The sequence below is a fragment of the Equus caballus genome, chromosome 14, assembly GCF_041296265.1.
Source record: "Equus caballus isolate H_3958 breed thoroughbred chromosome 14, TB-T2T, whole genome shotgun sequence".
NCBI classification, from domain to species: Eukaryota; Metazoa; Chordata; class Mammalia; order Perissodactyla; family Equidae; genus Equus; species Equus caballus.
In genome coordinates this window covers 69,827,340-70,115,697 of record NC_091697.1, presented here as the reverse complement: position 1 = coordinate 70,115,697, position 288,358 = coordinate 69,827,340, and the positions used below count along the sequence as shown (strand labels likewise).

Genomic DNA, 288,358 nt, shown 5'->3' with positions numbered 1-288,358 from the left:
TAAAGCCATGGTAAGGTTTTTGGAAATTGAACTTCTCTGGGATATGATTTCCACAACTCAAAAGTATATTAGTTGGACTGGACAGTGGGTAGAGTGTATGCCACTGTGACTACATAATTTCTGTGTCTCGGATAACCACTTGAGCACCTGACACCTACAGATTTAACATTTCCATCAATCTTACCCCAAACTGTGTCATAAATGTATCAAAGTTGAAGCATTTTATAATTTGTTTCAGTTAGTCAAAGCAAACTTTCAAAAGACTTTATAGCATTTTCGAAGCCCTATTTTTAAAAACAAAAAACATCACTATCATGACAACTTTCCTCCCCACTGCTCCCCATTACCTCCACCCTACCACACCACTGAACCAATTTAGTATTGAACTTGCAAACTAATCTTGCCTTACTTAAGCAAGTTCTGAATTTTATAATCATCTTCCTTGATCCCCCGCTTCTGGGCTGCCAGCCAGATTGTGAACAAGAAATGTGAAGGGTCATTTCCTGAGGTGAACGTTGAAGGTTTTTCAAAGTGATCGTGGGTGGCTTGGACTGCCTCCACTTCAAAACCACTTTTTCCTGTTTTCATGCTTGATTTTGTGTATCACCAGCATGTGGGAGAACTGAGGTTCTTTCAGCTGTGCTGGGTGCAGCCTCTGTCCTTCCAGTTCTTTGCCAGTCCCCTCTCTACAGGTCAAGCTCTGGTTGAGACAACGCCCTTCACTTTCCAAAATTAATCGCTGCTGTATCAAACCTAGGTAGCAAAAACTCACAGTTCTTCCTTCTTTCAGCAATCCTGCACTCTGAGAATTTACTTCCACAGAAACAGACTCTCCCGAGTCTTTAACTAGCCTTTACCTCTATTACCTTAAATAAGACTTTTTAAAATAAAGTATTTACTTAAAGAAGTCCCTTTTTAAATTTTCCTCATTTCTTTAAATAAATCGATTTATTTTCCCTAGATTTATCCAGAAAAATAATCATGGCTACACATCTGGTATTTCAATTCCTGGAAATCCTTACTGCCACTATTTAGCCATACATTTCCATGATGTACATTGGAGACAGAAAACTCCACATTCAAGAAGATACCTATTTTTTCTTAGATATTTTGTCTATTATTTGGATACGCAGCCATCAGAAAGAGGCAGGGTACACACTTATTTCATCAAAATTTGTATATTCAGTACAGCCATAAGTGTGGTGAACTGAAGAGGAGAAAAAAGAGAAGAGAGAAGGGATATTTTTTGCTACCCGATAATCCTTTTCACCTAAAAATAATAATAATAATAATAATAATAAAAGCCTCAATGTTAAGCCTACTAGAATTTATTTGGAACAATATTCTTCGTCTCTATACATTTCTAAAGAATTCAATTAAAACGAAATGTAAAGAAATACAAATATCTGGACTACTATTAGTTTTGTTATTAACTCTCAGCAGCTAGTAACAAATGCTGTTTCTAACCCGGGGTTCCTATTCCAGGCGTGGATAGACTCCTCTTTTAACTTGCCCTGAATTCTTAACTTGGAGACGGAACCTTCCCAGCGGTCCAGGGTTCTAGCTCCTCTAGAACTGTTTCACATCAAAATCCCTTCAAATTGCTTTCATAATGTTAAATCATCCTTCCTCCCTATTTAGTTGTTTTTATTTTAGAAAAAGACCTAGCTGGTTTAAAACGAGTCCTAAATAAGGTGTTTAATCGCCTTCCTGTGGAATGAGAGCCTAGGCATCGGCGTCCCCGCTTAAATCCAGGAACCGGCGGTTACTGGAGTGAGCATGCGCAATGGCACATCCTCCACGGCAGCTGGGCTGAGTGTTCCAGTGCGCCTGACACGAAGAGCCGGAGCCCAAGCTATTCACATAATCAGTGCTCTTAATTAGCTTTCCCATCAACACCAGGCTGGACATCCCTTCTGTGAGAAAGAGAAACATAGAAGCCAGATACTATGCCCTTATAGTCATTAACATGAAATCTCACGATCGCCATTTTTTATACGCACAAGGCAGTTATTTCCATTTCTTTTCATCTCAGTTATTTGCAGCTAGAGCTCGTTCTTTGTCTGATTTAGATTGAGTAGGCCCTTACTCACCACCATAAACAAAAGATTCGATACACAACTGCTTTCTGTAAGAGTTTGGAATTGTAAAAGCAAGCTTTCCCAAACAACGCTTAAACGTACATGGAGTCATGAACCTCAAGTCTCCAACCAGTGACACGATGATCCCAGCACCAAACGGGGACTCCCTGAGCCTTTCTTACTAACTCTCAGATGTTACTGGAAAGACTTCTTCCCTGCTCCTGACATTTCCCTCCTCTGAAGGGTGCTAATCAGTGTAATCCCTTATCTCTTGCTGGCCCAGACTCACACTGCTCCTAGAGACCGGTAAATTTGGGGAGCAATAAGAAGCATGCTAGCCTCAGCCTCATCCTTCTTTTGTAGAATGGGCTTTAGCTGAGGAGCACACATTTTTCTCTACTCCCCCGTGGCATGAACTGTGCAGAGCCAATTTCAGGGAAAAGCCTGCCTCACTCTAATGCTAACTTGAATAGACTGGTTACGTCTGTCTAATTTGGCGTTCAATATTAACCTGACCATTTAGCTAACAGACTTTAAACCATATCTGTTATATTTTGGTCTTTATATTTTCTCTGTTTCTTTCCCAATTTTTCTAAAAGATAGAAAACGAAGAAGGTTTGTTTTGTTTTTAATGGGGTCCCCCAAACTTATATGGTATAAAATATAATTAGGACTTCAAAGGAAAAATATGCATTTATTATTAGTTTTGGAGACTTTACACATGCCTGAAAATAAATATGCCTTATCTTCTAATGACTAGAAGCATTCACCTACAAGGAGATTGTCAATAAATTCTAGATTATGCTACAGACAGAACTCAGCATTAGTGTATTGGAAACCTAATAATACTATACAGATGATCCATAGTTTAACCATAGTGACTTCCGGAAAACCAGGATGCAAAAGAACCAACTTTAAACAGATTGTACTTTCCCACAGATATAGTGTTAGAGCTGCAAGCTGTAATCCTACCCAGAAGACAATATCAGATAAATGAGACCTGATCAACAAGGATCTATTCAATATTACTTTTTAAAAATGCAGGTTGAAAAGATATGTTGGAGCTATTTTTCGTTAAGAGTATTCTATGAAACAAGACTTTCATAAGATGTTTCTTTCAGTATAAAAGTTTCCTTGGTCAATCAATGTTGGAGAACACATAATGCTATTATTTCTCCTCTTAAAGCTTGACAATGTCCACTATCATATTAAAGGCTCGATGAAGCCTTGCTTAATTTGTTTTAATCCAGTATTCATCAAACATACCTAACTACAGAACGTTATTTTCAAATAGCACCAATTAATTCCCATGGAACACACTTTGGGAAGTGCTATCTTATAACAGAAAGTGCCATTAAAATGTAACACCTGAATCCTATAAGGAATGATGACAAATAGCATATCAGCCCTTTCCCCGTACTAGTGGGGTTACATGAAATGCAGGAAAGAGAACCAAACTCATAAACTCTAGCAAGTTTAAGTAGCATGAAATTTATTATAATGCATATATCAAACATTACACTGAGAAGCTCTATGGACACTGAGCCTATCTGGTCACTTTACGTGTGTAAAACCCATTCACCTCACCAGCAATCACAGAGGCTGGACACTTGGAGTGAACTTGGCTCTGTCTTCCTAGGACCAACACTGTATTCCTGAGTCAGAATAAGCCAAGAATTTTCTCTCAGCTCCTTCCCAAGACAGCCATCATCCTCTCCCTGCTAGTACCACATCTGCCTTCCTGGTTCCTCAAATTTAATTCCTCAAAGTAATTTCTCAACTTCCCACCATCTGGACAGTGACAGGCAGTAGAGGAGTTGTTAGCTGTTTGACTCTCCATTATCTAACCTTAGAATCACAGTTCCCAAACTGTGCACCAAGGCACTCTGGGACACTGCAATGATCCCAGGTGTTTTAAATTTTTGAAGAAAACATGAGATTCGACATCTTTCAGACATAGCATAAACTCCTGGCTCAAGATAGTTCATAGTTTCAATATTAGGTCACTCTATATTCCTTTTGATGATGGTCACATCTTTGCAAGGCTAAGTTTTGGGCAGTTGCTATGATAAAAAGAAAGTATTTCATGAAAATCAATATGGAACAGGAAGTGAGAATGGTTCAATCTGATTCCAAAATTTGAGAAACTGGGAATTGACAAACAGATACAGACATCGTATTAGTAAGTAATTGTGGTTATTTAAGAATAAAATTTTTTTTTAATTTTCTATTCATGTATATTATTCTTTCAAATGGCTAAGTTGTTGGATATAAATACTTAAGTTATTTGGACCCAACTATATAAACGGAACTGTTAAGTATTTCTTTTGGCCCAGGTGTGCTATAAAAAACATACTGGAACGCTAAGGGCACCTTGATCTGAGAAAATTTGAGAACCTCTGCCTCAGAAGTTTAGAGTAAGAAAATATCGAAGAGATTCCAGCCTAGGAAAGGAGACATCCCTCTACAGATTTTTTTATCTCCTCCTTTTGTTAAAAAAAACAAACAAAACTATAATATTGTGAAAAACCTAAAAAGTGTGTTATATATCAAAAGATAACTCTCTGATATACTGAAACCAAACTCCCAAAAAAGTGCTTTTTAAATTTATAAAATATGTGTCCCTATGTAAGAGAAAGTAATTAGATGCATTCTCCATTTTATGAACCCGAGGAAGAGATAAATATCCTCTTTTGATGTTTTAGAAGAGAGAAACCTGTGAGAAGATGGTTCTGCTCTGATGCACAGAAGCTGGAAGAGTCACAGTTGCTACAGCTGGCGTGATATCTATCCCCTGGGACCCACTTCTATTCCACAGTTCTTGTCAAGGTCACAGTTATATGTACCACTCACACAGCTATAACCATAGTCCACAAGGAGTGATTAATATCTCTTCATTCTATGCCATATTCCTCCCTACAGAAAGTAGGCCTGGATTTGTGAAAGTGTATATCCTGGAGCCAAGAACCTGGGGACCAGAAAGCTAAGAAACTATTTCTGCCACTCTTTCCATCGTTTCCCTTTTGTCCAGGAACCCAATGCATAGCTTTCTATTATTCTTGAAGTTCTCAGGGTTAAGGAGATCAAGTAACTTAAGGAAAACAGAAATAAGCTGTAAATTATTGAGTTTAGTCCACAAAAAATCATCCTGCAAATCCACCCAAGGTACAAAGACTTCCAAACCCCTGCCTGATGTCACCAGAGGGTAAGGACCTTAATTACTTTCTCTGGCAGTCACCATCTTGTTTCTATTCTCCAGCTTATTGTTTTTCTTTCCTTGACCAACCTCTCACCCCCAACCCCAAAGGCTGCTCCAAGGGCCTCTCTCCTTTTATCAGCCCTCATCCCAGTCAGTCTGCAAATCATAGCCCTATGTTACAACCTTGCTTCAAAGATTTAACCGTGATCTCCTATAAGCATTCAAAATCATCAAATTGAGTTCTGTCAGAGTATTCATAATTGTTCGAAATTTTTTACATCATCTTGTAATCCAATCTCTTGATTCTTCAGATGATGAAATGGGTAACATACTAAATGTCTTGCCTATGTTCACACATTTAGGGAACTTTAAGCATAGAATCTACCTCTTCTGTCTTGCTATTGACATAGTATACTGTCTTAAAGTCTGAAATAAGCACAAATATACGCCAAATATTAATGCACTGTAGGGATCATTAACCTTCAGCTGTGTGTTTTAAGAGGCTTCAGTTCGGCTCCACAATAACACCACCCCGCCCCTCTGTGTGATCAGGGCCTCACCACCCTTTCTGGTCTTACAGATATGCTGGAGTGCTGTGAGAAGAGGAGTAGGTCAGTCTCTGCACTGTAACTGGGAAGGTACCTCTCCTGGTGGAGGGACTGCTCTGGATTTCTCAATGAAATCTTCCAGAGAGGTCCATGGACAGGAAAGCTAGCCTAGTCCTTATGCACAGATGTGGGCAGTGCGCCCTCTAGTGACAGCTGTCCAATCTGCAGGACATGACTCAAGTTGTTAACAGTGGCCCTACTTTGCTGGTCCTTTGATGTTTCCATGATGGAAAACTTTCTATCAGGAATCTTTTACAAAAGTGCCTATGATCTCATGGGCCCAGAAGCACCAATCAGTCATTTCTCTCAGGGCCATGCTGCTAAGAAGCTGGACAAGAGGCCACTCTCCTCTCAGAACCTGTGATCTGTCACACCAACTTAGGGGATCTTTTAGCTAAAAGGAAAATACTTCCCCATCATGTTTATCGAAGAAATTTTTTCTATGCCTGTTAATTCTTTTTTCTGCCTTCTCTCTTGACATGTACTAAAAGTGTACATGCAAAGTGCCTAGAAAAGAGCCTGACACACAGTAAGCACTCAACAAGGATGAGTTGTTATCATTCTCTCTCTTTAGTCTTTCATAATAGGTCTTGATAGCACATTATTCCAAGATCTTGAGATATTATTATTAGTCAAAAGCTGCTAATAATATGTGATGTTAATTGAACATTTACCACATGTATGCATTATCCTAACTGTTTTATTTATATTGACTCATTTAATTCCCACGTCTACTAGAGGCTAGTATAACTTTTATTCCCATTTTATAGATTAGGACACTTTAGCACACAAAAATTCAATAACTTGCCCAAGGCCATGCAGCTAATGAGTGCTGGAGCTGGGATTCAAACCTATACAGTCTGTCTCTAGAGTTCACACTCTTAATCATTACACTAAACAAACTTTCCAAATTCCTCTCTCCTTGCAGGCAGACAGAACTTATACCTTAGACTCTCTTAGGGAAACAAAGAATGGAAAGAACAATAAAATGGTAATCTCCATATTAAAGGATGATCCTATTAACGCTGACACATTACTTCTATGAGGGTACCCAAAGTACTACAGCGTATAAAATACACAAGTCTACTCCACCAGAATCTTGACAATTATAAATTGCTAGTTATAATAAATTAATCCAAGAGTGGATTAGCAATCATTTTTCTTGCCTTCTTAGAATTCATACAGTATTATAGAATTCATACTTTCACAATGTTTTAAATGCATATTTATTATGGAAAAACATTTATTTTTACATTAAATAATAAACTGTTATGTGTGGTTTTGTCCAAACTCTTTAACTTTTCCACTTTTCCTAAAAGAAAAGTTATATGTGAAATCATTTCCCAATGCATATTTATCACACAAAGTTTTATGCTTAAATGATATAATCCAGCATCTAGAGTCATTACTTTGAGAAAAATATTGATTTTAACTGTAAATGCTTTGAGTTAGAAATATTAATGGAAGTTTAAAATTTATTCATTTAACTTTGTCATTATCTGATTAACCACAGCTTAAAAAAACACTTAATCATATGTATTTTAATTTATGACATCTAATTCTCCTGTTAGACCTAAAGACATGTGTATCATGCAAAAAATGTCTGTCAGCTTGGATAAGCACAGACTATCCCCTATGGACATTTCCTACTGGCAAGTTGTCAAAATAAGGCCCAGCCAGGGTTCAGCATCCCAACAAGTATATGTGCATCAGGTAGCAATGCCACCTGGCATTAAGATTCTGCATCTTGGGGGCTGGCCCCGTGGCCAAGTGGTTAAGTTCACGTGCTCTGCTTCAGCGGCCCAGGGTTTCACTGGTTTGGATCCTGGACGTGGACTTAGCACTGCTCATCAGGCCATGGTAAGGCGGCGTCCCCACATAGCAGAACTAGAAAGACCTACAACTAGAATATACAACTATGTACTGGAGGGCTTTGGGGAGAAGAAGAAAAGAAATACAAAATAAAAAGATTGGCAACAAATGTTAGCTCAGGGCATTCTGCATCTCGGTTCTCCTGCTATTGCAGACGCTCAATGGGCACCGCAGATATAAGATATCCTAAACTGCGGCACCCCTTTCTCCCAAATCTCCTCAGCCTCCATCTGCTCTGTCATCAGTAGCACTTACAGCCCACGCAGGGACACTTCACCTTCCCATCAGCGGCTGTGTAGCCCAACGAGGTAGAACTCACAGGTCACCAACGACTAAAGGCTACTTCTCCCTAACAGCCCCCAAACCCAAACCTTCCTGTCCTGCCTGCTGTCTCTGCTCACGCAGAGGCTTACAGTCTCTACATGTGTCACTGCAAAGGCCACCTCGTCTCCCTGACTCCAGTCTTACCCCAGTTGATACATCTACTGAGTGATATCCCTTTTCATTGAAAATATTATGAAACTAACACCTGCACAGTATTGAAAAAGAAAAACTTGTGCAGCCCAGAAAGAATATAAGGAAAAGTGAGTCTCCAACTTGCCACCCATCTGAGCCCACTCCCTAGAGGCCATTATTTCTGCATCCCTCTCACAAATTTTTTCCTTCTCTTTTAACACAGATGCAAACAAACATTTGAGTTGGCCAACTCCTACCATGGCTGGGAGGGCTGGTCAGAGGAGTGTATGTCTGATGGCCGGAATGGCCGTTCCTTCAGAATGTACCTATGGTGCCACTTGTCACCATGCAACAATCTTAAAAATTTCATCTTCCTTTTGAGCATGGAAAATTCTCAGTTGAAGTGGCAAGAATGGTCTTTTTCCTTGGAAAGTAGTTTCTCACCTTTAAGAAGACAGCACATGGATCTGGGAGGCATTTTCCTAGACAGGTAATATACACAGCATTAAGTATGCAGGTTCTGTAGCCAGACATGGAGGTTGGAGTCCTGGCTATATCACTCATGTGCTGTGTGATCTTCAAGTTATTGTGATCTTCAAGCTACTTAACCTCTCTGTGCCTTGGTTCCTTGTCTGCAAAGTAGGAATGATAACAATAGTATCTACTTCGTAAAGCTGATGTGATGATTTAATGAGTTAATATTATTTGCAATGTGCTTATAACAGTGCCTGGTACATACTAAGTATTATTATAATGTCTGATAATAAAATTAAAAATTGTCCATGACACTGATTATATAAACACATACCCTGACTCGTGTTCCTACTCAGCTTAACTTCCAACTCCTCCTCCACATCCTATCTGTGTAAGTATTGAAACTGCATGCAGAGACCACAACTTACCAAGTTATTCATTTCATTTTATAGGTAAAAATTTCAGTTTAAATCTTCAGTATTTGGATTTAAAATTAAGTGTATGATCAAGCATTAATGGTATAATGATGGCTAACCTTAAAATGGGAAATATTTTTACAAAGAAATTTTCATTCCTTTTGAGGCAGTGAAAAATTATTTATTATGTATTAAATTTTTGCTCTGCAAAGCAATAGCAGATTGATGAGCTGTTGGGCCTGAATTATTCTCCAGGTTGAAAGATGCCTTTTGGTTATATTAATCACCTAGTCCACAACTAAAGTAGACACAGGAGAGCCTTGCTTCTGATGATCCCCTGCACAGCCCAGCCCAGCCCAGCCCAGCCCACACCAGCTGGCACTCTGTGAAACAGATCCTTTTCCGGCAGCACTGGGTAAATCAAAGGTTCCCTACCCAGGTTGTCTTCATCCATCCTGCAGTGTCCATCAAGGTTCCTTGTTTACATTGATTTTAAGAGTTTGAATCAAAAGTTGGATTGAAGTTTGAGGGGCTGGCCCAGTAGTGTCGTGGTTAAATTTGTGCACTCCACTGCAGCAGCCTGGGGTTCACAGGTTCAGATCCCAGATGCGGACCTAGTACCGCTTGTTAAGCCATGCTGTGGCAGTGTCCCACATAAAATAGAGGAAGACTGGCACTGATGTCAGCTTAGCAACAGTCTTCCTCAGGCAAAAAGAGGAAGACTGGCAATAGATGTTAGCTCAGGGCCAATCTTCCTCACAAAAAAAATTTTTTAAAGTTAGATTGAAGTTTAAAATGTCATTTTTAACCAAATAAAAGCCCACTTTTCACCCTGAAAAATCCTTGTGTAAAGAATGCTGCTCTCAGGAGCCCAGTTCCACCTCACTGACCTCACTGGGCTCCTATTCTTTCTCTTCCTCTTCTCCTCCTCCACGTGACTGTCTTATGTGGTCACTTGTAAGAAGAAATTGCCAGCACCCCTCACACCTTAAGTAAATTACAATTGCAATAAAAGTGTTAAGTTCTGGCTTTAAAAATTGAAGCATGGATGCTCTCTGATTGGTGAATAACTATTCTTACAGAGAAATGACACATTCATTTTCATTTACCCAGCACTATGCTAGGCTCTGAAGATACAGGAGTGGATAAGGTAGACATGGTTTGTGCCTTCACAGAGCCCATGTTCTGCTAGGAGGAGAAAACAAAACAAGTTATCAGACAATAAATAAAATATTCATAAATTGTGATTAAATTAAATGATGAAATCAAAGTCTCGAGACAAATAGAAGAGGACTTACCTTAGAGCGGGATTTGCAGCCCTGGCCACCACGTTAGAATCTCCTGGGCAGCTCTTAAAACTCCAAGTCACGTCTGGATCAGCTAAAGAATGTCTGGGAGGTAGGAGCAGGCACAGTTTGTAAAGGCCCCAAATGATACTACAGCAAAGTCAAGATCAAGAATCACAGCTTTACTCTTTCTGAAAACAACTACAGAGCTACAAACACCTAAGAGCAATTTGGCTCCTTTTTGATCAAATTTAACTTCTGACTAATACTAGTTGTGTGGCCTTAAGCAAGCGATTTAACCTCTGAATACTTCAATTTCCTCATTTACAAAATGGGTATAATAATATCATCTTTCTGTGCCTACTGTATTAAATAAGATTATGCATATCAAATGCTTATCACAGTAACCTACACCTAGAGATTGCTCTGTAAATGTCAGCTGTCCGTACTCTCATTGCTGCCACTGCCATCTCTGTCATTTTTATTGTTATCATTATTTGCTCTATTGCAGAGGACTGGAATTTCCTTAGGGCCTCAAGCTGTCCACCACACAAACTTTGCACCAGCACTTCAGCAGGATGTTCTTGGCTTTTAACAACCTACAAGGATTTACCTTCAGATTTCTCCCTGTTGCTTATACCTCCCTGGCACCATTTTTCTGTTCCACACATTTCTTTCTCGCCTTGAAGAAAAAGAATTGCCAACCTCTGCACAGAAGAGACAGGAGGGTACATGATTTCCCTGGGGCTATGAGACACTCTGAGGATAGTCCTCTCCCTGCCTTTATCCCATCCAAATCTTTGGCAGCTAACATTCTCAACTTGTTCTAGAATCCTCTTCACAAAGTAAAGCCCAATCACCACTGAATCTATTTCTTTGCTAATAAGTTAAGCAAGTTTCTACTTTTTTTCCTGACCTTTGAATGGAACCTCAGAAAAAGAAACTTGAACTTTTTTTCCAAACATGCAATTTTGATACATAAATACATATATATATATATATATATATATATATATATATATATATATATAAAATGATGACATGCAATATTTCCACACAACCTCCAACTTACTCATCTACAAAATGAGGATAATGTCAAGAATTATCAGCCCTTCATTTAAAACATATTGCCACCCATAGTGGAGGTATAATACCACCACACCCCAAAATCTATCTTTCTGACAGAACTATAACCCAGGCTCAATGGATGCCATGCTTACTTTGGTGATATCAGACACAGGAAAATAATCTTGCTATAAAAGATGTAGACAGGCATACATTGAAGCTCACTGGGGTGCAGTTGCACACAGCTGCTTCCGTGTGATAGAATCGGTCATCTGTCTGAAGACTCTCGGGCATGTGTTCAGAGTCCTCAGTAGCATTACTCAGAATGAATTACAGCCAGCAGCCACCTATATGATAGATTATTAACACTCATTTTCATTTCAAATCGCTTTTCTTGGTTTCACCGATAAGGACTGAGATCCACTGTGGTTAGCAGAATGGAGGAAGCAAATAACCAGTATGTCAAATTGATGTACTGCAAGTAGGAAGCACACAGCCTCTGCCACAACTGTGGAAGCCCAACCTCGGATGCCTAGCAGACAATTATGAAGCATCTATTACTAAGTCGTGAGAGAGTAAAGCATATGATTGCTTTCAATTTCAAATTATAAAGATGAAAAGAAAATATCTGATAGAACTACACTTGCAGGTGTAAACTTAAATATCCACAACAGAGCTCTGATCACTTGTAAACAGCTGGTACCGTCATACCATACATTCAGATAATCCAGAGACATGGAAATTTTTTCTTCTCCTTCTTCCTTCTGCTCCTTAGCTCTCTGTGACCCAGGACTGCTCCCCTCCTGAGAATAAGAATAGCCTCAAAGCTCTCTGATCCAGCAATCAGACTGCAGAGGTACAATCTCTCCTTCAATAGCCTGATACAGACTGGGTTGGAAACATCAAAGGAAGTGCTGGTCGAGCCCTTAACTTCAGTTTGTAGTTATAACAAGATGAGCAAAAGCAAAACAAACAAACAAACAAAAACCAAATACAATGAGAGCATGAGGACATTTTCCAAATCTCAAAATATTGTCAACTGCAGTTTAGGATGAAAATTTGGCTCCTGCATTACACATTTAAGTATTTTTCCCAAATCAAAAACAAAGCGTGACATTCTATACTCTACCAATTTTCATTTCTCTTCTGTAAGTGATTACAAAATAAAGGATCTATTTTTTAAACCAACATAATAAATATAACAGATGCAGGTGGACCAACCAAGTGGTTGGTGCACGTATTGGTGAGGGAAAAAGCAACATATTTGAGACATACATTCATTACTTCACCAATGGTTGTTATTTGGAGGATGCACTCTGGCGAAGAATAGCTGCCTCTGGGCACGTATTACACAGTGAAATAGAAAGAGACAGTACCTGCCAAAAGAATTTATAATCCTCAGGAAGAAAATAAACATCCCACACTCACACCTTGTTAGTATGCATAAGCGCACAACCTAATTGTGTAAAAAGGATTTAATATTCTGGGTACTGATGCTCTATCGAGTTAAGCATCAATGAGCACATAGAAGGGAGTTCAGTTATTCAAGAAACTTTTCCTGTAACTTTCTATTAAAAGCTATTGTTTACAAATTATCAGCAGGAAATGCACTACACGCCAGGGATTTGAGTAAATATTCCAGTTCATCTTGACCTCAGGCATCAGAGTACACCCAAGGACAAGCAATAATCCTTGAGAAGTGTGCTGATAGCTGGCTCACATTGCTTAAAAGTGGAAGGCCCTTTCTCACAATGAAATGCCTCAAGGAAATTTTGTGTATATCTTGGGTCCAAACACTTGATGCTTCAGAATCCCCTAAGCACGTGCTTCTCTCCCTCTGGCTTCAGAGAGAAGGTGTGGTGCAGAATTCTGATATATTCTTTGTGAATCCACTTTGTGATACCATTAAAATATCTCAGATACATAAGCAAATTAGGGGGAAAACAAGTAATTCTAATAAATTACCAGTGGCACAAAGTTGGTGTAGCTCATGGAGATATCAGGGAATACACCTCAGTGTACAACTCCAGGGGTCACTGTTTACATGGAATTGGCGGTGTTGTTCACAAAAGGACATGATGTAAATGCTGCTTGGGGAACTAAAGAGTGAAAACCCCAAGCATCTACCCAAGCTCCATTTTATCTGTTTTATAGAGAGTTTTCAGGTAAGCTTTCCTGAAAGTCTGAAAACACTGATCTAGGTTACTTTGAGAGACATCATATTGCTTTAAAAAACTGTTTCCTCTACTTGTGGAAAAGTAAAGAAAGAAAGAGAAAAACATATTGTCTACATATATGTGTCGCACTCCATGGTAAGGGCTGGGCACTTTAGACGTTCATAATTGCAATTAATCTTCATAACACCCCTATGCTTTGGTTGCTAGCATTGCGGTTTACAGAATCTCAGTGAAAACCGGAGAGGTGAAGGGACTCCCCAAAGATGAGCAAACTAGGAAGTGGAAGAGCCTGAGTATGAAACCAACACTCTAACTCCAAGATCTGTGCCCTTGCAACTACATCTTGCTTTCCAAAATGGCAGGACTCATGATGGCAGAGAGCTCTCTCAGAGCACTGTGCAATGACAATCTGTTGAAAGTAAAATGCTGTCATTTGGGGTTCAGGTAAACACCATCTTGTTCCAGATTCTACCACAGATAAGCAGCAGCAAAAGCCAAAGATTTGACTGTCTAAATTTCTATCTATGAACTTATTTTTCAATAGAAATTAGGGATACCATGATTGTTTTATTTTGGCACGAGAACCCTCTTATTCAGGAGATGGGAAAATTTCAGACGAATCTCAAGGAAGCTGCAGGCAGCCCCAGTACAGTTCCTTCCCTACAGCAGCACTGCGCTGAGGCCATTTCTTCCTTCCGCCCGGCCCAGCTTTCCTTCCTCTCAGAAAGCCTTCAGTCCTGTGCCCTGCTTCATTATAGAGAGACAGGCAAAAGCCGAGAGAGCTCAAGGGTTTGTGTCTTTTTCCATTTTAAGTGAGGGCTCCATGGTAGCATACTGGAGTTTTGTGCTCAGTGTTTCTCATGCAGTATTTTTGTGAAGTCACTCTGTTTTCATATTTTGTGTTTGAGATAATTCTGTTCAATTTTTCTACTCTCCCTTCACCCTGCAATCATGACTGTATCCTCAAGTGCCATCAAAAGCAGGGCACCATACAACTGCCACTTGATCCACGTTCAAGAGGTACCTTTTGAATATAAAAATCCTTCAGCAGTGCCAAGTTTTAAGGCCTTTATGCTACTTCTTGCTGCCATCTCTTGTCCTCCTTTCTCAATGCTGTTTATTGAGACCAAGTCCTCTACTTCAAGACAAGCAGTGAAGAATAAGAAATAACAAAGTGAAAATACATTAGGACAAAGGGAAAGAAGAGAAGAGAACAGAAGGGTGGCATGTAAGGTTGTAAGAGTGCCCCGTTTGCGCAGAGTATTTAAAGTGGAGTGTGTGTGTGTCCGTGGGTGTGCGTGCGCGCACGTTTGAGAGAGAGAGAGAGAGAGAAAAGGCTGGCAGCCTCGAGTATTTGGGATGCAGGTGCTGTCAATGTGAATAAATACATCCAGCAGACACATATAAATAAGGCAGGAACCGTTAAGGGTGAGGGGAATCAGAATTTGGCAAACACCTACCTTGTGCTAGGCCCTGGATATACTTATGAAATCAGTCCAATCAACTCAGTAAACATTTATAAAACTAAGAACCATTTTCTCTCACATCCAAGAGTCTCGATATCCTGAGAATCTAGCATGTCCACTCTCTGACCCATTTGCCTCTTCCCCCTAGCAGGCACAGAGAGGCTCATCCAAATGAGGTTTGAAATTACAAGTGGATTTTGGTTATCATTGTGACTCCTTCCTCACATTTTCATAAATAATCCAGTTGACTGCAAAGAGCCATTTTAAAAATAACTTGGCATTCTCAACTACACAGCTGGCATAGGTTGTTACTCACCCTTGGTTACTCTGACTTGTGAAACTGATCTATATGTAGATGTAAAAATCTCCATTTATTACTGTGACATTCTTAAATGATCACAGACTTAGGCTATGAAAGCACAGCGAGCAATAAGGGCCATCTTCAGCTAAAAGGTTAATTCTTTTAGCAGCTGAAAAGTCGACCCTCCGAGGCATACCTCAAAGCTTAGAACTTCTTATTACGTAAGGCACAATCTCATTCGACATGCAGAGTAAATAACCTCGTTAAGAATGTAGTGTGAAGAAATGCTGTTCAAATGGGGTCAAAGGGGGTGAACAAGGTAAGGGGAGGAGGCGGTCAAGTTGTAAGGGCACTTTGGGATGTAATTTAGGGCGCTTTAATAGTGTGGGCATGTCCAGTGTTAAGAGCGGTTTGCTTGGCACCAGGCAGGAGCTAATGAATGCACCCAGTGAGGAGACCTCAATGTAAGGATGTTAAAAACCCTCCCCAATGAACTAAGGGGGTGATGGCAAAGGGGCTCTGCAGGGTCAGCCAGCCTGCCCACCAGAGCTGTCACAAAGGCCAGGCTAGAAGCAGCTAAGAAAGAGCTTAATTATCCAGCCGTTTTCATTCAAATTGGGGCTAAACAGCAGGAGGAGTGTGCTGGACCACCAATTAGGTTAGTTAGGAGGTTATTCAGTTTAGATCAGAAATAGAGGTGAGGCAGAGCCTGCGGGGGCAAAACATCAAAAGTCCTCTTGGCCATGAGGGGGTTCCCCTCCCTACTGTGGACCAGGCCATTCCCATGACCTAACACTTCAGTAGGTCTTAATTTCTGGCACCACTGAAATGCTGACCTTCTCTCTCGGAGAAGAATGTCATAACCCATGGCGCCTACTGAACTTTAATCAGTACAATTTTAAAATATTTTACTGCATATTGAGTTTTACTGCCAACTGCTATTATTAAGACAATGCTCTTTTTAAGAAAACTATGCTATAACAACAGCCTGTTTTTCTAACTGCAGCCATCGTCAGAGCTCACCGAATGAACTTCATGGGCAGGATCACTCAACAAGACATTTCATGCAGGAAATATTCATCCTGGATCCTACTTCGATAGTCTACCCAGAGAAACCCTTCTCCACACTGAAAATATTCTGAATCCTTGATAGTAAAAGACTGAATAACTAAATATACTAGCACTACACTCTACCCTAAGTCACTAATTCACAATGGAGAATTTGGTATATGACAGAGGTTAAGAGAATTTTAACCACTTAACTAGTTAGAGGGTCTTATTTTTACTGTAGTATCAAGTGCAGATACATGTCCAGTTGGCTAAATACTCTTAAGCCTGAAATACACAAACTCTCCCTGAAATACACAAACTCTCCCTAAAATACACAAATTCTACCTGAAATACGTAAACTCCACACCTGAAAGATATAAACAATCCTAGCCAAAAACAATTCTAGACCCTTACAGCCTCACTTACGCTATTTGGTTGAAAGATATATTCACAGTCACCTACAATACTTCCCAAGATGTTTTAATCTCCTCCTTCTGGCCATAAACAAGTAGGCAGGAGAAAATTAATAATCTATTTGACATTACATATCTTTTTAGTAACTTTGAGAATTTATACTTTAAACCTTAGGTTTTAATTAGCAAAGATTTATTTGTGCAATAGTACTGAATAGTTACAAAAATATGATGTATTTTATTAAGATTATGCTTAAACTTAAAAAATAATATTAATAATTTAAAATTAATCATTGATAAATAATTGTTAATAATGCTTTCAATATTTCGTACCTTAAGTTACCCAATGTCATGGGTCTTGCTGTTGTAATAATATAACATATTCTGTTTTTAAATATACTCCATTTTTATTTATATATATTATTTTCTTTCCTTCTTTACTATGAGTTGTTTTTTTCTTTCAGTTGAAAATACACTTTGAGTTCAGTGTTGGTCTAAGGGGAACGAAAAATCCATGTTGCTTCAGTGAAGCTCACTAGGGGAATAGGATGTGGATAAGAATAAACTCTGATAATTTTGCCCCTTCATTAAAATTCATCATTTTGGTATTTGCTGGGGTCGAGAGTGGCAGGAAGGAGTGGCTCTGACCTCTGCATCACAGCAGCTTCCTTTTCAAATGGAGAACGAACAGGTATGAAATGCAGCCTGACCCAGGACAATAGCTCAGGATAATACATGCCACTTGGTGGATTAAAAATTTATAAGATATTTTTCCATCTCTGGTTGGAATACAAATGAACATATTCTTGTCTCATTTAAAGTGATTTCTCACTCGGGGCTGAAGAGATGCGTAACACCTTAAATTCTATGGGCTTTGCTTTTCTGATTATATTACCCAGGAAATAGGCTAAACAACTTGAGTGCTTGGCAAGAGAGTCACATTCCACACACCAAACACATATAAATAATCTCCCTTTACATAAAAGTCCCAGGAGGTGGGAATTGTACACCTTCACCATCACTCACACACACACACACACACCTGTACCACGTCAATATAACATTTTTCAGGGAAGACTTCATTCCACACTAAGTGTATGTGTGTGTGTGAGTGTGTGCACTTAACACACACTATATAACATAGCAGCAATTTCATGTTTCCAAATGTCACCTTCATGTTTTCTGCCAGCCATCTGGCAGCACCCTGATGGAATGCTAGGGGGACAGGGGTGGTGGAAAGTCACCCACATGAACACAACAAAAGTCTGGAGCCTGTCTTTTGCCCCACAAGTTACCTAGAGAGGAAACATTTTGTTGTGGGTAGTCAGGTAAGTTGGTTAAATACATCAATAGAGAAAATTCTTTTTCCCCCTTAAGGCAAGGGTTGAAGTTAATCTACAAATACGTTACCTTTTAAAAGATTTATATTAATTTAGTTTGATCTCTGATAGTGTTAATTAACAACACTCCTCGTAATGAGGGCGTGCCACCTCGCAGGCCCTTCTCTTTCTTACCTCACCTTGTACGGGTGCAGTACTAAAAGAGAATGCAATGACATCATAACTTCTGTGATTAGAAATCATTCTATATATAAGCAGAGTCAGAGATGACCAAAATCATTGTAATACCTGAGCAATTTTGTGCTCAAAGATTTTTGTTAAAAATAAACTACTATTTTGTAATGAAATAAAAGAAAATGTTATTCATGCTTCCCAAAAAGAAAGAAAGCTTTTTGAAAGCATTGGTAAAAGGATACGGGCAGAGAGCAGAAAAGAAAGATGTTTAAGACCAAATAAAAATTGAATTCCTATAATCACGTAGCAAGAATGAAACTTAAGCCCCAGGCTCTCAGAGATCCAAGAAAAAGGCTGAGAGTTTCAAGCTGAAATCCCAAATGAGAAGATATTCAGCTAGCCACATAACCATCTGGGGTGATGAATGCAACTTCAAACCCCCAGCAGAAGGCAACTCTCAGAAGTCAACAACTTTTTCTTACAACTAGTCTTATACACACGCACATAATGTCCGAAGTGCATTTACTAGCTGTGCTCCGTGAATCACATACCCTTTTCTCCTAGTGCGTGAATCAAGTCCTTGGAAACAAGAAAAGACAGACAAGAAAAACACGCTACCTCTGTGATTTCCAATATTACAGACAAGTTCTGATAAAATTCCACCTAAAATAAACAACAGGACTTTATAACTGAACATTCTGCTTTTTTTCAAAAATTAGATTTCTACAGCTAGAATTCTGGAGAGAACTATAGAAGGTCATTTGGAGCTTACCGTGATATGGCATACTAAGTTGAAAAGGAGAATAACTCAAGAGAATCAGCTGAAAAACTATTAGAATTAATTTTTTAAAAGCTCAGTAAAAATGGTTACAAGGTACTTTTTTTTTTTGAGGAAGATTAGCCCTAAGCTAGCTACTGCCAATCTTCCTCTTTTTGTTGAGGAAGACTGGCCCTGAACTAACGTCCGTGCCCATCTTCCTCTACTTTATACGTGGAATGCCTACCACAGCATGGCTTTTTGCCAAGCAGTGCCATGTCCCCATCTGGGATCCGAACCGGCAAACCCCGGGCCGCCGCCGAGAAGCGGAACGTACAAACTTAACCACTATGCTACCGGGCCGGCACCCCCTCCACCCCCGTACATCTTTAAAGGTAACCTTTCATAAACCAACATAAACCAGTTAGAAAGTGTATTGAAGAATAACTCACATTTACAATAGCAATAAAAACATGAGACCTAAGGATAATCCAAAGAACATAAGTATATAATTTATATGAAAAAAACACAAAGTCTGCTAAGAAATGTAAAAAAAAGAAGACAAAAATGAAAAGAGATGACATTTCCGTGGGAAAAAAAGACAGTCTTCTAAAGATGTCACTTCTTTCAAAATCAATTTACAAATTTTGAGTGATTTAAATCAATGTCCCAGAGGGATTTAATTTTCTTGGAATACAGCAAAAATGTTTAAATTATCTAGAAGAAAAAACAGGCAAAAATAAATAAGAAAAAATTGATAAAGAGTAGAAACGAAAGAAACTAGTTCAACCAGATCTGAAAACATATTATAAAGCTACAATTATTAAATCTGCAAACAGCATTGAGAAAAAAATCAATTATGTAGAAACAAACTCTAATGTATAGAGTAGTTGTCCAACAGAAATGTAATGTGAACCACACGTATAATTTAAAATTTTCTAATATCCACATTTTAAAAAGTGAAATTAATTTGAAGAATATTTATTATATTATTTATCATTAATATATTATATATCATATTATATATATTTTACTACACCCAAAATATTATCAGTTCTATACATCATAAATATCAAAACATTATTGTGTTGTTTTACATTCTTTTGTTGTAGTTGTTGTTGTTCTAAGTATTTGAAATCCAGTCTGCATTTTACACTTAAACAGAACATCTCCGTTTGGCCTAGCCATATTTCAGATGCTCAGTGGTCACACACAGCTACAGGCTCCTGTGTTGGACAGTGTACGTATACAGCAAATTAATACATGATAAAAGGAGCACCATGAATTCAATAAATGGTATTAAAACAGTTTCTCCTTGGGAAAAAAAAATAGCTTATAGACATATCTAAAACAATGAACAGTATAAGCTCCAAGGAGATAAAAGAGTTAAAAATTTTAAAAAGTCAAAATTTACAAACTTTGGAACAATACAAGTGACTGCCAAATCTCTACAGAGAAGAAAATTCTCCAATCTTAAAAGCAACGTAAGAAGCCTGGAAACATGTGGCCAATAGATTTGGTTATGTAAAAGTTCAAAACATTTTTCATATCTGAAATCAAAAAACAACTGGTAAAAACAAATATTTGCCACAAATATGACAAACAAGATTTAATAATTTTGAGGGGCTCATGTAAATCAAGGTGCAAACCAGTAAGAACCCCAGCAAATAAAATGGACAAAGGACAGAAACAGGCAATTTAGAAAAGAAAATAATCAGCTAGTAAACAGACAAACGGAGGAGAAGCCACCTCACTAGTAATCCTAGAAATGCAAATTTAAACAAAAAGACAGTTTAATGCTCCTTCCTTCCTCCGAAATCCAGCATTTGCCTCTTCTAAGCTTTCTTATCTTTGATACAACCTTTGAGGGTATAGCTATGATTAGCGAATGCTATGACATCATATTGTCTGCCATTTGAAAGAATTCTGTATATGAATAGATTCAAAAATGACAAAAATCTCCATAATACCTGAATTATTTAGAGCTCAAAGAATTTTGAGAGAGAGAAAGAGGCAGAAAGAATCATGGCACTCCTGAATAGATAGGACCTTAGACATCTAAAAAACAATGAAGGCATGAAGATGGACCTGTACACAAGTGCAAGGTACCTTTGTTTTCCAAACCCTCACAACTCCAGATATCATAGGTGACTTCTAATGTTCAGCTGCTGCAATGACATATAATAAAAACAAATGAAAATAGTGATCAAAAAGAAATTTTAATACCCACTTTGCAGCATTAAAGGAAAAGCATCAGTTAAGACATTAAGACTCAGCCTACCCATAAAGAATGTAGCAAATGCTATTATAGGACCTACTATGTGCTGGTGCTGTTCTAATCTAATCCTCACAATAACCCTATAATGTAGGTATTATTAACACTCCCATTTTACAAATAGGGCATCTTAGGTACAAAGAGTTAAGTAACCTTTCTAGAAACACATTGTTAATAAGTTTGGATTAATTACTATCCTGTCCATAGGCAACTTAACCACACTCTAAAAAGCAAACTAAATTTTATCTAATTAAATATTTAATAAATGCTTATTACATTTGCATATTGGTTTTAAAGAAGTCCAATTTATGACACACTTGAGTTTCACTTTATATGCTAAAGTAACAGTATGATACTGTGGAATTCCTTACGTACACCAAGGTATAAAGTGTAATAAAATGATTTTGTAAGATTTAGAATAGCTTTAGTACATAAGCTTTTGTAGAGTTTTATGGTTGTCCTTTCTTTCCTTCAAGGGTTATAGTGGCTTATATCAGTGGCCAAGTCTTTGATCAGAAACACAAGCTCCCATCATTATTTTCACTGTAATAATCAATGTATTTTCACTTCTCTCTTAGCTCCAGGAAGTGAGAATGAGGAAGATCACCTCTTTAAGGAAGTGAATATGACATGGAGACTGTCCCACAAAAAGGGAGATGAAAAGCCTGTTCTTCCAGGCTCCTTTGGATTTGGAGAAGAGGGAGGAGGAGGAAAGGAAGGTGGGCAGTGAGACAAGGCTTTCCTGACCACCTACTCCAGAGATTCAAGTCATGGAAGAAATTATATTAATTAGATTGAACAGAAAACTCAAAGCAGAGAGGAACTGTGGCCACGTTCTTGTTTGTGACTAAGAGAGCATACACACTTACACACCCACCCCAACATGCTGCTTCAGATTGGGAGCGATAGCACGGTGTATTTGAGAAGAGAGAGCATCTGAGTTAGGGCTCCCCAGCCACCCTGGGGTCCCATGTGGAATAGAAGGGTGTGGATAGTCTTCATATCGAGCAGTTGCAGAGGGGAAATAAAGGATGGTCTATCTCAGGAGCTTATCTGAGCATCTGTTGTGCTGGGGTGAAATGACCTGTGACTCAGGCTATAGAACAGGTTACTCAACCTAGGGGCTAAAAGGAACCACAGCTAGACCTCAGGGGTGGGGAAGAGCCAGCAAGGACTAAGCTGAAGCTTGATGAGGCTGACCGAATCCATCATGAATTCACCAGTCATAGACAAGAGGATTAAATGACAGCACCAGATAGACAAGGATGACCTCAGAAACCAGAGGTCCAGAGGGAAAGATAAGGCCCCACGTGGGTCTCAGGCCGTCCTCTTCCCACCACTTCAAGAGTGTCCAAGTCCCACTCCTAACAGCTACACCTAGACTCCATTTTGGAGACAAGTCTGGAAGGGGAAGAAAATCTGAAAGATGTTAGCATTTATCTGAAAGAGACTGAGTCACCACTGTCTTAAGTTTTTGAAGAGTCTAAAATCTTTGTGTTGGATTAAATTTGGCTTGTTTTCATGTATTCAGCAGGGCGGGGCTCAGGAGGACAAAGAAATTTACAGAAAAAAATAAGTGACTTTTTATGTTTGTCTATCTGAATATATGTACATGTTATTACTTCACTTCGATAATATCTCCTATGGCAAAACGAGATCTGCTTTACAGAGACTTGCTTTATGAAAGAGTTTCCTCAAAAAGATTGTCATATTGTGGCAGAGAAAAAGAAATAAAGAAAGAGAAACAGAGAGACAGAGACAGAGAGAAAGACAGAGACAGAGATAGGAAGAAAGAGACTCTCGTTGGAATTAAAGTTTCTTTGTTGTCCCCTATGTTTCAGCATCAAAGAGCTGATAGTAAACATTGCTTTCCCATCACATTGCACCGCCCAGTTACTGCCTGCAGAGAGCAAGCCCCTCAAATGGCAGCTTGGCATGTTGCCATGCTTGCCCCTGAAAGACCCAGTGATTCTGTGAAGGTTATCCCAGGTGATTGGAGTCTGTTAATAATTCTAAGCAATGAAAACCCAAAGTAGAGAATACAGACCTTAGAGAAAATTCAGTTCTCATAGTTGCTAGAATCTTTATTTTTAGCCCCACTTCATTCTCCAGCTCTGGCACAATGATCTCTGTAAAATGTCTTAAAAACTTACAGTAAATAAAAATGATAAATGTTGACCTTTTATGGTTTCTTTCCAACCCTAAAATTCTATGATTTGTTTCTTCTCAAGACTTCGCATTTTCAAGGCCCAAGGTTTCAGTAACAAGCCAATGTAAATAGCAGGTAATGGGCCCTAATAAACCCTGAACTGAAAGAGTAGCCAAAAGGAAAAAAAAGAAGAAAATTTAATAAAGCTGCAAATATCTTTATGGTTGCCATCAGAGATGGTGGGAAGCCTCAAAAACTGCCCTTGAGAGCAACTCAAAACTAAGCAGGCTGTTAACACAAGCAGATACCACTTCTTGCCTTCCCAAAACTGTTCTTTGAGAAAGTCAATAGCTTTAACTTCACTATTCCAAGCGTCAAGATGAGGCACTAGGCAGCCAGCCATCCCCAATGCACTGGACTATCAAGACCTGGGTTTGCTAAAGGTGTACGGATTGTTAGCGGCCTAAGGTGAGTTGTATTCTGGCCAAATAGTCAGCCTGGCAACAAGAAATGTGTTTTCATCTCTTCCCAGAACAAAAGGACGTTTGACCTAGAAATTGGACAAAACAGAAAAATCAAATCTATTTTTGGCTCTTGGACTCTCTTCCTACTGCTTCCACATCTTTTCTCCAGCCGTCTTCCTGGCCAGCCTTCTGCTTAGATATTCTGGGACCAGATCCATAGCTACCATTTTCATTCTACCTTTTCGAGTCAGCTGAAAAGAAAATTGCCCAAGACATGGAATAATTTCTGCAAAATTCCTATAACATCCTTTCTTTGCTATACTTCCTGTTTCCATTTTCCTGAACCTCTCACACTCAAAATCTTTATCTAGTACCTCAGATTTGGGGACATCTTTTAGTCTTTGCTCTTCAGTTTCCTCCATCATCAGGATTTTTGTAGACAGACTGCCTGAAGTATGCACTAATGGGCAGCTCTCATGGAACTCAATAAAACTAATAAAATTGTCCATTGTTTATATTAAGTGTTCACACCAGAAGCCTGGCAGGATACAGGATGGGAAAACATTTGTCCTTTTGGTTCCCTGTCAGGTAAAGAATGAAATCACAGGCTTACAAACCAGTCCTTTTACATGTTGGACTGTGCCCTTTGTTTAGAATTATCAGTATGACATCCAGAATATGGAGTCATTTTTCTGTCATAATTTTTATTTAGAGAGCTAAAAAATATACTGAGTGATTTTCATTTGGGAACTGATATAAATGACTAACATTACAAATTCTATGTATTTTTTTTTAAAGATTTTATTTTTTTCCTTTTTCTCCCCAAAGCCCCCTGGTACATAGTTGTATATTCTTCATTGTGGGTCCTTATAGTTGTGGCATGTGGGATGCTGCCTCAGTGTGGTTTGATGAGCAGTGCCATGTCCACACCCAGGATTCGAACCAACGAAACACTGGGCCGCCTGCAGCGGAGCGTGCAGACTTAACCACTCTGCCACGGGGCCAGCCTCCAAATTCTATGTATTCTTGTTTCATCAAAGCCAATATTTCTCTTGCTGTCTTTTGGTACAGTACATACTCAAAGCGCTAATGTGCTTGGTGTTTAATCAACTGATAGCATCTAGGTTGGTCTCTTTTTATCCTTTGTATATGTCTTTGGGTCAGGGAGAGCATGATGTTCTGTATTCCAGCTTTTAAAGCTCTGTTTCCCCAAAGCACTAAAGAGTAAACAACTCAGAAGAGAAAACCTTGCCACAGCATCTTACTAATGAAGAGGATTTCGGCTGTTTTCAGAATGTTCTTCACAATGTGACACATCAGAGTAAGTATTCCACTTCTCAATAAATACATAAATAGAGCCTAGCCTTATAATCCTAAAAATTAGCAGTCTGTATTTTCCTCTTTCAGTGTCCAGCCTTCAGTGCATAATGACTCTGTATACATAGCTGTCTTTTTTTATGAGGCAAATTTCCTCCCTATTAATTAACCCCAATGCTAATTATGTTAGTTAAGACCTGCTTGTAGAGTTTACAGAAAATAAAAACATATCCATTATGTCAGCAATCAAAGCCAAACAAGAGTGGGATGATGCCAGGGATCAAAGCTCATCAGTGAGATTCAGGGACAAAGAGAAAAGGGGGCTGTGACTTCAAGGGACTTTGCATGATAATGTTAGCAGCCACTTGCATATTTTTCAGAGCCCTTTCAGAAGGAATCCTCTGAAGAATAACCTGAAGGAGGAAGCTGGAGCCATATGCCAGTGCCACTTCACATTGATCCATTCACCCTCCACCCCTCCCAAATCACCAAGCCTGTGAGAGAGGTAGAATTGTTTGGCTTATCAGAAATATCTGATTTGCTCAGACTAGCAAAGAGAAAAGACAACTGCTGCTTATGTTTACTGAGGATCCAGTCATGGTGGACATATTTTAAAGAAATTCCTTCCCACGGTAAGACATAAAGCACTGATGTCTAGCCAAGTTTACATGGTCAATCATGTGGTATTACCTAGTAGTCCTGGGGTCAGTTTGCCTGCTCATTTCCAGTACAAGGTGGGTTAGGGTCGGGAACTATAGCAACTACCTTTCAAATCCTATCCTCCTTGAACCCTTTGCAAAAACAATGCCCTCTGTACCACTAGCCGTCCTCAAACATCAATGCTATTGATTTCAAGTGCTTACTTACCACTCTAAGTTCCATGAGGCAAAAAGGAAGAGTATAAAATATGGTCCCTACTGGTCCTGACTGGGCATTATAGGAGAGTGTGTGTGTATATGTGGCTGTTCTACCCCATACCCTTGGATTTGACCTGCTCCCCTTTCTAATATCCCTAGAGCTATTCCTTCTAGATGGCCTCCTCTACCATCCAGCTACAATCATTGATAATTCAGAGGGGTCTAGCACACACAAGTCAGATGAAAAGCTAGCGAGGGAGGGAATTTCACACAAATCATATTCCACTGAAGTACCACCATACTTACACTTTCACATTGTACGGTCAGCACAGCTCAGATTTAATTAAAGCACTCAATCGCACCATTACCATTTTTGGTGACAGCTCAGGTATAAATATATTAAGCACAATTCTTTCCAGGCACTGCTTGTCAGCACTCTCCTCAAATGCCCTTTTGTCTTCTCTAGCCTCTTCCAAAGCCCTGAACTTTTAGCTCATAAATGATTAGTACTTACGCGCTTCCACCTCCAATTCCCAAGTTAAATTACTGTCTTTAGCCTTTTTCTGGATTCCTCGGGAGTAATAAGTCTCTTCCATTGGGCCATAATTCCTCCCTTTTAACTTTAATCAAAACTGCATTGACATCTCCACCTCCTTTCTCACAGCTGACTTCTCTATGTCTCCTCTTTCACTGGTCAGGAAGTAAGTTTTTGCTCTCTCCACAAATCCTGGATATTGGGTCCTATTTTCTCCATACCATGCCTTTACCGCCCAGTTCCCTAATTTTTTCCTCCAGCCTCAACCTCTGTGTTTTTCTGTTTGCTGTTGGAATCCTTTTATCCCATTCATTCACTCATTCAACAACTATTTATTAAGCACCAATTATGTGCCAGGAACTGTTCTGGGGGCTTGAGGTACATCAGTGCACAAAACAGATTAAAATCCCTGCCTTACATTCTAGAAGGTGAAGATAAAAAAATTTTTAAAAATGAGCATCCTACTTAAATGTTACTAGATTGTGGTTAATACTTTTAAAAAAAGAAAAAGGAGATCAGGACAAGGAGAACAGGAGTATGGTAGGGGCAACCTCATGGAAGAAGGTTTGAATTTTGCAAGGGAGTTAGCTAGCAGATATCCTGGGGAAGAGCATCCAAGAGGAAAAAACAGCCAGCTCAACGAAAGGCTCTCAGGCAGAAAGGTACTTGGCCTTGCCTGGAATATTCAATGAACAAGGTGGCTGTAGAGTCACCAGAGCAGTGTGGGTGAGGGGAAGAGTAGGGATTCGCTGACCCCTCTTGAATATCACCTGTCCTTCTCTACTTGCTGATGATGGACTCAGTGTCTCCTACTCAAAGTAAAATCATATCCCTTTAAAACTGCGCAATATGCATCTGTGTATAGGTAGTACCCAGACATTTAAAAAGGTAGTTGCCCCAAGTTAGTAAAAAAAAATCTTGACACAGCCTACTTTGCATCACCTCCTCTAGCTGTGGACTATCTTCTTAAACTTACAACACTCACATTTCTAGGGAATATGGAATATCCTTGCTCTGAATGAATAGACTGTATGTCCCATAGGATGCACTAGGAGAGGCAGAGAGACTGATGGAGCACAATAGAAGGTGAAATGTGTGAAGAAAATGGGTTAGCCACCAAGCAAGTGAGATAGGGGCAACGCAATCTTCCTCTCCCACTGAAACAACTCAGTCCTTCTCCACCCCTTCTTGACGCCCCTAAGAAGTATGTAAGGGTCCACCAACATTAGAAATATTCCAAGCGGGGCTGGCCCAGTGGTGTAGCAATTATGTGCGCACATTCCACTTCCGTGGCCCAGGGTTCGCCGGTTTGGATCCCAGACATGGCACCGCTTGGCACGCCATGCTGTGGTAGGCGTCCCATGTATAAAGTAGAGGAAGATGGGCATGGATGTTAGCTCAGGGTCAGTCTTCCTCAGCAAAAAAGAGGAGGATTGGCAGCAGTTAGCTCAGGGCTAATCTTCCTCAAAAAAAAAAAAAGAAATATTGCAAGCATCTTGTAGTAGATAGTGTTGAGGCGAAGAACTGAATAAATAAGAGCTTCTTTAAAAGTATTTATTTATACATTGAACAAATATTTATCACACATTATCCTGTGGTGACAAAAATAAGCAAAACATGGCCCCGAACCTGAGGAACTCACAGTCTCTCTAGGTTGGAAAACCAACACATGAGCAGAATATAAATTAATTAATCCTCTTAGTTTTAAAAGAAGGAGTTCTAAATCAGGGTGCTCTTCAAATTTCACCTCTGGAGATGTTTTTAAACACACATCCCAGATCCCATCCTGGCACCTCTAACCCAGTGTTTTTCAGTCTTCACTGCGTGCACGTTGGAATCACCTGAAGAGCTTTTAATATAAGCCTGCCTGGGTCCCAGCCCAGAAACTCTGATTTAATTGTTCTTGGATGCAGCCTGGATAAGAATTTTTAAGATCCCCGTGGAATTCTACTGTTCGGCCAAGGTTGAAAACTACTTTGGGTAGGCTGAATAATTGTCCCAGAGATGTCCATGTCCTAATTCCCAAAACCTGTGAATGTGTTACTTAACCTGATAAAAGGACTTTGCAAGTATGATTACATTAAGGATCTTGAGATGAGGAGATTACCTGGATATCCAGGTGGGCCCAATGTAGTACAGGTACCTTATAACTGAACATTCCAATTGCTCCCTTCCATTCCTGTGACATTGCTGTCCTTGATTTCACTTATCCATGTGTTATAATCACCCAATGCATTGTTTTTATCACTTTTACAAAAACCAGCTATCTTTTAAATAAAATATCTTATCTTACCTTTATTTCTTCTCTAATACACTTCCTTTCTTTATGTAGATTCAAATTTCTGACCTATATAATTTTCTTCTCCCTGAAGAACATCTTTTAGCATTTTTTGTAGGGCAGGTCTGTTGGCAATGAACTCCCTCAGTTTGTGTTTATATGAGAAAATCTATTTCTTTTTCAGTTTTGAAGGATAATTTGACTGGATGTAGCATTCTAGGTTGGTGGGAGTTTTTCTCTCAATACTTAAAATATTTTACTTTGTTCTCTTCTGTTTTCATGGATTCTTATCCTTGTTCCTCTGTAAGTGGAGGTATTTTTTCTTTTTTTTGTTTTGTTTTTTAACTCTGCTTAAAATTTTTCTCTTTGTTTTGGGTTTTCTGTAACTTGAATATAATATGCCAAGGTGTGCGGGTTTTTTGGTATTTATCCTCCTTAGGGTTCTCTGAGCTTCCTGGATCTGGATTTGATACTGTCATTAATTTGGGAAGCTTACAATCATATTGCTTCAAATATTTCTTTTGCGCCTTTCTTCTTTCTCCTTCTGTTATTCCAATTATGCATATTATACCTTTTGAAATCGTCCTACAGTTCTTGGACGTTCTGTTCTGACTTTTTCATTTTTTCCTTTGCATCTCAGTTTAGGAAGGTTCCACCATCCAATCTTCAAGTTCACTGATCTTTCCTTAGCCAGGCTGAGTCCACTGATGAGCCCATAAAAGGCATTCTTCATTTCTGTCTTGACTTCTAGCATTTCCTTTTGATACTTTCTTAGAGTTTTCTTCTCTCTGTTTACATTACCTGTTTTCTCTTGTTGTCTACTTTTTCCATTAGAGCCCTGAACATATAAGAGTTATTTTAAATTCCCTATTTGATAATTCTAATACCTTATGTCATATCTGAGTCTGGTTCTGACGATTGCTTTATCTCTTCAAACTGTTTTTTCTTGACTTTTGGCATGCCTTGTAATTTTTTGTTAAATGTTTCACATGCATCAGGTAATAGGAACTGAGGTATATAGGCCTTCAGTGTGAGTATTTATATTAATCTGGCAAGGAGTTGGGCTATGTTTAATGTATGCTGTAGCTATAGGTGCCAGAAGATTCCAATTCTTACAGTATCCTTGTTTTTGTCTCCCCTCTTGACCTTGGCTTCACTAAGAATTCTCTTCCCCAGAAAGAGTCTGTGTCTTACAGCTGTTTCACCTGTAATTGACAGTTATCATACTGGATCCCTATTGATGTGTGGTAAAGTCTGGGAGAGGGGAAGTGTTCTATCATCTTCCAATTAAATCTCACTAGTGTTCTGGTTGGTCTGCATCTTAGGCTTGTAATCTTCACAGAATTTCTCCACAGATACAGACTCTTTTTCTCCCTCACCCTGTCAACTGTGTCCACCACTACACTTACCCCATTCTTAGGTGAGACAGAAAGGTTAGAGGGAGCTGAAGTGAGGGGAATGCCCTTACCCCAGGCACAATATAGTAAGTCTTTTCCCCTGGAGAGTTCCCTTGGTTATGGAGAAGGCCCTGGGCATATTTCACAATAATTACTCTTTCCTTGCCTGTCATAGCCATAAGAGGATCTTTCTCAGATCTTCACCATAAGATCCTGGTGGGGTTCCCGAATATAAAGTCCATCAAGTGTGGTACCCTAGGTGTTTCTTACTATCAAATTATTCCACACTCAGCCTCTGACAATTCATCAAAAATGCCACACAAGTGTTCTATGGTTCCTGCAGCTTCTGCTCAGGGTAAACAGATCTTGGCTATGGCTCTCTGGATGTGCCTGTCTCTCTAGATTTCATGGTGGTAGTTTGTCCTGAGACCTCTGTTCTCTGATGGGTCCAATAAAAGTCACTGATTTTCAGTATGTCCAGCTTTTTCTTGTTGTAAGGATGAAAGTGCTGACTTTCAAGCTCTCTACCTATTAGAGTAGAGGTGGAAGTCCATTAGAAGATTTTCAGCACAGGAGTGATGTTATATGCTTTATGTTTTTAAAAGACCACTCTGTGCATTGTATCTCCCTTAAAAATCTCAAAAAGAAGTAGGCTGGGCCAAGGTAGCTCTCAGATATTTTAGGTTTCCTCAACAAAAACCATGTTAATTGCAACCCAACACTTATGAAATAAGTGGAAGAAGAGCATGCAATGGACATTTTAATTCCATCTGGGAACATATGGAATGTTCCGTAGAAGAGGTAATCTTGGGACATGAGGATTCATCCTGCACACAACTCCTTGGTGATGTCTTCAAACCACCTTGTCCATGTTGGCCACTAGCTCAAGTCAAAACACCTTTATGGTGGTGTCCCATAGTAAAGTGGTTTGATTGTCTAAGTAAACCCCCTCCACTCCTTTCCCCTGCTCATAGGATGATTGGTACCATCTCTATTCATTTGCTTACGTTAATTTCTTCCACCCTCCTACTGGCATGCCCGTACCTTGCCCAACACATAAGAGTCCAACTTATGTGTCACAAACCCAATGAAGCTTTCTCTAACTACAAACACTTTGTATTTTTTTCCTCCTTCTTAAATCTCTATTATGCACACAATTAATACCAAAGAATGTAGCACTGCTTTGTTCTTAATTGTACTAAGTTTTAAATTTCATCAATCACCCTAGAGTAGCCTAGCACAATGTGAACACATATTGGATGCAGAATAATTGCTTCTTTTTTTTTTTTTACATTTTTTTTTTTTTAAGATTTTATTCTTTTCCTTTTTTCTCCCCAAAGCCCCCCAGTACATAGTTGTGTATTCTTCGGTGTGGGTTCTTCTAGTTGTGGCATGTGGGACGCTGCCTCAGCGTGGTCTGATGAGCAGTGCCATGTCCGCGCCCAGGACTCGAACCAACGAAACACTGGGCCGCCTGCAGTGGAGCGCGCGAACTTAACCACTCGGCCACGGGGCCAGCCCCAGAATAATTGCTTCTTAATTGAGAAAGGGATTGATAGTGGTTTTCTTTGGTGGGCTACTGGTTTTGCAGGCTGGTGAAATTTATAACAGGGTCACAAATAATTGGGCTAATGAGATGAAAATTTACCTGCAGAGTTCAGTTCAGTTACTAATAAAAAAAGATAGTCTTTTAATGTGTTGTGTATATGTGTCTTTAGGTATCTGCATATATGCAAACATATTTTCCTTTTTTATTAAGGAGAATAAAGAGAAGTGCAACGTCCCTGCCCCATATTCTTTACCTATTTTACATTTTAATTTATGTGATTAGACCTAGCTTGTTATAAGAATGGCAGCAGCATATAAACCATAGACTAATGGAATCTGAGAGCTAGAAAGGATGTGAGAGTTCATCCCGTCCAATCTTCCTACTTAAAAAAGGGAAACAAGGGTTCAAAAAAGATTAAGGAATTTGATTGTCCACAATCAAAGTGTCAAGGTTTGGAATCCACGTTCTCTAAATTGTTTCTCTCCTCCAGAAACAATTCCCCATCGGCAGGTGCTATGTACTCCAGAGGCCTAAGGTGGATATGACAATGTGATCTTGAAGTACGGGTGTCTACCTGTTTCTTTGAGTTCTTGCTGAAATGAGATAGTGTGATATCACTTCTGCTGTCTGTTCCCAAGAGTAAAAACACAACTTGTAGACAACTATTTCAACGTGCATAGAAAATATTTACAGGCCACTTGGCTTTTCCACAGTCCTGCTGTTAATTCCTTTGTAGAAACATCTATAGCATGAAAGGTATTACACTAAGCTGTCTGTTAATGTCATAAAGAGGTCAGCCCAAGTGGGGGCCAATTTAACTATAAATGCACATTCCAAAGAGTGCCTCACATAAGAAAGGTTTTGCTTTTGCTTTTTTTTTTTAACAGAACACTAATTAACGTCAATATCTGCATGTATCCACTGATTAGAGTGCAGAAAAGCCAGCCCCAGCTAATAAAGCAAGCACACAGCATAGATAAGCCATATTAGGAAGGCAGACGGCAAGCAGCTTTGAGCTCTGGCTCTGAAGGACTTCTGTTTCAGTCTCCCTCAGTACTTTTTATTTTATTTTATATTTTTTAAGTTCTTCAAACAAACTCTTGCACCAAATAAAGAGGGAGGTTAGGAGGGCAAAAATTCCAATAATCCTGACCCTTTTGCTTAAGCCATAGCATAAATAGTGCTTCCAAACTAGAGCAGGTTTCTGATTGATTGTGCTACTTGGGTTTTTTCTTTGCCAGCCACCTGGGTGCTATTTAAATCCAATTCATTGATAGGGACTTTATGCCATTTTCTTCTGAGGGTCCTTTTTCTCCCTCATCACTCACTAAAGCAGTGAATGGAAATAGGATCGCCAATCCAGTGAGGAAGACAATAAGCAAGAACAGAAAACAGCTACCTGCCCTGAAGTTCGGACTTCAGCTGCGTCTAACTTCGTCTTCCCTCTGGTCCTTTCACTTTCATGAGCCAAACAAAGACTTTTTAAAGAATTTTAAAACATGCTCCCTTAAGGGTTTTCTTTCAAAATGAAGCCTTGCTTTAAACATCTCTTTTGTGCGTGCTCCGCGGGATGGCTGGACAATTGGACAATTTCCAATGTTGCCTCGGCCTGTATACTCTCTGTTGTATTTTCTTTTTAACAATTCCTGTCCCAAACACACTACAGAGGCAGCTGACACATAAAAACCTTCAGTAAGGTGTAGTTTTAAGGAGAGTAGCCATGGGCAGAACTTTGATTCTTTATCTCCCAACGACAGACAAACAGGCCCGCAGAAAGTCACCACCAGCCCCTGAATCGGGCGGAACAAAAACATGAGATTCAAAGGCTTCTTGCACTTTAGAAATGGGTCTTTTCCTCTCTGTTTGTTTTTCTTTTCTTTTCAGTTCCAGGTCTGTGCACTACTTGCTTTGGCCATTATGGGATTACTTAACTATCACATTTCTTATAAAATTTGTTCCTTGGTTACAAAAGCAGAAAGTATTGAAAGACAATTCCCCTCTGCCATTTCACCCAGTTCTGGGATTTAGCTGTACTTGGTCAAATCAGAAGTGTGAACCTTGTAAGTTTCACACATAATCTTTGTATTTTTCTCCCTTCAAGATTTCAAATTGATTTTTTTTTAAGTCTCTCTGTTTAACCGTTTGAAAATCTGCCAGACTGTTTTCCAAAGCAGTTGCATCATTTTACATTTCCACCAGCAATATATGAGGGTTCTGATTTCTCTACCTCTCACCAGCATTTGTTATTATCTGTCTTTTTTACTATAGCCATCCTAGTGAATACTAAATAATATCTCATTGTGAGTTGCATTTCCTTGATGACTAATGATGTTGAACATCATTTCCTGCACTTATTGGCTATTTGTATATCTTCTTTAGAGAAATGTCTATTCAGATCCTTTGCCCATTTTTTAATTGTGTCGTCTTTTTATTACTGAGCTGTAATAATTCTTTATATATTCTAGACACAAGCCTCTTATCAGATGCATAATTGGAAAAACTTTTCTCCCATTCTGTGGGTTGTCCTTTCACTTTCTTTATGGTGTTTTTTCAAACACAAAAATTTTTATTTTGATGATGTCACAGATGCGTCCTTGCCCCCAGGCTCTCACTGAACTTGAAGCCAGAAGTTCACGTTCATACCATTTCAATGGATCCACTTCTCAGCTAAGAATCATTTTAATGATTGCAAGAGAATGGTTAAGAAGCACCCCATAGTGAGCTTTGAGCAAAACTTTATTTCAAGATATCTCAGGAGTACAGCTTTTCTCCCCCTAAAACCTATGTCTGAGGTCTGCTGATTACCGGACTCCACAGAAAGGACAAACAGCAGATTTCAAGCCTGGGCCACAAGTGGACATTTGCCCTTAAGAGTTCATCCAAATAAGCCCTGGTTGCTGCAACTAGTGCCATTCAGAATTATGGATTTTATTCAGTTTGAACGGGACTTCAAGATAAGAGATGCTGTTTGTAAAATGCAGCCAAAATTCAATCAAAAAGTTGGTTTCACACTTATTTGTTTGATAAGGTTAACATTGGGCAATTTTCTTTAACTGAACTCAGTTAAGTGAGTTGTGCAGATACCAACCAAATAATACAGATTCTCAAAAGCCAAGTTACTAATTTGAGTTGTTTCAGTTAGTAGTGCTATTGACAGCTTTTCCAACAAAGGAGAAAGAAGACTGAAATGGATTTAATGAGTCTAGGATATGTGGTAAGCCAGGACTGGGTCATTATACTCTAAAGTTCACTCTCTGTAAACAGATCAATTTCTCACAGCACTTGTTTTGTTAGGGGGAATAGTAGTGATGCCAGGTAGGGCTATAATCATTTGTTCTGCTGCATGACCACAATATATCTTTTTTGTTTTCTCCCTGTCACAGCAGCCTTGATCATGTAAGAGCCATACCTAAAAGTGACCACTCACAGTCTCACTGGATGAATTAAGCCTGCTGTGATGAAAAGGATGACTACAGCCTCACTATGCAGGTAGAAACAGGCAATGCAGTGCTGTTGGTAGATTACCCCCCAAAATTCCAACCATTTCTTCTGCCAATGGCAAAGATTTCTAAGAAACTATGGAAACCAGGAAAATGCCTTTAATTATATTGGGGGTTTGTTTTTCCAGATCCCCCCCCCTTTTTTTTATTACTAAGGAAGATTTACCCTGAGCTAACATCTGCTGCCAATTTTCCTCTTTTTTGTATGTGAGCCACCACCACAGCATGGCCACTGACAGACAAGTGGTGTAGGTCTGTGCCCAGAAAATGAAGCCAGGCCGCTGAAGCAGAACATGCCAGACTTAAACACTGGGCCACTGGGGCTGGCTCTCCATATCCTTTTTAAATAAAAATTCCCACTGCCTCCCATCAAGAAAAAATAAGGAAAACAGGTAAGTCAAAGCTACATGCGCAATTCTATAATTCTGCCCTCATCGTCCAAAACATAGTCCGTGGGGGATTTTGCAGAGCAGAAAGGGGAACTTTCACTAGAATCACAAATGTGATATTGAGGAGCATCTTTTACTTTTTCAATAAAAACTTCAGGATCTTTGAAAAATTGTGTCTCAAATTCATGACCATGTTCAGAAGAAAATATCAGGGTTGTTGGCAGAGCAAAAGTTGCTACATTATAGTAATAACCCCTTGGGTTCATACAACTCTGCCAACATCAAGCGCATTTGAGAATATTGTATTTTTCATGCCCCCAAGACCCCAAGAGGAAGGAATGATTCTACCTGTCGTAGACTCTGAAGCTGAAACACAGAATATTTCAACAACACAAGTAATGAATAGCTCTTGGATTGCTTTATCCCTTGCTGTTTCTAGACTTCCTGACTTCTACACCTTCCCCTTCCCTGCACTTCTCCCCTCCAACTCCTCAGTCTGGGTAAACCATTCAGGGAAACAGCTCTCTACTCCACACACTGTAGTTTGCTGACCCCCCGCCCCAGTGGACTATTCTTGAGTCAGTAACTCAGATGTAACTATCTGGTAGAGACTAGTACCATCTGTTCAGGTCACCTTACTCAGAGTCCAGACAAACTCACCAAGCTCTAAGGTTGCTGTTTATATCTCTACAGCTGTCAGCCAGAGGGCCCAGAGACCTGCAGTCAGCAACACCCCCCAACAGACACTCACTACATTGCTTTCTATTGTCCTGCCCAGAAATGACCCCTCTGCCAGAATCACCTCTCTCTTCCTTCTGTTCTAGATTATACCTGGACACACCTGGAAGTTATGGCAACCATCTGTCATTATCCCCCGGCTAGGCAGAGGGAGTTTACAGTTTGTGATATTCTTCCACTTGCTAGGTCTTCTTCCAAGAAGCAAATCCCTGCACACACATGCCTATCCTCAGCCCTCTAGGGTCAGTGAAGCTTCCGAGGAGGCTGGTCCACTTGCCCAGGATCCAGTTCCACTAACACAACCAGTAAAGCTGTGCAATAACAGGAGACGAGATTAGAGTCAGGCAGATCTAGGTCTGAGTCCCGGCTCTAACATGACTTAAGCTTGAACAAAAGACATAATCTCCATGGGCCCAGTGTCCACATCTTAAAAATAGCACTACTACTGTGACAGATTGTGGTGAGGAGTCATAGAGATGCTGGGTGTAAAGCACTGAACACAGCACCTGACGTCTAATGATCAGTGAATGGTCTCCAAGGCTGTTGTGAATACATGAAACTGTGCTTTCCATAGACCTGCCCATAGCTGTGAGCTGTGAGCCCCCCCAGAAATTGTTCTGTGTCTGGGATTTCGCCTATCTCAGGAAACCACCAAAGGTTAGAATCCAACAATTTAAAACACATGATTCATGGCAGCATACCCTGACTAAATGACTCCCTAACCCATTAAACTCTTAGAAGCTGAGTGAGCAAACCTAAGCACATACCACATAGTCCCTATTACTCCAAGAAGCATTTATTGAGCACGAACTGGATGTAAGGCATTCTGCTTATTGCTTCTAGGAAAGCCAGGACTGATAAAGTACATTTGCTTTTCTCAAGGAACTATAATCTACTGAGGGAATTAAACATACAGTTATATGTAATGGTGACAGAAAAATGCAATCCAAAATAACAGATCCACAGAGCCCCTTCAGAAAGCACAGCCCTCCATGGGCCTTACACGGGCTCGTCAAGGACTGACACCCACGGGTTATGCCTCAGGCCCAGAAGTAAAGCACAGCAAAGAGGAGATACAAGCGCTAACTCCTCTGGGTAGAGAAACTGACAACCCTCATCCCCCAACCCCAGCCCACCTTACTGGACTTTCTGCTCTCCGAGTGTGAGTGGGATATGGTACAGCTGCCAAATATTTGTGTTCTCCCACATGTGCCTTCCATCTACTTGGACTCAGGAAGGCCCTGAGACATACAGCCAAACCTGTTTTCCTCTGTAGCCCTGCATCTTTCTGGATGTCTGGTAGACCCCTCGTCCAGGACCCTGCAGCCCTTTGCAAACATGACCAAGACGTCTGCTTCCAACGAAGGAGGAGTCTGCACATTCTTTCAAAAGTCCAAGTGTCGTATGAGTTAATAAAGTAAAGGCTGAGAGTGACAAGGTCATTCAAGGGCATGGACAGGAATTATGGGACATATGGGCCCATTTGGACAGCTCAGCCAAGAAATGAGCAAATCCTGACTGATGGTGTCCCGTGGAGCCTCAGCTCCTTCCTATCAGCCTGCAAGGGAGTTGGCTCTTCTTTCTCCACTCCTGGTGAGGCTGCAAATGCCAGCCCCAATCTGGACAGAAGACACGCCTCGGTTAGCACCCAGGTTAGAAGAGGCAGTGAGCAGCTCCTCTCTGGCCTGCTGAGGCACTCACAGAGGGGGCCCAGGTTTAGAGAGCAGCATCTGGTGCCCTCTCATCATTCACACCTAGCTCCACAGCCTCAGGATCTGCATCCACCAGCCTGGAAAACTCCTCCGATTACACAGCTGGTGGCCCTGTCAAGAAATGGAAGCATCTCCACCGGTTTCCCCCTCCAGTGCAGCATTCCCCAGCCAAGCCCCTCCCCCATCCCTGCAACACCTTCTACACACAGGCCAAAGATCCTTCTAAAGCAAAGTGCTGATAGCTTCACTCCCCTGCTTTGAAAGCTCCCATTTCTCTGCCAATAGCCAAACTCCCTGGTTCAGGTACAATGCACTTCATAACCTGCCCTCACCCCACTTTCCAGCTGTCTCTTGCCATTTTCCCCCTTTCTCTCTATGCTGTGGCTTTCATGCTGAATTCCCTCCAGTCCCACAAGAACGTGATTCATTCTCTCTCTGTCTCTCTTTCTCAATCCTTGTGCAAATGCTTTCCTTGATGTGACCCATTCCGCAGCTATAACCCCTCATCCTCCTGCTCAGCAGAACTCTTTTGAGTCCAAATTTAAATGTCATTTCCTCCTAGAAACTGTCTTTATCTGGTCCCACCTCCAAAGACTAAGTGAGGTATCCCTCTTTGCTTTTCCAAAGCACCCTCTGCTTCTCATAGATTATCATGCATTACATTGTATACTTGCTATTGATTTATCTGTATCCATTATCACCCCCCGCTTCCCACATACACACTATATGTTGAGCTCCTTGGAAGCAAGACTCTTCTAGTCACCATTATAGGCACATCCCTTAACCTAGCATAGTGCTTGAAACATAAGTACATAATGTATAAATAACTATTGAATGATAGGAAAGTGAACCAGCATCAACAGTGAGGAAAAGACTTTCCTGTAACTAAGGTAAACTTTGGACCAAGAAGAGATCTAATAAAACATCCAATTCAACCCTCTTTCCTTTAAAGGTAGGGAATGGAGCCCACAGAAGTTAAGTGATTGCCTGGTTGACAATTAGAATCCCAGCCTGAGTAAAACCTAGGTCCCTAAATTCCCCAGCAAGACCTCATAAACACAAAAAAATTCAAGAATCTACCACGAAGGGGATAATTTCTTCTTTTGGGATCCTTAAGACTCTAGCCTCGAATCAGACTAAAATTCAACAGCACAACGGTGGTGTTCTCTCCAGACGAAACCCCAGCTTTAACCTCTTCTGCTGGGTACATCATATTAGTAGAGACCCACTCTAAGGATTCACACTGTTCTTTCAAGTTCTTATTCTGTGTTGAAAGGATGGACATGGACAACCAGACTTAGTCCATTGCAGTACTCTCAAAATCCCTTTATGGTTTAGCATAATAAAGAGCAAAGAGAGAAATCTTGGGCTGTCCCGTCTGAGTTCTATTGCTTATTTATTGAGTAATTTATGACAAGTTGATATATGATAATATTATTATGTGTAGGACATTAACTGACATAAATTCATAATGCTACATTTGCTTCCTGTGGAGATTTATTTTAACGGCATATTATAATCCAAATTGCTTTATTTGGTGAAATTGAGTGGATTGGATTTTACAAATATTCCATCTGGAAGCTGAACTCAACTCCCAGTGTCCTTCCATGCTGCCATGACATGAGAGCAGACAGGAACAATCAGAGGCCCCTGGTTGCTCGGCACCAGCTGGCTGAGTCCCCCCAAGAATGAATGACACTATGTTGCCCTTTGGGTTTGGTAGAAGGTCCTCAGTGATTGCCCTTAATAAGCTTACCCAGGATCCCACTGAGCCTAGCTCCTGGTCTCTGGTACTGACAAGAATGAGAGTTAAAATGTATCATGAACTTTTTTAAAAATCTAAGTTTCCCTGTTCAAAATAATCTCCCTTTGAGGCTTTTCCTGAGTTCTAAAAGAATCTGATTTCCACTCCCTGATAGAGGCTTTCCTGGCTCCTTGGTGAGGGGCAGCAGCACAGTCCGCTCCTCTGGGCTGAGTTCCAGGTAAGCAAAAGTCCTTGGCTTCCATCATCTAAACACAGTCACTCAGAACAGCTTCCCCCAGGAGACAGCAATGTTGGAAGCTCTTAGATATGTCCTGCTCCTCAGCGTAGGAAGAAACAGAGCAACTTTGCCTCCAGAAATATCCCGAAAACACCAGATGTTTGAGCGGGTAATATCATATTCAAGGAACGGTCTATTTAGAGAAAGAATCTGCAACCAACTCATCAGTGACATAAATGTGTCTTATGGAGAAAACAATAGAATTATTGCTCTCTGGGGGAAAAAATGATAAATAAACAAATAAGTTTGATATGAGGCTAAGAAACATAACCATTGTTCCACTTTCTTCTCCTTTATTTAAGTTAACAATTCTACATTCTTGGATAGGGTAGTCTAAACTAACTTCTTTAAAAATGGTTTTTAAACTAAAGGAATAGCATACTTTTAACATCTAGAATAGGATTCAGTTACAGATGATGCAATTCTCCATTACCAAAGATATCCCCTAGCAGACCCTACTAGCCATTTCATCTCCTCACATATTCTGCTGGGGTGGCTCTCAAAGGACTCTGAGCCCACTCCCTAGCTGCTTCTATAGCTACTTCCACATTGAGGCAGCTCCTTCCGTACTGCTCTCCATCCAAAGGCCTGGGTTGGATAGAAGACACGCTGGTTTTCTGCTTCCATGAACATGACTTTTTCTTAGGACACCTTTATTATATCAAGCAAACGCACCTATCCTCTGAAATGCTCTTTTTTAAAAAACTAAAACGAGGTGTCGCCAGAGCACTGATACATTCTCACTTAAAACATTGCAGAGGTCATCTTTCCTTAAAGGAATTTTTCTCTTACAACAAAAAAACAGACGTTTCTTTCATCCTGATTCCCAACTCTGTTCTTACTGGTTCGATACGGAGGAGGCTTTTGAGCAATTGCCAGCAAGGGACTTCTAAAAACTAGATTGCTTGTTTATATGCTGGTCTCTTCTGTAATAGGGACAGGGTCCTGTTCATCTTTGTACACTAAACCTGTGACACAATTCCAGAGTCTTCATAGTTGCTCAACAAATGCTGTGGATTATTGACTGAATGACTATACTGAATAAGAAAAAAGACAGCCACAGAGATCCTCATAATGTTTGGATGAGAACAACGTTTAGATAAGCAAGTTGCCATTCACCCCCAGACTCCCACCCAAAGGAGAAAACACTTTTACAACAGCCTGGCTTCTGAATGAGCTAACTTCCATGAGAAGTTATTTCACTACTTAGGGCGCACTCCCTTGCTCTGGAAAATCCAACTGTTTATATAGAACTGAAAATAGCTTCCCTGAAATTCCCTTTTGATTCACTACAAATTAGACTTGAAATCCACACTTTAAGATCATCTTGGAGGCTCTGCTTGGCTTTTGACCTTAGCAGTGGAACACCACCTTCCTTGCATACTCTAAGAACTTGGACCTTGTAAAAGAACTTCGAGAAGGGAAACTAGGTAACAAGATCTTCAAATATATCTCCCCAATCTGGGAGGAACAAAATGAAGCTGGTGGAAACTCCATTGCTAAGGCAAGAGAGTCACCTGCATTGCAAGGGCCATGACAAAAGGACATTCCTTTTCATTCTGAGTCTTGATGTGGCTAAAGTCTTACCACGTTCTTTAAAAACATTTGGCCATTCATCCATTCTTAGGTATCTTTTGCATGCCTACTAAATGCCAGGCACTGTCATCACTACTGGACGTACAGAAACTGAAGACATAGTCAAGGCTCTCAAGAAACTCACCTTCTAGTTTTAAAGAAGTAAACCAATATATATATAACTCTGTAACATATACTCTGACGTCATGGACTCAGAGTTCTAGAGAAATTCAACCAAAGAAACCCTAAGTCAGTCAGAAAAGATCATGGAAGTCTTCCCCAAATTGGAAATTCTTGACATGATTCACTGGATGACAGAGTAAAACTTAGCCAGCCAAAGAAAAGGAAGGGTATTTGAAGCAAAAAGATTTGCCTGCATAACAGCATGGAGAATAGAGACTAAACAATGTTCAGGCTTACAAATGGCTTAACATACTTGGAATATGGGTTGAAATAAGGAATTGACAAAGAAGTAAAGCTGGATGCACGTGCCAGGACCGGATCATGAAAGAATTAATATGCCACACTAAGGACTTTAGCTTTTATCCTTTAGAACAGAGAGCCCTTGAAAACTTTTGAAGGGGAAGTAGCAATATGATATTTGCATTTTGGAAAGATCACTCTAGAGGCACAGTAAAAAGTGGACTGGAGGGGAAAAGAGTAAGCCAAGGAGAAAGAAGGAGATAGTCGGGATGATCTAGGATAAAAGGAAGAGAGCAACAGTGCAAACAGAGAGGAAGGGTCTGATTTGAAATACACTGAGGAAGTAGAATCAACAGGACACAGTAGCCCTGTGGACATGGGTTGAGCAGAAAGGATGAGTCTAGGGTGATTCCAAGATTTCTAGGTCACGTGACCAATAGAAAGAGAAACATTCACTAAGCTGCTTTTCTCAGTGTTGTATGTAGACCACAAGCATCAGAATCACTAGAGGTGTCTGCAAATAATATCGATTCCTCACTCCATCCTAGACTTAATGAGTCAGAATCTATGCATGATGAAATTTGATGCACACACAAAGTAAGAACTGCAGGAAGAGGAGCAGGTGAGAGAGGAAGAAAGGTAATGAGCTTAGTTTAAAACCTGGGTTTTTTTAGAAGCCAACGGAACATCCACAAGGACGGGTTCTGTGAGCAATGGGTAATATAGGACTTCAGCTCAGGGGAAAGAAAAAGTCTAAAGTTGTTTTCTTTAGGAGTCAACAGCTTTTAGTGGTAGGTAAGATACAGGTGTTTTTTACGGAAAATCACCCTGGAAGGTATAGAAGGGAAGCAACAAAAAAAGGCCTGAGAGTAAGCCTGGGGACATGAAGATGTTGGATATTGTCAGAGGAAAAGTAGCCCACAAGGAAACATGGCAGGTAATAGTACAAAAAGTACTGGGTTCAGCCTGGCTTTTACTCAACTAGCAGAGAAAGCTGCACAGATAGCAGTAAGCATAGCTTTTCTGATGATTCTAATCCATTACATCTCTAAAGAGGGAAGGAGAGTATGTCAGATTGCTACCATTTAAATCTGTAGTGAGAGGTTTCATAATGCCTTAGCCATGAGTTGCTCGGGTTATTTTCTACCTAATTACTCCCCCAAACAAGACGACTTTTGTCACTAGAAAGGAATGCACAGTAGCCATTGGTGTGGTTGCATGCGCACAAGCTTTATGAACACCTCTTAGATCCCAACTTAGTGCAGGAATGTGGGGATGAGTGACAGGAGAAGCAGGATGATATAATTATTTCTCACATGTTCTCGATGACAGCAGAGGGTCAGAGTAGTCACAGGGTTCTGGGCTCCAAAAGATATAGGCCAGCCTCCAACTGCATTAAGAGTGAACGGCAACAAGAAATTTTTCAAAGATAGGCATTGGGAACTAATCCTTCAAATCTATTCAAGGTAACTTCTCCACTTCAAGCTGAGCAACGTGGCTCCATACAGTCCCTCAGGAACAAGGATAGAGAGGATTTAATCACTTTCCTACACCTCAAATGCATTCAATTCAAATATTTCAGACATTTAAACTAACCCGATCTATGGAGACTTCAACAGCAAACCAGTACTCTGGCGTTATTATCATCCAAAACATCTTTTTCCTCATAATCAATAAAACTCATTATATTTGAACATTCAGACAATTCCCATATCACTTAACGATAAGTGATCCATCCCATAGCCATCACTTCAAAACAATTTATTTACAGCTATCGGAACTACTAATGACCTTCTTAAACCATCCTTCATGGAAGCACCTTTAAGGTTTCTATGGTGGGCAAACAAGTTCTCAAGGGGTTTTTCTAGTATAATCCCAGAGAACAGGAAACAGCTGATTGGTACAGCTAGATAGAGACTGTAGAAAGTCAGTGGTTACAGCATGTCCAGTATCTTGACTAATATTCACCAAGAGTCAGAAAGGTAGAAAGCTAAGCTGCATTGACGATTCTGATCCCAACCTACCTAATGGTTTATCAAACAGTTTATTCAAGTCTCTCAGCATTACCTCTCTGCCTCGGTTTCCTCATCAATAAAATATGTGTAATAAATTTACCTACTTTGTACGGTTGTTGAGACGGTTAAATAAGGTAATCTATATAAACACTTAGTAGGTGCTCTGTAAGGTGTGATCTTATTATTTTCATTGTTAAAATCAAAACAGCACCATTTTCATCAGCAAATCAGGTGGATTAAAAAAATTACTTTAAGGAATAAAATCCTCATCATAAATAAGGCTTTTTTTATTTTTTTATCAAAGACTCTTAAACACATGCTTCTAAAGTCCAAATGCAGCCTATTTAATGAGCTACCACACTTTATCTCTTCAGCAATACTTGAATTTTAGCCTAAACAGATGCCACAGGATTCCACTGGGTGCACCAGTTTGTTGTAGAGAAGAGCAAGGGCTTTTACAAAAATATAAATCCTGGTTCCCTTAATTTCCAGCTTTAAAATATTGAGAAATGTTCTTAACTCTGAGATCCATTTCCTCATTCATGGAAAGGAGACCATATCACTAACTTGGAAGGATTAAAAATGAGATAATATGAGGCTGGCCCCATGGCCCAGTGGTTAAAATTCCATGTGCTCAGCTTCAGTGGCACAGGTTTGAGGGTTCGGATCCCAGGCATGGACCTATGCTACTCATCACCTGTGCTGTGGTGGCAACCCACAAACAAAATAGAGGAAGATTGGCACAGATGTTAGCTCAGAGACAATCTTCCTTGGGGCAGGGGGTGGGGGTGGGGGGGAAGAAATAATATAATAGTTTTCAATTAATGTATTTCTCTTCCTCTCTCAGAAGAAAGACCAAAACTTGTCACAAAGGTTGGGTGGAACAATAGGGAGAGGTGAGGACTGTGGCAATCTAGAGAGTATGTGCCCTCTCTAAAGTGAGCAGTGGCAACAGTGTGGTTTACCCCAATTGTCCCTATACAAGAATACACGTACAGTGTTGCCAGAGCTAGATTTTTGAAGAGAAGCCAGAAATGACATTTGTATGTAAAATATTCTGAATTCTAAAAATTGGCATCAAGTTCTATTAAAAACAAACAAACACTCTAGGCCAAATAAAAATCCTTTGTGCCAAATTCAGTCCGTGGGCCATCAAGTTGCAACTTCTGATTTATAAATCATCATTATGATCACCAGATGGCCAACCCTGGCAGAATCTCTGAAGTAGCCACTAACATGAACCCTTTCTCTCTTACCACACATAACTAGCTTTGTTCTCCTTCACCTCATGTTCCACCAAGACTAACAAGATAATGTTAAAGAGAACTGGAAAGGGCATTTCAAAGAAGTAAACTTGTCTAGACTAATTACCTCCAGGCAAGTTTTTTTTAAACTTTACCCAGGATCTACTCAAATGCTTTCTTTGACAAATCCTGGCCCCCCTGGACTTCTGACGCAGGGGCAAAGGACAAAAGAGGCAGTCTGTCTCCATTCAGGAGCTCCCTTCCCCCACCATGCCAGCTGACCTTGACAAGAAGGCTAGTGGAAAGCGGCTGGCTTTCAAGCCCACTGACAGTTGGAAGCACAGGTGCAGCCCAGAGCCCTGGCAGGATTCGGCCAGGCGCTCCTGTGACAAGCCCAAGCCTGAGGGGGAGACTCCCCTGACAGTCTGAGCAGGAGGCTGAATCTGTCACTGTCTGGCTGGAGCAGCTGTCTGCGACAAGTGCTGACACCGGATGCCTGAATAGGGGCTCAGTCAAACAGGCGTGTGTTACAGAGAACTCCCCCAACTCATATTTCACAGTGATCAGAAGTGCTGAGGCAGAGACTCAAAGTGGCTCATCACTAGAGCATTAGCCATGCTGGTTATCACACAGGGACAGCTGGGCTGAAGCCAGAGAAGCCCTCTTTGGAGACAACAAATGTTCAGTGTCCTGGGGGTGGTGAGGATGGGGCCACCAGGCCTCTCCATCCCCTCTGAATCCCCATCCCCCATATATCAACGCATGGCACTCCAACACCCCCATGAGGCCTTGAAAGGAAAGAGCACAAGGAGGCTGCTGGGCTGGGAGGAAGGCACACACTTGGAGGTAATGAGAGCCTGGGAGCTGAGCCCTGCTATGGTCACTTCAGACCCAGGCCCTGGCCTTTTGTTTTCACAGTCTCTCCTGAGTGGAAGCAATGAGAGCTCTTTGAGACTTAGCCTTCTAAAGAAAGGGGTTTTATTTTTCTTTCATCAATGCTGCTCCACAACACGCTCTACGATGCTTGAGTCTGTGCTCAATCAGTCTGATGGAATGGAAAGACAAATGAAAGAGGCAGAGGAAATGCCGTCAAATTTAATTTTTTAATTAAATTTTTATCTTAGGCGTTTCACAAAGAAACGTGTTCTCTCCCCCATTCTTTCTAATTATATTGGCATGGCAATCAAGGATGGTGATTATTTCCAAGCATGTCACCCATTAACTAAGATGCCTCAACAACCTGCTTCAAAGCCTGTCCCGCATTGTCAGTGACTTACTTCCTTTGGGAAATTTGAGAATCAAATTTAAAATAATAAGCAAAATATGAAATCTTTCTCAGAGTAACCATGACTCATTTGAATTCAGAAGCCAAATGGCTTTGACATGACCAGCAGATCTGCAGTTGTACAGTTACAAATCAGACAACAGAAAGAATGAGATAATCGCTAGGATTCCCACAAGTATCCAGGTCTCATCCATTCGGTGACAGTAATAATATTAAGAATAAACACTTCCTTTATGGGTCAGTTGGCATGTAAGAACCCTTCTTCTAAGCATTTTAACTGGACATTACCGAATCCTCACAATAACCAATGCGTTAGGAATATTATTATCCCAGCATCACAGGAGAGGAAATGAAGGCCCAGGAGGCTTGATTAAATTGTTCAAGTCATACAGCTTGAAAGAGGCAGAGTGGGGTTACAAGCAAACAGCGCCTTCCACATCGTACTAAAAATGTTTATTGATTAGAGTTGCTAAGGAGTGGTGGTGAAAAAACTAAATTTAGAGTCAGAACACCTTGATTTAGCCTTAATATATAAATAACACCTACCAATTTTAATGAGGAAAAAGATGTCTACTCCAACAGAAAAATAAGCAAAATGCAGGAAATTCACATAAAATTTTGACAAGTAACTGAAAAAAAATATAAAATCTCACTAGTATTCAGATACTTGAAAATTGCAATGACATGACATGCTATCTTTTGCCTATCAAACTGACAAATATCTCTTAAAACTGTAATATCCATTGTGGGTAAGAGTGGGTAAGAGCCACTACTGGAAAAAGTGTTGATTTATATAACATTTTTCTGGGGCAAGCTGATAATATATGTCAAAATCCTGAAAATAGTTTATGTCTTCTCTGGTAGTTTTAAAACACAGCTATAAATTCTTTGACACTCCTTCCATTGAGAGGTAGGGGTCTATATACTCTCTTCTTTGAATCGGGGCCGGATTGTGACTGCTTCAACCAATAGAGCACAGCAAAAGTGGCATCAGGTGACCCCCAAGCCTAGTTCATAAAGCTCATATACATCTGCCTTGTGCCACTGAAACACTCTTGGAGCCCTGGGCCAAGTCATAAAAGTGCTACTACACTGAGATCACCAGGCTGGAGAGGCCACATGTAGGAAGAGGAGTCAACAGTGCTGGCTGAGCCCAGCCTTTGAGTCTCCCAGCTGAGATCCCAGACATCATGGAGCAGAGAACAACCATGCCTGCTGCGTCGTTTCCGGACTCCTAACCTACAGCATCCACGAGCATAACAAAATGGTGGTGGTTTAATGCAGCTAAGTTCTGGGCTGGTTTGTTACACAGCGATAGATAACTGGAACAACCTCTTATGTAGTAATTATTCTTCTGAAACTATTCTAAGGGAATAATTGGAGACATGCACAAGAATTACATACAAAGATTTTTATGGCATCATTGTTTAAAATAGGGGAAAATGGAAAACATACAGTTGAACAATAAGGGCTTTCTTCAGCCACATAATGAAATGTGGCAATTAAAAATCAGGTTTGGAAAACTATTTAATAATAAGAAAAAGCCATCATAACATTGTTTAAAGAAGAGTTTTAAAATAACATAGAAAGCAGTTCATTTTTGTAGGAAAAAAACAAACATATACATACATATTAAAATTGGATGAAAATACTCCAAAATTTAAATAGTTGTGACATCGTGGGTGATTTTTATTTTCTTCTTGATGATTTTCTGTATTTCTAAAATTCATAAAGTAGTAGACATGCAAATAATTGAATCCATGTAACTTTTAAGAAATCTTATTGAAGACCTGAGTTCAAATTCGAGCAACTTCTATCGTATTGTCTTTAGAAAGATTCTAAACTTTAATTTCCTCATCTATAAAACCAAGATAACAACATCTACCTCAAAGGATTTTTATGAGGTTAAACTATACAATAACTAAGTTCCTGGTATGGACCCATGTACCTAGTAGGCATTCAATAAACACTTTTTAATTCAATGATATGCACTTTGTCCAACTTTTCAAACACAACCAGAACGAGCATTTGAAATAAATATCCTTAGCCCCCAAGTGAATAAAGAAGATTAAGGTTTGGCCTCATGTTTCACCACTCATCCAAAACAAGTGGGATTCGGCAAAACTGCAAACCACTCTGCATCTTGCTGCCACAGGTTGACCTTATTTCTTACCACTGGTGCAAGCACCACACTTTCCTGCTATGTCAAGTAGATGGCAAGCAAATCCTTGGGCTGAAATGAAGAGGCTGGGCAGTAGATTTTCCTTTCTGGATGTGGAAGCCTCTTTGGCTGTTAATTGTATCTGCTCCCACCATGACAGTGAAGAAAGTCTTAGACCCAAAGCCTTTCAATGAGCTATAAAGAACCACTCCTCTTGTCTTCCTGGTTTATCTTCTAGTCCTCATTCCCGTGCCACATTGTTATGACTTTGTTAAACTAACATTTGTTAAGTAGAACCCCAGGATGTGAGATGGTGAGTCTAGGTTCAACAAAAGACCACAAGGGAAATAAACAGAGAAGTTTATTACTCACAGGTCCTGGAGGATGTACACAGCACACGCCTGGAGGTGCCACATCAGGAGGTCAAGTCAGGGCGCAGGACGAGAGAGTGACAGGACTGAGGGCACATGCCTTTATTAGGGACCATGGGTGAAGTGCTTTGGGGTTCCCAGGCTAAGGCCAGATTGATCAATTCAAACCAAAAAGCATAGGGTTTTGGTAAGCTCCAAGGGGTTCTTATCTAAGGGGCACAGAGGGGAGCCCTGGGGAGACTGTTGCTCCCAAGGGCTGCTGGGGAAGTTATATCAGGAACTTGCATTTGCTGTGACTCTGCAGGCTGTTCTCTATGGGCTGTTACCTAGGCACGTGATCGCAGGATGGGCTAGTGTCAATTCAAGGCCCCTGCAGGCTGCAGGCCACCTGACCACACAAAACAGATGCTGAAGCAGCAGTATCATGGAGCACTTTAGCTAAATTCTTGATACACATGCACATTCTTGATAATAGCTAATAACAACAGGAGCTAACCTCTATTGAGGACCCTCGGTGCCAGGCACTATGCTTAGCACTCTACTTCTACCAGATCACTTAATCCTCACTGTAGCACTACAATGCAGGTACTATTATCCCTCTTTCTCATGTGAGGAATCAGAAACACAGAGGAGTTAAGTAACTTACCTAAAGTTACACAGCTAGAAGGCAAGGATGTGAACCTAGTAAGGCAAGCTTCAAGGCACATATTCTTTATCTCTCATCTACACTGCTCTATATAATTAATACGATCACTGTATCCATTATACAAAACTTGGCATGGGAGGAAGACCACCAGCCTGCTTTTCAGTGGTCTTATCGTCAGGATGGCACGACCCTACAGCCTAAGCCAAATGCTGCTCATTCAGTAACAGTGTTATAAATAGAGAAAAAGAATAACCACTCTTCTACCCTGCAGCCTGGTTTACCATCCCTCCACTTCCCCGTGCCCCTACCTTTTATAGGATCCAAAGCTTCTTGGAGGTGTCCCATTAGTATCTGTGTCCTCTGGGCCTGATGCACCCCCTAGCCCATCCCAGGAGCTTCATAATGACTTGTTCAGCTGAATTGAAGAGGGTCTGCCCAAGTCAGCAGTTCCTACCTAATTCCTGCCTCCCAAGAGTTTCTCTTTGGAAGAAACACATGCACATATACACAAAATGTTGTTGAATAAATGCTGATCCATCTAGTGCAGAGTGGTCTGGGTCTGGAGTTAATGCCTTAGGAAACCCTAACACCTGACCTTTAGGATTGAGTGCAGACTGATAAATGACATCCCTAATCCCACCTGGGCTTTGAGCCAATCAGCTTTAAATTGGGAATAAGGAAAGAGTAAGGCAGAAGGAGTCTAAATACAGTAATATTTTACTGGTTAAGCTGGTATTGGAGAATGCAGTTTATCTTTGTGGGTCAGTAGGCTTCACAACACTGAATTCCACAGTTAGACAGACTTACACACTCAGTTCTAGGAAGTGCTGCAGCAGGACGGGACTTCCTCTGGTAGGAGAACTTGGGCACTTTACGAGCATGTCTTCCCCTAAAGAGAAAAGAAAGAATATATTGTCCCTGCCCATTATCTTCTTCCAAGTCACCAGTAAAATAAAATCCCTCTTTGTCCCTTGAGGAGGAGTGATTGAGGGCGGAAAAAGGACATAGAAGATTGGCCCTCTACCTGCTGTGACTCTTGGATAAATGAGAACCTGGACGCCATGAAGAGAAAGCTCTGGAGGGACTGAGAACAGCAGATAGATTTCATCATTGGGTTGAACACTTAGTTACCACAAATTACTTACATTCCTATTGCTCTCCTATCTGTAAAATGTATACATGTTGCATTTAACATCAATAATTAAAATGTTTCTGTTTTAAGTTTGTGCTGCGAACTCAGAACAACTAAGTATCACATAAACAAAGTTCTCTAAAAATTCAGCCTCACCCTGAACTAGGCTGTAAAGCTCCTCAAAAATACTGATTCTTTTATTTCATTGTATTCCCTAGAACACTACACATACAGTAATTTATTTACAAATGCTTCCCATCAATGGGTACATGAAGGAAGAAACAGTAAAGAATAAACAATTTCATTGGCTATTCAACTTGTAATTTGGGGAGGAAGAAAATATAGGGCAACAAAAAGGCTGTGTTCTTATCATTCATTCATATGTCAGTTTGGGGTGACAGGAAAGGATTTTCCCAGAGAAGGTCTACAAGGCAGAGCTTTGGATACAGAAAAACTAGAATTAAGATTTATCTAAGTTTCAGATGAAAGTTCTATTGTCTTACCCCACAAAGAATACTCTGGCATTTCATTTGTAGACCTAGGATGGGTCACTAAATCTAAAGAGTAGAGGCTAGGGGAATGGGAATGGGGGCCGGAATGTGCGAGAGAGAGGCAGAGCACCATGAGTCTGGAGACCACGAGAGTACTCCAGGGTTTTCACCTCTCCTTCCTTCCACTCTTGCTACTTTAGTCAGCTCTCCTGCTCCAAATCAGGTCCCACCCATCAATAAAGACAAGTGGGAAGCCAGAGAAGGAGGCTACAGGTGGGAGGAGAGAAATCCAGAGAGGGAAAGGAGAGGGGAAGGAAAGAGACAGGGGAAGCACCGTAGCACAGTGAAGGGAAGGAGGGTCCTGCAGTCAGCCCTGGCTAGGGAGCTCTTTCCTGGTTCTAGGTAATCTCTGTAAGCATCTTTGCCGTAGACAGATTTGTTGTAAGCATTTTTGCTAATTGGCTATAAAGCAATTTTGCCATAAAAGATAAAATAACAAAAAACAAAATAAAAGATGGACATTAAAAAAGACATAATGAAACATGTGGTACATATCTGGACTACACTTAAATGTTCTATCACATGCCCAGCCCTTATATTTCACCAAATCATCTAAGCCAGATTCTATACCAAATACCAAAATTCTGTCCACATCATGTTCTCCACTATCAAGTAGCAAAAAATTTTCACCAATTTCAAGAAACTTACACTCATCAGAATCATGTAACCATTTCTTTTTTCAGAGGGAGGGGGATAAGAGGAGCTTGACTCTTCTTTTGCCTCCAACTTCTAATATTGCATGATAAATTTGTTAAAGACGGCATTAGAGAACAAACCATTGTATCTAAATTAGCTAGAGAATCGATAATTAATGCTCTCAAAGACTCTAATGAATGGCTAGCTGCCTCTTTTATATTTGCCATAGCTCGGAAACTTTTGGTTTTGACAGGTGGGAGGGGTGACTGTGCTCATCGAAGGCTCTGCACACTGATATGTTGTCATTTTCTAGTATAGTATGCAGTCTGGCTTTCAACTCTTGTTTCACACTTCCACTAAGTTTGATCACTGTATTTTTCTAGTTGAAGCTAAATTGTCAAACCAAACTGTCAACCAGTTATTTTCTCTTTTATGGCAAAATTGCCTTTTGGCCAATTAGTTATGAGGCAAAAATGCTTGCAGCAAAAATGTCTACGACAAAGATACTTATGGCAAAAACACCAGACATGGTCTTTCTTAGGTGAGATACAGTTATGGAGCAAACAGGGCTGAAATAAACCTATTCAAACCAATATGGATTGTAGCATGTTAGATATTTGACGTCATAACTAAAAGCAGACTGGAGAGAGTCAGTTCCAAAGCCATCTTTATCACTCACCACCGGGGAGACCCTGGGAAAACTATTTAACCTATGCCTGATACAGAGCAATACTTATTTACTCCCGGCCAAGCAGAGTTCTAAGCACCTTACATATATCATCTCACCTAAATATCAAAAAAATATTCTTAGGAAACAGAGGCCCAGAGAAGCTAAGCATTGTGAACACTGATGCCCCAGATCTCCCTTCACTGAAGGACCTGTCGCCCCAGCTGCTGGCAGACAGCCTTCCACTTCTGGCCACTCAAGGATGCCTCAGAACAGAACTGCCTTGTCCAAAGTCACTCGCCCTCCAGGAGTAACCCACCTCTGGTGTGAGGTATCTTTGCCCAGCTCAGTAGAATTCCATAGGGCCACTCTAGCTCCAGAGCTTCCCTCTACTGCACAGCTGCTGACTTGTCTCTGCCGAATCCTGCTTCTGTCCTCTCCCTCCCTCAGATGTTGGACCAAAAACAGTCCAGAATAAATGACCAACTCATCTCAGAGTCTACTTCCTGGAAAATCCAGCCTTGGACTCTAAGTAACTTGCTCAAGGACCCGAGGACTCATGGTGGGGATACAAACCCAAGCAGAATGTCACCAGAGCCTGAGCTCTTACATGCCCCATCCCACTATTTTCCACCATTAGCCATTACTACTTCATTACCCCATGACTCCTACCATAATCTACACATCCCCTCTTATCTAGGCCTTACTTTTCACTAGAAAGATGGCTCACTAAAGATTTTGCCTCCAAAGTGACACACAGAATTTTAAGTAAACAAGAGAAAGGCATGCAGCCCTCTATCCGTGAGAATTAGATCTCATATTAAGAGAATCTCTCCTAATTCCACCTATCTCTCCTTTTACAACGTATTTTCAATGGCGTGCCAAGTCAGTGATGCAGAAAGAAGTTAAGATTTCCTGAGCCCTAGATGTGAAGATTAAAAGGAGAGAAACTAAAGTCCACATAGCCAGCTCCCCCGTTGGCTCTCCCAGCTGAAAACTGGGACCATTTCCAAATTTGGTGAGAGATTCTCCACTCAATCTAAAAAGCTAATTTTCTAAAAGATCATTTTCTATAATGCACAGGCTAAAACATTTTCCAAGTTAGTATTTTCTTCCACTCTGTTGGTATCTTCAATTTAAACAGTGAGCCCAATTTCCACAATATAGAAGGTTACAACTACCTGATGTTGATTTAAACAACTGTGAGTTCCCAAATATAAGACCTTGTTTAACTTTGTTTCTTTCTGTTTCTGCTGTGGGATCCATAGCCACCTCTTCTATTGTAACAGTATTTCACTTACAAACATGTCACACTATCTAAATTTAACCTAATTAGCAAGCCAGAGCACCTGATCCTGAGAGCATTATCCCGCTGCCACAACCCCCAGCTCTGTTTCTCTCAGTTGTCAGAGCAAAGTCATTGCCAAAAACCATGACAAGAGACCTGGAAACTGGTCTTGACCATAGAAAAAACAGTCATGTCCTCACTATTTTCCAGCATCTGACTTTTTTTAAGGGTTTCATCTCTCATGAAAGGGTATACCAAGTTCCATGGCTGCCAAGGAGCCCTGGGATAAATCAATTTGGCACCTTTCATTCCACTTCCTGGTGTGTTGGTAATCAGGATGGGGCACTACTGCAAACCCCGTCCTGGACCTACTGCCGCTCTGTGAAGTAACAGTATTCAATCATCACGCATTGCATTTTCACCTTGCCTCTGATTGTTCTGGTCATGTCAGAGATGTAGCTTTGATGCAGACATTGCTTTGGAGAAAAGAGGAAAAAGTAGCAGAGATGAAGGAGAGGGATTAGCAGCTCAAAAGCTTTGAAAATCTTGATTTCACTGAAGTGAAAACATGTCTTATCTGCCTTCTTTAGACGTTGCTGTTCACATTAATTTCAGATGAAAAGTAAGTCAGTAGGTATCATTTTTTTTTTCACGCCGGTGAAGTTTTTCTACAGGGAGCCTGTAAAGGAAAACTGTCTCTCCTAGTGCTCCTAGGCAAAGCATTGAAGTACAATTCCACCAAAATCAAAATGACAGCTCGAAGGCACCCCTAATCACCAGCTCGCTGCGTTCTTTCAGGACTTGAATACAACTGTCAATTATCAAGGTCTCTTTGTAACCAGACAAGTAACAATGAATGCAAGGTCTAAATCAAACCTGCCAAAAAAAAAAACCACTCCCTTTTCACATCTGATAGCAGACCCAAGATCCAACGGTAAACTAAGGTATTAGGAGAAGTTATCAAAGCAACCATAAAATAAATTATTAAAATGTGTTAGTAATTGTGTTTAACTCAGAATCATGTGGCCACACTCACCATATTTTCCAAACCAAAAATGAACACTTATCTCACACAAGCTATGACCATAAAAATTGCTTCAGTAACTCTCTGTTGAGTTACTATGGAGCCAGGCACTGATCTCTGCACTGCCGATGAAGTAGTGAACAAAATAGGCAAGGTCCCTGCCCTCACGGAAGTTACATTCTAATAACAATTAGATATAAAATATAACATTCCATTATCATAAGCGCTATGAAGAAAATGATCACCATTGTCATATGTCTTCTATCTCCTTCACACCTAAATCACATCTAAATCATAAGAAAATGATGAAAAGGGTTGCAATTTAGACCAAGAAATACTTAGGAATTAAGAAATTCCACCACTCCCCTGGAAGCAGGGGCTGAGGAAATCTGAAGGGGCTCATTCTCTTTCCCACCATCTCCCTTCACTGACTGAAATGACAGAGCTGGTTGTCCATCCAGTCCAGTCTCCTTCAATGCCAAATCACATCTAAATCATTCTAGACTAGAGAGACTCTATTCCACTTTTAAATGTCTTCATGGCATTATAAGGAGATTGGGTTCTATTAGACAAGAAAAAAATGTCTTAATGAAATCATTTGGTCATGTCAATTAAAATGGAGCCCAAAGAGAATAATGAGAAAATGATTAGACAAGGAGAAATGGAGCTAAGTGTCTTCCTCCAAGCTTTCAAGACCAGTTATTTCTGTCAGGGGAAATAGGAAAAGAATCACATGACTTATAAGCCTTTGGAGGGAGCTCTTAATGGATAAAACATCGTTGTTAAATATGGTCTTCAAGCAGCTAGAAGGAAGCAGTAAGAAGGTATCTATGCTTTTGCTACCTTGATACCTAGTACTATTTCTCTGAATTCTCCTTTTAATGTCACCCCCTTTCCTGTTGGCTTCTGTGGCTTGCACTCAACATAGAAGTAGGGTTCGCAGGTTGGGATACTGTCTCACTTAGACGGTTTATTACTGGCGAGAATGAGGATGAAGGAAAAACTGATTTTTTTCTCCTTCTCTGTATATATATATATATATTCCCTAAGCATCTTCACCCATTCTTATGGTTTTATCCACCCTCAATGTCTAGTTCCAAATCCGGGCATCCAAGTACATTTTGTAGATGCCATACTAGTACTTAAAACTCACCAGGGCCAGCAGTGGGCTCAAGGGCTTCCCCATGCCCTGCATATTGATTCTCTTCACACACCCTATATCTCAATGAAGAGTACCAGGATTGTGCCCAAAGTTGCCCATCGCTCAAGAAAAACTATAACACAAATATGCAGTCATCTATAACAACATTTGACAACCATAAGAAGATGCTGCTGAGAGAAATTAAAGAAGACACAAATAAATGGAAAGTCATCCCATGTTCATGGATTGGAAGACTTAATATTGTTAAGATGTCCATACCTCCCAAAGTGATCTATGATTTAATACAATCCCTATCAAGGTGGCAGCCACAAAAAGGTGGAAAAGAGAATACATGAGAGGCCACATTATTAGAAAAGAATTTGAAAAAAAGCCTTAAAAGTCTAGGAGATTGACTGGATGAGAGGAAATAGGCAGGAGTAAAAAATGGCCACTGGACTTGACATGTGAGCCTCTCTAGTCCTTCCCTCCTGAGGTCTGAATTTGGGGAGGGTTGAGGTGTGGGAAGAGATTAAGAGAGTTGGTCTCTACAACTACTTCCTTGCCCCTGTCTCCATTTAAATGCATCTTCTTTAGGCATGCTATTTTTCTCTTTCATTTAAAATGACTTTGATTTCTGTTGTTGTCTTCCCAGCTGTCATCAGCTCTGCCCAACTGAAAATGTAGTAATCAATTCTCTTTTCTAAGTTATTTATAAATATATTGAAAAATGCAATCCTCAGAATTGATGTGTTTAACATGCACTTCCCTTCTCTCCACTCTTTAAACTGAAACCAATCTCCCATCAGTCACCACTCAATGAGCTGTTAAATATTCAAGGCTGCACCTTCTCCACTTAATGGGGAGAATGACAGAAAATGCCTTAAGAGGAAACTTCAGAATAATATGGAACATAGAGAGGGATGGGGAAGAAACTCCTCCCACCCCAAGGATGGAAGACACATGACTGCGTTGCGCTTCCAGTAGACAAACCAGCAGGATCTGTGCAAGTGATTTTGCATAAACAACAAAGAGCTCCCCAAGCATTTCTCTCAGAACATCAAGCAATATGTCCCAAAGCAGCCTTGACCAGGAGGAAAAAGCAAAAGGCTATCAGCCAGGGGACACTTGAGTCTTTGCTTTCATGCAGTTTATTTCTTGTAAGTGACCTCTGTCGCTTTGGCTTTATGTGTGGGCATTCATCCCTTACAAACAAATACAATTGTGAGGCATTTTCCTCTGTGTATAGTTAGATAATGAATTCTTCCTGTTGCAAAGTGACCTCAAGAGCCCGGGACCTCATTTCATTTCAATTTGTGCCAAGGAAACGCTCTTTTTAGAGTCATGTATAACTTTGGGTTTTAGTCCTAAGCATTGTCGCTCTTCCGACAAGGACAAATCGGGCTGTAGGATTTGTTCCCTATCCTTTGCAGTGCCAATGATTACAGCATCAGTTGGGTGGGATCAGCAGTGAGTATTTCTCAGTGATTCATTCACTTTGAGTACAATTATTACAAAATCACAAAGTCCTGGATGAGCTAAATTCACCGAATGGAGAGCAAAGCTTACTTTTAAATATATAAGCACACAAAGATGCACACACATGAAGAGTACTGTTTCAAGAGCATTCTTAGAATGTCAGCCATTCCTTATTCTCCAATACAAATAATTTCACATTTCTAGTTAGAGTTTTTGTTCTATGGCAAACCTAAACTGAACAATGTTTCTGCTGGTGTTCTTGGCAAACACTGAAGGTCTCCGGATAGAATTCTGTCACCTGTTCTGAACACAGATGATAAACCAAATTTGTACATTGTTGATCTAAAACCCAAGTCTTTAACCTGAGCATAATGAAATCACGTTAGGAGACATGCCTGTCCAAACACCACAGTAACTATGCCAGGGCTGCTTGGAATAGTTGCCATTTGTTCATCTCTTCTCAGTCTGAAATTATTTGAGCTTCACCTGTTCCCATCTCAAATTATCCTATAATTGTTTTTCACATTATAGAGTTATACCAGAAGTAGCAACTGTACCAACTGGCACCCAGACATCAGGAACATGGATTGGCTCTCCCTTTTTCCTCACCTCATATGCTCTGATCAGTGCTTATAGAATTATTTAAGAAAAGTTTGCCTTAAATCCACAGATTTACTAAAGAGGTCATCTAGTCCACTCTTCAATCTGAAGTGTTCCTCAAAGTCACAAAACTTAACTTTCAAAAACTGCCAAGTTGTTTGTTTAGAAAATATGCCAGCATGATTTGCTTCCTGCTTTCCGAGGGGGAATATCAAAATCACATAATAATCATTATGCACTATTTTAAAGACTTTTTTCTAAATTATTCAAAAATTATAAGCTACTTTCAAACTTCCCAAAATTGACTTGGAAAAAAAATCTCACACATTTTCCTTAGCTGGTTTTGAATTCCTGCTATCCCAGTTTCTAAATCAAAAGATATTAATGCCTACTCTGTTTTCTTTTTTTTTTTTTTTTAGGGGAAGATTAGCCCTGAGCTAACTGCGGCCAATCCTCCTCTTTTTGCTGAAGAAGACTAGCCCTGAGCTAACATCCATGCCCATCTTCCTCTACTTTATATGTGGGACGCCTACCACAGCATGGCTTTGCCAAGCAGTGCCATGTCCGCACCCAGGATCCAAACCAGCAAACCCCAGGCTGCCAAAGCAGAACGTGCGCACTTAACCACTGCGCCACCGGGCCGGCCCCTACTCTGTTTTCTTAATAAAAGATTCTTTAAGAATTAATTTGTGAGCATCTTCCCAGATAGGAAAAAATCTTTTAAAATCTTGTAGAAAATGATCTCTCTAATTGTATGTTTATTATGTGTACTCCTTTTAACTGATGGTTGAAGTCTTCAGAGGGCCAGGAAATGACAAGAATAATTGGTATGGTATCAGCAATCCTCCTTCTTGACACCTTCAAGTCCTGTGACCTGAGGAAGACACGTGGCCTCTCTGAACTTGGTTTTCCTCATCTTTAAACATGGGAATAACTGGACTTCATTTCCAACAGTATAGTGGAGCAGATACTGTGAACAGCCCTCCCACTGACAATAACCAAAAGTACTAAATAATACGTGAAAAACATTGCTTAAAATTCATCACTGCCCTGGCAAGAAAATAAGGACTCTTCAGAGCAGAAAAAAAAAAAAAGTCAAGCTGAAATCCAGAGCTCTGAGGGAGGTTTTCATTCTGAGGTCATCAAATTAACCCAGTGACCTTGAGCCTCAGTTTTGAAAGGGGGGTGGGGGGAATAAGCCTAGAGCTGTCTACAGTCTAATAGGAGACACTTGCACAAGCTTGGATTTCAAAGGCCTATGTAAGAGTGAAATAGAAACAAATGTTCCATTCAGAAGTGGACAGAAAAGAAACTTAATATTTCCCAACCTGAGCATTGGTCTCATCTGTATTTCATCATCACAACCAGCCACTGCGCATGCTTCTAGCACTACCTTTGTGATCCAGAAAACATCAACCTAATTACTTAACTTCCTAGATTAGTAGTGTCACCAAACATCTATCAAAAACAAACATGAACTCTATGTGGAGGAATGCACATTTTTCTCAACTACAAAAATCCCATCAAATAACTTTCTTAGGAATATAAGCTCACAGTCCACAGAACTGTACCATAAAACACACAGAGAAACAAGAGCCAGAAGAAACAACAGACTATAGAGTCAGAGCTATAAATATTTTATACACTGAAATTATCAAATTCAGATTACAAAATAAGTATATTTAATGTATTTAAAGATTGGAAAGAGAGTACTTAAAATATAAGAAGAAAATAATATAAAATAGATGAAGAAAAATTGAAAAAATAAAACTTTAAGAAATAAAAAATATAATAATTGAAATTTTGAAATCCATGCATGAGATCGATGGTAGATTAGACATGGCTAAAGAGAGACTTGCAAACTAGAAGATAGATTTGAAGATATCCAAAGTGCAGCACAAAATGTCAAAATTAGGGCCGGCCCGGTGGCACAGCGGTTAAGTTCACACATTCCGCTTCTCAGCAACCCAGGGTTCGTTGGTTCAGATCCTGGGTGCAGACATGGCAACACTTCACAAAAGCCATGCTGTGGTAGGCATCCCACGTATGAAATAGAGGAAGATGGGCATGGATGTTAGCTCAGGGCCAGTCTTCCTCAGCAAAAAGAGGAAGATTGGCAGTAGTTAGCTCAGGGCTAATCTTCCTCAAAAAAAAAAAAAAAGAAGAATAAAAAGTCAAGATTATTCCAAAAAGTAAACCAAAGGTTAAAAACCACGAAGGAGAGAGTGAAAAATGTCTAACATACCCTAATAAGATATCCAGCAGAAAAGAGAGAAAGAGTGAGGGAGACAAAATATACTAAGAGAGAATGGCTGAGAGTTTCCTAGAATTGAAGTAAGAAAATAAATAAGCTTCAAGAAGTCCAGTGAATTTTCAGAAGAATAAGTTTTTAAAATCTACATTTAGATACATCATAGGTAAATCTGAGGACAGTAAAGAGAAAGAAAACATTTAAAAACTCAGAGAGAAAATATATATTATCTACAAAGGACCTACTCAATTTAATAACTGATGGAAGATCCCTCAATATCAATAATGGAAGCCAGAAGACAGTGGAATAATATACTTAAAATTCTAAGAGAATAGTACTGCAAACTAAGATTGTGTACCTAGTGAAGCTTCTTTGAAAAAACCAAGAGTAATATACAGACATTTTCAGACAAACAAAATCTCAGTTTGCCAACATAGACCCTCTCTAAAGGAAATTCTAAAGGATTTACTTCAGGCAGAAAGAAAAAACAATACCAGTAGGAAGGTCAGAAATGTAAACGGGAATTAGTACATAAAGAACATGGCCTATATGTGGACAAACCTGAACAAACTATATATAACAACAATTTTGTCTAAACTGAAAGTTTTAAATAAAAAGAAACTAAAATACAGTTCAACAATAAAGGATAAGTCAGATGGGAGATAACCAAAATTAAAGCACCCTCAGGTTTATGCATTGTTCTGGAGGAGAATAAGATATCCATTTTAGACAATGGTAAGCAGGCATATTTAGTCTACCTACTAAAAAAAATAGAATATAAAATTTTCAAACTAGAATATAAAGGGAAAAGTGAAAGAAGGAAAAACAGTCAATTCAAAAGAAGACAAGAAAGGAAGAAAAAAGAAAAAAAAAGAAATACAGAAAAGGACAAATAGAAAGTACAAAACAAGTTGATAGAAATAAAACCAGAGCATCTTTTATCACAAAGCCTTCACACAGAGCATATTCTCTGACTATGATGCCATTATATTAGATATCAATAACAGAGTGATAAATAGAAAAACTGCACAGGTTTGAAAATTTTAAAATAGACTTTTAAATAATATGTAAGTTAAAATAAATCATAAAATGTTTAAATTACCATATATCAAAATATGGCATATCAAAATATGTATGATGTAGCTAAACGGTACTTAAAAGGAATTTTATAGCCTTAAGGACTTAAAGAAGAAAAGAAGAAAAGCTTAAAATTAGTGAACTAAGCATCCAGCTTAAGAATTTGGTAAAAAGAACTCCAACCACACCTCAAAAAAATAAATAGAAGAAAAAAACAAATCAGATCATAAATTAACAAAATAGAAAACATAAAATCAACATAGCTAAAGCTGGTTCTTAGATAACATATAATGGATAAACATCTAACAAGGTCCATCATGAATAAGAGAAAAAAAGAGAGAAGGTAGAAATAATAATAATCCAAATGAAAACGGAGATAGAATGCCTGGGGAAATTATAAACATAATAAAAGAATACTACAAAAAAAAAGTTTCTGCCCACAAACGTGCAAACACAGATAAAATAGTCAGATTCCTAGAAAAAATATAACATACCAAACAAACTCAAAAATATATAGAAAATCTGATTTCTCCTAACCATTAAGTAAATCGAATCAGTACCTTAAAATATTCCAAGAACATTTAATCCAATATCTCATATCACAGATGGAGAAGCCCATGTAAGGGTTTCACCACTTGCCTGAGGTCAATAACTACCACATGACAGAGCCAAGACTAGACCCCAGATTTCCAGATGCCTGAGTAGTGTTGGGTTAGTGCATTGCACATGATCCTTGAGTTCAAGGTGGAAGAAATGTCTGCCTTAAACAATGCTCACTGGGAGATTTTCTGGAACATAACTTCAGTAAGTCCCTATAGAGTACAAGAAAGGAATGAGGATAAACACCTGGAATTCCCAGACAACAACTGTCTATGATAACCACACAGAAGAGTTGCCTGCTAACCTTGCCTTAGTTGATCAACTTGGAAAATGTTTCTCATTTTTTTCTAACTAGGTTCAGTTTAAGGAGAATCACTGGGGAAATTCCTCCTCTTTGTGGATCTATTAATTTTAAAATGATTTCATAAAGGACACTAAATAATCTGACAAAAAATCTTCTAAGAAAATATCAGATAGATAAGTTGAGAGGTAAATTATTTTAAAAATTATAATCATACATAAACTCAACCAAAATAAAGAAAAAGAGGGGAAAATTTCCCAACTCATTCAATGAGTCTAACAAAAACTTTGATGACAAAAGCAGAAAAGGACACTACATATAAGGAATGTCAGGCCAACTTCACTCATAATTATAGACGATAAAAATCTAAAATAATAATAATTAACAAAATTCATCAATTTATAAAAAAAGATCATGGAAAGTGATAAATTTGAGTTTATCACAGAAATGCAAGGTTGGTTTAATATCAGAAAAGCCAATTAATATTATTCATTACATAAGCAGAGTAAAGGGGAAAAAATCATGCTGTCACAAGCTGGGTTCCCTAAAAGCAGACACTGAGTTTGGGGTGTTGGATATTCATGAGAAGTCAACACCTGTGAAAAGGAGGGAGGAAAAGCAAGATTGGGCAAAGGAAGAAGTTGAACTGCAATACAGACCCAACAAAACCTAGGACAACCAGCAGGAAGCTCCATCAGACTTATCCCACATCAGAGGAAATGGGGCCTTTACCTTTACCTTGCTCCGTCACTGGTTGCAGGCTGCTCTGGGAGGGGTGTGAGCCTGGGCCAGAAGGCTGTAAAAAAACTGACTGACGGACACCCACTGCTACCTGTATGCCCTTAGCTAGAGAGCAAGTCCTTCCTTGAAGACGGATCTGGTAGCAATTCTCCAGGTCTAATGTACATCTCAACAGATGAAGAAAAAAACCTTCCATATAGTTCAACATCTCTTTGTCACATCAAGAAAATTTAATCAGAGCAAATTGAGGGAAACTTCCTTAATATGATAAAAAGAATCTGCAAAAGGCCCACAGAAAACATCATACATAATGGCAAAACTGAAAACAATCCCATTAAAATCAGGAAAAATACAAGGATGCCCTTTAATGCCATTATTATTCAACATTGTGCTGCAGGTCCTAGTCAGCAGATTATGGTAAGGAAAATAAATAGATAAGGACTGGAAAAGAAAAAACAATCTGTCATTGTTTACAGATAATTTCATTTTCCATGTACAAAACCCAAGAGAAGCAGATGATTTATTAGGTTAGCAAAGTAGCTAGACAGAGATCAATATATATAATTCTATTTTTTTACTTTATACCAAAAAAACCCCACATTTAACCAACGTGGTTTTTCAAAACACCATTTACAATAGCAACAAAGATACAAGGTACATAGAAATAAATGTAATAAAAGATATGTGACCACCTTACATGTAAAACAATAAAACTTCATTAAATGAAATAAAAGAAGATCTAAATGAATAGAAAAATATAATATGTTCACCAAGAGGAAGACTTAAAATCATAAAGAAGTAAACTCTTCCCAAAGCGATCTGAGGTTAATTCCAATAAAAAGCCAGGCTTTTTGTAAAGTTTATAAATTTGGTATAAAAAACAAAAGGTCAAAAGTAGCTAAGACATTCCTGAAGAAGAAGAACAATGTGGAGGGATGCCCCACTAGATATCAACATGTATTACGAAGAGAAAAATATGATCTTGGGAGTGGAAATATTTCTTTAAAAAGACACACACACACACACACACACACACACACACACAAGTCCTAAAGGAAAAGATTACTGTATCTGACTAAATTAAAATTGAGAACTTCTGTTGGTAGAAAGATATCATAAAGAAAATAAAAAGATAGGTTACAAACTGAAAGAAAATTTGTAACACAAAGGACTGACCAAGGATTCATATTCAGAATATATGGAGAACTACAAAGCAACTGGAAAAACACAAAAGTGGGAAAATAGGCAAAAGACAAGAGCAGTCACCTTACAGAAGAGGAAACACAAGCAAATACTAGTTTAAGCCCATCAGACTGGCAAAAATTAAAAAGTCTAAAAATTCCAAAAGTTAGCAGGGATTTAAAGCAATAGAAATTTATATACTTCTGATGGGAGTGTAAATTTGTGCAATTGCTTTGGGAAACAATTTGGCATTGTTTCATATACATTGGATATATGCATGTTCTACAATTCTAGGTATCTACATACAGTTCACTCCTAGCTAGCAACAGCAAGAGACCTATAGAGTAATTCATAACAACAGTTTTTATAACAGAAAAAAAAAAAGGAAACAGCTCCAATATTCATACCGGTAGATTGAGAGAGAAATTGTAGAATTTTTAATCAATGACATACTATACAGCAACAGAAAATAATTAATTACAGGTAGCCCCACCAACATGGATAAATCTCAGAAAACTACAAAACTCAGCAAAACTATAAGTCAAGAGGACTTCATATGGTATAATCTCTCATACACAGAGTTCAAAACCTGCAGCAATGAACAACAAATTTTTACATATTCAGAGAAAACAAAAGGAAATAGACACAAAATTAAGCACATGTTACTCTGAAAGGCCAGGGAAAGGTATGGGTTTTTGAGAGACACACAAGGGCCTTCAAAAGTACTAGGAACATTCCATATTTTACACCAGGTAGGACCCCCATGGGTGTGTTATGGTGTTACTTTCAATATCTTCCACATACATTGTATGTACCTACTCAGTATTTAATAAAATTATTTAGATCCGGTTAGTAATACTTTCCCATCTACATGTAGGGATAGTGTGATATTGTCTGTGATGTTGAAACTCTGTAATCTAACTCTTAATCATATGTAAAATTATGCATATATAAAAACGCATACCTAATGTTAGATATATAACAATAATAATAATGTGTCTCAGCATCTGTAATGCTCGGACCATGAGCCAAGAGAACTTTGGTCAGGAAATGGAACAACGGATTAAAAAAGGGGAGAGAGAGACCCAGGCAGCAGAGAGCTGAAGAACTGTGGGGAGGAAAGACCAACAGAGAGAAGTGTGCTCATTCTGGGACAGGCAGAGGCTCTGAGTTCTGGAGGGGAGAAGAGCTAACAGACGAAAACCTCGAGCCGCTCAGGAAATGCCGCAGGCCACGCAATTCAACTGGCAGGCAGGTATGAGGCCTGGGAACTTTCAGAGCCTACAGAGAGAGAGGGATCTGGGCAGACCAGCAGTGAAACAGGAGAGAGCTAAAAAGTAAAAGCAGGCCATGCTCAGAGGCAGGGAAGAGAAAAGCATAGGCCAGAAAGCACCAAAACACTGTACAGAGCGCTCCTACATTAATTTTCTTTGCACTTTAGATCACTGACTGTCACATAGCCACTTGAGAAGGGAAACAACGAATTTCTCAGGCTGTAGTCTGAAGAAAAGCAAAATCCAGAGATAGCACACTGGAGACATTGGCCCATAGATGCGTTCTGGTTGGTCTGCACTAAATTTTCTTTTATTATTTTAATTTGGATTAGTCACTAACATTTAAAACCCAGATTCCTGATTTGAGTTGAAATCAGAAGATATGGCAACATGGGGCCTGGTTTACTAACGGACGAGAGTCTGCTGGAGCAGAGCAGCCACTGCCCGCTTGCGTGGGGTAGTGCTCTGCAGCTCACAGTGGCCCCGCCCAGTGAGCCCATTCACATATGCCGCCTGCTGTCCTCTGTCAGTACTTGACTTTGGTAACCTTGCTGTACCTTTGGGAAGACAATAGAGATGACCATAAATGACCACAAATGAGGTGGGTGGTTGGGGGCAGGGTAGCCTTTCACCCTAGAAATAGGAGTAGGAACAGGCTCTACTCAATTCTCCTAGCTTGTCTTACGCTTTTAATTTTATGTGCATACATTTATCATTTCCAGCCCAATGAGAACAATAAAACAAGAATCTGTGATTACATAACAGTTTCATTTCGAGAAGTTCAATGACCCTTTTAAATGTTTCATTTTTCTTGTTATTATTTTTATTGACCTTCCTAACATCTGACCTGAGCAGCTGCTCTTTGGGAAGCTGTCATGGGCGACCACAAGCTGGTGACCAGATGCAGGGAAGCGTACGAGGCAACAGCTCAGAGCAGCTGTGGTCTACTTGGGACCAACAGGCGTTGCCAGTAGCAGGCAGTCACAAAGAACAAGGGGCTTCTGGAGTTAGGACAGATCAGGGATCTAGGAAGTGCTGCAATGCTGACCACAGCTGCAGAGCAAAGCAGAGCTGCAGGAAGGCACAGGCAGGAATGTCTGGGTCTTTCAGGATATACAAACACACCCAGCACCCACTGTCCCTGCAAACAGAGATAAATTAGCCCCTAGAGAAAAGCAGATTATGCAAACCCACCTAAAAAAAATATCAGGGCCAAGAGGACAGGGGCATGGGAAGAAGCAGGTACAAATTATTAGGCCTCGCTGATGATAGCCGCTTGGTGGTGTGGCATATCAGTACAAACCCACACTTTCGGGGTGACCCAGAAAACCAACAAGGTGGTCTTGATTGACTATTTTCATTTCAATACATGCCTCTCCCTTACTGGAAGACTCGCAATTTTTTCCACTGAGGCCCAAATCCACTTTAAGTGGCCCTGAGAGTAGTACCATAAAACAGAAGACAAGCTGACTAACCTCTCCTATAAACCAAAATCTCCATGGTTCTACACTAAGTACTTGCAGAAATTCCAAAAATTTAAATTGTTCCTTATTATACTTATACAAGAAAGTATGTGGAGCATCTTAGTCTAAAGAAGCATCAGGTTCAAGCGGCATTTCTACCTTTCCCTGCTCCCCTTTAGAAGCTGAAAGCAGAAAGCAGAGTTACTGGAGCATATAGTCAAAGTGGTCAGCTCAGCAACAGCATGATTTTACGATTGTTATTGAGAACAGAGAACAATATTAAGAATCAGAAGACTTAACTGTAATCTAGACCCAGCTCTGCCACTTAATAGCCAAGTGATCTTGGGCAAATCACTTCACCTCTCTGAACCTCAGTTTAATTATCCAGAAAATGGGAATAAGAAAAACTGGGCCACATAACTACTAGGGTTGATGGAGGATTCAACAAAATAAACCATGAGAACATATTTAGCAGGAGGTAAAATACTTCTCCTATGTAGAAGAGTAATATTAGTGGACAGTTTCATATGATGCCTTGCACTCATGACAAGTTCACTTCAGTTGCTTGACAGAAAAACTCATAAGTACAGAAAAACCCAATGATATCAATTGTCCCAGGGAAGGTTGCAGTCATAACACAGGGGTGCTGGTTAATTTTATGCATCAACTTCACTGACCACAGGGTGCCCAGATTAAATATTATTTCTGGGTGTGTCTATGAGGGTGTTTCTAGATGAGATTAGCATTTGAATCAGTGGACTCATCCAATCCACTGAGGGCCTAAATACAACAAAAGAAGAAGAAGAAGGAATTCCCCCCTTTTTTCCCCACCTCACTGCTTTAACTAGGACATCTCATCTCATCTTCTCCTATCCTTGCATTGGGATTTACACTCTCAGCTCCCCTGTTTCTCAGGCCTTCAGGGTTAGATTGAATTACACCACCAGCTTTTATAGGTCTCCAGCTTGCAGAGGGCAGATTGTGGGACTTCTAAGCCTCCATAATCACATGAGCCAATTCTTCATAATAAATCTCAATGTCTCTCTATCTACACACACACACACACACACACACGTATATCTCCTATTAGTTCTCTTTCTCTGGAAACCCTGACTAATACAATGGGCAACACTCAAACTCTGGGTTATCTGTTCAAAATAGATCAAAGAAGAATAGAACTAGCCATCATTTCCATCTGAGTACTTCTGGACTTAACCGGCATTGTGATTCCACAGCCTCAGCAACTCAGAGCAAGAAAGGCCTCACCCAGGGCCCCATTTCCAACCACATTAAAACCCAGAACTTTATATCAACTAAATATCATGCAAAGTGTTTCCAAAACGAATTATTAGTTTTAATCTTCTGAAATAGATCTCTCTTGTTTTGAAAATTCTACAACCAAGTTTGGATGTAAAGCCAATAGGAGTCACATATCCAGTCTGAAATCTGCATGGAGCATTTCAGAGGTTTTCAGAAATCTCAACAACAAAAAAACAAACAATTCAATTAAAAAATGGGCAAAAGATCTGAACAGACATATTTCCAAAGAAGATATGCAGATAGTCAACAGGCATATGAAAAGATGTTCAACATCACTAACTATCAGGGAAATGCAAGTGAAAACTACAATGAGATATCACCTCACGCCCATCAGAATGGCTATTCTTAACAAGACAAGAAATAACAAGTGTTGGAGAGGATATGGAGAAAAGGGAACTCTCATACACTGCTGGTGGGAATGCAAACTGGTGCAGCCACTATGGAAAACAGTAAGGAAATTCTTCAAAAAATTAAGAATAGAACTACCATATGATCCAGCTATTCCACTACTGAGTATTTATCCAAAGAATATGAAAACACAAACACGTAAAGATATATGTACCTCTATAGTCATCTTTCACAATAGTGAAGACTTGGAAGAAACCTATGTGCCCATCAAGGGACAAATGGATAAAGAAGATGTGGTATATATACACGATGGAATACTACTCAACCATAAAAAAAGATGAAATCTTGCCATTTGCGACAACATGGATGGACCTTGAAGGTACTATGCTAAGCAAAATAAGTCAGAGGGAGAAAGTCAAATACCATATGATCTCACTCATAAACAGAAGATAACAACAACAACAAACACCTAAAAACAGAGATTGGATTGGTAGTTACCAGAGGGGAAAGGGGGAGGCAGCAGGGCAAAAGGGGTGCTTCACACATATGTATGATGATGGATAGTAATTCGTTTTTGGGTGGTGAACATGATGTAACCTACACAGAAATCGAAATATAATGATATACATCAGAAATTTACATAATGTTATAAATCATTGTTACCTCAATAAAAAAAATAAAATATAAAACAAAATGACATATGACAGATTAACAGGAAAAAAAGAAAAGAAAAGAAATGTAAATAAATTTTAAAATACTAAAAAACAAGTAAATAAAAAAAGAAGTCCCCAGAACCACTGTGACTCATTTAACTAAATCATATAATGTAGTATCCAGCTAGACTGGACCCTAACAAGAATCATTAGTTGAAAAATAAAAAATAAAAAAAGATTCTTCCTGTTCAGATGCTAGCTTTCAAAGTTTGACATGCTTTTGGCCAAGATACTTTAAGTGCTTTGTTTAAAATACACACATCAAAATTTTAAATGATCCCTATTCTCAAGTCTCTGTTGCATCCAATAACTTAATTTTTAAAATATTTTATAATAATAAAATACCTATAATATTATTTAAATAAATTTGATAAATAAATATATTTATAAATACATATCATTTGATACATGCAAAAAGAGTATGTGTGAAACATATATATGTTAGGGAAATGTAATAATAAAAAGGAGACACATAAACTCAGTATCCAATTTAAGAACTATAACCTGCTTTAGTAATAGGAGTAGAGAGAATAAAAGTAATGACTCAATACCTTGCAATGCTTGAAGGCCAACATTCCAAACGTCAGAATGCAGAGAAAATTATCAAGTAGGTGAAAATTGTACTCTCATACCCACTTTACCTTCCTTTATCCCTTCCAAGGGTATATGAATTTTAAAATAAAAATAGTGAGATGAAGAAAAGCTGAAATCAAAGGATTAGCTCTCAATTGGTGCATTCAGACACTGGTGATGGACTGGTTGGTAAGATATCTTTGGACGAGAAGCCCTCTTCTACATAAGCAACTGCCACCTTTGTCTATTAGGAAAAGAAATTAAAAAAAAAAAAACTTGTAGGGAACACTTCTAAAACTCAGGTATTTTCAAACTTAAACATGACAAATTGAGAGCCAAACTAAAAATAGACAACTGAGTCAAGTATTGTATTTTAAAGTCTTAATTTGTAAACTGCTCTCAAGAGAGAAATTAACACAAGGCTACAAGCTTCAGTAAGTTTCTGAGAGACACAATACTGAGACACAATCCTAACCCTGCTGGCACCTTTGAGAAAGATAGAGAAAATTGTGACAAAGTAAAGTTGTCATTAGCCATCAGGAAAACGAAAATCAAAACCACAATGAGGTACCACTTCACACTCAGTAGGAGTTCTGCACATTTCACTTTTGCAGCCCAGGTTCGTAGGTTCGGATCCTAGGTGCAGACCTACTCCACTCATCAGCCATGCTGTGGAGGAATCTCACATACAAAACAGAGGAGGACTAGCACAGATGTTAGCTCAGGGCTAATCTTCCTCAAGCAAAAAAAAGAAGATTGGCAGCAGATGTTAGCTCAGGGCAAAAATCTTCCTCACCAAAAAAAAAAAAAAAAAAAAAATGTGCCACTCTGGTATGCAGACTATTTTGAGCTGAAGACAATGAAGGCTCAAAAGACTCAGGAAGAGCATCTGACTTTCCCCCTAAAACTGCCTAAAGGACTTTAACGTAGAAGGCCTGTTCCAGGAAGGAGCTCACATCATATGATAGCTATAGTAGAATGGAAAATGGGTGTGATAAAAGGACATCAACAAACCCATTTTTTTTGGACCTAGCAAAACCTGTTTAACAAACATTTGCATTCCATTTCTATGTCTTCCTCCCCTTTGAAGTCCCCGGTCACCATGTCCTCCTTGTCTGTAGCTGAGGATACTTAAACAGGCAGACTCAGTCAGATGGCTGAGTCACTCAGTTTCCTCTGGGTTTCTCCCATGAATAAACGCTATTAAATTTTGTTTGACTTTCTCTTGCTAACCTGCCTCTTTGATTATTTAACCAGCCATAAGAACCTCAAGGAAAAGCGGTGGGGGGAATTCTCCCACTTCCCTGACAGAGGATATGGAGAAACTGAACTCTCATACACTGCAAGTGGGAATGTAAAATAGCACAGCCACTTTGGAAAACAGTTGGTCAGTACCTCAAAATGTTAAACATAGAGTTACCTTATGACCCAGCAATTCCACACCTAGGTATATACTCAAGTGAAGTGAAAACATAAATCTCCATGAAAATGGGTACACAAATCTTCATAGAAATATTATTAATAATAGTCAAAAAGTAGAAGTAACCCAAATGACCATCAAGAGATAATTGGATACTTAAAATGTGGTATATTTATACAATGGAATATTATTCAGCAATTAAAATAAAGTGCTAATACACGCTACAATATGGATGAACTTGAAAACATTATGTGAAGCGAAAGAAGCTAGTCACAAAGGACCACATATTGTGAGATTCTATTTATATGAAATGTCTAAAATAGGCCAATCTATAGACACACAAAGTAGATTGGTGATTACCTAGGGATGGGGAGACCTGGGGAATGATGGAGAAGGGGTGCAGGATTTCTTTTGAGAGTAATGAAAATGCTCTAAAATTGATCATAATGAAGGATACACAACTGTGAATATAATAAAGCCACTGAATTCTACATTTTATACGGGTGAATTGTATGGTATGCAAACCATATCTCAACAAAGTTGATGTTTAAAAGACACAAAGCAAAATGAGGACAATCTTAAAAACAAAAAGTAAAGCTGGGCCATGTGTGAAGCACAGGAGGAGGAGGTAAAGGAGGTAATTCACTGCGCTCTGATAAATCCTCCTAACGTTCCTGCAGAAAGGGTTTTCAGAAACAGTTAAAACCTAAGAATCCTGCATACTAGGGAATATCTATTCATTTGAGGTGATATAGTTAAAGTATTTTCTATGTCAATTATCCAAGTTATTTTACATCTCAAGAACTACAATGGCCGTCACTTGTTAGTAAGACAGACATGAAATGATAAAGCCATTAAACCTTTGGATGCAAGATCTGATACACAGGGACAGATTTACTAGGAAGCAAATGAAACTTAAGCTTCAGTGCCCCTCACTGCTTGGGACCCTTCCAAGATTCTGGCAAGAGCCTTGGTAATAAATTCACAAGATCACATGTTTTTGTAAAATTGGCAAAAGTAAGGTATTTTTAACAACATTTGATTAAGACTGGTGTCCCTTCCCTTTAGACTTCCTGCCATCACTCTTCTTATTTGAGATGGCACTGGAGTTGCTACTGGCATTTTGGGGATCCGGATACAGAAAAGCGGAGTAGGGACATGTTTAGTTGGGGATCACTGGGATATATTTATGTGGGTCACAGTCATCTCCATGTATCTCTTCTATCGTCTACACTTCCAGTGCCAGCTACTGTAGGCCACATTCATATTGTCATACCACCTCTACCCCTCCTAGTTATGTGTCCCCTTTCCCCCTCAAACCTCTCTGTAAAAGAAGCATGATAGAGGAAGGACTGAAATATCTCTAAATAGAAAGCTAGATTATCAAATAGACATATAAAATACAGGCAAAAGTATGCAGTCAAAGTGTATCATGCAATTTATTAATAAAAGTATTATCTTATTTTTTGAATTTTGTAAAGTTTGTAGTATTGGCCAGCTTTTCTTAAATGTGCTGTTTTGATTTCTTCTCTCATTCTAAATAAGCATTCATACCTAATCAGTCCCTAATAGTGTATTTTTAAGTTTGGACTACTTTTTTAAAGAGGGCCCCCAACATTGCATAATCTTCTGGCCCCATAGAACCTGGATCCATCCTTGAGGGGGAAATATTCCTTTCCTCGTTGAATTTATCTTGTGTAAACAGAGTAAAACAAACATACATGAATCTCAATGAAACCAGAGGAAAAGGAGCTCCTGCCAAGGTTGAAGGGAAGCGAATGATAATGATTTGCACTAGGCCCTTGGTATTAATGTCATTGGTCTTGTCATTATTTTGAATAAGAACTTACTTGTTTTAATTTGGTGAATGGAAAAACCATTCCAAAGGACTTTCACAGGCTTACTTGGAAACTGGCTCCCTACTTCTATTTTTTTCATAACATCTTCCCTTCTTCAACCACCGGTTCTTCTGCCATGCAATTTCAAGGAATATGGTTCTCACAGTTGGTTGGAAGATGCTGTACACACTTAAGGTGTAATCAATCATGTCTCTGAATAGCATATGTAAAACCATTCTCAGAATTTTAACCTGAAATCCCAGTAGTATTGCCTGAAAAGAAATTATTCAAATGAGTAAAGCGGTTTGCTAAACTTATCAAGCAGGGAACAAACATAAGAAAATACAATGAAAAGAACTGAGATAGACAGACAGACAGACTGATTGATTGACTTAGATCCCCCAGCACACTCTATACACAAACAAGTTCAAATAGACTTAAAAGATTAAAATATCAAAATAAAACTCTAAAAATTTTACCTAAGAAAACATGTAAGGACTTGCTAAACTCTCTAAATTTGACTCCAAAATTAGAAATCATAAACAAAACTAATGAGTAATTTGACTACATAAAACTTTTAAAACCTCTGCATAACCAAAGTAAAAACCATATAACAAGATTAAAAACAAACTATAAACTGGAGAAAATATTTGCAATATATACGGCAAAAGGGTAATCTCCTTAAGTTCTAAAAAATGCCAGCAATTTAAAAACTAAAAGACTAATTTCCCAAAAGATATATGAAGAAAGGATAGGAATAGGAAATTGACAGAAGAGAAAATCCCAGGGTACAGGAAAAAAAATTAATTAAAATTAAAGAAACCGTGACATACCATTTTTCACGAATTAAATTGTTAATTTTTTTTCTGTGGGATAATAATAACCACTGTTGGGAAGAGAGGAGAGAAAAGGACATGCTCACACCTTTATAGAGGGCAATTTCACTCTACCTATCAAAAGTTTTTACATATTCATGCATTATGACCCAGCAGTTTCATTCCTAAGAATGAATCTAAGAAAACATTACTTATAAAATAAAAAATTGTAGACCACCCAAAAACCTATCAATCAGAAATTAAACAAACTATCGTTCTTATAATGGAATACAATATATCCATTAGGAAAAAGTATTGTAAAAGAACATCTACCGACATAAAAGGTAGACGCGCTATATTACTAAGTGAAAAAAGGTATCTTGTAAAAATATGTGCAGAATATAATTCTTATAATTAGAGAAGAATCACAGTAATCATAGTAGTAATAGCTGACATTTATAAATATTCATTATGGTCTGACATTGTTCTAAGTCCATCGCATATATTTTCTCATTTAATTTTCACAACAATGTGAGGAAGAAGTTACTATTACTCTCTTTATTTTATAAGTGAGGGAAATGAGGCACTAAGAAAACAAGTAACTTGCCCAAGGTGAAATCAGGATCTGGACCCAGGCCACTGAACTCCAGCTCCTGCACTCTTAATCACAATGTTAATTTCTGAGTTACAGAATTATTAGATTAGAGGAGGAGAGTAGATTAACTCAGTTTTTAGTAAGAAATTCCCCCAAAATATTAATGATGTTTAGTTCTGGGAAATAGGATTATGGATGATACTTATTTTCTTATTTTTATTATCTTATTTTCTAAATTTTCTACAAGAAACATGTAAACTTTCATAAAGGGAAAACAGAAATATTAGTTTTTATAACCCATTATTTCCATTCCTTTCCTATCTGTAGGTAAGAAAAGCATTGTTCTAAACCCCACTCCATTTACCACCTGTATATCAAGAGAAAGACCAGAGCACCCAATGAAAACCAAAAACTTCGAAGTATTTGCTACCTAATGGTAACAGTGAGGAAGTCCACCATTCCGGATTTCAGGGTTCTCTTTCAGGATGGAGACACTAGCGTGAACACGGGGAGGGAGAGGCCAAGAAATGAGCAAGAAACAAGAGGGGCACGGTTTTAACCTGTCAAGAGCTAGTAAAAACTTTATCTCCTACAGAGTTGTTTTATTTATTCATTCATTCTAAAGCTTAAATTCAGAAGTTTAGAAATTATTTTAAAATCAAAATGGATCAGAGGGCCAGATGTTGCAGGCAGGATGACTAATCAGACAGAGCCTGGGTAATGTGCTCCACGCCTTGCTCAATGGGAAGTAATTACTCTAGCATTAGCTTTACAGTGTTTAAACAACCATTTCATTATATTTTTTCTACACTGATTAAATTTTCTCGGCATTTCTAATGCATCATTACATCTGCCTTGCATTTAGACAGTACACAGCATTGCTACCCATTAAAAAGTCCCTATTCTCTTTCATCATCTTAATAAATCTAATTTGGCTTTATCTGCATAAAGCTTGATAAAGAGTAATTAGTTCTCCTACAAATAGCATTCCTTGAATGGAAACATCCCATCTATCACTTGGCTAAAACAGTTGTTTACAGAGTTATAAGTGGACCCCCAAACATAGCCACCTAAAAGCTTATGGGGTAAAAGGAAATATGTAGCACCAATGCCATTGTGGAATTACTGTCTGTGCTTTCCAAGACTGCTGAGGGGTGGAGATGATAACCATGGGATCATCTAAGGCACTTTGCTTCTTGTTCCTAAATATATAGCCTGAGGAATTATAACAGAGAACAACAAGATCAAGAATAATAAACTCACATTTTTAGCCTCCTACTTTAATAGTCACATTCACCCTCAACACATAGTTAGAGACTCAGGACATTTTAGCCCTTGCCCAGGTAAATGGACTGTAAAGTAATCTCAGGAAGATATAAGCTAAGATGAAAAGCTCTGCTAGGGTATCAGATATGCCAGGCAATCACTTACAGAAACTCAAACTGTTCTAAGTTCTCAGGGGGACTTTTTTAAGCATTGCAAATAAATGGATCATGTTGGTGAACTATTATGTGGTGACATTGATTCTGTCTTTTGAACTTAGGGTTTTGATAACAGAAACTCAAAACCACTAAACAAGTGCCCTTGGAAATACGAAACAGAGAGTACAATATCCTAAAGGGAAAGAGAATATCAACGGAAGTCACTGCGCCATATTCTGCACTGGCTCTAGAGAGCTAATATTGGGAGTGGAGAGGGGAGAACAGCCCCTCATTTAATTCTTGTGACAGAATAAAGCATTGCAAAACCAGATTCTACCAAGTGTTTGGACTCTCCCTTGAGTTAGTGACTCACTGTCCAATTCTATGTTGCTATTCATTCTCCTAAACATAAGCCATCTATTTTCACTTCCTCAGCGGGAAAGATACTAGGGATTGTAGAATTTACTAAGTCCAAGTTCAAAGTCATGTATTTCAAAGCCCTGAACCTTCCCCACATACACACCTCTCTCCCTTCTCCTCCACTCCCCCTAGCACCCTCATGAGACTTCTGTCGACAGCTCACTTCAGAGTCCACTCTGCCTGTTCCACTTCATCCCATCTTCATTGAACAACGTATGACTCTCAGCATAATTACAAAGTTTTTATTCAATTTTGTGGGACTTAACTCTACTAGGCTGATGGCCAGTGATGGGTGAGGGAGTCAAGGACAGGTTGCATATTCTTAAACAATAAAACTTGTTATATGGAGCTCAGGGACAGTCTTCCTCAGCAAAAAGAGGAAGACTGGCAGTAGTTAGCTCAGGGCTAATCTTCCTCAAAAAAAAAACCCCAAAATAAAAAAAAACCTGTTCTATGGAAATGAACTTGGCTCTAAAACTAACCATTGAAATAACTAATTATGGAATCTTTAAGGTATGAGAAGCCTGAGAATTGCGAGGGTAATATGATAATTTTTCCTTTCCTCCAGGTGAGAGGAGCTAGGAATGCTACCTGCTTGCAGATTACCTCTTCAGCCCCAAGATTCCTATCTCTGGGATGTATGATTATACGCTTTGATTACAAACATGTTATTTTCTTAGTTCTTTTCTCCCTTCTAGAATTGCCATCTTTTGTTAAAAAGAAAAAAAAGCAAAACTTTACATCTGCTTCAATCTACTAGAGCAGTAAGTGCTATTTGTGCTCACTTAAATTATTCAGTGGGCAAAACTATTATTTTAACATAATTGATCTCATCTATCTGTGAAAAGGAAAGATATAGGATTAATCAACACACCCAGAGGTGGGATTGACTGATGGCTAGATGAAAGTCAAGTCCTTTACCCCCTTTGAGAAAGGCTGGCCCTTCTAGAACTTGTAGGCCCTGAAGCCATTCACCAGTTAAACCTCTTTTGCCTGGATGTAGCCATTTTCAGACATATTTCCGGATACACAAGGACACCAACCATGTCCCTTTATCTTGGTTTTTACCTTATTCCTTCGATTCTGAGTTGTACTGTAAAGGATACACAGACGAAAAAAGAAAGGGTAACTATTCTCAAGAAGATCACAATTAAGAATATAAATTCAATTTTTATTTAACTTGTATAATATATGATTTTTTTACTAAGTAATATATTATTATATTAAAAATAATATAACATATTTTTACTGAGTCATAATTGAAACTATTGGGCTTACATTTGGCATTAGACAATATAATTTCAAAGAAGTCTTCAATATGTTCCAGTCCAGTGGTTCTCAAAGTGTGGTCCCATGACCAGCAGCATTACATCACTTGAGAACTTATCAAATTTTCTGGCTCTGTCCTAACTCTACAGAATAAAAAGCCCTAGGGATGGGTCCAGCAATCTGTGATTTAACGGCCCTCCAGGTAATTCCAATACAGGTCAAAACCTGAGAACCATTGTTCTAGACTAACACATCTCCCAACTGTCATTAACTACTCAGGACTTTCTTAACAGATTATTGACTATTGGGAGAGACCAAAACAGATAACTCCATGTGCATTGATTAGCACAGGGTCTATGAGGTCACAGAAGAGATAAGAACACAGTTTCCAACTGGGTTTTAGGCCAGATAAAGGGTATGAAATTGGATTCCTTAAATAACATAACCAGAGAGAAGAAGGACAGCAGCATGGGTCAGACTGAGCAATAGGCCTGAATATTAGGGGAACCTGGGGCTCCCGCTAGAGTCTATAAATCTATAAGGTCACTTGGGACCCTGTAGTTCTAAGTGGCCAGAAACAGAAGGGGCTGCTTTGTTGGTCAGCGAGAGAACACCAGGGGTCAGTGGACCTGGAGGAGGTCAGCAGTGGCACAGGTAGCAGCAAAGGCTACCCACCATGAACTGCAGTGACTGACGGCAGACCACAGAGCAGACAGACTCTCACATGCAAGAAGCTCTACTTCCCAAGGACCTATAAAAGGAGAAACTGGGAAGCAGAGTGCAAAAAAAGATAGAACTTCTTGTTAGCCAAGTCACTAGGGGCTGAGCACGCTGAGTTCTACCATTTTTCAGCCCATAAAAAGCCTCTCTTCTGACCAAGAGGCGAAGCCAAGGAACATAAGAGGTATATATTAGTGTACACATATCTAGCATATATAGGAGCAGAAAAAAATCATGTGTTCCCCTACTCTCATTCTCTGACAAAGATCTATGTTATCTCCTCTGGGCAGCATGGCTTTGAAAGGCACAGAACAGACCGCATAGATGCCATCACATCACTTATTACAGCCTCCTCAGGGCCCCCAGAGTGATAGGAGCTGCCTAGGAAACTTGTCCCACGAAAGAGGCCCTCACCCTCTTCATAGCCCCCACACCACCTGACTACAGGATGATCACTGTCCAGTGTCCCAATATTTTCTACTTAAATAATCTTCTAGGTTATCCATCCTCACCCCACTTGTTACCCCAATACTATATGTATATATTCTCTAATGCATCCTCATTTTCTGTGTTTCCACAAACACCTAAACCCTCAACTTACCATATGAAATTCATGGTCAGTTATCAACAAACTCCCTTTCTCGTCAGCCTCTTCTTGCTCCAGCTGCAACTTGGCTATGCCTCAAAGAGAGTGCTTCCCCTGAGGCCTTCTCAAGTGGTGGCTATTTTTTCTCCAACAGCCCTTCAACCCTGAGTGAAGATTTTTGATCCCTACCCACCTACCACTGCCAAGACACTGCCTGTCTTCTTCCTCTCCTCTGTTCCTCTGAAGCCCACAACACAAAGCTGTATCACCAGTCACTTGCTGATGTCACCTACTGACCTTGCAGTCACTTCCCTCCATTCAGGAAAGAACACAACATCTGGATTGATGTGTTTCTCTCTAACATACTCTTTCTACATTCTTGGTGACCTCAGTACCAATGTACACCAGGTTTCCTATATCCTGGCATCTCAGTCCCTGAACTTCCTTACCTCCAAAAATCTCTTCCACATCTTATCCACTGGTTCCAGACCTTGCCATCGCACCACCTCCAAAATCTTGATTTAAAGCACCGACTCTCTCTTACCTCCTACCCTTCCAAATTACCTCTTTATGTGCTCAATTCCAATCATTCTTCCTTCCTGCAGGCACTTCCATTTCATTGATATTACCACTTCTTTCATCAATCTTCCATGTTCTCACTTCCTTCCTACCCAGCTTAGACTCCACGGTCTAGAACTTTAACAACTTCCTTGAAAATACTATTAGCTCTTTTGCCCCTCTCCCGGCATCATATGTATCTGGCAAAACTAACATTGGAAAATTCCAACTCTCTACATACCATACGACTATTGCCACACAGCTAAAGATTTCAGGAGAAAATCATCCATGACATGTCTCCTTTTAAATGCATGTCCACAATTCTCAAATGGGCCCTCAGGCTTAACCAGCAAACTTGTCACACTTACCAAGGAGATCTGCCTTCCTACTATCTGAGTTAATCATTTCACACCTTCTCCTCTCTTCTCCAACAAACTTTTCATTCCTCTGAGAGACGATAAAATAAATGCAATCAGATAAGAACCACCTATCTTCCCCCACCAAATCCATTAATACGTTTGTACCTGTACTCACCTGGTTTTCCTCTATTATAATAAGCACCATGGCCTTGACCTTGTCTAAAATGCCCTGACCCTGTCTAAGGTCAATCCCCCAATGTGTGTATAGACTCCATTCCACCCTCCTACTCAAGGATTTTAATCCCTCTCCTGCCTTTAAAAAAAAAGTTTTTTATTGTTCTTTTCTACATTATTTCCATAAGGACAAAAATAATTTGCTGTGTTATTCCCCAGCTCAACAAATAATCCCTTGACCTACATCTCTCCCCAGCTTCTATCCATTTCTCTCCTCCTTTCACAGAAAAGCTTTTCTATGTCTCTCATTTATCTATTCCAATCAAGATTTTGTCCACCACTTCATAGAAAGGGCTTCTATCAAAGTCACCATGAACCTATACCCTAACAAACACCATTTTCTGCCCTCATTTTAGTCAATCTCAGAGAAGCTTCTGCCATAAGTGAATGCTCCCTAGATGTGAGGACACTGCAGTATTCAGTCGTGGGCCCTCCTCTCTTCTCTGTTCACTCCCTCCTGAGGTGATCCTATCTCAGAATGTCTCCTGTTGTACCCTTTGGTTGTATGTATAAAGGCAACGGGTCAGTACTAACTTATAAGTTATGTGTATTAACTTATACATATCAGTTGTATGTATTAGCTTATAAACCTATAGTGGATGTTTCCTTTTCTTCAGTCAAGTTATACTAGGTTATTATCTGAGTCCCATAATAAGTGGAGAATGATGTGGCCAACAAAATCTCCTAACAGTCATCCAGCTAAGACGTCTCTAGTCTTCCCCATACTTTTATGTTATTTCAGAATCCTAAAGGATCGGCCACAACAACTTAAAATAGCAGATAGTATTATCAGTCTCTAGAATCAGTTTTCACATCTTTAAAATAGGGGGACAGATTATACCAGGTTCTGATAAGAATTAAACCAAGAAAGCTCAAATAAAAAATTCTGTACAAAAAGGTGCTCAACAAATGTTCATTCCTTTGTCTCTTCAAAATGTGATTTCTTCAAAGGGAAAAATCTCTCTGGCTAAGGTGATCAGGAAAAGCTTAAAGAAAGAGCTAGCATTAAGTTGGATTTTGAATGCTAGATAGAATTTCAAAAAGAAATCAAATACATGGAGGAGAAGAAGAAAGTAAATATGGAGAGAGATAGGCACATCAGATTGGCGTAGGGTTGGAGATTAGCCTAATTTGAGAAGAATATATAATGCTAGGATTTGCTCTCATCAGTCCTCACAGAAACTGGAATCCTGATGCTAGACTCCAGACCTATAATGTCTGCTGGATCCCATGACACCAACTTGCCTCCCTGACCTCGGCCTCTTACCTGTGACCATGATACCCTGCCTGCTATTCAGCTTATCTGTCCTGACTTCCTCTTCTTGTCTGCCCAAGGGCCCTTTCCAGATCATTTGCCCTGTTTTAAGGCTCTCCCATGCTCTGAGGCCAGCCTCTGGGCTGCCTTGGCCTATCAACAACCAGGCTCATTGTTTTGCCTCTTCAGAAAGTGAGTCCCATGGAGAAAAATATCTCTGGTCCCACAGCACAGAGACCAGTAAGGTAAGCAAGCACAACGGCCCATGTTTAAGGGAGAAACTGTATGAATTAGAATGAAAGGACAAGGATAATGGAATGCACATGTGTAGAAAAAGACCAAGAATTTAAAATTAACCTAATTGATTGGCTATAGCTCCACACATGAGAGTGAGCCTCCAGGAGCAGAAAAAGGGCAACAGAAATAGAGAAACAAAGAGAAGCTGTCAGGGAATGAAAATGAACTCAGCTCTGTGACACTTTGCTCATTTCCCATAACCAGTAAATATGCAATAAATATTTGTTGACTGATTAAATAATACAGGTTTGAGCTCTGACTAGATGAAATTTTAGATATTTGCACTACAACATGTCATAATCTCCTTACCGAATTGTCAACATTTTTAATTTGAATTTTTAAAATGCAGCTGTCATTTTAGTAGACCAAATCAGACAAAAAACAACCATTTGCTACCTGGCCTTTGTTCCGACTTCAATTCTTTTGGAAATGTACAAGACTATCCCATTCATGGTACTGGGAATGTCAATGAATGTAACTGATTTCACCTGCAATACCGAGACACTCTTGCAAAGCTGGACATATAAAACCACTAAGCCTAGAAAAACACCTATATTTCAGTATTGAAGGAAGGGATTTCTGAACTGCAGCGCTTCACATCTCAGAGTAACAGCATTTGGTCTCTCCAGGGTCAAGAGCTAAGCTTAAACTGGAATCCAGAAATATTACCAGCAAGGAATCCTTAGGTTTCACCAACCATGGTTAAAAGTAGGTTTTATGGTTATTATACGTGTTTTTTTGTTTGTTTGCATAGCTTTTTAAATTATAGCTCAAGTAGTGGGCTTTATTTGAAGTGATGAGAAACCCAAAATAATCTTAAGAATAAAATTTTTTCAAGCCATATGGATTCTCCTGAAAAGAAAGAAAGGAAGGAAGCAAGAAAGGAAGGAGGACACTAAGCCTGTAAATGCCTCTAGGTTACGAAATCAAAATGCTAAGGGCAACCAATCACAAACGGCCTACTAGGATTTAAGCTATAGCCAATCAAATCATCTCCTTTATTTGCTTTTCACTCTCTCTATGCAAATCTTTCCCCTGGCTCCTATAACGGGCAGTGTTCCTAACCATTTCTGATTTGGCGCTGCCTGATTCCAATCAACTTTTGCTCAAATAAACTCTTAAAATTTTTAATGTGTCTCAGTTTATCTTATGAAGGAAGGAAGAGAGGGAGTGAGGAAGGGAGAGACGGATGAGAAAGGGAGGAGGAAGAGAGGGGAGGAGGAAGAAGGAAGAAAAACTTCATAAAGCATTGACTGTGCCTTAAAGTGTTTTCCATCTGTGTTTATCTCCCTGATGATTTTACTCCCGTGCTATTTGTCTCATATATTCTTAAAACACTGCAACAATCTCTAAAACAGGGCACCCTGCATCTCAGGATTTACAGTCTTATTAGGGTGCTTAGTCTTTCCTAACATCTCTACTAGACATTGAGCTCCAGAAAGGCAGTTAGCACATGACTGATACATGGTAGGTACTCAAAAAACTAAACAAATTAATGAGGGAATAAATAAATTAAAATGCTGCATTCTAAAGCAAATGAACTCCAATAAATACATCATGCATACTCTAGGTTTCCCAAATTTCAGATATCTGCATTCTCCCATAGCATTTTTTTTCCATATTGCTCACTGGTTTTACTAAATAAGATTTCTTTGAAAGAAAGTTTCATATGACTACAGTAAATGTAAAACCAGTATCTCTTGATATAAATAGGAAGCAACAATGAAAATGTTTAATATGTACAATAAAATGAAATGAAAATGAAAATGTACAATAAATGTTCCATTTCTTTACTTAGTAGATAGTTACATGAGAATTTTCTTTGTAATTTTTTTTTGTAACAGCCTCATTGAGACATAATTTGCATATCATACAATTCACTCATTTAAAATATACAAGCCCATGGGGCTGGTCCGTGGCCGAGTGGTTAAGTTCGCGCGCTCCGCTGCAGGCGGCCCAGTGTTTCGTTAGTTCGAATCCTGGGCGCGGACATGGCACTGCTCATCAGACCACGCTGAGGCAGCGTCCCACATGCCACAACTAGAAGAACCCACAACGAAGAATATACAACTATGTACCGGGGGGCTTTGGGGAGAAAAAGGAAAAAATAAAATCTTTAAAAAATATATATATATATATACAAGCCCAGGGCTGGCCCTGTGGCTCTGCTTCAGCGGCCCAGAGTTTGGCTGGTTCAGATACGTAGTTCACACCTAGCACTGCTCATCAGGCCATGCTGAGGCAGCGTCCCACACAGCAGAGCCAGAAGGACCTACAACTAGAATATACAACTATGTACTGGGGGTCTTTGGGAAGAAGAAGAAAAAAAAAAGAAGAAGAAACAGATTGGCAACAAATGTTAGCTGAGGTCCCAATCTTTAAAAAAAAATAAATAATAAAATAAAATATACAAGCCAATGGATTTTAGTATATTCATAGAGTTTTCCACCCTTATACACATAAAAGTCTTCTCAATCCAGAACTGGCATTGGGTTGCTGTTGAAGTCTAGCAATCTTGTCCATGCCTCTTTCCTTAAAGAAGATGAAATTTAGATTACAGCGGTTGTCTACAAATCAAATCTTTCATAATGTGGCTGTGCATCTTAATCAATTAAGACACTGTATCCAGGGGCTAGCCCTGTGGCCGAGTGGTCAAGTTCACACACTAGGCTTCAGCAGCCCAGGGTTTGCCAGTTCAGATCCTGGGGACAGACCTACACATTGCTCATCAAGCCATGCTATGGCAGCTTCCCACCTAGCAGAACTAGAATGACTTACAACTAAGATATACAACTATGTACTGGGGCTTTGGGGAAAAAAAAAGAGGAAGATTGGCAACAGATGTTAACTCAGGGCAAATCTTCCAAAAAAACCACCTAAGCTTTAAAACACTGTATCCATTTCCTCTTCCCCATGCAGAATCACAGGTGAACAACAGTTCCATGACACCATAGAAACTTCCGGAACATCAGTCCCCAGTGGGACACTGATGAGAGTATTTCTTTCCCTTTAGAGGGTAAAATCCAGGCTTCCTTAGTTCAAGAATGTGTGTCAAATACTAAGCCACTAGAGTTCACCTGTCAAGGATTACAAGTTTTCTGATTAAAAAATAAAGCCCATTCATGGAACTGGGGTTGCCTGCCAGCAGGCTCTTTGCCACAGCTGTTATGAAAACTGGCAAAGAAGTGGGTGGAAAAATCATTGTCACCCTAACAGATGAGTCTTTCCTCACAAAATAGATGAATTTAGAACACCACCTTGTTCAGACTCATAAAAGCAAAAGTAAAGGGGATTTTATGGAAAATCCTGACCTCTTAAGAATTAGTTTATAAATTGAATTTTCCACTCTTGAGATATTTGATAAACCCTTTTTCTCTTCCACTAAAGGTCATGCCAAAAAGTAACACATACGATTATTCATATAATCATCTACCTGAGCCATGGTTTACTCATGCTGCTTATATCTGAAGTTCAACCTAACATAAAAACGTTTAGTATGAAATGACTTGCAAATTAGCATCTTCTAATTTGAAAAATGAATTCTAATTTGAATTTTTCTTTGAAATTCTACATAGAATATACTCTAATAAAAACAAAAAAATTAAAAATGTGAGTGTTGGGGACAGGGCAGAGGATTTTAGAGCTGTTCAAGACGGCTGGACATGGGAGCCGGGTTTTCCTCCTGCTTCACATCCTTGCTCTGTCTTCAAGCGCAGTGTAAGCGCCTGATATTAAGCTTTTGATTGCCAAGGCATCCATCTCAAATAAACATACTGCCAGGTGTATGGCACAGCTACCGGCAAACCAACTAGATAAGGAACCAAGCCACACCCACCCATGAAGTTCCCCTTTTAGAAAGCCCTGGGTAACCTAGATAACTGACCTCTTGAGTGACCCCACTTCTTCCTTCCTGCTCCCTAATTCCTGCTCTTATGTTTTAAATTTGCCAATAAAAAGTGAACTCTCAAAACCCTAGGTCCGCTACCCTCCACTCTAATAAAGGCAGAGCCCGAGCGAGGTCCAAGCTCCCTCCTTCCCTCTCTAACAGCAACCTGGACCTCACTGTGTGGCCCTCCCACATGCCATGTACCCTCCAGGACTGGCAAGTAATAAATCCTGGTTTTTCAAAGTTCCCTGATGGTTGTTTCAGAGGTACATCCTGCAATGATAATAAGAACCATGAGGGCTTGTCCAGCCACAACATTGGTTCTAGTCCAGAAAATGTCTGGGGGGCTTGCCACAAGTAATACAGGCCCAGGAGAGTATCTCAGGCATGTCTAACCAACAGCATCCCTATCATAGGTTGAGACAGACACATCAAGTCACTCTCCAGCTTCTCTGAATTAAAATGTATTCCCCTGAAATGCGAAAAAGAGTGATTGCTAATATTCAACTTAGCCTGGGGTAGGCAATGGAATTGCCATCAAAGCTGGTTTCTTTCTACTAAGTGTATTAACGAGTTTTGATAATACAATACATAGCCAAGATATTTTTTTAAGTGGGTTGCATTGTGCCCAGCCCAATTGGGTTAAGGGGTAGAGGGAGGGCTGTTTGTGACGAGAAAAGAATTCCCATTTTGAATTCATTCCATGACTCACATGTTTTTTCACAGATTCAAACATATCTGAAATTGACTGCATCATAAAAACACAGTTGTCCAGGTAGGATTGTGATGTAGTCATCATTGCCTGTGAATATGTGACTTCAATTGTCATTACTGGAGATCTGTTAAGGTATGTTTATATTTGTTTATAAATAACTCTACAGAAATTTATGATCGTGGAGTCACATTTGACATTTGAGCAACATAACCAAATCAGAGGTGTGATAGATAATTGAAATATATTCCTGAGATATGGAAACAATATAAACACAAATTTAATATGATAAATACATGTAAGCATACCTAAGAGCTACAATTTGTTTTAATAAAACGTGTTTTAGGAGCCTATACTATTTCTGTACTTCGAAGTTGTGGAAATTAATAAACAGAAACCTCATTAAAACGGAGTCAGGAGGCCAAAAGTGGAAGTTCTCATGCCCTACACCCATAGCAGGGCCCACAGGAAAAAAAAGGCTTCTTTTTGACTAGTACAAAGTTCAGCCAATGAGACTGTCACAGCTCAGCCAATGAAAACCCACTACACTTCAATTCCCAGTCTGTTCCAATGGATTCTTTGCTTACAATAGCCCTCCCGACTTTCTCTTCCCCTCCAGAAAAGCGTCTTCTCCCCTTGCTGCTGGAGACTTGCAGGACTTGTCATCTTTGCAGACTTTGAATTGCAATTCTTTGCTGATCATCAATAAACCCACTTTTACTGGAAAAATAACTGGCTGTCTACTTGTTTAAGATCAACATTTTGGTGGCCCATATGGGGATCCAGAGAAGACTCCCAATGACTCTGAGGCTGGCGAGGAAACAGGTGCAGTACCCACAACAGAGCCCATTGAACTCACTGCTTTTCTTGCCAACCCTGGAGTTTGAAGGTTAGTCTTTTCTCCTGGATCCCAGCTTCAGCTGTTTTTTGTGTTTGAGGCTCTCTAGGCTTTATTGGAGATCTCTGTTAAGGCTTCATCCTTTTCTGGTTAAGGCTTATTTGTCTGTGAGTACTTGGTTGGCACTTCAGCCTGATTCTTTTGAAATTAGGCTGTTTCTACCAGAACTGTGCCAAGCCTTTGATCGGATCCCTTTGGAACCAGACTGCCCCTACTTGGAACTGAGCTAGCACTCTAGCCTGACTCCCTGGGTGCAAGCTATTTCAGTTGAAACAGTGCCAGTCCTGGGGGCCCACCCCCTGGCCCGAGTGAGTAGGTTCATGCGCTCCACTTCGGTGGCTCAGGGTTCGCTGGGTCAGATTCTGGGCACAGACCTACACACTGCTTATCAAGCCATGCTGTGGTGGCCTCCCACATAGAAGACATAGATGACTTACAACTAGGATATACAACTATGCACTGGGGCTTTGGGGAGGGGAAAAAAAAAAGAGAAAGATTGGCAACAGATGTTAGCTCAGAGCAGTCTTCCTCAAAAAAAAAAAAAGAAAAGAAAAGAAAAGAGAAACTGTGCTTGTGCAGCTTTGGCCCAACTGCCTTTGGAGTAGACTGTTCTGTTGGAACTGTGTTGATCAACTTTCAGCCAGTCCCCTTTGGAAGCACACTGTATTATTGGAACTGGATTGATTCAACCTTCAGTCCACCTCAAGGAAACTGGACTGTTCCCTGAGAACTGACTGGAATTAAGGCTGCAGGCTGTTTGAGCTGTTCAAGCTGTTTGAATTGTAAGCTGTTTAGGCTGTTTGAGAGTTATTCCTTTGCTCTAGAGAAAAACCTCTAAGAAATAGGATCCCATTTATCTAAATATTTTGAAGGTGCCCCTCCTACAGGGAGCCCGGCTGACTTTATATTTAAAAACTGCAGCACTTCTTCACGTGCATTTCTGACTAAATGGACCGACTTAACCAAAAGAAATTGAGAACACCAATGGCCGTTGTGGGGAACTTCCAAACTCCCTAAACCTACTTTTCTTAAAATTGAATTGGACAACCCTAGCTCTGCAATTTCCAAAACTGAATGAAATGCTTATTTTGATTGGTATTTTGAGGCTTCCAAACATTACCAGGAATCTAAAATTGCCTCTCTGCAAAATAAAATTTTAAGATTAACTGAGGCAAACAAACCATTAAAGAAAGATAAAATGGCTTCTGAAGCCTCATGTTCCACTTCCCTGGCTTCTTTGTCTTAGGCCCCACCTCTGCCACCATCTTCCTCCTTCCTTTCTATACTGCCTACACCTCTTCTCTACACTTTTAATACAATCTATACTCTCAGTTCCTCCATACTAACTCTCCTTTCCCTGAACCTCTCCCAGCTCCCTCTTCCTCTGAACCTATCAGAAGCTGTCCGTCTAGAAGTAAGCCTTCTGAGGATCTAAAGGCTAAAGCCCTAATCTCGTATACCCCCTGTACTAAAGCTGAACAGGGAGCCATAGTCAAAGACTCCCAAAATAACTGAAGATCCTCGCAGATTTGTTGAGGAATTTAATACAGTCATTCAAACTGAAGAACCTGGCTTCTCTGACTTACATCAGCTAGTTCGTGTGCTTGGCAGTGAAGGCCAGGCCCAGCATTGGATGAAAACAGCTAACTGGGAAAATCCTAAAAGGTCTCTAGAATTACAACCAGCAGACCAACCCACTGACCTGTTGCATGATCAGGCTCCGGCAATCGCTAGGTGACTTCATCAGGCAATTCCTAGGGCTTTCCCAAAGCCTGTTGATTGAAACAAAGTTCAGACTTGTGCACAAAAACCTGATGAACCTGTTCATGACTGTTATAATCGATTTCAGATTGTTTTTAAAGAAAATTCTGGTCCTCCTTCACATGTTGTTTCCACCTGGGTAGCTTTTAACTCTATGTTTATCAATGGACTGAACCAGGACCTTTCTCTTCTAGTAAAAAGGACCAGGATGGAAGGGGAAACTACATCCACTCCAGATTTAGTTAACCTGGCAAACCAACTCTCTCACATTCTAGATGAGTCACCTAAAAGAAAGACTGTCAAAATTCTTAATCTTCGATTCCAGCAAATAAAGGCCCCTAAACGAATCCAAAATTCTCCTAGTTTCTATTATTATTGCAAGGGGCCAGGGCATTGGAAAAGAGATTGTTACCAATTTAAGTGCTTCAAGTGCTTTCAGCCCTCTAACCAGCCTTTCTACTGTCCTCCAAATTCTCAGTAACAGGCCTCCGAGAAACCACAAGGGCTCTTCCAAATGTTCCTTCTTAATCGGCTTGGAGAAACATTTCTCTAAATTGGAGATGAATCTGTTTCTGTCCTAATTGACACCGGACCCACACTCTCGGTGCTCAACCTCACTACTACATAAACCAGCCCCTGCTTTGTACTAGAACAACTCAAATAGTGGGGGTCTCTATAACCTCAAAGGTTCCTGTCTCTCTACCTAGGCCCTTTTGTTTAGGCCCTTTGATAGACACACACCCTTTTTCCCTTAGCTCCTCCACCCATATTCATTTATTAGGCAGAGACTTCTTGGAAAGGAATCATGCCAGTATTTCTTTCTCCCAAAAGGGGGAAGTAATTCTAGAATTTGACAATAGCCATCAAAATGGCCGACCAGGTAAATTAAATGACCCTTTGACACCTTTTATTTGCTCTGTCTCTGAGAGAACTAGAGCTGATTCTGGAAACAATGATCATTTGTCCGCATTGAATCAGTTACCACCCTCCTTAGGGGCAAAATCTTCAACTGTTATTGGTAAAATTCACAGTGCACCTCCCAGTAAAATTCACATCGACCCCTTAAAACCTCTTCCCAGAATTAATCAATACCCTATAAGTAAAAAAGCCCTTCAAGGTATAAAGCCCATCATAGAGGATTACAAGGTTCAGGGCCTCATTATCCCTCGCACTAGTCCCTATAATTCTCCTATTGTACCTGTGAGAAAACCAAGGGCTGAGGGTGAAGCTTTGTCCAGGACCTCCGAGAAACAAACAATATCGTTATCCCTCCACACCCTGTTGCTCCTACTCCTCACACACTACTAACATCTGTCCTGAGCAAATTCTTTCCGGAAGGTAATTGATGTATGCAGTGCATTCTTTAGCATTCCAGTTGATGAAGCTAGCCAATACCTTTTTGCCTTCACTTGGGAAGGAAAACAATTCACCCAGACAGTAACGCCTCAGGGTTTAACTCAGTCTTACTTCTCACAAATCCTGAAGGCTGATCTGGATGATGGAAGTTCCCTAAGGACTTTGTTGTAATATGTGGACGATTTGCTTCTTTGCTCTTCTTTTTAAGTGTCCTCACAGAAAACAGCATCCATTTCCTAAAGCTTTTAGCCTTAAAGGCACATAAAGTCACCAAGGAGAAATTGCAGTTTGCCCAAACCTAGGTTTGATATTTAGGGCATCTGATACTAGAATAAGGCCTCCACTTAGTTCCACACAGGCTGCATGGCATCCTACGTTTCCCAAAACTCAAAACTAAGAGTCAACTGCTAGGTTTTCTCTAGCTGGTTGGTTATTGCTGAAATTGGATTCCAAATTTCTCCTATGGCCAAACCTCTATGTGCTGTAGTAAAGAACAACAATCCCAACCTAGTTTTATGGGAAGAACTGGACAACAAATCCTTTAAGGCCTTAAAGAAGAGTCTGATGAATCCACTTGCCCTTGGACATCCCAATTATCAACTTCCTTTTTTCTGTTTTGTATATGAAAAAGAAGGGAATGCCCTTGTGATACTCACCCGAAAACACAGGGACCTCATAGAGCATTATAGCCAGCAACTAGACCCTGTGGCATGGGGATCCCCCCTTGCCTTAGAGCCATTACTCCCACTGCCCTTTGGTTAAGGACACTGAGAAAATCATGTGGGGTCCCTTTAACAATTTTTGTACCTCACACTGTGGAAGCCCCCGTGAGTTTTCATCATACTGAATATAGTTCAGTCAGTCGCCTCATCTCCTATCAAATCCTTTTGTCAACTGCTCCTCACATAACTCTTTTATGTTGTAATAACCTTAACCCTGCTACTCTTCCCCTCTCCATTACCAATGAAGGCCCTCAGGACTGCTTTACGCTGACAGATACCCCCTAACTCCTTGCAATAATCTGCAGGAAATTCCTTTGGGTAACGCCAACTTCTAATGGTTATTAATTTGTAGAGACCCTCCAAATACCTTGGCCAAAAGCATTGCCATTGGTCCTTCTAGATCTCAGATCCATCCCCTCTGGAACTCATAAACTCTCACCCTTTGAGATAGTCACAGGATGCCCAATGCACTTGGTTCCTGCCTCTTTTGACCCACAGCTGATAAAAGGAGACACACTCCTGTATTGCAAAGGCCTAACTGCTTCTACTAAAAATAACCATGTTCTGGTAGAGCGATCTTTTCACAGTGCACTCCAGAGAAACGAAGACCTTAAGTGTCATGCTTTGCAACCTGGAGATTTTGTCTTTTGGAAAAGACACCTCCAGAAGGCCTCTCTTCAGCCTCACTGGAAGGGCCCCATCAGATACTGCTAACTAACCCTTGTGCTGCCACAATGCAGGGAACAGGCTCTTGAATTCATGTGACACACCTATAGAAAGCACCAAACCCTGACGGGAACCGCACATCATCTGGTGACTTAAAAGCAAAGATTTCCCGGAATTGAAGCAGACAACATCTGATGAGAGAGCTTTGTCAAGATGTCTGGACCAGGCCTGTTGGGAGTTTGTCTGTCAAACCTTTGATGATGACATAATGCTTCGCATGACCTCCAATGCCTATGATCTTGATAACATATGGACTTCAGAAAAGAAAAATGCCTGAGAGTTCTCCCTCCTATCCTCTTTATTATGCAAATATGGCCACAATAGGTTTCTAATCTGTGCACCTTGCCTCCAACATGGAACAGGACAGCCAGAAAATGTTCTTCTTGGCATTGAGGGACAAAAGGTTGCTGAAACCAGAAAAACCTGACTCTTGATCAGGGATGCTTTCAGAGAAAGATCCCAATCAAAAGGAAGAAATGCGGAAATTAACAAACAGAAACTTCATTAAAATGGAGTTGGGAAGGCAAAAGAGGAGCTATCACACCCTAGGTCGATAGCAGAGTCCAACAGGAAAAAGAAACACTTTCTCTTCTTGATCAGCAAGAAGCTCAGCCAATGAGAGACTGTCACAGCTCAGCCAATGAAAAGCCACTACTCTTCAACCCCCAGTCTCTTCCAATGGATTCTTTGTTTACAACAGCCCTCCCAACTTCTTCTTCCCCTCTATAAAAGAGTCTCTCCTCCCCTTGCTGCTGGGGACTTGCACATGGCTTAACACGGTTGGGTTGCAGACCCCGAATGGTAATTCTTTGCTGATCTTGAATAAACCTATTTTTGCTGGAGAAATAACTGCAGTCTATTTGTTTAAGGTCAACAAGTAAAATGGGAAACCATTGATACAACTTAAGAAAAACAATAGATTTTCACCATCAGTTCACATGCATTTTAAGAAGCAACATGATAGTCAGTCATTCATGGGCATGTCTAGGTTCCTGAATGTCTCCTTTGTCCTATTTACCATCCACAAAACCTGGACTTCAAGTTCAGCATAATTTGTGATTCAGTTTTAACTTCACATTTCCAACATTTTTACACCTCAGTATTGCTGTTTTCTAATATGAATTTATAATGTATTCATACAAATCAAACATCAGACAAAATTCTCATTTGTTTTGCCTTTTTTTTTTTTTTGCTGAGGAAGATTTCCCCTGAGCTAACATCTGTGCCAATGTCCCTCTATTTTGTATGTGAGTTGCCACCACAGCATGGCTGATGAGTGGCATAGGTCTGCACCCAGGATCTGAACCCATGCACCTGGGCCACTGAAATAGAGCATGCCGAACTTAATCACTATGCCACAGGGCCGGCCCCTCCAGTTTTTAAACCTATTTTAACTCTCCTTTTTAAAAATTAGTTTAAATGTGCCACATAACAGTAATGCCAACTAATGTCATAATATGGCTCTTAGTAGCTGTATCAGTAGCTTTGGTCTTTGAACACAAGCTTACATTCTTTAAAATTCTATCTTTTCACACGTATGTTAGCTTATGCCTTAGAAAGCAGACATATCAGCAAACCAAATTTTGAAAGAGACTAGAGGAAGGAGCATATCAACTGGTACCTTTTCAGAATGTGAGCCCCACAAGTAATTTCAAAAACCCCAAACTCTGAAGATGACTATAACTCCGATTTCATTTTCAAGAGAGTGAAATATTGGGTATATTCTTATCAGTTGCCTACTTGGATAACTTTTCCAAGTAGGAGAACTTTTAATTTTCCAGCCAACACAGGCATGTTTTTTCCTCTCACAAAAAACAAGAGCTATAAATTACATCCTGAATTTCAATTCTTTGATCCTATCCTGGTCTCCAGCTTTTTGCCTTTTATGAGATTGACCCAATGCAACTCCTCCATCTGACATGCCCAGTCTTTGCTAACTAGATAAAGGTGGATACTTGAGCCACTGTGGTTCAACATTCACAGCAATCTTTTGGGCAGGAAGCCAGTCAGGGTTCCTTGGGAATCTTCGTTACTGGAAGGCACAGTCCTCTGTCTTCACCACGTCAATGTGGGGAGGATCCCTTCAGCAATTGTAATGTATTTATACAAGAAAATCCTTTCAAAAGAAAAGTCTTGGCCCAGGATCAAAGCAAAATCATGACTAAAGGCCCATAGTGTTGAAGTTTCACAGCAAGTCATGCTTAAGAAATCAAAAAGACTATCATGAGAGAGAGGTATTCATGAGAGAACACAGTATGTTAGAAAGTGTCAGGGGGCGGACAGCTAGAGGAAGCAAAATGAAATGCATGGAGAGGGACAGAAAAAAGCAGGAAGAACCTCTGAGTGACTCTCTGTGGGCCAGCTACACAATTCCAGAGAAAGAGGATCATCCGCCTTTGCTGGCCTGGCTAGATTTTTGCACACTCAGCCAGCGATGTTCTAGGATAGGATAAATGTTCAGCTCTCTGTTCAGAGGAAATGCTCCTGGATCTTATGTTACCTCAGCTTCTCTCAGCCAGTCCAAAAGTACTGGGTAGGCAGCGTTGTCTATTAAAGAATGAAGATGAAAGAAAGTACTTGCCAGAATGGAAAGTAGTTTGAGGTATAAGGTTGTCCAACTGGCAAAGGCAAGAAAAAAAATGCATTTTTCATGGCTGGCACTGGAAATGGGTCTTGAAGTTCTACCTACAATCTCAGCAGTTCCACCCAAGAGGAAGTGCTTCAATGCCACTGCACCTTATGACCATGACCTTCTCAAGCACAGTTAGTTCACATCAGACACTGTAGTCAAAGTCTAAAATTTTTAATTAGCTAAAACAATCTGTGGTATGATAAAAATCATGTTAATTGAAACAACAGTGCTAATTACCAGTGAAATATATATATATATATGTTAGATATTTGAACAGACACACCTTGCTCTTCACTAGCTCCTTCCATCCCTTGCATAGTTCAGAATGGTCTGATGGGCAGCAGTCACTTGGAAGGCACAGAATTCCCTAACTTCCGTCTGTTCATTCCAGTTACTCCACCTCTCAGGGTGGTACCCACACAGGGTGGTAGGATGGCATAACTAGAGGGAAAATTAGGCTCTCAGGGGTACAGCCAGGTAGTTTTCAACTCTTCATGAGGCTGATTGTAATTGTAGGCAGGGATGTAATAGGAAGAGTGGGATGGCAATTCTGAAGCAAACTAGAGAAAAAGAACCAAAAGCCTGATTTGTGACCACAAAAAATCCAAAGTCCTCTGTTAATCTGGAGGTCAAGGAAGCTATTGCTCCAAGGAATCAGCAAGGCATCAGAGACACCCTCCCCAAAAGGCCAACACCAGAACAAAGCGCAAGCCAGACCAGCCAAAAGACTGCAATTTGAGGCAAATGGGCAATATATGACATCAGGAAAATCAGCGTCCCTGGGAAGACCAGCTGAAAACCAGAGCCGGAGAGGGTCTGGAGTCTGTACAAAGGAAAGGTTCACCAGCTTAGTCAGAGAAGGGAATGTCCAGGGAAGACTCAGGCCTTGATATAGAAAAGGCCCAGGGCCTAAAATATTAAGAACCAACCGATTTTTGTACATTGATTTTGTATCCCGCAACTGGACTGTAAGCCTTTATTATTTCTAAAAGTTTTTTAGTGGACTCTTTAGGGTTTTCTAGATATAAAATCATGTCATCTGCAAGGAGTGATAGTTTCACTTCTTCTTTTCCAATGTGGATCCCTTTTATTTCTTTTTCTTGCCTGATTGCTCTGGCTAGGACTTCCAATACTATGCTAAATAAGAGTGGTGACAGTGGGCATCCTTGTCTGGTTCCTGTTCTTAGAGGGATAGTTTTCAGTTTTTCTCCATTGAGAATGATATTTGCTGTGGGTTTGTCATATATGGCCTTTATTATGTTGAGGTATCCACATGCAAAAGAATGAAAGTAGACCATTCCCTTACACCATGCACAAAAATCAACTCAAAATGGATTAAAGACTGGAATGTAAGACCCGAAACCATGAGACTCCTAGAAGAAAACATAGGCATTACGCTCTACGACATTGGTCTGAGCAGCATATTTTCAAGTCCCATGTCTGACTGGGCAAGGGAAACAAAAGAAAAAAGGAACAAATGGGACTACATCAAACTAAAAAGCTTCTGCACAGCAAAGGAAACCATCAACAAAATGAAAAGACAACCTAACAATTGGGAGAAGATATTTGCAAACCACATATCAGATAAGGGGTTAATATCCAAAATATACAAAAAACTAATACAGCTCAACAACAGAAAAACCAACAATCCAATTAGAAAATGGGCAAAAGATCTGAACAGAGATTTCTCCTAAGAAGATATCTAGATGGCCAACAGGCATATGAAAAGATGCTCAACATCATTAGCTGTCAGGGAAATGCAAATCAAAACTACAATGAGATATCACCTCACTCCGGTCAGAATGGCTATAATTAACAAGACAGGAAACAACAAATGTTGGAGAGGGTGTGGAGAGAAGGGAACCCTTGTTCACTGCTGGTGGCAGTGCAAACTGGTGCAGCCACTATGGAAAGCAGTTTGGAGTATACTCAGAAAATTAAGGATAGATCTACCATATGATCCAGCTATTCCACTGCTGGGTATTTATCCAAAGAAGTTGAAAACACAAAGGCATAAAGATACTTGCACTCCTATGTTCATTGTGGCATTATACACAATAGCCAAGACTTGGAAGCAACCTAAGTGCCCATCAGGGGCGAATGGATAAAGAAGATGTGGTATTTATACATGATGGACTACTACTCAGCCATAAGAAATGATGAAATCTGGCCATTTGTGACAACATGGATGGACCTTGAGGGTATTATGCTGAGTGAAATAAGTCAGAGGCAGAAAGTCAAATACCATATGATCTCACTCATAAGTAGAAGATAAAAACGACAAAAAAAAAATCACATAGCATGGGAGATTGGACTGGTGGTTACCATTGGGGAATGGGGGAGGGGGGAGGGCAAAAGGGGTGATTAGGGTCACATGTGAGGGGATGCACTATAATTAGTGTTCAGGTGGTGAACACGATGTAATGTATACAGAATTTGAAATAAGATGTACATCCGAAAAAAAAAAATTAAAAAAAATAAAAATAAATAAATACACCCAAAAAAACTTTTTTAAAAATTAAAAAAAAAATAAAGAACCAAAAATGCCAAGAGAGGAGAACACACATGCAACATACTGGGAAGAGAGAATAGGACCAAGTGTCTTGGGGTTGTACAGACACACCTTGATGTCAAAGACTGCAGTGAAGGATCTAGTTCCACCCCACCTACTCAATCACCCTCCATCTCTCCTGTTCCTTTACCCTCTAGCCTGCTTTTCTAAACTTCGACTGGCACAGAGGCTGTCTCCTCATTCTCCTACCTCTCATCTCATCTTCCTCTTCTCTCTCTTCCTCTCCTTTTATGCTTCCTCTCCCTTATCTCCTTCTGTCTCTCTCCACTTTCACTTTTCATTACTATGATTTCATAAATGTCAAATTGTGACAAATTATTCTAATAGGGAGAACAGGAGAGACATAGAAATGACAAATTAAGGGTACTGAAGTAAGTATAATTTTTGCTACTCTTCTAAGATTTCAAAAAACGAATAGACTTAAAACACTCTTATGAGGCTGTTTACATGACTCTTCCCCAGCTCACATTCCAAGGCATACACATTACCTTTATTTAGTCTACCAGCAATGGATCTACCAGCAATGGCTCTGAGGGTCACATTCTTTAAAGTTACAGCAGCAGCAGCTCATCCACCACTCACAAACTAAATAGAATTCACACTTGTTAGAGATCATGCTCCCACGGTTCCAAAACAGGACAGATGTTAATGTCAAATAAAGCAATTTTTCTTGCACCATTTATTCTATTGGTTTTCATGCTTGGAAATTTGTTCCTTTAGTTTAATAGTGCAACGGACTGAACGTTTGTGTCCCCCCAAAATTCATATGTTGAAATCCTAACCTCCAACGTAATGGTATTAGTAGATGGGGCCTTTGGGAGATGATTAGATCATGAGGGTGGAGCCTTCATGAACGGGATTAATGCCTTTATAAAAGGGACCCCAGAGAGCTCCCTTCCTCCTTCCATCATATGAGGACACAGCGAGAAGATGGCCATCTATGAAGCAGGAAGCAAGCTACCAACAGACACTGTATCTGCCAGTGCCTTGATCTTGGACTTCCCAGCCTCCAAAACTGTGAGAAATAAATATTTGTTGTTTAAGCCACCCAGTCTAGGACATTTTTGTTGTAGCAGCCGAAATGGAATAAAATGAATAGCCACCTGCACTTTCTTCTGTGTGTTTTATGTGTTCATGTTTTACTCCAAATTCTTCAGCCTTTCTGGGATTCATTTTGATATAGGAGGTAAGAGGGGATGACACTAATGTTAACCGATTTCCCCAATGCTGTTTGTGAACTAATCTATTGTTTTCCCATTGGTTTATAATATCCCATTATCATCTTTTTAGTTTTACTGGGTTCATACTAATATCCTGTTAAACACTGATATAAAATGATCCCCTTTCTTTGTGGTTACTTAAGAACAATGAGAATTTCAGGGAGTCTATGGTCTGTCTCTGTGACCACCATGACATAATAAATATTATTTATCACTTATGCTTAGCAAAATGATAAAGAATAGTATTTGCCTGAGATTCTCAGATCTATCAGAAGCTCTGGATTTCCACAAACAGAATCCAGAACAAATGTAAATACTATTGTTAGTTTTGGGTTTTATGTCCCCATGAAGAACTCAGATACAGGTGGCTAAGATGATGTAAAGCAACTTCAGAGAGAATCCTTCTCATTCTGCAGCAGGTGTGTTCTTGGCAGGACACATACGACTGACACCCTCTGTTTAGGTTTTATTTGCATTGTTCTATGTCTCAGCAATCTGCAGGACTTAAAGGAGACAAATCAAATTCTACGTTGGAGGAAGTTGTGCTCAGCCACAACAAGGTACTAATTTCATTTGGAAGGACAACAGTCATCTGTCAAAATCCTCCCACCGAAACCCTTGAGTGCCTGGGAACAGGAAAATGTAGCAGGATGTCCAAGGACCTGGAATATAAACCTATCCTCCTCTCCCGGTTTCTTTAACAGTCTGAGCAATGAGGTTATTAAAGACAACAAAATAAATATTTTTTAAAAAGGGAACTTCAGAATAGATAGAGATTAAGTTAGCTTGCCCATACACTCTTTGTTTTTAATAGAAATATCACTTCATTCTAGCAAAAAGACCAGTTAGGAAAAATAGACTTTGACTCTCTGATGAATTCCCCTAAGTAGATGAAACACAAGGTACCAAGCATAGATGGTACCAGTTGTGCTGAGAGTATCTGAAATCATTATGGTTTAAAAGTAAAATTCACATTTCATTTTAAAAAAATATTCAAACTAGCTATAATGAAAGACAGAACAGTCCTCAGAGAAAATTTCTGTCAAGATCCTCAAATCATTTTGTCAATTACAACTTTTACTCTTCAAAATTCCTCAAGTTTCTCAGTCTCCTTCAGTACTCAGAATTAATTAAACAGTCCCTCCCTTTCTTCCACACTTCAACTGCAGGGGAATTTATGAGCATATATATATGTCACAAGTGTGTGTGTGAGAGACAAAGAGAGAGATTGACTGACATTAATTAATTTTAAGAATTAATTCAGGTTTATATTGTGAACTATTGCCTCATAATTTGCAAATAACCACCAACAGGGTAATGAGGACACGATCCCAATTTCTACACAACAGAATATCACCTATAAAGATTAGAGAGAGACTCCCTTTAAACTCCAAACTCACAGGACAATTTGTGATTGTTTGTATCCCAAAAAGGGAGTTTTTACTTTCTAGAAGTCTCACTGCTGGATTCCTTTAAGTAAAAATTTTGCCTGGAGCATTTAAGACGTATTTACATTTCCAAAAATTCAACTGACAGATAGCTTTCCACGTAAACAGCTGCTGCACAAGGTAAAGCAAACTTTCACATATGTTTACCTTCAAACCATATCGTTTAGATTTAAATGTACTGAAGTTTCTGAAACATCATTTTCTCAGAAAGATGGCTGACCTCAGAGGGAGGTGTGGTGCGAGGGTCAGCTAAACGTTTACGGCCTGGGTGGAAATGGGGAGGAGCGGAGAGGGTGGCATGAAGAGGACTCTCACTAAGCTTCATATGGCTGGTAAAAAGCAAAGCTTTCCTCCCTCATCTGCTGAGCCTTATGTTGACAGCCTGTGGTCGGACTATGCACGGCAAACTGGCCAGGGGACAGAACCAGAACAGCAACAACCCACAGCTCTCATCTGCATAAGCCATGGGCAGCCTGAGGCCATAGATCATCACAGCTAGTGGAAGCAGGCACGATGAAACCAACATGTTCTGTCTTAGACAAGTGTGTTATCCTTTGGGGAGGTCATGGAGGTAGCATAATAATAGGAGGCAATGCCTTAACCCAACAGAGTTGTATGGGCTGAATGTTTACGTCCCCCTAAAATTCATATGTTGAAGTCTAACCCTCAATGTGATGGTATTAGGAGGTGGGGCCTTTGAGAGGTGATTAGGCCATGAGAGTGGAAGCCCTGATAAGGAGCTGAAGAGACCAGAGTTCTGCCTTTCTGCCACATGAGCACACAGCAAGAAGACAGTCGTCTGTGAACCATGAAGTTGGTTCTCACAAGACACTGAATCTGCCGCCATTTGATGTTGGACTTTCCAGCCTCCAGAACTGTCAGAAAAAAATTGCTGTTCTTCATAAGCCACCCAGGCTATGGTAATCTGTTATCGCAGCACAAACTAAGACAGGAGTACATCTTCAATGGTGGAACTATAGACACTAGTGATCCAGCAGAGACTCTGGTAAACTCATCAGTGTTTGTCAAATTACACCAGGTAGGTAACCAGCAAATCTGGCTTATGTGTAAGGCTAGAGTGAATGAAAATTCAGGGGGGAGCAGGCAAATCATATTAAAAGAAATCTGTCTCCCTGGACTTAGCCTAGAAGTTGGGGCGGAGACAGTATGAGTTGGGGCAGCAGTTCACATGTAACAATTTCACTGATAAGCCTAAGGCTAATTGTGAACAAATCCTAATACTGAAACCTGGCATGTGTGGCTCTCAGAACAAAGCTTGAAAGACATAACGTCTAAAGTGTCCTGCTCGCAATCAAAGAAAATAGCACCTGCTCTTAAGAAATTGCTGTCTTTGGGGAACATATAAAATTGAGCAACTAGAAAGCAATGAAAAAGCAGTGTACCTGGGGCTGTGGGTGCCCAGAGGGAGATCTTATTTCCATACATGTGGTTTTGGAAGCCCTAAATGTAATCAGCTAGAATTCATTTTTCAAACACAGCACCTGTTTTAAAAGTTAAATCCATCGTTCACAAAGGGCACTCTCAGCATGACCTTTGGTATCAAGCCCTTCCCAAGCCCTCTGGGCATCAGGGTGACGCAGGGTGAAGACTTGCTCATTTTCCTCAGACTTGGGAGACTGAGGATTAAAGATCAGGGACATTAAAGAAGCAACCTACAGACTCACAGTACAGTGTGTGATTTTTTAAGTCAATATTCATGGAGTTTCACAACCAGGAATCCATGAAGAGAGAACAAACCACGGACAAACAAACAATTTTACGGTGATTGAGATGACACAAGTTCCCAGATAAGAAAAAATTCAGTTTTTAAGGACAAACAAGCTAAAGTGAGTCCAAGCATGAGAAAAAGTGTAAAAAAGATACGCTGGCACACCCAAAGAGCACCTCGGGTCTTTAACAACTGAAGTGTTTCAAGCAGTGAAGGAAGACGTGCCCAATAATTACCACACCCCACCAGGGCAGCACTGGCAGCGAGATATGAGCTCCCTGTGAGCAGTCACTGTGGGTCTTTCATGTTTACGTCCCAAGAAGCACTCAACAACTGCATTTCATATTGAAATTGAAAAATAAATTCCTGTTGAATGGAACAATGGTGGTAAATTCTGCACTGTTCCTATTCAAATAGGAAAGAACTAAAACAGAGCAAACTAATTCTCTATCCCTATCCATATATATCGCAGAACTTGTAAAGCAATATCTGACAGGACAGGGCGCTTAAATTCAAACACCTTATGGAAGAACTGAATTTGGGAAATATGTCTTCATATCATACAGCATTTCTGTGAAAAAAATTAAGCAAGGAAGTAAGCTTATATGTTATTAGGTTTTTAAAAGAATACTCTAGATGAGCGAACATTTACTATTCTGGTATTTTTAGTTCCACAGGGACATAGACTTACTAGACTAGTGGTAGCCACTTCAAGCACCCTGACGGGGGGAGAACTATTCACACAATCAGTCGGCAGAAGTTCTTCCGATGAGCAGGCTTTATCCAGAAACATCAGGTGTCCCAGGGGGCTAAATAAACATTCTGTAAAAATGAATTCAGATTTTACACAATATTACTGTGCTTTCCCCTTGGTGAAAATGTCTTAGCTGGCTCAAAGCCTGTATCTCTGCATTTTTTTATCTGAATAAGCAATGATAACAACTTTGCATCCGGAGCATGTAGTCTTACCCTTCACTGAGAAGGGAGGTCCTTATTTGTGGCAGCCACTGTTAGCTCTCCAATAGTCATTTCTCCCATTCTCCTTGTAAAAGAACCCCAATGTTGTTCAGGCAGCCATGAACAGTCCCATGGGATGAGCAATGATCCATCTGAAATCAATCAGGGCAATCCTGTTGCTCTCGGCCAGTGACTGGCCTACAAGTGGGCACGTGCCCTACTTAGGACCAAATAGACATAAAGGAAGTATGTTCTTCCAAGATACTGAGAGAATTGTAAGGACAACGATCTCTTACCCCGTACTCTCTATTCCCACTTTTGTGTGGGAATATGCTGCCTAGAGCTCTGGCAGCCATCTTGCAACTATGAGGGGACAAGCCTGTGAAGGCACATCACTACACTGAGGTTGGCATTGTGAATACATGAATAGAGCCTGGATCCTTGATGATATCACTGAGTCACTGGACCTGTCCTCAGATGGTCCATCTCTACACTTTTTAATAAGTGAATAATAAAAGCCCTCATGGTTTATAGCCACGAAAGTAGAGCTGTCTGATAAATGCCCCGCAAAGCACCCTAACCGACTTACCATCTTAAACCATTCTTAGATGCCTAGGCAAGGATATTTTTAAATTTAACCTGTCCTGCTTTTCCTCCATTTTCTCTAATCCAACCATCTTTTCATCAACTTCCCCATTAGCCTAGATCACATGACCCATCATTCAACCACATGCTTACTAATATTCTCAACTCCCTTGCGTACTTGTCCTTCTGCTGCATGTGCCCAGCAAAACCCCATCCTAGATCAAACAATCATCTACATTTCCCATCCACATCTGGGCTCATGAATATTACTAGAGAACGTCATGGAATCAGCAGGTTAGTGTCGCCACAAATTCAGTCTGCATCCTGTCAGGTCCTTAGGAATAACCTACAATCCTTCTTACACCTCTAATTACTCCCTCTCCCAACAACTATTTCAAGCTTTCACCAATTCACCCCTCCCTGTCGATGTACACCTCCCTGCCTGCTTTACAGAACTCCCTCAATTTCTCAGCAGCCACTCACAGTTACCTGCATTCACTCTTACCATTTTCTTTATTTGTTGTAGTCATTAAGTTGTTCACCAAATATCCCACCTACTCACCTTTCTAGCACTTGTTAAGATCACACTATCTGACCCCTAGTACTTAGAGAGTGGTTACCTAGTTCTTACCAATGATCATGAAGGGAAATCATGTGTTGCTTTGGGGTCAGAGCATTTAATTGCCAATGGGAGACCCTCCAGAGCTCTCTTCCTCTCTGAGAGAGAAATCAGAAATATTTGAGCTCCATCAGGACAACTATGATGAGCAAAGAAAAGTAGACACGTAACCTGAGCGAGAATTAAGCCTTTTTTTAAAAACCACTAAGATTTTAGAGGTGTTTGTTATTGCAGCATAATCTAGCCTATTCTCCCTAATATACTTTCCTGCTACTTCACCAAACGTGCTGTCTCTCCTGCCTTCTCAGATGTATCCTTCCACTTGCTCTCTATCCTTTGAAAACCTGCTCCATCGATCATACTCTCTCTCCATTTCTCTATCTTCAATCTTTCCTTCATTCCATTCAGCAAAACAAAAAATTTGCTAAAATTACTCCTATATTTTTAATCTTTTAAAAATGTCCTTTATCAGGTCTATATACTTCCTTTAGCTTCCATCTTTATTTCTTTACCTCATATGAAAATTCCCACTGCTCTACCTGAAATATATAGTCTAAGCAGATTGCATTCACTTGTACACCTCCCATTCATTCTTCATTCCATTATAATCTGATTGCCACACTATATCATTTTATTGAAAGCATTCTTCCCAAAATTATATGTGCAATGCAGTACCTAAACCAAATGGACCCTGTACTGGACATGTTGATCAATTTACCTGCTGAGAAATTTCTCTTTCTGACTTGAAGTAGCCAGTCCAAACCCCTTGTGAATGAACCTGCTATGCTATCTTGGCCCACAGGCTCCGTCAAGTAGACCTTGATGTTCTCTCTGCCATGAGATTCCCCACAAGCAACTCTTCAGCCCAGTCACAACTGATTAACCAGGAAAAGACACCTAATTTAAAAGTAAAAGTTATCTCTCTAAGAACAGGAACCAGACAAGGATGGCCACTGTCACCACTCTTATTTAACCTAGTATTGAAAGTCCTAGCCAGAGCAATCAGGCAAGAAAAAGAAATAAAAGGGATGCAAATTGGAAAACAAGAAGTGAAACTGTCAGTGTTTGCAGATGACATGACATTATATATAGAAAACCCTAAAGAATCCACCAAAAAAGTTCAAGAAATAATCAATGAATATGATAAGTTACAGGATACAAAATCAAACATACAAAAATCAGTTACATTTCTATACACTAACAACCAACTAGCAAAAAGAGAAATTAAAAATACAATCCCATTTACAATTGCAACAAAAAGAATAAATACCTAGGAACAAACTTAACCAAAGAGGTAAAAGATCTGTACACTGAAAACTATAAAACATTGTTGAAAGAAACTGAAGAATACACAAAGAAATGTAGAGATATTCTATGCTCTTGGCTTGGAAGAATTAACATAGTTAAAATGTCCATACTTCCTAAAGCAATCTACAGATTCAATGGAATCCCTATCAGAGTTCCAACATTATTTTTCACAGAAATACAACAAAGAATCCTAAAATTTATGTGAAACAACAAAAGACCTCAAACAGCCAAAGGAATCCTGAGAAAAAGAACAAAACTGGAGGTATCCCACACCCTGATTTCAAAATATACTGCAAAGCTATAGTAACCAAAACAGGATGGTACTGGCACAAAAACTGACACATAGATCAATGGAACAGAATCAAGAGGCCAGAAATAAACCCACAGATCTATGGACAGCTAATTTTTGACAAGGGAGCCAATAGCATACAATGAAAAAAAGAAAGTCTCTTCAATAAATGGTGCTGGGAAAACTGGAAAGCCACATGCAAAAGAATGAAAGTAGACCATTATCTTATACCATGCACAAAAATCAATCAAAATGGATTAAAGACTTGAATGTAAGACCTGAAACCACATAACTTCTAGAAGAAAACATAGGCAGTACACTCTTCGACATCGGTCTTAGCAGCATATTTTCAAGTACCATGTCTGACTGGGCAAGGGAAACAATAGAAAAAATAAACACATGGGACTACATCAAACTAAAAAGCTTCTGCACAGCAAAGGAAACCATCAACAAAACGAAAAGACAACCTAACAACTGGGAGAAGATATTTTCAAACCATATATCTGATAAGGGGTTAATATCCAAAATATAGAGAGAACTCATACATCTCAACAACAAAGAAAGCTAACAACCCGGTTTACAAATTGGCAAATGATTTGAACAGACATTTCTCCAAAGAAGATATATAGATGGTCAACACGCTTATGAAAAGATGTTCAACATCACTAGCTATCAGGGAAATGCAAATCAAAACTACAATGAGATATCGCCTCACTTCTCTCAGAATGGCTACAATTAACAAGACAGGAAATAACAAGTGTTGGAGAGGATGTGGAGAAAAGGGACTCTCATATACAGCTGGTGGGAGTGCAAACTGGTGCAGCCGCTATGGAAAACAGTATGGTGATTCCTCAAAAATTTAAGAATAGGGACCAGCCCAGTGGCATAGTGGTTGAGTTCACACACTGCTTTGGTGGCCCAGGGTTCACAGGTTTGGATCCCAGACATGGACCTAGTACCACTCATTAAGCCAAGCTGTGGCAGCATCCCACATAAAATAGAGGAAGATTGACACAGATGTTAGCTGAGCAACAGTCTTCCTCAAGCAAAAAAAGAGGGAGACTGGCAACAGATGTTAGCTCAGGGCCAATCTTCCTCACAAAAATAAAAGGAAAAAAAAAGAATAGAGCTACCATACGATCCAGCTATTCCACTGCTGGGTATTTATCCAAAGAACATGAAAACATGAATGCATAAAGATACATGCACCCCTATTTTCATTGCAGTATTATTCACAATAGTCAAGACTTGGAAGCAACCTAGCTGCCCATCAAGGGATGAATGGATAAAGAAGATGTGGTATATATACATAATGGAACACTACTCAGCCATAAGAAACAATGAAATCGGGCCATTTGTGACAAAAATGGATGGACCTTGAGAGTATTATCCTAGGCGAAATAAGTTGGAGGGAGAAAGTCAAATACCGTATGATCTCACTCATAAGTAGAAAATAAAAACAATGACAAACAAACATAGCAACAGAGATTGGAGTGGTGGTTACCAGAGGGGAAGGGGACAGGGAGGAGGGCACAAGGGGTGATTAGGCACATGTGTGGTGATTGATTGTAATTATTCTTTGGGTGATAAACATGATATAATCTACACAGAAATCGAAATATAATGATGCACACCTGAAAGTTATATAATATTGTAAGCCAATATTATTTCCACAATGAAAAGAAAATGGCAGCCAACCCATAGGATGGGCCAGAAATTTGTGAGTTGTGTGTACAGGCTCAAAAAGAAGAGCTTGGCTAGGTTCTCTCTCTCACAAATTTGAACTAAGATTGAAGGAAATTTGGCAGTTGGTGGGGAGGCAATGGACCTAGGAGGCCACTGTGGCCACATAGAAACTACAGAGAAAGGTATTGGCTGAAAACAAATAATGAAGCAGCTGCCCAGGGAGGGCCCCTGGGAAAGGGGTGGAGGAAATAGCTTTGTTCCTGGTGGCTTTCCAGATCCCAGCAGCCAGTCTTTTTGTGGTCCAGTTGTGTTTGCTTTTTGTTCTCAAATTTACCTGAAATTCCATAAAGTATCCTTAAAATAAACCCCAATTACTGTAGCTTGAGTGGATTTCTTCCAAGCAAAAGATCCTTTTAAATCCTTATTTATTTTGCCTCCTTATAACATTTTGCACTACTGACCACTTCCTCTTTTTTTGAAAGCTTCTCCCTCCTTGCCTCTCTGACTAGAGGCTCTTCTGCCTTGTGTCCACCTCTTGTTTCTTAGTTTTCTTTGAGGGTTCCTTTTTCTCTGCCAATCTCTGTTGGCCTCGGTCCACTCTCCCCAGCAGCCCTTACCCTCTCCCATGTCTTCAACTCCACTCCAGCCAGAAACTCTCTCAGGACTTTCTTTATTCTGTCCAACTAACATGCTTTCTTGGAAAATCACGTTTGCATTTATTAAAATAAGCACGCAGGAGCAAGCTCTAATGGCCTAGTGGTTAAAGTTCGGCACTCACTGATTCGGCAGCCCAGGTTCGCTTACGGATCACAGAATCACACCACCCATCTGTCAGTTGCCATGCTGTGCTGCGGCTCACATAGAAGAACTAGAAAAACTTATACTAGGATATACAAGCATGCACTCAGGTATTGAGGAGCGAAAAAAAAAAGAGGAAAGTTGGCAACAGATGTTAGTTCAGGGAGAATCTTTCCCTGCAAAAAAACATAGTAATAACCACTTTGTTATAAGTCATATGACTTTAGATTTTTCATTTCAAAGGGCAGTTTGTAACATTATAGTGAATGCCTATGAACAAGTTCTCAACACTGTAGTACATTAATGTGTAAAGGCAACTTTTCAAAAAATATCTGATTAAAGACTCTTCACTAGAATAATCTAGAACAAAAATAAAATAAAATAAAATTTGACTGAATTGGCTGTTTAAATTTGTTCCAAGGGTTTTAATTATAAGCAGGTATCTTGTAATTTCAGTCTTTATAAGGAAAAGATTGTAAACCAAGGTAATGATTAGGACTGAAGTTAGCTATAAGTTGGGGAAAAAAATCACTATATATATAAGATCAATATGATAAGAAGGGTATCAGGAATGGATTAGTACCACAGAATTTTAAAGAAAGTTAAGGTCATAATATCCCAGTGTCTCATTTTATAGATGAAGAAATGGAGAATCAGAGAACCCATGATTTGCCCAAAGTGACACAGCTACCTCATGGCAGAGTTGGACAGTCACTAAGATCACCTGACTCCTTCCCCAGCACCCTGCCGGTACACTGTGATCAATCAACTGCTCTCAACCTTAGCAAAAGCAAGAGGGAAAGAAGACCTCTGAGGACTGAAGAAGATCTGGTCAGGGGGCATTTATCCCTCAACAGAATCGCCCTCTATCACAGCACGTTCTTCCCATTAGGCTACTGCATATGGAAGACAGGAAGCAGATGTTCTGAGAGCAGGGGTGCGAGGAAGACAGACTCACACCTTCTCTTTGATGAGCTTGGAAGGACTCAAACTGCTCTCTCTAGAGTAGTTAAGACAGCTGCTGAGATGTCGCAAAGCTTTGATCCAAGAGCTTGAGGTCCCAGAGTCATGAAAGCACCCCAGGAAGAGAAACAGGGTGAACTTTAAATCAAATTTGATAATCCATGTCTGGGTGTGAAATATATTAAAATTAGAAAAAGTGGTGACAGATAAAAGTTTTTAGTGAAAAATGTGCCAAATTATTTCATTAGAAAGTTACTCTAAAGTACAGTATTTAAACATAATGAGGCTATTTTTTTCAATGTTTCCAAGGTTCAAATGGTTTTTTTAAAGGTGTATATATGAATATGTATGTGTGTGTATATAAGAGTGCACATATATCTCTAGGTGTTTATGTGTGTGTGTGTGTGTATGCATATACACACACACACACATACATACATATCTTTACTGATTGCGAGAGAGATAAGGAAAACTATTCTGATGGTTGAACAAAAAACCTCATCTGAACTGGGAAAAATTAAAATTCTGTGGCTCAAACACAAGGCAGCTGCCTCTTAGTGATAGCACTTCCAAATTGTAAGTTTAGCTTCTTTAAAGGGTAAAATGAATCTTTTTTAAAAGTACACGAAATGTTTTAGTTATAAAACACTATATATTTTATATATAAATATATAGCTATATATACATACAACATATATATACATATACACATATAACCATATGTATTTCCTGCCACTGTGTTGTATACGTATAGTTATATAACTATACATATATAACTATATATATATAGCTGTATATACTATAGATATCACTATATGTATTCACGGATTATATAGTATAGCTATATACCACATATAACTATAACTATACACACACACAAAGTGACAACAAAAAATCTGTGGGTTTTAATCTAACTTTTCATATATTATGCCAGGAGAACGCGTAATTCTGATTTCTCAGTGGAGGACAAAATAACCAAAAGGTGAGGGAGCCATTGAATTGCAGCTTTGATTGAATGGCTACATTGAATCCAAAATTCCAAAACCAATTTTGACTGCCTACTCCATGCAGTCAGCCCATGCCGGAGCATTTATATCCTGAGATACCCGTATCCAGGGTAAAGTCAACATCTCTCTTTAGAACAGCAGCATCACAGCCAAAGCATGGCATACGCTTTAGCAGGTAATTTTTTACCCTTCAGGCATGGATTAAATTGCCCTTTTACGGCAATGTGCAAAGTCAGCCTGTGAACTACAAAAGCCCCTAAAGATTCTTAATTAGTCCTTATACTTAGCTCTCAGTTCCAAGTCAAAACTCCTGGAGCCAGCCCGGTGGCGCAGCGGTTAAGTTCGCATGTTCCGCTTTGGAGGCCCAGGGTTTGCCACTTCGGATCCCAGGTGCAGACATGGCACTGCTTGGCAAGCCATGCTGTGGTAGGCGTCCCGCATATAAAAAAGTAGAGTTAGATGGGCACAGATGTTAGCTTAGGGCCAGTCTTCCTCAGCAAAAAGAGGAGGATTGGCAGCAGATGTTAGCTCAGGGCTAATCCTCCTCAAAAAAACACTCCTTCCCCCCAGAGTCACCTCCTCCCAATGCCAAGGTGAAGATCCTCATTTCTAGCCTTCCTTGCCCCACAAATCCCTTGAACACCCTCCCTGGCCTGGCCCCACTCAACTCTGCACATATTAAATAATGGCTTCCCAGCTCTCCCCTTTTCCAGTCCTTCTACCCTCCATTTTACAAAATGGCCAGGGACCCTTAAACTTTGCTCTACATCCTCGCACTTTATAATGATTCTGTCTTTTCTGATAACACCTAATTGTCTACTCCTTAGGGCCCTTCCCTCAGAGCCACCTGCTGAAATCAACACTCCATATCCAGCAGATCCATCTCAACAGGAGCTGCCAAGCCATCCTCAGTCTGTACAGACACTGACCTACATTAAAGCCAATACACAATATAATCATTCTTAGCCTAACAGATGAAAGTGTTCTCAATCTGCACACATTTCAGGAAGTTTGCTGTGACAGGAAAAATCTCAAAGGCCAACAGAAATGAATCTCTGTCCTTGGAGACTGTCACTAACACCCCAAGTTCACCACAGTTCTTAGCCTCAGGAAAGCAAGAAATTCATTCATGTGTTGTATTTTTAATGTCTTTACCTCTTGTCAAGGCACTTCTCTGTTTATAAGCTGCAAAATGTTTGAGATCAGATGTCTGCTCCTCAAATCTGCTACTTTTGGCAGAGTTTTCAGTAATACCTCAGAGTACTGTTTTGGCCAATTTCAGGAATTCTAATGTAAGCTTACAAAGGGCCATTCTCTTACAATGCACTGGATTGCACTCTCTCATTTGGTAAATTTTCACTAACACAGACAGATTCGCCTCTCTCTGGGTTTAATGTAACCAGGAAACAAAAGTACGTTGTGTCTCTTCACTCTGAGACTCCTACTAAATCACTCTCTAGCATATTCTATTTAGGAATATATTGTGTTTATTGTCTGTCCACCAGCTAGAAGGGAAGCTCCAAGAGGGCAGGGACTTGTCTTTGTTCTCTGATTAATCTCAACACCCTATAATAGTGCCTGACACAAAGTATAAGTTCAATTTATCTGTTGAGTTTATTAAATAATTAATCTCCTGCTACAGAAGTTTAACCTAAATGTTTTGGCACTTGGCATGTTGAAACAAGATGTATACTGTGAATGGAGAAATGCCTTGTGAACTTTGAGTGAAAAGTAAAAGGAAATCACGAACATTCCATCCTACACTAATGGTATGAATTACTCCATGATGGGCGAGAAATATAACGTTTCTTTGTGTTTAAAAATGAATCACATCTAGCTTAATACCCCCACAGAATAAGTTTTTTGAGAAATCCAATAAAAGTCATCTTCTTGGATTATCTCCCCTTCCATTCTTTCAAACAAGAAATCTAGAGCCATGAGGTCCAGAAAAATGGGACAGAGCCTGGTATTCTATTTTGGCCACTGGCGGTCTCAATCTATGGTGAAGGAAATGGCTCCACCCATAGTTCCCCCTTCATCCCAAGCTCAGCCATGGGGATCCTAACTGAAGCTCCCAAGACTATAGCATCTAGTGCCCAGTCTACATGGACACGCATATGGCCATCTCCATGTGAGATTCCTGCATCCATGGAGGCATTGCTTTTCAGTGAGATCACACGTCCACTACTAACTGAAAACTATAAACACCAATTTCTTTCCCAGCCCTCAAGTATCCATCCACTATCCCAGAATTCCTTTAATTTTCCTCTTAAGTCTTTTCCCTTCCCATCTCTCAAACAAAAAAAAGTTATTTATACCTGCTTTGCTATCTCTCATAATGGTGTTTGATAGTTTGTCCTTGTAGACGGACAGACCCCAGGCCTTAGAAACACAAAAAGATCTGGATTGTCTTTCTCAGGGAACAAATAAAACCCAGGCTTTAGGACATTCCTAAAAGTGGTAGAGTGGGGAGGATTCAGCTAGAATTGGGCTCAGCTGCTTGTGACATAAATACCCAAACAACAATGGCCCAAAAAAGACAAATTTTTATTTTATTCCCCTTAAAAGAAGTTCTAAGATAGCCCCCAGAGCTGGTATGGAGGCTTCTATCTTAATGCTCCACCAGCTTTAGCATACTATCTCATGACCTAAGACAACTGCTTGTGCATTGACCATATGGAAGACGGGAAAGAGTATCTGCCAGATGCCTTTCAAGATTCCCCAGGGCTGCCACAATCTTCCATTACATCTCATTGGCCAGTACATAGTCACACAGTCAGACTAGTTATGAAGGAAGTTGGAAAATGTAGTCTTAATCCCATAAAACCAGATTAGATATTGGGGAAGGCAACAGGCAGTCTATACTACAGAGGGTGAACATTCATTCTGTTCTTTCATCATGAGTTGGAAGCAGTGAAAAACAAAGCTCAGAGTTTTCTCAATAGGTCATCAAGCTGTATTGAAATATTAATGAATAATTATTTTACTTTTCCGAGTTTAAGACCCACCTCAATCTCAATTGCCACTTGCCCCTCACTTTGGATCAAGGCTAGGGAAAGAGACAAAGTCGTTTGTCAGCAGGATCTTCTTCTCAGAAGTTCTTCTGTCATCTGACTTGATCTCAGATAGATGAACAGATACTCACAAGATAAATAATAATGAAAGAAAGGGATGTAAGAGAAGCAAATCTAAAATCAAGCCTAATTTCAATCCTCTGAAGGTTGGACTTGAGGCACTGAATAGAGTAGCCGATATTATCCTGTCTCCACCTCCACTCCCACCAAATTACAGGCTTGAAGAATTTGCATTATTGTTCTATATCCCCCAGAATCTTCTATACAGCCAGCACTCAATGGATCTTTGCTGCCTTGAGTTGTAAATGGATAATAATGTAAACATACATAAGAGACTATGTGAAAAGAAAAAGATGAAGAGTTTAAAACATTTTAATATTAATGATACAGCAGGAAAGAGCACTACACCTGAAGTCAGCAGGCCTAGTTTCTATAACTGTCTTCACTAGTTATTGCTTATTTGACTCAGTTTCCCTATGTGGAAAATGGAGAGTAAAACTCTGTCCATGCCATTCTCCTCTAGGTTATAGTGACAAATGAATATCAACTGAAAAATGCTGTGCAAGAGATTACTTTTTTGTTTCTTCTTCCTAGACTACCCAGTAAATATACAAAATCAAGGAATATTTGCAACTCAAGGATAATCAAAACAAAAGGAGATAAGGAAAGCATGAATTGAGATGAAGAGCCAGACTCTAAGGCATTGGATGACCTGCCAGTAAAGTCCCTGCAGCAATGAAGATGACAAGCAGAACCAGCAATCACGAATCACCCAGGGAAAGACCTTCCATGGTAGGGTTCCTCTGCCTTAGCTCAGGGCTTCTGACCTGATACACATCCTTTTTCTGTAACTGTCATGATTGGAATAGAGACATTGAGCAGAACTGTGCTCAGACACCACTGAAAGGCCCATGAGTCATCACAAAATAAGCAGTCTGACTTAAGAGGATGTCTCAACCACTGTTCAAACACTGGCCACAGACATCCTACTTGAAGAATTCATCCAATGTCTTTTGGAATATCACAATGTGGCTGGAATTAAAATTCAGACCCCATCACCTAGCCAGGTAGAGAGCTATCTTCACTCCTGGCTTAGAACAATGCCTGGTATACAGGAAGTATTTTACAAGCATTAGTTGTTGCTATTGTTGTTGCCGCTGCTGTCACCATTGTTGTTGCTTGTCATCATCTCTGTCATCTAAAATATGTAGAAACTGTCTTTGCTGGTGTTTCTCCACGAGAAGCTTAACATACTGCAGGTGACAAATTTAGTGTAAGTGACTGAGGCTGGTGATGTTGGTCCTTTGGCTTTAAGAACATCCTGTTTGCATTATCATAATGAGGCAAGCATACCTTCCTTTGCATTCAAAAGGCAGAACCAAAGAATAATGATCCCAAGTTCATGTGAAAGAAAGTCAGACTGGCCTATGAGCCAGGGTGCCCTTGGAAGCATACAAGCAGAGATGAGAGAACCCCATTCCTTAACCTGTTTCACACTCTCACCAGAAGGGACACAAAAAGGCAAAGCCCCTGAGGTGGGTTTCAGGAACCTTCAAACCAACTTCTGGACACCAAAGTATTCCCCCCAATGAAATCCTTTCCAGTCTCTCATGAACCAGCCATCAGGCTTTCTTCTTCTGCGCTTGTGGCAATTAAAAAGCTAACACCACAAACCAAAATTGGCATCAGACAAACCACAGTCCTCTACTCCTCTGTCCTGCCACTCAATAACCAATGATTTTTGCAAGTTCCTTACATTTTCTGAGGCTCAGTGTCCTTAGCTGTAAGGTGGAGGTAATAATTAGAGGAGACTTGTTTATACCTGTCCAGTGATAAAGCCCCTGGGTTACTGTTTCTGGTGGTCTCGGGCAGAAGCCACCCACTTCACCCTGTCTCCTGCTATGGGACCCAAATCATCCCAGAAATCCTGACTCAGTCACAGGAACCCATAAATATACTCCTTGTATATTACACAAGATCCATATATCACAGCAGTACCCACCAATGTAGTCCCTGTATTATCAATAGTCAAGTATTTCTGATACCAATTCTCTTGCTATTACTTCCAGAAGTCTGAATTCCTGATCTTCCACTTATAGCAGAGGCTTTAGGGAAACCTATGGGTAATAAGACTAAATGGTTCTGGTCAATTTATTATACTGACTACAATAAAACCATGGAGGAGAGTGGAATCCTTTACTGAGGCATACTACAAAGTTAATTTTTAAGGATTTGGTCAGTGATTATCCTGGAAATAAGGGCACATAATAAATAGTGAGGACAGTGACAAACTCCAGGGTCTTTTCATTTTTATGACAAAGTGTATTATGATTATTTCTGATTGACAAAGCTCTTGAAACCTACAAATGCAACCAATTTATAGATAGGTATTTTTCCAGTCTTTGTTCTTGAACATGAGCATTTTTTGAACTTGAATGGTATGCCAGCATTGAAACACATGTTAACACATTTTACTTATATATAGTTAATTTAGGAAAAGCAAACTTCTCTTTAAATTTGTCAAGGTTTGGACTGACCTGGTGGGGTAGTGGTTAAGTTCGTGCACTCCACTTTGGTGGCCCAGGGTTCACAGGTTCAGATCCTGGGCGCAGACCTACATAACACTCATCAAGCCATGCTGTGGCAGCATCCCACATACAAAAGAGAGGAAGATTGGCACAGATGTTAGCTCATGGACTATCTTCTTCAAGCAAAAAGAGGAAGATTGGCAACAGATGTTAGCTCAGGGCCAATCTTCCTCACAAAAAAAATAAATAAATTTGTCAAGGCTTTTTGTCCCAAGTTTGGTAAACATAAAAAACTATCATAGTAGTTTTGGGTTTATTATCATTCTAAGAATGCCAAAAAAATCTAATTATTTATATTATTCCTTTATTTTATAAGGTAAAAGATCACATTTTTGTGTTATCTAATGACAATTTAAATAAGTGAGTGTGCTTTCTCCTTATAGTCTTCCCCCTTCCACTGGCTTCATGCAAAGGACTTTGAGACTCTACGAGATAGTAGAGCCACAAGATGGGAGGAGTCTGGGTCCAAATTACCACATGGAAGAAAGTCATCTGCCTATAGCCCAGGAAAACCCACTGTGTTATGCAACTGAAATTTTGCGGCTTATTTGTGGTGGCAGTTGTTATTCTAATATGAAACAAATTCCTAATGTAAATACTCACACATAATTATAAATCTTTCCCTAAAATAGTTACAATTTAGAACAGCATGTAAGGGACTGGTACTCAAGGGCGAATGTTAAGACATTCCTAAGCAAGCGTCATATATGACTAATATTATCTGCTGACTCCAACAATGTGATTCTTATAAGACAAATGGTCCTCCATTTTCTTCCCACACATCTGAGAACTAGGACACATTCCCAGATATAACAGTGGGTCTCAAAAAAGTGACCACCAGGCAATAATGGCTCCTCTTACGAGGAAGAGAAGAGCTACAGCCTGCTCCCCCCACAGTGCAATTGAGAATCCTTTCCTGAGCCCAATTGTACTATTTTCCCTCATCTTTTCCACCTCCCAAAAATGCTTCCAGGAAATGTATACTGCAGTACTACATCAGAGCAATTTTGCTTAAAAACCCTATAGGCAGCTTTATTCTGGCCTATATCTATTTGCTTAAATTTATCAGAAAGGGATAAGTTTTTTAGCCATTCCTCCATTTAGCAATCACATCCCTCCCTTTATTTGTCTGCTTTGCATCTTTTCACTTTTCATTTCAAACTATTTATTTTAAGCAAGGACTATGAGAACCCTCTGACCACCTTCCTTCCATCAGAAAATTTCTTCAACATCTGGTCTGACTAATTTACTAGACTTCCCCCCCGCCTCTGAGCTTCAAGGAATCATATAAAAATATTTATTAAATTCCTTGAGGCGATCCTTTAAGAGGCAGACGCTGACTGGACTGAGCCCTTTCTTTCCTAAAACTTACATTTTAGACACATTTGACCAAACAGTTTTCAAACAGATAAAACGTGGTTTCCTCACATCAAGCAATAAAAACTTTAGGTAAAATAGAATTCTTGTTCATTTGAAAAAGGTTGGACCCATGGAAGAATTCAGGATGAGATGCAAATACAAGGTTGGTTGTTAATTATTCCCTCGGTTTTTCTTGTTTTTTTCTTTTTTTTCATAAAAGGATTTAAGACACAGCTTTATATGTCTAGGGCACATTACTCAATTTATGGGAAATTCCTAAATGTTCTATAATTAGAAGCCGGCAGGACATCATAAAGGACATAACCTATATATGAAAAAATCCAACACATTATTTCCTGGGAAAAGAAAGGGTGGCATTGGTAACAGAGTCAGACATGACTAACTGTACCATAGGCTTCGTTTCATTTTCATGGGTAATACTTCAAGAGCTTTCCCTTCTGTGTTCCTCTGCTGAATGTAAATGCAGCTTCATAAGCACATCGAGTGTCTACTATATGAAAGGCCATGGGAATTCAAAAATGAGTTAGTCATGTTCTCAGCCTTCAAGGGGCTTCTGGTCCAGGCTAACAGATGCAATAAAAGGAATTAGATTTGGGATGAAAAAGTTCTGGAGATGGATAGTGTTGGTAGCTGCACAACAGTATAAATATACTCAATGCCACTGAACTGTGCACTTAAAAATAGTTAAGATGGGGGGGCCAGCCCAGTGGCACAGCGGTTAAGTTCACACCTTCTGCTGCTCGGTGGCCCGGGGTTCACTGGTTCAGATACCGGGTGTGGACATGGCATCACTTGGCAAAAGTCACGCTGTGGTAGGCTTCCACGTATAAAATAGAGGAAGATGGGCATGGATGTTAGCTCAGGGCCAGTCTTCCTCAGCAAAAAGAGGAGGATTGGCAGCAGTTAGCTCAGGGTTAATCTTCCTCAAAAAAAAGAAAACAAAACAAAACAAAAAAGTAGTTAAGATGGTTAACTATTTATGTTATGTACATTTTACTACAATAAAAGAGAAGGAATAGAGACTCTCTCCTCCCCAACTTCTGTCAGAGGTAGAAGGAATCAAAATAAATCAGCTAGCACCAGCATCATTCCTTGAGCAAGAGAGGAGTATGAAAAGCAGTGTGTGGGTTTTTTCCATTGGGATTCAGTCAGGCCCAGGCAGAGGGTAAAGACTCAGATGCATCACAGCACCATCACAGGTCATGTATCGCTCCTGGAGGGCAAAGTCAGAGTCATACCCGCAGGGAAACGTTCTTCCTTGGAGACGTACATGACCACCTTATCTTTGAGGAAAATTAACTAATGACTTTGAAAACTGTGCTCCCTTTCTAGGTGACCCAGAAAATGCAGCAGCTGGGCTCCTGCTCTCCCAGAAGGGCAGGACCCAGTCACACAGGGCCTCGTGCTCAGAAGGGCCCTGTGTTTGGTTTAGTGCTCTCTTGTCACTGACTTGAAATTCTTAATATTTTTTTCAACGAGGTCCCACATTATCATTTTATACTAGGCTCAGCAAATTAGGTAGGTCATCTGTCATACAGAGTGGGAAGGACACGGCTTCTTTCCCTCCAGAGCCTGTGTGAAGGGCAGAGGAAGAAGGGCAATGCTCAAGAGGACATAGTCTAAGATATTTCTCAAATTATGAGAAGCAAAAAGGAAGCCAGGGAGAGAAGTCTTTCATGGAAAGGAGTAGAGTTGTCCTGTCAGATCAAGAGACACAAAGATGGGGTGGCATGAGAAGGGATGTGTTTGTATCTGTGTGTGTACACACATGCACATGAACACACAATAGGGTGTGAGGCCAGTCAGGGGGTGGAGGCAGTATATACAGGTCATAAGCTTGAAATGCCTTCCCATGGGGAGTATAAGTCAACTTCTGAGTTAACTAGAACTTTGACCTCTACGAAGTCTTTCTTAGAATACTCAACCCTTCATAAAAGAGCCTTTTATATTGATCTTAGAGTGAGCCATGTGAGGCCGGTGGAGGCTAATGGGACGAGGGCTGGGATAGGCAAACTGGTTTTGTCCCTTTCCTTCAGAGCTCCAAGAGAGAAAGGGAATGGTGCTGACCTCTCTATCCCCTCATCCCCCAGGCTTGCAGGAGGCTTTCTGAAGTAACAGAGTCTCTCATAATGCAGGAGGCATCCAAGAAGCTCCAAACTTCATGACTCACTCATCTGTAGTGAAATTGGCCCATAAGAAGAATGAAGGAGCCAAGGATCCCAGTGTTGTGTTGAAAAATAGATTAGTCATTATTATATAATTATTATCTCTTTCTGTACTGTTTCAAATTTTTATCATGGATATATACAACTGGCTTATTGAGGACTCATTAAGATATAAACCTGATTTTTTTTTTTTTTGCCAGTAACTATGCCTAGATGTCTTATATAAGCAATGACTTCCTTCATATCTTGACCCAATTCCATAAGTTTTCAGACATTCTGACTTATACAAACAGTATCCTTTCAGTTTCTAAGACTCAGCCCTATTTATTTTAAAAACTTCAAAATTACATTTGATTCAAAACTCTTCTCTTTATCCCACACCCACTCCAAGCATAGGTCACAGCTTTGACTTGACTGACCTGTAATGGAAGGGTGGGTTGCATGGTCTGACTTTCACTTCTCTCCTCTCCCCTTCCTCTACCCACTGCTGCTCTCTTCCCTGTCAGGGTGAGGCTGAGGTAGCAGGAAAAGAACAAAACATATCTTCCTGACTGGGCCAGGCCACAGTTCTGCCTGAAGTTGGTGGTAACTGCCATTCTCCCTCATTGTATATGCACTCCAGGTAGCTGTTGTAGACAGATGGTGACTCCAACATGGTTTACTGGTAAAATGCTCACTCCTCCCATCTGATTGTCGTCAATTCTCTGGTAAAGCAGACATTCAAAAAGGAATAAAAATGACAGTCACCCTTTTTATAGGTTTCCCCACTTTGTGTTTTTTTAAACAGAAATTCTTTTGGGACCTCCACTTGGCCTTGGGAAAAGACAGCATGTCCTCCACAGAAATGTGGGTAGGGGGATAGTCTGTCTTCTCCTTGTGTTGACTGTGTGGAGGGAGGGTGGTCGGAGTAGAGCTGGTTTCTGAATTTGTTTCTGTCTTAAGCGTGAAGAAAGATAGCTGAACCACCTGTTGGCTTTGCTCTGAACCAAGAATGCCGTATTCAGTCATCATTCTGGGACGATGTGAAAGCCTGTTTGTTGCATCTGTATTACCTTTTTTAAAACAAAATAAAAATTATAATACTATATGACCTGTGCAGTGATGGTAGAGATATACATAGAGAACATTTTCATAACATAGCGGAGGGGCAGTTCACCGAGCCTAAGAGAGAAAGGATCAAGAGAAATTCGCTAAAGGAGAGAATGTCTTACCTAGGTCATAATTGAAAAGCAGAAATTATTCTGCTGGAAATGTAGAGGTAGAGCAAGGTTTCTCAACCTTGGCATTATTGACATATAGGTCAGATAATTCTTTGTTGTAGGAGCCTGTTTATGCATCCCTGGGCTCTACCCACTAGATGACAGCAGTGCACCTCTCCAAATTCTGACAACCAAAATGTCTCCAGACACTGACAACTATCTCCCAGCGGGGCAATATTGCCTCTGGTTGAAAACCACTTGGGTAGACTCTTATAGGTCTTATAGGCAGAGGGGAAATCAAAACCAAAGCTCAAGGGGTGAAACAGCATGACATTTCTGAAAACTACACATAGTTCCATATTACTGAAGTATGAAGTGCAATGCAGGGAGTGGTGGGAGGTGGGAATGAAGAAGTACAGGAGCCTGATAATGGAGGGTCTAGCAGAGCATGCATAGGTGAAGGAATGTCATCCCTTTGATGATGATAAGTCTCAGAAAGAGAATGACATATGAGATTTGAGTTCCAGACAGACAGTAAGGGGACATGAGAAGAATAAGATTTTAGGCAGTTAGATCACTCAGGAGCTATGTCAGAAGTCAAGACGCAAGATGATGAAAAGCACCTGAACTAGAAGAGTGGCAGTGGAGACAGGAACAGGTTGACATTTATGTAGGAAGCCTAGGTGGGTGGCCCTGCAGCTGATGAGAAGAGTATAAAGAAGGATGGGCAATCAAGTTTCACGGCTGGGAAGAAGGAAAAAAGTTTGCATGTGTTGAGTTGTGGGTATCTTCTTTCTCCTCTTGTTGGTTAATTTAAGATCTTAGCCTATGGAAATCTATTTCATTTTGACAGTTTTCTGGATTTTCGAAAGATGAAATGTTCTGAGATTTCAAGCAACAAGGATGCTTGTATTTTGATCCTTACCACCTTAGGTAACTTGTTCAACATACAAAGCATCACAAACAACATAGTTGTGCTTTGTCAATAGTTTAGAATCCTTCATTTCAAATGCCACTGTGACATTGACGTTGGCCAAACTACCAGCAAAAAGTTGTCGTGCTTTTGATATTATCTCTGGCAAACTATTAAAAAGAAAACACAAGAGAGGCCAAGGTATTATAAGAAGAAGGATGCTCCTAACAAAGAATTTGATACAAATGACTTTGCCCCAGGTTGGTACTTTATCTTAGAGGAGAACATGGCTACAATTTTGATTTGACGCATTATGAATTAACTCCAATAGAAACATTTCTGTAAAAGAAAAACTATGCAGCAACAGCATATATACAAAAACAAAGCAATGTTTGTTGTAGAATTGATGGGCAAAGGTCATCAGCATTTTTAATGTACTATATGGAATGAATCTTTTAAAAGGAGATTTGGTTCCTATAAACTTTTCATGGTAAGCAACCCAGGAAGTTAAGCTCCCCTTATTAGCCTCTTTTTCTGTTCATTTAAGCTGATAAGCAGCAGCTGAACTACACAAAAAGCTCCTGATAAACAGCAGCTAAGGGAGGACAGGAAATGGGCAAAATTCAGCTCTACTGACATAAATCTCAGTGCAAATCCAAACCCTGGCATATGTGGCTACAACAGTGCCCCCAAATGACACACAAAGGCATTTACCTGAAATCTTAAGCATATTTTTTGTATGTTAATGTTACAAGAATGTAAAAAGGATTCCATTTCCTGCTTGATATATTCTTTCCCATTGTCCTGCGGGTCCAAATGAAGATTTGGAGACTCTCCAAACAGCGCATAATAACGTGAGAGGAGGAAGGAAATGAAGGAGGTGGAACAGGAAGAAGAGAGGAAGGTTAAGAGCAATTTGCATTTCTCTAATGTTCCATACTTGTTTAACAGGCTATAATCAATATCACTACTGATTTGGTTTCAGCCAAAGTTGTAAGCAAGGCCAGTGTCAGCACTAGGAAAGCTAATTTCCAGGTTAAAATATTATAGATCGGGCAGGATAAGGGTATCCACATTTCTTAGGCATCCCTTGGTTAATGGCATCTACATTCATTCTTGGTTGCCGAATGCAAATAGCTGCACTTCTCTAAGTAACATAGTCCTCATCAGTCAAGTGAGAATAATGAAATCAGCACCATTCTGTGAGCAGAGGCTGTATTTGATGTCAAACTTGACCACTTTAGAAATACCTCTAGAGCAGTGCCACTCAAAGTATAGTCCACAGACCAGTAGCATCAATATCATTCAGAAGTTTGTTAGAAATTCTGAATGACCAGCTCCACCCTAGATTTACTGAATGAATCAGAATCTGCATTTTAATGAGATAAGTTGACAGCTTGATGCACTTTGAGTAGCACTGCCCTTGAACCATGCTGCTGGTCTGCAACCTGCTTGTTCCTAGTCCACTACTAGATAAGTAACAGAATTTGGATATAAGCATTTAAAACTTTCATAGTCATTTGACATTGTGGCCACATCCAAGCACAACAGCAGTGGAATCATGTCCTTCAAAAAGAATGGACCAGTGTGGGATTTCAGCACTTGTATGGTGACCTGCATGTGGCACAAGCTGCTACCAGCCATGGACAGCAGAATCCCACATCATCATGATGGACTTAAAAGAAAAGAAAAACTAGTCCTTCATCACAGAATCTGAAAAGCACTATTCTAGAGCACGGGTCAGCAAAATTTTTGTAGAAAGGGCCAGACAATTAATATCTTAAGCTCTATGGGTCATAAAATCTCTGTAGATCTACTTAACTGTCCCTATAAAGCAAAAACAGCAAGGGGTGATGTGTAAGCAAATGAGCATGGCTATGTTCCAATAAAACTTTATTTACCAAAACAGGTAAAGGGCGAGATTTGGCCCACACACAGGCTGTCCCAAGCCGACTCCTATTTTAAAGGATGTCTGTGGGCCAAATATGATGCCACCAGAAGATTACGCTGAATCCACGTGACCCAATACAATCCTCACCTTTGAGAACTGAGTAGGAGACGGAATAAATGGTCGTTTGACAATACTACTTTTGTCAGTGATTTTCCCTACTTGCAGTGGCCATAGAAACAGAAACTGCTCTTCTTTTTTCCTGTAACAGTGGGAAATCTCTGAGGACAAGGCCAAACACATCAGGACAATCCTCAACCAAATAAGAGGATCAAAATGGAAAGCTCTGTTTCAGAGAAGGAAAAGTCTCCCTTCCTCTAGTTCCGGGGTCTGCAAACGATGGCCCATTGATGAATGGCATCTGCCAAATTCAGCCTGCTACTTGTTTTTGTGAATAAAGTTTTATTCGAACAAAGACATGCCCACTCAATTACATATTGTCTATGGCTGTTTTCGAGCTACAGTGACAGAGTAAGATAGCTGCAACTGAGCAGTTATGACCCACAAAGCCTAAAAGATTTACTATTTGGAGTTTTAAGAAAAATTTGCAACCTCTGCTGTAGTTCCCCCCGACTGGCAGCCCCTCGTTTCAGAAAGCTCCCAGCAACTGGATAAGAGGACCAGTTTCAACGTTACCATTAATGGGACTGCTGCCAACTACTTCTCTGGAAGATCTTCCTCTGCTAAACAAAGTAGCACAGGCAGGGAGGCTCCTGGCTGAGTTTTCCCAAGTTTCTTGGTGTCTTTCAAGTTCCTTTTAAGTAAGTTATTTTATTATTAAAAATATATAGACAGAGTTACTTATTCATGAGCTAGTCTATTAGTCATGTAAAGGCAGCATTAACTTGGTGCCTTTTTACATTAAACTCATACAAAGAATATTAAAAGCCTTGACAAGCAAAAGGCTTGACAGGACAGACAATAACAACCTTGCATCTAGACCTCTGGAACATTCCCAAAGTGGGTGAACAGTTGCTAAACAATTGAGTTCTCTTATTTCCAGAGAACTGGGCGCTGTTTTTGTCAAAGCTTCAAAGAATAGGGAGCATCATAAATACGTGGAACAAACTTCAATAAACAAAACCTTCCGGCTTTTGAATTCCTTCTAAGTAACACTACTAACACGCAGGAAAGTAGGCTGCGATAGTTTGGGTAAAAGCAGAAATCCATAAAAAAAAGCTCTGTGTAACATGGTGTTAACAGAACACAGTTGTTTTACTTTTGGCCAGTTGGAAGGAAGCAAGTGCCGCATCAGTTACCTAACGGTCTGTAGCAGCACCTTATAAATACTACTAGTGCCACCTTCTGGTCATCTGATTCTATTGCATGCCCCTAGTCACATGTTGGCCTCATTTTCCTCAACCCAGTGAATAACGTGTGTTGTAGAATCATGGACTCCTAGAAAAAGAGATCTGCAGAGATCTTTACAGAGTACAGAGATCCCAGACAAAGTTGCCTTTGAACTGACTTTTAATGCTACAAATGCTTCTTTGAGACCACAGTTTAGCTACAGTGGAAAGTCCAGGATCACTTCTAATCTTCCTTCTTGGCTCCAAAGTCTTGACAATTTTCTGTCAGCGAAAGAGATATGATTGTACTACTTCCACTTGCTCACAGCTCCCCATGCCCCAAAGCTACCCAGGCAAAGGGCAGTCATCGGAGAAAATAGGAGGTATGTTACTCTTTGCAGCCACTTTTTCCAGATAAAAAGGAAAGGAACTCCTAGGTTTGGGACCAAGTTTCTTTAGCCAGGCTGCCAGGTACCCCATGAGAGTATTTTAGGGATCAAAGAGCGGTAGGAAAAGTAGTTGCTCTTCTGTTTTGTAACTCTTGCTGCAGAAATTAGATTAAATAAACAGAGGAATCACCCAGAACCTGCTGGAAAAGCACACCTACACAACCACAAGAATAGAACCAGTCTTGCTCTTCACAGGCAGGAGCTCTCTGACTAGCCTGCCTTCATCTTCAGTCACACTCTGCATACAGAACAGAGCAAGGCCCAGCCGAGAGGTTTCGAGGAGGAAGATCAGGAAGGGAGAGCTTAAAGCATGACAGGGAGGTGAGGCCCAGTGGGAAATACACAGGGCCTTGGGGGAAAGTGAGAGTTTCACTGTCTCTCCCTTGACAGAGATGTGGGCCTGGTCAGCCTGTGCTAAATCCTTTTGCTTCTGATTTGAAAAAGATTTGGCTTCCTGAAAAGTAAAAACTATTAGAGGCCATTTCTTAATCCATCTTGCACATCCTCAGAGTTGACGTCAACAAGCCACAAAGGGAGTGTCTACCAGTCCTCCCTGGGCAGAGTAATGATGGCAGTGACACAGGGCCACTGTGGCTCAGGATCCCTGAGGGGAGGGAGCGGAAGGATGTTCACAGTGATCCTCTGGGCTCTGTCAGAAAGAGGGAGAAATGCATCCCTGTGAGGAAAAAAGGCATTTGTCTCAAAGAAAAATGGTCGTAGTGGGGGGAAATGACATATTTAATGAAGCTAACCAATGGTGAGGGAAGCAAACTGCCATCTCTTCAGAACGTTAGAAAAACAGTGTTTGTGTTTAGAAGACTACTATGATTTACAATTACAGCTGCCATTTATTGATGGACACTGTTTTTTGTTCAACAGATAGACATTTATTACCCCTGTTTTACAAATGATGAAACTGAGCTTCAGAAAAGTTCAGTCACTTTTCCAAGGTCAACAGGGAGTGAGGAGAAAAAAACCCAGTTCTGTCTCCAAGCCTGTGCTCTGTCCACTCTGACCCCGACTCCCAGGATTATAGCAGTGGCTTTGTTCTCACAAAATAAAGCTTGCACCTAAGCTCTTGTATTGAGATCCTCACGTTTCTGAACTGAAGACCTGAATCACAGACTTCCACATTGGGATCACAGATTTGCAGAGGCATTCCTAGGCACAGCTCGCTCCTGACCCCCAGACTCCCAGCTGAAATGGACCAGTGGGTTTGGGCTGGCTTTAGCAATGGCTCTTCCTGCAGCCAGAGCCTCGATACCTGTTCCAACTCTTGCCAAGTTGACAGCCTGAAATGCACTGTCCAACACAGCCCTACACAGTCATCACTTCACTGTCATCTTTTCTGTTCCCTGCACCTTTTACCCAGACCCTTCCAGGGTGAGAAAAGGGACTATGACTTATACACTGAGCCCTGATAGGGAGTTTGACCAGTCACAGACTCCTACAGCAGACAGCAGCAGGACATTCAGTGAGCAGGAGAGATAAGGAACATCTCCACAATAACCAGAGAAGACCCCAAAGACAGCACAAAGACCAAGACAAGGACTAGCTACCCTACACCGATTTCCTTGAGGCCCCCCTTACTGATACCCACAAGGTCTATTACGGAGCAGGAGGGACAAATATTTGAAAGGAGAGAAATATCCCTTTCTGGTAAAAAGCTCAAATCTTGAATTTGAATGAATATTTATCCAAAAGACACTGAGTTAACCTAACAGAGATTATTTAAAAACAAAAGAGACCAAGTTACCAAGATACCATGAATTGGCAAGTTTTATATTTATTTTTCCTGCTCCCAAAGAGAATATGAGATTGAGGAAAAGATGAGATCACTTATGGAAAATAAAGAATACTAATTTTTTTTGCACATTTAGGTTTTAATGTGTAAATGTTGTCCCACATATGCTTGTGTGTTTGTGTGTATGTTTTATGTAAAATAGCCCAATTTCCTTTTTGACATGGTGAATCCATACAAGGATTTCAGCAAGGCATTTTTATAAAGTCTCCCATGATATCTTTGTGGACAAGATGGACAAATGTGGGCTGTATGATAAAACACTTATGTGAACTCTCATGCTGCCTATATTTTGTTCCTTTTTGGACACCAAATTTTTGGGGAGACATTGACAAAGTAGATTTTCCTGTAAGAAAATGGCCAGAAAGACGAAGAATCTGGTAATCCTATCCTAGGAGGGATGGAATGTTTTATCTTACAAAAATGAAGGTTCTCGGTGAAGCAGGGGAAAGGTATGGATCTGTGATAGAGTGGAACGAGTACTCTCTTGGAGGCAACCAAAGCTCAAATCATGAATCTTCCTTTACTACAAAATACTTTGTGTCACCCACATGCACTTACCATGCTCCATATTGTAACTCCATCGTTTGCAATAATATCTCCAGGGCAAGGTAGGCAATGAAGGATCCTGGGAGACAGAGGCAGAACTAGAGAGAAGCAGGTAGCAAAACTAGGAAACGTGGGACAATAATCAACAGCCCCAGGAAGGTGTGAATATTCACAAAGTAACTTCATATTCTAGATATGGCATTTCTGGAGCAATTCTAGATGGGAGGCAACAGGGTTTTATCACAAAGAAGCAGAGGGAATGTGGTTTCAGAATGGTCAAGTTGGGTAAAAGGGCCAAATCTGGAGTAGGACTGTATCCAAGGGAGATCCTTCCAAGAACTGGTGGGGATTATTGCAAACACAGCTGAACCCTGGATGTGGACCAGGCAGGAACAGAGCTGGAAAGCAAGCCACTGCCAGCCTGGCTATCAGGGAGGATTTCTCAAAACCCCACTGAAGGAGCAAGATATGGAGAAAGCCAAGAAAGGCACCACCTTCCGAGACCTACTGGACCACAGACTTGCCTAAGATTCCACTTTAGGATGATCATTCTTTTGGCATAAATGTAAATCGTCCTTAAGTCCTTATCAAAATGCAAGCATCCTTGGGAAAAATAATACAGTAAATATCACAGTGCATTAATATCTTAATGAGCTTAGTTTCAGTATTGGCACTCATTTCCAGTAGAGGCAGCTAGCTGGGATCCAGGCTGCAAGATTAGGAGTCTACTTTGTTTAGTTTAGATGATCAGTTGGGAGAGCCAAACGAGGGCATGCTGTACCACCTGGGGCTGGAGGGCCTGGAAAGGCAGATCAGGGTGGAGCCTGGACTGCAGGGTGGCCTGAGAGCCCTTCATATCTGGAAGCAAGAATGGGTGGAGAATGAGGCCCAGGAAACAGGAGAAGGGCAACAGAGGGGATGTGCAAGGGCCCCTGGGGCAAACCTCATCCACATCATAGTTCAGTTGATGGCCAGGCCCACCTATTGCTCTGTATTTCACATCTCTTTGCCAAGAGCAAAATGAACATGCACTCAGTGAGTTTCTTCAATCATTTGAAAAAATTATTCTTAACAGAATAGCTGAAAGAAAATCATTTGTTTATTCATAAAGCATGAAATCACTTAGATTGTTCTATTTATTTGTTTTGAACTAAAAATTAGACACTTGCTTTTTGCAAAATGCAGAGACCTAACCTCTCCACACCTTTTTTTCATACCCATAACCCAAACAAATAACTAGAAAATAAAAAGAAGAGGGGAGACACCCAGGAAGCCAAACTAAACACTCCAAAGACAGTGCATTAAACACAGCCATCTGAATTATGTGCAAGCCATTGCAGTCCACCCTACCTTAGAAACAGAAATAAGAGGGAAGCACAGGAGACTCCCAAAAGCAGGTACATTGATAGTTCTAAGAAGTCACAGTTATTAGAAATAGAGAAATACCCTAAAACTAAGAAAGCTTAACAACCTGGGGTCATCTGCACAGAAGGAAAAATCTCTAGTTGTCTCAAAATCCTTCAGGACATTAGAAAATTAAAGTTCACAATTAAGGGAAAGTTACTAAGAAAAGACAGAATATGATTAAATGATTTTAGGAAAACTTACCTCCAATTAAGCCTCATAACCTTTATTATCTGCATCCTATATTAGTGTCCTTCTAGTAATCGAAATTATTTAATATCCTAAATGCATCTCAGGGCATAAGAGAGCTAATAAAGATTAAACAGCCACTGAAGGGCCAGCCCCAGTGGTCTAGTAGTTAAGTTCAGCATGCTCCACTTCAGCGGCCTGGGTTAAGTTCGCAGTCGTGGACCTGCACTGTTCTGTTACATGCCATGGTGTGCTGGCAGCCCACATACTAAAAAATAGAGGAAGACTGGCAGATGTTAGCTCAGGGCGAATCTTCTTCAGCAGAAAAAAAAAGCTGCTGATCATTGGAAGTCACCATGTTAGCAAAAAAAAAATGTGGAAAGGGTTAATATGTCATATAAATCCAGAGATGAATGGGACTCAAGTATCTCTCAACAATGGCAAAGAAAGAGAATTAGTTGTAGAAATAACATGATACAAAAAGATTCCAGAAAGAACGAATTAGAGAATCATCAAGCCACAGTATCTGCAATCGTCCCTCACTTCTAAAGCCAAGAGGGGGGTTCTGAGAGTACGGAGGCTCCTGACTAAGGCAGGTGGTCAGGGCCATTGGTAAGGGTCTTCTCATTCCAATTCACCTGCCTACATCTGACCCTGACTTAGGCACACTCCTATAGGTGATAGTCCTATAGAGAGTAATCTACCATCCACCTGAAAAGAGCTCATTCTACCCCACCTGATGGGTTAACATCAAAAAGACACACTAGCTCAGGGAATGCCACCAGTGAGAGATTCACTGTGATTCCTAGGACTGAGATGGGGAGGAGACAGGATATAAAGTGTATTTCCTAGCTGGTTCACTCCATCTCAGTAAACCTTTCTAGCAAAGCCTATATGTGAAGAATATTAAATATGATTAGCCTCACACAAGTCAGCATGGAAATCTGAAAATCTATCAAGTACTGAGATCAGTAAATTTTATTGACCCAGGTAGGGCTTTTACAAAATACTATTCCTTTTTTAAATAAAATATTTAAGAAGACAAAAAAATTATATGCTTTTAAATAAGATAAATTTTGGTACATGTGGTAGACATTTATCATTGCCTTTCCAGCTTCCATTATGCCTTCTTATGCCCTTGATTTTCATTTGAGAACTTATCCTGTGCTCTCTTGCAGTCCTCTGGACTGTTCAGGGCTCCACAGGCCCCAGGGGAAGCCAATCACCGAGGCCTAAGTCAACCAGTGCACAGTATTTCCCTACATCACAGTCAAGGTTCAGAGGTGGGCATGCGATCTAAATCAGTGCAGTCAGAGAGAATCTCAGAAGCTTTACAGGATCAACTGGGAAAGAGGCAGAGGGTGGTGAAGCTCCGAGGCTGAAACAGCTGCAGGATTGCTGCTGACCATGGAGGGAAGACAATCTAGAGGAAGCAGAAGTGAGAGATGGAGTCTGACGATAGCATGCGAGCCCCTTCAACGAAGAGCCCTACTTATACCTTTTGCTTTCAACAGCCATTAAGTTCCCCTTTTGCTTAAGCCCACTTGTGTTGGTTTTCTAACAAGCACTAAAATCAGTGGCTGCAACGATTTCAGGTAAAATGAGATGCTACTCTATGGAGATGAATTTAGAGCCAATATAATTGTGCATCAGTTAATACTTCATTACATCTCTAGATCCTGTTTTCCTCTTATGCTAAAACTCAGAAATGATTCATTCTTCCTGAATATAGGACTGCCAGTTTTTGCAGCTACAATCTAAAGCACACTGGAATATTTCTTCTTGTCTTCTTATAGCTCCAAGTCAGAATTATTTTTTCTCACTGAATTTTCCTTAAATTCGTTCTCACTAAAATTTCCCTTAATTTTTTCTTAAAATTTCTTTAACTTTTTTTCACTCAAATCTACTACGAAACATTTCCTTTACAATAAAAACTTTCCCTGAAAATTGCAATAACTAAAAATAGTGGGTTTGAAATGGTAGATAATTCATAAATTATTCTTAGGGATTATTCCCAAAGATAGTTATTATGTTTAACCTATATAACATTAAATTGCATATAAAATATATAGAAATAGTTTAAAAAGTGAGTAGGTCTCCAATTAAAAAAAAGAAAAAAAAAAACCTGCCTGTGAGTAAAACAGTCAGTTGTATTTCAGACATGTCCTGCATCCACCAATGTGAGTCGAGCACAAAGGGTTACTCTAAACTGACCACCTCTTAGGTCATAAGCTTCAAACCCAAGTCCCACCATCAACCTCAGAGCCAGTCCTGAGACCAGTTGGAAAGGTTAGCATAATTTCCCTTGGCTGAGCCTCAGCTGGCTCTTTCTCTCTGCACAGCAGTGCTCACAGGCCCCGAGATGGAGAAAGCCTTCAAAGTGTTTCTTTTTCAATGGGCATAAAGTGTCTATTGAAACCAAGAAAGCCTTCTCATTGTGGGGTTGACCTCACCACTCTGCCCACATTCCCCAGAGGTATGGACAGTAGTTGGAGCTGAGGAAATGCCATTCAGCGGTTTTGTGCAAATGAAATTTGAGAAATTTGCACGATACATGTGGAGCCCATTGTTTGCATCTAAGCTTATTAGCTGTTTTCCTCCTGAGAGCACAAAGGAGTCACTGAGAGTGAAAACAAAATCCCATAGGATGAGGGGAAACCTGAGGGCCTCCCGGAGGACCCTTCACTGCAGGCCCCATTTCATTTCAAATGACTTCAGCAGAGGCCTACTGAAAGGAGGTCACAGGCATTTACCTTTCTTCCCCGTCTGTTTCATCCGTTTTATGGAGAAGGAGAGAAAATGCCAATGCTCTCCTCATTCTTGAGCCCTCAGTGCATTCATTCTGCAAATTTTTTAATGGAAGGGTAGACTTTTAAAACAACAAAAGAAAATGTCATTGGAATAGACTTAAGCTTTATCCACAGAGAGACAAATTTCTTACCCTAGCTGCACTGGATTATATACACCCAGTCCTGTCATTTCTTACAACTGATGTTTTGTCAGAACAGAATAATGGTGGCATTTACAGCCTAACACATCCTTAAGTATCATTCACTTCTAATAACACTGATCACACAGAGAACTGTATAGGGGATGAGAAGAAGATGGAATCATAGTTTACGAAATGCAGTTATTTGATTATTAGGCTAATGTATGTAAAGTAAGTTATACATAATCCAAAAGAGTGGATGTTCCAAAATCTATGTATATTTGTACTTGTATATATGGTTAAATATGTCTAGTAATTAATCTCAATTGATGTATATGTTTTCATTCAGTAAATATTAATTAAATGCAGGCACTGTGGTAGATGCTAAGTACATACAACAATAAAAAATGGATATTTGCCTTCAAAGGTTTCTCCCTCTGGTAAAGAAAATAATACACGAGGTTCTATAAGGTTTAAGTAAATAATGTAGAAGATTAAAGAAAATGAACATATATTCAGGTGCAAATGTTAACAGAACGGGTCACATGGATAACTGCCAGGAAGCTTTAGGATGGCCTTACCTTGGTAAATTTCCATGTACATGGCCTAGTCTGCTCCCTGGAAAGGTCAGACATCTCATTTTGTCAGCACACCGAGCATGAATCTGCCTCTGGGACATTAACTTGTACTAACTGAGCTCACCAAGACTAATGCATAACCTGGAATTCTAATTATAATCAACTAGTTTACAGTGAAACTTGCATTGTCTTGAGGATTACGGACAAATGACTTGAGATGACACAGCCAGCTCAATTTTCTTCTAAAGACAGCTCTACCTACACGTTCTCAACCTCAGTTAGACTCACAAGAATGTTTAGATGAGTATAGAGTCAAAACAAGGGAAATTACTGAAATCCAACTTGGATGACTTCAGGCTATGACAGCATGAGGAATTCATCTCCACACTAGTGAGACGTGCTGAGGATACCAGAATAGTAAGACAACAGTCACCCTACTGCTGGCCCAGGCAATGGCATGCTTTCCCTGCTAACCAACCTACTTCCTTATTGACCTATTTTTTTAAAGCTTTAACATATATAGTTTTAACAATTTACATATTTTTCTGACTGCAGGCAAATTAAGAACAAAATTAAAATTACCTATAATCATCTCCTAGATTTTGGAACACATTTCCCCCCCAATCTTCATTACATTTCTGTAGATAGATAGATGTATATACGTATATACATATACATATATGGATGTGCATCCCATGGTAAGCTGGAGCTCTGCAATGTATCATGTCAGTATGGTATCATACCCAAAGATATTTCAGTTCAGCATGTAATATAACTGAAAAGTAACTTAAATATTTGCAATAGGCTCTTGCAAAAAAGAAAAAGACAAAGCAGGAATATATATATAGCAGAAATTTTTAAAAACCTTTTTGCCTCATTTGATTCATTCTCTCAAAGTTTCACAACTACAATTCTCTCCCACCCCTCAAAAACATTTCCTCCCTTCACAACTCACTCAGTCTTTTCAAACTGAAAAGCTCTCTTGCTCACTGCATTTTCTTCTTAGTCCTTTTACCGTGTAAATTTGACTATTACCCTATCAGGATCAGTACCATTCAGCATTTATTTTTCCAGTTAATCTGTAAGCGGAGTGAGGGAAGTGACTCTGTCTTTCTTCTTTTCATCTGAGCCCCACTACCAAGCAGAGTATGTTTAATAGATTTGTTGATCACCGAACACACAGACACACACATTCACATACACTTACACACACAGGGTTTTATAGAATTGAATTAATCCTTTATATACCTTTGAATCACTTACATTTTACATTGTAAGCAATTTCCAAAGTCATAACAATTTCTCCCTATAGACCACTTCTTATTGGTTGCATAATATTCCATTACATAACTGTTCCATAATTTCATCATTTCCCAATTTTAATTTTTCCCTTTTCTCTGCATAAATAATGCATCAATAAACATCTTTGCACAAAGTCATCTCTGATTATTCCCTTAGAGTATTTTCTAGAAGTAGAATCATTGGACTCAACTCAATGTGAACTTTTTAAGGTCTCAATACAGACTGCTAAATTGCTTTACAGAACAATTGCAATTTCAATCCCATAGCACACAAGAGTGCCCTTCTCCCTGAACCCTTATCAGCACAGAGTATTGGGGTTTTTTGCTTTTATCTTTTCAAAATTGAAATTCGAAAAACAATCTATTTCTTTTGGGTATATTAATATCTTCAGTAAGTACTAACTTGACCTGGTAGATGATATGTATTATATCTTAAATGTTATACAGTTAAAGTTTCCAAGGTGACCCTATGTCCTCTATTTCCAAGTTGATGCCTTAAATTTTTTTGGAACAAGGTAAAGTATAAATGAATATATTTTTCAAGTTCTGGATGAGCACCTCCCTGCTGCTCCCAGGAGAGATAATCGAAGACTACTCCATGTGCAATAGAAACACGAAAGAAAAGCTATGGGGGGGGACATGAAAAGTTTTTTAAACTAGAAAAAACGATCAAAAGAAGTTTTGAACAAAAGTCCTTTAACAGACCATGGAGGTAAGTGCACATGCTAAGCTGTTACATTAGTGACCTCCAAAGAACCATGCATCCTGGCACCCAGGTCCTTGTATAGTCCTTTCCCACGTGGACTCTGAGCTTGGCCACAAGACCTCCTTTGGCCAAAAGAATAGCAGCAAATATGACACTGTGAAGGCTTTATAAGTACCTGTCCATTAGGACTTGCCTACCATCATGTGAAGATGCCCAGATGAAAGATCGCAAAGAGAGAGAGGGTCAGTCGCCCAACTATTCCAACTGAGGCACCAGACACACGAGTAAGGCCATATTAGACCCTCTGTCCCCAGGCAAGTTGCCAGCCGACTGCAGCCACATGAGTGAGCTCAAGTGAGACCAACAGAAAAGTTGTGCCAACAAATCAGTGTTGCTTTCATCCATAAATCTAGGGAGTTTGTTATGCGGCAATTGATAACTGATCCAACACATCCTAGGCATAAAAAATAGCATTCATTCAACATTTATTGAACAGAGTATACAGTCCTGAAGAGAGACTCTTGTGTTAATAAAAATCACTATATACTGTGACAAGGGCTGTAATATTTGATAGGTAGAGGCACAAAGGAAGGAGTTCTCTACTCTAGTTACTCAGAGGTTTCAAAAGAAAGAAAATACACGAATCTCATCCTGAAAAATGACCAGGCAGACTAAGAAGAAAAAGATTCTAATAGGTAGAGGAAACAATGATGGTGTAGAGATAAGAAATAAAGCAGGATGTTCAGCAACCTGCACATGATTTTATCCAGTAAGAGTACAGGCAGATGTTGGAAAGAAGCAAAAGATGAAGTTCTTCAGATGCTGGTGAGGACTAAATAAATTCTTAGGATCTGCATTTTACAGATATTACACAGGAGAGTCAGAAGAAAAGTGAGTCTGTGCTCTTAAGGCTACACTATCCTACCTTTCTAGAATGTTCACCTTGTTTGGGTCTAAATGCATCATGGTTTATAAATGTCATGTTTCAGTTTGATCTTAGATGATAAAGTATCAAGTTGGGGAGAAGTATTTGGCACTTTTGTATTATATCCCACTTTGGATAGCTCATTCATCAAGAAGTTCATTCTAGTGAATTCTTCATTCTATGTGTAATATCTAACATCATATAATTCACCTATATTTTTAAAAATTTTCATAAAATTAATATAACTCATATGACTGAAACAAATTTTAGATGATTTGGGAATTGGATATAGAGATCTGAATGACATCCAACAAATAACATGAAACCAGCAGCATTAGACCTTAAGTGAGTGTACTAATTGTTTATACTAATTAAAGGATCAGGTCCAATGTTGTTGTTTTAAACAAGCCACTAAATTTTTTGATATGAAGAAACTGCGAGCAAAATAAAACAGCACAAGTTAATCCTTAGTTGGCAAGTGTAATTTATTTACTGAGTCTCTAAACTCCATTTCCACATAAAGGCAGGATTTTATATTAGTAAGAATATAATGTAAAAAATAAAATAATAGAGTCGAAGACAAAATCAAATTTTAATTTGTACTTATCTATACTGGTGTTGGCTATCCAACAATTTGTTGTATGTGTAAAAGAGAGAGCTATAACTTGTAATTTGGTCTTAGAAAATGAGCTAGGCAGCAAGCTCCAGACCTGGCCCTGCACACAGACACACACAATAAACACTGGCCCCAGAACAGATGAAGTCTCCCTTAACTCATCAGTTGTTGATATTTACAGAGGAGTCTCCCTCTCGCTCCAGATAAGGAATGACAGACCATGCAACAAAATTAGTGAGGGTCAATAGAACAAGAGTCAGCAGTTAATCGATTGCAAAAGGAAAGCTTCAGTGAAAGGAGCCAGACCCCTGTTTTCTCAGAATAATCAAATGCCTGACTCATGTAGACTCATAAAATTGACTTGTTTTTTCTTGGTCTAATTGACTGATGCCTAGGTATTATATAATCCCTAAGTGTCCTCAAGACAAGACTTAATACTCTACTACTAAAGCCAGACATCTAATTACTTTCGTTCCACATGAAAGATAGCCCAGTGAAATGGATGGGTGTCTCTCCCACTAAGACAAGCCCTTGTTTTGAAACTGTCAAGGAGCTCTGTGTTAAGCTCTATTGAGAAACACCTTCTGTTAAGTCACGCCAGTGAGATAAATCTTCAGCTACAAACAGTAAAGATGAAATTATAACTACAAAATATACTATACATGTAACTATTACTCTGAATTCTATTTTGCTTATTCAAAACCGACTCAAGTATGGTATAACTTTATTTTTTTTTATTTTTTTTTTTTAGATTGGCACCTGGGCTAACAACTGTTGCCAATCTTTTTTTTTTTTTTTCTGCTTTATCTCCCCAAAACCCCCCATACACAGCTGTATATCTTAGTTGCAGGTCCTTCTAGCTGTAGGATGTGGGACGCTGCCTCAACGTGGCCTGATGAGCAGTGCCATGTCCGTGCCCAGGATCCGAACCCTGGGCCGCCGCAGTGGAGCACGCGAACTCAACCACTCAGCCACGGAGCCAGCCCCAAGTATGGTATAACTTTAGATACAATTTTAAATCATAGAATATTAGACTTAGGAGGGACTTTAAAACTTTTCTAGCTTAATGAATCACCCAAAAGAGAAACCTCATGTACAATATCTCGGGGAATTAGACATAAATGTGCATGAAGCAAGAGAAGAGAAAAAAACACCTTATTAAAGTAAAAATAAAATCTGAACAGATTATTAAAGTAAAAATAAAAATCTCAAAGCAGCACATTTCATTTTTGAATAGTTCTAATTAGAAGAAAATTCTCCCATAAATTAGGGCTAAATATGATTCTTGAAATTTCCACCCAATGACACCTTCCAGAAATGCCTGTGATTAATCTAGTACATTTACTTTTGTGTGCATACAAAGCTATCTAACTAAACTTTGTTATGTTCTGTTCTTATGAATTTTTAGTATATCTGATTTAAGGAAGCCTCAGTTCAACTTCTATCTTTATATATAAATACTTTTCAAAAATATATAACTATATACCCTTAAAATGAGTAGCTTCTAAATGTCTTATCCAATACTTCCATCAGTAAATATTTTGGAGCACACCTTCAAATATATATATTTATAAATGATATACATGTTTCTTTACTCTTGTGTTAATATAAAACATATATCAATATTAATTTTTAATAATATGATTTAGGAAAATATGGAGTTCTATACCACCCGTTAAACATAGTGGATTATATAGATACATATTATCACTACTCTCTTCCCAATCCCACAAAAGTGACAGTAAAAAATTTAGAGATAACAGAAAACTTAAATCTTGCAAGTAATAGAGGTAGGGGTAGGGTGTTAAGACAAGTAAACTGACTAGAAAGGTCAATTCACAACACAGATTTCCAGGAGGACTTGGAAACTGGAGTCACCATGTAGAAGTCTTGGTTGGAACATGAGAATTGGTTGGAAGATCCCATCTGCACCCTATGTAGCTAAATGACTCCCCTCACACCTCACCTCAACCTATACATTCTAGCAGAAGACACTAAGTTTACTTTCTAGAAAGCTTTCCATGGTTGAGTGAGACACTATACTGAGGAATTCTACATACAGAAAGATGAGACCTTCAGGCCCCTTCCGTTACCCAGCTACCAGAATACTAGAAGTCAAGTTTATTCTATTTACGCATGAGACTGGAGATTCCTCTGAGGAAATGGTGCTGCTAAAAGAATAGTTACACTAGTTGGCTATTTCACAGCAGGAAATACCTGCTCATTGTCTTACTACCCTATCATGAAGCTCATCAACAGATAAGCCTCAATCATACACATAGAAATTTCATTAAGCTTTCTAGTGTCTCATTCTTTAATATGAACACAGAGCCAGATGTCACCAGAAATTTTAAGAAGGCCTCCGACATGAAAAACAGAGGTCAAAACTAACAGAGAAAAAAAAGGCACTCAGAAGAAATAGAGCACAGGCTTAAAAAAAAAAAAAAAGGCAAACTATAATCAGAGATCTAAGAGAAGACATTATATCCATGAAACAAGAATAATGCGTTATAATAAAAGACTATTCATTGGAAAAGAAAGACTCTTGGAAATAAAAATGCTAACCAAACATACTTCAGTATAAGGACTAGAAGATAAGGGTTAGAAAATCTGCAGAAAGCAGAACTAAAAAATAAAGTGATGGAAACATGAAAGAAATAAGAAAATTAAAATCAATACAGAAGTTCTCATATCTAATTAATAGAGGTTCGAGAAAGAGAATAGAGAAAAGAGAGGGAACTAAAACAAAAATAATACAAGAAAAAAGTTTTCAAAACTGAAGGATATGAGTGCCTAGACTGAAAGGAACCACCAAGTGCTCTGCACAATAAACGGAGAATGATCTACAATAAGGCATATAATCCTGAAATTTCAGATCACTGGAGGAAAAAGAACATTTCTAAAAGTTTCCAGATAGAAACAAAGGATCAGGAATCAACATGGCATTGGATTTCTTGATAGCAACTCTGGAAGTTAGAAGTAGACGAAAGAAAAAAATATTTCTAAACTACAATACTATCCTCATCAAAACTATTAATCAAAACATTTTCAGACATGCAAGTTCTTGAAAAGCTTCTCTCCCAAATGCCTTCTCCTAGGAAGACATTGGAGAATGGGATCCACCAAAATGAGGGATAAAAGCAAGAAAAAGGAAGACATGAGATACAACAAAGTAGGGAAACCAAAGTAGGAAACCAGAAAAGAGGCAAAGAGAATTCCAAGATGGTAAAGAAATGTCAAAGGATGATAGCTATGCAGCAGATCTAGAAAGCAACCATTCCATTGCCATAATAATGTAAACAAACACTGACTATTAAACCAAATTTTTATATAACCATACTGAGACAACGGCAGTAGGACAAAGTATGAGTAAGCAGATATAGAACAAAAACCTCATCTTTCAGAATAAAAGTCATCAGATAATGTCTACAATATGAAAATCAAGAAATAGTAGTTTTTGCATACTATTTAGAAATATTGGGGTAAGCGGCAAAGGAAATAGACCCTAGGGGGAAAGGAATGAGAGTGGCTATGGGTGTAACTGCAAAACAGTATTTTTCTGTTACAGCTTTTTTAATTTTTAACCTTTGTGCATTACTTAATTCACAAAAAAATTAGGTTACAGAGGAAAATTAATAATTCCAATATTTTCTTCCTGGAAGTGTGAGGATTAGGGACTCTGAGTATGCACTTTCTACTTTGGAGACCATCATTTTATACAAAAAGAAAAATAAGATCTTACTTCAATAGCAAGGCTTCCTAGGAGCTCTACAAGTGAGAATGGGGTCAGAGAAAAATGTACAATTCAGAGAGGATGCACTAACCTATCTCAAATAATCCATAAATGACACTTCATGTAGGCCCAGGGAGCGTGCCTAGACCAAGTCAGTTCTAGGCATCCAGAAGCCCAGTTTCCTTTCCCTGTACAAAGCAAAGATTCCGGTTCCACAGTGCTCAGAAAAACCACCTGGAGTGCTGTTTAAAAATGCAGAGTCCATAATTTGCATAGCTCCATGGATTTCTATTTAGTAGAAGGCATAGCACTGGGACCCAGGAATCTGCATTTTTAAAATTGCCACAGGTGATTTTATGTCACTGATGCCCAGATCTTGAGAAAGAACATTAAGGTGTTCTTCCTAAGTTCCATGCTTTAAGGGTAGAGGTTGACAAACTTTTTCTGTAAAGGGTCAGATAGTTAATAATTTAGGCTTCAACAACTGTACAGTTCCTATTGCAAGTACTCATCTCCCCTGTTGTAATGTGCAAGCAGCCACAGTCAGTACGTAAATTAATGAATATGGCTATGTGCCAATAAAAATATAGTTACGGACACTGAAATTTGGATTTTATACAATTTTGACATGTTACTAAACATTATTCTTTTGATTTTTTCCAACCATTTAAAAATGTAAAACCCATTCTTAATTCTAGGGACTTACAAAAACAAGTGGGAGGCCCAATTTGGCCCTTGAGCAACAGTTTGCTGACCCTTGCTTTGAAGCACTCCACAACCACTGAATGAGCAGTAACCCCAAGAGGAGTGCATGGGGAGAAGGAAGCTCCAGAAACCACAGTGAGAAAAGTTCTGCAATTTGACATAAATCAACCATAAAACCCCTATTACAAACAAAGGAAACTGATCAAAATTGGTGCTTCCACCCTTCCACACGGATTCCATTAAGGAGAATGCTTTATGACTTCGTCTCATTCCCTAGTCCTTCCTCATTCTTTCAAGACTTTCTTTTATAATTCTATTAATCTCGTTTCACCCAAATAAAAATACTAGGAGGGAAAGTTGAAGTACAGAGAGTGATTTCCTCAAAGTCTTCTTTCCTTCCAAGGTTAGGACTCCCTTCAAGACTCACGCTTTCAGAGGGATTTAAAAATGTCTTCTTAGGGGCCGGCCCTGTGGCTGAGTGGTTAAGTTCGAGTCCTCTGCTTCAGCAGCCCAGGGTTTCACCAGTTCTAAGGTTCGGATCCTGGGCGTGGAGCTAGCACCGCTTGCCAAGCCATGCTGAGGTGGCGTCCCACGTGCCACATAGAAGGACCCAAGACTAAATATACAACTATGTACTGGGGGGCTTTGGGGAGAAGAAGGAAAAATTTTTTTAAAAAAAGTCTTCTTAACCATATGAATTTTTAGGTTATCTAAGTTAGTCGAGTTTTGTACATTCAATAATATGCTTAAGTTTAAACTTCTCTGAATTACTAGCTACCATCACACAGAACCAGAATCTTAGCATCTAAATAAATCATTCATTCTCATTATTTATTGTGTGACAATATAGGGTTAAAAACCTATATCAAGGGTTAAAAAGATATCAATACACTAGAAGCTGGTTTAGAGAAATTGGTCCCTATAATTGATTATGGCTTCATAACCATGATCTTTTCTACAACAATTTATAGGGTTTCAGAAGCATTCATTGGACAAGAACATTAGATGATTCTTCTCTCAGGTTTCAGGCTTCCATTAAGATGAAGTATTTTCTCTGTCTCGCATTTTTATTCCTTCCAAGAAATCACATTTAGATTAACAACTATTTCAATTAAAGATTAGCTTCTAAACATCCTAATTAAATTTTCCTCCCTTAATACTTAGTATAAAAATACACAGATCAGGCTGACATACATTGTATCACATTGTTTACCATTAATGTGTTGTCAATTTTAGATTGTTTTATGACTAACCAAATAAGCTTATCAGTTAATTTTTATATCTTCAAGTTATAAATGGGAGTGTTTTGCAGGAATATAATCATTTAAAGCTAATACACTAAGATTTTCATATTAAGAGCTCAAATTATATATCTTTGACTTCATCATGAAAGGCAATTGATGATTCCAAAATGTACTGCAACTTAATGATTTGTTAGAAATTGAAAATAAAAAGGAAATGGGTACTTTTGTGCAGTTTTTGCAGACTTCAGTCGACACTTAAATAACTGCATGGCCTTGGAAATGAATTGTCTACAATCTGTTAGCAGCTCTGCCCCATTTGTCTTTTAGATGCCACTTCACATTCAGATAAACAGTTTTCAAAAAGTCAATGAAACTGTGATTTGCTCCATCTTTTGAGTGATTCTTACTGATCTGATCAATTACTCTACCTTGAAATTCCTCAAAAGACTTAATAAAAAAAAAAAGTAAATGTCAGTAGCAGCCAGGAGAACAGATGTGTGGAAAAGCAGAGAAGAGAAAGAGGCTTTGGGCATTTGAACTCTATCCTCAGTTGCATCTCCCAAGTGCCCTATTTCCAATTCAGTCTGAATTCTTCCCTGAAATCCTACACATTACTCTCACGTGCACACACATTTTCTCTCTCTCTCCTTCCCTTCCTCCCGCCCTCCCATATTCTCCCTCATTTACCCACCCTACTCGTGATGCTCTCCAGAAAAGCTGACTACTTCAATACTGTTACATTCATCTTCTGAAATTAAAATGCTTCCTCAGATGCTCACTCTGTAACATATGCTTTTAACACCTTATCTCAATTTAGGAGTAAAAATAAAACAAAGTATCAAGATCTCACATAAAAACTCTCCAGATTTATAGGAAAGCAACAGAATCATAGCCACTATTGCTTTAGTCTCTGGCATGAATCTTCAATATCCCCTACTTCCCTCCCAGACATAAACATTCTAGGAAGGTGTAAAGAACAGTGGAAGGCGAGCAGCCTCTGAATCTAGGATCAGTTAGATGCAGTTCTTCGTAGGGTACTAACCTGCTACTTCTTCGTGTAGTCCTTTATGATGCAACTAATGAACTTTTAAAGAGTTTGTTCATTTTTAAGTTGATTACTATACATTGCTTGGTGTCTGTTCAAGACCAACAAACACTATTCCTTCAAAGCAATTTGCTCATCATTCCTATACAGTGACATTCTTCCTCAAGTTCTCTAGTTGGAATCGAAATTGTGTAAAATGTTTCAAGTGCAGACAGAAGCAGCAGGAGATGTCCTCACTAACCCTGCCTCAGCCCCAAGGAACAAACATTTTGAGCCAAGGAACTCAGTTCATATTGAAATATTGAAATATAATTGTTTCCCACCAAAAACTTATCCTAATACTTCTAGCAAACTTCCATGTTCACAGTAAAAACTGAAAAAAAATCTCAGCCAGAAACAAAATTCTTATGACTGTTACTCTATTTCATTTTTGCACCATTAGATTAAACAGACACAGTGAGAGCACTAGGTCAGCAGCTAGACCTACAATAAACAACCTAAAGATACTGTTGGGAGCATGAAAACACCTTTCTTAGTATCCTCTTTAACTACAAGGAGTTATATTTAAGTGCTCAGGGGCATTCTAAAACAAAAGTTGTAGGCTCAAAAGAAGACAGGAGCCAGGCAGGTAACACAGGTGACTGTGGTAGGCCAGGCAGAAGTGGGAACTAAAGAAGGCCTATTTAAACCGGGCAGGCAACACCGACCTCCATCTGATGCTCTTGCTGTGATGGAGAAATACAGCCTTAATGAGGCCAAATCTTTTAATTTTTTGAAAGTAGCCATAAATCCGGATTTTTAAGGGAACTTTCCAATGGGAAATGCTAGCAACTATTTTTTTAAAAAATTAATCAGTGTGCAGACTGTAAAAAACCTGTTTGTTCATGGGTCACCAGTCTGTCATATCTACATATCTAAAAGAAATTGTTTATCATAGACCCGCCACCTCTACCATCAGGGAGCAACTTTCTTGAACGAGTCTGTGACAAAACAGACACAAAAAGTACCACAGAATGATGGCCCATGGACCACCTTCCTTAGGACTAATGACTGGACACTTTGGTAAGAGGAACATGGGGTCATGATTAGAAGTGGACTAAGGCATTGTTCACTCTCTTCTATCAACAGCCACCCTAGTGTGTGAGAGAAAAGGGGAATGAGGCTGAGAATGTAGGGAGGCTCTAATTTGACGGGGCTGGGCTTTTGGAGATAGATGATTTAGCAAACACCTGTACAGAATGCTGAGGGGCGGGCTGCCCTGTGGCCAAGTGGTTAAGTTCGCACACTCCCCTTCTGTGGCCCAGGGTTTTACTGATTCGGATCCTGGGCGCGGATACGGCACCACTCATCAGGTCATGCTGAAGCGGCATCCCATATACCACAACTAGAAGGACCTACAACTAGTATATACAACTATGTACTGGGGGACTTTGGGGAGAAGGAGGAAAAAAATAAAAGATTGGCAATAGATGTTAGCTCAGGGCCAATCTCAAGAAAAAAAAAAAAAAAAAGAATGCTGAGGGGATACAACAAGGCTGGAGGCCAACATTCTACCATGTTATACAGCTGTAACCCTAAGGCTTGGCTCCCAGCTCCTGATCATTCCAGGGGAATGGCTGATGCTTCCCCCCAATAATTCATCTTCAAAGTCCTACATTCCAAAGGCTGGGTCCCTCGCCCAAAGCCTGCCATTCAGCCCTGTTATATTTCTGTGCTTTGCTCCAGAAGGTGAAAGGCAATGAGGAACTCATATCTCCTATTGTTCCTCCCCTCTCTGGGTTTTCTCCAGCATATGCTATTACAGGGCTGGTGTGCTGTCTGGTCACCCACTCTTGCGAGGCCTTTAAACGGACATAGATGAGGTTTTAGGGAGAAAGCAAGGTCTAGGCTTTAGATGAGAAAGACGAAAGGAGAGTCTCTGGGGTTTAAACATGGTCAAGCCCAGCTCCCTAGGGTTAACTGTAAAATGTGGGTTTAGGCAGGACAGAAATCTAGCCACAAATGCATTTACTAGCAACTTCCCTTGGTCAGAACTCTCAGTAATCAGTGACCAGAACAGGGTCCAGTGAAAGAAAGTGGGCTGGGATTCACAACTAACAATGGGAAGCTAATTACTTTTTTGATAGAAAAGAAGACTGATTAGACAATGCTACAACATTACAACTTGCAGCTCATCTCTAAGATCAGCCAAAATCAGTTAGTAAAGTCTTGCTATCCTTCTTATACATTCCTGCTGACTCAAGTCAGCATAAAGGTGACTGGTTATAATAGTGGTCAAAAAGATAATAAGCTTTTCTTGAAAGATATTTTGACCTGTTAAAAGCTTATACAGATGAATTAAGGTAGAGTTTTGGGGGCTCTCCAAAAGTTTTAAAGTAAGAAGAAAAGATATCCACAAACACACATGATGTAATGTTATCTAATTACCTGCAAGATCCATGAAAATTTTCAACTTGAAAATGTTGACAAGGTAAGAGTGAGTTCATTAAGACAGATCAAATTATTGAGGAGTCGAATTTAGATGAAAGGAAAGATAACTGTGAAATAAAATTAACATGAAAAAAGTTTGACAATAATTTTATCATAGACTTTGAGCAAAAAAATGAAGCCTTGATTTTTTTTTGGCCAAAAATTTTAAGGTTATAGAAAATATTAATCAGTAACTAAATTAGAAAAAAATCCTCAATACTCTAAGTGCCTGACTCATAAGTAATGTAAATGTTGACTTTTTCTTTCAAATCACTGGAATCCTTCGTGAAGAATTTATGCCACATGGGCAATTAGGCTTGATGTACAGAAACAGTGAAGTGTTTGGATTTTCCTTTTAATGGAAAAGATATAAACTATAATTTCTTCACCATATTTTCACAGTAAAACTAGGTCGATTTCCACTTTCTTCTTAATTTGAGCTAAAATTTTTGAATACTTATCAAGAGATAATTTTCTTACCTTTAAGAATATAGAAAAAAATTGATCTGGGTTCCAGAAGCAATTCCAGGAAGATTCCTAAAATATTGTGGAATATATGTGTAACCTCCTGACCTAATTATTCTGATGGAAACAGGACATGTTGGGATGTACATAGGCAGGTGTATTTTTTTTAATTACTTTAAAAATTTTATAAAAATTTTCTACCATGAAAATTTCATAAAGGAATCTGTGTGACCCAGAGAGACACTCAATGTTCTCAAGACTGATGGCTGTAGGTGCAGCATTTTAGGGGGCTTGAACTATTTCTCTTCTAAACTACCTTTATGTCCCTCTTCTCTCCTGCTACCTACAATTTATGAGGGTCTTCATAGACCAGTGAACACTTATTTTTTCTTTCTTAGTCATATGTGTTTGGCCCTTTTGAGAAAGCACAACCATTTTTCATCAGGAGCTCCAGAGATACCGTAAGGAAAACCCTGCATCTAGAAAGGCAACCTTAACACAGATCACAGGATGTTACTGCAATTTTGCATGGCTGATTGGTGGAATCCTAGCAACAAACAGTGAGAATTTTAGTTGTGAATTAGGAAACTCAAATTTCAGATTTCATCATTCAAGAAAATATTTTGCAGAAAGAAGAGATTAGAGATCTTTGAGCCATTTCTTACCTTACTCCACTTACTTACTCTATGCTATCCTAAGATAAAAAAATTAAAAGCAGTTCTTTCAAGAGTACGATGTCTGTTAACACAATTATTTTAGGATTCTTCATACGTCACCCTATTTTCTTTTCCATATTGTAACAATATATTTGAGGTCTCTCTATTCCGTAGTTAATTTCAGAAATGTTTATCTACATGTTTCTTCATAAATTTTTTGGTTATGCCTGCTTATTCATAAATATCTAAATAATTAAAGAAAAAGATCTCACCATTATCCTTGAAAAATATGTCACTTCTTTTGGCATATGCCGTTCTTATAACCAGAAAGTATTTTTTCAGCCTAACCTTTTGGGAAAACTCTGTATTCACATCAAGTAATGCTGGTACAACTCCAGACAACAAGCACTCAAGCTCCTTCTGGTTCTATTTTAAAAGAGATTGTTTTGACAGCTCTAATTGTGGCAAACAGAAATGCCAGTCAGGTAGCTGAACTTGCGTTTCAAAGATTATCCTTCAGGACTGAATTTATAAAATATTAAATATGAGCATTAAGAATATCATACATTTTACATAGAATATCTTGGTTCCAACGTGATTTCCTCACTGAAATCACTGGTCAATCCAATGCCTTGCTACTATCTTATTTGAATTATGCACTAGGCAAGGCATTTTCCTGCAGAAATCAGCAAGTTAACTGGAATAACCTTCTCTGTAGGAAGGCCCTGTCAACATATATTACAATCTTTTTTCTGAATTATATTCTGATAATAAAGTAGGTAAAGAAAATTAATTTTCTTTGTAAAAAACATCCAATGAAGCTTTTATTCACTTCTGAAAGGTATTCACATGTTGAGAGCAACATCCTGAGCTCAAGAGGAAAAATCAGATTCCATTCCTCATTCAAAAAGGAAGTGGATGTGACATGGTTTCTAAAATAATAAACTAAGGAATTAACAACTAGATCACAAGGATTGAGACTAATATTTTAATCGAACAAGTATATATAAAATATTACTGTTGTTGTATCCGTCCTTATAAAGATCTAGACAGGATTAAAGGATTTACTAAAGACTACCGATGCCTACCACTGTGATTAATAGTATTCTATTTTTTTCTAACAGACATTTATAACTACAAAAAGAGAACTAACTAGACAATCAGGCTGCAGAAGTTGGCTTTTTGCTTTTAAGAACAAGATTTTTAGGAAGAATCACTTATGTGAAAATTCCCTATCACTATCAAATTTTCCTATAGAAAACCCAAAATATTGGAAAATCCAAATAGCTAGATTTTTAAAATTTTTTTGAGATTCATAAGAGTTTACATCATTGTGAAATTTCAGTTGTACATTATTTCTTGTCTGTCACCACATAAGTGCTCCCCTTCACCTGATATGCCCACCCTCCACCCCTCTTCCCCTGGTAACCACTGAACTATTTTCTTTGTTCATGTATTTTTTTATATTCCACATATAAATGAAATCATATGGTGTTTGTCTTTCTCAGTCTGGCTTATTTCGCTTAGCCTAATACCCTCCAGGTCCATCCATGTTGTTGCAAATGGGATGATTTTGTCTCTTTTTCTGGCTGAGTAGTATTCCATTGTGTATATATACCACATCATCTTTATCCAATCATCAGTCAATAGGCACTTGGATTGTTTCCATGTCTTGGCTATTGTGAATAGTGCTGCAGTGAACACAGGGATACATATGTTACTTTGGATTGTTGATTTCAAGTTGTTTGGGTAGATACCCAGTAGTGGGATAGCTGGGTCATATGGTATTTCTCAAATAGCTAGATTTTTTTTACATGAATCGTACTTAAGAGAGTGTCTAACAACTTACTAGGTGTTAAACATATATTTAAACACATTTAAACATATATTTATGGAATGAATGATAAAGAAGATGGATTAGAACCTGACAAAAATCAAGGTCTGCATGGTATATCTTTTTCCATCCTTTTACTTTTAGCTTTGTCTTAAAGTGTTTGGTGCTTCTTATAAAATGCATACAGTTGGGTGTTGCTTCACTAATTATCACTACATCAGGGAACTAGAAATAAAAACCACAATGAGATATCACCTTACATCTGCTGGAATGGCTATCATCAAGAAGACAAGAGATAACAAGTGTTGTTGAGGATGTTGAGAAAAGGGAACCCTTTACATTGCTGGTGGGAGTGTAAAATGGTGCAGCCATTATGGAAAACAGTATAGTGGTTCCTCAAAAAATAAAAAATTGAACTATTATATGAACCAGCAATCCAACTCCTGCATATATATCCAAAGGAATTGAAACCAAAATTTTGAATTATTGTAGTATTATTCACAATAGCCAAGATATGGAAACAACCTAAATGTCCTCCAGTGGATGAATGGATAAAGAAAATGTAGTATACATATACATATACACACACACACACACACACACACACACACACACACAATGGAATATTTTTCAACCAGAAAAAAGAAGGAAAGTCTGCCATTTGCAACAATATGGATTAATCTGAAGGGCATTATGCTAAGTATAACAAGCCAGAAAGAGAAAGACAAATACTATTGTATCACTTATATGTGGTATCTAAAAAGAAAAAGCCAATTCCATAGAAACAGAGAATAGAATGGTGGTTACCAGGTGCTGGGGGTGGGGAAAATAAGGCAACGTAGGTCAAAGGGCATAAATATTCAGTTACAAGAAGAATAAGTTCTGAGGATCTAATGCACAGCATGGTGGCTATAGTTAAGAATACTGTATTATATGTCTGAAAGTTGCTAATAGAGTAAATCTTAAAAGTTCTCACCACAAGAAAAAAAATTTCTATGTATGGTGACAGACGTCAACTGGACTTACTGTGGTGATCATTTTGCAATCTATAGAAATATCAAATCATTATGTTGTACATTAGATCTTAAGCATTCTTACCACACACACCAAAAAAAGAGTTACCTATGTTAACTATGTGAGGTGATGGAAATGTTAATTATCTTGATCTTGTATACATATATCAAATCATCACATTGTACACTTTAAATACATACATTATATTTGTAAATTTTTTTGTTTTCCTTGGTGAGGAAGATTGACGTAACACCTGTTGCCAACCTTCCTCTTTTCGCTTGAGGAAGAGTGGCCCTGAGCTAACATCCATGCCCATCTTCCTCCATTCTTGTATGTGGAGTGCCGCCACAGCATGGCTTGATGAGTGGTGTAGGTCTGTGCCCGGGATCCAAGCCTGCAAACCCGGGCCACCAAAGCGGACAACACTGAACTTAACCACTATGTCACTGGGCCGGTCCCACATATTTGTCAATTTTTTCTCTATAAGGTTGAAAAAAATCACTCTTGGGATAAATATTTACTGCACGTTCTGACCTCAGGATGTATCCCACCATATCTTATAAGTCTAGTCATCTCAACTCAATCAGAAATGCAAACCTCTCAGATCATCTCTCATCATATAAACTCACCACTAGGCTTCTCTAATATACCCCCTTTCATACTCTTCCTATCCTTAACAAATTGTGATATTGTGATTTATAAAAAGAAATATAGGGGCAGGCCCCGTGGCTGAGTGTGCTCTGCTTCAGCAGCCCAGGGTGTCGCTGGTTAGGATCCTGGACACGGACATGGCACCGCTCATCAGGCCATGTTGAGGTGGCATCCCACATGCTACAACTAGAAGGACCCACAACTAAAACACACAACTGTGTTCTAGGGGGATGTGGGGAAAAAAGCGAAAAAATTAAAAAATAAAAAGAAAGAAAGAAAAAATAAAAAGAAATATATATTTGTTCTTCTTTCTCATTTCTGGCACCGAGCTCCTAAAACCCTTAGAAATTCCTAAGTGATATTCATAACAAACCCCTTTCAACCACACCTGAGTTTATGTTACTAAGGTGAATTTTGGAAAGCACCTAAGGATGGGTACTGGATTCCAGGGGAAGCAACCATGTGATTGGAAGGTTAGAACTTTGATGTTATTGCAGCATTATTCACAATAGCCAAGATATGGAAACAATTTAAGTGTCCTTCAATTGATGAATAAAGAAAATGTGGTATATACATATACAATGGAATATTATTCAGGCATAAAAATGAAGGAAATCCTGCCATCCGCAACAATATAAATGAATCTGGAGAGCATTATGTTTAGTGAAATAAGCCAGAAAGAGAAAGACCAGGGAGGGGAGAGGCTGAATCAATAGCCAATGACCACTACTTAATCAATCATACCTATGTACTGAAGCCTCCATAAAAATCCAAAAGGACAGGGTTTGAAGAGCTTCCAGGTTAGTGAACACATGGAGATTAGAGGAGAGCAGTACGCTAACAGAGCAAGCCCCTTCCCACATACACTGCCCTATGTATCTCTTCCATCTGGCTGTTCCTGAGTTATATTCTTTTATAATACCAGTAATCTAGTAAGTAAAATGTTCCTCTGAGTTCTGTGAGCCCCTCTAGCAAATTAATCAAACCTACGGAGGGGGTCTTTGGAACTTCCAATCTATAGCTGGTTGGTCAGAAGCACAGCCAACAACCTGGATTGGAGATTAGCGTTAAATCTGTGGACACTCGAGGATGGGATCCAAGATGGCGCCGTGAGTAGTCCTCTTTGTCTCTCCCCCTTCGAGTCTACAATTATTTGGACACTTATCGCTTGACAAAGGATATCCAGACAGCATCTCAGGACGCCTGAGATACCCACGCGACTATACATCGGAAGGCGGACGGACTTTCCTCCGGGAGGATGTGGAAATAGATGAAAACTCTCCGACCCCGACGAGCAGCCTAGTACCCGCAAGCGGCTTTCTTCCAATGGACGCCCCCAGAGGATCTACACACATCTAGGGCAGGAGCGAGCACACAACAGAGGAGCGACGGTGGAAACAGGTGACCAGAACCCTACCTAAACCCCCCGCAATTACTCCTAAACGCAGAGGGAAACTTTGGAGTTGCACACCTGAGCCCACGGGGAAAGTCTCTCCCCGCCATTGGTGGGGAGACCCCGCCTGGTGTTCGCGGCGCCCGGAGGGTCCCAGAGAGAGTCGCTGAGGGTACGGAGGGCTCCCAGCTGCCGTTGCCCGCCAGGGCTGGGGGAAGTTTCAAAGGCCGGCTCTGCGACCCGGAGGGGAAGCGCCGGAGTTCTGCCCGGGCAGCAGACAAAACTCTCTGTCTGCCATTAGCAGAGGTGACACGCACAGCATTCACGGCTCCGGGAGAGGCCCAGAGAGAATCCCAGAGGGCAGGGCGACCCCCAGCTGCCGCTGCCCGCCCCGTGGGACTAGGGATTGCCGGAGATCTCGGAGAGGACCGGGGCTGGGGGAAGTTTCAAAGGCCGGCTCTGCGACCCGGAGGGGAAGCGCCGGAGTTCCGCCCGGGCAGCAGACAAAACTCTCTGTCTGCCATTAGCAGAGGGGACACGCACAGCATTCACGGCTCCGGGAGAGGCCCGGAGAGAATCCCAGAGGGCGGGGTGACCCCCAGCTGCCATTGCCCGCCCCGTGGGACTAGGGATTGCCGGAGATCTCGGAGAGGACCAGGGCTGGGGGAAGTTTCAAAGGCCGGCTCTGCGACCCGGAGGGGAAGTGCCGGAGTTCCGCCCGGGCAGCAGACAAAACTCTCTGTCTGCCATTAGCAGAGGGGCCACGCCGAGCATTCACGGCTCCGGGAGAGGTCCGGAGAGAATCCCAGAGGGCGGGGCGACCCCCAGCTGTTGCCCGCCCCGTGAGACTAGGGATAGCCGGAGATCTCGGGGAGGACTGGGGCTGGGGGGAGTTCCAGAGACCCAGCTTCGTAGCCTAGAGGGAAACCCTACAGGCTCACAGCAGCCTTAGGGAAAGCCTCTGCTCAGCACCAGTAGAAGGCACCCAGCCCCCAGCCATAAGGCTGGAAGACCCCAGGGCAAAAGCAGCATAGCTAGGTGAACTAACCACAGACTGTAGAAGATGCCAATAGCTCTCCTGCGACCCATAGAGGACAAGTGAGATTTTGTGGGTGCCGACAGCAACGGAGAGACAAATATAAGTGATCCCACCCCTGGCCGCTGGAAAAGCCCATAACACCGTTGCAGACCCCAAGGAGAGAGCACATCTAGGTGGGCTGCAACAGTAGGCACCAGCAGCCTGAAGCCCCCCTGTGATGGCCCCCACGGCAGAGGAGGGAATCCAAAGGGCCACCGTGGCTACGAGGAAGGGCCCAGGCCCAGTTAGCAACTGCGGACAGAGTTCCTGGTTGGTGCAGTATAAACAGCTGCTCCCCTACCGCAGCAGCTGAAACAAGCGAAAGGAGCAACTAAACTCTATCTCCATGTGGAGGCACAAATCAACAACATCAAGCAATATGAAAAAATACATTAAATCTCCAGAACAGAAAGAAAGTAACAAATACACAGAAAACAATCCCAAAGAAAATGAGATATATAACCTAAATGATGATGACTTCAAAACAGCCATCATTAAAATTCTCAATGAGTTAAGAGAGAATTCTGACCGACAACTCAATGATTTCAGAAGCTATGTCACAAAAGAGTTTGATACGATAAAGAAGAACCAAACAGAAATATTGGAAACGAAGAACACGATAGAGGAGATTAAGAAAAATCTAGATGCTCTGAACAGTAGGGCCGATAATACGGAGGTAAGAATTAGCAATTTGGAAGATGGCAATATAGAATTGCTGCAGGCAGAGGAGGAGAGAGAAGCAAGACTAAAAAGGAATGAAGAAACTCTCCGAGAATTATCAGACACAATTAGGAGATGCAACGTAAGGATTATAGGTATACCAGAGGGAGAAGAGAAGGAGAAAGGGGCAGAAAGCCTATTCAAAGAAATAATGGCTGAGAACTTCCCAAATCTGGTGAGGGAGATGGATCTTCAGGTGACAGAAGCCAATAGATCTCCAAACTTTATCAATGCAAGAAGACCAACTCCACGGCATATAGTAGTGAAGCTAGCAAAAGTCAACGATAAGGAGAAAATACTAAGGACAGCCAGGCAAAAGAAACTAACCTACAAAGGAACCCCCATCAGGCTATCAGAAGATCTCTCAGCAGAAACTTTACAGGCTAGAAGAGAGTGGAATGATATATTCAAAAATCTGAAGGACAAAAATCTACAGCCGAGAATTCTCTACCCAGCGAAAATACCCTTCAAATACGATGGAGAAATAAAAACTTTCCCAGATAAACAAAAATTAAGGGAGTTCATTGTCACAAAACCTCCTCTTCAGGAAATCCTCAGGAAAACCCTCATTCCTGAAAAATCCAAAAAAGGAAAGGGGCTACAAAACCAAGAGCAGAGGAGATAAGTAGAAGGACAACAACAGAGAGTAGCAGCTCTACATCAGAACAGATTAAACCATGGGACGAGAAACAAAGGAAACTGAAGAAAACCGGAAAACAAGACAAAAAATGGTAGTGGTAGGCCCCCACATCTCAATAATCACTCTAAATGTAAATGGATTGAACTCCCCAATCAAAAGACACAGAGTGGCAGGATGGATCAAAGAACAAGATCCAACAATATGCTGCCTCCAGGAAACACACCTCAGCCCCAAAGACAAACACAGACTCAGAGTGAAGAGATGGAGAACAATACTCCAAGCTAATAATGAACAAAAGAAAGCAGGTGTCGCTATACTAATATCAGACAAGGTAGATTTCAAAGCAAAACAGATAAAGAAAGATAAAGAGGGACAGTATATAATGATAAAAGGGACTCTCCACCAAGAAGACATAACACTTATAAATATATATGCACCCAACACAGGAGCACCAAAATTTGTAAAGCAACTCTTAACAGAACTAAAAGAAGACATCAACAACAATACAATAATAGTAGGGGACCTCAACACACCATTAACACCAATGGACAGAACATCCAGACAGAAAATCAACAAGGAAATAATAGAATTAAATGAAAAATTAGACCAGATGGACTTAATAGATATATATAGAACACTTCATCCAAAAACAGCAGGTTACACATTCTTCTCAAGTGCACACGGAACATTCTCAAGGATTGACCATATTTTGGGAACCAAAGCAAACATCAATAAATACAAGAGAGTTGAAATAATATCAAGCATCTTTTCTGATCATAATGCTATTAAACTAGAAATCAACTACAAGAAAAAAGCAGAGAAAGGAGCAAACATGTGGAGACTAAACAACACGCTTCTCAACAAACAATGGATCATTGAAGAAATTAAAGAAGAAATCAAATTTTATCTGGAGACTAATGAAAATGAGAACACGACATACCAAATCATTTGGGAGGCAGCAAAAGCAGTCCTAAGAGGGAAATTCATCGCAATACAGGCTCACCTCACTAAACAAGAAAAAGCTCACATAAGCAACCTCAAACGACGCCTAACAGAACTAGAAAAAGAAGAACAAACAAAGCCCAGAGTCAGTAGAAGGAGGGAAATAATAAAAATAAGAGCAGAAATAAACGATATTGAAACAAAAAAGACAATAGAAAGGATCAATGAAACAAAGAGTTGGTTCTTCGAAAGAATTAACAAAATTGACAAACCCCTAGCCAGACTCACCAAGAAAAGAAGAGAGAAATCGCAAATTAATAAAATTAGGAATGACGGGAGAAATCACAACAGATACCAATGAAATACAAGAGATCATAAGAGAATACTATGAAAAACTATATGCCAACAAATTGAACAACCTGGAAGAAATGGACAAATTCCTAGACTCCTACAATCTCCCCAAACTGAATCAGGAAGAAATGGAGAATCTGAATAGGCCAATCACAAGTAAGGAAATAGAAACGGTAATCAAAAACCTCCCCAAAAATAAGAGTCCAGGACCAGACGGCTTCTCTGGAGAATTCTACCAAACATTCAAAGAAGACTTAATACCTATTCTCCTCAAACTGTTCCAGAAAATTGAGAAAGATGGAGAACTCCCTAACACATTCTATCAAGCCAACATCACTCTGATCCCCAAACCTGACAAGGACAACACAAAGAAGGAGAACTACAGGCCGATATCACTGATGAACATAGATGCAAAAATCCTCAACAAAATTTTGGCAAACTGATTACAGCAATACATCAAAAAGATTATACACCATGATCAAGTGGGATTTATACCAGGGACACAGGGATGGTTCAACATCCGCAAGTCAATCAACGTGATACACTACATCAACAAAATGAAAAACAAAAACCACATGATCATCTCAATAGATGCAGAGAAAGCATTCGACAAGATCCAACACCCATTTATGATAAAAACCCTCAATAAAATGGGTATAGAAGGAAAGTACCTCAACATAATAAAGGCCATATATGATAGACCCACAGCCAACATCATACTCAATGGACAAAAACTGAAAGCCATCCCACTGAGGACAGGAACAAGACAAGGGTGCCCACTTTCACCACTCCTATTCAACATAGTACTGGAGGTGCTGGCCAGAGCAATTCGGCAGGAAAAAGAAATAAAAGGAATTCAAATAGGTAACGAAGAAGTAAAACTCTCGTTGTTTGCAGATGACATGATCTTATATATAGAAAACCCCAAAGAATCCACAGAAAAACTATTAGAAATAATCAACAACTACAGCAAAGTAGCAGGGTATAAAATTAACGTGCATAAATCAGTAGCATTTCTATACACTAACAATGAACTAACAGAAAAAGAACTCAAGAACTCATTCCCATTCACAATCGCAACGAAAAGAATAAAATACCTTGGGATAAACTTAACCAAGGAAGTGAAGGATCTATACAATGAAAACTACAAGACTTTCTTGAAAGAAATTGACGATGACATAAAGAGATGGAAAGACATTCCTTGCACATGGATTGGAAGAATAAACATAGTTAAAATGTCCTTACTACCTAAAGCAATATACAGATTCAATGCTATCCCAATCAGAATCCCAAGAACATTCTTCACAGAAATTGAACAAACAATCCTAAAATTCATATGGGGCAACAAAAGACCGCGAATTGCTAAAGCAATCCTGAGCAAGAAAAACAAAGCCGGCGGAATCACAATCCCTGATTTCAAAACATACTACAAAGCTACAGTGATCAAAACAGCATGGTACTGGTACAAAAACAGGTCCACAGATCAATGGAACAGAATTGAAAGCCCAGAGATAAAACCAGACATCTATGGACAGCTAATCTTCGATAAAGGAGCAGAGGGCCTACAATGGAGAAAAGAAAGTCTCTTCAACAAATGGTGCTGGGAAAACTGGACAGCCACATGCAAAAGATTGAAAATTGACCAGTCTTTTTCACCACACACCAAAATAAACTCAAAATGGATCAAAGACCTAAAGATTAGGCCTGAGACAATAAGTCTTTTGGAAGAAAATATAGGCAGTACACTCTTTGACATCAGTTTCAAAAGAATCTTTTTGGACACTGTAACTCCTCAGTTGAGGGAAACAATAGAAAGAATAAACAAATGGGACTTCATCAGACTAAAGAGCTTCCTCAAGGCAAGGGAAAACAGGATTGAAACAAAAAAACAGCTAATTGGGAAAAAATATTTACAAGCCGCTTATCTGACAAAGGGTTAATCTCCATAATATGCAAAGAACTCACACTGCTTAACAACAAAAAAACAAACAACCCGATCAAAAAATGGGCAGAGGACATGAACAGACATTTCTCAAAAGAAGATCTGAATATGGCCAATAGACACATGAAAAGATGTTCATCATCGCTAATCATCAGGGAAATGCAAATCAAAACTACACTAAGATATCACCTTACACCCGTTAGATTGGCAAAAACATCCAAAACCAAGAGTGACAAATGTTGGAGAGGTTGTGGAGAAAAAGGAACCCTCATACACTGTTGCTGGGAATGCAAACTGGTACAGCCACTATGGAAAACAGTATGGAGACTTCTCAAAAAGTTAAAAATAGAAATACCCTATGACCCAGCCGTCCCATTGCTGGGTATCTATCCTAAGAACCTGATATCAGAAATCTCAAGAGTCTGTTGCACCCCTATGTTCATCACAGCATTATTTACAATAGCCAAGATGTGGAACCAGCCTACATGCCCAGAAACTGATGATTGGATAAAGAAGATGTGGTATATATACACAATGGAATACTACTCAGCCATAAAAGAAGACAAAATTGGCCCATTCACAGCAACGTGGATGGACCTCGAGGGTATTATGTTAAGCGAAATAAGCCAGTCAGAGAAAGACGAACTCTATATGACTCCACTCATAGGTGGAAATTAGTATATTGATAAGGAGATCTGATAGGTGGTTACCAGGGAAAAGGGGGGGTGAGGGGAGGGCACAGAGGGGGAAGTGGTGTACCCACAGCATGACTAACAAAAATGTACAACTGAAATCTCACAAGGTTGTAATCATAACATTAATAAAAAAAAAAAATTTGTGGACACTCGGTCAGTTCTGCAGAGAATTGAGTTAATTGCTTGGTGGTGTGGAAAAAAAATACACACAATGGACAAATCTTTCTTCTGTGTCTTGCAAAATTCATGGTCAATCATCAATATGGTAACTATGCATTGTTTGTACACTACTCTTATCACTTTACTGTTTTTCCAGTATCCCATCCAATAGATAAAAGTGTCCTCATTTATATAATAAATTAGAGGATCAACAACCTAATTATCAGTAAACTCTCCTATCTTCTAGATGTTTCCCTCACCATAACTGCAACTTGCTGTCCCCTCAGGACACTGCCTCCCCTGCAGGCCTCTCAAGTGGAGGCTGCTTTTCCTCTCACATCCCTCATATGCAAAGCCTGGAGAAGGTAGTTTTCCTCTTTGATGGCGATTGTCATTTTCCATCCAACTCACTTGCTCTCACCTCCCTTTTCATTAAAAACTTCTAGCCTCTTTGAGATGTATTATCAGACTTTATTATCCCTTACTCTCCTTGTTGATTTACCTCTGGCCACTTCCCCTCACTCACTGATGAATTTAGCACCTACTTTACACCACTTCTCATGTTATTCTTGGGAACTTCCACATCCCAAAGTTATCCATCCAATTCCATAGCATCTTGATTCTTTACTGCCTAGCTCTAAACATCTAGTCCTCTACCAAACCTTAGTATAATTTCTATGGTCACACACTGGAAATTGTTATCAGTACTAACTGTACCACCTTTGAAACCTGAAGCTTCCTATTCTCTGACCCTCACCTTCCAGCTTCTTTATTGCAGAATACCCGTTCCAATTATTTTTCTGACCTCACTATGACCACCAATCAATGACCATACCCATTTTTCATTATCCATGGTCCAAATGTCCTTCTTCCCTCCTAGCTAGCCTGGATTCTATGGTCTAGCACTGTAACACATTACCCTCAACTCCCTTCTCTCTCTCCTTCCCTTGTGCTCAGCCATGACACTCCAATCCAATTATCTGCTTACTCTAGGACTATGCACCACGGCAGAATGTGGGGTGCGTGCCCACACACACACACACACATCACATAACCATGCTGACCAGGTCTACTTCAAATTTATACTCATATATCTGAAAGGGGCACACAACAATGCCAAACAATCCTAATCCCTTGCCTGGTAAACCCACTCTCTAGATAACTATATCATGCCCTCTCTCTCCATACACACATTTCAATATCCCCCTTTGCACTTAGTCAATAACTTTGCCACTTTCTTCACAGAAAAAAGTGCAATCAGATAAAAGTTATCTCATTTTTTCTTCAAGTAAGTCTACTAATCTACTCAGATAGCTATCCTTAATATCACATATCTCTAAAAAAAAAAATCCTCTAATTTGATCCATCTGAACTATTATTTCTCTGAAAAATTCCTTAAGAGTTATTTATATGCTGTTTCCTTCTCATCATTTAGCCCAAAACTGAAATGTCACCTCCTCCAGCAAGGCCTTTCCCAACTACTGTGATACTCTACTACAGGGCCCTTTTCCATAGCAGTTGTCAATACCTGAAATTATCTTACTAAGGTCTGTCTCCAACCATCAGAACTTCAACTTCTTGGACACAGGGATTCTGTCTTCTACATCACTGTATTCTCTAGTACCTAAAATAGTGCCTGACACATAATAAGAGCTAAATAAAAGTATCTACTAAATAAATAATTTACTGGACTGATTACTGAGAAACACTAAGTAAACCAAGATGCATCTATTAGTAGACATAAAAGACAGAACTTACAGACACTTTTACTATATACTGAAACCTGATATTTTTATAGATACCCAAGCCTATTTCACTACTAACATCATCATGCCCATTATCCAAAATAACAGTAGATGCATGGAAAGATATATTATCCAATAGACTCTGCTTTTTTATGCTAAATATTAGGAATAATCCATACACTTCAAATTAAATATTTATGATATTTTTATAATAACGTCATTGAGAATTACCACAAAAATAAAACATAGCCATTATATTTTTTAGAACAATTCAAATAACTTTTGTTATCAACAAAAAATAGTAAAAGCATTGTCCAAAATAACTATTAAGTCATTAGTAATTTATTTCTTTTAAAATGGAAATTAAGATTATATTAATAATTTACAGAACATTAGATATTATAAACTACAAATGTTTACTTCTAAGTAAAAACTATTACTATACCTAATCAGCAAAGAGATTAATAAACTCTAAGCTAAAATGAAAACCAATACTCTTAAAAGTAATGAACTCAGAGCCAGCCCTGATGGCCTAGTGGTTAAAGTTTGGCATGCTCTGCTTCAGCAGCCCAGGTTTGGTTCCCAGGCGTGGGACCACACCACTCAGCTGTCAGTAGCCATGCTGTGGTGGTGGCTCACACAGAAGAACCAGAAGAACTTACAACTATACACAACTATTTACTGGGGCTTTGGGTGGGGAAAAGAAGAAAAAAGGAGGAAGATTGGCAACAGGTATTAGCTTAGGGTGAATGTCTCCCTGCAAAAAAAAAAAAAAATTCTGAGCTTTCCTTTAAAAAAGAAAAAGCAACAAACAATTAGCACAAAAAAATCAAAAGTGACATCATAATCCATTTTTTCTACTTTAAATTACTGAATAAACACTTTATAAATTAAAGGAACCATCAATTTGTTAATGTATTTTACCTTAAAGATAGTCATTATTTCTACCAATCTTTACTTTTACCTTATTCACTAAATGGATATTTTTCTTTTATAGGAGACTATACATGTCATGGATGAAAGTATCTGTCATTGTTTGCCACACAGAATTTGAATTTGCAAGAGTTTTGAGACTTACTAAAAAAAGTAACTATTAAAATATGACATTAAAACATCGGTTTTGCTTCTACCATTGTAGATATTCCAGAAATGGAAAATAGGAAAGCTTGCAAGTTAGATCCAAAATCAAGATTTTTCATGTACATTTAAAAATGTTTCTTCATTGATTCTATTAAGAAGCAACTTTAGAAATAAAACTATTTAATAAAGTCAAGGTAACACACAACTCTATTTATAAAATCTGATGACTATATTGTAAATTATTCTTTTTCAATCAACTAATATTTCCCATAAAATCACACATATACAAAAAAATCTAATAAGAGATTTTTCACCTTGTAAATACCATATTTAGAGAAATAGGTAAATGTTATTCACATACAAAATCAATGAGGAGTACATCTGTGATGAAAATAATCCTGAGGCAGATGTACTTTTTAACATGTTTTAATTCCTAAATATACTTTTAAGTAACAATAACAGTAAATTATACTTTCTTATTCAAAGGATATCTACCTCAATTTTTTAAGACTCTCTTATGTTACAAAGTCTCTGTAGCAGATGGCCAACAGGTACTTGAAAAGATATTCAACATCACTAATTATTAGGGAAATGCAAATCAAAACTACAATGAGATATCACCTCACACCCATCAGAATGGCTATAGATAACAAGACAAGAAATAACAAGTGTTGGAGAGGATGTGGAGAAAAGGGAACTCTCATACACTGCTGAAAGGAATGCAAATTGGTGCAGCCAACAAGGAAAACAGTATGGAGATTCCTCAAAAAATTAAGAATAGAATTATCATATGATCCAGTTATTCTACTGCTGGGTATTTATCCAAAAAACATGAATGCATAAAGATATACGCACCCCAATGTTCACTGAGGCATTGTTCACAATAGCCAAGACTTGGAAACAATCTAAGTGCCCACCAAGGAACAAATGGATAAAGATGTGCATATACACACAATGGAATACTACTCAGCTACTAAAAAAGATGAAACTTTGCCATTTGCAACAACATGGATGGAACTTGAGGGTATTATGCTAAGTGAAATACGTCAGAGGGAGAAAGTCAAATACCATATGATCTCACTCATAAATAGAAGATAAAAACAACAACAAATAAACACAGAGATACAGATTAGATTGGTAGTTACCAGAGGGGAAGGGGGGAAGAGAGGAGGGTGAAAGGAGTAACTGGGCACATGTGTATGGTGATGAATGGGAATTAGTCTTTGGGTGGTGAACATGATGTAGTATATACAGAAATCGAAATACGATGATGAACACCTGAAATTTATATAATGTTATAAACCAATGCTACCTGAATAAATTATGACCTTGCTCCAAAAAAAACCCCAAAGTTTCTTTAAATAAATAATTCTTTTGTTGTTAACTCAAATGAACAATTATTAAAGACTAATAAACAGTTACTTGTTTCTCTAATATGCATTTTTTAATAGAGTAAGGGAGCCAAGTCATTAGCATAGAGCACTGCCTGACTTCCTGCACAAATTTTAAATATAAAATTGTAATCTGCTAAGACTACTATAAGGACCTTTTGTAAATAAAAATACTTATGGAAGGATACACAAATAATTTGTAAAAATAAAAACAACTAGTGCACAGGATAAGGATAGTAGAAAAGGAAAGAGGACAATAAGGGTGATGAGAAAGGAAGAGGAGGAACCTGGGAAGAAGAAAATGTGAAGAGAAAGGAGGGAGAACACGGTAACTCTAGGTGATAACAGTGGATTGTATAAGTGAAATTTGCTAAGAGGGCAGAACTTAAACGTTAACAGAAAAAAAAATAAAAAGGTAAATATGTGAGGTGATGGATGTGTTCATTAACTTGGTGGTAATCCTTTCACAATGTATATGGATATCAAATCATCATGTTGTACACTTTAAATATCTTACAAATTTGTCAATGATGCCTCAACAAAGCTGAAAAAAGAGAGAGAGAGAGAAAGTGAGGAGAATATGCTAAGAAAATCCAGTAAATAAAAATTTAGACTGGACAAATTGAGAGGTAGTGATTCATTCTATGGTGTGGGACACATTTAAATGCAGTTTCATTAAATCTAAAACACAATATTATTTATCTATAAAAATATCCACTCATACCTATTTTTAAGGAGTAAATCCACATAATAAAAGTCCAGTTATATAACACTTTAGAGTTCACTAAGTCAAACCTAATTTTTACTTAGAGCATCAATAACATTTACTTACATACCAAAGACAGTTGTATCTAACAGACAAGTTACCTCCCTGAAATTTAGCATTATTCAATGGAAAGGATTGTCTAATAACACAATTATGTTTTTAACCAGACAATTTAGGGCAATAAATGGGAATATGTGAAGAAGCAGCTGAGGATGTTATACAGAAGTGCTCTTCTACATAATTCACTAATAATAGTGATAGTAAGGAGCTTGCTCCTTCTAAAACCTTGGAGAAAAACCCTAACATTGTAAGAGTCACAGCTAGGAAAGCTGGGTTTGGAGTCTTAAAGTGGAGGAATATAATTTTTCCTAATAGACATAACTCCTATGTTCCACATAAGACATTTTGTAATCAATCCAAGCTATAGAAAGCTGCCAAGCACTGTGACTTGCTTCATACACTGCAGTTCTCAACCCTTTATACACATGCGCAGCAACTCTCAAAATAAGATCACTCGTTACATAGTGATTTTCAACGCACCACAAATGGACTGATTAAACGCATGGTCACCTCATATACAAGGGAATACTGTCCTCTGAGTTGCATGGTTTAAATAACAATTCACAAAACAATCTACCCCACATCAAAGGGTAGTCAAAATACACGTAAAGCCTATTACTAGCTACAAATCCACAAAACCTGGTACTAGTCCAGGCAAAGCAAGCAAATATAAAGCATCAGAATTTAAAAGCCAACTAATACAATAAAAAAGTAACAACTTCTAAAAGCCAGGTTAAATGTTCAGTTGAAATCCTCACATAATACTACACACTTTGAGAATTTTTAGTAACTAAAAATAGTAATAATAATAGTTTTTAAAACTGCTCAATGAAAGTAAGTGACTAAAGAAGCCTTGTATACTAGAGAAGATTAAATGGTATCATGTTGTTAAGAGGTCAGTAAAAAGTCAAGAAATTGTAAAATAATGCAAGAGGTCAGAAAAATAATTTGGAAAACTATACGTACTTTCTTTAAAATTTTTATACATTTCCAAAACCACGGAATTTTAAGCTTTCTTAAATGTTCAAAAAAACCCCTAAAATGTTGTATTTAAAAGATAAAAGTAGTAATTATTCTAAAACATCAACACAAATTGAAGTAATATGTTAAGATTTAAATGGTGTCTTATGTAGGAACTTCCCTTTTTTTAAAAATCAATAATAATGGATAAAGGAAATTTGCAAAATTTAATTTTAACATGAAAAAAATTATTGCAAGATGATTTTTAACCTATTTGGTAAGAATCCATTAAACTATATTTCTCTTCTATTACACCTAGATAATCATTTGACATTAGGTGTTCTAGATTATAAATGAGCTAACTTGCTTTTAAATGCAAAAAAATAGTTAACAATAGAAGTTAGAAAACTAATTTTTTTTAAAGGAATTTTTTTTTCCCTGAGGAAGGCTGGCCCTGAGCTAACATCCACTGCCAATCCTCCTCTTTTTTTGCTCAGGAAGATTAGCCCTCAGCTGACACCTGTGCCAATCCTCCTCTATTTTTTTGTATGTAGGATGCCTCCACAGCATGGCTGGTGAGTGGAGTAGGTCTATGCCCAGGATTGGAACTCAGGCCAGCAAAGCAAAGTGCATGGAACTTTAACCACTTAGCCACAGGGCCAGGCCCAGAAATCTAACTTTTTTTTAATATTTTTAAATATTTCCGGTATAGTTTCCCCACACATTCATTAGCATCCTAGTTATGACCAGCATTAAAGCTTTTAATAAGGGTCTAATCCAGGTCAACAATAAACACAAAAGGATAAAAATGGTCAGAAATAACCACTGGTGTATGCTCAAGTAACACATATTCACACATACATATCAAGCTTACTTTTAAGTCACGTTTAGTTCTTTCTTATGACTTAAAACTGGAGACAGAAAACTCCAGAAGTCATGAATAAAGAACAAAACAAAGTCTCCTCTTCTTGCCAAAATGTGTACACTCTGCAGGAGATTTAAGTGAGATATAAATATATATTACATATGTATCTCTTATTCTACACAAAATCTCAGTAGACACTTTCCCAAGGGTGTGGAAAAAATTTATTCTCTTAAATTCAAGTTTTTGCCCACTAAAAAAGATTTAAAAGCTCTAGTTACAGAAACATGTTCTTGAAATTACAGTTGTATTATATTCTACTTCAGTTATTTCCATACGACAACTTCAATATAACTAGTTTGTCACAGAGTCAAAAAACTTGTTCAATGAATACTGAAAAATCTAAACTTATCCAGTTATTACAAATGAAAATATATGCTATTTCAAAATTACATGCACCTCTTTAAAAATCAGGGCTACTAGACAGGGCAATCTACAGATTTAATGCAATCCCTATCAAAATTCCAATGGCATTTTTCACAAAAATAGAACAATCTTAAAATCTGTATGGAACAACAAGAAACCCTGAATAACCAAAGCAATCTTGAGAAAAAAGAACAAAGCTGGAGACATCATGCTCCCTGATTTCAAACTGTATTACAAAGCTATCGTAATCAAAAGAGATTGGCATAAAAATAGACACATAAATCAATGGAAGAGAATAGAAAGCCCAGAAATAAACCCACGCATACAGTGTCAATTAATTTATGACAAGGAACCAAGAATATACAATAAGGAAAGGAGAGTCTCTTTTTGTGTTGGGAAATTGTATTGGGAAAACTGAACAGCCACATGCAAAAGAATAAAACTTGACCACTAGCTTACATCATACATAAAAATTAACTCAAAATGGATTAAAGACTTGAATGTAAGACCTGAAACCATAAACCCCCTAGAAGAAAACACAGGCAGTAAGCTCCTTGACATCAGTCGGTGATGATTTTTTGAATCTGACACCAAAAGCAAAAATAAACCAGTGCGATCACATCAAACTAGAAAGCTTCTGCACAGCAAAGGAAACCATCAACAAAATGAATGGGAGAAAATATTTGCAAATCATATCATCTGACAAAGGACTAATATTCAAAATACATAAAGAACTCATACAACGCAATAGTAAAAAAACAAACAATCCAATTACAAACTGCACCTCACACCTGTTAGACTGGCTATTATCAAAAAGATAAGAAATAACATGTGTTAGTGAGTATGTGGAGAAAAGGGAACCCTTGTGCACTGTTGGTGGGAATGTAAATTGGTGCAGCCACTATGAAAAACAGTATGGAGTTTCCTCAAAAAATTAAAAATTGAACTACCATATAAGCCAGCAAGTCCACTTTTGGGTATTTATCTAAAGAACACGAAAACACTAACTTGAAGAGTTGTATGCACCCCCATGTTAACTGCAGTATTATTTACAATAGCCAAGACTTAAGTGTCTGTCAATGGATGAATGGATAAAGAAAATGTGGTATACACATACAATGGAATATTACTCAGCAATAAAAAAGAGGAAATCTTGCTATTTGCAACAACATGGATGGACCTTGAGGGCATCATGCTAAGTGAAATAAGTCAGACAGAAAAAGACAAATACCATATTATATTATTTATATGTGGAATTTCAAAAAAAAAAACAAGCTCATAGATACAGAGAGCAGATTGGTGGTTGCCAGAGGAGAGACGTGGGTGAAACGGGTAAAGGGGATCAAAAGGTACAAACTTTTAGTTATAAAATAAATAAGTCATAGGGATGTAATGTACAGCATGGTGACTACAGTTAATTTGCATATTTGAAAGTTGCTGAGAATAAATCTTAAAAGTTATCACAAGAAAAAAAATTCTGTTGTAACTATATACGGTGACAGATGTTAACTAGACTTATTGTGGTGACCATTTCACAATGTATACAAATACAGTCATGTGCCACAGAACATCGTGTCAGTCAATGATGGACTGCATATACAACAGTGGTCCCATAAGATTAGTACCATATAGCCTAGGTGTGTAGTAGGTACCCCATCTAGGTTTGTGCAAGTATACTCTATGATGTTTGTACAAGGATGAAATCGCCTAAGGGCACATTTCTCAGAACATACCCACGTTGTTAAGTGACAGATGACTGTATCAAATCATTATGTTGCACATCTGAAAGTAACACAATGTTATATATCAACTATACCTTAATAAAAAAAATTAAGGCAATTAATAGAACACCTAATCACATTAACTGAGCTCAAGTTGAGTCCCTAAAGAATGGTTTCCTTATTCTGTTACACTATTTTATGAAATAAATAAGTTCAATCTAAACTACTTGATTATCATTATTTTCAAACTACAAAGTTCATGTACAATTTTGAAAACTGATGCAAGTATCCTCCACTATAAGTCTACACCTAATTATCTATAATCATTAATGGAAACAATACTGTCCCAATCAGGCACAACAATTTCCTTCCATTTTATAAACAAGAACTTCCAATCCAGTTCAACAACTAATCATATTTCAAATTACAGACTTTAAAAAATGTAGTAGAGGCACATTTTTAAAAACAAATACAGTATGAAATCTTGCTTTTTACTGAGTCAGCGATTTTTGTTTTGTTTTGCTTCCTCTTATGGCTATTTGGTTTACTTCCTTCTTCTGGGCAAGTTTAGTACGCAACTCTCATTCTTTAGACAGCCAAAAACCCAGACTTAAACTAAATGAAAACTTAACTTAGTATTGTCAGCTGAAGACACCATAACTAGCACCGTAAGAACAATTGTACTAAATTTTAATACTGTTCATTAACAGTTCCATTTTCCTGAGTTTGCGTTTGTTCTTTGGCATTGGCTTAGGATACAATCCGTTTTTCAGAAGATGTTCCTTGCTGAGACGAATTTGAGCACCATGCTGAAGCTGGAAAGAGCATAAAGCTTGAAGAGGGCGAAGCAATGTCTGTTAAGATAAAAAGAGATACTAAAAAAGTGTCTGTGACAAATCATGATACTCTGTCTAGATATTTTCCTCAGAAACAGGGATTATTATGTTTCTTTTTATTATTATTGGCTTTTAACTATGAAAAGCAAAAGGCACTCCAATAAATATATGATTATTTCTAAATAATTTCTCTAAATTCATACCATACATACCACTAAAGAATTCCAATAAAAAGACACAGATACAATTTTCCATATAGGTTATAAAGTCTGAAGTTAGTTTTATACATTAATATAGCTAAACACCACAAAAACTTGTTGCCATTATAATAATTTAATCTGTAACAAGCAGACTAAAAGCAACCTTTAGACACTAATTAGTTAATTCAGTTTCACTCACAGACTGAGGCAAGCTTCCTGCTACTTGATAACAATGAGATGATGGCAGCAATGGGTAACTGGTTTATTAATTCTCTCTCACTAGTTCATGGACCACATACAAGCAAGATATCCAGGTTTTTGGTGCATTTGAAATAATTCTAACTGTATATATACCTGTCTAAATTCCAGTATCTATAGGGCCAGCCCTATAACACAAACATGCGAAATGAGTGGACCCGTAAGATAACAGAGAATGGAAGAGGTTGTAAAAAAACTGGAGCATATATCCTACCTAAAGTTATTATTTTCAAAAATTAAAAAGAAAATAAAAACAATATATCTGTGTTTTAAAGATATTTTGAGTCAGATTCTTTCCTTGGGCCTGAGACCCCCAATCTAAATCGCTTAAACAACAGCAAAAACTTGATTGAGCAGATTACTAAAAAAAAAAAAAAGGAACAAACAAAAACACTCAATGATTTAACAACAAGAATTTCACAATGTCTACGTGAAAATTTATTCCCCCACATGTACAACATAAGTGATAGCAAAGGGCTTAATAACTTCAATTTACAATGAACTCATAAATTGTGGCAGTCACTGGAGTTGCTTCTCCATATCCATTCTTTCCTTCTCTGTTAAAATAATCAAAAATTTCATTCAAAGTAGCAATGTGTCCAACTCATAACATTACATTGGCTAATGGAACAGTCCATCCAATGAGATGTAAGCAGAAGTCCTTGGGTGGGGCTTCCAGGCATACCCTTTAAAATGAGACAAATTTAGCAGGCACTGGCTTTCACCCCTTTGTCTTGCCTGGAACATGACTGTTGGAAGTCGGATAACCATCATGTGACTAAAGGGCAATAAACATGAAGATAAAGCCAAATACACATGATGAAGGACAGAAAGAAGAAATCTGGGTCACTGACGTCCTTTTCAGGTTGCATCCCCAGTCCTGGACTGCTCACTTTAGCATTTCTTATTTACAGGAGAAAAAGAACCACTGCAGTAAGGGCTCTGTTACATGCAACCAAATGTAATTCCTAACTGCTATACGCTATAAGAAAAAGACAAATATCTTGGAAAAGCTCTGCATTACATTCCTGTAGAAAGCCCCTTAGGTGTGTTCTCATAGTTTCTTCATTACTTCAAACAAGAGAGGAAACGGGAAAATGACTATATGTTACTTTACAGTCATAATGGACTGATCGGATGCTGAAAGATCACACCTAGGACTATGTACAGACTGAGACAATTGAAGGTTCTATTGCTATTTTGTGACATTTATTAGATTCTTCATAGATAGAATACTCATATTCCCATGGTTAAGGGCTTCCAACTTTTATCTCGTGAAGGTAAGATTCCACCAATTTTCTGATGTATTATTAAGAGAAGCAATTCTGGAGACAGACAAATCTGAATTAGATCCCCACTGTCTCTGTGGTAGTCACCAGGGCTGTTCACAAATATGCCAGTCCTCCTACTGGTACATGATCATACTGCATTTTCTGGCCTCCTTTGAAGTTAGGCATGGTCATATAACTTGCTTAGGTTAATGAAATGTGAGCACAAATAATGTGTATCACCTCTTGGCAGAAGTTTTAAAAATGGTGAATGATTCACCACCTCCCCTTATTCCTTCCTTGATGAAAGCAGAATAACTGATGCGTCTAGATGATGCCTCCATCAGCCTGGATCCCTAAGTGACTGCTGTGAGCAGAGGTCCCCAGCAATCCTACTGGACAGACAGCGTGAGAGAGGCATAAGCCTTTGCTGTGTGACGCCATTCTGATTTTGGAGTTTTAAATTATGGTAGCCTAATCTAGCCTATCTTGACTAATGCAATCATTTACTAGCTATGTGTTCCCAGATAAGTTATATAACCTCTCTTTGCTTCATTTTCTTCACCTGTAAAATGAGGAAAATAATGTCTACCTTACAAGGTTATTATTATGGTAACAATGCATTTAAAGAGTTTAGTACACTACTTGATAATAAATGATAATTTTTCTATATAAATTAATAACATTATATCTGAGGCAATGTGAACGAAGCTAAATGAGGGACGGACTGGTTTAGAGGAACAAAGAAAATCTTCCACTTACAAAATTAGTTTGTTTCTAAAAGTTTATTTGTGGGGAATGAGTGTTTTGTAGATCCTTTTGTCTGTAGGTCTAAAGCGACAGTTTTCAAGGGACCATCATTCCCATCTTCCGGTGTTGAGTAGAGTTGAGGTATTTATGCTGGGGCACAAACCTTTGCCACATTGGGCCATAGAAGTTCATAAGGTAAAACAGCATAAGGAGAAAAGGTTCTATAAGAAAAAAGATCCCCAAGCTCAAAGCTTCCAAGGCATGAAAAGCCCTGGTAAATATTATAGTAGCTGAATGAAAATCACCAACTTTTAGTTCATAATTTTTGTCAATCTATCATCAAGAACCAGAGAGGCAAGTAGGGGCAAAAGGACAACTCTTCCTGAGTGCCTGGTGTCAGGCAATTAACACAAATCATCCAATTCAATTCTCACAACAATACTATGAGGCAACTATTTTTTGTACATTATAGATAAGAAAACAAAGCATAAAAAGATTACAGAAATTGCCCACTGGCAAAAAGTAATGATGATAAGTGATGAAGTTTTAATTCAAACCTGCTTCAAAGCTCATATCACGCCACTTCCAAGTGTCTGAACACTGCTCAAGAATAAAGGATGAGGAAGAGTCAAGAAAGAAGACTATTCTATGCCAAGTTCTTTATTTTGAGAAGCCCTACCTCTACAGAATGAAGCCAGCTGAAAAACTGCTACTCTTCCTCACCATCTTAAGGTTTTATTAGGATGCCCCTAACAAAAGGATACTAGGGAAAAAAATGTATGTCATAGCTTCCCTCCCCAGGAAAGAGAGAAAACACCTATGTTCAGAGCAGATCGTAACTGTGTTTCTCAGAGGAATGGACTTATTTTTTTAATTGTAGCCAGACTTGAACAGGCTGGGCTTGGGGTTCCCCCATTAAGAAAACTAATTTTTTGCCAGCTGTAATGATAACCAACTTGGGGTGTTTCTTCTGCTCATGCTCCTGTTGACCACCTTATCAGCACCCCCCAAATCACACATCTCATTATCAAACAACCTTTTTCTACTCCTGGCCACTTTAGTACGACTACTCCTGGTGACCAAAGCAAACAGAAGGAAAACTCTAGGACCTCACTTTTACTTTGGGATTTTGTGTTCAATTTGACCCATAGACAATAACAAAAGCTGAAGAGATGCTGGGTCCTCTCACCTTTCTGTATCTTAACCTTTGCCCGTTGTTAGATGTAATACTCAGAACATAAGATAGGATCCCTGCTGTGACAGTACATTAACACCAGAATGATATATCTTATAGAATGGGGAAGACGGGAGCACTAGCAGCAGTAGCAGTAGTGGTACAAACCCTTTCCCAAACCCTAACCCTGTTCTTTCACAACTACTGTTATTAATCCACCACCACTACCAAGCTTCAAGCTGCTGTTTAGGATGGCAATAAGGATCCAATTCTAACTGTGGGAATAAAGGTATAAGTATATAGAGAATTCTCTTCAGCACCCAAAACAGGAGAAGAAAGAAAGTCTTAAATCTATAGCCAAAGAATATTATATTTTCCCCTCAAGATTTGAACTTTTAATGGGTCCTAGGTATGTGTTGGCTGATCCTAGAGTTTTACATCAAGAAAAAGGAAAATACAGAGACTGTACAGAAAGCAAGTTTAAACAATAGCACTGGGTTTTATCTTTCTTTTAAGACACGTAAAAATAGTGTAGTTTTTTTGTTCAAGAAAATACAGGAATGATGGTGAATAAGCAAAATAGAAAGACAAACACATGGGTATATTTAGTGCTCTGTTGATGGCCAAGTACATGGGAGTAGGTGACAAGGCTAGAGGGGAGGAAGAAAAGTCTGAGAATACTCCCTGCATTTGAGGTAAGGATCTAGGGTCCCTCATGAATTTTTTTTCCTCAAAGGAGAGAGAACAGAAAAAAGAGAAATTCCCTGGACCAAAAATGAAGTCTACTCACACGGATACACACAAAAAAAGCCTACTAGTGAAAGCCAACTTCTTTCAAAAGAAGAAAAGTCTCCAACTCTGACATTTTCCATGGCTTTGGGTAGGAGAGAGGAAAAGGGCCATTCACTGCTTGCTCCTGGCATTCCTGAACTCTCCTTGCTCGCAAAGTCTTCTGTTCTTTTTCTTGGTAACTTATCCAGCTACTCAGACTGGATCTTTTACCCATTCTTGAAATCTCCTTCATGGCTAAGGCATGTTTTTATAATAGTGACATAGTATATAATGAGACAGAGAGAAAGAAGAAAGAGTACTTCGTGTGTGTGTGTGTTCGTTTGTGTGTGTTAGAGGAGGGAGTTATAAAACTCCATTTAGTTATGTTCGCTTCCTCTGACTTTTCTTCTTGAGTTGTATTTACCAAAAATTTTCAGTAATTAAAAAACTCCAAAAATTTAAGTTTTATCTTGCTATTTTTTTCTTTTGCCATAAGTGCAAAGTTTCTCACATGTTCCAAAAGATTGAGATGTTTAGTGAGGTCACTAAAACATTATTCTTTACTGACAATTATTAATTATATATGAAATCATCAGAATCTAATGGAAATTAAGTAAAATAATGATTGCAGGTTATAACCTTTACATATTCTGCAGGAGTTTTTCTCAAAAAATTATATCTTTTTTACACTCTAAGCAAAGCTAAAAAGATAAACAAAAAATTGGTATATCTCCTCAAATCAAAGCACCAATGCAAGAAAAAAAAGTGGCTGTAAAATGTTCTTTTAATTAAAAATTAAAAAGTACAAGAAAACACAATATACTAAAAGAGAAATACAAAATACCGAAAGAAAAATCTAGTCAAAAAAACTATATTTAATTGTTGTGCTAGTTAAAAGCAATTTAGCATATTACAAATGCTGTTTGCACAGCTTAGAATGAATATTTAAATAATGCAATCTGGAATGCTAAACCAACACAGAAAAACGCCAGAGGGGGAAAGAAGGTTATAAAAGTGCACAAATTTCTATCACCCGATACATTCTACTTGGCACTTGAGCTACAAATTTAACAAGTTATGGATATCTAAATTTTCTGGAAAAAGCTAACCAAATTCCTACTTTCAAAAACTATATAACCTTCCGCAGACATACCTCTTGTATGTAAATATTTTTCTCCAAGATGGAAAGAGCAACAGCTGCACACTCCAGTGTAGAAAGGCACCTATTAGTTGGCTGTGTCCGAATTACATACTGACTAGAAATGCTAGTTTTTAACTGCACCTGAAACCAAAACAGAATAATAGAATGCAATTTTTGTTTTAAATTTAAAACTATAAAGTCTGTGTTTTAAATAATAATTACTTTAATTTCCTTCTAAAATTGCCAGTTTAGAAATATTAAATGTATCAATATCTTCTATAATAATATCCTTTTGTTATTGTTAAATAGTAGAAGCAAGGCAATAGTTACACATATATCTGACAAAGAAAATATACCCAGAATATATACAAATTCCTATAAATTAAAAATAAAAAGACTAATAGCACCCTCCCAGTAAGCAAAAGAGCAAACAGACACGTCACTCTTCACAAGAAAATATCACAATGGCAGATAGGTACATGTAAAAGTTCTCAACATGATTTAATGCAAATTAAAATCACAACGAGGTAACATTTCACACTCTCTAAAACAGTTAAAATAAAAAAGACTAGGGGCCAGCCCCATGGCCTAGTGGTTGAGTTCACGCACTCTGCTTTGGCAGCCCAGGGTTTTGCCAGTTCAGATCCTGGGCACAGACCTAGCACCACTCATCAAGCGGTGCTGAGGCGGTGTCCCACATAGCACAATCAGAAAGACCTACAACCGGGATATACAACTATGTACTGGGAGGTTTGGGGGAAGAAGAAGAAAAGGAAAAAAAAGAAGAAGATCAGCAACAGATGTTAGCTCAGGTGCCAATCTTTAAAAAGAAAAAAAAGAAAAAGACTACCACCACTGAATGGGGAGGATATGGAGCAAACGAAACTCTAATACATCACAGCGGTCGTGAAAATGGTTTAAACACTTTGGAGAATTGACAACTGGTTTTTTTATTTTATGGTTATTCTTCCATTATTTCTTAATATAAACTAATAGGTGTATATGTGTGAGTGCGACTGTGTATAAACACACAGAGACATACACACACAAACATACATATGTATATATATCCTCTCTTTTTAGATAAAAAGTAGCATATTATATACACTTGTCTCCATGAAGATAATATTGTAGCTGAGACCTGATGTCTAAGGCACAGTAAGACATGAGAAAAGCAATAGAAAATCGAATGCCGACATGTTGGCCTTTTGATTCCTATTTTAATTAAATTAAACTCAAGAAATCTTACACTCATAAAGCCATCTCCCTAGCCCACACTCTGATCAGAATCACATTTAAGGATGTGTGGGTAGACGAGAATTTCCGTTTTCACTCATAAAATATTCTTAATAAAAGTCCTATGAGTCTCTCATTCCTTTATTAAAACTCTCTCATCCATGCCATCCTGTCCCTCAACCCCATTCCTCCTTTGTTTCTCACGCAGTCATACTACAATGGGAAATATGGTTCTTCTACCCTGATTGCTTTTTGTTCAAAGAATTCTCCTCTACAACTTATATCATTTCTTTCCACAGAAAGAGGAGGAGAGGGGGAGGGGAGAGAGGGAAAGAGGGCATCATAAAAGATTCACTACAAAATGTATTTGATTTTGAAGTACATCATTTAAAGCATATTTGACTAATAATGTTTTAGATATGATCATATTAAAATTACTCTGCATTTCTACCAATGAAAAACATGGAAAGTAGAGGCAGGGAGGGAAAGAGATGGAGGAAAATGGTTGAGAAAAGCACAATGATGAAAGAAAGCCTATGATTAAATGACTAAGAATAATTCATAACGTTGATTAACTGTAATTACTAACAGCTTTGATATTTCATCAGGTCAACTAGTAGAACAGAGTACAACCAACTACTGCTTTCAGTATTGAATTCCAAGTCATCACTGGAGGAATTTATAATAGACATCTGATTGCAGCACAACCTTTGGGAAACATGAGAAATTCACAGAGCATTTTGTTTACTGGAATGAATTTGATTTTTAAAAGCAGTTTGCTACTTTAGGGAGGAGTTTTATTTCTTACCTTACGAAAACTCAGAATTTGAAATTTTTGAATGTTAAAAAACTTTAGAATATCCTTCACAAATAGTCTCTCCGGGAAGTATCCAGTAGCCAGATATATTACGAGTATATGACTAAGATCTGTCATATTATTAACATACATGTTATTAGAGCATGATAATATGATCGTCTCACAGTTCCTCCTTTTATGCTCATGTGCTATTTCACCTTTATAACACACTTGATTCAATGAGTAAATGACCAAGAGCAAAAAGAAACCCTGTTAATTCATCTTCTTGAAAAGTCATAGGCATCATAACAAATAATTTGCCAGAAATTGCCTTGTCTTCCTGAATAAAAGTTCAAGAAACTCCAAGGCAAAATTAACTATTCTAAGAAAGGAAAAAATTAACATACAATGAAAGTACAGTATAGAATAAGGATCTATTGAAAGACCAGGATTATTATATCAAACAATAATTAATTAATCTCAGTCAAGTCATTTAGTTTCTCAGTTCCTCCTCACCTAGAAAAACCAAATAGCTGGACCTGATCGTGTTAAAACCTATCTTTTAATGATCAATTCTAATATTATATATAATATATACATTAATTATAATTATATATTAATTATATATTTTAATATTAATACATTATATAATTAATATATTATATACATACAATCTTAATTTCCAAATTTTGGAAGCGACACAGACTCAAAGAATGCTTCAGTAATTTTGATTTTTTTGGAAGTTCGTGCTCTATGGATATAAGTTGTCTGAGTGCTCTTAATATAACTTCTTCAGAAACAGGAAAATCATCGGTTGGCTTAGAATTCTACTGGTATAAATTGTGAGCCTATAACATAACTTCCACTTTAGAAACAGACAACTCTTCCAAATCTTATTTCTAGACTTAGCTTCAAATCTTTTCCATTGATTCTCTGAATTGGCTAAAATTTGAATTGCTGTAAATTCTTTTGTTGTTATAATCCCGTCCTTTCTTCTCTTCCATCAAATCTTACATATATATTTAATATATAAGAATAACAGATAACAGCTTGATGGCTATGTTCACTGTTCAGATGCCTCCAAAAAGGGTTTTTTCAAAAGTCTCCTTCCTAGATATACCTTTACTATTTTTGTCACCACAGGTGATTTATGTCATTAAAAGTTTGGATGTCATTGCATGTTCAGTGGTTTAGTAACGGTCTTTAAGGCTTTAGGGCTAAAACACAAACAAATATCCAAGGAAATAACATGCCACGGCTTGTTTGCAGAACATAACATATATAACCATATTAAAATCTAAAATTCAATTTATCAAAACACAGCATAAAAAGAGTGAAAAGACAAGCACAGAGGGAATATATTTGCAATATATGTAGCTGTCAAATGGCTCATATCCAGAATACATAAAGAATTCTCAGAAATCAATACGAAAAAAATTAAAAACCTAAAATAAAAATTGTTAAAAGACGTTAATAGGTACTTCAAAAATGAGAACATCTAAATGGATAATAATAAATATAGAAAAAGATGTTAAACAACATTAATAGTCATGGAAATGAAAATTAAAGCAAAATGAGAAACTACTAAACGCTCATCACATTTGGCAAAAAGTTTAAAACATCTGACATGACCAAATATTAGAGAGGACAACTCCCATACATTGCTGGTGGGAGTGTAAACAGTTACAATCACTTTATAATAGTTCTATTAAACCCAGTAAAACTGAAACTAGGCTTAACCCATGACCCATCCATTTCATTCCGAGGTATATGCCTGAGGGAAACTCCTGCACATAGGCATCAAGATACACGCACAAGAATATTCATAGCAGCACGTATCATAATAGCTCCAAGCTGAAAACAACCCAAATGTCTACCAATAACAGAATGGATAAATTGTGATATATTCACATAATGGGATATTATACAGCAATGAAAATGAATGGAGTGCAGGTATGGAAAATAACATGGATGAATCTTAAAGATATATTAAATACAAGATACAAGAGAGCACATAGAGTATGGTTTGATTTATATAAAGTTCAAAAATAGGCAAAATTGTATTATTTAAGGGTACATACATCTATAAACAAAAACCAAGAGATGATTACAATAAAGGACAGGATATGGTTACCTCAGGAGGTAAAAAAGAGGGTAGTGAAGGGGATAGTAACACATGGCAGAAAAGGGGCCTTTGGGTGCCAACAATGTTCTATTTCTTGACTTTAAGGGTGGTTATAAGAATGTTAAATATTTCTTACTCTACATGCATGTTTTATGCAAATCTCAAAATAAAACATGCTATTAAAAATTCTCATGATAGAAATTATTAAAAATTCTCATGATAGGTATTAGTTCCCTCCTTTGTATTAGAAGTTTTCTCTGCTATGCAGAACACTAAAATCAAAACGGAAAACAGAAAATAGTTGTCGGGAATTAGCTGTGTGACCTTGGGTAGGTTACTTACTTTCTGGGGTCTCACTTTCCTAATATAGGAAATAATTGATTTAAACCAATGTCTGAGATTCCTTCAGGTTCAAAAATTCTTAGAGTCTCTTTAGCTCCCATAATTCAGGCGAACACCATCAGGGACCTGATTAAATCTCATGTATGTTTCTTCTGTTCTTCATTGTACAGCAAAGTGGAAAAAGTTGCACATGAAATGTTAAATAGATACACATGCAAAATAATATTTCACTATTATTTAAAGAACAATCAAGTTGTTCTTCTCAGCCAAGTTGTGAGCCTGAATATACTACCTTCTTGTCAGTCTAACACAGTGCTGGGAAATAGATAGCTGCTGATTGATGAGTAAAAACTTTTCTATGTGAGAGCTGAAAAGGTATTAAAGAGAAAAATAACATGCATTATATTTTGTGGTATTGTGGAATTTAATTTTATTAAGACTACAGTCCATTCAAGTGTAGTCAACATATTGAGATATTAGATAATGCCTACACTTGTTGCGTTAATTATTCCTTAAATGAATCCATTCAAACACAATTTGGACAAGATAAAATCCTGTGTAATAGCCATTAATGATAGAATATATTCCACTCAGACAGATGGTATAATTCTGTCAACTTTGTAGTATGAAAAATATCTACATAAATGTCAGATACTGAATTTGACAAATGAATTAGTTTTTAGTGATACATATAAAGCTGAAGAATTACCACCCAAAAAAGTGGTGAAACACTAATAAGTGCAATAAAGAGTGAAAAGAATATGGGAAAAGAATATGAGGTAGAGAATTTTATCAACTTACAGGGATTTCTTTTCTATTCAGTAGGAAAAAGTTCTGATTTCAAATTAAAACTAAATTTTCCCAAAGCTTATCATTCATCTTTTCAAGTGATTTAAATGAAAGTTGTATTACGTGGTTAATCAAAATAATGGCATGTTAATTCTACATTTCTTTATGGAAAGCATTAATTACTATAAAGGTATCATTAAGATAAGATATAATATTTCACAAGTTGTGGTATATTGTTATATTGTTTTTCACCATCTGCTCAAGGAAAGCTTCTCCTGTAGTTGAACTTACTATTATCCTATTAAGATTCCCATCACTTCCTTAATCTATATAAAAGCTTTTTGTGTATATTTAATTTACTGGCAACATCCAGAACCTAATTCCATTTATATTAATTAGTTCTTTTTCTACTAGATAAGATCAACATTCTAGGCCAGAGACACAAACATATAAAACCTTTGTAACTATTAGCAGAACACTTTTTTTTTTCCCCAGTAACCTTCTCTCCAATGACAGCACTCAATTCAAGTTACCATCATTTCCAGCCTAAATCTCTACAAATGCCGATCTGGACATCTTATGTCCACTTTAGTCTTCTTATAAATTATTCTCCACTTGTCAGCCAGTGATTCTTTAAAAAACAAACTGATCACATTACTCACTACTCAGATTAAAATCCTTAGCTTGCCACTAAGTAAAATCCTTAACATGATCTATAAATCACCTGTGTCATCAATACCATTCTCTTCCCACCTCCCTCACTACATACCAGCCAGACTAAGTATGGAAATTTCTTTACCATTCTCTTTGCCTGGCTAACTACTACTTATTCTTCAGTTATCAAATGCCAGAGAAGTCTTTGTGAATCCCCAAGTTCAATCAAATCCCCATTTTAAAGCATCCCTTGTATTCCATTCACAGAATTTACTCTAATTTGTAATTATACACTGATCTAAGTGACTATTTCCATACAATGTACGCTCCACTAGGACAGGGACTGTCTATGTTACTTACCACTGTATTCTAGTGTCAAGAACAGTGCCCAAAACAGTGGCTGGTGTTCATAAATGTTGGTCAAATTAATGAACGCTGATCACACCCACCAGAAAATAAACAACTATAGCTACGAATTCAAACCCAGCAGTTAATACTTAAATTTTGGGTTTTTTTGTGACTTTCCTGGGGAAGCAGATGTGGAAATGAGAGGTGGAGAAAGATCTATATAAAAAAAGTTAGGGATTCATGTCTGAATTTAAACTTATGAAGCTGATAACTGTTTTAGTCAATTTTTATAAAGGAAAGTTGGAATAGGGAAACAAATATTATTAGTCATAACTTATCTCTTTTGAGAGACTTCAGTAAGTTTATGAAGCAGGGAGAGCCTACTGATGGCACACAAATCCTACAAGAATTAGAAATTTAGCCAGTTGTTCATATTATAGAAAAAGAAGCACATCTCCATTTAAGCTGAGACATCTATAAAAAGCGCTTAGACTTCTGAATCAAATATGACCTATGTTTAATTATAAAACATGTAACGCTTACCCAATCCTTTTCTAGGAATACTAAACGGATTACTTTCTTTTATTCTGTGCAATTCTTACATTGTTTTTCATAATGCAAAATCTAAAAATCATACATCTAAATATTTTCAGCAATTTCTCTTGTGATACAGGAAATATTCAACCAGAGCAAAACTCAGCACATTATTGAAATCCACTTGAAGAACATAAATAAGTTATCTTTTCCAAACTTTATGCTTTAATTCAAAGTGACATTTTTAGAGCACTCATTTGGAGAAAAAAATTCTAAAGGGAATAAATGTCATGCAATTTTTAAATTGTATAGTCATATAAGGAAAACAGATGTCCCAAAAGCCTTTTCTACCACTGTTACATTTGTCTAATCACATATATATGTAAACACACACACACATGTTTATTCTACCATAAAAATGGAGATAACAAAAGCTTCTAAATTGCCAACCCAAGAAGAATGTATAAACTTGATATCATGGGAAGCTAGTACTTCAAGATCAATTATATCATTCATATGTTTCTAAGATATTTAACATTCTATATAAAGTTAGAACTTTTAAAAATACTTCTAAATCATCATAGAGACTCTGTTTTAATAATCACAGAATTTACATTTTGTTCCTTTAATTTTAAAATGTTGGGCTGGCCCTGGTGGCACAGCGGTTAAGTTTGCACGTTCCACTTCTCGGCGGCCCTGGGGTTCGTCGGATCAGATCCCGGGTGCCGACATGGCACCGCTGTGGTAGGCGTCCACATATAAAAAAGTAGAGGAAGATGGGCACGGATGTTAGCTCAGGGCCAGCCTTCCTCAGAAAAAAGAGGAGGATTGCCAGTAGTTAGCTCAGGGCTAATCTTCCTAAAAAAATAAATAAAAAATAAAATGTTTATAATCTTTTACCCTATCTTCTCATAATAACATATTTACATTTAGTCACAGATTCTAAAAGAAATTCTAAAAAAGGTGAAGTGTCATGAAGACAAAGAATATCTGTTGTACAACTTATAAAATAAACTTTTACTTAAAGTGAGTGGTTTTGGAGTTAACAACATTGCATATGAGTGTATATATATATGTACTATATTTGTAACAATGTAGCATATATTAGTTGTCTTTTGACCACTTAAAGGCCAGCTTTAGTTTTAAATTTACCTATACATTATGTCAATGTAGAAAATGCTGACCCAAATTTGGACTTCTTAAAATTCTGATGAAAGATAAAGATGCTTATCTGAAAGGAAGTGAGAGTAAATACTAGGCCTGATGAATTTCAAAACCGAGTATCTTTAGTATTAAGTCTGACAGCCTAATACGATAACGTGTAACTCAAGGTTATCATCTTCATTAGCAAAATATTAGAAAAAATTTGCCTTTGTGCTTTTACTTTCTATAATTTACATCTTTTCCAGATGTAAAAAATTACATGTTAATTATAAAAGACCTACAAAATTTAGAAATGCATAATATAGAAAGTAAAAGTGCCCTGTAATGTCACCACCCAGAGATAATGACTACTTACTATACGGTATTTATTCTTCCAACACCTTAATTTTTAATATGTAATTATGAAATTTTTAATATCTACAAAAGAAAATACGCCATATTAGAGTATGAAATATAAGACTAAAATTGACATCCCTGAATCTTCTAATAACTATTTAAGAAATGGAATATAACCAAAATGATTGACGTACTCAGGATACTCCTCCCAGTATGCTCCACACACTCACACAAATATAAGATAGACAGACAGACAGACAAAACAGATCCATACAACCAATTTCACTTAACAATGTGCTTAGTAAAACAGTAAAAGTTCTCCTAATAAACTTGACCCACTGAGATAACCACAACTCTAAATTTTTTCTTACTTTTAGGTATCCTAAGTAACACATTGTTCAATTTTGCTTTTTTTTTTGCTGAGAAAGATTTGCCCTGAGCTAACATCTGTGCCAGTCTTCCTCTATTTTATATGTGAGCTGCCATCACAGCATGGCCACCAATGAGTGGTGTAGATCCATGCCCAGGAACCAAATACAGGCTGCCAAAGCAGAGCATGCCAAACTTAACCACTAAACACCATGGGGCGAGCCCCACAATTTTGCTTATTTTTAACTCTATTAAAAAGGTCTGTATTCTTCCATGACTTGTCTTTTTAACAAGATTTTATTTCAGAGATTCATCTACATTGATTCCTATAGCTGCTGTTCATTCATTTTCATTTCTGTCTTACAGTATCCTTGTATGTGAATTTACCATTATTTGTGTATTCACTGAAGCATTTGAGTTGTTTAAAGTTATTTGCTATTATAAACAAAGTAATAAAAACTCATGCGTCCCAGTATAGAAGTGCAGGAGCTTCACCAGAGCACACAGCTACAAGTGAACCTGATATCAAAGTATTGGATTATGCTTTCTTCATGAAACAATGACAAATTGTGTTCCAAGGTAGCTCAATTTGGTATACCCTTCAGCAGTAAGAGTTCCATTTGCTCAGCATCATCTCCAACACTTGATATTATCAGACTTCTAAAAATGTCTGCCAACCTCATGGGTATAAAATGGTTTCTCATTGTAGGTATTTTGTATTTTTCTATTTTTCTACTTGATTCATCAGTTTATAAAGCTTTCCTATATCCTTTACCTTCATTCCAATGAGTCTGAGGAGATATTTTTATTAGCCATTTCACAAACAAAGAAATGTGGGTGCACGCATTTTTTTTCCAATTTTAAAAAAGTTTTAAAAAGTCCCAACAGAAATGCATGAATATAAGAGGCTTAGAGACCTATGAAAGAAAAAAAATCTATCCAAAAGGAAAGAAAATAGGCCCAAGCTTGGTCCAGAAACAAAGCTTCAGAGTTGTAAGGAAGGAGCAATTCTGGGGAGCAGATTAGACTGTTTTGGGAGCTCACATAGGACACCATTTGAGGGTTTTAAGCAATCACCAATGGTGAAAGATTTGCTTGTGATGGTGGTCAGACCTTATTAGGCAGGAGCAGGAACCAGTGAAACAAAGGTGATTATTACTAAGAATGATCTCATTTTGAACCCCAGCCAGCATACTGGGAGAATCTTGGTTTACTCCATTCTACTGCTGGTTTACTACTCACCTGCTGCACCATGAAGGTGGGCAGATTTGTACCTCTCAGCATCCTAAGAACCTGACATTATCTTGAACATAATAGGTTTATGAACATTTTTGGAAAGATATGCACATGAAGAGGAAAAGGCAGTAGATTGAGAATGAGAAAACAAAAGTTCTAATCCTAAATTCACCAAATACATCTTTATGATTCTGGCCAAGCCACGCAGCTTCTGTAAGTCTCAGTTTTCTATATCTGTTCTGCCTGGTAGAGTTATGAGAAAGATCAAATGAAAATGATTATAACAAAGCACTCTGTAAACTTTAAAATGCTTGACAAATGTAAAGAGTTAATATTATTATTAATGCTGATAACGTTCAAACTTGCACATCTAAATCGTGCAATTTGTAGTTTTAAAAGTCAGAAAGCTGATTAAAGCTGTGAGTGAAAAAAGTCTAAAAAAGTATAAGAGACCTCAATAGTAGTCTCTACTCTGCTATTAACTAGGTGAGTGATCTTTCCTATTTGTATGTGAGCTTTTTATTTCACTTAAGTATAATCGGTGTGTGTGTCCCCTTTTTTATAATACTAGGTTTTCTGCCTATTATTGATTTGTAGGATACTTTATATTATGTATTACAAATATCTTCTCACGGTGAATTGCATTTTCACTCTTCTAATATCTTTTGATGACTAGAAGTTCTTAATTTTAATGAAGTATAATTTACCAAGCTTTTACTTTATGGTTACTGCTTTTCATATTCTGTTTAAAGAATCTTAAACACCAAAGTCACCTAAAAGGATGAATGATAACGGTACCTTGCAGACACACAGGGCTGGGGATGTGACTTTTCCCACCAGCCAGACTGGAAAATCTCATGACTCACAGGGTATTGAGTAGAATACACAAGCATCTTTCCTCCACCGTGGGGAATAACTAGCCCTAGACTGAGCATTTGAAAAGTGTTTGTACAACTGCACTTGCTTACTTCCTCTTACATAACTGCTATCATCATGAGAATATGCCTGGGATAGACTACAGGAGGATAAGAAGCAAGTGGAATAGAGTTTAATCACATTGGTGACCTATCCAAAAGCCAGTCTACACTAGTTACAAGAGTGAGCCTAACCAAGACCAGCAGAGCTGCCTAGCCAACACTCAGCTGACCCCGTGAGCAATAAACTTACTGTTATATGCTACTAAGACTTTTGTGGTTGTTTGTCACACAGAACTACTGTGGCAATATATAACTGATACACTGTGTAAACTTTCATATGACAAAAAAGATTTTTGGTCTTAAGGTGATCACAGAGCTTTGCAATATTTTAAAATGAGATCTTCCTCTGTCATCTAAAACAAGAAGGTTGAAAACTTTGAAATGTATACTTAAAAATGGTTAAGATAGGGCCAGCCTCGTGGCCTAGTGGTTAAGTTCTCACGCTTCACTTTGGTGGCCTAGGATTCATGTGTTTGGATCCTGGGCACAGACTTATACACCACTCATCAAACCATGCTGTGGTGGCGTGCCACACACAAAACAGGAAGATTGGCAGAGATGTTATCTCAGGGCCAATCTTCCTCACTGAAAAAAAAAAAGGTTAAAATAGTGAATGTTTTGTGTATTTTAACAGAATAAAAAACAGAAAGGCTCTTCCATTAAACAATCCAGGCGTTAATATTCAAGATGATATTAAAAAGCTGTCCCCAATCTAGGCCCTATCCTACTCTTTGACATCTTTTCTTGCCATTTCATTACTTGCCCCTTATTTTCCAGGGACCCTGATCTGCTTATGTTCCTTATACATGTGATGCTCTTTCTCTTTTCCAAGACACTGCTCCCACTTTCCCCTCTTTATAGAAGTGTCCTTCCCTCCCTTTGCTACTCTTCCCCTGAGTGACTCTTAACACATTCTGTAGGTGGGTAACACCCTCCTACATGAAACATTACATAATTTCCCCTGCAAGGATACATGATATTTCTCTTCTCCCAAAATACCTACTTCCATTGTTCTTGGAGCAAAGTACTGTAATCATGTTTACATGTAATCATGTTCCCCCAACTCAACTGTGCCTCCTTGAGAAAAGAAATCTTGCTTTCTCTTCATCTTTGTCTTTACAGTCCCTAACAAAGGGCCTGGCACATAAAAGATGCTGAAGAAAATTTTGCTTTATAAATAAATGTACAAGCAAACAAATAGAGAAGGCAACCAGTCGCACTCCCCTTCCAGGGCAGGCAGGAACTTTATCTTCTAATTCTTCTATCCTTTTTCCTCTCCACTAAGGAAAGTACTCTGGAATAGGGTATCATTAACTGACAGAAAAATGCCTAAGATTTATGAAAATGACAGAAAATAGAAAAGTGCTTTATACACTAGGATACTTAGGGATAGTTATGAAAAACAATTATTCAACAGCACAGCTCTCCAGAAGTGCTCTGAAACATAAAATACTGCATGGCTCCAGATACACTTCCTGTCTCTGTTATAAGAGTTACTATTAAAAGTAAGAAAAGGAGAAGGTATCTGAACCCCTAAAAACACTAAGTAAATATTTAAAATATAACTTCAGCAAGGAGATTTTCTTATAAACGATTTAGTATGACAGTAAAAAAAAATTTAAGTAAAAGTGCTAAACAAGTTAAAGAAAGGAAAGAACAGCTTCCCACATTGACCGGAGTTTATACTTCATGCGCAAATTATTTATTTGCTATTGAAAAGACTACTTTGCATAAACAGAAATATATGAAATTGAAAAAATTGTACATAAACATAGTACTCTAGTTGGTAAATGTGTTTCTTAAAGGGACAGGAGTTAATAATCATGAAACTAGTTTAAATGTATATTAGGTTGAACAAATAATAAATTGTAGGCAATGGGAGTTAGAAAGGTCAGAGAAAGAAATACAAATAAGCAAGGGGGAAAAACTGAAATGAAGCCTGTGGTGGGGGATTAGAGCTAGAGATATCAGTATGAACTCAGTTAATATACCTGTAGATAGCCAGATACAGAAATAAGTAGAGAGGCATGTATATACAGGGGTTAGTATGTATAGATAAATTTTCTAGGGCTGTCAACTGAGAGGGCCTAGAAAACTGACACCCCAGTAGCAGCAAGCATACCTACAGCCCATACCTTGGTTTCTAAACACAATTCTTTAACAAAAGGAACCAGGGATCCTTGGAGAAACGGCTGAGCTGGAAAAATTTTGGGACTGGAACAAGAAAAATCCAAGATGAGCCTGGTGCACCTTGTAGTGACAGAAAGTAAGGAAGTGCTTAAGAAAAGAGAGGAAAAAAAGGATGAGGCAGGGCAAAGGACACAGGAACCAACCTGAAAGAGCCCTTAACGGCCCAGGCTGAGAGAATTTGAGCAAAAATAAATAAATAAATACGAATAGAACTGAATTATAACCCAAAGAATAAAACAAATATCCATGAGTCAATACTGATATAAATAAATGACTAAACTAAAAACATCGGGGAGAAGAGAAGAATACTTGTAGATACTCCTGTACAGAAAATTCCAAATAATATATTTAGATATTCCTTCCTGGAGGTGGATCTTAATTCCCCTCCCCTCAATATGGATTGAACCTAGTGGTTCATTTCCAATGAACAAGGAATGGAAATGAAAAAAAAAAAAGTGATTTTTACACTGAAAAAGATGGCAGACACCATCTTAAGCAAGTGATCAAGGTTAACATAATCAATGACAAATCATGTTATTATCACGTCTTCCCTGATATAAGATAGAAGGGTACTTCACCTTTGTCATATTCTTTATCAAAATCCATAACCAAAATATAATCATGAGAAGACAACAGATAAACCCAAATTGAGTACAATATATTTGACCGGTACTCCTTAAAAGTATCAAGGTCACGAAAAACAAAGACTACAAAAAATGATGACTATGAAAACCAGTGACTACAAAACTGTCAAAGATTACAGGAAACCAAGAAGACATGATTAAATGCAACGTGGTATGCTAGATTGGATCCTGAAACAGAAAAAGGACACTGGTAGAAAAACTGGTGCTATCTAAATAAAATTTGTAGTTTAGTTAATAATACTCTATCAATATTATTTTCTTAGTTTTGACAAATGAACCAGAGCTATGTAAGATATTAACAGTAGGGAAAGCCGGGTGAAGTAGTATACAAGCATTCTCTGTACTTTCTTTGCAAATTTTCTGTAAATTATTCCCAAAAAAAGTTTAAAAGAAGATGATATAAAAATCAGTGAAAGAAATAAAGACACAAGGGGTGAAAGGGCACATTTATATGATGACTGACTAATAATAACATACAACTCAAATTTCACAATGTTATAAACTATTACAACCTCAACAAAAATAAATAAATAAGAGTTCAACCTTTTAATTGCCTACATCTTTGAATTTCTTTATAGATCTATCAGGCAAAAGATTTAAATCTTTAACAATTGTTGTTTCAGACACAACAAACTCAAAAGTAACATAATAAAGAACATCCTCAAATTATTACAAAATTAAGAGCTATGGGGTTTTAAATGTCCTATCAACAAGCATTTTTAATTTTTTATGTTTACTGAGCAATCAGTCCAGAGTACAATTCAATTGCCTATGTTGTTTAACACCTTCCACACTGTGGGAGAATATAAGGAAAGCATATTACAAGAAACTTAAAATCATGTTGAGGAAAAATGTAAACATATACATACAGGAAAAACAGAGGAAATGTCCAAGTGTTAATTGGTATTATATAGACTCTTAAGTATAAGAGGAACACGAAATAGGGAGAGGTCAGAACACTACATGGGAGGGGTAAGGAAATGAACAGTGGCTATTAGAGGAATGCCTCTAAGAACTGGGGAAATAGACAAAACAAGCAGTTCAAGTCTTAAGTATATTTCTTAAATATATATTTGAATTTTCAATCAACCACTTATCACTAGGAGGACTGAGAGATTATTAAAGTCCATTCTGTCTTGATTATCTTCTCCAGTCTTCAGGCTATACAACAGTGTAAAATGTTATCTCAAAAGGGACTCATAGCCTTGCCTCTTATACCATAATCACCTTTAAATCTAAGAAGCAAAAATGCATTTAAAGATCAGGAGAAACTGTAATTTAAAAAAAAGAAAAACATTCTTAGGACTTATTTGTTTTCAATTGATTAAGATTAGCACAGATATTTTAACTACACAAATTGGTGGGGGGGGGGGGGGTTTGGGTTTTGTGTTTTTTTCTGATGAAGAAGATTGGCCCTGAGTAACATCTGTTGCCAATCTTCCTCTTTTTGAGCAAGACTGCCACTGAGCTAACATCTGCGGCCATCTTCCTCCATTTTTTGTACGTGGGACACCACCACAGCATGGCATGATGAGTGGTGCATAGGTCTGCACCCAGGATCTGAACCTGTAAACCCTGGGCTGCCAAAGTGGAATGTGCAAACTTAACCACTATGCCACCAGGCCAGTCCCATACAGAAGCTGTTTGTAACATAGAAATTATAATTTAAGAATCACTTAAAATATTAGTGGCAAAACAAACATATGCTATTTAAAAAATCTGAGAAGATAAAGCTATGTTATCACCCATTTCTGATTCTAAAATTCCAAAACATTTATTATGCGTAAAAGTTTCATAGTGGTGTGGTCCCAGTTGTCATAATGCTCATTTCTGAAAACACCTCTCTTAATTGCTGAGATGCCAAAGCAGAGTTGCTTACTTTTACGTATTTTCTGAGGCACACAGAGGAGTAGCACCCTACTGGATGCCAAATTATTTGCCTTTTGCCTACAGAAATAGATATTGTCTGAGAAGCCACTCAGTGACAATAAATCATTACAATGCTCTTGCACTGTACACCTTGAGATAGTATATAATATACATACTTTTCTACCATAGTGACCAATTATTCATCTCATAACCTTAAGACATAGCTAAACTTGATTACTTACAATTTCTAAGATACATTTGAATTTGAGAGCAAACACTCCTTCACGACCAGCAGCCCTCAATCTAAGGCTCATTCTACCTTCACTAATAACGACTTTAAAATAAAATAAGGGCAGGGGCCAGTCCAGCGGCACAGGAGTTAAGTTTGCACGCTCCACTTCGGCGGCCTGGGGTTTGCCAATTTGGATCCTGGGTGGACCTACACACTGCTTGTCAAGTCATGCTGTAGCAGGCATCCCACATATAATGTAGAGGAAGATGGGCATGGATGTTAGCTCAGGGCCAATCTTCCTCAGCAAAAATAGGAGGATTGGTGGCAGATGTTAACTCAGGGCTAGTCTTCCTCAAAATAAATAAATAAATAAATAAAATATGGGCAATGTAAAATCGATCTTAAGTGACATTAAGACTATCTTATACCATATTCAAATACAGCAGGAAACAATAAAGCATTTACCAACTCAAGAACCACTTCTTTTTTTTGTTTTTTTTAAAGATTGGCACCTGAGCTAACACCTGTTGCCAATCTTCTTCCTTTCTTTTCTTTTCTTTCTCACCGAAGCCTGCTAGTACACAGCTGTACATTCTAGTTGTAGGTCCTTCTGGTTGCGTTATGTGGGACACCGCCTCAGTGTGGCCTGATGAGCAGTGTCATGTCTGCACCCAGGATCCAAACCAGCGAAACTGTGGGCTGCCAAAGCAGAGTGCACAAACCCAACCACTCGGCCACGGGGACGGCCCCAAGAACCACTTCTTTAGGAGTCACATCAGCATCATGGCAGAGTGAGCTCTCCTGGTGAACTCTCCTCACCACAATACAATGAAAAGGCACTCATATTCCAACAGAGAACATCCACACAGCACAAAAGACGTCTGAGAGACCCATGCAGCCATACAACAGAGGGCAGAGAGACTGGAGCCCCCCTCGGATGAGATGGAAAGGGGTAAGAAAAAGTGTTGCTCCCTCCCCAAAAGACTGCAATCAGGGGACTGCACACACCTGAGAGGGAAGGAAGGGGCAAGGGGGCACCCATTAGTGGGAACATCAAAGACCCCCGAAGTCCCTCACAGCCTAGGAGGAAGCCCCCTACCTAGGTGAAAGCTATTGCAGGGGTGACTTCATCAAGACAACACCCCAGGAGAGCAGATAGCAAGAGCAGAGTGAATAAGCCTGCAAGAGCAAACAGAAGAAAGGGCCCCATCCCCCCAGCACCTGGCTCCAGTGCCTGGGATCCTAGCTGAACACAGAGGGCTCAGAACATGCAGCTCTTGAACCTCACCCAGTGGTGATATATGGTAAATACACCCAAATAATATCACAATGCACAAAACACAGAGCCACAAACTCTAGCAGTATCAAAAATATTAAATCTCCAGACCAGTAAGAAAATGACAAGGACCCAGAAATCAATCCTACAGACACAGAAATATGTAATACACGTGACAGAGAATTCAAAATAGCTATCACCAAAAGACTGAACGAATTAAAAGAGAATGTAGAGAAACAATGCAACAAGTTCAGGAGCTACTTCACAAAAGAGATTGAAACTATAAAGAAGAACCAATCAGAAACATTGGAGATGAAAGACACAATGGAAGAGATAAAACAAAACATGGATTCTCTGAATGTTCAAGTGGACATCATAGAGGAATAGACATAACTGAAGACAGACATATTGAAATGCTCTAGATAGAGGAGGAGAGAGAATTAAGACTAAATAGAAATGAAAAAAGTGTCCGAGAAATAGCCAACTCAATTAGAAACACAACATAAGAATTATACATATTCCAGAGGGAGCAGGGAAGGAGAATGGAGCAGAAAGCTTCTTCAAATAAATAATAGCAGAGAAATTCCCAAACCTGGGGAAGGAGATGGAAATCCATGTGAAAGAGGCTACCAGACTCCTCAATACATCAATGTAAAAAGACCTACTGCAAGGCATATAGTAGTGAAACTCACAGAAGTGAATGACAAAGAAAAAATGCTAAGGGCAGCAAGGCAGAAGAAAATAACCTACAATGGAACCCCTATCAGGCTTTCAGGGGATTTCTCTGCAGAAACCCTACAGGCTAGGAGAGACTGGAATGACATATTCAAATGTCTGAAGGACAAAACTTTCAGCCAAGAATACTGTATCCAGCAATAACATCCTTCAGATATGATGGAGAAATAAAAACTTTCCCAGATAAACAAAAGCTAAGGTAGTTCGTAGCGACAAGACCCCCTTACAAGAAATCCTCGAGAAGGCCCTCATATCTGAAAAGAAAGGGGGAGGAAGGGGTTACAAAGCCTGGACAAAGGAGATAAAAACATAGACAAAATCAGAAAATTGTAGCTATACATCAGAACAGGTTAGCAAATACTCAAGTATACCATTAAAGATAAAGGGAAGGAAAACACTAAAAACAAAGATAATCTTGTCATTTTAACCACAAACTCACAACACAAGCTGAAATAAGATGTGACAAAAACAACACAGGAGGATAAGAGGAAGGGGACTGAATTGGTTTAGTCTAAAGAAATAAGAAGCCATCAGAAAATGGACTATCTTATCTACAAGATTTTGCATACAAACCTCATGGTAAGCACTAAACAAAAAAGCAGAACAAAGATACAAATAAGTAATGAGAAAACTAAGAAACCCAACATAAAAAACTCCGTAACTCAACTGAGTAGACTGAATTTAGTAGACTGAAATACACAGGATGACAAACAAAGAAACTGCAGGAGAATCAGAAAACAAGTGACAAAATGGTAGCATTAAGCCCTCATATATCGATAATCACCGTCAATGTAAATGGAATGAATTCTCCAATAAAAAGACACAGAGTGGAGAGATGGATTAAAGAACAGACCCAACAATATGCTGCCTCCAGGAAACACATCTTAGCTCCAATGACAAACACAGGCTCAGAGTGAATGGATGGAAGACAATACTCCAAGCTAACAGCAAACAAAAGAAAGCAGATGTTGCAATACTTATAGCAAACAAAGTAGACTTCAAGACAAGACAGGTAAAGAGAGACAAAGAGAGGCGGTACATAATGATCAAAGCGACACTCCATCAAGAAGACATAACACTTATAAATAACTATGCATCCAACACAGGAGTACCAAAGTACATAAAGCAATTATTAACAAACCTAAAAGGAGATATTAATAATAACACAATAATGGAAAGGGACCTCAACACATCAATGGATAAATCACCCAGACAGAAAGTCAACAAGGAAACAGTGGAATTAAATGAAAAGCTAAACCAGTTGGACTTAATAGATATATATAGAACACTCCATCCAAAAACAGAATACACATTCTTCTCAAGTGACCACAGAACATTCTCAAGGATAGACCATATGTTGGGAAACAAGGCACAACTCAATAAATTTAAGAAGACTGAAATAATAACAAGCATCTTTTCTAGTCACAATGCTATGAAGACAGAAATTAATTACAAGAAGAAAGCTGAGAAAGGGACAAAGACATGGAAACTAAACTACACGCTATTGAACAACCAACGGATCACTGAAGAAATTAAAGGAGAAATCAACAAATATCTGGAGACAAATGAAAATGAAAAGATACCATACCAACTCATAGCAAAAGCGGAACTAAGAGGGAAATTCATCACAATACAGGCTCACCTTAACAAACAAGAAAAATCCCAAATCAGCAATTTCAAACTACACCTAACTCAATTAGAAAAAGAAGAACAAACAAAATCCAAAGTCAGCAGAAAGAGAGAAATAATAAAAATCGCAGCAGAAATAAATGCAATTGAAACAAAAAAGGCAGTAGAAAGGATCAATGAAACAATGAGCTGGTTCTTGGAGAAGATAAACAAAACTGACAAACCTCTAGCCAGGCTTATGAAGAAAAAAAGAGAGAAAGCTCAGATAAATAAAATTGGAAATGAAACAGGAGAAATTACAACTTATACCACAGAAATACAAAGGATAATAAGAGAATACTATGAAAAGCTAAATGCTAACAAAATGGACAATCTAGAAGAAATGGATAAACTCTTAGACTCTTACAACCTCCCAAAGCTGAATTAAGAAGAAATAAATAATCAGAATAGACCAATCACAAGTAAAGAGATTGAAACAGTAATCAAAAACATCCCCAAAAATAAAAGCCCAGCACTAGACGGAGAATTCTACCAAACTTTCAGAGAAGATTTAATACCTATCCTTCCTCAAACTATTCCAAAAAATCAGGGAAGATGGAACACTTCCTAACTCATTCTACGAGGCCAACATCACTCTGATACCAAAGCTGACAAGGACAACACAAAAAAGGAAAACTAGACACCAATATCGCAGATGAACACAGATGCAAAAATCCTCAACAAAATAGTGGCAACCTGAATACAGCAATACATCAAAAAGATCATACATCGTGGTCAAGTGGGATTTATACCAGCAACAAAGGGATGGTTCAACATCCACAAATTAATCAATGTGATACACCACATTAACAAAATGAGGAATAAAAACCATATGATCATCTCAATAGACACAGAGAAAGCATTTGACAAGATTCAACAGCCATTTATGATAAAATAAAAACCTCAACAAAATGGGGATAGAAGGAAATTACCTCAACATAATAAAGGCCATATATGACAAACCTATAGCCAACATCGTACTCAATGGGCAAAAACTGAACACCATCCCTCTGAGAACAGGAACAACACAAGGGTGCCTGCCCACTATCACCACATATATTCAACATAGTACTGGAGGTTATGGCCAGAGCAATTAGGCAAAAGAAAGGAATAAAAGGAATCCAAATGGGAAATGAAGAAGTCAAATTCTCGTTGTTTGCAGATGACATGATCTTATATATAGAAAACCCTAAAGAATTCATCAGAAAGCTATTAGAAATAATCAACAACCACAGTAAAGTTGCAGGGTACAAAATCAACTTACAAAAATCAGCTGCATTTCAACACTCTAACAATGAACCTATGGAAAGAGAACTCAAGAATACAACTCCATTTACAATCACAACAAAAAGAATAAAATATCTAGGAATAAATTTAACCAAGGAGGTGAAGGACTTATACAATGAAAACTATAAGACAACATTGAAAGAAATAGATGATGACATAAAGAGATGGAAAGAGATTCCATGTACACAGATTGGAAGAATAAACATAGTTAAAATGTCCATACTACCCAAAGCAATCTACAGATTCAATGCAATCCCCATCAGAATCCCAGTGACATTCTTCACGGAAATAGAACAAAGAATCCTAAAATTCATACGGGACAACCAAAGACCCCGAATCGCTAAAGCAATCCTGAGAAAAAAGAACAAAGTTGGAGGCATCACAATCCCTGACGTCAAAATGTACTACAAAGCGATAGTAATCAAAACAGCATAGTACTGGTACAAAAACAGGCACACAGATCAATGAAACAGAACTGACAGTCCAGAAGTAAAACTACACATCTATGGACAGCTAACCTTCAACAAAGGTGCCAAGAACATACAATGGAGAAAAGATAGTCTCTTCAATAAATGGTGTTGGGAAATCTGGAGAACCACTTGCAAAAGAATGAAAGTAGACCATTTTCTCACATCATGCACAAAAATAAACTCAAAATGGATCAAAGAATTGAAGATAAGTCTTGAAACCATAAAACTTTTGGAAGATAATATACGTAGGACACTCTGTGACATCAAACTTAAAAGGATCTTTTCAAATACGATGTCTTCTCAGTCAAGGGAAACAAGAGAAAAAATAAACAAGTGGGACTTGATCAGACTAAAGAGCTTCTTCAAGGCAAAGAAAACAAGGATCAAAACCAAAAGACAACTCACCAACTGGGAGAAAATATTTGCAAATTATATATCCGACAACGGGTTAATCCCCATAAAATATAAAGAACTCACACAACTGAACAACAAAAAAACAAACAGCCCAATCAAAAAATGGGCAGAGGATATGAACAGATATTTTTCCAAAGAAGATACGTAGATGGCCAATAAGCACATGAAAAGATGTTCAACATCACTAATCATCAGGGAAATGCAAATCAAAACTACACTAAGATACTACCTTACACCTATTAAAATAGCTATAATCACTAAGTCTAAAAATAAATGTTGGAGAGAGTGTGGAGAAAAGGGAACCCTCATACACTGCTGGTGGGAATGCAAACTAGCGCAGCCACTATGGCAAACAGTAAAGAGAATCCTCAAAAAACTAAAAATAGAAATACCATATGACCCAGCTATCCCACTACTGATTACCTATCCAAACAACTTGAAATCAACAATCCAAAGTGAACTGTGTACCCCTATGCTCATTGCAGCACTATTCACAACAGCCAAGACATGGAAGAAATCCAAGTGCCCATCGACCGATGACTGGATAAAGAAGATGTGGTATATATATACAATGGAACACTACTTAGCTATAGAAAAGACAAAATTGTCTCATTTGCAACAACATGGATTGGACCTGGAGGGTATTATGTTAAGCAAAATAAGCCAGAGTGAGAAAGACAAACACCATATGACTTCACTCATACGTGGAAGATAAACAAACATATGGACAAAGAGAACAGTTCAGTGGTTACCAGGGGAAGGGGGGTGGGGGGTGGGCACAGGGGTGAAGGGGAGCATTTATATGGGGATGGACAAGAAATAACGTACAACTGAAACTTCACAATGATGTAAACTATAATGAACTCAAAAAAATTTTAAAAAGAACCACTTCTTTAGATCACAAATATAAATATGTACTTTTATATCTTCATTTCCTCTTCACTTTATTTATATAACATATAGCAAAAACGTTACTTATGTCAACAAAGTATTAGACAAACTGAATTATACATATAAATACATACATACTTAGAGTCAGAGAAATTAGAGCTTAAAATTTGATCCTTCACATTTTGACATGGCCATATTTTTTCAAACTTCCCTTAAAGTCCTTGATAAACTATCGAAATACATACACGTGACAAATTGCCATACGGCAATTACATGCATAATACTGATGCAAAAATTCTGTATTATTCATTAACAGATCAAAACAGTGGTGCTGGGGTTCAAAAGATAGGTAAGACATAGATGAACATTAGAATTCTACAATGGAACATAAAAGAAGACTTGAAAGAAATAGATAAAATTTGTAAGGAAAGAAAGGATATGATGTTGTAAAGATAGAAACTCTTCTTAATCTATAAATCCAATGGAATTTCAAAGAAAAACCAATGAATATGTTGCTGTTGTTGTAATTATTATTATAGTTGAAAAAATATTTACAGTCAGAAAAAACAGAAAAATTCTCAAGAATACAAAAAATGTTAGCTCTACTACATGTTAAGACATATTAAAAACTTATAGTTAAAAAAACTAAATTTAGGGGCCAGTCCAGTGGTGCAGTGGTTAAGTTCGCACGTTGCACTTCGACAGCCCATGGTTTGCCAGTTCGGATCCTGGGTGCGGACATGGCACCGCTTGGCAAGCCATCCTGTGGTAGGCATCCCACATATAAAGCAGAGGAAGATGGGCACAGATGTTAGCTCAGGGTCAGTCTTCCTCAGCAAAAAGAGGAGGATTGGCAGCAGATGTTAGCTCAGAGCTAATCTTCCTCAAAAAAAAAAACCAAAAACACTAAATTTATTACAGCCCAAAACAGACAGGCAGAGCAACAAAACAAAATAAAGGGCATGAAGTAATGATTTATATACTTCATAGGCAAAATATGCCCTTTAGTTCAAAACTGAATAGGATACATAATCTAATACACTTCAAAGTAACTGATGAAAAAGAAAAAGTTCTCTCCCCAAGTCCATGACAGGATTATTCTGAAAGATTTTAAACAATTCTGCAAGGAAAAAAATATTTTCCTCACAACAACAGGCTACTAAACATCTGTTTTTCAGTCAATTGTTTACACTACCTACTTTTTTGCCTTTTTACAAAGACAATTTTTCAGGACAATAGAATGATTAAGAACTCTCTTGGGCCAGCCCCAGGGGCCTAATGGTTAAGTTCAACACGCTCCACTTCAGCACCCTGGGTTCAGTTCCCAGGCACAGATCTACACCACTCGTCAGTGGCCATGCTGTGGTGGCAGCTCACATACAAAAAGAGGAAGATTGGTAATAGATGTTAGCTCAGGGTAAATCCTCCTTAGGGAAAAAAGAGAGAGAGAGAACTCTCTTGCATCAAAACCAGGCCTGCTACTTTCTAACAGCAAGTCCTTGAGCAAGTTACCTAACTACTCTGTCTTCTATTTTCTTAAAGAAACACTATGCTATATAAGTCCAAGTTCCAACCACCCCTTTAGGTTACTCATCCCTGAGTTCTTCCGTTTGTATGCACTATGCTCATGTTAATAAACTTGTGCTTATTTTTCTCTTGCTAATCTGTCTTTTGTCAGTCTAATTTGCAGGCCCCCAGCCAGAGAAGTAGGAAGGTAAAGAAAAAAAGCTAAGTTTTTCTTCCTCTACAACGGGTTGGAAGACTTAATATTGTTAAGATGTCAATACGATCCAAAGCGATCTACGGATGCAATATAATCACTATCAAAATCCCAATGATGTTTTTTGCAGAAACAGAAAAATCCATCCTAAAATTCATATGGAATTTCAAGGAGTCCCAAGTAGCCAAAAGAAAATCTACAACATGGATATACCTTGGAGACATTATGCTAAGTGAAACAAGCAAGTCACAAAAAGACAAATACATATGATTCCACTTATGTGAGGTACCTAGAATAGTCAAATTCATCAACACAGAAAGTAGAATGGTGGTTGTCAGGGGTCGGGGGGAAGGGCACGGGAAGCTACTGTTCAGTGGGTACAGAGCTTCAGTTTTATGAGGTAAAAAGAATTCTGGAGATGGTGGTGGTTATAGAACAATATGAATGCACAACAATGTAATGCCACTGAAGTGTACACTTAAAAATGGTTAAGAGGGAAAATTTTACAGTATGTGTATTTTATTACAATTATTTAAAAACCATAAAAAGAGCTATCAGTTAATCAGAAATTGTTAAGATAGACAACAGCTAAAAAGCGGATGGGCTCTGATAGGTAGAAACAAAGTCAACCATGTCCCAAAAGTGCTGGAGAAAACTACTGCAGATCCACCAAAACTCCAAACTCCGAAATAAAAAGAGAAAGATCAATGAGGGTTCCCAGAACAATCTGCAGGCTAATTACCCCATGATGATTAGCCCAAGCCACTCAGACTCATACTAGAACCCTCCCCTACATCCTGATCTCTAGGGAGCAGAGGCTTTTTGTCTACAATCTAAAAGCCAAACCCGTTCTCTCTCAAGAAAAAAAAGGTGATAATAATAATAACAAACATAAAAGCATGTTCACTTTTCACAGTAAATTAAGAAATACAAATCCAAACAGTGAGAGATTATTTTTCCACAATCGGTTTAGTCAGAATTTAATCATTAATTCAGTTGGGGGTACACAAACAGATCCTCCAAAACACTGGCACAGCCTTGATATGAAAACTTCATAGTTTCTATCAAAATGTAAAACACAAATACTCTTTGACTCAGCTATTTTACTTCTAGTTGTCTACCATAGATATTCATGTATACACATGCATTACGATGTTTATTGTAGCACTGCTTATATAACAGTAAAGAGCTGGACACAAGCTAAATACACAGCAGTAGGGATATAGTTTAAAGAAACTTTGTTGTTGCTAGCACCATCAAGTTGATTCTGACTCCTAGCCACCCTGTGGACAGCAGAGGAGAACCATACCCGGTCTTTTGCACCATCCTCTCACCTTCCAGCGCCACATCAGTCAATGCTTGGCTGCTATTCATAGGGTTTTCATGGCCAATTTTTTCAGAAGTAGGTTGTCAGGTTTCTTCCTTGTCTGTCTTAGTCTGGAAGCTCTGCTGAAACCTGTCCACCATGGGTGACCCTGCTGGTATCTGAAATACTGGTGGCATAGCTTTCAGCATCACAGCAACATAATGCTGCCACAGTATGAAACCAAGAGACGGGTGCTGTGGTTCCCTGACTGGGAAATGAACCCTGGTCCCAGAGGTGAGAGTTCCAAATCTTAACGACTAGATCATCAGGGCTGGCTTAAATAAACTACAGCACCTCTATTCAATGGAATGCCACAAAGCAGGGGTTTTTTTCCATTTGTGTACCTTATGCTGAAGTACTGACATACAAAGAAGCCCATAGGTGAGGCACTATATGTTACTAGTTAAAAAAAATTCTAAAACCGGACTAGAGCTTGATTCACATTCAGACTGATAACCACTTTTCTTAACTTGGGACGTATTCTTTTACCTTTTTCTATTTGTGAACAATAATCTTGTATTTCACTGATTCTCAGACACACATTTTCTCCCCACATTTTAACATCCCTAAAATTAGGACATGTCTTATAATAAAGAGAATTTTAGACTCCCAAACATCAGAAACAACCTGTTTTAAAAATTAATGAGCTCAAAAACACTTATCATAATCAAATGGTAACAGCTAGGATTCTCTTTGGAATTTTTAAAAATCTCTATAAAGCATGTGCCTAATTTTCAAGTGGAATGGGTTTTTTTTATTCAGTTCTGGACACAACTAAACTGCTATTATTTCTCCTTATTTCCTCTTCAAAAATACATCTTGGGTTTTTTCCATTCATTAATTTACATATTACCTCAATTTTCACATATTTGTTGGGCTTTGAGACCTCTACAAACTCACACTACTGGCAAATAGCGTGTACTAAAATGCATTCAAATGGTGCTAGCTTCACTTAAAGGGTACTCATCGTGTGAAAACAAAATGCTATCTAACTAGTTATTTCTGTGTACACATAAAAAAGTAGTACCTTCCTCCTATAATTCATGGTCTTTTCTAACATAGGCCAGTCTAAAACTGGTAAACACTGAAATAACCAACAAAAGTCACAGTTAAACTTATGCATGAACCAAGACCTCAAATTCCCTAATTTAAGTAAGTATTTTGCTTTGGGATTTTTCTTAACAAGTAAAACAAGTATGCTTTTCAGTATTTTTGTATAGCTTACTGGAGCACACCCAAAATCATTTCAATCACCTGAAAACTCTGATGCTATCAGCAAAATATATTATATGCAAATGATTTGACCATCTTAACTGATTAGTAACTTTGTACAACAGATTTAATTTTATAGTTTTAATTTTAATGTATATGTTAGATTTTGAATGAATTCTAATATACTTCTATTTCAGAATACACATTTTATTTCTGCAACAAAACATTAACATGCAAACTACCTTGTGTCTCTCATACGTTCAAATTCACACAGAAAAAGCAAATAGCAAAGGTCTACATATCAATTTTAAACACACCTATTGAGTGACAGGAATATTACAAGACTATGACTCAAATGCTGTATTTGCTTCCTTTTTTATCATAGACTCCTATCACTCCAAATACCATGATTAAGATTTTTTTTAAATCTTCATTATTTACTTGAAAGATGAGATTTGAGTTTTTGAAAGTTGATATAGTGTATATCTAAGAAATAACATGGTTTGCAAGAGTACTAATAATTTGAAAATACTATTTCTTTCTAAACTACTTGCATTATTTTAAACTCATATTCTTCTAGAACCTCAATATTTCTTTTAAAAAATTAAGGAAAATCAAAGACTACTGGTCTTATGGGATAAAACTACTTCAAAATCTTTTTATAGGAAAGAGAGAGAGAATAAACAGTTGACAGAAATGACACTTGAAAATGGTGGTGCTATGAGTTTGACAAATATTTACAGTTCTATACCTAATGAGCAGGAGAGAGAGAATAGTATACTTCAGGATTAGATATCATATTTTTCTAAATTTATAAGGGTTCTTTTTCGGTAGATATGCCTTTGCTGTTACCAGATGAGAAAGGAACAAACACAGGGACTACGATGAACATTCACCATCTCTGTTTAATCAAATCTAGAGTATTCTTTATAAAATTTGTCCAGAAGCACTAACATTTTAGAGAAACATACACTTCTCTCTTCACTAACAGATTTGTGTGTATATATACATATATACATGAAATTCCTTTTGCATGCATTTCAAAAACTCACCAATAGAACCAGAATAATACTAAATTCTTCATTCTTTTTGGCTATTTCAAGACATAAAATAAAATATTATCCTGTTCTACGTAATATGAGGCCTTGAAATGTTAATTATGTAACATATTATTAACCTCCTACCCTTCTTCAGAAATCAATGTCTAGGAACATGAATAACCTAGAAAACAGTTCCTTCTTACACGAGTTTGGTGCAACAAAAGTTGAACTAAATTATTAGCATACTCATATAAAAAATTCATCAAAAACATATTTAAATTTATTTTAGTATAAGGCATTCTATTACTTTACCCAACCCAAAAGAACTTGTTTCCTGAAAATATTTCACTACTAATCGGTACTCTAGCCAATAAAAACTATGCACAGCTTTTATTTTTTCACAAAAATTATTTCTTCAAATATCTTCTAATACTTTCTATACCATTTCTCTGGGCAGTTATAATAAACTTTTAAAAACTAAGGCTTTCCTAATAAGCCAGATCCCCATAAACAACGACTATACACTCTGTCTGGTTTCTGCTTTATTTTACTATAGACTGTATTTATTCAGTAGACTTACCCTTCAATTAAAATATCATTGTCTATTCATCTCTGCTCCATAATTTCTCACCCATCCTCTAATATCTACTGAGCTCCTCTATGTGACAGGCACTGTTCTGTGCACTAGAGTAAATGAATAGAATAATTGCTATCAAGAAGTTAACAGTCATTGGGGATCCAAGGATGGACAAGAGACAATGTCCATCTCAATTATCACACGGTCTAGAAAAACACGGGCAAATCAATGGGCAATTATTATGGCATGTAGTAAGTCCTTGCGATAGAAGTAAATTGTGGGTGCTATGGAAATACCTGGATGAAAAGCCTAATCTTGTAGAGGCATGTCAAGGAAGGCAACTGGAGGAAAGGAAGTTTAAAGTTGGACCTATAGGACAAATATAAGTTAATTAGAGGAATGCATGTGGAAGGGGACTTCTAGACACAAGGAATATAATGTAAAACCAAGAGGTAAGAGAACTCATAGCAAAGTCAGGGAACCACAAAGAATCTACTATGAGACACAGAGACGGTGGAGATGATGCCATATATACTACAAGTTCTATATCTATTCAATATTATTTCAGCTATATTCAGCTTATACTGAAATTATAAAGTTTAAAAAGCTGAATGTTTCTTTGAAGTATTTCTTACAACTGCATATGAATCTATAATTACCCCAAAATGAAAAGTTTAATTTTAAAAAGTTAGGTGAGAATTTTTAAAAATACTTTAGAAACGGGGCTGGCCCCGTGGCCGAGTGGTTAAGTTCGCGCGCTCCGCTGCAGGCAGCCCAGTGTTTCATTGGTTCGAATCCTGGGCGCAGACATGGCACTGCTCATCAAACCACGCTGAGGCAGCGTCCCACATGCCACAACTAGAAGGACCCACAACGAAGAATATACAACTATGTACTGGGGGGCTTTGGGGAGAAAAAGGAAAAAAGTAAAATCTTAAAAAAAAAAATACTTTAGAAATAAATTTTGTTCAGTAAGAAAATATAGTCCTCTGATTTCCTGATTCCAATAATTTTACACAGGTGAGAAATTTAGGTAAGACGTTAATATTAATAAAGAAATCCAAATTAACAAAAGGAAAAATAAAGTGTTTATTTTTTTAAAGTGTTCATCTATTCTGGATGTTCTCCCAAAAGGAAGAAGTTAGGAAAAAACTATTTGAAATTGCTATTACTAGCAAAAATTTCTTCTAACAGGTTTGAGCGTCTGGATGGTATGGTGAAACAATGAAGGCTTTAGGGTCAGTTTCAAATCCTGGATCTGCCACTTAGTTAACTTCCTAAGTGGTCTTTTAACTTAAAATTTGTGATAACAACATTTGATCTTCTAAAAGTTCGTGTCAGAATATGAGATACAGGGATAGACCCTAATAAAGTTGATCAAAGGGCCTTATTAGAATGATTCACAGAGATTTCCCATTAATTTGACTCTCGTTCTAGATAACTGGCAGTAAGTTCAGCCATGTGTTTGGACCAGGTTTTGACTGTCTGGGAAGGCTAAGGGTGATCAATTAAGACTGTGTTCACATCCAAGTGTACAGATCTATACTATCACAGTACATATTGTTTAACCATGAGACAGATGGAGTACATCCAGCCACATAAGATGATTCCCTGCACATATCCAGATCAATATACCGCTCTAGCCTTTTGTATATAAAAGATTGTGCCTGAAGGGGAATGGCTGAACTTCTAGACATTTTAGTGTGACTCTTACTCACTTGACATTTCATCTGCAACTGTGCACACTCTAGCAAGAATTCCGAGGTATGGGACTACATTGCTAATCACTCTAGCTATGTGGACTTTTGTCTGCTTCATTTAGATTTGTTTTTAGTACTTTATTGAGGTAAAATTGACATAGAATAAACTGCACATGTATAAAATTTACAATTTGATAAACTTTGACATGTGTATATATCTGTGAAACCATCACCACAATCAAGATAATGAATGTAGTCATCATCCTCTTAAGCCTCTGTAATCTGTTCTCATTTCTCCCTTGCTCCCTGCCCCATCCTATCCACGCAAGGAATGATCTCCTTTATGACAGTATATATTAATTTGAATTTCCTAGAATTTTATATAAATGGAGTCATACATATGTACTCACATTTACCTGGCTTCTCTCACAGCATAATTATTTTCAGATTCATCCATGTTGTAATACATAGCAGTAGTTCATTGCTTTCTACTGCTCAGTAGTTTGCTATTATACGGATATGCCACGGTTTATTTATCCATACACCTGTTGAGACACATCTGGGCTGTTCCTAGTTTGGGGCTATTACAAATAAAGCTGCTATGAACATTCATATACAAGTTTTTGTATGGACATTTACTTTCATTCCTCTTGGGTAAATACCTAGGAGTGGAATGGCTAGATCAATCTTAGATGTATATCTAACTTTTTAAGAAACTGACAGACTATTTTCCATAGTGGTTGTATCATTTTACATTGCCACTGGGAGTGTACAAGAGTTTCAGTTAGTCTACAGCTTTGCTAACACATAGTGTGGACAGTCTTTTTAATTTTAGCCATTCTAATAGGTGTGTAACAGTATTTCCTTGTTATTTTATTTGTATTTCTCTAATGACTAATGATGTTGAGCATCTTTTCAGGTGCATATTTGCCATTCATGTTATCTTCTTTGCTAAAGTGTTCAAAACTTCTGCCCCTTTTTTAATTGAGATGTCTTTTGTCTTATTACTGAGTTTTGAAAGTTCGTCATATATCCCGAATACAAGTCCTTTCTCAAATCTATTCTTTACAAACATTTTCTCTCAATCTGTGGCTTGTCTTTTCATTCTCTTAACAGTGTTTTTTGAAGAACAGAATTTTTTAATGTTGATGAAAGTCTAAGTAAATTTGTTATTTTACGGATGGTGATTTTGGTGAAATCTTAGACGAACCAAAGATGACAAAGAAAATTCCTTCCAGGGCTCTGGCTCTTCCCTTACAAGTACCTCCTGCAAATAAAAGGGCAAGAAAAACTCACCTCATATCAAGATGAGTAGACAAACAAAAAAATGAAATCAGCACAGGACCCATACAAAGCTATTACCAGAAAATTAAGAAGAAAAATGAACAGGAAAAACAAGTCGCAAAGGAAAAATAATTTAACATCAAGCAATAAATTACTGTACATCCACAATGAAATACAGGGCAGCTAAAAGTGAGTAAGTTCTTTATATACAGATATAGAACAGGTCCTAAAATATATTGTTAAATGAAAAAAGTAAGGAGAACAGCAGGTATCTACCACACATCTAGGAAAAGAGGAATATATGTATATATTTATATAGTATATAGTTGTATATAAATAAAATAAATCTAGAAAAATATATAAGAATCTTGATATATGGTCACCTCCAGGATGGGGAACTTGGTAAATTAACTAAGAAAAAAGTAACTGAAATAGGCAAGCCCTAGTTATCCAACAAAAGTCATTAAATGCCATTATATATATTATCAATAAATAATATGTGGTAAGTACTTACTGTAAGCCAGGAGCTATGCTAAATGCTTTACATATATTCTCTCATTTAAATCTCACAACCATCTACTAAGTAAATGCTATCATTATTTCCATTTTCCAAACGAGGAATCTAAGAGCAGAGAGGTAATTTGCCATGTCAAACAGCAAGTAAGCTGTGGAGCCACATATAAAGCCAAGCAGTCTGACATCAGTGCTTGGGCTCATTGGCATTGTGCCATATGGCCCGTCCTAAACATCTCATTATACTAGGTACAATAAAGTGCTAGGCAGATTGTCTTGCATATACTCATCAGTAATTCACATTTTATTAACTCTAAAGTTCTTAGATTTTTAGTTAATTCATTTAAATTTCTACCTATCTTTGAAAATTGGTGCACCTTACTTTTAGACAGAATGCAATCCTAAAAGTATAAATTAAAGCAAGTCACTAAAACGCAAAATCCTGATTTCACATTTTGTGCCCTAATTACATGAATTACTCTCTAATTCAGAAGTCAAATAAATGCACAGGTAAGAAGTGTTTTTTAAAATGTGTATAGTTCATTATAAGGAAGTAAAAGAATAGGACAAAAATATGCAGAGGACTAAATGTGAAATCTTGCTGAGTAAAAAATCCTTACATATTTATACAACAATTTTACCAATAATGAGATTTCATTAGTGACCTCTAGATGCAATAAAAGAGATTTTTTAATATGTCTTTTTTCTTCTGACTAAATTTGGCTAAAATTTTCCACTTATATTCAAGATGTTTTCCAAATTTATAAGAAATTCTCCTGATTCTTTAAAAAAATTACTTTCATTATTAGTATGGCGAGGTTTTAGAAGGTCAAGTATTTTTTAACCATCTGTTCCTACTACACAATCCAGATCACTTCAAAAACAGAGGCAGTTTTACCCACCATGCCCTGTAATTGAGGCACATAATCATACCAGCTGCCAAACTATGTCAAGTATGCCTGCTATGCAAACAGCTCTTCTTTCTCTGAATTAATTGTGTCCATTGGGCCAATTTAATGCAGTGCTTCTCCAGCATTACCTATGCCAACTGTGACAGCTGTTGCAAGAAAGTCTGCAGTGCATATACTGCCGCTCACAGCCTACTCTCAATTGTGGCTATGCAAAACATCTCTGAATAATGTACTCCTCTGAAAGAATGTGAGCAATTAGAGACTTAAACACCATCAGTATCATAATGCGGGCTCACTAGAAGTTACAGTAATTAATATATAGAAACACAAATTCATTTTATGTTAGTAGCTGCTTTCAGCCAGCCCTGGTGGTCTAGTGGTTAGATTCAGGGCTCTCACAACCACAGCCCAGGTTCATTTCCCAGTCAGAGTACCACACCACCTGTCTGTCAGTTGTCATACTGTGGCAGCTGTGTTGCTGTGATGCTAAAATCTATGGGACCGGTATTTCAAATATAAGCAGGGTCACCCACAGTGGACAGGTTTCAGTGGAGTTTCCAGACCAACACAAGAAGGACCTGGCCACCCACTTCTGAGAAAATTGGCCATGAAAACCCTAGGAATAGCAGCAGAGCATTGTCTAATTCAGCACTAGAAAGGTGAGAGGATGACACAAAAAGACTGGGCAGGGTTCTGCTCTGCTGTACACAGCATCACTAGGAGTCAGAATTGATTTGAAAGTACTAACAACAACAACAAAGAAGCTTTCGTGTATGACCACAACCTACTAAGAGCCATTGGATCAAGCAATTAATATTTAATAAATAAAATGCATTATAAATCTTACTAACAGATTGAAGTGACCAGTACAACCAAGAAATTACTACTGACTGAATTAAGATTAAATTGCCCTTCGCTCAAACTTCTCTTAACCTCAAGCATCCAGAAAACACCCACAAACTTCTATACAAGCAAGACAATAAAACAACCTGGCTCAGTGCTGTCTAATGAAAATATATTGCAACCTACATATAATGCTAAATTTTCTAATAGCCACATTTTAAAAAGTAAAACAAAAAAGGTAAAATTATTTTTATTAATATATTTAACTAAAAAGATCCAAAATAAAATATTACTTAACATGTAATCACTATAAAAATGATTAAGAGATTTTATATTCTTTTCTTAAAACTAAGTCTTTGAAATCCATTGTATATATTATATGTACAGAACATCTCAATTAGGAGGCTAAATTTTAATCATATTTAATCAGTTTTTAGATTTTATCAAATAGTATACGAGTAGTTTACATATCTAAGTTGTTCCAAACATACCTCAAAGTTTTCCAATAACACATCGATGTACCACATAAACACATTCCTTCAATATTTGCATCCATATTGACAAAACTGTTTCATCTTTTTAAAATCACTGCTTTAACTCAGAAGCAAAAGCATATCAGTTTAAGAACCATCACTGTCTAGTAAGTAAATTCACTAAATCTTGTATCAATTCAGTTGTATTAATGTCAAATTCAAAGGAGTATTGCATAAATTGAAAAGTAACTCTAAATTTATCAATATCAACAAAGCATTCTTCATTTTTACTTACAGTTTCCCTTTCTTGAGCTTCAAGTTTACCTAATCCGTATAAACTATGATTATGGTGAAAAAACTTAAATCACAATGCCAATTTTTTTTGGTTTTGATTATTGAACATTTGGCAAACATTTGACTTGGAGTTAACAGTACAGAAAATTCTTTATAAAACCCTTCTACTCCTCACCCAACAAGCAGTGCCAAATAACACAAGATGATTAAATTCATTGTTCTCTAGTTCCTTCAATAGTTTCACAAGCAAGAGATAATTCATAGCATTTGTATATATACAGAATTATTTTTAACTGTATCCATGACACTTTTTAGAGAGACTAATCTAGAAAACCAAGGTAGAACTATTCTCAATATGTATCATATGATGAAATGAAACAATAAAGAAAACATCATTTCTGCTTGAAAATTCCAATAAATCGGAATTTTTGACCTACCATAGCTGGGGCACTGACCACACGAAATAAACTAATTTTTTCATATTTAGTGGAAATTCTTCTTGAACAGATTTGAAAGATTCAAAAGTATCTATGCCCTGAGTTCAATATTTTAGGTTACAAATTGACAACCTTTCTTCTTATATTTGAGCTTACCCAAATTTTTTTTTACTCAAAGTATTAATTGGGCTGTGTCTCTTTTATCAGACAACATCTACAACTAAATAAAAATACCTGCAATTTTTCAAATTTTGAATCAACTGATCTTTGCTATTGTGGGAAATGTCTCGTATCCTATGAGCAACTGTATAGTGGCTTAATTGAAAACCTTTCATTTTTTGTAAAATATCCTTTTTAGTATTTTCCTTATAATTTTCTAACAAAATTTCCACAACAGAAATAATAATTTCTTCTACTACTTCACCCTCTAAAAATGACTTTCATCTGATCATGTAAGTTTTTAAAAACCTAAGAATTCTAATAAAAACCTACTGCAAATAATAAGTAAATTTAGAATGATCTCTGGAAAGCAAGGTCAATATAGAAAATTGAATTGTATTTCTATATATTAGCAACAAACAATTCAAAAATTAAATCAACAAAATACAAACTCATTATAATAGCATCAAAAAACATGAAATAGAGGCTGGCCCAGTGGCAGAGTGGTTAAGTTCATGCATTCCACTTTGGCCGCCCAGGGTTCACAGGGTCAGATCCCAGGTGTGAACCTACATGCCGCTCATCAAGACATGCTGTGGTGGCATCCCATGTACAAAACAGAGGAAGACTGGCACAGATGTTAGCTCAGGGACAATCTTCCTTAAGCAAAGTAGGAAGATTAGAAACAGATCTTAGCTCAGGGCTGATCTTCCTCACCAGAAAAAAGAAAAAGAAAAAATACATTTAGATTTAATAAAATATGTGTAAGACCTAAACACTGAAAATACAAACTTGCTAAAACAAATTAAGGAAGAAAAACAAAAAGATATACCATGTTTATGTTTATGAATTGGAAAAGACTCAATTTTGCTAAGATGTCAGTTCTCCCAAAATTGATCTAGAAATTTAATGCAATCCAAATCAAAATTACAGTAGGCATTTTGGTATAAACTGACAAGAGGATTCTAAAATTTACATGAAAATGCAAAGGACTGAGAATTAGTCAAATGAATTTGCACAAAGAACAAAGGTGAATGACTTATAACACCAGATTTCAAGATGGACTATAAAGCTACAGCATTCAGGACAATGTGTTATCAGTTAAGGAAAGGCATAGATCAATGTAACTGAATATAGCAGCCAGAAATTGACCTACACATACAGGTTCAATTGATTTTTTTTTTTTAAAGATGCTAAGGTAATTCAATGAAAAAAAGATAATCTTTTCAACAAACGGTGCTGGAACAAACGATGGACATTCACATGAAAAAAAATTAACCTCAACCTTCACACTTACACAAAAAACTCAAAATTGACTATTACATAGGCAAAACTACAAATATTCTAGAAGAAAGTATAAAAGAAATCTTTGTGATTTGGAGGTAGGTAATAATTTCTTAGAATACTAAAAACAAGAACCATAAAAGAAAAAAATTATAACTAGGACTTCATCAAAATTATAAATGTTTGCTCTTTAAAAGATAATATTTAGAAAATAGAAAGATAAACCACAGAATGGAAGGAAATATTCACATTGCATATATCTGACCATGTACTGGTATCCAGAATATTCACAACTCAATCACAGAGAGACAACCCAATAGGAAGATATATGAACGGTGAGTAACCAAACTAAACTACAATGAGTTACCACTAATCATCCATTAGAATGGCTAAAACTAAAAAGACAAGCTTTACCTGTCTTTTATATGAGTGTTGTCAACAATGTGAGGCAATTGGATCTCTCATACACTACTAGCAGAAATGTAAAATAGTATATATCTAGAAAATAGTCTGACAGTTTCTTACAATGTTAAAAACATATACTTACCAGAAATTTCATGCCTAGGCATCTACTCAAGAAAAATGAAAACATATACTGTACAAGAATGTTGACAGCAGTTTTATTCATAATAGTTAAGACTGGAAAGAACCAAAATATCCATCAATAGGTAAATAGATAAACAATTATCCATACAATGGAATACCACTAAGCAACAAAAAGAAATAAACTGCTTATATACACATTAATATGGATGACTCTTAAGAGCATTTTGTTAAACAAAAGACATCATACATAAAACAGTACACACTATATAATTCCATTTATGTGACATTCTTAAAAAAAAGAAAGAGAGAGAGAGAAATTTAATCTGTTGTGGCAGAAACCACATCAGTGATTGCCTGGGGCTGGGGTGATGGATGGGAAAACTGACTGCAAAAAGGATGAGAGACCTTTGGTGGATGATAGAAATGTTCTACGTCTTAATTGTTGTGATGGTTACATGGAATATGCATTTGTCAAAAATCATAAACTGTACATTTTTAATAAATTCATTTTATTTCATATAAATTATACCTCAATAAAGTTAATTTTTAAAACTATAATAAGATACCATTTCTCACCTATCCAACTGACAAAAAAATCAAAAGCTTGACAACAACTTTGTTGGAAAGGCTGTTGGGAAACGGGTACTCTGAGAACTTGTTGATAGAAAATAGATGGAAAGGAATTTGACAATATTCAACAAAACTACATACATATTTACCTTCTGATTTACCAATCCCACTTCTAGAAATTTACCCTGAAGAAACACCTCCACAAATATAAAACAACACCTGTACAACATTATTTGATGCAGCATTACGTGTCAGAGTAAACACTGGAAACAACCTAAATGCCCTTCTAAGGAAACTGAATAAACTATAGTTCATCCACTTGAAGGATATAAGGAATAAAGAAACTATAAAAAAGAATAAGGAAGATCTCTATGAACTGATATGGAGTGATCTCTAGGATAATATTGGTAAGTTGAAAAAATGCAAAGGTATACATATATTATATAGCTTTGTGGAAATAAGACTATGAATATATATGAATGCATCTGCAAAGTGCTATAGCGTGAGAATAACCAAGAAGCTAGCTAGGAAAAGTGATTACCCATAGAGAGTATGTGGAAATGAGGAAGAAGGATATGGAAAGAAGTGAGACTTCTCTGAGTATACTTTTTATATACTTCTAATTTTTGTAGATGTGATTAAGTTATAGATCTTGAGATGGGAAGACTATCCTGGATTACATGGGTGGGCCCAATCTAGTCACATGAGCTCTTAAAATCAGAGAACCTTTCCCAGCGATGTCAGAGAAAGAAGACTGAAAAAAAAAGATGCATGACAGGAAATCAACTTGCTATTGCTAGCTTTGAAAGTAGATGAAGAGGACCGCAAGCCAGGAAATGTGGACAGCTTCTAGAAGCTAGGAACAGCCTTTAGCTGTCAGCCAGCAAGGAGTCAGGGATCTCAGATGTACAAGTGCAAGGAACTGAATCTTGCCAACAACCCAAATGAGCAGGAAACAGATTCTGCCCAGGGTTCTCCAGAGAGGAACACAGTAGACTGACACCTTGATTTTAGTCTAGGAATTATACCAAACTTCTAACTTTCAGAACTGTAAAATAATAAATTTGTGTTGTTTTAAGTGACTAAGTTTGTGGTAATTTATTAGGGCAGCAATAGGAAACATAGAGGTTTCAAAAGTATTTGCTCCTCTACAGCCCACCACAGTGCCTTTTCTCTAGTCTTCATCACCTATAATGCAGATTATAAATTGTTCTGTCTCCAATCTTCCTCTCTTTAACCCACTCCAGCACTCTGTCAGAAAAACGAGCTTTCTAAAATGTAAATCTGATTGGAAAAGGCCACTTCACTTTTCCTCCCCACCCCTTCTTGGGATTGTATACAATCCCAAAACAAACCCCCCAGGTTTTTATTAGAAAATAAAAAACAGATTCTAAAATGTATACAGGAATGCAAAGAAAATCCAAAACAATTTTTATAGAAAAAAAGAGGAAAAGAATAGAGTTGGAGGGCTTATGCTCTCTGATTTCAAGACTTACTACAAAGCTACAACAATCGAGGCAGTGTGGTATTCACATTAAAGACAGACACAAACACAAATGGAACAAAACAGAACAGAGTCCAGAAACAGACTCACACATACATGGTCAAGGCATTTTCAACAAATGAGTCACAGTAATTCAAAAGAGGAATGACAAATCTTTTCCACAAATGGTGTTGGAACAAGTAGATAGCCATATTTTTAAAAAATGAAATTTGACTCTTTCTTTGCACAATACACAAAAGTTAACTCAGATCATAAATATCAGTTCAAAATACATTACTCAGCCAAAAATATAAAACTTCTAAAAGAAAAAGTAGGAGAAAATCTTTGTGACCTTTGTTTTGTAGACAAACATTTCTTAGAATACAAAACATACAAGCCATAAAAAAAAAAAAGACTGACGAATTAGACTTCATTAAAATTAGAAGCTTCTGCTCTTCAAAATCAACATTAAGAAATGCAAAGACGGCAACATAAGCAGACTCTGAACTCATCTCCTCCCAGAAACAAAACCAGGTTACAATTATTTTTAGAAAAATTTTAGAATAATTTAGAAAAATGGATAGAAAACTGAAAACTGGATAAAAAGAACTCCCACAACAAGGGACAGTCCTGACTAAGGCGGAAGAGGCAGAAATTTCTGCTGGAGAGAAAAAAAGCCACCTTCAGGAGCAGCAGAGTTTCTCAGCCACCCAGGCGGGAGCCACCCTAAAGCACGCAGCCCTCCCTGGAGGAGTGAGGTCTGGAGCGGGCTGATACTACTCTAAGCATCCTTCAGACTCACCACAACTGAGACGAGGGTCTTGCTATCTGGCTTCGCCAGCTATTAACTGCAGCGTGGATACCCCCAGAAAAGCTATCAGACGGAAAGCCAAAAAGACACAGGCCTTAAAGGGCCCATGCACAAACTTACCCATCTCAGCAACCTAAAATCACCAGAGAGAAGGCTGATGGTCCTTTGGTGAAAAGAGACTCACCAGGTGGGCTGTGGGTGCATCTCGGTGAGATGAAAGACCTCTCCAGAGGCTGAGACATTGGTGGTGGCCATTGATGTCACATAGTCCAGGCATGGTGACACAGACCCCAGCAGATGCCACTGCAATTCTTCCCCTGGCCTGTTAGCCCAGGGGTCTGCCACACCCATAAGAGCACTGATTTGATCCTGTTCAGCCAGGGCAGGCAGCCTGCCCTAGGGACCCACCCCACCCAATACGAAGCCCTCGGGCTACATGTCAGCCTGCATTGACTGGGTGTGTGGATCCTCTATGGGCAAGCAAGTGTGTCTGCCTCCATGGGGCAGGAGCTGTGTGAGGACCAGGTGAACTGTCGGTGGGTGGGGGGCATTGGTGGAGACATGGGGGACTGTGCAGTGTGGTGTCAGGGTATGCTCCAGGGGGTTGGGAAGTGTGCACAGACCAGGACTGTGTTGAGCGTGTGTGTGGTCCTGTGGGGGTAAGGCCTATCAGTAGGAGAAGACCTGTGCTTCACAAATAGCCATAAAAAGGATCAGCCCCACCTTCCAAAACCTGAAACAATTGAGTGCTCCCATGCCTACGGGCAGTCCCAGTCAGCTGCACTCTTAAGAGAACTGACAACAGCCTTGTAGGCCTGAGGCCTATAGCAATTGTAAGCCCCTGAGTCTAGAAACCAGCTACACTGGGTACCTACCCAATTAACAGGAAAACTGCAATAGGAGTGTGCCGATAGACTTCGTAGCCAACGGTGCTCAGGCTCCCCAAACTGGACTTACAAACAGCTAGTCAGGAAAGGAAAGACTAGACTCCCTGGGCACCTGCAGTGGGAGCAACCCTGCCACAGCAGAAGGACACAAGCAGCCCACAAAGGGGTCACTCCTGGATCTTTTGGACTGGTGACGAGAGGGAAGCACTCTGCTGGGCCTCAAAAGGCATCTCTTACATAAGGCCAAAGAGGCAGAAAATTTATTTGGAGAAATAATAGCTGAAAATTTTCCTAACCTAAGGAAGAAACAGACATCTAGGTACAGGAAGCACAAAGAGCCCCAAACAAGATAAGCCCAAAGTGGCCCAAACCAAGACAAATTATAATTAAAAGGTCCAAAATTAAAGATAAAGAGAGAATCCTAAAAGCAGCAAGAGAAAGGCAACAAGTGACATATAAAGGAAAGCCCATAAGGCTATCAGCAGACTTCTCAACCGAAACCCTGCAGGCAAAAAGAGAATGGCATGATGTATTTAAAGTGCTAAAAGGAAAAAACCTACAGCCAAGAATACTCTGTCCATCAAGGGTGTCATCCATAATGGAAGGAGAGAGAAAGAGCTTCCCAGACAAGCAAAAATTAAAGGAGTTTATCACCAAGAAACCAGTTCTACAAGAAATGCTGCAGGGACTTGTTTAAGTGGGAAAGCCATGACCACAAATAGGGATAAAAAAATTATCAAAAAAAACAGGCAATAAAATCACTGGTAAAGGAAAACATATAGTAAAGGTAGCAGATCAACCACCTGTGAAGATAATATGAAGGTTAAAAGACAAAAGTACTAAAATTATCTGTTTCAATGATAAGAGGGTAATGGATAGACACACATAAAATGAGAGATTAGATATGATTTCAAAACCTAAAATGTGGGAGGAAGGGAGTGAAAAAATAAAGCTTTTAGAAAGAGGTCAAGCTAAAGAGTCTACCAACTCCATATAGACAGTTATATACATAGAATACTATATAGGATCCTCATGGTAATCACACATCACAAACCTATAACAAGTAAGCAAATAGGTAAGACAAAAGAAATCAAACCTATTAAAGAAAGTCATCAATATTTATTTATCAATATTTATCAAGTATTTATCAATAGCTACATTAAATGCCAATGGACTAAATGCTCCAATCAAAAGGCACAGGGTGGGGGCCAGCCCCAAAGCGCAGCAGTTAAGTTCACACGTTCTGCTTCTCAGAGGCCCGGGGTTTGCCAGTTTGGATCCCGGGTGCAGACATGGCACCGCTTGGCAAAAGACATGCTGTGGTAGGCTCCCACATATAGAGTGGAGGAAGATGGGCACGGATGTTAGCTCGGGGCCAGTCTTCCTCAGCAAAAAGAGGAGGATTGGCAGTAGTTAACTGAGGGCTAATATTCCTCAAAAAAGAAGGCATAGGGTGGGCAACTGGACAAAAAAACAAGACCCATATATATGCTGCATACAAAAGACACACTTCAAACCTAAAGATACTTAAAAACTGAAAGTGAGAGGATGGAAAAAGATATTCCATGCAAATGGCAAAGAAAACGAAGTGAGGGTTGCAATACTTATATCATACAAAATAGACTTTAAAACAAAATTGTAACAAGAGACAAAGAAGGGCACTACATAACGATAAAGGGAACAATCCAACAAGAAGATATATACACTTGTAAATATCCATGCACCCAACATAGGAGTGCATAAATATATAAAGCAATCATTAACAGACATAAAAGGAGAAATAGATGGTAACACAATAATAGTAGGGGACTTTAACACGCCACTTACACCAATGGACAGATCATCCAAACAGAAGATCAATAAGAAAACACTGCCCTTAAATGACACATTTGACCAGATGGACTTTGTGGATTTATATAGAACATTCCATCCAAAAACCACAGAATACACATTCTTTTCAAATGACCATGGAACATTCTCCAGGACTGATCACATAGTAGGCAACAAAACAAGTCTCAATAAATTTAAGAAGATCAAAATAATACCATGCATCTTTTCTGACCACAAAGGTATGAAACTAGAAATCAACTACTGGAAGAAAACCAGAAAAACCACAGAAATGTGGAGATTAAACAAAATGCTACTGAACAATGATTGGGTCAATGAAGAAATCAAAAGAGAAATCAAAAAATTCCTGGAGACCAATGAAAATGAAAATATGACATGCCAAAATCTATGGGATACAGCAAAAGCAGTTCTAAGAGGGAAGTTTATAGCAATTCAGGCCCACCTCAACGAAGAAGAAAAATCCAAAATAAACAATCTAACAGTGCACTGAAAAGAAGTGGAAAAAGAAGAACAAAGCCCAAAATCAGCAGAAGGAAGGAAATAATAAAAACCAGAGCAGAAATAAATGAAATAGAGACTAAAAAAACAATAGAAAAAATTAATGAAACCAAGAGCTGGTTCTTCAAAAAGATAAACAAAATTGACAAACCCTTAGCTAGACTTACCAAGAAAAAAAGAAAGAAGGTGCAAATAATAAAATCAGAAATGAAAGAGGAGAAATTACAATGGACACCTTAGAAATACAAAAGATAATAAGAGAATACTATGAAAAGCTATACGCCAACAAATTGGATAATCTGGAAGAAATGGATAAATTCTTAGAAACATACAACCTTCCAAAACTGGATCAAGAAGAAGTAGGAAATTTGAATAAACCAATCACCTGTAAGGAGATCGAAACAGTTAACAAAAACCTGCCAAAAAGTAAAAGTCCAGAACCAGATGGCTTCCCTGGTGAATTCTACCAAACATTCAAAGAAGACTTAATACCTATCCTTCTCATACTCTTCCCAAAATTGAAGAGGAGGGAAGGCTTCCTAACTCATTCCGTGAAGCCAACATTATCCTGATACCAAAACCAGACAAGGACAACACAAAAAAAGAAAATTACAGGCCAATATCACTGATGAACAAGGATGCAAAACTCCTCAAGAAAATACTAGCAAATCGAATACAACAATACATTAAAAACATCATATACCATGATCAAGTGGGTTTCATTCCAGGGGTGCAGGGATGGTTCAACACCTGCATCCATCAACATGATACACTACATTAACAAAATGAAGAATAAAAATCACATGATCATCTCAAAAGATGTAGAGAAAGCATTTGGCAAGATACAGCATCCATTTATGATAAAAACTCTAAATAAAACAGGTATAGAAGGAAAATACCTCAACATAATAAAGGTCATATATGACAAACCCACAGCAAGTATCATTCCCAACAGAGAAAAACTGAAAGCTATCCCTCTAAGAACAGGAACCAGACAAGGATGCCCACTGTCACCACTCTTATTTAACATAGTATTGGAAGTCCTAGCCACAGCAATCAGGCAAGAAAAAGAAATAAAAGGGATCCATACTGGAAAAGCAGAAGTGAAACTGTCACTCTTTGCAGACAACATGATTTTATATACAGAAAATCCTGAAGAATCCACTAAAAAACTGTTAGAAATAATAAATGAATACAGTCAAGTGGCAGGATATGAAATCAACATACAAAAATTGGTGGCATTTCTATACACTAACAGTGAAGTAGTAGAAAGAGAAATTAAGAATACAATCCCATTTACAATTGCAACACACAGAATAAATACCTAGGAATTAACTTGACCAAAGAGGTTAAAGATCTGTACACCGAAAACTATAAAACATTTTTGAAAGAAATCGAAGACATAAAGAAATGGAAAGATATTCTGTGCTCTTGGATTGGAAGAATTAACATCATTAAAATGTCCATATTTCCTAAAGCAATCTATAGATTCAATGCAGTCCCTATCAAAGTTCCAACAACATTTTTCACAGAAATAGAACAAAGAATCCTAAAGTTTATATGGAACAACAAAAGACCCCAAGTAGCCAAAGGCTTCCTGAGAAAAAAGAACAAAGCTGGAGGTATCACACTCCCTGGTTTCAAAATATACTACAAAACCATAGTAACCAAAACAGCATGGTACCAGCACAAAAACAGACACACAGATCAATGGAACAGAACCGGGAGCCCAGAAATAAACCCACACATTTATGGACAGCTAATATTCAACAAGGGAGCCAAGAGCATACGATGGAGAAAGAAGAGTCTTTTCAATAAACAGTGCTGGGAAAACTGGACAGCCACATGCAAAAGAATGAAAGTAGACCCTTACCTTACACCATGCACAAAAATCAACTCAAAATGGATTAAAGACTTGAATGTAAGAACCGAAACCATGAAACTTCTAGAAGAAGACATAGGCAGTATGCTCTTTGACATCAGTCTTAGCAGCATGTTTTCAAGTACCATGTCTGAGTGGGCAAGGGAAACAAAAGAAAAAATGAACAAATGGGACTACATCAAACTAAAAAGCTTCTGCACAGCAAAGGAAACCATCAACAAAACGAAAAGACAACCTAACAATTGGGAGAAGATATTTGCAAAACATATATCAGATAAGGGGTTAATATCCAAAATATACAAAGAGCTCATATGTCTCAGCAACAAAAAAACCAACAACCCAATTAAAAAATGGGGAAAAGATCTGAACAGAGATTTCTCCAAAGAAGATATACGGATGGCCAACAGGCATATGAAAAGATGTTCGACATCATTAGCTATCAGGGAAATGCAAATCAAAACTACAATGAAATATCACCTCACTCCGGTCAGAATGGCTGTAATTAACAAGACAGGAAACAACAAGTATTGGAGAGGATGTGGAGAGAAGGGAACCCTCATACATTGCTGGAGGGAGTGCAAACTGGTGCAGCCACTATGAAAAACAGGATGGAGTACCCTTAGAAAATTAAAAATAGATCTACCATATGATCCAGCTATTCCACTGCTGGATATTTATCCAAAGAACTTGAAAACACAAATGCATAAAGATACATGCACCCCTACGTTCATTGCAGCATTATTCACAATAGCCAACACTTGGAAGCAACCTAGGTGCCCATCAAGGGAAGAATGGATAAAGAAGATGTGGTCTATATACACAATGGAATACTACTCAGCCATAAGAAATGGTGAAATCTGGCCATTTGTGACAACATGGATGGACCTTGAGGGTATTATGTGAAGCAAAATAAGTCAGAGGGAGAAAGTCAAATACCGTATGATCTCACTCATAAACAGAAGATAAAAACGACGACAAACAAGCACATAGCAATGGAGACTGGTTTGGTGGTTACCATATGGGGAGAGGGAAGGCCAAAAGGGGTGACTAGGCTTACATGTGAGATGATGGACTATAACTAGTTTTTGGGTGGTGAACATAATGTAATGTACACAGAATTCACAATATATTACGATGTACATCTGAAAGATATATAATGTTATAATCCAATGTTACTGCAATAAAAAAAAGAAATGCAAAGGCAAAACACAGACCAGGATAAAATATCTGCAATATATACCTCTGAGAAAGGACTTGTCTGTAGAATATATTTAAATCTCCACTCTGCCATTAGTTTGGCTAAAATTGAAAACACTGACAAGTGTTGACAAGGATGTAGAACAACTGAAACTCTCATACAATGTTGCTGAGGCAGTAAAATGGTATAACCACTTTGAATAACTGGCCATTTCTTATAAGGTTAAACAAAAGACAGAAATTCCACTCCTAGGTATCTACCCAAGAGAAATGAAATCATATGACAAAAAAAGACTTGTAAAAGATTACTGAGTGGATTTATTCATCCTTTTTGCTTCCTTGGAAACATTTTAAAATACCAAAAATCCCTTCTCTCTAAGATACACCTGACCTCTCCTTCTCAACTAAATCCTTCCTACTGACTTTTCATTATTCTTAAATCTCTCCTATTTAAAAATAATAATAAATAAAACACCTTCTACTAACTTCACAACTCCATTCAGTTTCCACTTCATTTCTCTTCTTCCCAAACTACATTAGTTTTCCATGTTAACTGTATTCATTTCTTCACCTTGCCGCTTAAGCCACACTGCCTGCTTTCGACCCCATCAATCCACTAAAACCAACAATGAGCATTATATCACTAAAACTAATGGATACTTCTCAGTTCTTATCTTAATTGATCTCACAGGAGCATTCAACTCTGGTGACACTCTTCTTCCACTGTTCCCAAGACACTAGACACCCCTAGTTTCCTTCAACCTATCTAGCTACACATTGTCTCCTTTGTGGTTTCAACATTCTCCTCTGGCCATTAAATACTCAAGTTCCTTAAGGTCCAATCTTAAATACTATTTTCTTTTTACTGTATATTCTCATTCTAAATAATTCCATCCATAGCCCAGTTTCACTTACCACTTCTAGACTGAGCACTCTAAATGAGGGAAAAGCAGAGGGGTAGCTCACTGTGACCATGAGTGTTCAGGGTTCACCCCAAGTATTCAAATATCAAGCTCATAACATTAAAGTTCCAAACGCTGATGCAAGTGGAATGCTTTAATATCCTGCCTGCCTTGATCAAGATTAACCAAAAAAAAAAGAAATCCAAACACCAGAATTAAGGATAGAAGCAGTGGGGCCCCTAATACTAAATATGCACTCATGAAAAGTAAAGACAAGCAGTGGGATTTGGAATCCTAAGACCTCCATTCTCATTCCAGTTCCTACATTTTCAAGGTTTGTAAACCATCCTGAGCCTCAGGTTCCTCATCTACGACATGGGACCATTAACAACACTTATTCAAACCACCTTACAACTTGCTTAAAGAACGAAATTATATAATGCATGTTAAATTATTTTCTAACATGCAATAATACTCCACAGAGATGTCATATGTTAATACTAAAAAATATGTTAACATTAAATGTTTAGATGTTAAATACTAAAAAATAAACGATTAATAAATATAAATAAATTAGGATTAAATAACATTCACTCACGAATTCTGAATGAACTCAAATGTGAAAATATCAAACTATGAGCTAAAATAAGTAATAGTCACTGAGAAGATTCAAGAATTTTTTATGTTATTCATAAAAAAAGGCTCCAAGGGCTCTCTAAGGACTGCAAATCAGTGTATAAACAAGAAAAATTTCTCATCACAGGTTGGAAAATTTTCCATGTTAAGTAAGAATAATTTCTAGTCATAAAAAGCAGTAATATTTTCTGCAAAGGGAATTCATGCTTCCATAGTTCTTCTGGAGAACAAACATTATGATGCATCTGAACCGATCACACTGCATATGTGATTCAAAAGAAAAAAAAGAATCTGGAAATAGTTAAGATGAAAACAACTAGAACAGTCACTCTCTAAAAGAGGCTATAATAAAAATATTATTTCTCTTCTTAGAAATATAAGAGCCAAGAGAAGATGTTACATGTTAATAAAATCATAACATGAAGACAAAATTACTCAGCAAAACAAAAAGAATTCCTTAACATTTGGAGAAGGTGGTCTGGGGAAAAATAAAAGGAATTAACAACTTTATAAACCATGTGGTAATACAGGGAATTCATTATTCCAATTATTCCAGCTAAAAATAAAAATATAAGCTATTTCAGAAGTATTAGATAAATGAATGAATGCTACCTATTCAGAGTAGTCTGATTTCTTAATTGGCATTTCAGGGTGCTAATACAGGAGAGGACACGTGTAGGCATTCCAGTCAACAGTCCCAGCTGAGCAGTCTTCCAGCCATCATTGACAAAGTACCAGATATGTACATAAAAGCTCTAGGACCCTCCAGTCCAGACCAACTATTAGATGAAAACCACCAAGTGACCTCTGTCAACATCAATTTGAACCATGACTGAATTCTTGACCAACAAAAATGTGAAATACAATAAAATGGCTGCTATTTTAAGATACTAAGTTTTGTGGGATTTTTTTATGCAGTGTGTCAGGGGTCCCCAAGTCCTCCTACGGGTTCAGTGATTCACTAGGACTCAGAGAACTCAGCATATAGTTGAACTTATGGCTAAGATTTATTAGAGCAAAAGAATACAAAGCAAAATCAGCAAAGGGAAAAGATACATGTGGGAGTCCAGAGAAAACCAGGCACAAGCTTCCAAGAGTCCTCTACCAGTGAAGTCACACAGGATGCACTTAAATCCTCCAGCATTGAACTGTGACAATCTGTGTGAAGTACTCTCTATCACAGAAGCTCATTAGACACAGCACTCAAGGTCTTTGGCGGCTAGTCACAGAGGCACCCTCTGCCTGGCACATACCAAATTTCAGACTCTCAGAGAAAAGGAGGTGTTCATCATGTACCACATTGTTTGCACAAAGAGTTTAAGCACAGCAGGTCACTCTTATCATTTAAGGAAAGTTTTATATCTCTATAGGAAACTGTTTACCATTCACACTCCCACATGCCACCCAAAGGCCATTCTTGCAAACATGTTTCTAAGGACCAGCAGTCTCAAACCTACTATGTTAATTGCTTTCTGCACAGGCAGCAATAGATAACTGGAACAATAGTCACACATCACTTTCAAAAACAATATACTAGGCTGAACAAACCACTGGTCTGACCTAACCTAAAATCACACGTCTTCTGTTCCTATGAAAAAATTAAATTAAAAAGTTAAAAGGAATAGTGTATAAAACAAAATGTACTGAGTAATATTTCTTTTTGAAATAGGCATCATTGAAAATAGACTCAGAGTAAAATTACTACCTGAAAATTAATCCTTAATCTCATTCTTTTATACTGGTACATTTGAAGTCTCCTAAAGGTTGACCTTGAAAAGAATTTATTCTGAAGAATATACAACACTTGAAAAGTAATAATTTAATGGTCAGTTGCCACTGGGCAAAAACAAATTAATATGCAATGTTACAGTGTATTTCTGATCAGTAAAGAATCAGAAGATAAATTTTTAAATCTAATAAGGTTTGCCATCAAAAATTATGCTTATTATGAAAGTGTAATCTGGCACCAAAAAAATTTACAAAATTGGTACTCTACAATTACTCTAATTTTAATCACAAAAATTATCATTAAAAACATTCAGTTTAAGGGAGAAAAAAGTTACCCTTAGCTCCCTTGAATACTTCATCTAGAAATATTTACTCAAGTGCTAGTAGGAAATATACATATACAGTCAATTCTCATTATTTGCCGGTTTTCTATTTGTAAATTCACATACTCACTGAAATTAATTTTTAACTCCTACATCAGTACTCTAGGCTTCATTTGTCATTTGCAAACATGCTCACACACAGAAGAGTAAAAATTTGATTTGCCCACAGCATACATTCCCAGCTGAGGTAGAACACAGTGACATTCTGTCTTCTTGTTTCAGCTCTCATACTGTCAACAAATGTCCTTTTCTCAGTGTATTTAGTGCTACATTTTGTGCATTTTTGTGCTTTTCGTTGGTGATTTCACTGCTTAAAATGGCCCCCAGCATAGTGCTGAAGCCCCATCTAGTATTCCTAAGCACAGAAAGGCGAAGATGTGCCTTATGAAGAAAATACGTATGACAGATAAGCTTCATTCAGGCATGAGTTATAAAGTGCTGTTGGTTTTAAGTTCAGTTAATGAACCAATGATATATATTACATAAGATGTAAACAGAAATACATATAAAACAAGGTTATATATTGATTAACTGACAAAACTGTTGTGATCAGAGGCTTGCAGGAAACTAAGCCTGTATTTCCCCTAGGGGCAATGGCTCCATATTCACTAATTCAGTGTCTACTGCAACTTTACAGAACTCAACTATCATAAATAACAAGAATCAACTGCCTATATAAACTTCTTCTTGAAGTTTAACATATATATAGAGAGAGAAGTTGGCCCAAATCATAAGTGTACAGCTCTATTAATTTCGCAAAGCGAACACACCTATGTAACCAGTACCCAAATCAAGAAACAATACAACCAGAATCCAGAACCTCTCACCCTCGAAAAAGAAAGTGACCTTTATCCTGACCTCTAAAACCTATTTTGCCAGTTTTAAACTTTATATAAATGGAATAATATAGACATACTCTTTTATGTCTGGTTTCTTTCATCAACATCATCTTTATGAAATTCATTCATGTTGTTATTTGTAGTTTCATTTTTATTGCTGTAGAACATTCCATTGAATATATCACAATTTATCCATTCTATTGTTGATAAGAATTGGGGCTATTACAGTGTTAATATGAACACTCTTGTATTTGTTAGCCTAATAATTTTTAAACGTTTCCACTTAAATTATATTAAATGCAAATATAAGAGAAGTTACTTATTGTCATATGAACATCTTTAAATCAATAACAGTAAACAAAATAATGCTGTAAAACTTTATACAAGTTTAGCAGACGTGGTACTATGAAGATAATGGGGGCAAAATTGTGACAATGAACTAAATAAAAGATAGCTCAGTTTGCAGAAAAGAAAAACTTTTATCCATCCAGAAACTACGTATAGCCATAACCTTGAGATATAAAACAGATAAAAGTATTTGTTTTAAGATGGACTGGGCAATAGAGTTAATAGATTAAATAAAAATCAATGATGGAAAAACTACTCAAAAATTTATTTCCTGATGTGCTAACTAGAAGAGGGTCTCAAAATCATTATCACTATCCAAGCATTTATGTATTCACATATATTTTATATTCTCTCAAGATTTAACTATATTAGAAAATATAAAATGCAAATATAATTAAATTTATAATTATTTATAATAAAGATTGCTAAAACTTCTAGTACCAATCAGTTTATATATTTTCTCTAAGACATTTTGCCTGTATTTTCTGGTAGCCACAATGTAATCAACAACCTATGATCTCCCTTGAAACTGCAAAATTCAAAACACTGAAAAAAAGGGAAAGGATTGCAAATGCATATAACTACATACCTTACACCATAAAGTATGCCTGTCAATCTAACCTTGTCAAATGTCAAATTATGTTAAAAACGTAATAAAAATAATGAAGCAGCATTAAAACAAAATTTGGGGGAAACCAGACACTAAATAGTTTCAGAATCCTGCACAGTTCAGTTTTTAACAATCTAATTTTTACTGAGGATCAAATTAAAACATAGAGACCAGAATGCCTCTGATGATTCTTTCTCTAAAGCTCACTATCTTGCCTAAATCACATCTTTCATATAGTTGAAGAAAATGCTATATATTGGTATACAATATATTATGGTATACTATGTGAATTTAAAAGAAAGATATACTGTATCTAGTTAAGTATTACAATGGGCTGCAGGATGTGTCAGACCCGTCAACATACATTAGAGAAGTTTTAAGGGTCTCCTATCAATAAGTAGATTATCAATTCAGATCAAGAGATCAAAATGACTTAATTAGGAATATTTATTTTTAATCCAAGTTAAACTCAAAATTAAATCAGATAGTTCAACGTAATCTTAAATTCTTCTTAATGATTCATATTTAACTCCTTTTCATTGTTTCTATGTTTTGGGCAATTTACCATGAAACATATTCTAATAATGTGTCTATATGATCACATAACAATACCTTTCTCATCTTATGCTATATAAATATATATTACTGTATCTAGTGACCCTCTGAGAAACAAAATAATCTATGAAAATGGAATTATTTAACTTGATGAAGTACTGAACAGTGGAGAACTGCAAATGTGCTACTTGAAATATCAGTTATCAAATGTTCAAAGGCAAAAAGAAAAAAATGTGTACTTTGCATTGAATAGTATTTGAAACATGACAGGGACTTAATAAATATTTATAAGATGAATAAAATAAAATATATGAGGTACATCTGTGGGAATAGATAGCTAAAATTATAAAGCAAATTAATATATGACAACCATAATTCATTTATACTTAAAAATAGATGAAATAATATATCAAAAGCGGTAACAGTACCCAGATTTCTATAAACCAAAGAACTACATTTTCAGGTTGAGACTGAATATCTACAATTAAATTTATAGTTACATCCAAATATTTGTCATAATTTTTCTTCAACATAATTATCTCAACACTTAGAGAAGATATACATTTAAAACGTTTCTGATCAATGCAGAGGGTAAAAACAAGAACTACATTTTTTTGGATCACAATCACCTCTGCAAGGAACCATTTGGAAAAAGTATGCCTGTTCCTTTATATGGTAATCAACATTACTCAGAGTAAACTTAATACCTACTAGAACTCATGAGTCTATAACAATTTTTGAGACATCTTCTGTCATGTATGCACAAATGACTGCCATATGGATCTTGAGATTTGGACTGCATGCACAGTTGTTAATGATATCAAAGGAACAGATGCTCTAAGCTTATAAATCATTAAAAAGTTGTTGACATCCTTTTATGCCACATAAACAGATTTTTTTTTTATTACTGTAAGATCTTTCTAAATATTTCACATTATATTATATCTTTTGGGTGTATTTACATTATACCATATCATAATCAAAACCAGATTTTACTACTAATTCATTTTTGTTTTTAACTTAGTCATTAAAAATATTTTCAATATTATTAGTTATAGTGAAAATAATACATTCTAAACCTCTACTTTTTCCACCAAAAATTTGGTTATTAATGTTCCCTGTGCTAGAAGTGACACAAACTTAAGTCAGTATTCCTCCAACATGTTGACAAAAACATTGCCTAAAAAGTTTTTCTGGGAAACAAATAAGATAAATTTTAAATACCTCTGAAAGCTATAAATTTCTACACAAATGGTAAGGATTATCAATGTGTTTTTAGAAGTAACAAAGAATGTCAGTAATATTTCTTTTAAAAAGGTAAAGACAGGGGCCGGCCCGGTGGCGCAGCGGTTAAGTTCGCACGTTCCGCTTCTCGGCGGCCCGGGGTTCGCTGGTTCGGATCCCGGGTGCGGACATGGCACTGCTTGGCAGCCATGCTGTGGTAGGCGTCCCACGTATAAACTAGAGGAAGATGGGCACGGATGTTAGCTCAGAGCCAGGCTTCCTCAGCAAAAAGAGGAGGACTGGCAGTAGTTAGCTGAGAGCTAATCTTCCTCCAAAAAAAAAAACAAAAAAATAAAAAGGTAAAGACAGAAATTATGAGAGAGAAATGGACACTGCATACCATAGTAACTAAGAAGAAATAAACAGCCTCCTCCACATAGTTCTGCTTGTTTTGCTTTAATTTTCTTAAAACATTAGTTATAAACTATAACCTAGTAGGAATACTAACCAGTGTTAAGGAGTTAAGGATTCCAATTTCACACAGTAAAAACTCAGCAAATACTTTGGCTGTATTCAAAGTACTTTGAGAATACAAGTATGATCTGATCTGGTCCCCTGAAGCCCATCAGAATGCTCAAGGAAAGGGGTAGGACCTCCAAATCTCTAGCTAACTATCTAAAGCAGATTCTTACCATCCCTACATGTTCTTTAAAAGTTGAGTATTGCAAACATTATGCACAATCATTATGAAGATGAAATCCCATTAAAAAAAATTGAATTCCTCAGAAATGTAAAAAAGTATGATGTACCAAGAAAAAGAAATAATAGATTCTCTACCATCTTTATCACCACCATAATCTTATCTATAACACATATTTGAAATTCAATCAAATGAAATGGAAGAGTTAAGAGGAAATAACATTTGCCTTAAAATTCTGTTTTCCATTTCTGTTAGATAATCGTACATACCTATTAGTATGAAATTATGTCACAAAGAACAGAGGATCAAAATCTCCATATCTCCTTATTTAGTATTATAACTAAATTATATATAATTATAATATCTTTTAATGCACATCATTAGTGTCTACATTAAATCTAAGGTTACAGCAAAAATAGGCAAGTCAATTAAAAAGACATTTGAAACAATAATCAGATACCACTTTATACCATCACACTAGCAAAAATAAAAATGATAATATAATATCCAAAACTGTTGAGAGTATGGAACTAGACACCTCCAGAGACTGTTAGTGGAAACTGATCTGGCAGTACCTCTCAAGACATAAAATGTACACACCTTTTTTTTATTGAGTTATTGATAAGTTACAATCTTGTGAAATTTCAGTTGTACATTAATGTTTGTCAGTCATGTTGTAGGTGCACCACTTCACTCTTTGTGCCCACCCCCTACCCCACCTTTCCCCTGGTATCCACTAAACTGTTCTTAGTCCATAATTTTAAATTCCTCATATGAGTGGAGTCATACACAGATTATCCTTCTCTCGCTGGCTTATTTCACTTAACATAATTCTCTCAAGGTCCATCCATGTTATTGCAAATGGAATGATTTTGTTCTGTTTTGCAGCTGAGTAGTATTCCATTGTATATATGTACCACATCTTCTTTATCCATTCGTCTGCTGCTGGACACTTAGGTTGCTTCCACGTCTTGGCTATTGTAAACAGTGCTGCAATAAACATTGGGGTGCACAGGACTTTTGGGATTGCTGACTTCAAGCTCTTTGGATAAATACCCTGTAGTGGGATGGCTGGATCGTATGGTAGTTCTATTTTTAATTTTTTGAGGAATCTCCATACTGTTTTCCATAGTGGCTGCACCAGTTTGCATTCCCATCAGCAGTGTATGAGGGTTCCTTTGTCTCCGCAACCTCTCCAACATTTGTTGCTATTAGTTTTAGATATTTCTGTCATTCTAACGGTGTGAGGTGATATCTTAGTGTAGTTTAGATTTGCATTTCCCTGATGATCAGCGATGATGAGCATCTTTTCATGTGCCTATTGGCCATCAGTATATCTTCTTTGGAGAAATGTCTGTTCATGTCTCCAGCCCATTTTTTGATGGGGTTGTTTGATGTTTTGTTGTTGAGTTGCGAGAGTTCTTTATATATTATGGATATTAAGCCTTTGTCAGATATATGACTTGCAAATATTTTTTCCCAGTTAGTGGGTTGTTTTTTTGTTTCAATCCTGTTTTCATTTGCCTTGAAGAAGCTCTTTAATCTGATGAAGTCCCATTTGTTTATTCTTTCTATTGTTTCCCTTCTATGAGAAGGCATGGTGTCCGAAAAGATCCTTTTAATACTGATGTCAAAGAGTGTACTGCCTATGTTTTCTTCCAGAAGCCTTATGGTTTCAGGTCTCACCTTTAGGTCTTTGATCCATTTTGAGTTTATTTTGGTGAATGGTGAAAAAGAATGGTCAATTTTCATTCTTTTACATGTGGTTGTCCAGTTTTCCCAGCACCATTAGTTGAAGAGACTTTCTTTTCTCCATTGTATGCCCTCAGCTCCTTTGTCGAAGATTAGCTGTCCATAGATGTGTGGTTTTATTTCTGGGCTTTCAATTCTGTTCCATTGATCTGTGCACCTGTTTTTGTACCAGTACCATGCTGTTTTGATTACTGTAGCTTTGTAGTATGTTTTGAAGTCAGGGATTGTGATGCCTCCCGTTTTGTTCTTTTTTCTCAAGATTGCTTTAGAAATTCGGGGGCTTTTGTTGCCCCATATGAATTTCAGGATTCTTTGTTCTATTTCAGTAAAGAATGTCATTGGGATTCTGATTGGGATGGCGTTGAATCTGTAGATTGCTTTAGGTAGAACGGACATTTTAACTATGTTTATTCTTCCAATCCATGTACATGGAATGTCTTTCCATCTCCTTATGTCGTCATCCAATTCTCTCAGAAAGGCCTTGTAATTTTCATTATATAGGTCCTTCACTTCCTTAGTTAAATTTACCCCAAGGTATTTTATTCTTTTTGTTGCGGTTGTGAATGGTATTGTATTCTTGAGTTCTTTTTCTGTTGGTTCATTACTGGAGTATAGAAATGCTACTGATTTATGCAAATTGATTTTATACCCTGCAACTTTGCTGTAGTTGTTGATTACTTCTAACAGTTTTCCAATGGATTCTTTGGGGTTTTCTATATATAAGATCATGTCGTCTGCAAACAGCGAGAGTTTCATTTCTTCCCTCCCTATTTGGATTCCTTTTATTCCTTTTTCTTGCCTGATTGCTCTGGCCAGGACCTCCAGTACTATGTTGAATAAGAGTGGTGATAGAGGGCATCCTTGTCTCGTTCCCGTTTTCAGGGGGATGGCATTCAGTTTTTGCCCATTGAGTATGATGTTGGCTATGGGTTTGTCGTATATGGCCTTTATTATGTTGAGGTAGTTTCCTTCTATGCCCATTTTGTTCAGAGTTTTTATCATAAATGGCTGTTGGATCTTGTCAAATGCCTTCTCTGCATCTATTGAGATGACCACATGGTTTTTCATTCCTCAGGTTGTTGATGTGGTGTATCACGTTGATTGATTTGCGGATGTTGAACCATCCCTGTGTCCCTGGTATGAATCCCACCTGATCATGATGTATGATTCTTTTGATGAATTGCTGAATTCTGGTTGCCAAAATTTTGTTTAGAATTTTTGCATCTATGTTCATCAGTGATATTGGCCTGTAGCTCTCTTTTTTCGCGGTGTCCTTGTCAGGTTTTGGTATCAGCGTGATGTGGGCCTCATAGAATGTGTTAGGAAGTGTTCCATCTTCCCTAATTTTTTGGAATAGCTTGAAAAGGATAGGTATTAAATCCTCTCTGAAAGTTTGGTAGAATTCCCCAGGAAAGCCATCTGGTCCTGGGGTTTTATTCTTTGGCGTGTTTTTGATTGCTGTTTCAATCTCTTTCCTTGTGATTGGTCTATTCAAATTGTCTGCCTCTTCTTGAGTGAGCTTTGGGAGATTGTAGGACTCCCAAGAATTTATCCATTTCCTCTAGGTTATCCATTCTGTTGGCATATAGTTTTTTGTAGTATTCCCTTATAATCTGTTGTATTTCTGCAGAGTCTGTTGTTATTTCTCCTCGCTCATTTCTGATTTTGTTTATTTGAGCTTTCTCCCTTTTTTTCTTCGTAAGTCTGGCTAGTGGTTTGCCAATTTTATTTATCTTCTCAAAAAACCAGCTCTTTGTCTCATTGATCCTTTCTACTGCCTTTTTCATTTCAATAATATTTATTTCTGCTCTGATTTTTATTATTTCTCTCCTTCTGCTGACTTTGGGCTTCATTTGTTCTTTTTTCTCTAGTTCAGTTGGGTGTGCTTTAAGTTTGCTTATTTGGGATTTTTCTTGTTTGTTAAGATGTGCCCATATTGCGATGAATTTTCCTCTCAATACAGCTTTTGATGTATCCCATATGAGTTGGTATGGCATGCTATCATTTTCATTTGTTTCCAGGTATTTTTTTATTTCTTCTTTAATTTCTTCAATGATCCATTGCTTGTTCAGTAGTGTGTTGTTTAGTCTCCACATCTTTGTGCCTTTCTCAGCTTTTTTCTCGTAATTAATTTATAGCCTTATAGCACTATGATCGGAGAAGATGCTTGTTATTATTTCAATTTTTTTAAATTTGTAGAGGCTTGCCTTGTTTCCCAACATATGGTCTATCCTAGAGAATGTTCCATGTGCACTTGAGAAGAATGTGTATTCATCTCTTTCAGGGTGAAGTGATCTATATATGTCTATTAAGTCCAATTGTTTTAGTTTTTCATTTAGCTCCTCTATCCTTGTTGATTTTCTGTCTGGATGATCTGTCCATTGATGTGAGTGGGGTGTTGAGGTCCCCTACTATTATTGTGTTGTTTTTAACATCTTCTTTTAGGTCTGTTAATAGTTGCTTTATGAATCTTGGTGCTCCTGTGTTGGGTGCATAGATATTTATAAGCGCTATTTCTTCTTGATGAAGTGTCCCTTTGATCATTATATATTGTCCCTCTGCATCTCTCTTTACCTGTCTTATTTTGAAATCCACTTGGTCTGATATGAGAATTGCAACACCTGCCTTTTTTTCCTTGCTATTTGCTTGAAGTATTGTCCTCCACCCCTTCACTCTGAGTCTGTGTTTGTCCCTGGGGCTGAGGTGTGTTTCCTGGAGGCAACAAATTGTTGGATCGTGTTCTTTAATCCATTTTGCCACTCTGTGTCTTTTTCTTGGAGAGTTCAATCCGTTCACATTGAGAGTGATTATTGATGCATGTGGACTTAGTGCTGTCAATCTGTCGCTCATTATCTTGTTTTCCTGCGTTTCTTTTCCTGTTTGCTTTAGACTGCCCATTTAATACTGCAATTTCTTATGCTGGGTTTCTTAGATTTTTCCTTATTTACGATTTGTGACTCTGTTCTGTACTTTATTTTAGTGTCTACCTTGAAGTTTGTATTTAGAATCTCGTGTATAATATAGTCTATTCTCTGGTGGTCCCTTACTTACTTGACCAATACTGATTTAGACCCTTTGCTCTTCCCCTCCTAAATAATTATTTTTATTAAAACTTGTCTTATTAATTGGTAGTTAGTGTGCTAAGATCGTCCTTGTTTTGGTAGTTTCCCTACCTTTACCCTAATGCTATAATTGAATATTTGCTATCCTGTTCTGGTTCTATCCATCGGTCTCCCTAGTCTGTGGATTGTGTCCCCTTTCTCCCTTTTTTCTTTTTTCAGGTATGAGAGCCTTCTTGAGGATTTCTTGTAATGGAGGGCTTTTAGTTACAAATTCCCTTAACTTTTGTTTGTCTGGAAAAGATTTAATTTCTCCCTCATATCTGAAGGAAATTCTTGCTGGATAGAGTATTCTTGGCTGAAGATTTTTATCCTTTAAAGCTTTGAATATGTCACTCCATTCTCTCCTAGCTTGTAGGGTTTCTGTAGAGAAATCCACTGACAGTCTGATAGGGGCTCCTTTATAGGTTATTCTCTTTTTTTTTTTCTTACTTCCCTGAGTATTCTTTCCTTATCTTTCCTTTTTGCCAACTTTACTACTATGTGCCGTGGGGTAGCTCTTTTTACATTGACAAATCTAGGAGATCTAAAACCCTCCTCCACACACATTTCTCCGTCGATCCCTAGATTTGGGAAGTTCTCTTCAATAATTTCGTTAAGCACACTTTCTGCTCCATTTTCCTTTTCCATATTCTTGGGAATTCCTATGATCCTTATGTTCTTACTCCTCATTGAATCCATTATCTCTCAGAGATTTTCCTCATTTTTTTTAATTTTTAGTTCTCTTTCTTCCTCTGTCTGGTGCCATTCAGCCTGTCTATCTTCGATTATGCTGATTTGCTCCTCTATGTTGTCTACACGGGCATTCAGGGAATCCGTATTCTGTTTTATCTGGTCCATTGTGTTTTTCATCTCAAGTAATTCTGTTTGATTCTTCTTTATGATTTCTATCTCTTTTGTGAAGTAACTCCAGAACTCGGCTTGTTTCTCTATCTTTCTCTCTACCTCATTGAGTTTTTTGATTATAGCTGCTCTGAACTCATTATCACTTAGTTTACCTAATTCCAAGTCCTCAGGACTTAATTCTATGTTTTTATTGTTTTCCTTCTGGTCTGGGGCTTTTATAAATTGCTGGATGGTAGAGGAGCGGTTTTTTCTCATGGTGGTAGAATTCAGTTGCAGTTACAGCCTGTCGCCACTAGATGGGGGGTCGAGAGCGGTGTGTTAGCTCTCCGCCTTCGGGGCAAGATGGCTGCGCCCACTGGCTTTGCTGGGGGGGGAGGGGCTGTTACTCACACGCGCCGGTCTGGGTTCAGATCAGTTCCGTTCTCTGGTCTCCCAAGGCCCTTGATTTATAGGGTCCCCGCAGATGGAAGCTTTCCCCCCTGTCCGCAGGTCTCCACTGAATCAGCGGCAGGAGTCTTGGATGATCCCCCGGTCGCGCGGCCCTTCCCCCACTCCTTCCCGACCCACGCCGCAGCGATCGCAGACTCTAGGGGAGGGAGTGATGTTCTCTCCTACCGTTCCAGCGCCTCCGAAGGTGTAAAGCTAGGTTTATGATCTCCGCCTTCTTGGTATTGTAGGTCTCTAACGAGCTGGCATTATGTTTATTCTCTGAAATTCAGTTCTTCCAATCTTTTGTTGTATTTTGGAGGGGAGAGAATCCTGGGTCAGCTCACCCCACCATTTTGCTCCGCCTCTGTTGTCCAAAATGTACACACTTTTTGATCCAAAATTCACTTCTAAGAATCTACTAAAAATTCTCATATGTTCAAAAAGCTAATGAGTTCAAAGATGTTCACTAAAATATAGCAATACCCTAACTGTCCAGTAAAAGGAATGGTTAAATGAATTATCATACTTACATACTCTACTGACATAGGAAAAGACTCACTATACAATGTTAAGTACCAAAAAAAAAAGCAAGTTACAGAGTAATATGTACAAATGTGGCACCATTTTTTTAACAAACACAGTTATGCAGCAGGAATAAAACATTTTTTGTTTGTTTTTTAACCAGTTACATTGAGGTTTCTGCCTGTGTTTAGGAAAATTCATTAGACAAAATGAGGTATATAAAAAGACAGTGAATCAAAGACATACCAAATCTCTCCTGAATTTGGATACAGTGGCAAGTTGAGAGGCAAAAGGGAAGAAAATGAAGGATAACAGAAGAAACACACATGCAGAGAGAGAGAGAGAGAATATGACAAAAGACAAGAAATGAGAGCATGTGGAGATGGAAGAGGGTTATTAAACACTCAATTTTAAATAGTTCACCTTGTTACAACCTTCCGCTGTCCCACAACTTCACCTACCCAAACACTCATTAGAGTCTACTATACACACACATGACTCCTCTGTGTGAGCGATGTGGGGTAAATTGTAGGAAAAAGGAGAGACATCTGGAGAGACAGGAAGCCGAGAAGAGAGAACATCCATGGGAGATAAGAGTACAGCAGAGGAGGAACTCAGAAACAGGTGACCATAACATTTTTGCAGAAACTTCCACAGCATACTTGATAAGGAATGTGGACAATTTTATCTCAATCTCAACAGACAGGGGCCAGCCCAGTGGCGCAGCGGTTAAGTGCGCATGTTCCGCTTCTCGGTGGCCCAGGGTTTGCCGGTTTGAATCCCGGGTGCGGACATGGCACCACTTGGCACGCCATGCTGTGGTAGCCGTCCCACATATAAAGTAGAGGAAGATGGGCATGGCTGTTAGATCAGGGCCAGTCTTCCTCAGCAAAAAGAGGAGAACTGGCAGTAGTTAGCTCAGGGCTAATCTTCCTCAAAAAGAAAGATAAAGCAACCTCTGTTAACAAATGCATTATATGTGTGTGTGAGTTTATACATATTTGAGTGTATATAAATGTATTTATGTGTTATATTTACATATATACATATTTATACAAGGATATGTTTTTAAAGCAGAACATTCATTACCCATTTGATTTGTTCAAATAAATTTTCCCTTTCCTATTTCACATTGTAAATATTTAAGTTTCTCAGCCTTACTCTTTTCTCCAAGGACTTAGTAACTAATGGAATTTCTGGTTTACCTTTGAGAACACAGGCCCTCCTAATTAGCAATTGCTAGTGAAAGGAATCCCAAAAAAGATAAGAAGAGATGCTCAGGCTGTTTCTCCTACAGCTGCAGCAGGCAGAACATTCTGAGTCAGAGGGCCTGTCCTGATAACATACAAAACTGAAAGCATTCACAAGACCACCACAAGTCTAGTATAGAGGCAGTGTGTTAAGTTACAACTGTAATCATCCTGTTCTATTTTCTACAATAAAACCATCCTTATAAATGTTTATTTGTAACAAAGGAGTCTCTCAAGTCATCTGGATTCAAAGCATCTCAGGATGTCCTATGACTCTAACTGGGACTTAAAAAATCTGTTTTTTTAATTAGTTGTCTTGCTTAATAAGTGATTTCCCTGGTAAGAATATTTTAACTCTCGTTTCTATTTTTGAAGACACAAATGACACCAGCTCAACAGAAAGTTGATATGAGATAAGCCATATTGTAGAAAAGAAACCATACTGTAACGTTAAATGATCTGATTAACTAACCTAGCTGGATATGCACCCTCCAGGAGATATACATGCTTTGTAGATTTTATGGCCCCTCTCAGCTGCAATAAGTCAAGAACTTTGTTCCTTTCAGGTCCTTAGGAATGTGATGATCCCCAGGCAGAGAGTCTATGCTGACAGCCATTATCAATGACAACTGAAAGATCTGGGTACTGGGTGTTGCTCTGCTCTCAGACACATATCCAGTAAAACAAAAGATTATCAGGAATATACATACTCCTAGATGAAAGGAGGAGAAAAGAAAGCCTATGTCTATAAAAAGATTTGCAATGAATGTTCATAGCCACTTTATTTGTTAATAGCCAAAACCTGAAAACAACCCAAACAGTCATCATCAGATGTCCAGATAAACAAAGCGCGGATTATACACACAATGGAATACTCCAAATAAAAAGGAATGAACTTCTGATACATGGGACAAGAATTAATTGCAAAATAATTATGCCGAGCAAAAGAAGTCATACCAAAAAAGGGTATATAATGTATGGTTATATTTACATAAAAATCTAAAAAATGTAAACTAACTGGGGCTGGCCCCATGGCCGAGTGGTTAAGTTCGCGCACTCCGCTGCAGGCGGCCCAGTGTTTCGTTGGTTCAAATCCTGGGTACAGACATGGCACTGCTCATCAAACCACGCTGAGGCAGCGTCCCACATGCCACAACTAGAAGGACCCACAACGAAGAATATACAACTATGTACCGGGGCCTTTGGGGAGAAAAAGGAAAAAAACAAAATCTTTAAAAAACAAAAAGAATGTTTATTTAAAAAAAAAAGTAAACTAACTGATAATGACAGAAAGCAGATCATTGGTTGCCTAAGGATGGGGGAAGGGTGGGAAACAAATTACAAAGCTTGAGGAAATTTGGTGAGTAATGGATATGCGTTTATTATGTTCGTTGTGGTGACAGTTTCACAGGTACATACATATATCAAAACTTAGCAAACTGTACACTTCAAACGTGTGTGGTTTATTGCATAAAAGTTAAAAAATAAAAAGGGGGAAAGAATTATACAGTCCCAAAAAATACAAGACAATGATACAGAAACATGAGTTTTCATAAATTGTGTTGGATTTTAAATTACTTTTTTTATTTCAGGCAAAAAGAAATATTTAGAAAAAGATGCTCTTCTGCAGGCAAAATTTCAATTTCAAAAAGTAAAATTTGGATATCTATTCCTAACTCTCAAAAAGGTTCTGGAAAACGTAAGTATACAGAGAGAGACTAAAAAGGCAAACACAGCATAATGTTAACATTTAAGGGTATTTGAGGGACCTCTGTATTATTCTTGAAACTTTTCTACAAGTTTAAAGTTATTTCAACATAAAAGTTTACAACTTAGTATCTTGTCATATAATTACTAGAGTAAATGATGATTTTTATAAAAATATTTATTTTCTATTTTGTGAACTTTATTTTCATATCTATGGCCCATTTTTTAATTGAGATTTTCACCTTTACCTTACTCATTTCTAAGAATCAGAAGCCTTTATCTCATTCATAGTTTTCCAGAAAGCCATCCACCTTTTCACTTTAGTTTATGGTGATATTTTCCCCTATGGTTGTAAGATACCCATTTTAAGGTTAAACAAATATACACCTACATTTGCTTCTGATTTGGAAAAATAAAAACAGGAAAAGGTGATAGAAATGTATGGCACAGTAGGATTGGAGAAATTAATTTATCTATTTCATTATCTGCTACTCAATTTAAAGGAGAAAAATAATTTCGGTAAATTATACTTTTTAAAATACCTTTTAATCTTTTTAATGTGACTATGTACTTCATTTTTGTGGCAGCCATGTAGTTACCAAAAAATAAAAGATTAAAGGTGCATTGCAGTCAGAGAAAGACGAACTCTATATGACTCCACTCATAGGTGGAATTTAGTATATTGATAAGGAGATCTGATCGGTGGTTACCAGGGAAAAGGGGGGGTGGAGGGAGGGCACAGAGGGGGAAGTGGTGTACCCACAATATGACTAACAAAAATGTACAACTGAAATCTCACAAGGTTGTAATCTATCATAACATTAATAAAAAAAAAAAAACGGTGCATTGCATATCCATGCAAAAAAGAAAAAAAATTCCAATATTTTCACTAAAATATTTTATAAGTATTAAACTTTGTCTATTGGGCAATATCTAAATGTCATGTGAACATAAAATTTTACCTGGAATGTGCCACAATCTAACAGTATCCATGCCTTTTATGAGCTGCTTCTTGTGGGACACAGGGAATATTTAAGAAGTTAGATAAGCCCACAGAAGCCACTATATATAAATATCCTGGATGGAAGTTTTCCATTGTGGAAGCAGTATACCTCTCTGATTAAGACCAGAGGCTTTGGCTCTAAACTAGATGGGTTCAAATCACAGCTTTGCTGAGAAATAGTTATGTGATCTAACGCAAACTATTTAACACCTCTATGCCTCAGTTTCCTCATCTGTTACCTATAATGACAATATTTACCTCGTGGTATTTGGGGAAAGATTAAACAAGTTAATACATGTAAAGCACTTGGAATTGGGACTTGTCCATTCAAAGCACTAAACTGTTAGCTATGTTTCAGAACTGTTTTGCATATTTGAGTCTCATCTAAAAACCACATCTGCAGCATTTTAGTGAAAGGTAAAGAATTTGAGATTAAAATCTCAGAATCATGGTTTCACTGTGCTTTTTTTTTTTTTTTTTTTGGTGAGGAAGACTGGACCTGAGCTAACATCCATTGCCAATCTTCCTCTTAGCTTAGCTTGAAGAAGATTATCCCTGAGCTAACATCTGTGCCAATCTTCCCCTATTTTGGACATAGGACGGCGTCACAGCATGGTTTCACAAGTGGTGTGTGTAGGTCCATATCTGTGACCCAAATCTACAAATCCACAAACCCCGGGCCACTGAAGTGGAGCATGTGAACTTAAACATTACACCACCGGGACAACCCCTCAGTGCTATTTTTAACTAAATGTATGGCTTGCATGCACCCAACAAAAGAGTAGATAAATATACAACACAAAACTATTGGAAATGCAGGGTTAATTTCATTAAAAACACATAAACAGAAGCTTTTCACATACCTCTGTCACTATCAAACAGCCCAAGTATGCCAAAAATAAAAGCAGAAAGAAAAATGCAAATAACAAACTTTAAAAAATTGTAAACACTTTCATCACTAAATAAAGAACGTGATGGGGCCAGCCCAGTGGCCAAGTGGTTAAGTTCATGTGCTCCGCTGCGGCAGCCCAGGGTTTCACCAGTTCAGATCCTGGGTGTGGACATGGCACCACTCATCAGCCCATACTGAGGCAGTGTCCCACATGCCACAACTAGAAGTACTCACAACTAAAAATACACAATTATGTACTGGGGGGATTTGGAGAGAAAAAGGAAAAATAAAATCTCTTAAAAAAAAAGAACATGACTTTTTTATATTCATAGATCTTGTACAAAAATTTGCCATGTACTTACCACACACAAATCATAAACTTATTCAAAATATCACAGGCAATGTTCTTGTATAGCAATCCAACAAAATCAGAAATAAAAATAAAACTGACCAAAAATGTTAAAACACTATAGAACTCATTGATAAACCATGGGTAGAAAGAAATACAAACGAATTATAAATTATACCAATGCTACAGATACAAAAAATATCAGCCCAAAACTATAGGATACAATGAAAGTTATACTAAGAACAAATATTGTAGCCTTCTCTCTCTTTATTATTAAAGAAGGAACTCACTAATCTTAACAAAGGAATGTAGTACTCGTAGTACAAATCTTACAAAATCAGAAAAAATAAGCTAAAGAAGGTAAAAGAAATTTATCAAGCGAAAAGCTCAAATTAATGAAATAACAAAGTATGAGACATTAAAACAATCTAATGGCTAATACTTTTTAAAGCTCAACAAAATAGAGAAACCTCTTTTGAGTCTGTTCACAGAAAAAAAATGTATGTGTGTGTGTGTGTGTGTGTGTGTGTCTGTAAGTGTATGATTAGAAAGGAGAAAGGACACATTCAGAAGAAACCAAAGTCAGTATTTAAGAATATATGCAGGTATATGGCAACCAATGTGTTAACTCAGAAGAAAGAAATAATTCCCTAGAAAAGATAAAAGCTATTAAAAACTGAATGAAATAGAAGTAGAAAGCTTGAATAATTTCATAATTTCCACAAAAGAGTCTGAAAGAAGGATTTAAAAGTTACCACTTTTAAAGAGCCCAGGACCAGGTAGTTTCACCAGAGTTCCATCTAATTTTTAAGAAGCAAGGAATTCCAATGTTATTTAAATTATTCCAGTCCACAGAAAAATATTAAAATCTCTCCTATTTATTTGGTGAAGTTAAAATTATCTTAGTACCCAACCTGATCATAAAAGTACAAAAAATATATAAATTATAATTCAATGCTATTAAAAAAGCATAAGCTTCAGCAATATATCAAAAGAATAATGGGCTGGTTCCGTGGCCTAATGGTTAAGTTCAGCACGCCCCACTTCTGTGGCCCAGGTTCGGTTCCCAGGTATGGACCTACGCCAATTGTCAGGAGCCATGCTGTGGTGGCAACCCACACACAAAATTGAGAAGGACTGGCACAGATGTTAGTTCAGGGTGAATCTTCTTCAAGCAAAAAGAGGAAGACTGGGAACAGATGCTTAGCTCAGGGCAAATCTTCCTCACCAAAAAAAAAAGAATACTATAGTATGATCAAGTAGAGTTCATTCCAGGAACACAAGAACTGTGCAATATTAGGAAATGTATCATCATTATTAATTATATCAACAAACTGAAAAATAAACCATATGCTTATAATAATGAATGACAAAAAAGTATTTCATAAAAATTCAGTCATTCCTAATATGAACAAGGTAATTTAGCTACCAAATAAAAGCATTTAAACATAATACTTCTTAACAAAAACACTAATACATATAGAAATAACTAATCCTTAGACTTCTCTGATTAAATGTCTGAGAGATTCTTAATATAGCTAAATGTCTAATCTATGGTGAAGTTTGGCAGAAGGAACTGAGAAAGAAGGACAAATTTGAAATTTTCTACATATATATCAAACACACATACAAGCATATACATATCTATGTACATACACTCACACATACAAATACTATCAAATTCATATATAAAAAGTAACTGCATTCCCTCACAAAAAATATATATAATAAACATAATTATACATTTGTATTTATTCTATGTTAAAATATTAGTTTACCTGAGTGGGCAATCGGAACAAGGAGTTCTTATAAAAAATGTCCTTAGCCTGGCTCCATGTACCGTCGATGATGATGATTGTGGTAGGATAAATAGGAGAATCTAATATAAATTCTTCCAAATTAGCAGCTTCAGCCCCTGGATACAATATTAATGTACCAGACTTCCGACAAACAGTTGAAAGTTCAGGATCTCTAAAAGTTTAAAGAAAAACTTTATTAGATTGTGGGGAAAAAAACTTTTATTATTCTTATTGGACTTCAATCAAAACTACATATCAAAGCATTTGGCACTGGAGATGTAATAATGAATGAGATCTCTGTCTGCAAGCAACAAAACGACCTTAAGGGGGAAGGAGACAAGTTAGTGTCAGTTAAAAACAATAAATGGCATCTTCCTTAAATTGAAAAATGGCATCTACAAAAAATGTACAGCCAATATCATATTTAAAAATGTCCTTTAAGATTGGGATCAAGGTAAAGACGTTGGCTTTCACCACTCCTAATACACATTGTACTGAAGGTCCCAGTTATTGCAATAAGGCAACAAAGAAATAAAAGACATAAAGATCAGAAAGGAAGAAATATAAGCAACCCTACTTGCAGATGATAATGCTATTTACATAGAAAGTTCTGGGGAATCTACAAAACAATTTCCACAACTAACAAATGAATTCAGAAGGCCACTGGATACAAAGTTGATATACAAAATCCAACTGTTTTCTTATATACCAGAAGCAAAAAATTGAAAATAAGTATTTTAAATTCTATTTACAAAAGATAGCAAAAGCAATATATCACTTAATCATTCCCCCATGATTACATCACATACTCTAACAAAAGCCTGAATTAATCATTCAAGTATCAATTTAATATTAAATCAATAATCTTTATCAGCTTTAGTTTAAAATCCATCAGTGAATAATAATTTACTGAGTAAGCACTGTATTAAGGAACATAGAAAAACTGAACTACTTGACATAATGGGCTCAAAATGGGATGGGCTATTTCAAAAAGTGTCAAATTTCTTATCCCCAAGCACATCTGTGGAGGAGTTAGATAGCTCAATGTCAGAGACAACCCAGATAGTTTCCACTTCTACCACCATAGATGCTAACACTTTTGAAATAAAATAACCTAGCTCCAAATTGGTGGATTAGGCGGAACCCAGTTCTACCTATACATCCACATTCACCCAAGAATTACAGAGAAAATATCATTACAAAGAGCTTCTGTGTGAAAGAAGTGTCACAATGTAAATAATGATGTGGCCACTCCCCATGTGAAGAGCTCTGGATCTCGCTTTCATTCCCAAGAAAATGGCAAAATTCACAGCAGCAGCACCAAGCCCAGAACAAATCTCACCTCTGGGGGCAAGGTGATGCTGAATCTGCAAAAGAAAATTCTATATGAGAAAAGTGTGCCTAAACAATAGTTTCAGAGAAGGGTAAAAAATGATTTTATAAATTTCTAACATAAAGTTTTCTTCATAATATGAAGCTAAATAATAAAGAAAACTAAATTACCATGGAATGAAAAAGTGTGGTCAATTGCCTGGGCTTGGTGCTAGTACTGCTCTTACTTAGCATTTTTCTAAGTGAACTGAAAAAGAAATCTCCATATTTCCAAGAGAAATTAAATTTTGCAACTAAAAATATATTTAACTATGTAGGTAGGACCAAAGTAATTTGTGAAGGCTTTGTGAATGGGAGGAAAAGCAACAAATATGCTTCAAATGTAAGAAAAGACTTCCAGAAAAATTTAAATATACATATATATAATTTATATTTATGATACTGGGTTCTGTAATCCAGTGTAAAATAAGATCCAAGGACATTATAAAACTGTCAGTGAAGATATCAACTAATGGGAAGCGGCACACAAAAATATTGGGCCTCATCAAAAAGAATATTTTAAATATTACAGGAGAAGGCATTCTACGTTTTAAAAAAATACAATGTACTTGGGACTAGAAACAAAGGAAATGCAAGAGAACTGGAAAACAAGCGATAAAATGGCAGCATTAGGCCCCCACGTTTCAATAATCACTCTAAGTGTAAACGGATTGAACTCTCCAATCAAAAGACACAGAGTGGCAGGATGGATTAAGGAACAAGACCCAACAATATGCTGCCTCCAGGAAACACACCTCAACCCCAAAGACAAACACATGCTCAGAGTGAAGGGATGGAAGACAATACTCCAAGCTAACAATGAACATAAGAAAGCAGGTGTCTCCATACTTATATCAGACAAAGTAGACTTCAAAGCAAAACAGATAAAGAGAGACAAAGAGGGGCAGTTTATAATGATAAAAGGGACACTCCACCGAGAAGACATAACACTTATAAATATATACACACCCAACACAGGAGCACAAAAATATGTAAAGCAACTATTAACAAAACTAAAAGAAGACATCAACAACAATACAATAATAGTAGGGGACCTCAACACCCCATTAACACCAATGGATAGATCATCCAGACAGAAATTCAACAAGGAAATTACAGAATTAAATGAAAAATTAGACCAGATGGCCTTAATAGATATATATAGAACACTCCATCCAAAAACAGCAGGTTACACATTCTTCTCAAGTGCCCATGGAACATTCTCAAGGATAGACCACATCTTGGGAAACAAAGCAAGCCTCAACAAATTCAAGAGGGTTGAAATAATAGCAAGCATCTTTTCCGATCATAATGCTATGAAACTAGAAATCAACTACAAGAATAAAGCTGGGAAAGGGGCAAAACTGTGGAGACTAAACAACATGCTACAGAGCAAAGAATGGATTATTGAAGAAACTAACAAAGAAATCAAATATTATCTGGAGACAAATGAAAATGAAAACACACCATACCAACTCATTTGGGACGTAGCAAAAGCAGTCCTAAGAGGGAAATTCATTGCAATACAGGCTCACCTCATTAACAAGAAAAATCTCAGATAAGCAATCTCAAACGACACCTTACAGAATTAGAAAAAGAAGAACAAACAAAGCCCAAAGTCAGTAGAAGGAGGGAAATAATAAAAATTACAACAGAAATAAATGAAATTGAAACAAAAAAGACAGTAGAAAGGATCAATGAAACAAAGAGTTGGTTCTTTGAAAAAATAAACAAAATTGACAAACCCTTAGCCAAACTCACTAAGAAAAAAAGAGAGAAGACTCAAATAAATAAAATTAGAAATGAGAGAGGAGAAATCACAACGGATACCACAGAAATACAAAAGATCATAAAAGAATACTATGAAAAACTATATGCCAACAAATTGGACAACCTAGAAGAAATGGATAAATTCTTAGACTCTTACAACCTCCCAAAACTGAAGCAGGAAGAAAGAGAGAATCTGAATAGACCAATCACAAGTAAAGAAATAGAAACAGTAATCAAAAACCTCCCCAAAAATAAAAGTCCAGGACCAGATGGCTTCTCTGGCGAATTCTACCAAACATTCAAAGAAGATTTAATACCTATCCTTCTCAAACGATTCCAGAAAATTGAGGAAGATGAAGCACTCCCTAACAGATTCTATGAAGCCAACATCAGCCTGATCCCAAAACCTAATAAGGACAACACAAAGAAGGAAAACTACAGGTCAATATCACTGATGAACATAGATGCAAAACTCCTCAACAAAATTTTGGCAAACCAAATACGGCAATACATTAAAAAGATTATACACCATGATCAAGTGGGATTTATACCAGGGACACAGGAATGGTTCAACATCTGCAAGTCAAGCAACATGATACACTACATTAACAAAATGAGAAACAAAAACCACGTGATCATCTCAATAGATGCAGAGAAAGCATTCAACAAGATCCAACATCCATTTATGATAAAAACTCTCAATAAAATGGGTATAGAAGGAAAGTACCTCAACATAATAAAGGCCATATATGACAAACCCACAGCCAACATCATACTCAATGGGCAAAAACTGAAAGCCATCCCCCTGAGAACAGGAACAAGACAAGAGTATCGACTCTCACCACTCTTATTCCAACATAGTACTGTAGCTTTTGGCCAGAGCAATTTGGCAGGAAAAAGAAATAAAAGGAATCCAAATAGGCAATAAAGAAGTGAAACTCTTGCTGTTTGCAGACGACATGATCTTATATAGAGAGAAAACCCCAAAGAATCCACTGGAAAACTATTAGAAATAGTCAACAGCTATAGCAAAGTTGTAGGGTATAAAATCAACACACATAAGTCAGTAGCATTTCTATACTCTAACAATGAACTAACAGAAAAAGAACTCAAGAACTCAATCCCATTCACAATCGGAACAAAAAGAATAAAATACCTTGGGGTAAATTTAACCAAGGAAGTGAAAGATCTATACAACGAAAACTACAAGAGTTTCCTGAAAGAAATTGATGGCGACATAAAGAGATGGAAAGACATTCCATACACATGGATTGGAAGAATAAATATAGGTAAAATGTCCATACTACCTAAAGCAATCTACAGATTCAACGCCATCCCAATCAGAATCCCAATGACATTCTTTACTGAAATAGAACAAAGAATCCTGAAATTCATATGGGGCAACAAAAAACCCAAATTGCTAAAGCAATCCTGAGAAAAAAGTACAAAGCTGCAGGGATCACAATCTCTGACTTCAAAGCATACTACAAAGCTACAATAATCAAAACAGCATGGTACTGGTACAAAAACTGGTGCACAGATCAATGGAACAGAATTGAAAGCCCAGAAATAAAACCACACATCTATGGACAGCTAATCTTCGACAAAGGAGCTGAGGGCATACAATGGAGAAAAGAAAGTCTCTTCAACTAATGGTGCTGGGAAAACTGGACAACCACATGTAAAAGAATGAAAATTGACCATTCTTTTTCACCATTCACCAAAATAAACTCAAAACGGATCAAAGACCTAAAGATTAGACCTGAAACAATAAATCTTCTAGAAGAGAATACAGGCTGTACACTCTTTGACATCAGTATCAAAAGGATCTTTTCGGACACCATAACTCCTCAGACGAGGGAAACAATAGGAAGAATAAACAAATGGGACTTCATCAGACTAAAGAGCTTCTTCAAGGCAAATGAAAACAGGATTGAAACAAAAAAACAACCCACTAACTGGGAAAAAATATTTACAAGTTATATATCTGACAAAGGGTTAATCTCCATAATATATAAAGAATTCACACAGCTCAACGACAAAAAATCAACAACCGGATCAAAAAATGGGCAGGGGACATGAACAGACATTTCTCCAAAGAAGATATACGGATGGCCAATAAACACATGAAAAGATGCTCATCATCACTAATTATCAGGGAAATGCAAATCTAAACTACACTAAGATATCACCTTACACCTGTTAGAATGGCAAAAATAACCTAAACAAAAAGTGACAAATGTTGGAGAGGTTGTGGAGAAAAAGGAACCCTCAAACACTGTTGGTGGGAATGCAAACTGGTGCAGCCACTATGGAAAACAGTATGGAGATTTCTCAAAAAATTAAAAATAGAAATACCATTTGATCCAGCCATCCCACTACTGGGTATCTATCCAAAGAGCTTGAAGTCAGCAATTCCAAAAGTCCCATGCACCTCTATGTTCATCGCAGCATTATTTACAATACCCAAGACATGGAAGCAACCTGAGTGCCCATCAACTGATAATTGGATGAAGAAGATATGGTATATATATACAATGGAATACTACTCAGCCATAAAAAAGGATAAAATCATCCCATTCACAACAACATGGATAGACCTTGAGGGTAATATGTTAAGTGAAATAAGCCAGATAGAGAAAGACGAATTCTGTATGACTCCACTCATAGTTGGAAGTTAAACATATAGACAAAGAGAACTGATTGGTGGTTACCAGGGGAAAGGGGGGGTGAGGGGAGGGCACAAAGAGTGAAGTGGTGCACCTACAACATGACTAAAAATAATGTACAATTGAAATTTCACAAGGTTGTAAACTATCATAATCTTAATAAAAAGTTAAAAAAAAAAAAAGATGTACCTAAAATCAGAATACTAAATATAGTTCTAGTCACTGCGTCTTAGGAAAACCTTAATGGGCTAGACAGATACGTGTTTACTTATATAAATGTATATCATATATAGTTGTATTAAGAGAAAAAAACTGAACTAAATCTAATAAAAGTATCCTACCATCCTGAAGCCATTTTTAACAAAAATGAAATAAACAGTAAATATATAAGCTTTTAGGCTCAACATCTATTACTGTGGAATTTAGACAATGCTATCATTCCTTTGTTTACTCCATTTTGGTCTGTGCTTTTGGGGGGTGTTTTTATGTTTTGCTTTGTCTTGTATTATTTTGAGGGGAAAAGGCAGAACTTAAATTTTTTGACCACTCCCAATGTACCATGTTCTGGGTCTAATGCATAAGTCAAAGGAAACCATTTTTAAAGATCTGTGTAGAAAAGATTACTTTAAATTGCCCTAAAAATTATTTACCTTTCTTCACTGAAGCGACGACCAATCTTGACTTTACACTTGTCCTGAGGGAGGCATGCTGCTAGCAGAGGAACTGTCCGCAACACTTTGTTTTCCTTTAATTAAAAAATTAACTAAAATGTAGATGTTACTTAGACAAACACACTTTTAAAACTTTTATGATGAACATTTGACTCATAACATTATATATAATTTTCATAAGTCCTTTACTACAGACTACAGTTTAATAAAAAGAGCTATAGTTTCTCTGATTTTTATCAGTATTAAATATAATACAAGTGTACATTTTAATTCTATTTGGGTATGTTTAGAGGTTTACTGATCAAATAAGGTAACGTTAATCTAAATAATGGTTAAGATTACCAAAAATGTAAATTTTGCTTAACTAGATCGAATTATTTATTCTGAAAAACTTATTTCAATAGTAATTACATTTTGTAGTATGTCAGCTTGAAGATAATTGCCTAGATCTTTATGCCAAGAAAGCAAGGAAGTTCTCAAAAAAACTAAACAACGGGGCATATCAAAGGGACAGAGAAGCCAATCTTGAACTCCCAATGGCCAAACTAGAATAATTTGAGCAATAAAATAAATAACATAGTGCTTGGATTATAACCCAAAGCATAAAATAAATACAGAGTCCAGACTGATAGAAGCAAATGATTGAATAAATAAATGGGAGAGAAAAGATAAATCTTCCTTTTAGGAGAATTTCAAGTAATAACTGTAAATACACCCCACTCCAAGGGGCAGAGCTTAATCTCTCCTTCCCACCTGAGTGTGGGTTGGATTTATGCCTTCCTTCCAAAGAATAAAGAGCATGAGAAGGGAAAAAAAATAACTTTAGAGTGGAGAAGTCTGGTGACCCTTTCTGTAACTTCTATTAACTACCATCAGTGGTTTTTTCAACATCCTAGCTTCCAACACTAAAAACCACTTTTCGTATTGTCACAAGAATTCTACCTTAATCCTAGTAGAGCCAGGTGATTAACTATTCTGCCTTAGCTTCGCACTTTTCTTGGTTATTCTGATGTATAGTGTACAGTCACTGCCTCTTCTCCACTGGCCCAAATGGGAATGTCATGCTTGATCAAATAAGTGACAGCCCTTCTGTACTCTGTTTACCTACATACAGCCCAATGTTATCTTTATATATCCTCACAATGAATAATTTGACTATTTTTGTGTCTGCAAAAAAATGACAATGTACTTAAGGAATGTCAAATATTACTTACTTTCCTTTAGGAATGTCAGAGTCACTTAGCAAATTAATACACAAAATAGTAATGTTGCATATGAATTTACTAAAGCAATTAAAAATAAATTTATAATTACATTATGTTTGTAACAGAAACAAAAAATATCATAGTGACAACATTCCATAACCACAAACACACACATATATACACCCTTAAGGGACATTTTTGTGTTTATCTCTTTCACCACTGGGTCTCTGAAGTATTGATTAAAATAATATGTAAAAGATGCATTTAAAGATGCTGAGAGTAGTTAATTGATCTACCTAATAAAAAGTTGGAAAAGGAAACCAAAGAATCAGAATTTGCTGGAATTTTAACTAAAAAGAATATGTAGCATGCTGGAGCTCTGAAGGAGCCTGAAAGTAACAATTTGGAGCAGCCAATATGATGAATGAGACTAGGAGGGGAAAGGTGAGAAGGGAGTTTTAGGACATTTTCCAGTGTTTCATACTGTTTTCTCCCCTCCTTACCATCACTATGAGACTTTGACAAATACTTAAATCACTTTCAAAACTTTTATCAAAGTAACACGTGCATATATACGTCAAATTAAATAGTGCCAAAAGATTTATAATGTTCCCAGATACACTCCCCAGTACCACTTTTAGAGGTAATCAATTTAACTCTTTTAGCTATTTCTTCTGGAAGTTATCTCCATATTTCTATATAATATGTGTGCTTGCTAATTCTTGATTTATCAATTTTAGATATTATCTACAAACTACCATTTATTATCATAATAGCTAACTTTAATGTACATAATTCTAAGTGCATTATATATACATATTGATTCATTTACTGTCTATAATAGCCCAGAAAAGAAGTACATCTTTTGTCATGTTCATTTTACTAATGATGAAACTGAAGCACAGAAAGGTTATTTAACTTGCCCAGGGTTACAGAGTTTAAAGAGCTATTAAGGATTTAAATTCAAGCAATCTGGCTCCTGAGACCTCTCTTCTAACTACTACACTTTATAACCAAAGCCTCTCATAATAAATGAGGATTTAGCTTTCTTACATTATTCTTTACCCTCACATTTCCTATAATATTTTTAGTTAAATCAATAAAAAGTGTTTACATCATTATGGCTACATGTACATTGTTCACAAAAGGCCAAGCAATTTAACATAACATTTCCTTCTTGTACAGCTTTTTGTTATTTTTGAGATAAGCATCTTGTTTTCATCTTAAGTAATTTGCTATACACACATCCCTACTCCTTGAAATGCTCCATCATACCACCTCCCTATCATCCACTCCATTAAGTCTTCTTTTCTCAAAGCCCCCTCCTAGAGCCTATCCAAATGATTTTCAATCACTTTTTAGGGAGTGTCATCAAATCGGCATATTCTTTTATTGAAAATAGTGTGCTGAGATTAAGCACAAGGCAGCCCGGTATTACTAAATTAGATTAAGACTGGAAAATTCTTTGGGTGATAAGGAAAAACAATCTGAATGTACTTATATAAACATAAACTACATAGCACACAAGATTATAGACGGATCACCTAAATTGTGAATTAACCATGAAAGGAAGGAAGGAAGGAAAGAAGGAATGAACGAATAAATAAATAAATAGACTTAAAAACATTAAAACTGTCACAAATCAATGAAAACACCTACATTTTAAAAGCCATCTTATGTCTGGGCTACACAGTAATGAAAAGGCACCATACCATGTATATGGCAAAATGAAAACAGTATTCACCATCAAAAGTCAGGTTTTAGCCAAAACTGTTATGACTAGTATAATATCATTTTACGTAAATTTGAGCTGCACAGTGTTGTAAGTTTAAATAAGGTAAAATAATGCTAGTAACAAAATTGTCACAATCCTGACAAAAGCATGTTATTTGTTAACACTGAAGAAAAGGTTACCCAACAAATGGAATATTTAATAATTTGGAATAAAAGAATAAGTGTTGCATCATTTGGAAAAAGAAAAAGATTAATATTTTTCATCTCTTTATTAGTCTCCAAGTGGTATAGTCTTCAGAAATCTAAGAAAAAAATGATTCCTTCTTCAAAAGCCTGATTTGATCTATGATGTCCTGAGTTCCTAAATGCTGGAAGAGTTTTAACTTTAGTTTACATTAAACCCATTTTGTATCATGCATCAACTAGTTTTTTATTGATTATACTTTGTGGCTTTCTATGACCTCCTTCCCTCCCCTCGTCATTACTGCAGCTAATCAAGAGTTACGAACACACATACACACCAGCACATGCATATAGGAAACTATTAATTAAAGGTCTTTATAATACAATATATATAATATAAAATAAACATATTTGTTCTATTAATTTTAGAAAATTAAAAAATTTATTTTATACATTCATTTTGCAAGACTAAAATGCTGAGAATTACTTCTACTTTAACAAGAAAAGAGATCAAGGAATATAAGCTACGATCAAAATTTAGAAAGTAATGATTTTCTTAGCTTTTTACTCACAAAATCTCATTTTTTCTTCATACAAAATTGTTAGAGTTCTAAATTTCTATACTATTTAATAAGACCATTTTTATGAAATAACACTTTTATAAAATAACATAGTCTTTATCTCTAAAGCATATGACACTATACAATCATATAATATGTAAAAGAAATTATTTTCTCCCAAAGAGAAAAGCATTTATCATCAATTTATTTTCAGAAATACTAAAGAGCTGAGAGGGATGAGTATGTTTATCTGTGTTTCCTCTTGTGGACTTATATTCTATTTGAAGTTGAGTATTTTACAAAACTTACCTCTGCTGGATGCTGAATTATGTACAAGTGGGTAGAGATGTGCAGAGGATGCACTGGTAGAAATGGACACAAACATACTTTCTGAGGCCGGCTAAAGGGCAGAAAGAAAAAGGAAACCTGTAAATGTTTAAAATACAATGATATAACAATAACCTAAAACTTGAACATAATCCCACTTCATTATATAAAGAGATTTGCTAATGCTGCATTCTTTTAAAATGAAACACTAAGAATGAATTTAATCAGTCAGAATTTATAAATGAGAATTTGGAAAAAGACTCAAGTAAATTCTTTACCATCTATATAGCTCAAAGTACCTTAAAAAATCTTGTCTTACCTATCTTCGGTGGAAGAATACTTGTAAGTCACCACCATGCTCTTTTATTCATGAAGTAACACTTCTACTAAGTTTCATTCCAAATAAAGAACAGATCTCATGTCAAAGAGAAACCTGGCAATTCTTCTAAATCATCTTGGAGTTGGAGGGAACGATATGATGGTAAAATATTAGAACGTAATTACCACCTAGAAGAGACTCTTAATCAACCTTGGCCATCAATCAACATGGAGAGCTTACCAGTTGTGAGAAGAAATCCAAATAGGGACTGCCAAATTATATTTGGTTAAAATTATATCCACAGAGTGTCTGCCTTATCCACTTGTTTTCCCCTTTGTTACTGTTTACTTTGTTTTTGTTTTGTTACTTTTTAGTGCTTTACTATTGTTTTGGTAATAATTACACTTATTACAGAATTCAGATGGAAAAAAAGGGTATACTTTCCATCTTAGTCCTCCAGCCTAGGGCACTCTCTTCCCTAGGCGCAACCAATGACCAGTTTCATTTGTGTCCTTCCAAAGTCATTGTAGGAATATACATTTTTATTTCAGCATTAAATCCATTATTTGATATGTGTGTTTATAAAATGAAATTCATCAAGCAGCCAGATACAGTATATCATGGAAGTAAATTTTCACAACAGATCACTAATACAGGCAGATGTTACATGCCATTACTATAGTATACAAGTGAATGTTAAATTAAAGGGAATTCCCAGCAGCATATTTACAACTGCAAAACTGACCACTATCAATCCTTTCTCAATTTTACTGTAGAGCCTGAGGTAAGAAACGCTTATATTAATAAACCATAGAGTGTGAGTAAACTGGTTCAATTGTATCTACTACCTCATTCTGCAAGAAACTGTCAAGCCTATGTTCCTGCTGAAGAAATTATTTAGATTATATCTTAGAAGGAGGTAGAAATGTATTGCACAACAGAACCCCACCTCCCCTCTCCACCACCAAACCTAGAATGGACGATTAATCAACACAAACCAATATACTTGCTTTCTAGTGACATCTGAAATGATCAGTATGATTACTCTGCCCTACATTGGATTCCCTCTCAGGAATGTGAGCAGATTTACAGGGATGGAGAGAGTCTTTCAGTGGTCACAGGAAGAGCAAACACAGAGAGGAGCAGACAGTGATTGATGGCACTAGGTATACTGATAAACAGACCAAGGGCTACAATCAGAAAGGATTCCTTGGGCCCACCCAGTGACATAGTGGTTAAGTTTGTGCACTCCATTTCAGCAGCTCAGGATTCCCAGGTTGGGACACGGGATGTGGACCTACACTGCTCATCAAGACATGCTGTGTTGGCATCTCACATACAAAATACAAGAAGACTGGCATGGATGTTAGCTCAGGGACAATCTTCCTCACCAAAAAAAGAAAAGAAAAAAAGAAAGGATTCCTCATTCAGTAAAACGATGAAGAGGCTGAGTTACATTCAAACTCTAAAATTTTAAGTTTCTGATTTTTTTTATGAAACTCTATATGACTGAAATGCACAATTTCACATAAGATGATTTTAGATAATTTAGAATAAGTTTAAGTAATTTCAGATAAGATTTTAGTAATTTAAGATAAGATGAAGCCATTTAAAAAATTCAGAATTTAATTGGATATCAACTTAAATATCTGTAAATCGTATGATTCTAAGAATATGAAAGAATGCAAAAAAAAAAATCAATTGTCCTATGCAGGAAACATCCACATATCAATGAGCCAAAGAACTGCAAAATCCAATCAAGTAAACAAGCTGGGCAGACACTGCAGACTTCCGTGGGCAGCAAAAAACTAGGTAAAATAAACACTGAAAACAACATTTTAAGCTCGTGACGTATATAGTGATTACAAAAGTCCTTAGTGTGACAGTTTGGATAGTGCAAAGAACTACTCGGCTATTGGTAGCCCTGGGTTTCACATCTGACCAAAACCTCTGTTCATTAAAAAAAACCTCAGTTACCTGGGATGGAGAGTTCCACTTCCAGGATGACAAGGAAAGTTGCTTCACAGACCCACTCCCCAGCGAAACAAAGCTAACAAAAAAGTTTAAAGTTTCTGGAAAATGTCCTAAGGACATATTTGAATGAAGAAACACCATTCAAGAAAATCTATGAAAATTTGGTAATGGGACACTCTGTGGCATTTGAACTATAACCCATTTCCTATCTTGCCCCAGCTCAGGCTGACAGAAGCTCCACTCCAGCTAGTGTGGCTAAGAAAAGAGAGCTCCCTCTCAGCTCTTAATCAAAGCTTACCATATGTCATCAGCATTTCTCATCCCCGCCAAGTCCATGTTGAAGAGGCTAAATTCCTGATGAGTGCGGCCAAGGGAGCAAAGGCTCCCTTCCTCCACCCAGCCTCCAACTATAAAACAGTAGTTTTACCACAGTGAAATAGGCTAAGAATGCTGGGGCCCCAAATGCCCTCACCCCAGTTTGCCCATAGGACAGAAATTCCACACCAGAACCAGCAAGCCAGAGGCTACTGCCAAGCCCTGAACCCAGAACAGTGGCTCAGAGCGTTTGCCCCAGAGGAGAGGCAGACTGTAAGAAAAGAGAGGTCTGAAGCGCTCCCCAAAGTAACTGTTTTATTTGAAACAAAGTGTGAGGAAGTTCAAGACTACGGGTGCTTTCAAAAACAGTAACTACTCTTAATTAAGAGCAGCAAGCTAAATCATAAGCCAGCTAGGTCATCATAAGGACTAGGGAAAGAGACAGCTAAGAGCACACCTGCAGTGGGAACAAACCTCAACGAGCGCCCTCAAAAGCTACCCCTGCCTGAATTTAACTGGATCAAGCTGCTGAGCCCTTTATGCCCTAGGGCACTGCATCAAAACAACAGAACGATCACCTGGTAATTAGTGCAGTCTAATAGGCAGGATGTAACACCAAAAGAAGAAGGCAGCTTAAGAGAAAGATCTGGAAAAGAGACCCTCAAAGAGAACCCTGCTAAAACTATTGTGATAGTATGATGCTTGCACAACTTGGCTAATACAACAAAAACCTCCAAATTGTACACTTTAAAAGGATAAGTGTCACAGTATGTGAGTCATATCTTAATAAAGCTGTTGTTTTAAAAAATGTAAAAATGCAACGGAAAAAGAATCTTCAACCTAATTAATAAGAGAGAAGCATTGTATCACTATTTGACATTACGTTATCTGAAGCTGGCTTTCCTTCCCTACAACGTAAGCAACATTAGGACAAGGACATGGCCTACATTTTTCACTTTTATATCCCAGCACCAAGTATAGTGTGCCATCAATAAACACTGCTGAGTACATCAAGGAATACCTTTGCACTCCCTCTTACCTCCACCTTGGGATGCCTTTCTCCTCCTACACAATTTCTTATCCTACCCCTTCATTTCCTTACATATCAAATATTAATCTCTCCCTCACTTCTTCTCTAGTACTTAAGCAATTAGTTCCTATTATAAGTGAAATTCAGAGTCTCAGATCTTCTTTTGCTATAATTTGTGATCATTCTGGTAAGCAATCGCACATAAGAGGCAAAAATATTTACTGAAGAAAATATTTACTAAAAAAAAAACCAAACAGCTAAGCACTATATGTAAATACCATAACTGTGATACAAGCTAAAACTAATTGTTTTGGCTTATGCTTTGACATGCCCATAAAACATCATTACCTATTTATTTTAAAGTGTGTTCCCTTTATTAACCTATTTCTAATTACTTCAAACTAATAAAACTATGGTTACTTAAAACATCTTGCATTCCATTGACCGACTTTATATTTAACAAGTCACTCTAACAATATGAATTTGTGCTTATTTGTTACTTTAACAGCAATTTTTCTCGTACTTTCCTCCTCCACAATGGTTTGCATGCATTGTGCTGGTGACTAGCTATTCAAATGTTAAACTCTCTCTTACCAAACAGGCAGATAAGTGCAGAGTAATTGCTCTCTTTATTCTAAAATCTTTTTCCAATAGAATAAAATGCCTAGGAATAAATTTAACCAAGGAGGTGAAAGACCTATACATTGAAAACTACAACACATTAATGAAAGAAACTGAAGAAGATACAAATAAATGGAAAGATATTCTATCCTCATGGAATGGACAAATTAATATTGTTAAAATGTCCATAATACTACCCAAAGCAATCTACAAATTCAATGCAATCCCTATCAAAATTCCAATGGCATTTTTCACAAAAATAGAACAAAAAACCTAAAATTTGTATGGAACCACAAACGACTCTGAATAGGCAAAGCAATCTTGCAACAGAAGAACAAAGCTGGAGGCATCATGCTCCTCAATTTCAAACTTTATTACAAAGCTATAGTAATTTAAACAGTATGGTATTGGCATAAAAACAGACACATAGGTTAATGGCCCAGATTAGAGAGCCCAGAATTAAACCCACACATATATGGTCAATTAACTTACAACATACAATGGGGAAAGGACAGTCTCTTCAATAAATGTTGCTGGGAAAACTGGACAGCCACATGCAAAAGAATGAAACTGGACCACTGTCTTACACCATACACAAAAATTAACTCAAAATGGGTTAAAGACTTGAACATAAAACCTGAAACCATAAAACTCCTGGAAGGAAACATAGGCGGTAAGCTCCTTGACATCAGTCTTGGTGATGATTTTTTGAATCTGACGCGAAAAGCAAAAATAAACAAGTGTGACTACATCAAACTAAAACGCTTCTGCACAGCAAAGGAAACCATCAACAAAATGAAAAGGCAACCTGCTAATGGGAAAAAATATTCGCAAATCATCTATCTGATAAGGGGCTAATATCCAAAATATATAAAAAACTCATACAATTCAAGAGCAAAAAAACAAACAATCCAATTAAAAAAGGAACAGGAGGTCTAACAGACAATTTGCCAAATAAGATATACAGATGGCCAATGGGTATATGAAAAGATGCTCTACATCATTAATCATCAGGGAAATGCAAATCAAAACCACAACAAGGTATCACCCCACACTTATTAGAATGGCTATTATCAAAAAGACTAGAAATAAGAAGTGTTGGTGAGGATGTGGAGAAAAGGAAACACTTATGCACTGTTTGGTAGGAATGTAAATTGGTGAAGCCACTATGGAAAACAGTATGGAGTTTCCCCACAAAATTAAAAATTGAACTACCATATGATCCAGCAATTCCACTGCTGGGTATTTATCCAAAGAAAACGAAAACACTAATTCAAAAAGATATATGCACTCCCATGTTCATTTCAGCATTATTTACAACAGCCAAGATATGGAAACAACCTAAGTGTCCACCAAAGGATGAATGGATAAAGAAATTGTGTTTATATATATATAACACTAACATTATATATATATATATATATATATATATAAATTCTCCTGTGGAATATTATTCAGTCATAAAAAAGAATGAAATTTTGCCATTTGCAACAACATGGATAGACCTCAAGGGCATTATGCTAAGTGAAATAAGTCAGACAGAGAAAGAGAAATACCATATAATCTCTCTTATATGTAGAATATTAAAAAAAAAAAAAAAACTAAGCTCATTGATACAGAGAAGAGATTGGTGGTTGCCAGAGGCAGGGGGTGGGGAGTGAAGAAATGGGTGAACTGTTTTTGTTCTTTATTTTTAGTTTCAATAAATTGAATTTAAAAACTAAAAATAAAATCTTTTTCCGAAGAACAAAAAAATTTCACACCCAAACTTAACTCTTGAAGATTTAAATATTTCAAATCGATAATGGATTAAAGAATTTATACATTCAATTAATTTTTATTCAAATATTTACTGTACATCTAACTATGTGCCAGACATTAGGCACTTAAATAAAGAAACAAAGACTCCTGTCTTCATGCAGCTTATTTGTTCTTACTGTGCCAGAAAATTTTTTATAAGTTCCTGGCTTCCTATGAACTATTATGATTGACAGGAAAAAAAATACGGACAACTACACATCAAAACTCATTAGTTATAAATAATGAACATTCATTTTAAAATAAAAATCAAACTACTTCTAGAATTTATATAGATCTGAGAAAGAAAAACTAATATCGGAAGAAATATCAACTGGTCAATTAGGTATAGGTTTGGGGAATAACTATTAAGACACGTCATTGACAATGTCATTGTCTTGCTATGTGATCTTGAGCACGTCACAGGTTTTCAATTTCCTCCTTCATAAAACCTGTAATAAGGCACCAAGAAAGTTCTGGGGAGTAACTACTGAATCACGGCAAATGTTATAAAAATGTAATCATTTGTGACTATTATTTTTCAGCTAATTTACAACAGAATGACCAAAGTAAGAGCTGAGAATTTTCCCTCTTCCATATTTACAACGCATTGCAAATGCATTATAAATACTGTTTTCCACCATTGAGGGTTATCTTCTTTAAAATCTACACAACCCAATTAATGTTAATTATATTCTTAAACTATAAATGGAATTTTCAAATAATTTTCCTGAGGGAACTTTATGAAATAAGCTTTTTCTTCTTTTCTCATTAAAGATGTAGGAATAAATACATAGGCTTCCTGTCAGACTAAGATTGACTGGCTTCCGAAGTCAATGCTGTAATACAACTGTAATCTGTCACTCTAAGCATGCTATCTCTGACAGCCTGTAGGCAAATAAAATTATACCTGACTTATGACTAGAGATGCTAGAACCTACAAAAAACATTTTTCAAAAGTTTAATTAAATTTCTTAACATTCACTGTAAGTTATTTTTCTCATAGTACTGATTTTAATCAAGAAAATCTCATATAGGGAAACTTGAAAGATTAGTGAATAGACTTAGAAGAATCTACTATCTTTAAAGGATTTCTTTTACTCACTCAACAAAAGCAAATATAGAACCCAGAAAAACAGTGTGCCTCAAATTTCCCAATAGTCAACAAAATTTTTATAGTCCCAAGAGAGTGAAAAAGTAAAGAACAGAGTTTCATAGCTTTTGAATAGATTAGTTGAATAGATACACTGCATTACACATAAAAACGCCAACTTTCTAATATTAAAACAGGCTTTGAAAAACTAAATACCACAGTGCCCTCTACTGTCGTTTTAAAGAAACTTAACCTGTAAAATAAACTCTAGTTTTTAAATTTCTGAAACTATATTAAATATAACCAAAGAAAGAACAAACAGCTTTTCATTATTAATATAGCATTATAATAAACTTTTATCTCATAAGGAGAAGAAAAATAGGTAACATCTACCATGTCCGATTGCTTCAAGTGTAAACAACAATATTCTCATACTCCCCAAAATTGTTTTTACCACTACATTATTTTATCTTATAACTGCCTTTAGGAGTAGAGAAAGGATAGGCTTAGAAAAAAAAATCACTGTTATAAGAGAGGAAGCAACTTTATAAAGAGAATAAATATCTTTAGATGACACCTTCAGAGACCTGTGCCCCAGAGAGCATGCCTTGAGAAGTGGTCTCCAAAGTGAGTTAAGTAAAATGACTTAATGGGGTGCAAAAAGAAAATATTATCACTTCTATTTATACTTAAGCATTACTAATATTTAGTATATAGAATAACACTCCCTCATTGGGTTGGTAAAGCAGATGGTTACGTGGTATCCTGATAGGAAAGGAGTTCCATAACATGGAGTGTTCACAATGGCACCCACAAAGAAACAATATACACCCACAAAGAATCCATAATGAAGAAATTCTGATTGCACAATCACCACCAAACAACAAGTACATGGCAGAGCTGTTTCTTTCTTACTCCTAGTTCAAACTCTTCATTAGAGTTAAGAAATCTAATCAGATATGATAACTTAAAAAAAGTAGAAATCATGAAGATCATTTGAACTGTGGATTCACACCTTACTATCATCAACAATGAACCTCACCATAAGTATATATCATGCCTCAAAATAATGCATAATGATAGTATGACTCCATCACAATATAGCAAGACATTTTTAAATAGTTTCTTTTACCATTCTCTTCCTTTTTAATATCTATTTTTGTGTCTGTTTTATGAGGCCCATCATACATTAGTATATAATAAATGTATATAATCATAGATAAATATGTATATCTATTAGAATTACAGCCTATGTTTTTAACCAACTGTGGTGTGTAATCAAAATAATTTAGAGATCACTAGCCTAGAGATAAGCTTATTCCTACTACAGGATCTGTGATTAACAAAATCTTTACTAAGTATTATTATAATTAAGACTTCAGAGGAGCCAGATGCCTGGAAAACAAAAGCTTTGTGACCAGAAAGACGACTATATACAGCAGCTATATAAAACCCCTACTTAAAGTGACACAGCAACTGACTGAGAATCTTATCACAAAGTAATCATCCATATTCAGTTATCCTACTATTTACTTTCTCCTCTTCTACAGAAATGTAAACAAAGAGAAGAAAATAGCAAACATCTATCTTAATAGCAAACTAAGTTAATCACTCTTTCCTCTGCAAATTCTTACTTTATACTTTCACAATTTGTCTTAAATACTGGTTACTTAGACATATTTTCTCTCACGCTAAACTCACTATAAAAACTAGAGAAAACAATTTCTTAATACTTTTTATATCACTCAAGCTGTGCATTTATTGGATATTGAATACTGAATAAATAATGATTGAATAAAGAAAGAATATCCACATGATTTACCAAAGTGAGCATCCAGGTCTGTGTGTAGCAGAATTCTATGCTCCTTATTCACCGGCCAACTAAAGGAACAGGATGAATGTTCATCCTGACAAGCAAGGAGCCAAAGGTTAAAGTGATCCCAAGGAACAGCTATCCCTCAGTAGAAATATTTTACAAGGAAAATCATAGAATGAAGGGACCATTTTACTATGAAAGTTCATTTTGTTTATTCTTTCCTCTCCTTTCCCATACCTAAAAACTGCCTAGACTTTAAAATATAGATTTTGTACAGCTAATTTATTAAGGAAGCATTCCTCCTAATTTTATAGAAATGTCCTTTTCCTCAAAAAAGTAAAAGAGATTGAGGATTTTCTTTGATATAAGAAAGAGATATAACAAGGTTTAAGTTAGTGCTACTTTACTAATAAGAGACTACAATAATGCTATGAATAAGCCACTGATTCTGATGTTCCTTAAAAAAAGCGTTTTTCATCAAGGTAACATTTATTTGTAGCTGGAAAGTGAGTTCTTTTGAAAGCCTCGGGATAACAAAATCTCCATCATGAGGCAATTTATGTACAGTGACCTGCAGCATTCACACATGTGAAATTATTCACTTGCCCTTAATCTATGAATCTAGAAAAACTACCCTAAAAGGGAAGAAGTTGACTAACAGCAAAACAGATCAACTTCATAAATAATAATAATGATATTTCATAGAGGAGGAAAAGAAAGAGGGAGAAGAGAGGAAAAAGAGGGGAAGGGGAAGGGATAAGGGAGAGGAAGAGAGAAGAAGAAAAAGAAAGAAGAGAATGAGGAGGAAAAGGCAAATAAGAACAACTTAACATTAACTGCACACTTTTAAGTTACAGACACTATGCTAAATATTTTACCTTCATTTAATTCTCACAAAACCTTTCAAGGAGAGGAAGTATTACTGTCCTAATTTACAGCTGAGGAAACCAAGGCTTAGAGAAGTTCAGAAACTTTCTCAAAAAAAAAGCAAAGCTCAGGCTAGAATCCAGTTCTGTCTAATTTCAAAACGCATGCCCTTAATCAATACATTTTGTTGATTCCACATAAGCATTTAGTGTTCAATGAAAAGTTTTAACACATAATTATATCCAGCTGCCCTAGGTCGCAGAAGGCCTAGCACAAGAATTAAGACATTTCGTGATAAATAAAAAACCTAAGAGTCTGAAAGAGATAACCAAGCAAAAGTTCAAAGCCAAAACATTCATAAAATTCTCCAGTATAAAATGGCTACAAGTAATTAGGATATGTGGTTAAAGATACACGAAAAAATATGAAAAGGCCAACTCACAGGAAGCTAATAGTATGTGGGGAAAATAGACAAAGTCAGAAGTTAGAAGAAACAATTCAAACTTGGAAGACGGCAGGAAGGATGAGAAATGGTTTCATGCAAGACATGGTATTCGAGGTAGACCTTGAAACACAGCAGGATTTCAGACAGCAGAGACGAGGGAGAAGCATTTGATACAGAGAGAACAACAGAACGAAGGCATAAAGCAAACATAAAACCACCTGTTTCAGGGAGTCATTCAGATAGTGGAGAAGGGGGTATGTGGAGGCCTTGCTGGAGGAGGAGAGTAGGACAGGCTGAGGTGTGACCCGTGGGCTTCGGAAGCCACACTACAGTCTGGATTTCATTCTTTATGTAAAATACAAGCACGGAAGTTCTCGAGGAAAGGAATAAAATGAGCAGACCTAGATGTTAAAAAATCTAATGAATGTTGTTGAAAGGGAATTGGATAGATGACAAAACGGAGGCTAGAAAACTACTTCAATAAGTACAAGACTGTAAAAATTCATGACAGAGCAATGGCTCTAAGAAAAGCCAAGTAGTAAAGAATAGTTTAAATACCACCTCCACTGTGAAACTCCAAGTAGTGGGTCCCTTCAAATTCTGTCCTCCTAAAACACACTATTCATGTTATAACTACACCTAGCTTAAGTGTGTTTCTCCCCTTAAAGATTCTTGATGGTAACAGTCAAGTTCCATTCATTTTAATACCCCTAGTACCCAGCTTGGAACTGTAACAAGAGACAAAGAAGGGCACTACATAATGATAAAGAAAACAATCCAACAAGAAGATAAAACACTTGTAAATATCTATGTACCCAACATAGGAGCACATAAATATATAAAGCAATTATTAACAGACATAAAAGGAGAAATAGATGGTAACACAATAATAGTAAAGGACTTTGACACTCCACTTACGCCAATGGACAGATCATCCAAACAGAAGATCAATAAGGAAACACTGGCCTTAAATGACACATTTGACCAGATGGACTTTGTGGATTTATATAGAACATTCCATCCAAAAACCAGAGAATATACACTCTTTTCAAATGACCATGGATTGATCACATAGTAGGAAACAAAACAAGTCTCAATAAATTTAAGAAGATCAAAATAATACCATGCATCTTTTCTGACCACAAAGGTATGAAACTAGAAATCAACTACTGGAAGAAAACCAGAAAAGCCACAAAATTGTGAAGATTAAACAAAATGCTACTGAACAATGACTGAGTCAATGAAGAAATCAAAGAAGAAATCAAAAACTTCCTGGAGACCAATAAAAATGAAAATATGACATGTCAACATCTATGGGATACAGCAAAAGCAGTTCTAAGAGGGAAGTTTATAGCAATTCAGGCCCACCTCAACAAAGAAGAAAAATCCCAAATAAACAATCTAACAGTGCACTGAAAGGAACTGGAAAAAGAAGAACAAACAAAGCCCAAAAACAGTAGAAGGAATGAAATAATAAAAACCGGAGCAGAAATAAACGAAATAGAGACAAAAAAATAGAAAAAATTAATGAAACCAAGAGCTGGTTCTATGAAAAGATAAACAAAATTTACAAACCTTTAGCTAGACTCACCAAGAAAGAGAGAAGGCTCAAATAAATAAAATCAGAAATGAAAGAAGAGGGGCCAGCCCAGTGGCGCAGCAGTTAAGTTCGCACGTTCCACTTCTCGGTGGCCTGGGGTTCACCAGCTCAGATCCCGGGTGCAGACGTGGCACCTCTTGGCAAAAAGCCATGCTGTGGCAGGCATCTCATACATAAAGTAGAGGACGATGGGCATGGATGTTAGCTCAGGGCCAGTCTTCCTCAGCAAAAAGAGGAGGATTGACAGCAGTTAGCTCAGGGCTAATCATCCTCAAAAAGATAAAAGAAATGAAAGGAGAAAAATTACAAGAGACACCTCAGAAATACAAACAATTATAAGAGAATACTATGAAAAGCTATATGCCAACAAATTGGATAATCCAAAAGAAATGGATAAGTTCTTAGAATCATACAACCTTCCAAAACTGAATCAAGAAGAAGTAGAGAATTTGAATAGACCAATCACCAGTAAGAAGATCGAAACAGTAATCAAAAACCTCCCAAAAAATAAAAGTCCAGGACCAGACAGCTTCCCTGGTGAATTCTACCAAGCATTCGAAGAAGACCTAACACCTATCCTTCTCAAACTGTTCAAAAAAAACTGAAGAGATGGGGAAGCTTCCTAACTCATTCGATGAAACCAAGATTATCCTGATAACCAAAACCAGACAAGGACAATACAAAAAAAAAGAAAATTATAGGCCAATATCACTGGTGAACATCGATGCAAAAATCTTCAACAAAATACTAGCAAATTGAATACAATACATTAAAAAGATCATACATCACGATCAAGTGGGATTTATTCCAGGGATGCAGGGATGTTTCAACATCCACAAATCAATCAACATGATAAACCACGTTAACAAAATGAAGAATAAAAAGCACATGATCATCTCAATAGACGCAGAGAAAGCATTTGACAAGATACAGCGTCCATTTATGATAAAAAACTCTAAATAAAATGGTTATAAAAGGAAAATACCTCAACATAATAAAGGCCATATATGATAAACCCACAGCTAATATCATTCTCACTGGAGAAAAACTGAAAGCTATCCCTCAGAGAACAGGAACCAGACAAGGATGCTCACTTTCACCACTCTTAGTTAACATAGTATTGGAAGTCCCAGCCAGAGCAATCAGGTAAGAAAAGAAATAAAAGAGATCCAAATTGGAAAAGAAGAATTGAAACTGTCGCTATTCACAGCTGACATGATTTTATATATAAAAAACCCTAAAGTATCCACTAAAAAACTTGTAGAAATAATAAATACAGTCAAGTCGCAGGATACAAAATCAACATACAAAAATCAGTTGCGTTTCCATACACTAACAATGAAGCAGGAGAAAGAGAAATTAAGAATACAATCCTTGGGGGCCGACCCCGTAGCCGAGTGGTTAAGTTCACACGCTCCGCTGCAGCGGCCCGGTGTTTCGTGGGTTCGAATCCTGGGCACGGACATGGCACCACTCATCAAGCCACACTGAGGTGGCATCCCACATGCCACAACTGGAAGGACCCACAACTAAGAATATACAACTATGTACTGGGGGGCTTTGGGGAGAAAAAGGAAAAAAAATAAAATCTTTAAAAAAAAAAAAGAATACAATCCTGAGGCCAGCCCAGTGGCCCAGCAGTTAAGTTCACACATTCTGCTTCTGCGGCCCAGGGTTCGCTGGTTCAGATCCCGGGTGTTGCACCACTTGGCAAGCCATGCTGTGGCAGGTGTCCCACATATAAAGTAGACGAAGATGGGCACCAATGTTAGCTCAGGGTTAACCTTCCTCAATAAAAAAAAAAAAATACAATGCTATTTACAGTTACAACAAAAAGTATAAAATACTGAGGAATAAACATAACCAAAGAGGTCAAAAATCTGTACACCAAAAATACTACTCAGCTGCAAAACAGAACAAAATCATTCCATTTGCAATAACATGGATGGACCTTGAGAGAATTATGTTAAGTGAAATAAGCCAGCGAGAGAAAGATCATCTGTGTATGACTCCACTCATATGAGGAATTTAAAACTATGGACCAAGAACAGTTTAGTGGATACCAGGGGAAAGGTGGGGTGGGGGGTGGGCACAAAGGGTGAAGTGGTGCACCTACAATATGACTGACAAACATTAATGTACAATTGAAATTTCACAAGATTGTAACCTATCAATAACTCAATAAAAAATAATAATAATAATTAAAAAAAAATGACACTGTGATGAAAAGACACTGAAATTAAAAAAAAAAATCTGTACACCAAAAACTATAAAACATTGTTGAAAGAAATTGAAGAAGACATAAAGAAATGGAAAGATATGCCATGCTCTTAGATTGGAAGAATTAACATCGTTAAAATGTCCATACTTCCTAAAGCAACCTATACATTCAATGCAATCCTATCAAAGTTCCAACAACATTTTTTACAGAAATAGAACAAAGAATCCTAAAATTTACATGGAACAACAAAAGATCCCGAATAGCCAAAGCAATCCTGAGGAAAAAGAACAAAGCTGGAGGTATCACACTCTCTGATTTCAAAATATACTACAAAGCTATAGTAACAAAAACAGCATGGTAGTGGCACAAAAACAGACACACAAATCAATGGAACAGAATTGAGAGCACAGAAATAAATGCACACATCTATGGACAGTTAATTTTTTTTTTGAGGAAGATTAGCCCTGAGCTAACTACTGCCAATACTTCTCTTTTTGCTGAGGAAGACTGGCCCTGATCTAACAGCCATGCCCATCTTCCTCTACTTTATACGTGGGATGCCTACCACAGCATGGCTTGGCAAGTGGTGCCATGTCCACACACGGGATCCAAACCGGCGAACCCTGGGCCGCTGAGAAGCGGAACATGCACACTTAACTGGTGCGCCACCGGTTACGCCCCCGGACAGCTAATTTTTGACAAGGGAGCCAAGAGCATACAGTGGAGAAAGGAGAGTCTATTCAATAAAGGGTGTTGGGAAAACTGGACAGCAACACACAAAAGAATGAAAATAGATGGTTATCTTACACCATGCACAAAAATCAACTCAAAATGGATTAAAGACTTGAAAGTAAGATTCGAAACCATGAAACTTCTAGAAGAAAACAGGCAGTATGCTCTTTGGCATCAGTCTTAGCAGCATTTTTTCAATACATGTCTGACCAGACAAGGGAAACAATAGAAAAAACAAACAAATGAGACTACATCATACTAAAAAGCTTCTGCACAGCAAAGGAAACCATCAACAAAACGAAAAGACAACCTAACAATTGGGAGAAGATATTTGCAAACCATACATCTGATAAGAGGTTAATATCCAAAATATATAAAGAACTCATATGTCTCAACAACAAATAAACCAACAACCCAATTAAAAAATGGGGAAAAGATCTGAACAGAGATTTCTCCAAAGAAGATATACGGATGGCCAACAGGCACATGAAAAGATGTTCAACATCATTAACTACCAGGGAAATGCAAAGCAAAACTACAATGAGATACCATCTCACTCCAGTCAGAATGGCTATAATTAACATTAAAGACAGGAAACAACAAGTGTTGGAGAGGCTGTGGAGAGAAGGGAACCCTTGTGCACTGCTGGAGGGAGTACAAACTGGTGCAGCCACTATGGAAAACAGTATGGAGCTTCCTCAGAAAATTAAGAATAGATCTACCATATGATCCAGCTATTCCACTGCTGGGTATTTATCCAAAGAACATGAAAACACAAATGCATAAAGATACATGCACCCCTATGTTCTTCACAGCCTTATTCACAATAGCCAAGACTTGGAAGCAACCTAGGTGCCCATCAAGGGACGAATGGATAAAGATGTGGTCTATATACACAATGGAATACTACTCAGCCATAAGAAATGATGAAATCCAGCCACCTATGACAACTTGAATGGACCTTGAGGGTATTATGCTAAGCGAAATAAGTCAGAGGGAGAAAGTCAAATGCCATATGATCTCATTCATAAGTAGAAGATAAAAATGACAAACACATAGCAACAGAGATTGGATTGGTGGTTACCAGAGGGGAAGGGGGAAGGGAGGAAGGTGAAAGTGGTGATTTGGCACACATGTGTGCTGATGGACTGTGATTAGTCTTTGGGTGGTGAACATGATGTAATCTACAGAGAATTCAAAATATATTACAATGTACACATGAAAGTTACATGTTATAATCCAATGTTACTGCAATAAAATAGCAAAAATAAAATAAAAAATAAAGGAAAAGAAAAGAACCCTGGCCATAAAGCTATCTTAATACTATCAAACTCCCACAATGACTTCTAATATCTTTATCAGTTTCCTAGATACATAGCTAGATTGGACTGTTTCTCTACCACTCTGGCAGATTTACAGAGTAAACCTCAAAAGAAGGCTATAAAATGTTCAAGTTTAAAAAGCACTTGATAAATTATCTGGTATATATGGGTAGGCGGTGGTTGTCATAGGGGGTTATGAGGAATTTCCATATGCTCCACTATATATTTCCTTAACCTGTAACTTTTTCTACAGATCATATACCACTTTTGTATTCAGGAAAAAAAAAAACATTTTCAAGAAGCACTGAATAAATGCCACCTATAGGTTTCTCAAAGAACCTGTGGTTTTCAGACCTTTTCACCAGAAAAAATGTTTAATACTTTTTTATGATCATACGCAAATTAGTTGATGATATGTTATGCCAGTCTTACCTATTCAGGACATATATAAGACAAAGTCAAAAATAATTATGGAGGGAAAAGATCAGGAGCTATACAAAGATAATTAAATTAATAAAAGTAGTCAGCATTAGAATCCATCTACTGGTATGTTGTTTTCCCTGATAGTTCTCCAAAATTACACAGTAGAAGTCCATCAGTAACAGGGGTATGGGCAACTTCATGTGTACACTAAGGTTGAACAAATAATACAGTATATTATGCTATAGATATGCTCTACATGCTATAGATAATGCAATATGGTGTGTGCTATAGATAAAGAGAGCCATATTTCTCACTGTCAAAGAAAGAAGTCACAAATAAAGAAAGGAAGAAGGCACCTGTAAGAATGGCTATATTTAACAAGACAAAACATAACAAATGTTGGAGAGAACGTGCAGAAAAGGGAACTCTCATACACTGCTGGTGGGAATACAAACTGGTACAGCTGTTATAGAAAACAGTATGGAGATTTCTCAAAAAATTAAAAGTACAAATGCCATATGATCCAGCTATCCCACTACTGGGTATTTAAAAGAACTTGAAATCAACAATTCAAAGAGATTTATGCACCCCTACATTCACTGTAGCATTTTTCACATTAGCCAAGATGTAGAAGCAATCCAAATACCCTTCAACTGATGAATGAATAAAGAAGAAGTGGTACATATAGACAATGGAATACTACTCAGCCATAAAAAAGACAAAATTCTCCCATTCGCAAGAACATGGATGGACCTTGAGGGTATGATGTTAAGCAAAATAAGCCAGAGAGAAACAAACACCATATGATTTCATTCATATGCGGAAGATAAACACATGGATAAAGAGAACAGATTAGTGGTTACCAGAGGGGAACAGGGTTGGGGGATGGACGAAAGGGATAAAGGGTCGCATACATATGGTGATGGATAAAAATTAGACTGTTGGTGGTGACCATGATGTAGTCTATACAGAAATTGAAAAACAATAAGGTACACCTGAAATTACACAATGTTATAAACCATTATGACCTCAAAAAATAATTGAAAAAAAAAAAGAAAGGAAGAAAGATAGAATAAACCCTGTGGTACTGGATGGAACTCATGATTTATATATATATATTTTTAATATATATATTATATATATACACACACACACATTTACACATACACACACACAGATTCAGAAATAAGTATAGATGTAGATGGATGCACAGGTCATAGATATACAAAAATATCCCAGCTCTGTCCACTGATAAGATGGGCATCCCAGTAGAAATAAACACACCTAGAGCCCAGATCTTAGTTTCTAATACCATTCTCCATTAAACAGAGCTTCTTGGAGAAGTGGTTGATTCTAGGTCTGGGAAAGGGAAAACAAAAGCTGAGCTTGGACCATCTTAAAGTGCTAGAAAGTAAGTTCTCACAAAAGGATAAGCATGTCAAAAGGGCCCAGGGGCCAACCTTTCATGAAAGAGCTCCCAAAGGCCCAAGAGGAACAATTTGAGCAACAAAATAAGTAACAGTAGTATTGGATTATAATCCAGAGAAATAAAATAAATATCCATGATTCCATACAGATAAAAGTAAATTGAATAAACAAATAGGAAGAAGAGAAAGCTCTTCCATGTAGAAAAATCCCAATCAATAAATATAGAAAGAATGGAGTAAACAGAAAATCACCGTTAGAACACCACAGCAATAATTGTTACAGGCAAGATACACTGACGGATGCAAAAATTAGGGGACAGAAACTTGAGGAAAAATAGGATATTTGCAGAGTCTCAAAGTAACTCCCCCTCCAAGATACTTATTAATTGCAACAGGCAAAAGAGTAATTTTTCAGTAGAAAAACCCAGCAGACACCGCCTTCACAGGGTTAATCTCAGCAGGAATAGGGCATATCACCATCATGTATCTCTGTGCTAAGAAGGGCATATCATGCTGTACTTATTCCTGCCAAAAAAGCATAACCTTATTCTTTTCTTTTTTTTTTTGAGGAAGATTAGCCCTGAGCTAACTACTGCCAATCCTCCTCTTTTTGCTGAGAAAGACTGGCCCTGAGCTAACATCCGTACCCACCTTCCTCCACTTTATATGTGGAGCACAGCATGGCTTGCCAAGCAGTACCATGTCCGCACCTGGGATCCGAACCAGCGAACCCAGGGCCGCCGGAACGGAACGTGGGAACTTAACGGCTGAACCACCGGGCCAGCCTGCATAATCTTATTCTAATCATGAAAAAACATGAATTAAACCCAAATTGAAAGACATTTCTACAAAATAAACAACCAGTACTCTTCAAAAGTATCAAGATCATGAAAAACCCAAGGAGCCATCACAAACTAGAGGAGACTAAGGTGAAATGACAATTAATGCAACATGGGACCCTAGGTTAGATCCTGAATCAGAGAAAAAGAACACTCATCAGAAAACTGGTGAATTCTGAAAGTTAATAGTGTTGTACCAACGTTCATTTCTTAATTTAGACAACTGAACTTGTTGGAAGATAATTCTCCACAGGTCTCTCACATTTCTCTCTGTCTTGTGAGTGAGGCACTAACTACCTTTTTGTTCTGGACTATCTTTTCAAAGAGGTTTGCAGGGTGAACTGCCTCTGAAGACAGAGACAAGTTCTCCCACTAGCGCAAAGGGCAGGTTTGCTTGCAAGCCACTATAATAGATTTGGGAACCCTAAACTCAGGGTTCTTCAGCCATGATGGAAACCCACTGGGGCCACAGCAACCACCTAGGCCTCTTTGTGAAACCCTCATAAGACTTGGGGTAGTAGGGGAGACCAAACGGAATCGCCACAAAGATAAAGCTCATACTAGGTACCACACCATGAGTGAAAAAATCCCTTGTCTTTGACCTAAGAATCTCATGTCTTTTGCCAGCATCCATGAAAAGTGTGGCAGGCTAACTTGTCTACTTGCAAATAAGATAAAATCTCAAACCCTTTACAGTTCATGATAGTACTATGGTTATGTACAACCACCATGTGGCTTATTGGGTGAAAGATATACAGGAACTCTCAGTACTATTTTTACAACTTTTTATTAAGTCTAAAATTATTTTAAAATTAAAAATTAAATCAATCAGTAACCAAATACCAACTCCATTCCAAGAGAAGAAAATAATAATTATAATGATGATGATGATGATGATGGCATCATCACTGCCGCTGTATAATTTGTACATATTACATTAGGTTCTCCTCTCAAAGAATGCACGATTTGTTAGGGGGTGGGAGAAATGCATGAAAGGGAGTCAAAAGGCACAAACTTCCAGTTAAAAAATAACATAATAAAATAAGTCATGGAGATGTAATGTACAGCATGATGACTATAGTTAATAATACTGTACTGTGTATCTGAAAGTTGCTAAAAGAATAGATTTTAAAAGTTCTCATCACAAGAAAAAAAAATTTTGTAACTATGTATGGTGATGGATGTCAACTAGACTTATTATGGTGATCATTTTGCAAGTATACAAATATTGAACCATTATCTTGCACACCTAAAACTAATATTAGCTATATGTCAATTATACCTCAATAAAAAAAATTCATGATTTGCTAGAGCAATGGTAATCACTGCATTTTTTCAGTGAATTCTTCTGATGGGGGGTTTGCATTAAAGACTCAATTTCAAGTACATTAAGGGTTATATATACACTTTGTTTGTTAACTACTTAAGCAACTGTGTATCATCAATTTTGTGGAGAAACTGGAACCCTCGAGCATTGCTGGTGGGAATGTAAAATGGCTGCAGGTGCTATGGAAAACAGTTTGGCAATTTCTAAAAAGATTAAACAAAGAATTATCATATGACCCAGAAATTCAACTCCTAGGTATAGACCCAAAAGAATTAAAAGCAGGAACTAGAATAGATATTTGTATACCTATGTTCACAGCAGCACTATTCACAATAGTCAAAAGGTAGAAACAAACCAAGTGTCCATCAACAAATGAATGGATAATGGATAAAAAAAAGAATGGAGAATGGATAAACAAAAGTGGTATATATGTACAATTCAGCCATAAAAAGGAATTAACAACACTAATGACATTAATGGATCCTGAAAACATTATTCTAAGTGAAATGTCAGAAACAGAAGGACAAATTTTGTAGGATCATATGAAGTATTTAGAATAGGTGAATTCATAGAAAAAGAAAGTAGAACAGAGGTTACCAGGAGCTGGAAGCAAGGGAACGGGAAGTTCTTATTTAATGGCTACAGAATTTATGTTGGCAACGATGAAAAAGTTTTGGGTATAGATAGTAGTGACAGTTACACAACATTATGAATATATTTAATGCCACTGAATTGTATACTTATAAACGGTTAAAATGAAAAATATTATGTTGTGTATATATTAAGGCAATTAAAAGAAAAAGATAAGCCTGCCAAGTAAGATGTCTACATAAACAAACAGATCAAACACATTTTTATCAGGTCAATCCCTCTAACCCTCTGCAAGATCAGGAGACTCATTCCACACCTTTTCATTTTTTTCCTTGGGTAATCCTCAAACACTTCTGCATCCTTCACTTCACTGCTTCCTCTTTCCCAACAACACTTTCACTAGGCTTAAAATAGAGAAAAACAAAAAACAAGCAAACAAACAAAAAACAGCAGAGGAAAAAAATAAATTCCTATCAATAAGATCTTCAAATTTATCTTTCAGACTGAAAAGTGAGGAGCCACCAACAGAAATGAGAAGCTGACCACAGGCAGGTAAAGGAGTTAGGAGATAAAAGCTCAACCTTAAAAAAAAAACAATAATTTAAACTGCTCATCCAAAAATAATTTAAAATAGCCAGGGACAAAGGAAAAAGAAAAGAATCTACAGATTAGAAGGCGGCAAAGAAACACCTCACTGGAAGTACTTACTATACACAATAGGAAAACAAAGGCAGTCATACTGTTGGTTTCAGTATAATTCATTATTATGTGGTACAGTAATAAAAATAGGAACACTTACTAGTCACCTGACCTTGAGAGTATAAAAGACAGTAACTATTTAAACTACAAAGTTATCTTATGTATTAAATAAAAATGTAAATGTAAAGCACTTTGTAACCTGTGACCTCTCTTTAAATTACCAAATTTTAGACTAGACTACTTCTGAATATATTCTCTCACTACATAAGCACTAACAGAACTATGAAAAATTAATTTTGGGTAAATATATTAAAGAATTAATGTGCTTTGATGTTCTTTGAAGAAGACTTCTATCTCTCAGAGAGTAATGATATAATTCTTATTTTTTGGGGGGAAAATAAATTAAACATTTACAAAACTCTAATGTGGTTTTTAAAACTGGTCACTGCTCTTTGGAGACTTAATTAAGTTTAAAAACAAAATCCCTCTTGACATATATCCTCTTTGCTCAACTTTGACTACATGATCAGCTCGCACAGTAATTTGTAAATCAGCTAGCTTCCCACATATATTATGAATGAACTACTTCAAAGAATAAACATATTTTCTAAACTAACAGGAAAGAACAAATTAACTTAATAATTTTCTCTTCGGAATATGATATTTTTTATATGCACAAGGAATCAAATTTGCAGATTATCTAAGATTTTACCCTAAAAATTATCATCAGTAATCCAGTTGATTTTAAATTTACCAAAAGTTTGTTTTTTAAGTGTTGATACCAATTCAATAATCCTAATTATTCTAAACTAACTGCCTTGGAAATTACCATTTTTCACTTTTACCTAGCAAACTCGCACACTGATTTACCCTGCTGCTCAGGCAGACCAGCCACAATAACATACATGAGACCCAGCATCAAAAAGCAAATCCCTATGCCAGGCAGGCAGTTAACAATAGATAAATTAAGCAGGAATGACTGGGAGTTGTGCTGACCTGGAAAGATCATGTCCCATTTAAGCGCACAGCCAATACTGAGCTCAGCCAACTACGTATTGCTCAGGAAGGTGGCCCCCAAGCGGCCAGATCTTCCCATTCTCACAGAAGGCAGAAACCCAGATTTTTATATAAAACATCTTGATTTTCAACTGTTAGCAACTAATTTAAAAACTGGTAGAAAACAGTTCAAAACAAAACATCTGTAAGCGGCCAGTCTGTGGCTTCTGTATTCTTAAACCCCCGCAGTCTTCCCTCCTTCCCTCTCTCATGATTTTATCCCCATCACTTTTGTCTCCAGAATATCCAAGCCTAAAGAATAATGAAAAGGTTAAGACATGAAATACAGGAGCTAAATGTTGTTAAAGGGCACAAACTTGGAACTAGAAGATGAATAAGTTCTGGAGAGCTAACGCACAAGCAGTGATTACAGTCAACAATACTGTATTATATACTGCAAAATTGCTAAGAAATTAGTTCTTAAATCTCCTCACCACAAAAAAAAAGAAATGATAATTATGTGATGATAGTGAATGCTATCAGTGGTAATCATATCGCAATATGTAAATGTCTCAAATCAACACGCTGTACACCCTAAATTTACATAATGTTATACATCAATTACATCTCGAGTTTTTTTAAAAAGGAGCTAGAGAATACTAAAGCTCAGGCATCTTGTTACTAAGCTTGAAGTAAACATACTTTAGCTTGAAAAGTATGAAAATCAGAGCTACGCTTGCAGCCTTAGCGGTTCCACTTCAACTGATGACTACATCCACTCTGCAAATAAAATCATAAGGCTTACTCAGAGAGCATGGAGCACCGAGCAAAGTCAAGTGCTTGCATGAGCTTGGGAGCCAAGTGGTCTGGAGCTGGAGACACAGCTCTGCTACCTGCTTGTTACCTCTACCTCCTGGTCATTTAAAAGCTAAGAATATCAACTCTAGAATGTCGTTATGAGAAATAAATAAAATATCATTTATAAAATACCTAGGCCTGGTAGGTAATCTCCAGATGATCAGTGCTTAATAAATGGGAGCTAAATATATTGGAATGGTTTATTACAATCCTTACAACTTTGGGGGTAAGAAAATATTGCAGAGGGAAACATTTCTCTCTCAGAGTCCATGTGCATCAGTTTGTGTGCATGCTCTCCCTGCTGTTTCCCTCCCTCAGACAGATTAAAAAATATTCTTAATTTAGACATTTTCCATTATTCTTGTGACCAATGATTTGCAAGTGGTTTCTAACTCTTGTCTACAGGCTCACAGCAATATATACAAAAGATATAAAAATATAATTAAGATGCCTAGCTTCTTTACTGGATTGAAGCCCTTCCCAGTCAAGCCTTTTACCACTGTATCATCATCCAGTTTGTATTTTTTTAATAAAATAGATACAAATTATGACAGCTAAAAGCTACCCATAAAAGTCAAACTTGGGGCCAGCCTGGCAGCGTAGTGGTTAAGTTTGCACACTCTACTTTGGTAGCCTGGGGTTTGCAGGATCCCAGGCACAGACCTAGCACCACTCATCAGCCAAGCTATGGTGGCATCCCACATAAAACAGAGGAAGATTGGCACAGATGTTAGCTAAGCGACAATCTTCCTCAAGCAAAAAGAAGAAGAATGGCAACAGATGTTAGCTCAGGGACAATCTCCCTCACCCACAAAAAAAGTCAAACTTGTCACCAACATTCAAATAGGAAAATACTTCAGCGCTGGTTGGTTGGGTTCTAGGACATGAGGCCCAAACTCTCCAGCATAGCTTATTTGGCCCTTCCCAGAGCAACCACCTCTAATCTCTGCAGCCTCATCTCTCACCACTGTCTCTTCTCTGCCAAGCCCTCCAAATACAGTATTCTCTACACCCTGTACTCCTGTACATGCTGTCCCCTCTAACAGGGACAGACTTTTCACAAAACCTGCATCGTGTAACAAATTAGTTTGGGATCTTTTAAAGAATACTCCACTCATGTTTAAGATATGTTGTATTTCTAATAAGCAAGATTCTGCTGAGAAGTTAAATTTAGTTTGCACTTCTTAAACAAAACCAATTTCTGGAACTCCTAAGGCTGCGACACTTACAGCAATATGTTTAGAGAAGTGAACAGAAAAAGTTTTTTAAGTAAAGAGCCAAATAATTGTGACATATTGATCACTCAAATCTAACAAAGCATCTTAGTTTTTAAAACTATGATAAGCATAAATGTAAAGAAGTTCACACCCAGGGAACTAATAAAACCATAACAGCCTAATGAAATAAAATATAAAGAGCCATCAATTAGTTTATATTGTATTGATAACACCTAAATATTCTCCATATTTCTAGAACTGTATTCAAACCAATTAAAACAAATAAAATGCACAACATGTCAAGGGGGAGAAGGGCTTTCAAAAGGTAGAAAATTTCACTAGAAAAAGAAAAGTGCAGAAATGTTGGAATGAATAATAATCCTAAAGCATTAATTAATGTATCTGAAAACAAGCTAAAATTCAGCAAGTCGTTTTCATTTTTTAAAAAGCAGATGAGGTTAGGGGATAGGGAGGGATGAAAAGGGAGAGCAAAGAGGACTTTTAGAGCAGTGAAAATACTCTATATGATACCATAACGGTGGATATATACTATTATAAATTTGCCCAAATTAAAAATATGCACAACATCAAGAGTGAACCCTAACATAAACTATGGACATGGAGTGTCAATGATGTATCATGTATTTCACTAACTGTAACAAATGTACCACTCTGGTGGGGGATATTGAGAATGCGAGAAGCTATGCATATCTGGGGACAGGGGGTATATGGGAAAGCTCTACTTTCCACTCAATTTTGCTGTAATCTAAAACTGCTCTAAAGAATAAAGACTATTAAAGGAGAGGAGCAGAAGAGAAAAATTTGCTAAACATAGGAGGCTAATTTTTTTTAAACTATATACAGCTTCTATAGTTAGCAGTTCTGAATAGATCAAAAATTATATGATAAAGCTAGCATAATTTAGCCCTGGATTTACGTTTGAAATACTTTTCTTTCAACATTCTTCCTTTCATCCTTTCCTTCAACATTGAGATCCCCTCATAGCATTTTCAGTCTTATCTCCTAACACCTTCCAACAACTTGTTTAAATAAATTATATTCACACATCCCTTCTGTTCAGATACAGTCCTTTCTAGACACAAATTATTGATCATCCTCAAAGGTCTATCAAGTGCCTACTATACACAGTACATTTAGAAAATATAAAAAGATCCTTACACGCAAGATCCCCTCCTCTGAGGTCTTACAATCCAGCCCTGGGAAAAGGTCAAAATGTCCTCCAAGTATTCAAGTGGTAAAGACATTCAATCAGTCTGTCCTTCTGTTCCCCTTCTTGGAATGCTTTTCTCTTGGCTGGATCCTTCTCATCTTTCAAATCTCAATATAAATGCTATCTCCAGAAATCTTCCCTGACACTATCCTGCTACTTTCTATCACGGCATATCATTCCTTTCCTTCACTGCTGTTTTTTTCCCAGTGTAATTACATGTTTGGTTGCTTATTTACTGGTTTATTATCTGTATCCAATAACAGACTGAACACTCCATACAGACACCAGTGATTAGCAAAGCATTCAATAAACACTGGTTAAATGAATGCATGGGTCTGGCGCTCAGGAGAAAGGTCTGGGCTGAAGATATTGGGGCAGAGGTGATAGCTTACCCATGAGAACTGGCAAGATCACCTGTGGGAAGTGTGTAGGGTCAGAGGAGAAGTGAAGACCTGAGGAAGCCCAACATTAACAGTTTCAGTAGAGGGGCTGGCCCCGTGCCTGAGCGGTTAAGTTCACACGCTCCGCTGCAGGCGGCCCAGTGTTTCATTGGTTTGAATCCTGGGAGCGGACATGGCACTGCTCATCAAACCACGCTGGGGCAGCGTCCCACATGCCACAACTAGAAGGACCCACAACGAAGAATATACAACTACATACCGGGGGGCTTTGGGGAGAAAAAGGAAAAAATAAAATCTTTAAAAAAAAAAAAAGAGTTTCAGTAGAACAGGCAAAGAAGAGTAGGATAGAGAACTTAGATAAATCAAAGGGAGGCCAAAGAAAGAGAGTGTTTCAAGAAGTGAGTATCAACTGCAGAATGATGCTAAGAGGTCCAGTAAAAAATGAACAGAAAAGGATCGCCTGGATTTCCTCTCATGGAGACTACCGGTGACTTTAGCGACAGTCAATTCACAGCAGTGTAGAATCTGATAAACTGCAGAGTGATTCCGAGTTGAGCAAGTAGAGGCACTATCTAATAGTTAAAACTGTGAAGGGCAACAGAGAGACAGGTGATAGATAGAGACCTTCGGTAACCAAGGGCAATGATCCTGAAGACCCGGCAGGCAGACAGAATAGTATATCTGAACAGCATGAGCTTCAAACAAGCAGGGAAAGTACTCCACACAACCCTGAAGGACACCAGCACAATGAGCTAATCCCGAAAAGGCCTTAAACAATGGGGCATACTGTGAGCGTTCAATAATGTTAGTTGTTGTTGTTATTGTTTAATAAATTGTGTCTTCATTAGACTGGAAGGGCCCCAGTGAAGGCAGAGACAAGCTCTGTTTTATCCACGGCAGCATTCCCAGGACAAAGCACGGCGCCTGGCACATTAATAGATACTCAAGAAATGTTTTTAAGTGAATTCAGAATTCTGAATACTGCAGTCTTAACTGTTGTAATAGTCTCCTTGATTGTCTCTCTCTAATACATTTTACGTTTCTTTACTGTGAGATAACCCTGGCACTTAAGCATAAAAGCGTTAACTATTCCAAGAATTAGCCATTACCCTTAACTTCTCCTATCGGACTCAAGTTTCTTGACAGCACAACTTATGTCAGCTCAGCCCATGACACGCTCAATGTCTTGCAAGAAGCAAGCCTAAATATCAGCAACCGGGATGAACGGCTTCTGTGCAACGAGTTGCCACAGCTATTTCCAGTGATTCTAAGGCCAACCAGCGCACCCCGGGGCCCCAAGCGCCGAGACGCCACAGCCAGCGCAGCGCCGGGCGGAGCCGCAGCAACCGCCTGCGCGGCAGGGGGCGCTGCAGCCGCCCGCGAAGGCCGCCGCCGGCCTGGCCCCGCCCCGCCCCGCCCGGCGGTCACCTGCAGCGACTGCACTCGGGCCTCCGCTCGGCCGGCTCCACCGGCAGCTCCCACAGCCCGTCCGCACTGGCGCCTTCCGTCTCCGCTCCCGGGGCAGCCGCCGCCGGCGCTGCGCCGCCCTCCCGCCGCTCCTCCTCCTTAGGCGTCTGAGACCTCGAGGCCCCACGCGGCTGCTCCACGGGGTCCCCGGGTGTTTGCGCCTCTTTCTGCGGCTCCATGGCAGGCGCTCAGGTCCGCTTATCCCATGGAGGCCCCGCTGCCGCCGGGGGGCGCCACACGCTGGAGAAACCGGTGCGCGCCCCAAGGCACCACGCACGCATGCCACGTACGGGGGCGGGTCTCCGAAGCCGGGCTCGAGGCCCCGCCCCGCAGCGGAGAAGGAAAGAGCTGGTTGGTCAGTACTCAGCGCGACCTTTCACCCACAACCAGGAAGAGGAGTAGGGTTTCTCTTGGGGAGCACATGAGATTAGGTAATCCTCTGTGGGACAGGTAAAGGAATTCCCTCGGAAAACACTTCAGGTAGCAAAACCGGATATACCTTCCTTAATTTCACCCTTTTAAAAGTGAAAGTGAAATGGAATCCTGCATATTCCGCCTTAAGACGGCAGTTGAAGAATTATCTATGTTGGGGCCTGCCCAGTGGCGCCGCGGTTAAGTTCGCACGTTCCCCTTCCGTTCTCCTTCCGAGGCCCTGGGTTCGCAGCTTTGGATCCAGGGTTCGGACATGGCACCACGTGGCAAGCTCAGGGCCAGTCTTCCTCAGCAAAAAGAGGATTGGCAGCAGTTAGCTCAGGGCTAATTTTCCTCAAAAAAAAAAAAACAATTAGCTGGGTGAGTGTGCACAGCAGTTGTAACAGCTGGCATACCTGCTAAGGGCCAACAAAGGAGCGGTTGTACCCACCAGATATTGGTTTCACAGCTGGTCCATTTCATGCTCTAGAAGGGCAGGGACCTGTGTCTTGTGTCTGGTACTTGTTGGTATTTCTCCTCAGCATCAAGCATACCATTTCATACTAGACACCAAATATTTGCTAAAGTTTTTAAATTGTCAGAGACCCCCTAAGATCAGGAGGCAGTAGGTGAGCTGAGATTTTATGGATGGGGGGGGGAAAGCCATAGAAAAATATCTTGCCCAAATAAACAAAAACTGAGGGAGTTCAGCGCCACTAGACCTTCCTTATAAGAAATGATGAAGGAAGCCCTCCTACCTGTAACAAAAAAGCAAAAGTTTAATAAAACCTTAAGCAAGGAGTTAAACAGAATCAGAAAATTGCAGCTCTACATCAGAATAGGTCAGTAAACATTTATAAAAGATAACAGGAAGGAAAGCATCAAAAATAACTATAAACAGTTCAATTTAGTCACAAGCTCATAACACAGGAAAGAACAATTTGTGACAATAAGAACTTGGAAGGAGAAGAGGAAAGGGATGGCACCCCGAAAATGGGCAGAAGATATGAACAGACATTTTTCCAAAGAAGCTATATGGATGGCCAGCAGGCACATGAAAAGATATTCAACATCACTAATTGTTAGGAAAATGCAAATCAAAACTATGAGGAGATATCACCTTATACCTGTCAGAATGGCTATAATTACCAATACAAAAAATAATAAATGTTGGAGAGGATGTGGAGAAAAGAGAACCCTCTTCATACACTGCTGGTGGGAATGCAAACTGGTGCAGCCACTATGGAAAATAGTATGGAGATTTCTCAAAAAATTAAAAATGGAAATACCATATGATCCAGCTATTCTGCTACTGGGTATTTATCCAAAGAACATAAAATCAACAATTCAAAGAGATTTGCATAAATCTGTGTTCATTTGCAGCATTATTTACAATAGCCAAGACATGGAAGCAACGCAAGTGCCCATCAATTCATGAATGGATATATACATACAATGTATATGTAAAAAAGACAAAATTGTCCCACTTATAACAACATGGATGGACCTTGAGGGTATTATGTTAAGTGAAATAAGCTAGACAGAGAAAGACAAACACCGTATGATTTCACTCATATGTGGAAGATAAACAAACACATGGATAAAGAGAACAGATAGTGGTTACCAGAGGGGAAGGAGGTTGGGGGATGGACAAAATGGGTAAAGGGGCACATATGTATGGAGACAGATAAAAATTAGGCTATTGGGGCTGGCCTGGTGGTGTAGTGGTTAAGTTCATGCACTCCACTTTGGCAGCCTGTGGTTTGTGGGTTTGGATCCCAGGAGTGGAACTACACACCACTCATCAAGCCATGCTGTGGCGGTGTCCCACATACAAAATAGAGGAAGGTTGGCACAGATGTTAGCTCAGGGCCCATCTTCCTCACAAAAAAAATTACTCTGTTGGTGGTGACCACAATGCAGTCTATACAGAAACTGATATGCAATAATGTACACCTGAGATTACATAATGTTATAAATCAATATGATCTCAATAAAATAACTGGAAAAAAATGACCATTGCAGGAAATGAGTACAGTGTGTAAAACTAAAGGCAAAAGATACTGTACATAAGCACTGTACTCGATAAAGTTGTTTTCTACAAGAGCACAGGTTAACAATTCTTATGCTCCTATACATGTATACTGAAACTGAACAATTAAGTAAATGGATAGCAAACGGCTGGGAGCCAGGTAACTCACTGTTGGTGTAGAAGTTTACAGATAAGCAAGAGGTAGAGGTTTGAATGAAACGTGGTGATGAATCAGAACTGGAGACATCAGTATAAATTCATGTTTATAGATACAGATGGTTATATAGAGAAATATGTATAAACGTGTGTATACACAAGTTAGTATAACCCTATATATCCTTGCTCTGTCAGCTGATAGGGCCCAAGAAGAACAATATCCTTGTAGCAAGGAGCACACCTAGCACCTAGATCTTGCTTGCTAATACTATTCTCTAATAAAAGGAACCAGAGCTCCTTGGAAAAATGCACAATTCTAGGACTGGGGCAGGAAATATATGAGATGAGTTTGGAGCATTTTGTAGTGCCAGAAAGTAAGGAAGTAATAAAAATAATTTTTTTTTGAGGAAGATTAGCCCTGAACTAACTACTGCCAATCCACCTTATTTTGCTGAGGAAGCCTGGCCCTGAGCTAACATCCATGCCCATCTTCCTCTACTTTATACGTGGAACACCTACCACAGCATGGCTTTTGCCAAGCAGTGCCATGTCCGCACCCGGGATCCGAACCAGCAAACCCTTGGCTGCCGAGAAGTGGAACATGCGCACTTAACTGCTGCACCACCAGGCTGGCCCCTAAAAATAATTGTAAAACATTCACAATGATGGGGTAATAAAAATAAAAATAATTTTAAAACATTCACAAAGATGGGGTAATAAAAATAAAAATAATTTTAAAACATTCACAATGATGGTGGTATGACAAAGGGACACAAGAGCCAACTGAAAGAGCTCCCCATGGCCAAAGCTAGAACACTCTGAGCCACAAAATACATAACACGATGTATAAATAAAAATCTATGAGTTCATACTGATATAAATAAATAATAAATAAATAAAATGGGGGAGAACAGACAAATCCCCCATGCAGTAGAATCCCAAATTTATGTAGATACTACACCCTCTAGGAGGGGGGAACATAACTCCTCACTCCTGAAGTGTAGTCTGTGCCTAGTGACTTCCTTCTAAACAGTACAGTATGGAAAGAAAGTGGGCAGGAGGGTAGCTTTTCAGTGGAGAAACCTGACAAATGCGGCCTCAGCCAGATGAGAAGGTCAACACGAACAGTGATAAGTCACAATGGTAGTATGTACCCTCGAGATGATGTGATGAAGATCACAATTGATCTCTGCTCTCTTCCTTCCAAAACCCCATAACTCCAGTCTAATCATGAGAAAAATATCAAACGAATTCCAGTTGAGGGACATTCTGCAAAATACTGGACCAGTATTCCTCAAACTGTCAAAGTCATTAAAACAAAAAGTGTGAGAGAAGCCAAAGGACACATGATTACAAAATCCTGGATGGGATCCTGGAATAGAAAAAGGACATTAGATAAAAACAAAGGAAATCTGAATAAAATATGGACTATAGTTAACAGTAACATATTAATATTAGCTTATTAATTGTAACAAATGTACCATAATAACATCAGATGTTAATAATAGTGGAAACTACGTACTGGATATATGGAAACTTTCTATATTATCTTCACAATTTTTCTATAAGTTGAAATCCATTCTGAAAAATAAAGTTATTTTTAAAAAAAGACTACTGTAAGCAGTTAAAACATAAACTAAAAAAGTTCTCTTTTATGATAGAAACATAAAATACCAAGGCCTAACCCTAATCAGAAGTGAGCAAGTCCCATATGAAGAAAAGAAATAAAACTTCACTGGGTAATATGAAAGATTTGATAACTAAACCTGTATAGCATTTGTCTTTGTAGAAAAACTGAATACAGTAAACATGTTGTTTCTTCCCAAAATATATGTTAGTACAAACCTAAATGAGTTTTCACTGCTGATAAAAATGGAAAACGGTAGAACTACTATGGCAGCTTCTTAAAAGTTAGATATATACCTACCTTTGCACGTAGCCCGTTTACTCCTCCCCAAAAGAAATGAAAACATGTTCACACAAAGATTTGTATTTGAACATTCATGGTAACTTTATTTGCAATATCCAAAACTGAAGGAAAAAACAAGAATATTCATCAATAAACCAGCAGATAAACAAAATGTGTTATATCCATACTAATGGAATAATAAAAAACAACAGAAAAAGAGGAATAAGCTACTACCAACTACTACGACTAACATATGCAACAATGTGGTTGAATCTAAAAATCATTATGCTGAGTGAAAGAAGCCAGACACACTGTATAATTCCACGTGTATAAAACTCTAGAAAATACAAACCAATTATAGTGACAGAAAACAGATCAGTGCTTGCATGGGGCCAAGGGCAAAAGAAGGGTTCTATGCAAAGTGGCTCAAGGAAACTTTTAGGAGTGATAGAAATGTTCCATACATTGATTGTAGTGGAAGTTTCACAGGAGTTATACTTATGTCAAATTTCAGCAAATGATACCCTTTAAATGGATGCTCTAATTGTACATAAATTTTGTCTCAAAGTTTTTAAAAAGCTTAAATCAAGTAGAGGCCAGATTTAGCAAAATAATTTTTCTTATGAGTGTATGAGAATAGGAAAGAAAAATTTGGTAATAAAAGGTAGTGAGTGGGTCCTTTCAAATATAAAACAAATCCAGATTTAGTAAGAAGAGATTTTATTAACAGGATTCTTGTAAGGAGAGAAAGGAGCTACTGCAATAGTGAGAACTCTCTTACCATAAGATCTGCCAGCTTCTCAAGAGGAAAGCTTTTCTTTTATAGGAGGAATAAACAAAGCTAGAAGGAACCCAGTCTAGGGTAGTGGAATACGAGTGGGATTAGAGAATTTTTTTACCCTGAGGCCAACCTGTTCTTTGGCCGGGCTGTTAAGGAGGGGTTGTATGCTGGCTCAGGCTGAGGATGGGTTCAGGGGCAGGAGGAAGGAAAGAATCGTAACCAAAGTTCGATTAACAAGCATTTTGTTCCCATTGATCAGTGGGACAAAACAGTTCAGTTAATCATTTATGAATAGGAATTTGGGGGACTGTGTGTGGCGTTGTCATAGGTAAACAAGGGAGGCATCCATGAGTCTTATCTAAGGTCTATGGGAAAGGGTGCTTCTTTGCAGCAAGCCATTTCTGGAACTCAAAAGGGTGGATGATTTCTTAACATTTGCTGTTTTCCAGGACACAGGCTCAGGTAAAATTCAACACTGTCAGTTCCTTCTAGACAAGGCTGCCATGCTGTACAATCCCAGGGGACATTTTATTCTGCTCCTAGATAGTAATGTATGTGAAGCTATGATGATTAAGACCAATCAATGGAACCAGATAGATAACTCCTGAACTCTTATAACTCTTACAGTATAACAGTATATAGAAGAACCTAAAACATGGTAAAGAATATAATACCAATCAATGGGGAAAAATGCACATTATTTAAAGTATGATGTTGAGAAGACATGATCTTTGGTTAAAAAGCAGGTTAGTTAATGTACATGACATTAAAAGCTAAAACAGGTAGCAAGTAAAAGAGTTGAATTTAAAAATAGCTTTAATAAACTCAGAGAAAATATAGCTTAATATTTAGCTTATATCTATGTGAGGACGGTCTTTATAAGCATAAAGGCAATGCAACAAAAGCTTAAAGGAAAAATGTTTATATAGTTACATAAAACTATAAAACATTTGCATGCCAAAACCAACATAATGAAATTTTAAAACACCTAATAAAATCCACCACTCCCCTCTCACCCATAAAGAAGGGTCATTTGCCTTTGACTTGGAAGTGATTATTGATATTGGGGAAGAAAAGATTTGGAGGGGTTACATCATGGAACCATTCAGTGCGGACCTGATAATCAGCCAATGTGCATAGATACAGCCATATCCATTAATAAAATGCTGGTTTATAATATCTGCTGCCTGGATCCCCACCTTCCCTACTCTTGTTCCACCAACCAGAGGTAAACTTGGCACAGCAGGAGGCCTCTAGGACCCTGATCCAGTCCTATTCTGATTGGATAATTGGGCCCTAAGTCATACTGATTATTAAATATTTTTTAATATCACCCTTGATTGTATAGATATCATCCCAGAGCATTTTTAGGACCAGTCGGAAGAGCCATCTCTTCCTTCCCCTCCTTCCTCCCTCCCCCCGCTGACATAGAGCTATGTTAAATGAGTTTACTTCTGCAATTGCCTGGTGGGATGACAGAGAAAATTATTAACTGAAAACATTCAACATAAGGAGATTGAAATAGTACCCAAGAAAATTACTATCTGTAATGCTAAATAAAACACTTGTCAATGGGAGTGGGAAGTGGGAGAAAAGCAAAGTGCAAAGAAGATGTGTGGGGAGCCCCACACAGAGATGATGGAGGATAAACCCCCGTCTGTGGGAACCCCTGCAACCCAGATCAGGGATTAAAGCTGACATCATGGTCTAGGCTCATGGATATCATTCCATATGTTAAACTATCTATCTAAGGGGATAAAAATCTCAATCTTGAAATTCCTTGAGGAAGAAATACCTCCCTCCTGACAGCTTTGAGCCCCAGAGAGCATCTTGGTCTAACATGTCATCTGTTGGCAATTCCTCATTTGAGCTAATGTAACTAAAAGTCATATGCCCCCACCATAGCTCTCTTAAATTGTTCTATGTTTTGAATTGAAGTATAAGGGGAAATAAGAACTTTGCTTAAAAGCATCCTGGCAGTTGTCTTTTGCTCTTCATCCTTAAATACCTTTGAGGAAAATGTTGCAAAAGTAAGTATTAAGTAAATTTTGGTTTTTAAAGTTGAAGTTCCACAATCAGTATAATCAAAATCCTTGATCAGAGGGAGAGAGGACAGGTTTTGTTCATTTGCTTCCCCCAAAGCAACAACCTTGTATGTAAGCTCCTATAGTAACCTGGGAGGACCTTGAGGTCAAGAAATATGCCTTTCATCATCCTCTCTTTGATGTAGTGAACCCAGTTATTAACAAGGAGACTCAAAGTGGTGCTAGAATTCAGCCTGAGATGAAAATATGGAAGCAGAAACCATTGTCATAGAATTACAGAATTCTAGAACCACTGGGCTCCTTAGAGATAATCTTCTATAATCTACTCATTTTATAGCTAAGGAGGCTGAGGATCAGACATATTGAGTTACTAAAGAAAGATCTGACAGCTAGGCATTGCTAGATAGAGCCAAGTCCAAACTTCCTTTCATATATTTTCCTCAAGGTACCACATAAATAATTAGGAAAAGTAAGACTGAAATTGTGCTATCTATGGACCAACCATAACACAACACTTATGCTGCTTCTGTAGATTTACGGCAAAGTGAATATTTTTTTATTTAGGCAATTGAGGAAATCTGAATAAGTCTATAGCTTATATATTAAACAGTATTAAATTGATGTTAATTTCCTTCTTTTAAAAATTGCATGTGTTTGTATAAGAAGGTACCCTCATATTGGGGAATCATACACTGAAGTATTTAGGGATAATGAGGGATCATATCTGCAATTTATTCTTAAATGGATCAAAAAATGCGAGTGTGTATATGGAGAGAGATAATGGCTTGGACTAGAATGATAGAGATGAAAAGAAACGCACAGATTATGGATGTGTTTTAAAAGCAAAGTCAAAAGATTGACTGATTGTTTAGATATATAGACTAAGTGATAAAAAGAATCATGGGAAACACAGAGTTTTGGTTGGAATAACTGAGTGATAATGGTGTTGTCAATTGAGATAGGGAAGACTAGGGTGATGAACTTGTTTGGGGGAGAGGTGTGCCAAAATAGGGTACCAAGAATTCTGTTTTTTCCCTGCCAAGTACCAACATTGAAATTATGCAGAGTTATCAAGCATGCAGTTGGATATAAGAATCTGGAATATTAAGGAGGACACAGGGATGGAAATTAATGCTGATATTACAGATTTGAAATTAATGCTGATATTATTAAACGTGCTTTTGATTTCAAAAAATCAGAGATTCAACTGTACCCTAGAAATACCTGGGGTTTACCTGATTTCAGAAGGGGCAGCAAATAAAATGAGCTTTTACTACAGCTAGCTTCATGAGATCTTTTCAAATCCCTTTGATATAGAACACCAAGTGGTCTGGAACATGAAGGCGACCATTAGTGCTTCTATATCTGTTTTTAGTTTATTGTTTGTGGGGGTAGGACTGGTGGTGAAAGGAATAGGGAATAAATGAACAGGGAAATAAATGAACAGAGAAAATATGGTATTTCTCAAAACAAATGTAAATCACTGAAATAGCATACATATGATTAACAGAAATAGAATTCCAAAATAAATATCCTTTCAATTTCATTACAATACCAACCTCAAAATTCCTGCAAAGATGAATATGATGTAGCCTTGTCACTGACATACCCTTTTGACAGTTTGAAACAAAACAGCATTATACTGAATTCCACGCTGAAGCAGATGGTACTACAGCAAAGCCCTGGTGTTATTTCTGAAATTATAACTCATTTATATAGCACTTCACAATTTATTAAGTCCTTTTACTGACATTATTTCATTATGTTCTTCCCTACAGCCTTACAAAGTAAATAAGATATATATTATTAACTCTATTTGACAGATAAGGAAAAATGACAGCCTCTGAAAATAAAATGGCTTGTCTAAATTAAGATGGCTATTTTAAGTGACAAGGCTATGTTTAAAAACCAGATCTTCTAACTCTGGGGCTATTTCTCTTTCTGTGATGCCAAAAAGTCTCTTTCATGTTTT

At 37.9% G+C, this 288,358-nt stretch overlaps 1 protein-coding gene across 2 annotated transcripts; it reads right to left on the bottom strand.

Annotated features, from left to right (window-relative positions):
• Positions 1 to 48,275: 48,275 nt before the first annotated feature.
• DTWD2 (DTW domain containing 2) lies at positions 48,276 to 279,368 on the bottom strand. Of its 2 annotated transcripts, XR_011425136.1 has the most exons (7): positions 279,014 to 279,347; positions 251,407 to 251,497; positions 247,395 to 247,489; positions 240,914 to 241,106; positions 173,237 to 173,365; positions 89,401 to 89,470; positions 48,276 to 50,946 (listed from the first exon to the last, which is right to left on the bottom strand). XR_011425136.1 is itself a non-coding variant. In XM_023617829.2 (6 exons), exons 1-6 carry the CDS (start codon positions 279,229 to 279,231, stop codon positions 167,510 to 167,512), a joined length of 897 nt encoding a protein of 298 aa, XP_023473597.1. In that variant the 5' UTR covers positions 279,232 to 279,368; the 3' UTR covers positions 164,881 to 167,509. The 2 variants fall into 2 exon arrangements, 1 of the variants encoding a protein (XP_023473597.1); XM_023617829.2 differs by lacking the exons at positions 48,276 to 50,946; positions 89,401 to 89,470 and adding an exon at positions 164,881 to 167,680 and having other exon boundaries at positions 279,014 to 279,368.
• Positions 279,369 to 288,358: the final 8,990 nt, after the last annotated feature.

What these genes read in the sequence shown, in the direction of transcription:
- DTWD2 (XM_023617829.2), bottom strand. Translation starts at nt 279,231, where the DNA reads ATGGAGCCGCAGAAAGAGGCGCAAACACCCGGGGACCCCGTGGAGCAG. An exon ending in TAATTCAGCATCCAGCAGAG is followed by an intron (nt 247,490 to 251,406) that starts GTAAGTTTTGTA and finishes TTTTAATTAAAG; the next exon opens with GAAAACAAAGTGTTGCGGAC. An exon ending in CGTCGCTTCAGTGAAGAAAG is followed by an intron (nt 241,107 to 247,394) that starts GTAAATAATTTT and finishes TTAAACTTTTAG; the next exon opens with AGATCCTGAACTTTCAACTG.